Raw genomic sequence first — 215734 nt, forward strand, 5'->3', positions numbered from 1 at the left:
CGAATACTAACAAGCTCGTACTTGTTTAAAATCCCAAGGTTATTTCAAGATTCGCAAGTATTATAGACTTACACTGAACACATAGTTCTAAGGAAAAAAGAGCTTGGGTGCAGTGCTGTTAGAATATTGCATTAGCGTTCTCTATCCTATTAAGTTTGATGGATGAAGTAATTATGGAAGTCATCACAGAAGACAACGCCAGGTGTATTTTTGCTTTAATTGCGTAATAACACAAGGGATGTACAGGTTTTTTAACAGTTTAATACGATGGGGAGTGTTTTTAAAAACTGAAAATCTGGGTATGACAGATGGCGTGGCAATAGCTGGAGGGACGACGCTTAACCTCTGGCACAGACGTCCTCTGTGGGGCTGTGGAAGTGAGAACGTGTTAGAGGAGTATTTGTCCACACTATTTCTTTTCTCTTTCTCTTTTCATTTATAGATTTCTCAGCCAAACAATATGGGGTTGTAAAAAGCCAGAATTGCAATTTGAAATTAAATGGTACAAATGACAATTTAAGGGAAAATAAATAACTTAAATAAAAGAATACATTTTATATCAGATACACAGTGAAGTTTAAATTGGCGCCCTATGCAACTTTCTGATGGAAGATACGCCACCTGCTTGTTTCGGTTGAGATGTTATTGCTTTATGTGCAATTTATTCAATAAGAGTTGTTTTTATTTCTCAAAAATACCCTGAAAAACATAACGGTGAACTGGCATGTGACCTCTAATTCGGTAATAACCTCTCCATGGTGACAAGCAGGTGGTGGACCCTCTATTGCAAAAGTTACATAGTGCACCTTTAAAGGTTGTATAGACCATTTTCCAAGGAAAGAGAAATGCAGCAACTGTTTGTCCATTTTCAAATGTCACGCTTCGCTCCTCTTCCCCTTCTCCTCTTCTTTCAGAGACGTCAAAAACAGACTTTCCTTTGTGGGGAACTGGTCGTGAATTCTTGTCTGCCATTACAGCAAACTTTGTGCAAAACTTTGTGTGAGAGGATGCTACAGTTCAAAAGAGACGCTAAGAACCGCTGTGTTGGTTGAGTAAACAGCATCAGTGTGTGAGAGGCAAATGTAAACCACGTAATCCCAGCGCACCGGCAAGTCAGTGACGCTAGAAATATAGGGAGTTTGACTGACAACCCAGCAGCCAGTAGATAAAGAGGTGGCCTTGTTTTCTATTGGCTGATGTTTATCTGCCCCCACCACATCCACAGTTGATGGATTTTCATTCTTTTTTTTTTTTTTTTTTTGATCATCATAATTACAAGGCTGCTGCATCTCTATAATTTTATTTTGAACTTTCATCGACAATTTGGAAAAAAAAATCCTCCATACAACCTTTAAGTGGTTGCTTTTTATCTGCATACTGGTTTCGCAGAAGACCAGATGTCCTTCCTGATGCAGCCCTCTTTATTTTAACAAGGATAAACGTACCTTAAAAGTTAGTTAGTTACTTTCCAAATTGCTAGTAAACGAGCATTTCTTTTAAAATGGTAAAGCTAAGCCTTTCATGTATAGTGACAGGAGGCATGATCTGAATACTGAAGACCAAAGTTAAGTTTAAGTTAAGTAGCTCAGTGAATACTTGTGCTTATGGGAGAGGACGGGCTGCATCCAAATTACACTTGACAGACGTATAGATGCAATTTCTCTGTGTGACGCTGAGGAGAGCAACACTGCACCGAGCAGCTGTGAATGTAAATGATCTCTAAATATACTGGCCAGTATATACAGTGTTTCCCACGGAGTTTGTCAAGATTACGGTGGCTCAGTAGGTTTTTATTTGAATAATGTAATCTTATTCAATTTGTGGAATAAACATATCACTTACTGCATTTAATCTTCAGATAGATAAATAGATAAGATAGATAGGTTACTGATCCCGAAAGTAACTTCAAATAAAAAATAAACTTTAACCAGTCATTTTGACCGGTGTAGTCTTTTGTATGAGTCTGATAATACACGGGTGAGCAAACTTTTTGACTTGTGGGCCACAAGGGGTTCTAAAATTTAACAGAAGGGCCGGACCAGGAGCAGATGGGTGAAGTTTTTTGGTAATCCACCGCATACGAGAAAAAAAATAACATGAGAAAATATAATATAGAAAATATGTAGAAAACATATCCCAAGTTATTGTTAAATCATTACAAAGCATTACAACAAAATATCTTTCAAATCCTACAGTATTTACTATTTATTAAAATGACTGAAGATGATTATTATTATTCAAGTTTGGCGGGCCGGATTAAAAAGATAGGAGGGCCGCATATGGCCCCCAGGCCGTACTTTGCCCACCCTTGTGATAATACAATGCGCAACAAAGTCTAAATTTGTTATGACAATATAGTCCCCGTTGTGTTTAGACAATGGGCTAGAATTTTAGACTCTAGGGGCCCACCATTGTCTCCTCCATTAATCCGAACACTGTATATGAACGCAACGCACTGTTATGGCTTTAATCAGAACTACATCCGAACTAAACCACGTCTGAACTGGGACTAAATTAGAATAGAGCCTATAATCAAACTATAATTGTGGCTAGAAAATGATTTGCTGCAGTATCCAGTGATCACGAAAAGTAATGTCAAGCCCTGATAATCTGCTCTATATAAACTCTAAAATAGCTCTTATTTTGTTCTACATTTAGAAGGTCCATGCAAGGACTACGGGTGCATTCACACTTGTCTTGGTTTAGTCCTGTTCTAGTCCTGGTTTAGTCCCAGTATGTACAAGTGTTAACATACCTCAAAGGAAGTAAAGCTTGTAATTTGTTCACACAAGTCCAGGCTAAGTGCTGGTTTAAGATTAGTGTAGTCAATGTTTAGTCCTGGTGTGGTCCAGAATTTGTTCAAAATTTTGTCCCAATTTTGACGTGATGTAAGTGTGAATGGAAAATGTCTTCTTAATTTGTTTACACATGTCCAGGATTAGCCCAGTTTAGTCTTGATGTAGACTTGGTTTAGTCCTGTTCTAATTCTGGTAAAGGTTTTGTCCCAGTTTTAATGTGGTTTGTGTACAAATCTAAAAGCACCATCTGCATCTAATTCCAGGCCAATTTTGACACTAGGAATTCAGATTATCTGGTGAACAATGGCGTGAGGATGTTTAGCGTGTTGTGTCACGCCCGTTTCCTGTGTTTATCTATGGGACTAATTATGGAGATCAGACCCGGCTCTCATCACACTGGCGTGGCCCAATGGGAACGGGCAGAGTTTGACCCACCAGAGGACACACAAGGGCTCTATATAAAGGATGCTGTTGCTAAGTTACAACCTCCGCTGTCCCTCACTGCACTCAAACTAGTGTTCAACCTCAAAGCGTCCAACAATCTGACAGTGTTCCAGTCATTCAGAAAAAACGTGGCTCATTTCACATCACAACGTTCTATAGGTCAATAATATTAGACACAGATGGGGGGAAGTAACACGAATATTGTTATAATGCTGATTTTTGTTAAACATTGGATCCACGAGAACGAGAGATGAGATTTTAAAATAACTCCTATTACATAAATTTCACAATGCAGTTTCCGATTTTGCCTCACAATTTATTTTATTTATTTCATTACATATTTTTGTTTCCGTTCACTGCTTTTTGGGACTGTAAAAGATGGAACTCACCAGCACATAACCCTTTTTTGTCCAGTACAAATGTAATCACAGGTAATTTTCCTCATGTGTGCACAATCTTTTGGGAATTTTTGTCTCGTGGGATATTGTGCTACAAGATTTTATACCATCCCTATAAAATACAGTGAGTTTCAGGGTATAGTCTTTGATAGAAATGATCAGGTTCAACATTTGTGTATTTACCTTTTGTATATTTCAAATACAAAGTAGGAAAAATGGTTTCTTTCCCCCATCTGGGATTTTGACGTCATCACATTCTGAAAACCACCAATTAAGATTCTAGAGCAGGGGTGGGCAATTATTTTACCCATGGGGCCACATGAGAAACAGAAAATATTGCAGAGGGCCGGGCCAAACTGCTTAACTCAATTCTGCATAATATTAATTGAATTTCATTATAAAAAGCAGTAAGTAGTATTGTTTTGATGAGCTGGTAAGACTGATACAGTAAATGTTATGACTAAGCAATGAAAAAGTGAGTTTGCCTTACAGAAAATGTCATTAAAAAAACACTTCTAAAATAAAAAACAAAGCAGCTTTAGTCCATGCATGAGGTAAAATGGTAAAATATGTTTATTTTGTGTGTGTCCCAGGAGCTGTACAATGCCCAGGTCTGTTCTAGAGCTTGTATTCCTGTATGAATTAAATCAATTATAAGAAAATATCTAAAAGAAAATTGGACTAGTCTTAATTATGTCAAGGCCCATTATGTTTTAAATATTTATCCAATTACACCCCAAACTCAGCATAACAAGTCATTTTGCTTGCATCTGAAGTTAATACAAGTGTGTAAAGCGCTGGATTCTGTCATCACACCTCATAGACTTTTCAGTTTGCCTAATGTTTAAATCAATGTAGATTTTAACATGCGAAATACTAAAAATAGCAGTCATTTCAAAATATTCTGGTGTTATAGTGTGACCCGGCAAGTCTTTTTTGTTTAACTTTTACATTGTTTTTAGTTAATTCATCTCTATTTGATTTGTTTAACCACAAAAGTTCCAAAAACACAATATTTTAGCAGACTGTTTTTAATTAGAGGAATAAGAGGAGCTAAAGAGTATGAATGTTCAGATGTAATTCATGTGTAATATGGAGAATTTGGTATTAATGTTGCTTTGTTGTTTTTATTTTTCAGAGTAGCTTTGAAAATATCTTCTGAATCCCACATGCCTGACTGTGCTGTGAGAACCGGGAGTTAGATGATCAGATTATTATAGTGGCTCTATTCTTCACAACCACGTGGTCCTGTTACTAATGACAACCGTGCCCTTGTTGACTAATATGACATTGCACATCAAGAGCTAAAACCATTTCACTTAAGTTGATTTATGCTCAGAGAGACAGCTGGAAGGATAAACTTAAAGATGCACTGCGTAACATTTCTAGTGGAGAGTCCGCCACCTGCTTGTCTCCATGGAAACGTTATTGCTTTGTCTAGAATGCTCAACAGTACAGATGAAAAGTATCAGATAAGCAGGTTACAGCACTACGCTATATTACAGTTTAGATCTGTGGAGGAGAAGGAATTGTATTTTTGAGCATAAGAAACACCCGTACTGAAACAGACTTTGATGACATATGGACAGCTTTTTTAATTATTTTGCCAAAATTGGACTGATGTTTGTTTTTTTAGTCTTTATTTAATTAATTAATTAATTTTTTAATGTAATTTTGTGTAGTATGAAGAGAGGGGTGGAGTGTGGGAAGATTTTGTTTTGTTTTTTATTATGTAAAATTTCAAAATTGGGGAAAAAACATCAATAATTAATAAATGCTAGATGTATGTATGTTTAATGTCATACCATGGAACACTCCAGGCAAAACAATAATATCTCCATGGAGGTAGGTAACGAATAACCAGGCTGGCGCCATCTACTGCCTCCACTCAGTTTCATACTCTCCAGGACTAGGTCAGGAATCAGAATACACTAGGTGGTTCGCAAAAACCCCCGAAGTGCGAGTTCGGGCACCAGCCAATCAGCGAAGAGCCATACATTCTGTGTTGGCAAAGATTCCCGAGATCGAGGATTTAAGGCTGGAACAAAAAGAATGTTTGGTGAATTTTATCAAGGGGAAAGACGTTATTGTCCTTCTTCCTACAGGATTTGTGAAAAGCTTAATATATCAGTTAACCCCATTAGCGGCACATTACATATGTTACGACCAAATAGCTGCGATTGGTTAAATAAAAAAAATACCCGCCTACCGTTGAGCAAACAAATCCTAATGCTGCGAAGTCAGCCAGTTTCCTTGAAGTGAAACCGGCTGATGAATCAGGCTAGGTAACAAACCCTCCACCAGAAAAGTCATGCAATGTACCTTTAAGGTTTTGTTTTGTTTTTTCATGTTAAAAGCCCAGTAATTGCTAATAGAAAATAATCAAACTGCTTAATATTTTGTACAATCCACCACAGACTTTCCGACTGGCACCACATGAAAACATGAACATGAATGCAATGTAATATTAATACAAAATCATAGGGGACGTATTCTCAGTGGACAGGGGTAGCCTTGCTGATTATCTCAATCTAAAAACAGCGGAGAGCCTAGAGAAAAGACTGAGAACATATTTTGCATGTAGTCTCTGACCTCCCTTCAGGGCTCTTGACACCCGCTGTTTTCTTCCCCGCGGTTCCACATAACACAAAGTGAATGTGTCAGCGTGAGAGCAGGCGTAAATAACTGAATAACACTGTATGACAACAAGCAGATGCGTACAAGATGCATGAGAGCATTTCAACAAAAACAGCCAAATGAAGTCTCTTTGATAGACTAAACCCACATAATAAAATGACATCATAAACCCACTCTCTTTGGCCACGCTCTAGTCTGAAGTTAAAATGACAAATACAGTACTGGGAGCCAATGGGTCTGTTATTTTTAATCATAGGACATTTTGACATGGCAGTGCAGTTCAGTGCAAATTGATTGTCCTTTGGGGAAGAAGCAGCAGCAACAATATTCACAGACTTGAAGCTATAGGAGCATTGGAGAGAGTCCAATATACAGGAAAATACAGGAAAAGAAGCCTTACAAGGATTTAATAAGTACTATATAAATATAAATGCTTTAGTTGCACTGTTTTGAAGTCAGTCAGGTATACCATTATGGCCACCTATGAAACAACACCAACAAACGCCTTTCTATTAAAACAAATAATAATTATAGTCCAATCAGGTTCATTTGGTCTTCTGATATTTTATGTTATTAGGTTCATTTTTCAGACCAAGAGTTTGTTTTCATACCTGACAGTTTCGGCTGCTCACCAGCACTCTTCCTCAGAGTCACGTGATGTCGATGTGATGTGTCTGGTCAGATGATTTATACAAGTTTTGGCGCTGTTTTCCTACCGGGACAACAGGACGATAAACCGGGATGAAGAGGCTTTTTTACTCTCACACACCTGGGATACTGTCCTGAGGAAGTCAGACTGTAGATGGCGCTGTCATCCTGCCTCCACCGGTAGGAAAACAGCACCAAAACCTGTATAAATAAATCAGCTGACCGGACACGTCACATCAACATCACATGACCACTGTGAAGAAGAGCACTAGTGAACAGTCGAAAGTGTCAGGCATGAAACTAACTCTTGGTAGGAAAACAGAACCTAATAACATAAAAAATAATAATGATAATAATAAACGTGAGCCATTTGAGAAAAACAAAGTCAATCTTTTGTTGTTGCGTTTTGTCTTTTTAACGACTCGGAAAAACCTTTAAGGACAAAATACATAAGATAAACTGTGTCACTTTTCAGGTGGCGACTTGTCACCATGGAGATATTTTGCCTGGAATTTTCCACAGTATAGCATTACATGGATCTATTAAACAAACCTTAAAAAAAACTAAAACTTGCGAAACACACATTTTAATGAAGATGAATCACCTGCCCAAGTTTAATGTCATACTGTGGAACTTTCCAGACAAAGCAATAACATCTCAGTGGAGACAAGCATGTGGCGTTTCCTCCGTGTGAAGAGTTAAATCGAGCACATTTCTTTTCGCTTAATGCCGTGTACAGTTTGGTGGTGAGTGGCCGTGATGTTATACCTGAATGTTTTAATTTACAAAAAACAAACACAAAATATCATGGTCAAATGCATAAAGACAGAACATTTAAATAATACAAAACATAATAAACTGGTCATGATTTCAAAAATTCAAATAACAATACAACTTAATCATTTCAAAACAGTAACACTTTGGCAACACAGTTATATGACACAAAAATTTTTCCATAGTGTCCTTTAATCTCATGCCTTTAGTTTGTACCATCTCGCATGGACCACAATAAAGAGGAGCCTTAATGATGCCACAACTGCTATTTGTAAACTCAGCATGGACCTTGAGACAAAGGTTGAATGTGCGCGGAGAGGCTAATGGCTGATGCTATCGTTTGGAGGTGATTTGGAGACAGAGTTAGCAAGAAGAGATACAGCCGAGGACCAAAATGAACAAAGATTAAAAACAGCTTTAAAGCGAAGAGTGCTACTTCACAACTTTATACATCACTTGAGAAAATATATGGCTTTCTTTGTAGCGTGTGAGGAATAAAGCAGGACTAAAAGGACCTAAGCGAAACCGATAAGAAGAGAAAGGCAATACTTGTTGAACCTGGTATAAAGAGGACTGAATCAGATCTAAACCAGGCCAAGAGTACAAAATAATTATGCCAGTAAACTATGGCACGACCCAACCAATAGGAAATCAGAGTTTAACTATATTCGTAATTTCTAGATCAAACAAAACCTTCATACCACAGTTTGTGAAACACTTAAAGCCATAGTATGTAACTTTTTAGCCAAAAATACTGCAATAAGAGCATCTATCTCATGGTCTCGTGGTTTTAACATTCTATTTTTTATGGATTCATGCAGGTGACATGCCGCCTCCAGAAACGTATATACTATATCTTTAAAAGGACAGTCCCGAATTTTGGACATAGGAGCTCATTTCCTCGTGAGCCAGAGTGTTGGAGAGGTGTGGAGACACTTTGTAAAATATTCCTTCCAGTCCTTGTATTTGCAGAGGTCGCTGGTGCTAGGCTAGTGCATGTCAATGGCCATAGTTAGCCTATCACTAAAAACAGTCTAACCCACTCCACAAAACACCCAAAACAAATCTATTATTACACCAGACTGTCCATGTGAATGTCTGTGTTGATAGAATAATGTTTGAAATAAAACTAACCTTGCATCGCATGAATCGTTGCATGTTGAGGGACTATTTTCTCATATATCAGTCCGCCGCTGCCAAGGTTTCTATCAGGAAGTACAACTCATTGCTGCTGCTCAGACATAAATCCTTCAAATGCAAGGTTGGTTTTACTTCTAAAATTATTTTATCAACACAGACATTTACATCGACAGTCTGGTGTAATAATATTTGCTTCGAGTGTTTTGTGGAGTGGGTAAGACTGTTTTTAGTGGTAGGCTAACTATGGCCATTGACATGCACTAGCCTAGCACCAGCGACCTCTGCAAATATAAGGACTAGATGGAATATTTAAAAAAGTGTCTCCACACGTCTCCAACACTCTGGCTCACGAGGAAATGATGTCCAAAATTGCGGACTCTCCCTTTAACTAACAAAGAATAAATGGTGCATTGTGTAACTTTTTTCTGGGAAAAGGTCCGCAACCTGTTTGTCTCCACGGCTTTTGCCTAGAAGATTAAACTTGTCTTGTGACATCACCAGACCAAGGCACAGGTCAAGACTATGGAGAGGCAGGCCTGCTCATCGTAAGTGAACTGAACAAATGCAAGATAAATTTGTTTGGAACATCCCAGGCAAAGAAACAACATCTCCATGGAGACAAGCAGATGGCGATCCCCCACCAGAAACTTTCACAACGCACCTTGACCAAAAAGTGTGAACGCAGCTAAAACCCAAACTAAACCAAGATTCAAAAAGAGGTTCATGCTTCATCATTACTGGATCAACTCTACCACCTGTAGCCCTGTTCCATAGTTTCGTGTCATTTGTCCAACTCCGATGTTTTTGTCAAATTACACCTGGGAGGATGACACTGCTAAAAGCCCAACGGACCACAAAAACAACATGGAGGACGGCCAAATGCTAGCTTTAGTGTCAGGGCGGCGTGAAAGATGAAACCCCTGACTCTCCCAAGTCACAAGCGCTGACTCTGCACTTTCCCTGATCTGTATTTACCGCTGTCGTGACACGTTTACAAAATACTTACAGATTAATTTCGGTCACTACTGATTTATAATATATTTACTCACTCAGATGGTCACCTTGCTCGGAATAGGCTATACGCTCTATTATGGGGTAAGCAATTTTAGCATCACTGGGCTGGTCTATAATTGGTAACTGTATGTAGGTTTGTTATTTGAAGAGGCTCATTATTCAACACAAGTGAAAAGGCTAAAAATACAAGCAGAGGTTCCTGTGTGATGTAAGAGATGGAAGAGATAAACCTACTCAAAAAAATCAAGTAAAAGTTTTGTTCATATGCTAAAGTATATTTTCCATCACAGTAGTACAAATAATGTATGTCTTATGAACTGTCACTATATTCATTATTAGCCTATTACACCTTCTAGTACAACAATGTGAATTATTATATTGATCTTCATGATACTTTATTTGGTGATAAACTACTGATCTCATGGGCTCTTTTGGTATACTGTGATTGTTAAAGTAAGTAGATTTTATAAACAGTGCAGGTGGTGGTTTAACAAATACAGTAAATACTACTGAGTGGATGGCCATATTGTTATAATGGGCATATATTTTCTGTTTTACTTTGTCAGTAAAGTAACTCTCTTTAAATGTGCAATATGTAACTTTCTGGAGGTGGCATGTCACCTGCATAATTCCATGAAGTTAAAAAAATCCTGTGGAACATTCTCCATTCTTTATGCCATACTGAGGAAGATTACTAGCCAGGCTGGCGCCACCTAGTGCTTCCGCTCAATTTCATTTCTCTCCAGCGACTAGGTCAGGAATCAAAATACACTAGACGGTTTGCAAAAACCCTGGAAGTGTGAGTTTGGGCACCAGCCAATCAGCGAAGAGCCATACATTCTGTGTTGGCAACGATTTCCCGAGATCGAGGATTTAAAGTCAGAACAAAGAGAATATTTGGTGAATTTTATCAAGGGGAAAGACGTTATTGCCCTTCTTCCTATGGGATTTGAGAAAAGCTTAATATACCATTAGTGGTGCATTACATATGTCACGACCAAATAGCCGCGATTGGTTAAATAAAAAAACTACCCGCCTACCGTCGAGCGAACAAATTCTAATGCTGCGAGGTCAGATGAATCAGGCTAGAAGATCATAGCCAAAGGAACAACATTTCAGTAGAATCCAGTAGAAGGAGGCCCTTCTCATGACCAAATAAGGTGTGTGGAGATGCAAGCCCACTCTGAGTATGGCCACATTAAAAAAACAAAAAACTATGCTTTTATTATTTTCCTCTCTCTCTCTGCTTAATTTTATGATAATTATTTATATTTTGATTTGTTTGTATAATGATTTTAATATATTTCTTATTCTGTAAAGCACCTTAAATTACTTTGCGTAAGAATTATATGTTATACAAATAAACTTGCCTTGCCTTTTATTTTAGACTATTTGGCAACCCTAACCAAAGTTACATACGATGGCTTTAATTGTGTCTCATTATATTTCTTTAAAAATATACATTATTAAAAACTTATCATGAATTACTTGAGTAAAATGACGTGTCACTTATGTATTTGGTTTTATTTACTTCCACCTCTGAAAACTTGTATTAACAGGGTTTTGACGACTGAAAAAACACATGGACTTAGTAACATTAGCATTAAAATGTAGGACCTTAACCAATCTAGCCCACACAAAAGACCTTTCTTCCACTGTCTAACCCTGCTTTTGTTGGTTCTGTGGTTTACTTCTGCTCTTCAGGTCCCAGTGTGCAGTCTTCAGTGAAATCAATCAATCGCACCATATAGCTCCTCTCAGGTCTATTAAGCTACACAGGTGATGCCTTTAATACAGCCACTTTCACACAGACACAGGCTTGGAGTAAATCTCTATAATTGTTGCTACCGTTTTTGTCATTGGCACAACACTGCTACAGCTGTGATGTTTTTATTGCTATTTACATAAGAATGATTAATGGGAGTAGTGACGAGTTTAATTATACAGAGACATGAATGACTTGTCTTACTGGCACTTACCAACAGTGTTCAAATCAATCTAATTATGCTTCATTAGAGAAATATAAATGCTTGCTTTCTAGCCTCAAAAAGCTGGAGAGATGTCACATTGCATCATGGGACAATATTAATATTTATATAATAAATATTAATTAATATTAAACAACACATAGAAAACACTTCTTAAACGACTAAGCAGAGTCTATTTAAGTGCAAGCCAATGGAGATCTGCTTTTACAGCTAATGTAAAAAGATACTGAATTCACCAGCCAGGCATAACATTAAGACCACAGGACTTAAATAAATGAAGTTAATATAGGACGCAATTATACGCAGTATAATATCTGCTCATTTTTGTTCTTTTTGCTCCCGAACTGAATCATTATCTAGACAGACCAAAAAACGAATTTGTATCTTGAGAATAAATTCAATAAAAGGCCATGTATTTTAGCATTAGGTCAGTGTTGTTATTTATTTGCTCTGAGAATGGGACTGCGTTGTAACTTAAAACATAAAAAATAGGTATTTAAGTACATATTTAAATACATACTATCACCACAGACTTTATCTACAAGCTTGTTTTGATATTTACCAATCCCAATACCAGTTAACACTTTTCTTTCCTTGAGGTGTATTATGTAACATTTGTGGTGGAGGGTCTGGCATGTGCTTGTCTCCATGGAGATGAGTTATTCCCTTCTCTACAAAATACCACAGCACAGCATGAAATTTCCATGGAGACAAGCAGGCGATGTCACCAGGCCAAGTTACAGGTCAGATCTGTGGAGATGCGCTCACAATCACAATGCTTCTTTTGCAATAAAATACCTCAAATTGAATAAAGGCAAGATAGATTTAAATTATAGAAGCCTAGAAATACTCTGACCCAATTGTCTTCCCATCACAATTTTGCATCAAACTTGCTAAAATATTTATGATGAGCAATTTTTTAAAGCTTCAAATAAAAGCACTTCTAAGGCCCTAACACAGCATATTTTCCCTTTTCTTACATGTGCCATTTAATCCTTTATTCTCTTGATCAATGGGTATAATGCTATGCCTGCTTGGTGCAAACTGTACGATAAAATCCTTGATAAAAGTCTCAAAAATACATAATTATTACAGTCTTTTCACTATGTGCCGTTCAAACTCTTCAAGGTTCTTTGCTGAGGTAGCATCCACCTCCAACATCTTCAGAAACTTCTTAAACCAGGTAGTAAAATTGTCAATAGTAGAAAGTTAGTAAGTTAGTTCATTGGTTCACATACTTAAAAAGCAGCTTTACAAGTTTAATCCACTGTTTTGGATGACCAGTGTGGAGTAAGGTTGAAGTAAAGTATTTTTACAAATATATGTATTTTTAGATTGAGCTCTCGTCTGGCTGCAGGTCTAGTGTTGAGTGTTTCCTCTGCTCCAAAATCCTGTTCAGCTCCTCCGTGAAAGAATGATACAATGGTGACATGCCCTCTGGATCTGCCTGCCGTAAAAGCACATAGCTATTTCCATTCATTTTTCTTAATACGCTTGGTAGAGTCGCAGATAACCCATTGGCGTACGTAGTCCATATCGGGCAGCGGAGCGGAGGAGGCATGGGCAGAGGAGGGGCTGGCGGCGGTGTTCTAGTCGGCGATAAATGACAATCTGGCATAATCTGCATGAAGCTATCCCCCATTTCATCAAATGTCGGCATTGAAATGGAACAGCGCCCCCGATGTCCGTTCCAGTGGTTTGAAATTGTACGAAGTTCCAGATGGGAGCTGAGTCTTCGATCTGGTTCGCCCAAGACTTGAAGGCCTTGGTGGGAGAACTTCCGATCTCGTGAACCTTGTCTGGTACAAAAGCTGACGTAGAGAAGTACTACAGTCAATACCAAGCATAATCCTCCTAAAACTGCAACTAAAGATATGTAAACAACTTCCATGTGTCTATAACTTTGGTATTCTGGCACAGATGGGGCGGGAGGTGAGGGGAGAGGTTGCTCTGTAGCAGTGGGAGTGGTTGAATCAGTAGGGCTGGCGCTTGTAGGCTCAGGCGTGGACGTAGGCTCTGTAGGTAAACTTGAATCTGTATGTACTCTCACAGTGTATAAATAAACCAAAACAGAAACTGCATTTTCAACAGCAAAACAGCGGTAAGAGCCACTCTGTCTTGACCGGGCGCCAATAATGAGGAGGCCATCTGTGCCAATGCGGTACCCAGAGTTTAGCCCGTAGCCCTGGAGCTCTTTTCCGTTGAAGGTCCAGCGCGGAGACGCCAAGTTGGAGCGTAACTCACACTGGAGGAGGACATCATCACCAGATAAGACTGAACGACGTCTATGGACCACTGTAAACAAAAAAAAAGGACATTACATTAGTCTAAATGTTTGTGTAATGGATGGATAGACAGTGGATAGATGGATAGATAAATAGATAGATCACTTAAAATAAGATATGATTTAACATTTCTTTGGTCCACCACCTGCTTGTCTCCATAACATCTCCATGGAGACAAGTAGGTAGCAGACCCTCCACCAGAAATGTTGCGCAGTGCACCTTTAAAAGTAATAAAGTGCAGCAACCAGAAAGTACATTTATGCAAAATATTTAATGAAGATTTGTCTTAGTCCAGTACAGATATATAGTATAAGCAGCTCTTGAAGTAAAAAAAAAAAGTCTGTTGCATGCTGTCTGCAACTAATTATAAAGTGTTCTACTGTCCTACAATCAGGAAGTGCACATTAGCATGCTAGTTGCTGTTAGTTTTCCAGTCACAGCAAACTCTGCTTTGGCTGCTGACAATTGTGAAAAGCTCTTATAAATTCATCATAGTGAATAATTAGGATGCAGGCTAGTGCCACCTAGTGCAATTTCATTTCTCTCCAGAGAATCATAATACACTAGACGGTTTGCAAGAACCCCAGAAGTGTGAGTTCGGGCACCAGCCAATCAGCGAAGAGCCGGAACAAAGAGAATGTTTGGTGAATTTTATCAAGGGGAAAGACGTTATTGTCCTTCTTCCTTCAGGATTTGGGAAAAGCTTAATCTACCAGTTAGCCCTGTTAGCAGCGTATTACATTACGTCATGACCAAACAGCAGTGATTGGTTACATAAAAAAGTACCCGCCTCCCGTCGAGCGAACGAATCCTAACGCTGCGAGGTCAGATGGTTTCTACAAAGTGAAATCAGATGATGAATCAGGCTCCTTACTGCATAAGGTCAGTGAGGAATAACTTAAGACCACTCACTGCATATTGTTTAAAATTAACTGTTGTGTTTTTCACATTTTTAATAATAAAAATCAGGTACAGCACCTTTAAGTACGAATAATAATTATCGTAAAATTGGCGAGGATTTTGGGCAAGACTGAATAGAAGAAAGATTAGCCGATAATGGTCCATATTTTCAGCACTTTAGTTCCGTCTGGGCCTTTAACTATGGTGAGATTTTGGAAAACATCTCTGATCCCTATAATGACACTTAATCCTCATATGTACTGACTGGAGAAATGTGTATTTTGCCAAATCCTCGCAATCCCTGTGTGCAGACAGAGCAACTTTGGCTTTTCCATTTTCTTTTACTCGTCTCAAAGCGTCTGGACAATATATAGAGAAGGCTGTAGATAAGGCAGTAAAGGTGTGTGGATTTCATCAAAAACATCACATATATTTATACTACTGAATATTTGTACTAGCACAGACCTTTATAAAGTTCCGGTGCTTTTGGAGCTTGGTACTATAGGCTACGTTAAAATCAGTTTCCTATTATGCTTAATTTTTAATTTTGATTGGATTTTTTTATTGTGTTTTGACTAATACATAGACTTTACTGTCTATCTCTACAAAAAGCAGTATTTATTTATTTATTTTTTTATTGGTGTAAGTTTGGAAGAAGCTTAACTTGACAAATCCAATTGACTTTAGTAAAATTAATGTCCATATTATCTGTGCATCAGTCAAAACTATCCTTGTAAATTAAAGATGCACTATGTAACTTTTTAGTTGGGGGTTCATCATCTGCTTATTTCTATAGATGTCATTGCTCTGCCTGGAATATTCTACAGTATGGCATTAAACAGCTCAGCAATACAGCTCAAAAATACATAAAAAAATAGGTATGCTGAATGTGACGAAGTCACCTCTCCATAGATCTGACCTCAAACTTGGTCTGTTTTGGTCTCTGTGAAAGTAGAAAGGTTTAATACCACACTGTGAAATATTCCAGACAAAGTAAAAACGTCTCCTTTGATGGACGCTCCACCAAAGAAGTTAAACAATGCTTTAAACAATGGTAAAACTGGCTAAAATTGGGGTGAAGGTCTATGTAAAATGACTATGCTGTGAAGGGAGTTAATAGGCATCTGTCTGTATATTTCTACATGTCCGCTGTAGCCGTTTTATGCCTGGATGACCTCTATTTACGGAGATGGCTGAGAGCTTAACCCAAATTAATGTATCTAGGTCTATGTCCTGTTTTTGGAGACTACATTTTGTGTTTGGAGTCAGAAATGTCAGTGCATGTGATTATGGGGGTTACAAGTGAAAAGGTTTAAAATTACAGCAACAAACAAACAACTGCAGTTCAAAAATTATAATGCAAATTTGTATTGCGGATCTAAAAGTTAAACGAATTTAACTTTGTGATGCAAACTACAAAAATCACTTTCTGATTTAAACATCTATTACTTTTTAATTGCTACGTGTAACAGGATTAGATGTAACTAGATGTGTCTCCCACTTCAAAGCAGCATCACAACACAATCAGCCTTCCACTCATAAAATTACTGCACATCGTATCACATTTGTGAAGTTGTAGTGTATTGTTTTGTATCCTGCCTTTGTATATTTATGGATTTATTTATGAATTGCCGTGTGGTGAGCATGAATATCGTAGATTTGTGGAGCATTGGACCGAATCTTACAGCTAAACGTAAAGAGGGTTCAATGGAATAGGGCCCGAGAGAAATTGCAAAATTACTCAAGCATGTATGAATGAAATATAAAACCACTTCACACATGGTTTTGATGAGGGAACATCGTTAAAACACTGGTAAAAAATCTCCAAAAAGCAGATTTTGCATAATGCCCCCTCTTTAAACTTTGATGTATTTTGGCTACTTCATCTTTGTAGCTTGTTTATTTCACAGTCTGTTTATTTCACTTGTGTTTTTAATGTCTCATGGTGAACTTTGCGCTTTTTGCACATGTTTTTCCTATGTGTTTTTTAACTATAAATGGCAAATAAGCTAACCCAACCTAAATAAGAACATTTTACAAGTCGAGAAAATACACAGCATCACTTTCTATGAGCCACAGGAAGAAGCAATGACTGCAGTGCACCTGACCGCCTGACCCCAGCAGCAAGAAGAGCTGATTAGAAGAGCACACTGAGAGAGAGGGGGAGGGGGGGGAGGAGTGGGAGCGGGGAGGGGGGAGGTACAGCGTCTGAATCAAATCCCTTAATGGCTATTAATGTGGAAGTTTCAGAGGTGGGCTAGGCAGAGTGGCCAGTTTTGTCATCATGTAATCTGTGTGCAAGTATGAGGCAAATGGTTGTGGCAGAAATAATGGTAGTGGTCATAGTATTGGTCAACAGTAGGATTGGTAGTAATGTTAATAAGCACTGTTGGGCAAGTTACTTCAAAACTGTAATGTGTTATTTATGACTTGTTACTGTCATTTCAAAGTCATTAGTTACATTACAATATACTCTCACCAAAATAACCGTCACTGATCGTCACATAACAATAACGCCATATATGGACTGAACCAGTATTAAACCAGGACTGAACTGAGGACTGAACCACGAGGCGCAAACGATGGCGTTTCACCACTGCTGATATCGCAGTGATTTTAGTGAATTTGTATGAAAAAAAAAGAAAAACCCACCACTTCAATCCAGGTTAAAAAAGAGTTGTAATGCGCATTACTTACATTTGTACCAAGTAAAATATTACTACTTTTTTCCCCTTTATTGCCTTACATTACTGTGTTACAACAAAAAGCAACGCATTACAGTAACTCATTGCTTTTATAATGCATTACTCCCAACACTGTTAGTAAGTAATGTAGTACTGGTAGTTGTATTAGCAGTAGCAAAGGAGTAATAATTCCAGCTGCAGCTAAAGCTTATTTTAGTAGTCGACTGGACAGTGATTAATTTTTTCAACAATTAATCACAGTCAAACAATTATCATATTTTTAAAACATTATTAAGGTTGAAACATGGTGACTGGGAGCTTTTAAACAGAATATTTACAAAAAGTGGATTCTTGATGAAGAAAATAAATTATTTATGCTTTATCCTAGTGTCTTAGTTGTAAACACATCTTTTCGTATGAGTCTATATAGTCCAGATAGTATATGTGATTATCAAAATACAACTACGATTAAAGGGCCCATATTGAGCTATTTTCTGATCTATGTTATATTGTTATTTCTTCATCAAAAACAAACCTAGAGTTGTTTTGTTTCATTCACACAAATCCTGTATAATTATACTGCATAGTTACCATGTCATGTGGTAATACAGGAAATGCTTCACTGTGTTTTTAAACGCCATACACCTTTACTAGAGTCTTTCAGCCCTGGAATTGTCAGTCTCCGCTGAACAAAAGGTAAATGCTAAACTGTTAACATGAAAAAAAAAAGCTTCATGACATGACAAGGTGGAATAAAGCATTTTGAGCTTTAGAGATGTACACGGACTAATAATAAAGAGTTACTCAAACATGTGTGAATGAAACAAAACACAATTCCAGGTTTGTTTTTAGTGAAGTAACAATATTCTTACATCGTCTTAAAGCTCACAAGAGTCAATTTTGTGTAATATAGGACCTTTATTTTTTTTATAGTTGACAAGTAAGCCTTGTAATAACAGTAATTGCATTATTTTGTAGTACATACCTTTCCCGGAGTTGTCCTTACAGCCTCTTACTCCTCTGAGAACATCCTGCGTTAAGTTTGACCTGCAAAAGGGCAATTCAAATTTTGTTAAGTGACATTACTGGCAAAACTTCCTTATATATTAAATAAGAGCCTATGGTCAGCTTTTTCTCAGCCAAAATATCATATTAAAATTCATAAGCAATTTATTACCATTGGCAAAAATTCTAACTCCTAGGATTCAAATAGTGTGTTATATCTTCTTAAATTTAAAATACAGATTTTTTGTTTTTCCTTATGGAGATATTATTACCCGGAATGTTCCACAACACAACATTAAACTTGGCTATTTCCAGGGAGACAAGCAGATGTTGCCAGTGCCACCAGGCTAAATTATAGATCACATCTATGGAGCGGGGACCCCACTCACAGTAAGCATTTTGAGATATTTTTGAGCAATAAAAACAGACAAACAGAAAAAACAGACAAACATGAATGCAGTTTAATGCCTTATGTTGGAACATTACGGGCAAAGCAATAACATCTCTATAGACACAAGCATGTAGCGGACTCCCCCACTAGAAAAGTTACACAGTGCACCTTTAATCTTGTCAGACTATCCTCATCAAATTTCTTTTTTCGATTAATCTCTTAGAAAACGCGCATAACACATTTTCTTTTTACAGCCCCTATTAAACGAAGGCATTTCTGTGTGCGTTTGTGCATACAGATGAGAGCACTCAGAGTCCTCCTGTCTTTAAAAGAACATTATCATAATAAAAAGTGCACAGACATAAATTGCATAGTCTTCTATTACACTAATGCAGTACAGGTCCATGGGAGATGGCTCTTGTATCTGCTGCTATAATCAAGATTAAGATGGCTCCAAGTTGCTCTAGCAGAGGGAGTGGAAAAAGGAGTAGGAAGTTTGGGAGTAGATTGGTTTGGTAACAAAACTTCAAGATAACTATATTTAAAAAAATCTGGACACATTAACTTCTTCTGCTAACAATGGAAAAATGTCAACAAGTGTCTCCTAATGTACTGTCTTTAAAAATAACCTGAAGTTAATGTACAAAAGAAGATAAAATAAAAGTTTCTGCATACATCTGGACACATTGCTAAAACATGCTTTGTAGTGTTAGACATTAAATTGATGCTTTTACAATAATACAGCAGCTCCAACAAAGTAACGCAAAAGAAAAATAAAGTTGAGTAGCACCAGATCTAAACCAGGTCTATAACAGGACTATTCCAGGTCTAAACCAGTTTTAAATAGGACTACATTATTGCCACAGTTTAGTTTTAACTAAGTAAGAGATTACTCAAACAAGTCCAAAATGAGTATAAAATGTAATTAATAGTGGTGTAACAATATTCAAGTCTCATGATACGATATCATCACGATATGAATCTCACAGTACAGTACAGTACAGTATTTATTGTGATATTGTGGGAAAGCTCATGATATGGTGGGGAGGCTCATGACTAGGAATGTAACAATATCCAAATCTCTGTTGTTTGTCATTATGTTACTTTTTCCTCTTAAAATGCCGTGACAAGATTTAAATTAATTCAAAGAACTAAGACTTAAAAGTGCTTAGAACTGTTATTTCTTCTTGTAGTCTGCACTGAAATGGAGCAAAGGATCATGGTCTGTGTAGTTCCCTCTGTCTTTTTTAGCTGTTGCTGCACCATAACTCTTCATTTAAGCAAAGACACTTGTAATCTGATATATTGTGATGGTCCACGATTTTAAGAAAAATCGTTAAGAAGCTGCCGATACGATACATATCTCGAAGCAGTGGACTTTCGATTCAATATGATATATTTCAAATCGATTCAATACGGTTCAATAAAAATAAAGTATAAATCATGGCTGTGATATTAAAAGTCTTTGTTAAACCACTTCTTGTGCAAAGTTCAAATGAAACACAAACATTTTAATCGTCAAAACAGTGAAAATGTCAAATGTGCCGCATAAACGAGTTTCCTTCCTCTGAAGAAGCAACAAAACTATAGCTCTGAAACAAAATAATTTTGTAAAATAAGATATATCGATAAAACAGCCCACGATATCGATACTGTATCATCACATTAAATGATACAATACATTGATATTTCAATATTTTTGCACACCCCTAGCTAAGATCACAATAAATATGAAATATATAAAAACACATGATTTTTCAAAGTCAAACATACTAAAATTGATAGATATATACATTATAATTTATTCATACGTATGACAGCAGCTGGAACGAAGCTGCTTTTAAAAATATTTGTTCTAGATCTTGGGACTAAAAGCTTCAGACCAGAGGGAAGCAGGATGTTGCACGTCTTTTATAATACTTTTATAATACTCTTCTGTAACTGTCTTGGTCAGATCTGTGGAGATGTTACTGTGCTTACAGTGTTGTACATGTTTTTCGTAAAATAAAAAACACCTGTAACTGTATTAAATGTAAGATATAAGTTTAATGCCATACTATGGAAATTTTCAAGGCAGAGCAATAGCATCTCAATGGGGACAAGCAAGTAGAAAACCCTCCACCACAAAAATTACACGTTAAAATTAATGTTTACAATGAGCACTCTTAACTGAATCCTAATTTTTTAAACATATTTTATTTGTTAAACTAATCACATTCGCAATACTTCTCAAAAAACTATAATATTTTTTTCTTCAAAATTGTGCAGCCCTAACAAGTAGTAGAATCACTAATCATAAAACATAATATTAGACACTTCACGCTGATCTGTCTACTTTTGAAAAATCTGTTCATATAAATAGAGGATTGTCTCTTTGCCATTTTAATCCTTAAATTTTCACCTGCTCTTCCTCAGTTCCCTCACTAAACAGAGATTCATAAATGCAAAAATGTGTGATTTCAAATTCACTTTTCATTTTACCCCTAAGCTTTAACACAGACCTTTAGATATTCAGTTGGAAGGGGGCACAAGATGTATAAATATTTAACTAGGTTTCAGTAACGATGAACGAGAAAGAAATATTAATCGGGGAGTAAAAGGTCTTGTAATGTAAAAATATACACCGGGTCAGACTCATAAATCTCTGTTTTAGTGATGATTATATAAAAATTAAAAAGGTCACGGTGGTTTCTCGTGAGAGTTAGAGTTGAACAGTTTTAGTACCAGTCTAATAAAAGCAGAGAGTGTAAGAAGTACTGCACTCAAGATATATATATGACCCAAATCAAATAGGCTGCATTATGTCACATCTTCTATATTCAAGACCCCATGTTACACTATTTTCTGATCTATGTTGTAATGTTGTTTCCTCATCAAAAACATACCTGGAATTATGTTTTGTTTCATTCACACATGTTTAACACACAAACCCTGCATGTTTAGACTGAGTTCTTCTTCTTGTGAGCTTTTAGCCGGGCTTTTGTTGTTTCTCACAAATCTTTGAATAACCCTTTATTAATCCGTATATGTCTCCAAAGCTCAAAATATTCTGTCCCACTTTGTGATATCATAAAGCTAGTTTTCAAGTTAACAGCTCCTTTTACTTTTAGTTCAGTAGAGATTGGCAATTCCAGGGCTGAAACAATCCACAATATTCTAGTGAAGGTGTATGGAGTTTAAAACACAGTGGAGCCCTACCTGTAATACCACATGACATTAGGGTTGAGCAGTATCCAAATTTTGATACTGTTAAACCTTCTCAGGATTTTACCGGGGAATACGGTACTGTATTACCAAAATGTTTTAGTACGAGTTTGGTAAGGGATGAAGCCAAACAACTAAATGGTCTATGTGTGTGACCTGCAGACTTACAATCTCTGAAAAGTTTCACATGAACCACCTCCAACACGATACATGCACAGAACAGAGTCACCATCAGCAGCACATCCTCTGTCACAGAGAAAACACTCATATTCCACTGAGTTGTGTCCTTTAGTTCGACAGAAGGACAAGCACAAGGAGTGAGCTGTTTTTATCAGCACTAGTTTATAGTTTATACAAATGAGCCATGTGGTTTTAAGTTTTGTATCTGTAAAATGTGCACCTGAACCCAAAATGCTGACAAATTGCATAAGTACTAGTATTTTTTTTTGGGACCAACTCATATGAGGACAGACTTGCCGTCTTGTTTTGGTCTCCTTTTGAGCATCATGTGGCGATGGAACAAAACTAATCGAACGTCATCTCCCCACACAGTTAAAGGAAACATTATAGACACTATTAGTTTTAAATCGTAATTAAATTGCATTAAATTGCAAAAATACAACCACACATTCATTTGTGCTGAGCAAACAAATTTAGGTATCAATAAATTCTAATATTATATTAGGTCTTTATGCGCTGCAGATTTTTTAAATGACGGTAATGAAACTGATACCGTTGCTACTGTTTGATACCACAGGATACTTTAATATTGTATTACCGCCCAAGTCTACATGACATCATAAGGTGGAGGATTTTCTACCTGAGAAAAGAACTCAGATGAATGAAATATTCTGGGTTTGTGTTAATCATGTGTGAATGAAACAAACCACAACCCCAGGTCTGTTTGTGATGAGGAAACAACATAGATTAGAAAACAGCATAAGATTTTATGCTGCCTTTTAACTGTTCATTTGTATTGTGTTGTTGTTATGATTATTATTATGAAAGATAATTTGCTATTTCAAATGCAAAGGAATGTACTGAAATGAACAGTTAGGTCTTAAAATTATATGTAGTTTTAAAAGAGCAAGCTGTGATCCCTAAAATAACAATGCATCTTTATATAGTATCTCACTAAATAAATGTGTATTTTCTGCCAAAATATTTGCAGCTCAAGTGCACAGACAGAATGAGTCTGGCTCCGCTGTTTATCACAGTATTTACCACTGTCCCACCATCTGCCTCAGATTTTATTTTTATTCCTTCTGATGTAATTAAGATGGCTTTACTAGAGATGTGTAATATTAGAAAACAAACCATAAGAATGATGCAAGTGTGTTACAAATTTTTTATTATTTGCTATTGACCCGTAACCCTGAATAGATATTTTCTGCTAGTATTAGTATTATTTCAGTCTTACAGTACACTGCTACTTGCTTATCTCCATGATGCTATTACCTTGCTGGGAGGGTTCCACAGTCTTACATTACATATTACATTAACATTTATATCATTATTATTATTACTTGGTCCCCGAAGGGTGGACCAGGTATTCACCCTGTGTGTCTGTCCACCTGTGATAATTCCACCATTTATGGACCGACTGTCACCAAATTTGGTACATGGGTCAAGCCGCAAAATAAATTTGGTGACGATCCGAGGTCATTTGAGGTCACACGGGTCAATTGAATGGTCACGCCATTATAAAGGATAGGCAATTTTGGCAATTTCTGAAATATTCACCCAATCATCACACAAGTTGGCACACACATAACCGGGGCACACTGGATGTTACAGGTTGAAACCAGTCAAAGTCACTTGAAGGTCAAGGTAACCAAGGTCAAATATGCGTTTTTGGTCATAACTCTGCGAAGGATCGAGCACGAGCAACAGGAGTTCTCTCAAAATCTCAGAAAAAAATTATTATCTATTTATAATTCTGTGCATTTGTATAGTAAAATATTAATTTGAGATAATCACTAATTATAATAGTTCCTTTCTCTTTCAGTGTATGCCCTTAAAATTCTAATTGGAATGGAAATAATTTCCATTTCTTGTTTTTCTGGTGATACACAACAGACTGATCTACAGTCACACAACTAACACATACAGAACTCATGAAAAATGACATTTTGGTTACACACTAGTAAACAGAGACATGTGTGACCAGAATCACACAAATGTTCATGGGCCTGTACAGATACACACATTGAATTGTGGATATAATGATCATGTAATATGGACTGGGCTCCTCATAAGCTGCCTCTGTGCTGATGAACTGACCCCACCGATGCCTCATGGACCAGGTTACTATCTCTGATTGCGCTTGTTATAATTATTATTATTGTTATTAGTATTAGTAGTAGTAGTAGTAGTAGTAGTAGTAGTAGCAGTAGTAGTATTTATTTTTTGCATTTTTACTGTAAGCAGGGTTGTCATTGTCTTGTTTCTATGGATATGTCACTGCTCTTTTTCAAATGTTCCACAAAATGACATTAAACAGATCTATCTTGCATTTATTCAATTGCAGGTGGTTTATGGGTTTATATCTCAAAAATACCTAGAAAAAGTGGCATTCTGACTGTGAATGAGGTCGCGTCTCCACAAATCTGACCTGTACCTCAGCTTGATTTGGTCTCCATGATGATAGAGAGGTTTACAATCATACTGTGAAATATTCAAGACAAAGCAATAACATCTCCATAGGGAAAAGCAGGTAGCAGGCCCTCCACCAGAAAAGTTACACAACAGATATATAAAAGTGTGTAAAGTGCTATGTGTGTATGTGTACTGGTCAGTGACAGGACAATAATTACATACATTTGCATTATAACTAGTCCAGTCTTAGCTGTTACCTTTGAGCGCGTGTTTGTATCTCCACACAGAGCCTCCCGTCCCAGGCACAGAATGGGTCTCTGGCAAAAACACAGTCGTAACAAGAAGAGTACCTCCTACACCAAGACATCGGGATCTGCACCACGCCAGAGAACGAGCCCACATAGATACTCCTCTGCAGAAAACAGAGAAGAAGAAGAGTATGAAGGATATTTTATATACACAACATTTTCACAATCGTATATATATGTGCATTTGGGAAGGTGCACTGTGGAAGTTGACTGCTCAAGATCTGCTGTCCATGGAGAGGTGCCTAGATTGTTCCTCAGTATGCCAACAAACTAATGGAGACTTGCAAGCCAAATTACAGGTTAGGATTTGTGAAGAGGCCCCACTCACAGTAAGAACTGATATTTTTAAGATGTTTTTGAGAAATAAATAACACCTGTAGTTGAATAAATGCAAGACAGATTAGTTTAATACCATACTGTGGACAATTTAAACGAAAGCATTAACATCTCCACGGAGACAAAGTAGGTAGGCGAGCACAGTGCACCTTTCCTTTAATAATATGCACTTCATACAAATCAGACTATTTCTATTGCTCTGCTTTTTCCCATTAGAACATCTTGTGAAGTCTGTTGGTGACACTTTTTAATAACTACACTATTTATAGCCTTAATGAAGCACGACCAACTCTTTAATTTGTAATGAATAAATAGTTTTGATGCATTATTGAAATTTCAGAAAATCTGGGGGTTTTAGTACAACATTAGAAAACCAACCATCCTACAAACAAAACATCTTTAATAACCTCTGTTCTGTAAAGGTCCAATATTATCCTAAATGGATTCTCATGAGCTTTATAATGTTATAATGGCCACGTTTACATGATGTTTTTTTAAATTCTGAATTAATTATTACGAATTAAATAGTTCAAAATTAAAATATTGTCCTTGGAGTTTAAATGAAAATTCCGAATTAAGGTTTGCATTATTTAATTCCGCTCAATGTCTGGGGGTGGGGAAGGGTTCTGATTGAACAGGGACATGAACGTATTTACGTCGACCAGAAGAAAACACACACTTCAGCTGAAATAAACCAGACTCCTGAACCAACAGAACCTGAGCAGCTCCGGTTCAGGTTGGGCACAGATGAGCTGGAGTGAGGAGTGGTGTTAAGTGCCTCGGCCTGAGAAGCTTTTCCCCAGGAAGAACCAATTGCGCAAAGAACGGACCACTAAGAAGATATAATGAACCAAACAGGATTCGCGCCTCTGTCTGGATGTTTTGCACCACTTCTGTACCAGCCGAGCTCCAGGAGCACGCAGGACAGGAGAAGCCCGCCTGGACCTGTAGTCTACAGCGCATTCTCACTTTCGCTGCACAGATCCAGTGGTCTTGCCCCCAAACAACAGAGGTACGGGGACACAAACATGATCTGAACTTTTTTCACCATCTTGCATGTGCTGAATGACCAGAATAATTTTTTTAAGTGGAATAAACATTTACATGATCATGGAATAAATAATTCGGCTTTACATTTGTAATAAATCACCCACTTAATTCCAAATAATCATTAAGAATGAAGTGTTTAGATGGTCTTTCAAAACCGGAATTACTTTTTATTCCGAATTCAATTATTTTTAATCAAAATGAAAGCTCTGAGGCAAATGCTGTTAACTCATTAAAAACAAACCTGGAGATGTTGTTTCATTCACACAAGTTTGAGTAACCCTTTATATTAGTCTGTCTATTATCTGAAGCTCAAAATCCTCTGTTCCACCAAGTTAACACTACCCTTTTACCTTTTGTTCAGCAGAGATTGGCAATTACAGTGAAGCACTTCCCGTATTACTGCATGACCTCACAAGGTGGAACAGAGTGTTTTCTGTTTGAGAGAAGAAATCAGCCTAAATAAGCAGGGTTTGTGTGTTAAACGTGTGAATGAAACAACACAAACTCTGGGTATATTTTTGATGAAGATAACATAGGACCTTTAAATTTTTAAGAAAGTTCCTTGTTTTTCTCTTATTTGTATGCATAAATAAATATATGATATAATTTTATTCCAGCGTACCAGTCTAGTTGATATGACCATGCTCTCTATGGGCTGAGGTCTCTCAAACAGCTGTAGTTCTTCTATGATGTGCATTTCCCCGTCAATGTTTACAGCGCGATGCAGCCATCCATCATCTGAAAGACACCACTGAACTTTAGATTTGCTGTCTCCGTGGATACGAGGTCAATCAAACTTTATTACAGACACATATTGGACTCACCAGTGCCCAAAAACAAGACTGTATATATATTTCCGTCTAGTGCTCTTTCCTTGTGTACCGCGATCTTGACATAGTTGACACTTCGTTTGAAAAGAAGAGGGCGGGCGCCGATCGGGTGGATCTGATTGGCCATGAGGGGGTGTCGACGGGCAAAGGTGAGGACGTTGTCAGGGAGATCGCGAGATGAGTTTATGTTGAGGGCCCGGTGGATGTCCGTTATACACTGGAAATATAGAAAATAAAAACAGATTAAGTGTATGGTTTTGCATGGACAGTTGTTAAGGGTACACTGGGTTTTCATTATTAAGTATCTTCATCATCATTGCTATTATGTTATTTATTGTATTATTATTTAGTTATTTAGTTAATTTTCTTTTTTTTAATCTACTTTCTACATTTATATTGATTTTATGTGTGTGTGTGGGGGGAGAGAAATAGGGCATGTATACTGTGACTTATGTGGACAAAAAAAAAGGGCACTGTATAAATTGTAAATAAATAAAAAAAAAAAGGGGTGCACTATGTAACTTTTCTGGTGGAGGGTCCGCCAACTACTTGTTTCCATAGAGATATTACTGTTTTGCCTGGATTATTATTATCCACAGTGCAGAAATAAACTTGGTACTCACAAAGGAGAGCAGTTAATGGTCAGATCTAAGGAGAAGCAAGACGGCACATGGCAAGAATTCATGTTTTTTAAGGTATTTTTCAGCTATAAAACACCTGTAATTGAACAAATGCAGAGAGACAGTATGTTTAATGCTCCACTGCAGAACATTCCAGGCAAAGAAATAACATTTCCATAGAGACAGGCAGATGATGGACGGTCCACCAAAAAAGTTACATAGTGCATCTTTCAGATTAGGTCAGGGGTCACCAAACTTTTTTCTCTGGGGGTCACATTATCGCTCCTGACTGTGATGTGGGCCTGGGTCTGGTCGGCCGTATGACCCTGACGAAGCAGATTATATTCTTTGAAAACAGACACACTTTCTTTACGTATCAGACAAACTCCACAGTCCTTACACTGAACAAAAAAATAACTGGTCGTCCACTGTTCTTTGAAAACTCTGTTCTCTCTGTCAACTTTTAGTATTTTAACACAAGCCATTTTGCTGTTAACTGCACTAAAGGACTCGCATGCTTCGACTGTCACTGTTTGATCTAGAGTTTGTCAGGTGACGAAAATTCAGCAGCAAATGTAAATACGTCATATAATTATTCAAATATAAATACTTCATTTAAATATGATTTTATAATTGAAAAAATCTACAAATTACAAGATACAGATGTGTTATTATTTGCCCAAAAGTAAAAAAACAGGCCATGACAACTTTTGAGGATTGTCTCATAGGGCAAGTTCAAGTGGTGGGGGGCAGAGGGGCTGGGGGCCGGTCAAAGGGGCATGAAGGGCCTGAGATGGCCCGTGGGCCTTAGTTTGATGATCCCTGGATTAGGTTGTTTTAGGTTTGTCAGTTACTTAGATTTTTATTAAGAATTCTAGTGCAGACACATGAGCCAGAGCTAAGAATATGACATTTTACAAAGATTAGGAGAATAAATAAAGAATACTGTAAATACATTGTCAGTGAGACTTACAGTGTAATTTACTAACATTTTAATTGGAATTGAGATTTACTTATTTCTAACTGACAATGATCAGCTTGGCACTTTTTAATTGAGAGATCTACTACAGTCATACCTCTGTCAGTAAAATTGGTTTGGAGCAGAGTTCAGATTTTGGAGAAAGAAATTTGACCATTTTTTGTTCTAAAAGTCTAAGTCCATTGTTGTATGTTCAGAAAAATGAATAATAAAGGACTTTTTTAATGAGACAAAATATAATTGAATGGAAAACTGAGATAAATCAGTACATCTTTCTTTGTCATATGGTTCAGAGCTCGGTTGGCTGAGCTCAAATGACATACAGTGTGGTGTCCATGTGGGACATATCAGCGCATGCATACATATAAATACATACATTATGAATTTAGTAAAAACATTCAGAAAGAGAAATATTTACGTGTTTAATAATTGATGCCTGTGCACCAGTGTGAAACTAACATGGTGAATAATTTCTAAAGGACTGTTTCATGACACCCCAATACAGACTCAAATCTCATAAGTAATACAACTGAAAACCACACCAAAACCTCATTTGCTGTATGACGTTCAAATAAATATTAGAGTCTAAGATCTTTGAATAACGCCTCTTTTAAACAAGCTTTTAAAAAATCACAAATAACACTAGAATAATATTTTACATCAGTTTCAATTCACGCGCTACGCTCATATACTGTACCTCTAGTGGCCCGAGAAACACTGTACAAGTAAAATCTTTGACAATGTACTGAAGGATTTTGGCAATAATAACTGGCAAAGATGTTTTATTAAATGTGGATGCTTGTCTTTTTATAAAATAGAACAAGCTGATGGGTGTATTTCATGTCAAGTTTGTGTAGGTTGTGGTTTATCAAAGAAATACTGTTGTTAAAATATAAATGATTCTTTAAAAACAGCATTATATCAGGTGGAAAAATATGTATGGCCATATCATGATAATATTGTTAGTGCTGTCATGCGATTAAAAAAATTTAGAGATTAATTAATTATGATCTGTAATTAATTAATCTAATTAATCTCATTTTAATCTCACCTAAAAATTGCTGAGAAAAGCCTTCAATTTGAGGTATTTTCATTTAAATTCATTATTACATTATTGTGGCAGATCAAAAGACTGATATAGATTTAAAAAAGTTACTTTATAAAGTCATTTATTGTTTAACAAATCTCTCCAAATTGTCTGTTGAGCCCAAGTCTCCATGAATAAGAAACTGTTTGCTGTAAAGTAGCAAAGACGAGGAAATCTGAACATAATAACTTTTGTCTACTTAAAGACAATAAAAAGTCCAGTCTTTCCTTAACCATATTAAAAATATTATTGATAGAGAAATGCTTTATATATGAAATTACTGGTTTTAGTCCTGGTTTAGACCTACTTTAGTCCTACTTTAGTCCTAGTTTAGTCCTGGAATGAATTAATCCTGGTTTTAGTCCTGGTGTTAGTTCTGGTTTAGTTCTGGTTTAGACCTGGTTTAGACCTGGTTTAGTTCTGGTTTTAGTTCTGGTTTAGTCCTGGTTTTAGACCTGGTTTAGACCTGGTTTAGTCCTGGACTGGACTAGTCCCTGGTTTTAGTCTTGGTGTTAGTTCTGGTTTAGAGGCGCACAGGGGGAAGCGCGGTTTACGCAGCGTAGCGAGAAAACACGATCCACACGCAGCTTACGGGAGCACGTCGGTGTCCGCGCAGTAACTATGGAAGGAAACGTGGTCCGCGCGTTCATAGGTTGATGACGACGATGAAGGTGTGTGTTTGTGTTTGTTTGTGTGTGTTTGTGTGTGTTTGTGTGCGTGTCCCCTCATGTGGCAGGTCACTATAGGACAGTAGTGCAGACATCTATGTCTATGTCTATGCAGGTTGTTTTCACCAGTGACATTTAAGTTGTAGGCGATTTTATATTTGTTATTTTCTTTTATACCTCACGTCGGGAGAAGAATTTCCAAGACACGAATGTGTTTTTACCTGTGCACTGCTGCCTCTGTTCTACTGGCTCTACGACCTCGTCCATTGTGCCTGACACCGCCAACGTTAACATGACGTTTACGTCGCTCTTACTGCGCGCGTTCTGTGTGGGTTTCCGGCAATGAGTGGAATTACCGAAATAAAAAAAAAATGTATAAATGTTTTTTTTTTGTGTGTGTGTGTGTGTGTTGTTGTCCCAACAACACATAAAAACAGGTTTTATAATAAAGCAACTCGCATACAGAAATAGTAAAGTTAGAGATTAAAAATGAGATTAACGCGATTAAAAAACATAACACGCTAAATATGACTGTAATTAATTAATCGCAATTAACGCGATAATTTGACACCCCTAAATATTGTATCATGTATCGTATCGAATCATGAGGGACACTGTGATTCCCAGCTCTATTTTCCTTCCCAAAATAACTAAATGATATACTGTAGTAGACATTTGACTCACAGATCCAGGTCGGGGCTCTGGGACCTTTCCCGTGTATTCCCTCCATTTTGAGTCCTGCACCTCCATGTAGGGCCCCTCAAACACCCTCTGTACATCTGAGAAGGCGAACTGACACACAGCAGACGCTTTAATGTTCTTCCTGAAACACACAAACACAAAGATGCAAAAGTCAAAATAGATCCAAGCTACACTTCTGTAATGATACATATAATTTAAATAACTTTGCACCACCATAAGTGTGAGAAACAACCATACTTCTTCATAATTTCATAGTTAATCTTTATTTTTTATTAGCTTCTTTCTCGTTAAAGTTCCCAAAATATATTAGGGTCTATATATTCCCTTTAATTACATTTTAGATTCACTACTGATCTCAGTGTTTACAACCATTTTAGCATTAGTGCTTAGAGTGTTTACAGTTTGATTCCAGCTCCAGCCAGTGCATACAAACCTTTATTTATTATTCTTTAAGCTGATACACTATATAACTTTTCTGGTTAAGGGTCTGCCACCTGCCTGTCACCGATCAAAAGTTACATGTCAGATCAGTGGAGAGGCGAGCCCACTCAATACAGTAAGAATGTATGTTTTCATTGCCTGACCAGCCAGTCTATTCGAATCCAGAAGGGACTGGAACCAGACAATATAGAAGGTGAAAATCCAACTATCCAACCACCACAGCTGCTAATTTGTAACACATCTCTCAAATGCAGAAGACAAAATTCTCCAAAATTCTCCTAACATTCAAAACAAAATATATAACTTCTTTTACCTGAGATAAATAATAGTTTGGTGCTTTGAGTGTTGATTCTGTAAAAATGTGTTTTTGCACAATGCAGGCCCCTCTCTGATTGGTTAATCCGCCTGTCAGTCACACCCTCTGAAATTAGGGAGACAGGATATGACTCCATATCCACTCGTCTTTGCAAAGTTTTGTTAAAGTGTGTGGTTCTTAGCCTGATTCATCAGCCAGTTTCACTTTGTGGAAACCGTCTGACCTTGCAGCTTTAGGACTCGTTCGCTTGACAGTAGGCGGGTTTTTTTTTTTTTATTTAACCAATCGCTGCTATTTGGTCGTGATGTATGTCTAACTGGTATATTAAGCTTTTTCCAAATCCCATAGGAAGAAGGGCAATAAGGTCTTTCCCCTTGATAAAATTCACCAAACATTCTCTTTGTTCCGGCTTTAAATCCTCGATCTTGGGAATGGTTGCAACACAGAATATTTGGCACTTCACTGATTGGCTGGTGCCCGAACTCGCACTTCCGGGTTTTTTGCAAACCCTCTAGTGTATTTTGATTCCTGACCAAGTTGCTGGAGAGAAATAAAATTGAGCGGAGGCACTAGGTGGCACCAGCCTGGCTAATAATTTGGTGCTTTGATGGTTGATTCTGTAAAAATGTGTTTTTGAATGAAGCACGCGCCTCTCTGATTGGTTAATCTGCTTGTCAATCACACCCTCTGAAATCAGGGAGACAGGATATGACTCTGGATCTACTTGTGTCTGTAAAGTTTTGTCAAAGTGTGTGGGTCTGGCTGGTCAGGTAAATGTTTTCCCAGGTATTTTTTGAGCACTAAAATGTGCATTTGAATAAATGAATGATAAGACAAGTACAAGGCAAGGCAAGGCAAGGCAAGTTTATTTGTATAGCACAATTTGTACACAAAGTAATTCAAAGTGCTTTACAGAATAAGAAATACATTAAAATCATAATAAAAACAAATCAAAACATAAATAATCATGAAGATTAAAATTAAAAAGAGAGACATAAATTGGAGAGAAGAGTGCGGAATGAAAACCTTTCAGTTATATGCACAGTTAAACAGAAATGTTTTGAGTCTGGATTTTAAACAGCGTCACAGAAGAGTCTGTCTCACATGTTCAGGAAGACTGTTCCAGGTTTAGCTGCATGAACCTGAAACGCTGACTCCCCTTGTTTAGTTCTGACTCTGGGCACCAGCAGGAGGCCGGTCCCTGAGGTCCTCAGAGTGCGAGATGGTTCATATGACACTAACATGTCACAGATGTACTTGGTGCTCGGCCATGGAGAGACTTGTACACAAGCAGAGCTGCTTTAAAGTCTGTTCTCTGAGGCACAGGAAGCCATGCAGAGACCTGAGCACAGGACTTATGTGCTCGTACTTCCTAGTTCGAGTAAGTACAGTGCTATACTATGGAACATTCCTGGCAATGCAAAAACATTTCCATGGAGACAAGCAGGTGGCTGACCCAGTAACTAAACATCAAAAGAGATGGATAATCCTCAGGGGCTATCTTTACATACATTAAAAATAAGAAGATGACAAATTTATGACTAAACACTGAATAAAGTCAGAGTCGGTTATTATCAGGAGAGACAGCTTCATTCAGGGATCTCATTTCCAACACCTGTCAGAGTACATGACGTTACTGTTGACAGGAGGCACATACCACCAGCTCTTTTGTCATTCTTCACTAAAAACTTGTGAAGCCATTTTGACACTTCCTCCAATCAATCTGACTGAAAAAAATACCAGTGAAATCAATGACAGGTGAGTAATGTTCTGCCTTTATCTCCAGCTGCTCCTGGGGGACGTTTTTCAATAGCGCACTCTACAGGCGAAATATCAACAAAGTAATTGACCCACATTTTTGTCATTCAGTTGATTCAGTTGTACAAGTGGTGACGTAAGTGCAGATAAAAGAAAGCTGTCCTAATAATAGTGTTGAAATAATACTTTTTGTGAGCAAGACAGACGTCACTATAATTATGTTTTGAACCTCATTTGCAGTCTACAAATCTATCATTAGTTTAGCGATGTTGTAATAGTATTTTGACTAGGAAAGGTAATGGAAAAATAATGGAAAAATTGTACTGTAGTTTCTGGAATCTATGGTTTATGTACTATCAAAAGTTAAAGGGCCCATATTACGCTGTTTTCTGATCAATGTTATAATGTTGTTTCCTCATCAGAAACAAACCTGAGTCCTGCATGGGTCCATTTTTGGAGACCTGAACCCGCCCGTTAACCTGTGATTATATCAAAGTTAAATCCTCACCCGCCCGGACCCGTTAACATTCCACCTGTCACCCCCGGTGCCCGTGATAAATCACACACAAATTAAAAGCATTTGTACTGAAGCATGCATCAGAATATGAACTGAAAAGTTACGACTTCAACAACTACAATCACGAAATGAAATGAAACTGTTATGCTTTCTTCAGTACAAATATGAATTCACAGACACGACTCGACTGTCATCACTTCACAGGCATTATTTACTGAGCAGAAGAAACACTGACAGAGATGCTAGACGTTTGTGCCGCACACGCCATGGACTGAACCAGAACTAAACAGGACTAACCCAGGACTAACCCTAGGACTGATTCCAGGACTGAACCAGGAGGACTAAATCAGGACTGAATTAGGACTAAACCAGGACTAAACCAGAATTGAACCAAGATTCACTGTCAGGACGGGCTTGAAGGTGTGCCCGCGTAGACCGTCGCGTGACCACAGGCGAAAGGACCGGCGCAGGGTTCTGTGCTGCCCGGAGGTAAACACAGCTGTTGCACAATCGCGCTTTGCAAACACACTGCTCCACGGGCTCGGGGTTCTCTCTCTCTCTTAAGTTCAAGATTAGTCCTGGTTTAGTTCTGAGTTAGTCCTGACCCACCCGTGTAAATACTACCTGCCCGCATACCCACCTGAAAAAATTCCAGATTATTAAAACCCGCCCGTTTCAGCAACCATTTGGTCAGGTACCCGCGAGTACCCGACCCGGTGCAGAACCCTGCCTAGAGTTGTGTTTTGTTTCTTTTACACACTTAACGCACAAATCCTGCATATTTAGGCTGAACCAGGACTAATCCAGTACTAAACCAGGTCTCTTTGTGTATTATGTCACGTCATAATACACAAAGAGCTCCACTATGTTTTTAAACTCCATACACCTTCACTAGAGTCATTTGGATAATTTGAGCCCTGGAATTACCAATCTCTACGTAACTAACGGGAAAAGGTAGCTGATAACTTCTACAGTTTCATGACATCATAAGGTGGAACAGAGCATTTTGAGATTTGTAGATGTAGACAGATATGTGAATGAAACCAAACACTACTCTTCGTTGCTGTTTTTGAGGAGGTAACAATGTAACATGGCTTAAAGCTCACAAGAGTCAATTTTACATAATATATGACCTTTAACCTACAGTGGAAAAGCACTTACTATCATTTCATATTTTGTGTTTCATGTTTTTAAAGCCACTGTCGATTAGACAAGTGATTTTTATGGTGCAAATTTGAGCTATATTACAATTACAATTTAATGAATAGTTTTTATTGCGCCATTTTTGTAATTGATTGGAGTAATAACTGTCGACATGATTCAGATTTGTGATTTGTTGAACAGCCTGAGGAGAAGAACTTTTACTTCATAAAAGATTCTTCCTTCTGTGGCTTCTGTGTTGAGGCTGAAAGATTAATCAACTAACCGTGACTAGTCCACTATAAAAATAATTGTAATTGTATTTTGATAATGTTAATCATTATCTAGATCAGGGTTTCCAAAACTCTTTTTCTGTGGACCCATATTTTAAAAGTCTCAAACCTTCGTGACCCAAGTCAATAGACATTATTCATAAATCACAAAATAAAGGTGGATTTTACCATTATTGAACATTAATGAGGATATTTTATTGTTGACTGAGTGATTGTGTCTCTCTGAACAATTAGTATTACTCAAGTTTTAAACAATGAAAAACAATAATTGAAGCAGCAATAAAAGGATCCAGAAGTCGCCTATTTGGACATTAAATGTAGCCCATTTCTTTTTCTTTTTAACATTCAACTGAACCAGCAATATTAGAACAAAATAGTCAATAAAATCATTACAAAAAGATTTGAAATGATACAAAACATGTCTTAACATTTCAACATTTTTAATGAGATAGGTGGGCCTGTCTGTGTTTTTGTACCATGTTTCAGTCCGGGGTGCAGGAGGAGAGAGCAGCAGCAGATCAGGCGTATCTCTTATGACCCACCTGAGGGTCACGACCCAGTCTTTGGGAAACAAAGATCTAGATTATATAAACTCTAAGACATATACAAAAATGTCCATATTACACTATTTTCTTGTCTATGTTATTACAGTGTTGTTTCCTCTTACCCAGAGTTGTGTTTAGTTTCATTCACACATCTTTAACACACAAACCCTGCATATTTATTAGAGAATTGTTCTCCCAAACGGAAAACACCTTGTGATGTCATGGGGTGTTTAAAACTTCATACACCTTCACTAGAATCATTTGGATAATTTCAGCCCTAGAATTGCCTATCTCTACTGAACGAAAGTAGCTTGAAAACTACCACTTCATGACATCACGAGGTGGAACAGAACATTTTGAGCTCTGAAAACATACACAGACTAATAATAAACTGTTACTTAACATGTGAACGAAGCAAAACACAACTCCAGGTATGTTTCTGAGGAGGTAAAAACATTATAAAGTGGCTAAAATCTTAACAGAGTCAATTTTGCGTAACATAGGACTTTTAAGAGTAGGCTATAAATATTAAGCAAACATAGTAGTTGTCGTATTACTAGACAGAAAGTGAATGACGATAGCTTCTTCTATTACTACCCCTTTGAAATATTTACCCCATTCTTGTGAGTCAGAAATACACTTACCCCTATTGTGGCTTTTGGCGCTCTTTTGAAAGAAGGGAGCTGTCACTGAACCCCGTTAGGATTGGACCAAAGTGCATCTTAATCTCAAGCCCTACAGGTGATATTAGTCATAAAGGATTTCTCACTGTCAGATACTTTGGCTTTGTGTGTTTGAGCTTTCAGAACTGTTCAAGTGGGAAAATTAGACCCAGGTGAAACCACAATTCAATAGCAGTGAGCCATAGACCCCATAGGCCCTTTACTCATACAGCTGTGATTACTGCTCTCACAGGTGTGCACTGTATCAAAGAGAAAAACACACTCCGCTCAAGGACAGTTTCAGTCAATGTACTTTATAATGAGGTACTTTTCACTTTAAAAAGAGCAGATATCTGTACCATTTAGTGGGCTTTTCAAATGTTACCGGTAACTTAAAGGTCCTTAAAAACCCAGAGTTGTGTTTTGTTTCATTTACACATTGTCGAGTAGCCCTTTATTATTAGTTTGTTCACATCCCCAAAGCTCAAAATGCCAACTTGTGATGTCATATAGTGGTAGTTTTCAACCTTTTACCTTTCGTTTAGTAGAGATCAGAAATTCCAGAGCTGAAATCCGCCAAATGATTCTAGTGAAGGTGTGTAGGGAGTTTAAAAACACACCGGAGCACTTCCTGTATTACAACATGACATCACAAAGTGGAACAGAGTGTTTTCAGTTTGAGAGAAGAAGTTTTTGATGAGGACAACTTCATAAAATAGATCAGACAATAGAGTAATATGAGCCTTATAAATAAGAGCAATTATCTATATGGCAATGACAGGAACGCAGAAAACATTACTAATTAAATAAGTTAAAGTTAATACTAGGGATGTAACAATATCCAAGTGTCACGATACGATATTGTCCCGGTATGAATCTCAGGGTACAATATTTATTTTGATATTGTGGGAAAGCTCACGATATGGAGGGGAGGCTCAGGATTAGGGATTTAACAATATCTAAATCTCTCGGCACAATATTTATTGCGATATTTTGTAAAGGCTAAACAAGTAAAACTGTGAATACGCTACTTTTTCCTCTTAAAATGTCTTGACAAGACTTAATCCAAAGAACTAAGACTTAATAGTGCTTAGAACTGTTATTTCGTCTTGTAGTCTGCACTGAAATGGAGCAAAGGATCATGGTCTACGTAGTTCTCTATGTAGTCTTTCTTTAGCTATTTCTGCACCATAACTCTTAATTTAAACAAAGAGACTTATAATTCAATATATTGTGATGGTCCACGATATTATTGCAAGAACTTTGACAATACGATATCACGATATTTCAGTTATTGTTACATCCCTAGTTAATACATAACGCATTAATTAACTTGAAAAAACTACTATCAAAACTTTTGCATATGTACAGAAATGCCTTCCCTCCTCCACCTTTGTTTTCCCACACAGTAAACTGAAAAGGCCCGAGACAGAGGAGATGCTTTTGCTGCAGATTATGGGACCAAAAAATGAATCTTGGGATTAAAAATCTTGGGGAGGAAGTGTGAAATTGAAAAAAGGCGCAGTGGGATGGAAATAGATATTTTTGGTGACCCGTCTCAGTTCTATATCCTTTAAATCTGCGCTAAAGAGCCTTTGGGACAGTTTTATGCAGCGTGACTCTGAGCATCAGCATAAACACAAATAAATAAAACCCACTGTCCGCTGTCAGAGAGATCACATTTTCTATTTATTTTTTCCTATTTATAACTGAGGCTTAAATTAAAGTGAGCACAGAAGCACATCAGTGTCTGTATCATTGCACATAAGAGAAAAACCTAAAAATTTAAAGGTCCAGACATTTTTAAATTACATTTAAATCAACCAAGTTATAAATAGTAATACGTTTTAAATATTGGTTGTGTGAGACCAATGTAATCATAATAGAAAAATATAGCCGCAAGCGGCAATGATCGGCCCTCGCTCGTGCTTGCGCCGCGCCCCGCAAACGCTGCAGCCCGCAAATGCCGCACCTCACACGGACCCTAATAAGCTTAAACTTAAACCTTACCCTAATCGTAATCCTAACCATAGCCCCAACCCTAGCCCTAAAAATCTTAATTTAATTTTCTGCAATTTTCAAAATTTGGCAAAAAAAAAAAATATCCAAGATGGCGGACTTCCGGTTTGTAAAGGGGCGTGGTCACAATATACATTTTTGTTCTTATTGCCATGATGCATCTGGATACTAAATTTGTGTCAGGACGTCCCATTGGCAAGGAGACAATTTTGGCTTGTTGCCATGGCAACACAATGTAAATTGGGTGTGAGCATCATTGAGTTTTTTAATCGAGACCATGTCACAAATGTGGATACCAAATTTTGTATATCTGTGACAAATAAAACCTTATTTTTACATACAAATTTTCTAGGGGGCGCTATTGCACCCATTTTTGTATTTTCTTACATCAATCTGTTCAGGGTTGGGGTGTGAACCCACGATTAAAATTTGAGTGAAATTGGTCAAAGTTTGTGCAAATTATCAGGCGTTGAAGTTTGATGGTCCAAACACCGTTTGACCTTTTAAAAAGCTTTTAACAAACTTTTAATGTCCCACTTGTCTAGATGATACAGAATGATTCTGGTGTCTGGGTCAAACGCCCAAGGACGAGTTCGTTCAAGTACGAGGACAGGAATTTGTGCCTTCGTCGCAGGTCGCCCGATCAATCCAATATGGCCGACTTCCTGTTGGTTGCCTAGCAACCGCGTAATATACTTTTTTGTTCCTATTCCCATGATGCATCTGTGTACCAAATTTGGTTTGGCTACGCCAAAGTTTTTGTCGGGCCTATTGGCAAGGGCAGATGTTTGGCCTGTCGCCATGGCAACACGATGGGAAATGGCATGGGGTCGTCATTGACTTTTTTGATCAAGACCATGTCATGAATCTGTGTACCAAATTTTATATGTCTACAACAAAGTAAATGTTTGCACTACCATGCAATTTCCCTAGGGGCGCTATTGCGCCCATCTGAGATTTTCTTATATAAATCTGTTCAGGGTCGGAGTGTCAATCAACGATTCAAATTTGAGTGAAATCGGCCATAGTTTTGTGCCAGAATTTGTAGATTTTACCAATGGAGAGTTTATGCCATCGCTATGGCAACGCCATAAAAAATATGACATGGGTGTCATTGACTTTTGGATCAGGATGCCAAAAGGGAATTTTGTGCAAAATTTCAGAAATTTTTGAGCAACTATTTGGGAACAAATGAATTTTTCTCACATATTAAATTTTTTTTTCAATCTATAGGGGGCGCTAATGCACCAAATTCATAATTTTCACATGAAGTAGCTTCAGGGCAGAGAGTTTAACAAATGTTTCAAATTTCATTGAAATCGGAGTTCGTTTGAGCAAATGGGAGCAATTTGTAAATGTCCAAAATTGTGTGCATTTTTTGTTGCTTCACTGCTCAGAGATCGTAAGACGTGTGTGAACAATTTGGATAACTTTTATTGTTCTACGTCTTGAGATGATGTGGACCAAATTTGAGCTCGTTCGGGTGAACGCCCTCGGAGGAGTTCGTAAAAGCTTAGCAAAATTTAAGCCAATATTGCTGCCCCCTAGTGGAGCACACGGTGTTGGCGTAATAATATTTTTTCCTTGTCTTGACATGATCGACTTCTGTGTCAAATTTCATGATTGTACGTGCAAGTTTTTTTTTGTGTCATTCGTATTCCCTAATGCATTTTTGAGTCGTTTGGTGGCGCTGACGAGCCATTTTATTTATTTTTGGAAAATGGAAATAGCCAAAACGTAGGGAAGCGCGAGTTTTACCAGATGGCAAAATTTCAGGACTTTTCGTCATTGTTCAGTGGGTGAAAAATGGGTGATTTTGTTAGGAGAATAACCAACCGATACGAGAACAATGTTCCACTTTTTTTGGGCCGACAAACTATACAATTTCGGAAACCTCTGGCGCATTGCTACGTGATGGCAAGGGTCCCTGGTCACTACGGGCAAGTCACGTCGCACCATTCTGTTTTTCGGCCACTTGGAGCATCGCTTTGCGATACTAATAGGCCCTTCGCCAGCCTCTGGCGCTCGGGCCTAATTATTAAGACATTCTAATTGCATTTTGCTTTATTTTTTAAAAGGCATTTTGTGTGGTTTATGTAAGTTCAATTAAATGTTTTATTTGTGATTATACACATGTGGTGCTTGTATCTAGGCAACTGCTATAAAAAACTACATACACAATACAGATTTCAGTCACAAAAATAACATACTTTTCTTTTTGTAACATTTACCTGAGTCTTATCTAAATTTTCTTTTTAAATATAAATTTTGTATTAAAACTGAAAACTCATTTTGATTATAATCTGTATAGAACTATTTATACATTGAAGTTCAGCCGCCTCCATATCTTTAAAATGTCACAGTGAGTTTGGATGAAATGTTTAGTTCAGAGTAGGGCTGCTCGATTATGGAAAAAATCATTATCATGATTATTTTGGTCAATATTGAAATCACGATTATTCAAACAATTACTTTTTAGTTACCAAACTTGGTCTAGTTTGGACTCCATGAAGATAGAAAGATTTAATACCATACTGTGAAACGGAGCAATAACATCTCCCGAGGAGAAGTATTTAACGGAACTTCCACGAGAAAAGCTACACAATGCACCTTTAAATTACAAATACTGAGAATCTTTCCTCACCATTCGAGGCCAAAGATGCCGTAGAAAACAGTGCTGTGATGGTCATGTTCCTGAAGCACAAACACACTGCGCAGAACGTTGAGATGGAGCTCGTACTCGGGGACAGAACAAACCATCCGGGCCTTCAGGAACGTCGTCCACTTCCTCTGTAGAGTCCTCTGTCCTCCCCAGTCATTCTGCAACAACATCACACCATTATACACTCAGCAGATACAAATATCAGTGTGTTACGTTAAGATTAAGATCAAGAATAGTTTTTTTGTAATGTAATTTTTCTAGTGGAGTTTATGCCACCTGCTTTTCTCCATGGAGATGTTATTGCTTTGTTCCACACACTGCATTTATCTCCACAGACCTGACCTGTAATTTGGCCTGGTGGTGTCATTGCTGCTCTCCATGGAGATGAGTGAGTTTAATGTCATATTGTGGGTCTATTTACAGGAGAACGCTTGCAGGTAAAAAAAACAAAATATTTTATTGGAATTGCCTTTCGTTTAGACGGTGACGGTGTTTTTGGGTCTTAAAAACACAATAATCTGAAACCACCCTCTAAAGTGGAAAAGTTGAATACGCTCCACCGTAGTGTTTCCGTCTACACTGCCCAAGACGCAAAACTCTGGTCAGATCTGCTCACGACGTGTACATGTTTATGTCACATACATCACCACCTAACCTCCTGGCATGCATAACCAACTGAATTCCACACACTTTTGCGTCACCGTATGCACACAGATTTCCTCCTGAAAACGCTCGTCTAAATGCGGAATAAAACGTGAAGACGCTATGCCACTTTTGCGTCTTCTGTTCAGACCGTCATCATATAAACGTAAAGAATATTCTAAGCAGATCAATGACATCTCTAGAGCAATAAGAGAGTGGAGGACCCAGCTCCGGATAAGTTACACAGTCCAGCTTTAAACTAGAACATACATAAATATACAGATTTAACATGGCTTAGTAATAGATACAGATTCATTGAAATACAAGTTCAGTACAGTGGGTTATACAGATAGTCACATTTATCATCGAATATTGTATCGGATTGTCTTTCCCTGTTAATCAATGACTACTTTAAGATAACTAACTAGCTCAGATATTACTTTATTGATCTCATAGTGCAGAATGATCCACTAGGGAAATGATTTTAATACAAAAGTATAATTGGAAGACTGGTAAAAACAATCTAAATTGAATAGGAATAACTAGGGGTGTAAGAAAAAAATCGATTCAGTGATATATCGTGATACTTCATTGCACAATTACTGAATCGATTCAAAATGCATCCAAATTGATTTTTAAAAATCTATAACTTTTTCCCAAAAATTCATTAGTTGCCTTCACTGTTTTAATGATTTAAAAACAACATTATATTTCATACAATTGTGTTCTCTTGAAGGTGTAGATGACTGTATTATTAGAAGTAATTATTGATAAATCACAATATATCATCCATTGATTTAGTCTTGGGATGTATCGTGATATACTGAATTGTGATATGTATCGTATGGTTAGACTCAAAGCAATGCACACCCCTAGAACTAACATATGAATAAAGAAATATACTGAAAATGTAAGTATTTGTAAATAAAACATAGGTAACTATATACACAATAGTTATACATTATTATAATACATTTGAAAATGAGGTTTGGGAGAACTAACTAGAGGAGTATCCATTAAGCCTGTTTTCTGATAAGGGTTAGACTCATTCAAACATTGAAACACTGCACATAGAAACCACAATACTGCTCAAATGTTACTGTCACCGGAACTGAATATTACCAAAGTGTAAAATAGTTTCTGTCAAAGTTTCAGTTTCTATCAGTGAAAAAGCCTGATGACAACAGATACCTTTAAAATTGTAATTTAGTTCCAATTTAGAAAAAAAGATTGAGGTGTTTTTGTTTTTGTTTGACTAAATTACAGAGCTCCATCATTCTTCATTTATGACTTTTAAGATTATTTGCCATTCGTCATTTCAGTGTGTTGGCTTTTACCGAGCGTGAGCCGCCCACAGTAAAGACAAAGTAGCTTAAATCAATAACGCACATGAGGATCTGAAGCAAAAATGCCATGGGCGGAGGATTTCATCAATAAGAGGCGCTCCATATTTGGAATAGGAGTGATATAGCAATAACTACATATGAGATATTAGATCAATGTGTCTCAAACTGTAGTGTGCGTACATGGACTTGGTCTAATGGTGCTTTTAATATAATATGCTAGTTCCAATAAAGTCCTGGTTTAGTCTTGGTTTATTTCTGGTTCAGTCCAGTTTTAGTCTTAGTTTGAGTGTTTTTATTTAGTATATTATACTATATATCACTATCTACCTTTGATCCTTTTTTTAATAATTAGGTTTCTTGATACACATTTCTATTTTGTAGATATTAATTTGAATTAATTTGTTCATTTAACTCTCCTGCATCCTTTTAAAATAATCACACCTGTGCTCCTTTGTGACAAAAATATACACTGGAAAACAATACTACAATATTTTTATGCAGTACAGTACTTTTTTATATCAGTGTCTTTATTTACTTCTGCGATAATCATACATACCAAATATTATATAATATTTAGAAATTTTAACCCCTTAAATGACATTTTTGACACCAAAAGTCTCAAATTATGTGCATAAAAAAAATGAAAAAATAGATTTTTTCTATATCTTTCAAGTAATTTTAATTTGTTTGTGTTGGGATTATCAGAGGCTGGGGGCTCCTCTAGAACACACCCATGTTATTTTAACCTCAAATATGTACGTCTCTGTTCTTCAGTCTGGACTCATATGGACAAATGTCTTTCTATTGATATAACCTTGTAATGAAGATGCACAGTAAATAGAAAAATATTTTTTAAAAATTCAAAAAGACACTGAAACTAAATTTTTTGAAAGGTTTTCAACATCAAAGAATGAAAAATAAATAAAAAAGTAAAAATGTACTGGCAAAGTTAAGCCAGTAAAAAAAAACACGCTATTTTGAAAGGAAGTCAATGTGACCAAAATGTATGAATGTAAAATCTGAGTAAATCTGGGTGTGAGTATTTTAATTATAGACTGTTCGTTTATTGTGATCGTGAAAGAAAACGCACAAATAAAAAATACATTACAATATACACAAATTGGCCAATTTTGGTGCAATATAGCCAAGGTTATGCAAAAAAGAAAAGTTGAGATGTACAAAAATGTACTGAGGGCTGCAAGAAGGTTAAAGGTGCACTACAAAATCATCTTGGTGAAGGGGCCACTACATGATTATCGCTTTGCCTGGAATGTTGCACAGTATGGCATTAAACGTATATATCTCCAAGACCAAGACCAAGTTGCAAGCCAGATCTGTGGAGAGGCAACCCCGCTTACCTCAGGAATGTATGTTTTTCATGGTATCTCTGACCAGTAAATCATAATATGTGACTGAGTACATGTGAGAAAGATAAGTTTATAGTTTAAAGCTTGAAGTAATAAAATCTCTATGGAGACAAGCAGGTGATAGACCTCTAACAGAAAGTTACATAGTGCACCAACCACATCACAATCTGTAAACAATTTCTACACACACAAATCTAAAATCAATCACTATTTTCATACATCAATTAAAATAATCTAAAAAAAAAAAAACTATAAGGGGTAATGTAGGTTCAGTTTTTGTCAAAGATCAGTAATTGGCCATGCTGGATTTCAAAATTGTTGCATAAGAGAGATGTTTTGTGGACAATTGGAGAATACTATGCAACGATATCGAGATCTCTCGGTACGATATTATCATGATATACACCTCACGATACGATATTTATTGCGATATTTTTGAGAGGCTGATATAATTGTAGATGGGACTATTTTTTTGCTTTTAAAATACCTTGACAAGATTTTTGTGTGAATTATTTCCATCATAATCCCAAGAATTCAAGTAAAAAACATATTTTTTCACGTTGTCTGCACTGAAATGAATCATGGGATATGTAGTTCCCTATATTTATAAGCTGTTGCAACTGTAAAACCATGTATTTAATCAAAGGAACTTGTGATTCGATATATTATGACAGTCCATGATATTATTGTGAGACTTTTGACAATACGATATCACAGTATTTCAGTTATTGTGACACCCCTAGAAAATACATAAAACAGAAAAGTGGGCAGTTCTAATAATTGTGATGTTACAGAAGACCAGGCAAAGGGCAGCTGGGTCAATGGACTGTCATGGTTTCTAACTTAAAGAATGAAAGGGCATAACACTGTGAAGATCTGCCTCCAGGGAAATTAACCCGAGATGAGACCAGCTAAAGGCTACAGCTGGGTCACTTTATCTCTGTAAACTCTGTATGACATAAGTCTACAATTAATAAAACACATATTACATAATTTTTTAAAAATGTAAAACTAACTGTAAATGTACATATTTGTAAGTGTTTTATATACAGTACTATATAAGCATTGTTGGGCAAGTTACTTCAAAACTGTAATGTGTTATTTATGACTTGTTAGTGTCATTTCAAAATAATTTGTTACATTACAATATTACTGTGTTTAAAATGAAAAATATTACACAACTATTGCAGCACTTTAAGTTACTCTCACCAAAATAACTGTGTGAAGATGCTGAACATTTGCACCATATATGCACTGAACCAGGACTGAACTAGGGCTAAACTAGGACTAAACCAGGACTGAACCAGGACTAAACCATGTCTAATCAAGGACTAAACCAGGACTAAACCAGAACTGCACCAGAAATGAACCAGGACTACACCAGGTCTAAACCAGAACTGAACCAGAGCTGAAGCAGGACTGAACCAGGACCAAACCAAGACTAATCTAGGACCGTTCCTGAGAGAATCCTGAGCCCGTGGAGCAGTGTGTCCGCAATGAGGTGTCAGCTGCAATTAGCCCTGTGCGGCATGGAGTACTGCACCGGTCCTTTCTCCCGCAGTTCCCCGACGGTCTACACGGGTGCACCTCCGAGTCCATCCCAACACTCAGAACTGCAAAGATGGCGTTTCACCGCTGCTGATATCGCGGTGATTTTAGTGAATTTGCATGAAGAAAAACAAAAAACCCACTACTTCAATCCAGGTTAAAAAACGCACGTTAGTGACATTTGTACAGAGTAAAATATTACAATTTTTTCCCAAGTAATGCCGAACATTACTGGATTACAGCAAAAAGCAATGCATTACAGTAATTTGTTACTTTTATAACACGTTACTCCCAACAGTGTATATATTATAAAAACTGCACTGTCCATCCAAATGTGTACTTTAAAGGTGCACCATGTAACTTTTCTGGTGGAAAGGTCAGCCATCAGATTGTTTCCATGGAGATGTTATATTGCTTAGCCGGGAAGCTTCCACTGTATTGCATTAATCTAATCTATCTCCATGGAGACAAGCCAGCGACGCCTCCAGGCTAAACTGCAGGTAACAATAACACAGTAACAATGATTTTGACGCTATTTTTGAACAATAAAAAACTATAAACACTAAAGAAATACTGTAGTTAATGGGGTTACATCTCCATGGAGACGTCTAAGTTGCATAGTGCTGCTTTAACTAAATGTATTTCGGTATTGCTATAAAAAAAAATCCTGGTTTCATTGTCATTCTTCGTTAAATGGGTCAGGAGACGAAGGAGAAGCAAGAAATGGAAAAGGACAACTGGTGACGAGGCAACTCAGAAATGATCATAAATCTACAGGGAGGTTTGGGGCATGAGCCAGGACTCAGACTGTCAGAAGATCTCCTGTTAGCTCCAGCAGAGAGAGAGAGGGAGTAATGAGAGAAGTAAGGATGGAGAGACAGCGAGAGGGAGAGAAAGAGGGGGGAGAGTAGGAGAGAGGAAGGGAAGGAAGGAAGGGGGGAGAGAGGGAGAGCGAATAGACCTAAAGAGGAAGACAGAGGAGGAGAGCAGGGGCAGAGAGAAGTGAAAGAAACAGAGCAGAAAGGAGAGAGCAGAGATGAAGGGTGGGAGAAAGAGAGAAAACGAGAGGGAAAGAAGGGAGAAGGAGCCAAAAGAAGAAATCAAAAAAAGAGAGAGAAAAGGAGAGAGGAATGGATGAAGAAAACAGAGAGAAAGAGAGAGAGAGAGAGAAACAACAAAAGGAGAGAGGATCAGATGGAGAGAACAAAGAGAGAAAGAGAGAGAAGAAGAAAAGAGAGGAATGGACGGAGAACAGAGAGAGAAAGAGAGAGAGAGAGAGAGAGAAAGAAAAAGAGAGGAGAGGAATAGGTGGAGAGAAAAGAGAGAGAAGGAAACAGAAGGAGAGAGAGGAACGAATGGAGAGAACAGAGAGAGAAGAATAGAGAGGAACGGACGGAGAACAGAGAGAGAGAAAGAGTGAGAAAGAAAGAAAGAGGAGAGGAATAGATGTAGAGAAATGAGAGAAAAAACAGAAGGACAGAGAGGATCGGATGGAGAGAATAGAGAGGGAGAGAAAGAGAGAGAGAAGACAGGAACAGACGGAGAACAGAGAGAGAGAGAAAGAGAGAGAAAGAAAGAGAGAGGAGAGGAATAGATGGAGAGAAAAGAGAGAGAAAGAGAGAGAGAGGAGAGGAATAGGTAGAGAGAAAGAAACAGAAGGAGAGAGGGGATCGGATGGAGAGAACAGAGAGGGAAAGAGAAAGAGAGTGGAGAGGAATAGATGGAGAGAACAGAGAGAGAAAGAGACAGAAGGAGAGAGGAATGGATGGAGAGAGAGAGAGAGAGAGAAAGAGAGAGAGAGACAAGAAGAAGAAGAGAGGGGAAGGGATGAAGAGAACAGAGAGAGAGGAAGAGAGAGGAATGGACAGAGAACAGAGAGAGAGAAGGAAAAAGAGAGGAAAGGAATAGATGGAGATAAAAGAGAGAGAAAGAAACAGAAGGAGAGAGGAACTATTGGAGAGAATAAAGAGAGAGAAGAAGAGAGAGGAAAGGACAGAGGACAGAGAGAGAAAAAGAGAGAAACAGATGAAGAAACAGAGAAAGAGAAAGAAAGAGAGAAGGAGAGAGAGAAACGGACGGAGAATAGACAGAGAGAGAGAAAGAAAGAGATAGGAGAGGAACGGATGAAGAAAACAGACAAAGAGAAAGAAAGAGAGAAGGAGAGAGAAGATCGGATGGAGAGAACAGAGAGAGAAAGAGAGAGAGAGGAGCTTGCATCTGCATACATACAGCCGTGTGGCCTACTTCACATTGACTTATTACACTGCGCTCTGATCACTGCAGACCTTATTTTCCGATGCTTATTTTGGACGGGCAGAGAAACCGGGCTAAATCAAACGATGACGTTCACCAATGGCATATGTGATGATATTTTTTCTGCAAAGGTTAAATTTAGGTTCAAATCTTTCATGAATTTCAACATCCGTGATCCAGATATCCTTCATGACGCAACTCTCCCAGTTTGAAAGATCATATTTATTATTCTCCTCATGATTTTGTGACCCAGCGAAACTTTGGAAATATTTCTTTCTAATTTATATTTTATTTATCACTTTAAGCTATTTTTAAGGTTGACACGAAATTACAATCATCTAGACGCACCGTAGTTTGAGTCTCTATTTGCAAACCGCTGCTTGTCTATTTGTCGCCATGGAGATGTTTTATTGCTTTTCCACAGTGTGGCATTAACCTTATCTGACTTGCAGTATGGTGATATGAGTCACAAAGACGACCTGGTTACACGCTGCTTTGACAGAGACGGCAAAACTACGATGTCAGCAATGCATTGTTATTTCATCTAATTATTGTAGTAGTTATAAAAGCAAACACAAATGCTTAAATTAGTCTGAAAGATTTTTACTATATCTGGACAAACATCTGGCATAAAACATTCAAAATCTGCAAATCACTCAGAAATGTAATAACAGTAAAATCTGCAACAGGCAACCCAATAATACACATAAAGGAAAACATTACATTACTTTGTACATTAGAAAAAAGGACACTGAAAATACTAATGGGCAGATTTTTTAAAAAGATTCCTTCGCCAGGTGGTTGAGACCTAAGATGCTGATTGTGACTGAAATGAGGTCCATGGGAAAAAGAGGTGGATGATGAGTGAGAGATTGGAGAGATTGTAATAACGAGAGAGAGAGAGTGAAAAGAGAGAGAGGCTGGCGGATATGTAATCTGCCTAGCAACAGACGCAAAAAAAAGCCCAACAACCTACTGTATTAGAGATGTAGCTATCTGAGCAGCTTTGGGTCTTAGGTGGAAACAAAATGGGCAGTGTGTTTATTTAGCTGCAGAGATAACCTTCCACTTTTACATTAATTAAATATTAGTGATTTAATACTGTGTTTTTTACGTGGGAAACATTTATTCTATGTTTATATGATGACAGTCTGAACAGAAGATGCAAAAGTGGCGTTGTGTCTTCACTTTTTATTCCATGTTTAGACGAGTGTTTTTGGGGATCTGTGTGCATACGGTGAAGCAAAAGTGGAATTCGATTGTGTATGCACGCCAGGTGGCTAGGTGGTGACGGTAGGTGGTGATGTATGTGACGTAAACATGTACGCGACATGAGCAGATCTGACCAGAATTTTGCGTCTTGGGCAGTGTAGACGGAAACACAACAGCAGAGCGTATTCAACTTTTTCACTCTCGAGAGTGGTTTCAGATTTTACAGTTTTTAATCCCCTAAAACGTCGTCACCGTCTATACCAGACATGTCAGACTCAGGCCTGGGGGCCAAATTTGGCCTGCGATATAATTATATTTGGCCCGTGAGATCATATCAAATATGTATTAGAGCTGCCCGCCGTCTACAGATAGACTACAGAGACATTATTTATTTTATTTTATTTCCTTATTATTTTATATTCTGCTTATTCTGGATTCAATGGTTAAGTAAAACTATTATTAAACATTTATTTTAATAAGAAAAGGTTTAACATTACATATCTCGAAAGAAGAGAAAACATGCAGATGTTGTTGAATTTTTTCAATAAATATTTAGTTTGGCCCACGACTTAGTCACAGTTTTTAATTTTGGCCTCTGTGAATTTCAGTTTGACACCCCTGCCCTAAACAAAAGGCACTTCCGATAAGATATTTTGTAATTTTTACCCGCAAGCGTTCTAGTGTCAACAGGCCCTTACTGTGATACTGTGGAACATTACAGAAATAGTAATTACATCCAAGGAGACTACTAAAAAATGAACTATTATCACAACTGAGCCTGGGTTGCCAGTGCCTAAACCTGCATTACTTTTACTCTTTTTCAATATATGGACAGGCCATCCCTCAGAATTCACTCATTGAGCTACAGAGGCTGCACTAGCACTGATTAAAGAACTGGAAACCCGTACGAGAAACTGAAGCAATTGGTTTCAAAACAACAACTTGTCCATCTTGTCCAGTGTTTTTATAATTAAATAAGTCAACACTGGAACTGTTCTGTGTAAAAGTTATAATTGATTTTAACCTGTGAAGCTTATATACCGTACCTTTAATAAAAGTACAAATATCTGTGTGTGTGTGTGTGTGTGTGTGTATCCTCTGACCTTGCACACACGGGCCACTCTGGACACTTTGGTTTGACTGGGGTACACCGCTTGCTCCTGGCTTCGCTCGGTGAAAAAAAAGTAGATTTTGTCGTCGTCTCCAATGGAGCTGTTAATACTCTCCTTCAGCAACACTGAGCCCACAAAGTCTGCCTCTGTACACACAAAAACACACACCAACACACACACGCAAACACAAATAAACACATACCGATGAAAAACGTGTCCAAACAACCATCTTTCAACATCTGAGGAAAGTGTCTCCTTGGAAACGGAACAACGACTGAAGCAAAGGCTGAGTGAACTAAGTTTCTTTTTATATCGTTGCACATTTTTGTTCATTCATTCACTGTATATTGCACATATCATTCAACATTTTAGCCTTGGTTTATAATGTTCACAGAAGCTATTAAAATTACTTTCATATTATTATAAGAACATGAAAGATTTCTGACTCAATTTCAAAGCCATTCTACAGATTACAAGCAAGTACAAATGAGCGAGTATCAGCCACGTTAAAGGGATGTGAATATAATAAGTACACTCAGTAAAATACAGTTCGTTATAGGGGCTGCATCCAGTTTATACCATTTTAAAATTATAAAAAAAACAAAACAAATTATTTTATATTTTTAGCTGTGGTCCAAACTCAATCCTCAGTTTATACACATTTTAAAAGAAGAGTCAACTCTAACACAAACTAGGATGCTAACAGCGTACCACAGTTGCATTCAGGTTTCCAGTTGATGAAAATGCTTTTTAAATATTTGACCCGGAGAACTGCTTTTCCACAAGAGCCACATATAAGAGCAAAATCAAGAGGAGAGCCACTTAAACCCAACATATGGCAACATACCAAGTTACCTTTGCAAATGTGCATTTCTACACATAAACTCATATTCATTCATATAAATTTGATTAATCATCAACGTTTTTTTATAATAAAATTCATCAATACTATTACTATTAATAATCTGCATAAATAAACTCAACTTTATGAATGTTGATGATGATGATGATGATAGTGAGTCTGTTTTGTGTGTCGCGTTGGAGATGGTTCATGTTTTCAGAGATCAGACATGTGCAGGTTTAGCGCAGCTCTTTATTTAACACTCATTTCACTTTATTTATGTTGGTCACTTTATTTAGATGATGTAAATCAAGGGCATGGACGACTTTTTAAAAGGCGGGTCAGTGGCTCGGGTACAATATTTACAAATATTTTTTGCGGTCGGAGTTAGGGTGCGTCGGGTGGGTTAGTTGAAAACGTTGGTCGGGTTCGGGTCGTTTATACATGGACCCGAGCGTCACTGGTTGCTGGTGTCACGGCGCCCCCTTTAGGAAACACCATTAATGAAGCCTTAATTTATACTTAGTGTAATGCAGATGTTTGTGTTGCAGTGTTCACTATATGTTTATCTAGCACATTTGAAAAAATATATTGGATGTGTTACTATTTTTGTTATAAGCTTGCGAGCCACCAATTAAAGATTGGCGAGCCGCATGTGGCTCGAGAGCCATGCAATGAATATCCCTGACATAGACTGACCCATAGCATTCGGCTCAAATGAAGCTCACAATGCTAGCAGTTATGGGGTGAATTTTGAGTTCCATATTAGATATAAGAATTGATTTACGGACATAGTGCAATAAAAGCACCAGGGTCATGTTGAGTGGGTTAATACAAATACTTTAAGACAAAAATGAGGAGCATGACAGTAGCAGTTACAGAGAGAGGGGGAACTCTTTTTCAATACAAAGTCATTTGGACCAGAGTTGTTGGAGCCGGAAGCGTGCCCATGCTCACTTCATACTTCATAAAACATGCCAATTAGCAGGTTAGCTTTGTCCATTTATATATACAGTCAAAAATCACACTTTACTCTACATGAAATCAATCAGGTACAGCCTCTTTAAATATATGTTTAGCTGGGATGACCTTGGAAGAATCAAATATGTGTAACTGGATTAAAAATGGGACAATTTAGGTTCTTTAATCACAAATTTTGAGCTAACAGTGTAGGCGTATTAGGTGCCCTATTTTGCTTCCCTACACAAAGCTTTAAATACATGAATCACAGTTTTGCTGGGACAACCTTGAATGAATAAAATATGTTATAATAAGATAAAGCACATGATCAAAGATGGGAAAAAAAAAAAAACGAGCATATTTTGAGCTGCTTTCTTTGGTTCATTTTATTTTCAAGGTATTCACAGGTTTCAGATTTCTGTTTTGTGTAACATTTTGAGGACTTTTTAAGATCTAATATATTGTTTTCAAGTTTTTATTGCTATGGAAACAGTTCTAACTTTTCATCATTCTGAAAATATATATAGACTGTATTGCTGGGTTTCAGCTAATAATATTACTACTATACTCCAGGGGTGCAGTTAAAATTTATATTTCTTTGTTAATGCAGTGAGTTTTGGGGTCTAGTCAAGCACAGAAGTGATCAGGTTCAACATTTGAGCATTTACCTTTTAGATATTTCATGGCAAAATACAAATATGTCTCTTGACCTCATCTGGGAGTACAATATCATCACATCCTTGAATCTGAAAACCACCAATACTGATTTTCTTTAGCTGCTACTATAGTACTGCTGCTGTTGTTGTCATGGTTGCACTTACCCAGCAGCCACCTGGTGGGGGCCTCCTCTGTCCTGAGGGTGGGGAAGGGGAAGTTCCTGCGTACGTCCGGAGAGCTGCGAAATTCATACTGAGAGGCTGTGAACATCTCCCCATCTGAGAATAACAAGGAAGACACATATGGCACACTATGTTTTTACTGTATATAAACAAACTGTATAATTGTTTGAATGCTGTCACCTCCTCAAAAACATGAAACCCCGAGTTGAGTTTTGTTTCATTCACACATGTCTGAGAAATCATTCGTCAAAAGAAAACCAAAAATAAGAAAACGAAAAAACAACTGTTTTCTTCATTATTTGTCTCCAAAACCAAAATGAAAAAAAAAAAAAAGATAACGATTTGTTTTTTCAGTTTTCCATTTTGTGTTTAAATGAATAATGGAAAAAACGGATAATGGCCATTTCCTGTTTCCGTGACTTAAACTGCGATGCCGGACTCAACCAGGACTGAACCAGGACTGACTGAGTGTCAGGAGGCCTGGAGGTGTGCCCACATACACTGTCTGGTGATCAGAACCAATACCGGGACCAGACTGGGACTGAGACCAGGACTGAGACCAGGACTGAGACCCGTTTAGTCCTGGTTCAGTCCTGGTTCAGTCCGTATGTGGCACAAAAGTCCGACATCGCAGTTTAAGTCACGTAAACGGGAAACGGCCGTTATCTGTTTTTTCCATTATTCATTTAAACACAAAATCGAAAACTGAAAAAAGGAATTGTTATCCGTTTTTTCAATTTGGTTTTGGAGACAAATAATGAAGAAAATTGTTGTTGTTGTTTTTTTCATTTTTTTTTATTTTTAGCATTATTTTTTATAAAACAAATGAACGAATGATACACGGATTCATTATTATTCATCTATCTACATCTCCAAAGCTCAAAATGCTCTGTTCCACCTTCAGTCATGAAGCGGAAGCTTTCAAGTAAACAGCTCCCTTTTGTTCAGTAAAGATTGGCAATCCCAGGGCTGAAATCATCCAAATAATTCTAGTGAAGGTGTATGGAGTTTAAAAACACAGTGGAGCACTTACTGTACTTCCTGAGTGTTTTTTGATTGAGTGAAGAACTCAGTTTAAATATACAGAGTTTGTGCATTAAACAACAAAACACAACTTCATGTTTTTGATGAGGAAACAACATTATAACAGATCAGAAAATAGAGTAATATGGGCCTTTTAATTGACACCGGTCTCTTGCTATTTTTATTTTGGATTTATGAATACCATTTATATTTTTGCTCTTAGTTATTAAATTATATTGTTATGTGTAAGCTACTGTGTGCATATGACTAAAGCGTTTTAATTCTGCACTCTTCCCTTTTAATTTCAATTTTATGTTTATTTAAGTTTTATTTGTGATTTTAATGTCTTTCTTAATCTGTAAAGCAATTTGTTGTTTACCAATTTTGCTATACAAGTACATTTGCTTAAATCAGGAAAATCAATAGAGCGCAGCAAAATATCTAATTGTATTTTTTCTGACAATTATACAGATTAGATTTGGGGTTTGAGTTTGAAAATGAAGATACAGTTCACCGTGCACATTTTAAACAGACCCAAGAACATTACTAACGTTTAGAAATAATAAAAATATGAACTAAATCTGAACTAATATAACAACCACATGCATTTAAAACATGTTTGTAGAGGTCTAAACTACTACTTACCAAAATTATTTCAACTTTTTTGAGATTCGCTATGTTGAATTTGCTAATCGCGACCATTTAAGCAGCATTTTTAATTTGATTCCAATTAATCATTATACATCGTCTGCATGATCATCTACATAAACATATCCGCAGCAGATATCCAAGTTTATATTTCTGTGCTGTATTTGTATTTTATTACCTTACCTCTTCATTTTTTAATAGTTATTTATCTTGATTTTCTATTACAGATTTGTATTCTCCTGCTGTCCTTGAACTTTGCGTTGCAACACTGTAATTTTAGGACAAATAAAGGTTCTCTTATCTTATCTTACATCCATCAGCGTTGCCATCGCCTTCTGTAATACCCCTATATTCACTCTCCTTCCTCTGTACGCACGGCTTCCATTTCAATCTGACATTTCTGACTTTATCTATAAGCGCGAAATGATGTCGGATATTCAAATAGTCACATGAAAGAACTTGTCGCTGTAACAGAAATTACATTGTAGAACATGGACCTTTCACATGACGGAAATCCAAGGTGAATCAAGATTGTATGAAAACTGGATCAGGACATGTATATTACACAGTTATTTGAGAATCGGCTGCGCATCGTACCTACAAGCAGGCCTGTATATCCTTTAGCGGGGTCATAGGGGCACCGGTCTCTGCCTTCCTCAAATCCCGCGGAGAAATTGAACCTCTCTGCGTCCTATAAGAGGCCACATAAAGGTAATGATCATACCTCAATAACACTGCACATACAGACTAGTGATTACTCTTACTATATATGCACAAAGAGGCCTGAAGGCGTTTGTCCCGCAGATGTAGAGGTGGGTCTCGTTGTAGCGTTGGAGAAATCGTATATGATTGTAGCATTCGGTCTGTAGGGGAAAAAAAAAAACATCAAAACTGGTCCTTTTTCCACTCAGCTAATCAAGCACAAAAGGCAGCCGCTCCAGTGCTTCTACAATGGCCTCTGTATACGGCTAAAACTCCTATTACAGAGAAAATGAACAATGGGCAAACCTGGAAATGGGATGTGTTGTTTTTCTTATGATAATGATTTTCGGTTTGTTGTACCTTATTGTTCCTTCCTTTGCTTAGACACTGTTTTTTCTGCTCTGAAGAAGCCTCCCAGTCCATCTGCAAACAAAGAGGATAATTATAATGATGATTCTGATGTGAATATGGTATAAAGTGACATGCAATGGTAGGTAAAAAGATAACATTTTGCATTTTAAAAGGGTTTTCTTTTTGTACTTCTTGTTAGATTACAAAAGGATGTAACAATAATCGAAATATCGTGATATGGTATCGTCAAAGTTCTCACAATATATCATGGACCATCACAGTATATTGAATTACAAGTCTCTTTGCTTAAATTAAGAGTTATGGTGCAGCAATAACTAAAAAAAAAAGACAGTGGGAACTACATAGACCATGATCCTTTGCTCCATTTCAGTGTAGACTACAAGAAGAAATAACAGTTCTAAGCACTTTTAAGTCTTAGTTCTTTGGATTAAGTCTTGTCAAGGTATTTTAAGAGGAAAAAGGAGCATATTAACAGTTCTAGCTTTTTAGCCTCCACAAAATATCGCAATAAATATCGTACTGTGAGACGTATATTGTAAAAATACCGCACTGAGAGATTTGTATAGTGTTACATCTCTAATCGTGAGGCTCTCCACCATATTATGAGTTTTCCCACAATATTGAAATAAATATCATACCAAGAGGTTCATACCGTGACAATATTGTGAGACTATGGTGAGAGATCGTTACACCCCTATAGATCACTAATTAAACATGCATTATGTAAACGTGGAGAGTGGTCGCATCACCAGGTCAAGTTACGGGTCAGATCTATGAGAGACAAGTCCACTCATTTTAAAAAATGCGTGTTTAGCAATAAACACCTGTGCTAGTCAATAAATACAAGATTGATATATTTAATAATGACAAACTGTGGAATATTCCTGGCAAGGCAATAATATCTCCATGGAGACAATCAGGTGGTCGACCCTCCACTAGGAAATTATTTTGCTTTAGTTTTCTATTTCCAATTTAATTTTCGGTCTATTACCGTGCAAATGAACTACTGTAAGAAAAGCATTTCCTGTGTAGATCAATACAGTTTGTCTAAGTCTAATAAAACAGTGTCTAATGTACACCACCGGTCAAAAGTTTTAGAACACTTTTTCCAGTTTTTATTGTTTACTGTTGACTAGGGGTGTTATAATAACCGAAATATCGTGATATCGTATCGTCAAAGTTCTCACAATAATATCATGGACCATCACAATATATTGAATTACAAGTCTCTTTGCTTAAATTAAGAGTTATGGTGCAGCAACAGCAAAAAAATAGGGAACTACATAGACCATGATCCTTGGCTCCATTTCAGTGCAGACTACAAGAAGAAATAACAGTTCTAAGCACTTTTAAGTCTTAGTTCTTTGGATTAAATTTTGTCAAGGCATTTTAAGAGGAAAAAGAAGCATATTAACAGTTTTGTTAGTCTCCACAAAATATCGCAATAAATATCATACCGTGAGATGTATATTGTGAAAACATAGTACAGAGAGATTTGGATATTGTTACATCCCTAATCATGAGCCTCCCCACCATATCATGAGCTTCCCACGATATTGCAATAAATATCATACCGTGAGACTTGAATATCGTTGCACGCCTACTGTTGTCCAAAACGTATTCTAAACTTTTGATTGATGAAAGTGTCCACCTTTGGCAGATATAACAGCTGAACACACTCGTGGCTCGTTCTTTTTACAATAGAAATAATTCAATATTGTTCAGAAAGCTCTCCCCAAGCCTGTTGCAGAATTTTCCATAAATGTGTGGCACTTGTAGGTTTCTTGGCTTTCACTCTTCTGTCCAGTTCATCCCAAAACCAGCTCGATGGGGTTTAAGTCTGGACACTATACTGGACACTCCAGGTTTTCAAGCTAAACCATCTTGTTCTTTTTTCCTGAGGTAGTTTTGGCAGAGCTTGGACTTTTGTTTTGTATCTTTTATCTTATTTTCTTAAATTCTGGCTGTTCAATATTTACCTTTGTACCATTTCAAGCTCTTCATTTGACTTGCACGACTTGAATTGCAATAAATAACTGGAAAAATCTGTGTGTTCTAAAACTTTTGACCAGTAGAGTATACCACAATCAATAGGTATTAGACAGAATAGTTATTTTTGAGTTTAAACATTAATTAATGCACTGTATCTTTGTCTTGGACTTAAATGTCTCATCTTGTCATCTAAACATATGTCATAAATAGAATAAAAATAGTATTAATATATTTCTAACCTTTACAAAACCTGCGAGAGATGCTTGCAAAATGTCACTGCCAAAATCCAGTAACCCTTGAAAAGGCTGATTTCTAGTTTACTTTTAATCCAATATCCATAAAATGAGAACACAATGGGATTTGCTCAATCTGCTCGGGGCTGTAATTAGGTTGTCCTCCTTTTTATCACTTTGGGGAAACATGTGAAATAGTTTTTGCAATGAAAATGAAAAACTCACAGAGAAATTTGCAGGTGCAGAGATGTTGGCCGGGTTGAGAGCGTACACAGCTCCTCTGCCTCCGACGTACAGCAGGTCCTCTTCGAGCAGCAGAGTACTGTAGTTCTGAGAGGAGCCCGTGAATTTAGAGCTACTCAAGAGAGCTGCAACAAAGAGAAAAGACAAAGCACACAGCAGAGTGGTCAGATGATTTGTCAAAATAGGCCTGCAGCCATTCATTGAAATACACAAGTCAAGCCTTTGGACGCACCCTCTTGTATATAATTCCATACATCTTGCTTCATATATTATTTATAGTATATTATTACACACATTATGCATCTTCATATATTCTATATGTATAGAGAATGCAGAAAGCCGTAAAAATAAAGACAAAAACAAACAAACAAACAAACAAAAAACCCCACTAAACGAGATGGTGTTTCCAAACTTTTGAGAGGTAGTAACCATGACTAGTTGACTATTAAAATAATCCTACTTGTATTTTCATAGTGATAAGTATTATTTGGTTTATACCAGAGTTGGGACCAAGTTGTTGTTTTGCAAGTGTCAGGTAAGTCTCAAGTCTTTGACATTTGTAATTTCAAGTCTTTAAACTTACTTAAATTTTTACTTACTTAAAATTTTACAATTTATATGACTTTTAAGATAAATTGTACCTATAAAGTCATAGTATATTTACATGTGAGTGTTTATAGAGTATATAAGAGTTGTAGAAATGCAATTTTTTTTTTCTTTTTAAATGTCATGACAAGATCATTACAGTAAATCATTACAGTCAGAATAAAACAAATTCAGATTTAAAAGTTCAAGTTGAGTCCCAAGTCTTAGTCCATTTTATAAAGTCAAGTCTCAAGTCCTAAAAACAGTGACTCAAGTCTGACTCGAGTCCAAGTCACGACTTGCAAGTCCCCAAGTCTGGTTTAGACAGACCTTTATAACAAAGACAGTGGTGCTAATCAATCAAAATGTTTTATATTACGCTATTTTCTGATCTATGTTATAATTTTGTTTCCTCATCACAAACAGACCTGGAGTTGTGTTTTGTTTCATTCAGATGTTTAACTCACAAACCCTCCATATTTAGGCTGAATTCTACTCTCAAATAGAAAACACTCTGTTCCACCTTGTCAGAACAGAGCATTATGAGCTTTGAAAATAATAAAGAAGGGTTTCTCAAACATGTGAACGAAACAAAACACAACTCCAGGTATGTTTTTGAGGAGATAACTGCATTATACCATGGCTTTAAGATCACAAGAGTTAATTTCACATAATGTAGAACCTTTAAGAGTATAGATAAAAACAGAATATGAGTAAACACAAGTAAACACAATAAAACAAGGTTAAAAACATAGATAAAACTATGGAAATTCAACTTGAATTAAAAGCCACTGTAAAAAGTGTGTTTTCAGCAGCGTTTTAAAACTCTCGAGGGAGGAAGCAGCTCTGATGTGTAACGGAGAGGAGTCCTGGTCGTCAAATTGTGAATAGACTGTGAAATCTGGGGCGCAAGGAGGCTCCATGTGACTATTTTAAGTTTTTAGGTCATAAGAGGTCTGGATACTGTCATGATTTAATATGTAGAGATGCATATAGATATGGACTTTTTATCATTAACACAAAAACCTTGTCAAATTTCTTCCTCCGATGTTTGAATTCGGCTCAAATTTAATGTTTTGCTGACAGAATATGTGGCTATGAAGCTCACGGTCTCACAGCAATTCCTGGACTGAAATTACCCAATTGATTCTAGTAAAGTTGGGTAATTTCACTAAAATTTACCCAACCCTTCATGTATTACCACATGACCTCACAAGGTGGAACAGAGGGTTTTCTGATTGAGAGAAGAACTCCAGATATGCAGGGTTTGTGTATTAAACATGTGAATGAAACAAAACATAACTCCAGGTCTGTTTGTGATGAGGAAACCACATTATAACATAGATCAGAAGACAGCGTAACATGGGCTCTGTAAAAAGATCCAGGCTGATCACTGATTGATTCATTAAAATAATAGATAAATAGAGATCTACAACAGAAATGTATAAAGAAATACACCATAAACATGACTAATTTAATCTAGAAATAAACTGTCCAAGGTCAGAACTGGGTGATCAGGTTTGATTAGCATTGCCGTTTCATGTTTTATATTTATATGTGGAACTGATTTTCAACAACACAGATGCTGCAATAAAGTGAAATCTCATTGCATCAGGGTTACATTCATAAATACGTCTTGTCTTCTTGACAGCTGCTACACAACAGCTGTGACCAAATGTGCCTAATATTTAAGTTATAGAGTTTATATTTGCAGCACAGTATATCTAAAAGGTCACCGTGTTCTCTTCTAAAGAGTATGTTACGTGCTTTTCTCCATGGAGATGTTGTTTCTTTGCCTGGGATGTTCCACAGTAGAGCATTAAACATATCTCCCTTGCATTTGTTCAATTATAAATAAAATACCTGAACTCCTACCATGTGCAGGTTTGCTTCTCCATAGATCTGGTCATAGATTTTCTCCATTGTGATTACCAAGTTTATTTCTGTAGTGTGAAATAATGAAGGCAAAACAGTAATACCTCCATATAGACAAGCAGGTGGCAGACCTTCCACCAGAAAAGTTACACCGTGCACCATTAAACTTGTTTTCCTGTGAGGTTGGAAATGGTTGAAACATGTTCCAGAAACTATGTGGACTTCAGTGACATATTTACTTTCACACTGTGGAGTTTGCATGTTTCTCCCCGTGTCTGGATGGGTTTCCTCCGGGCGCTCCGGTTTCCCCCATCAACCCAAAACATGCTCTAGGTCTCCAGAACAGTTGATAGTCAAGATCAGTTAAATACAATCAATCAATGAATCTGCCCAGGGACGACAGGTGGAAATCTGCACTGATGCTACAACCTGATGTACAATGCATCTCTCCTGTTAAGGTTAATGCAAAAATTGTGCGCTGTCCCTGTCTCAAATAAATGACTAAATAAATAAATAAATAAATAAATATAGGAATGTGCATTGATGAAACGTGACTGAGGGTGGTCAGAGATGGTTTCAAAATTAAGAATACACGGATCCAGCTTTTACTGTTCTAATAGTCTTGCTGGCTTTAAGTATCTGCTGATTGCCAATATCAACCGATACCAATAATTTATTTCTATTGAGTAAAAATGCTGTGTGGTAAAAAAAAATATATATATCCATTATGTTTTGTAACTGTTATTTATCATTTAAAGTAACTACAGACCAGCTTTGAAAACTATTACAATATGTTTGATTAATAAATTGTCTTATTACACCAATTTATAGACCAAAGGGAAGGTCTTTTTTTATTATTTAGTTTTTTGTTTTTGTTTTTTAATTTATGTTCTATGTATTACTGTCCGAAATAAATAAACATAATAATATCGAATGAACCAATATCTTTGAAACGATATCTGAGAATATCCAAAAAATGTCAATATCTGCACCAATATCTGAAACCACAGTTGTATTGGTGCATCTCTATTCAAAAGGTAACACAGCATTGTTTAGTCTGAATGAAGGTGGAATAACAGTGTAGTGTACTCGTATACAATTCATAACACTTAAAGTAGAAAATAACTTTTGCACACTAAGAAAAGGTTTAAAAAGCAGACATCTCAGTTTTCATATAAAGTTGTTTTGACTCATTCCAAAGCTCTTCATCAAGGTTGACACATTTGTCTTGCAAAGAAATCATTAATTTATAGCACCCATTTAGTATAATTTAGACTGCATTCAACACTCAGTACAGTCATGTACAGTCACCTAGTGCTTGGCAGTTAATTGAATTTTAATTGAGCTAGAATCATTTTGAATTGTCAATATCCAACTTGGGTCTTTTTAATGGAGAGTTCTTCACCCATTCCTCTGTCAGTAAAACATGTCGTCTGGAGCAGAGTTCAGACTAAGAAATTGATGATTAAAATTCTAGGAGCACTGCAATTTTGTTGCTTACTTAGTAGAAGGAAACTTGGCATATTCACTGTTTTGATTATTAAAATATATGTATTTCATATTTGCAAAAGAAGTGGTTTAACAAAGAAATATCAATGCTAAAATGTATTTGGTTCCTACAAAACAGCAATATATTTTGTGCAATATATTGATTATTATATTATTATTGTGATAATATCGCATAATGAGCCATGTATCGAGTATCATATCGATTCATAAGGGCCTCTGTGAGTCTCAGCCCTTTTGTTTATATGCAGGAAATTAATGTTAATGTTATTGTAAAGCCATTTTAATTTATTTTCAATGAAACAAATCATAATAGATTTTTGTCATATCACCCAGTCTTACCCAAAACTAAACTTGGACTAGACCACAACAAGGACAGGACCAAACCAGATCAGGACTAAACCAGGATCAAACCAGGACAAACAGAACAACAACATCAACCTAAGATAAACTTGTCTAATGACATGAGCCCTTCTCAGTAATGTCAAATAGTCGTTAATGTATTCCCATATATAGTATATTGTGGGTTTATCTCGGCTGCAGGCCCAGAGCACTGCTCTTTCCAGCCATAGATTCTCTGTGGCCAAGTCAATGGGCTGTACAGGGATAAATATAGTTCCCCCATTACGAGGAGCAGCAACACATTGTCAAGTGTTCACAAGTGAAGAGGAGGAGATGGAGAGGAGGGTGGCGTTTTGCTGACTCACGATCCTCCCAGTGTCATTGTTACGTCCTTTCTCCTGACTCTGCAACCTTCTTCATGATATAGGTTTTCCAGTCCACTATATGTCATTTATATTATGTAATTTCAGTCTTTCACATTTGTAAAAGAGACTTCTGTGATGCCCCATAGTCTAATTTTCACCCCCATATTCTGAAAACTACCTGAAGAAAAAGTGATAAAACTAATAATACTTTATACTTGTAGTGTTGTGGTTAAAGGTCCTGTATTACACAAGATGTACTCTTACTCATCCTCATACCTGGAGTTGTGTTTTGTTTCATTCACATGTGCTTGAGTATGTCAAAACTAAGTATATTAGAAGTGTAGATTTCAGATTAGCAGTAATCTTATTTCAAAATAATAAAAATGTAGTAGCAACAAATGGACTTAAAAAGCTTTTAGTTGACTTCAGGGCTGAATGTTAATTCAGCAATAAATTGTTAAGTATTTTACACCTATATTTTATTATAGGCTTATGGTTTTTGTGCCTTTGAAATTGTATTTTTAACCTTGAGTCTGTGTTCTTTCTGTTTCGGAAATTGCTTGTCTAAAAGAATTTCCCCTCAAGGATAAATAAAGCAAGTTGAATGCTACAAGTTTTATTAAACCTTCAATTTAACACGAGTGACCCAAGCAGGCTTCTCTTATCTGTATTTTCTAGCCTTAAGTACAAATCCTATTGAATTTTTTTTTTCTGAATTTACTCCTGGATCACAACAATTAAAGTAGATGCACATAAGTCTGATTTAGAGGGACAACAAGTAATATAGGATGATATTATGTCAATTCACCAGAAAAAAGCTCAAAGTCCTTGTTAATGTCTTGGTTGAGGTTCAAAAAATTTTACATTTTTTAATAACTTCTTTTTCTTAGCAAAATGGCACCAAACACATTAGTTGAAACCAATGTATATCAAAACTGAATTTATCAAATACATTTGATATTAGATTCTTTTTGCAGACCAAGGTTTAGTTTGTTTTCACACCTGACAGTTTTATCAGTGAAACAGTGAAATCAAGATCAATCAGTATGGAAAACAGAAATCATGATTCTTTTTTTTCCATATACCACCCAGCCCTGGTTGGAGGTTCTATTACAGCACCACTCAGACACAGTGACACAAGGCATGTTTTTGTGTGTCAAGGCTAATGCTAACTTTTATTAAAACTGACTATTAAATCTGACATAACAAAACTGTAGGTGTTGTAAAGATGAGGGGTGCATCATTTCAGGCTGTGACATATCTGGGATGTGGTCATAATGTGCTCCTAATGAAGCAGACATTTGAAAGAGTCAAAATCCTTGTAACATCGTCTGATTTAGACACACCCAATGTAGCGTTTGTGTATTTTGATGATAATGTGATATGTGAATTCAAATGCTGTCTTCAAAAATGGCTCTCCAGTGCTGACAGAAACATTTCTTTCCAGTGTGACTGTGGTCATTTGAAATCAAATGTACTTTTCTGTAGTCACAAGGATTGCAAGGGTTCTTTATCACTGTTTACAGTTTTAATTACTTATAGCTGCAGTTTTAATTAACTATGTTTTCAAGGATGGAAGAAGATCGAATTGAAAATCTAGATTGATAAATATGAAAAACAAATCGTGATTCTTTTTTATGCCCTTTTTGCTAAGTTAATCATGTTTTATCATAGTTTCTGCTTTTTACCAAAAACATCTTATTTATAAAACTTTCAGTCTTTTTCAGTCCTCACTAAACCATTTGCACAGTAACCTGAGATCTATATAAATCTCGTGTACATGTGAACAGACTGGAGCTCCCCAGACAGAACCCAGATGAAAACAATGTCCTCCTTTCCAGTTCCTCTTCGTATCAGAGCAGCATGGCCCCATTTCAGAGGTGCTTCTGCAGGGCGCTTCAAATATTTAGTAACAAACTTCTTTAGACACATTTAGCATCGATGAAACATGACCCCATCAGAAGAAATCATCTCGGTTTCTGGGTTTTTGGTCCAGTTTTGTTTTCAAAGTACAGTACTTTAACCAACTAGGCCAAGGTAAGAAATACTAATCATAAACTGAGATCAGTGAAGTAAGAAAAACTGTTAAATGTTTGAAAATATGAGATATGAGAAGCTATGGGGCTTGATACAATGATATGCACGCTGCAACTGCACTGGTCAACCTTAGAACTGCACCAAAATGTGATGTGTGCAGGAAACAAAAATTGTCTCTGGATATGTTTTTAATGAGGAAACAACATTATAACAGAGATCAGAAAAAAACATAATACTGTATGGGCCCTTTAAATCCACCTCAGTCATTAAACAGCTCATTGAAAGGCCAATTATGTTTTTATTGACTCGTGAATGTGTATTGTCATTCTAACACACACTTCTTGTTTCATAAAGTAAAACTTGTAGCTCACACCAGATTGATATGCGTCCTTCGTAGAACTCCACACACACTGAGTTTCTACACATTATCAATCTGGAAGCGGTCAGCAAAAGGCGAAGCAGCATGACGGATGTTTGAATCTGATTGGTGGAAGCGGCACAACAGCAGAACAAGCCAAAAATTCTAACTTTTGTTACAGAAAAAAGCATAGACATCTTCCCTTTCCCTCTGGGCATTTCTCAAAAACAAAATAGTGAGTTTTTGAGCTAAAATAGACTGAAGTACACCCAGTCCACGACAGCATGCATAGTAACTAACTCACAAATATCACAAGAATTAATTTTGATGGACAGATTAGAAGACTTCTGTGAATAAACTTACTGTGCCTAGAGAAAAGCACAGAATTAAATGCCGTATTTTCCGGACTATTGAGCGCACCTGAATATATGCTGCATCAACTAAATTTGAACAAATTTTAAAATTGTACATATATAGACCACACCTGAATATAAGCCGCAGGTGTCCACGTCTTCAAGAACGTATTCAAATTCAGGTCATCTGCTTTTATCGCCTCTGAAAGCTTTTGTTGTCTTTTTGCAGTGAGCCAGTTCGTCGTCTACTTCATGTTAACCCTAGATCCATGTGTTAATCGCACAGCTGTGTTGCCAAACCATAGACCGTATATATGAATGAACAATGTGTCAAACAAAGAATCCGTCCATATATTCGGTGCATTGTTTTATTAGTCACAAGGTTCAAAGTCTGAGAAAAAAGTAGCGGCTTGTTACCGGAATTTATGATAACAATCCATTCAAATTACTAACATCAGATACGGATGTAACGATATTCAAATCTCACGGTACGATATTATCACGATATGCCTCTCATGGTATGATAATTATTGAGATATTTTAGAAGGATTAACAGAATATGCAATTTTTTCCTTTTTAAATACCTTGACCAGTTTTCAGTATGAATCATTACTGCCATATTCCAAAGAAATAACATTTAAAGTGCTTAGTTACAGTTACTTTATTATGTAGTAAAGTAAGTAACAGATCATGGCCTATGCAGTTCCCTCTTTTTTAATACTTTTAAGTGAAAAACCTTTCAATTCGATATATTTTGATGGACCACCATATTATTGTGAGAGTTCAGATGATACAATATCACGATATTTCAGTTACTGTTACATCCCTGTCAGATTACAATAAAGATCATTTAGGTTAATAAACCTTTGATTTCAGAACCCAGGTCTCAGCGATGTCCGTGCAGAGTTCCCTCCTTTATAGAATACACGGTACACTACGGTATACACAAACACATGCGCTCAGGCCTGTCTGATGTTGATGATCTGATTTGGCATTACTGGGGCATGTATCCTGCTGAATGCCCTAAAAATGAGCCCCCCACTGCACCGCTCCCCCCTCTCTCCCCCCACTCTTCCTCCAGCTGCCCAGACATACAGTAGACTCATGAAATTCAGAGTGGTGGAAAATTACGACCGTTACCATAGCGATTGTATATATATATATATATATATATATATATATATATATATATATATATATATATATATATATATATATATATATATATATATATATATATTATAGAGATGTAAAGATATCCAAATCTCTTGGTACGATATTATCACGTTATGCATCTCACAGTACGATATTTATTGCGATATTTTGGAGAGGCTGATATAATTGTAGAAAGGACACTTTTTGGCTTTTAAAATACCTTGACAAGATTTTGGTGTGAATTTTTTCAATCATAATCCAAAGAATTCAACAAACTTGAAAAGACTTGACTTGATAAAATGGACTAAGACTTGGGACTCAACTTGGACTTGAAGCTATATATTATAGCTTGGGACTTGACTTGGACTTGAGGCCTTCTATTCTGACTATAATGATTCACACTAAGATCTTGTTCTTGAAATTTAAAAAGGAAAAAAATTTCATTTCTACAACTCTTATATAAATATACTATGACTTTATAAGTACAATTTAGTTTAAAAGTCATATAAATTGCAAAAATCTAAGATATATTTGGTATTTTGATTTAAAGACTTGAAATGAAATGGCTCAAAGCAGGTGACTTGGACCTGACTTGTAGATAGATAGATAGATAGATATAGATATAGATATAAAATATCTTTTGAATGGGGAAATGTTGCATAACAGGAAGCTAATACTCATGGATATTCACGCTTGGATCTGAAGGTGTTTCTAAATGTATTATCTCATTTAAAAATCAATAGAGATTATGGCTTTGTCTTTTGTTGTCTTTCAAAAGATTCATGACAAATATAATAATATACTTTACTTTTTCCAGTGGTGTTAGATTATTAGTTCATAGTTATTAGTTAACAGTGAAATCACGCTATTGGAGACACCTTTTGTTATCCTAGAAAATAGTTTTTTTTTCTCTTAACAGTGGCTAAAATATTCATCAAGTCTGATTTTGGGGGGTATGTGACCAAACATGTCTGTTTTTTATTATTTAAATGTGAAGTTAAAGACACAAATTTGGTGCACTACATGTGACTTTTCTGTTGCTGCTTGTCTCTGTGAAGCTGTTTATTTCTTTTCCTTGAATGTTCCACAGTATGATATTAAACTTATCTTTCCTTGTTCAATGACTAGTTGCTATGAAAATAAAAATAAAAACGTAGATTCTAACTGTGAGCAAGTTCACTCCTCCATAGATCTGACCTGTAACCTGGTCAAGTTACTTGCTTGTAGGCCTGTATCGATAACAGATTTTGCTGGACAATTAATTGACCAAGAATGTATTGCGATAAATGATAATATTGACTTTTTCAGACCATTGTCAACTAATATAATGACCATAGAATAAAAATGCAAACACACGTTTTCAAAGATCAATAAACTACTTAAAACATTTAACACAGTAACTGCAAGACAACCAAAAACAACAGGCCTAAATAAAATAGACTTCTTAACATAAGAACAGCCTAATGTGTCTGGCTCACAGCAAGGATTGTTAAAACAATGCTCTTGAATAAACCATTGCTAAACCAAGCACAACCAAAACAATAAATACATGTATTATTAAGTCTCAAACAACAAAAACAACTAAATTGCCCTTAAAAGTTATTTTAGTCATTGACTTGCATTGGAATATTGTGGCTTCTCTCTCTGTGTGAGCCTCGGCATTTTGGTCTTGAAGCGTCCGTATTAACCTGCGACACATGATCCTGTTTCTCTATGAGGGAGCCACTGTCCTGTCTGGTATCGTGTCGGTGTCTTGTGGGATTTCAGTGGATTTCTGGCTGTCCCGGGGGCTAGGCTTGTTGTGTCAGTCAGGTATGGGTGTATGTCAGCTGCTGGGGTTTGAGACATTTCTTCTCGTCCCACTCACTCGTGTTGATTTGGCATCGTGACTTGTTTTGTCACACGGCGATGAACTGTTTTGGTTTTGACGGTGACATCATGTTAGCTGCACAGACAGCGGCACTTTGTGCACTCAGACTGCGCACGCATCCGCTGTGTTGTTGAACAAAAAATCTGTCTAGCCTACAGTGGCACATTGGTTCAAGCGTCATTACACTAAGGAGACGAAAGGAGTCAGAGAGCGATAGAAGCCTTTTGATATTCAGACTCTTTGGTAGAGAGAGAGACAAGGAAAACAAACAAGCATGCAAATAGAATTTATCGCGGCCGGAAAAGTTATCAAGCTCGTTAAAAGTTATTGTTATTGTAACTGATTTATTGATTATCGTTACAGGCCTCTTACAGGCGTCTTCATAGATAAGTTTAATACCATACGGTGGAACATTTCAGGTAAAATAATAACATACTGAAACAAACAGGTTGAGCATCTTCCTCTTCATCTTCCTAAAATAACAAAAAAATCATATTCACATTTTCATTTTGTGGGTGTGGTGTGGATGCCTATTCTTGCAAACCTCAGAACTGAATTCATCTGTTCTGTATTCACTATTTATCACTTACCATCAATACTTTTAGACAGGGATGAGAAACGCTGTCTTATTTTTTCAGTTGCAAGATCTTATAACACAACATCTTGTACAACCTGTTTGAAATTCCTTTACATCACACGGGGCCCTTCACCCTCCAGTCTGTCTGTCACATGGACCTCTGGGTGAGACTGGCACGAGGCCTGGCATCTCAATGAGTCACAGTGGTGCCCCTAAACTCCTGTGTCCTCTCTCCTCATCTCTCCTCCTCAGTGGTTTTATCAAGGGCAGATGAGCACACTCTGACTGGCCCTAATAAGGTTACTTTCACATAGGCTCCAGTGCTGTCCGGCTAATACATCACCATGACCAGGACTGACACTTCACATTTAGAGAGGGGAGTGAGAAGAGGCCCCCCGCTGCACAATACTTCTTTATTTTACCACTTCACTCATAAGAAAAATCTGTTATTTAGATGATTGGATGATACAATTTTCAGTTTTAACAATTCCCTTTTCCTGTACACAATTGCCGTAACAGGAAATGTTCTTAATCCGTCTATCATTCATTCATCCGTTTTTCAATATAAAACCAAAGATAAGAACATGAAAAAACAACTATATTCTTCAATATTTGTCTCCAAAACCAAAATGAAAAAATGGATAATGATTTGTTATTTCAGTTTTCGATTTTGTGTTCATATGAATAGTGGAAAAAATGGATAACAGCCGTTTCCATGACTTAAACTGTGATGCTGGACTGAACCAGGACTGAACCAGGACTAACCCAGGACTAAACCAGGACTACACCAAGGACTAAACCAGGACTAAACAGTTTTCTTTCCTGGTCTGGTCCCAGTCTCAGTCCTGGTCTCAGTCCTGGTCTGGTCCTGGTCTGGTTCATGTCTGGTCCCTGTCTCAGTCCTGATCTGGTCCCAGTCTCAGTCCTGGTCTGGTCCTGGTCTGGTCCCAGTCTGGTCCCAGTCTGGTCCTGGTCTGGTCCCAGTCTGGTCCCAGTCTGGTCCCAGTCTCAGTCCCAACCTCAATCACTGTCTGGTCCTGGTCTGGTCCTGGTCTAAGTCCTGGTCTCAGTCCCGGTCTGGTTCCGGTCTGGTCCTGGACCAGGTTCAGTCCTGTTTTAGTCCTGGTTCAGTCCGTATGTGGTGTAAAAGTCCGGCATCACAGTTTAAGTCACGGAAACGGGAAACTGTTATCGAGCCATTATCCTTTTTTCCATTATTCATTTAAACACAAAATCAAAAACTGAAAAGACAAATCATTATCCGTTTTTTCATTTTGGTTTTGGGACAAATAATGAAGAAAATTGTTGTTTTTTCGTTCTTATTTTTGGTTTTATTTTGAAAACGAAAGAACGAATGATACGCGGATTCTTCTTAAAGAGCCCATATTACGCTTTTTCTGATCTGTTATAGTGTTGTTGACTCATCACAAACAGACCTGGAGTTGTGTTTTGTTTCATTCACACACTAACACACAAACCCTGCAAATTTAGGCTGAGTTCTTCTCTCAATAACTCAGTTCCCAACTGTAATAGTCAATGGAACCTCTTATTCACCAGTATAGACTGATGTAAAACGTGGCTAAATCCCTTCAAATACTGCATCAATAACAAGATTAAAGACCTACATTGGAAAATAATTCACAAAACTTACCCTACCAATTTACTAAGAGCCAAATTCAAGGACATTGAAACATATTGCACCTTTTGCCGTAATGAAGAATTTACCTTCCCCCATATCTTTTATTACTGTAAATACTCAAAGGAACTCTGGTCAAATTTAGAAACACTTATCCTGGAAAAAACATCCGTCAGAATTCATTTGGACTGCTCAAACATAATAACCTACTTCCATCATAAACAATATCAAACTGAATATTTAGTAAATCTGTTTATTCTGTTGGGAAAATTTCATATCCATAAATTCAAATTCTCTAATTCCAGATTCCTTTTTAAAATCATTATCCTAGACATCAAGAATTATCTTCAAGCACTAAACAGAATTTCTAACTTTAAATCTATCAAAACACTCAAAATTACAGAAGAATTACGATTTTATTTTTAACCACTTCCTCAGATTCTTATATTGATTTCTTTGTACGCATTATCTGCCTCGATTTAAGTTTAAGGTAACAGCATTATAACATTCAGTCAATTTTGTGTAATATAAGACCTTTAAACTAAATGACTAGTGATACATGACCAAATAAACAAAAAATCAAGTGTAATAATTAAGCCTAGATGGATGCTGCATTGACCAGTCAATCAAAACTGCTGTAAAAAATAATTCCCTTTTTACACAACTGCTGTAGCACGATATGCTTTAAGTTGCTGGGTTTGAACTCAATGAACTCTGAAGCAACAACAAAGTGATGTAGAATGCATCAGCTGATCAAGTGTTTGTGAAAGCCATCGCTGTAAATTGGTCAGAAGTTACTATTTCAACCTTAGACCTAGTTTTCTCAAGATTTCTTGACAAATTTATGTATCCGTTTGACTCTTGCTCCACACTTCTGCTTTTATCAAATAAAACAAGGAAACGACAGATATTGCACAACTGGAAATGTTTGCGCAAATACTACTGGTTGGTCCTGGCCCTGGGTAAACGTTGAAATCATAACACAAGTGAAAAGAGTTGTCTATAGTTATTTAACTTAGAACAACATTTAGTGCATACAGAATCACTTATAAGCACTTGCAAGATCTCATAATAAATTATAGGAGAATAGCTTCTTCAGATAACTTAAACAGCTCTACTTCATATGTATTAAATTACAGGTGGTTTTATAGCTCAAAAATACCTAGAAAAAAATGCATTCTGACTGTGAGTGTGGTTGCTTCTCTACAGATCTGGGGCCTCATTTATAAAGCTTGCTTACGCAAAAATCCGTGCGTGCGCGCTTCCTACGCCAACCGCGGTATTTATAAAACTCGCCTAAGGCGTGGCTCTTTGCTTAACTCTACGCCAACTCGGGACCTCCTGTAAATTCTACGCAAAGTCTGGAGACACGGGGAAAAAGCGACACTTGAGGAGAGAAGCAGAAGTGAACAGAGTTTGAGGAAGTGTTTGATCAGAAAATCCACGTATATAGAAGAATGACCTTCAGATTTGCGCATTTAAGTGTTTGGTTTGCCAAAATACGGAGAAGGGCTGTTTATTCCACTCATCATTCTCCACAATATTATACATTTGACACTCGTGCACAAGCGCGGCCACGTTCCCGGACTCGGTGTAGCGCAGAGTCCCACAGTCCACCGCGACCATAGACTTCTATAGAACACAGACTGTGACCAACACAGAGGACGAAATAATGACCCAACCTGAGAGAAAACTCTTCCCTTGGACGCAGCAGGAGCCAGGCTTTGATTTAATGAACGCAACTTTAACACTTTTACTTTAGTCTTTACGCACCGAGCGGCAGAGTGACCCGAGTCTGCGGACAACACGAAGCCTACTGCCCGAACCTGACCCCAACCAAAATCTTCCCTACATTTTTGTGTAATGGGGAACTCTTGTACATGAGAGCTGCTCTCTGACTGTATGAAGAACAGAATAATGCTCGTGCCCGTCCCGACCCAGACCCACACTCACAGGTGAGCAGTTTGGATGTATCGTGTGGACTTTAATTGGCAGAATAACATCTGTATCTGATGTGTTTCATGCTAAATCTGTGTCCTCGTGTCCTCGTGTCCCTCCCTCGCTCCTTTCCCTCTCCAGGGGAGGGCATCTGAATCTCTCACACGCGCTCATAATTTGACCATTCAGATCAGCGCGTGCACGTATCTACGTGTATATGTAAATAAATACAGGGCCAGTCCTCACACACTTCATAGACAGACTTAAAAATATAGCGATAAAACTCTTGAAACAGCGAAAAAAACACATGGGCTTTACTGCAAAGATGTGCTGCCTAAATATTATAAAATATGATTAAATGAACAGATGAGTCATTGTTGTCACTTTTAGTTTTGTATTTATTTATTAAACAAGGTTTAATAAAGTCTTTAATAAAGTCTTTGACGTGATCACGTGGTGCTGCGTGGAGCGTCCTCCTCCCTCTGTCCCGCATGTCTCGGTCAAACCCACTGATTATCGGCTCATGTTTAGGGAAATCTCATTCACGAGTCACTTTACATGCTCCTTTTATGGTGAGGTGGAGGTGTGGAGAGGGCGTGACGTGACGTAGGTTTACGTGCGCAAATTGTAGTTGCAGGTGGGATTTATAAAGCAAAGATTGCGTGGTTTGGTGCGTGCGGTGGGTTTTCTAAATATGGAGTTTGCGTGGCGCACGCCTTGTCGTAGCTACTAGGCGTACGCACTAACTTACGACAACTTCTGCGCAGTTTTTATAAATGAGGCCCCTGACCTGTAACTTGCTCTGGTTTGGTCTCCATGAAGATAAAAAGGTTTAATACCATACTGTGAAATAGGGATGGGCAGGATTAGGCGACTAATTGATAACTGATCATTCAGAACTTCATTGATTACGTTCAGAATGTACATTGCTGTGCGTAGCGTAGTGTAAGGAGACGAGGCTGCGTCTGACACAAACACTGAAGTTGCGGAATTCACAGTCCCGCATTTGGGGTCTGACTCCTTGGAGATCACTGTACCACTCAGTGAGAGTGTTTACATACACATCAGTGTCCTGGTTTCATCTTGGTGCATTTGTACACAGTATCCCGGTTAGCGCAACATAAAGATCTGTGCTAAACCTGCACACGTCTGATCTCTGAAAACATGAACCATCTCCAACATGACACACACACAGAACAGACTCACCATCATCATCATCAACATCCCTCTATCACAGAGAGAACACTCATATTCCACTGAGTCAGTCCTTTAGTCCGACAGGAGCTGAACCACATCAGCGCACAAGAAGAGCTGTTTATTCAGAGTTTATAGTTTATGCAAATGAGCCATGTGGTTTTAAGTTTCTATTCTGTAAAACGTAAACAAATGTGTCAAAGCTGCATTAAACACATTATAATGTTAAACGGGCTGATGTGGCTCTATAGTTGTTTTGATTTATATGTTGTAAAGTTGAGTTTATTTATGCAGATTAGTAATATTAGTAATAGTGATGATCATTTCAATATAAAACCGTTAATGCTTAATCGATAATCGATCGTTAATTCTCCTGACGATCTATTAAGAAAATGTAATTGAATGCCCATCCTTACTGTGAAACATTCCAGCCAAAGCAATAACATCTCTACAGAAAAAGCATTTGACAGACTCTCCACCAGAAAAATGACACAATGCATCTTTAAGTGTCATGTTTCTTGTATTCTGTTCTCAAGCTTCAGTTCACAGTGTGCAGTTTTCTCTTTTATTCAACCTTTATTTAACCGTGTAAAATGTTTGAGAGCCGATTCTCATTTGTGTAAAAACTTCCAGGGGCGTTAACATTGCTTTCTTAACATTGAGCTGTCCTGTCTTTTAACTGTGGTCCAGTTCTGAGCTGTAGTCTCCTCACTCGTACAATATGTCATCTATAGGAGGCACCGATATGAGTGAGTGATGAGCAGCCAAAGGTCAGAACAAGCTGCAGGGAGGATTTATGTGAAATCCAGAGAGAGTCCTGGCACAGGGGGAGGGACAGAGGGGGGACACAGACGGGGGGGCACCAGTCTCACAGCAGGATGTCCTATCTACACCAGACAAACACATAAAAGTAATGCCTGAATCTACAGAGAGAAGGTTTAATATTTGAACTGTTAGCTGAGGGATAATGACAACTTTCAAAATTAGTGAAAACTCAGATAATATTTGGCTAAGGATTCAAATTAAATCCAGGACTTAACCAGATTCCCCGTGTCATTCGTTCATTTGTTTTTCAACATAAACCCAAAAATAAGAAAATGAAAAATCAACTATTTTCTTCATTATTTTTCTCCAAAACCAAAATGAAAAAATGGATAACAATTCGTTTTTTCAGTATTCGATTTTGTGTTTAAATGAACAATGGAAAAAATGGATAATGGCCGTTTCCGTTTTACGTGACTTTGATGCGATGCCGGACTTTTGCACTGCATACGGACTGAACCAGGACTGATCCAGGTCCGGGACCAGACCGAGGCTGAGAGTGAGATCAGACCGGGACCAGACCGGGACTGAGATCAGAACTGAGACCGGGACCAGACCGACACTGACCCCAGACTGGGACCAGACCAGGACAAGACCGGGACCAGACCGAGACTGAGATCAGAACTGAGACCAGGACCAGACAGAGACCAGACAGAGACCAGACTGGGACCAGACCAGGACTGAGACCGAGACCAGGCTGGGACCAGACCAGGACTGAGACCGGGACCAGACCGGGACCAGACCTGGACCAGATTGGAGGCTCAGAGTCCACAGCAGGGCCAGAGCTCGAATCTGAGGCTCAGACCCCGCAAAGGCTCGGAGTCAAAGGTCAGAGTCCACTCTCGTCCCGCCATGGTCCCGCCCTGGTCCCGCCCTGGTCCCGCTCTGGTCCTGCTCTGGTTCCGGTGTGGTCCCGGACCTGGATCAGTCCTGGTTCAGTCCGTATGCAACTCAAAAGTCCGGCATCGCAGTCCAGGCTTAACTCAAACTCAACTAGGACTTTAACCCTTAAAACCTTAACAAGACGGGTCATTCTTCACCAAGTCTAATAACTTTCCACCATGTTATAATGTCCCCTCATCAAAAACATGCTTGAAGAGGTTTTACCGTGCATGTATCAGTAATTTAGCGATCTCTCACAGGCCCTGTTCAAACTGTCCAAAGCTCAGCCCACAGGCTTACATAATCCATGACCCTACATGACAATACTCCATAAATATACAAAAACATGATACAAAAGTGTACACAGCAACTTGACAAACCTGATGCTGTGTTCAGTAGTTTCAACAGTGGGATGCATGCTGATTGTGGTGTGTGTGATAGTGCTCTGAAACAGGAGGGAGTTAACGTGGGGAGTACAGTTGTTTTTGGTGAATATAGCTATTTATAAACAATAAAAGCTTAAAAGGTGATCTAAATATGTTATGTTAACAGTTAATACCCCATGTAAAATAACCCCTCTTTAATAAAGCCAAACTAAGACAGATCATAAACTGATCTTAATTGTAACAGGTCAAAACCTGGGATAAAAGCAGTGGTGTAGTGGGGATTTTTTAAAAGAGGGTACACGATTCATGACGTCACCCACCCCCTTCCACCTCCGGAAGCCATACACTCAACTGCCCAAATACACACAGGTGTCATGTAGATTGTTGTACTCAGAATGATGTAGAATCATGTTATTAACACTAACGCTGTTTATAATCATCTACAGAACATAAATCACAGACAACAACACATGTGCCCAGGAGAACTAAACCAGGACTAAAACAGGACTAAACCAGAACTGAACCAGGACTGAATCAGGAGGACTAAACCAGGACTAAACCAAGACTGAACCAGGACTAAACCAGGACTAAACCAGGACTAAACCAGAATTGAACCAGGACTGAACCAGGACAAAATCAGGACTAAACCAGAATTAAACCAGGTCTAAACCAGGACTAAACCAGGACTGAATCAGGACTAAACCAGGACTAATCCAGGACTGAACCAGGACTAAACCAGGTCTAATCTTGGACTTTAGAGTGAGAAAGAGAACCCCAAGCCCACAGAGCAGGGTGTCCGCAAAGCACGATCAGGTGACGACTGCGCTTAGCCTCTTGGGGCACGGAGGTCTACGCTGGTTCTTTCACCTGCGGTCCCCGGAGAGTCTACACGGGCGCTGGTTCAGTCCTGGTTCAGTCCTGTTTTAGTCCTGCTTTAGTCCTGTCTTATTCCTGGTTCAGTCCTGTTTCAGTCCTGTTTCAGTCCTGGTCCCTCAGGTCACTACAGGACAGTAGTGCAGATATCATGAGCCTATGCAGTTTGTTTTCACCATTGCCAATAGCTCCGGTTTTACATTTAAGTTGTAGCTATTTTATATTTGTTATTTTTTAATATCTCATGTTGGGAGAAGTGGGTGGACAGCGTACACCCACGTACCGCACCCACTACACCCCTGGATAAAAAGATAGAAATTAAATGCCAAAATTAAAAAGTAAGATCTAAATTTCAATACAAACATATTTTTGGTGTTTTCTGTGTTTACATTTTTAAAGTACTCAAAACAACTGACAAAAAATATCTCTTTTAGGTGTAAAAACAACCTTGTATCTCCACAAACAGCCCCATATTGTGCACTTAAGGCGAGTGCAATTGAATACAGGGTTACACAGATGCAGCCCAAGGCCTTTAAGAACAGCAGTCGTGAGTCATCGGTTTAGCTTTGATTTAACAAATAAAAATAGACAGAACCACATAAACGACAAGAACAGAGTGACGTGCAGAAAGAGAGATGTGCCTAATGTTCAGCACACCAAGGTCCAAGAGACACGAGGCCATGATCTCTAAGCCTTCAGTGTGTCTGTTTTGTTTTGGATTTCTGAGAACAGGACGGTGTAGAGCATCAAATGGGGGTGAAGAGTGGTGAGAGACATTCAGTAAATTATCGGAGTCAGAAATAGATTTCACCCAACTGAGATTCTTTCAAAGTTTTCTGGAGATGTTATTGTTTTGCCTGGGGTATTTCTCCACATCTATATCCATGTAGACAACTTTTTTTTACTCTGGGCCACGAGTTTTCAAAAAAGATATTTATCTATCTAGCTATCATGTGTACTGAATTGTAGTCAAATTTAAGTTTAATACCATACTGTGGAACATGCAAAGCAATAACAGACCCTAGACCAGAAAATCTGGGAAGACAGATCCTTCTCCATCTCCACCCCAACCCTCTAGAACTCACTACCTCAGCAAATCTGTGACTGTACTGAACTCCCCACCTTTAAGAAACTGCTCAAAACCCAATTATTTAGAACTGCTTTTATAATGCCTAACCTGCTTATTATGCTTATTTTGCCCGTTTATACATTTGTACTTTTTAAATTACATTCTTTGTACAGTGTATTTGAGTGTTTAGAAAAGTGCTATATAAATAAAATGTATTATTATTATTATTATTATTATTGTTGTTGTTGAAAAGTTGCATATGTCATCTTTAGTAATAGATGCAACATAAACACTGAGCGCCAAAGATACAAGATACATATTAAATCAAACTTAAATGGCAACTGTGTAACTCTGCTGGTGGAGGGCACAGCAAGCCAAGTAACAGGTCAATTCTGAGTACCGTATTTTTCAGACTATAAGTCACAGTTTTTTTCATAGTTTGGGTGTTTCCTGCGACTTATACTATGGTGTGACTTATATATTAAAATTTTCACACTGACAGCCACAAGAGGCTCTAGTATTGTGTGTCAGTATCTGTTGCTCCTATTACTTCTGTACCACTGTTACTTCACTCTACTGCACATGCCTCCTGCATGTGTTCTGCTGCAAGTAGTGAAATATTCAGCCGAAAGCAGTAATTGAGCAGCAGAAAGAAAGTTCGGAGTGAGTGAGAAACTTGTGAAGGACTGGTGGAAAGCGGGGATGGAGAACACAGCTTCATGGTAACCAGGAGAGTGCACCATGCAACTTTCCTGGAAGTCACTGGATGAATCAACAAAGCCTGGACTTCAGTGACAATCGAAACCATCCATCGGGATTTCAGAAAGGCCGGAATAATTCTAACTGGAACTGATGCTGAGTCTGACGACAGCTACACAGAAGAGGAAGTGGCGCTCTCTTTACCTTCAGAGCTCGTGGAATTGCCATGGATCTATAATAATTTATTCTATGGGAGTTGCACAGAAGTGACACCGAGGATCAAGAATTTAATGGATTTAGTGATTTGGAGTGAGATGGAGAGTTTGGTAAACTTGTTCTGTTCTGTTGTTTATGCTATAGTTTAATCTGAAGAACTGTTCATATGTGACGTTAACATACCAGATGCCTATTCAGCCTGATGTTCTCTGTTCTATTGTTATTACTATAACTTGCATTTGATGAAATGTTGGTTCCTGGTCTCTGATAGTCTGATGGTCTCTGATTTTACAATATAAACTTCCCCCAAAAAGTGCAGCTTATAGTCAGGTGCAGCTTATATGTTTTTTTCTTCTTCATTATGCATTTTTGGCTGGTGTGACTTATACACTGGAGCAACTTTTAGTCCGGAAAATACTTTAATTGTATTTTAGAGAAATAAAATCACCTTTAATGGAATAAATACAAGATAGATAGGTTAAATGTGGAATATTGTAGAATATTCCAAAGCAAAACTATGCACAGTGCACCTTTAAATCTAAAATCAATCAACTAGGTACAACCCCAGAAATTATTTGAGCTGCATTCACGTTTACATAACATCAAAATTGGAACAAAATTGGGACCAAACCATGGTAACTGGGATCAAACTGTGGACCAGTACTAAACCAAGACTATAAAAAGCAAACCAAACTTGAATTTAATAAAATCAGGACTTGAAATAAGGGACTCTAGAGTACCACTAAAAGCCTGCAGAAAACACAGGTCTAAATAATGCATGAGTAACTTGATCTCCCATAATTACAAGCCAAAACAAAGGATAAAAGTAATTTGTCAGATGTGATTGTACAGAGATGAGATGAGTGGGAGGATGCAGTTGTGGGGACGTGCATTCAACTAATCAAAGTTTCACTGGAGAAGTCTAAATAAGAAAAAATAACCGGATGAGTCATTCAAATATTTACATATTATCATGACTCCTGAAACAGGCTCAAAAAGAAAAGTTGTAAGTATGTTTACCTTGATACCAGATCAAATGAGGTCTACATCAATCAATCAATCAGATTAGAGATTTGTGCATTCATTTATTAATTGATAGACATTATTGATAACTAATTCAGGGATCTATATTTTATACCAGGGGTCACCAAACTTTTTTCTCTGGAGGCCACATTATCGCTCCTGACTGTGATGGGGTCAGGTCGGCCGTATAAAAGAATTGTTTGATCCTGACAACGCAGATTATATTCTTTGAAAGCCATCACACTTTCTTTACATAGACAAACTGCACGGTCCTTACATTGAACAAAAACATAATCGGTCATCCACTGTTCTTTGAAAACTCAGCACTCTCTGACAACTTTTTGTACTATAACACTTGCCATGTTGCTGTCCTTAACTGCACTACAGAACTCTGCATCGACTGTCACTGCTTGATCTCGAGCTTGTCAGGTGACGAAAATTCAGAGGCAAATTCAGCAGTAAAATAGGTCATATAATTATTTACATGTAAATATAAGTACGTCATATAAATATAATTTTTTTATTGAAAAAATCAACAAAACACAAGATGCAGAAGTGTTATTATTTGCCCAAAAGTAATTTTAAAAAATAGGCAATGACAACTTTTGAGGACTGCCTCATAGGGCCATCTGAAGTGGTGGGGTAAGCAGAGGGGCTGGGGGTGCCGATCAATGGAGCGTGACAGGCCATAGTCGGCCCACGGACCTTAGTTTGATGATCCCTGTTTTAAACTTATGGTGTTGAGAGAATAGGTTTTATTAGCAACAACACAGCAGTAATTAAAGGTCCTATATTACACAAAATGGATTCTTGTGAGGTTTAAACCATGTTAGAACACTGTTACCTCATCAAAAATATGTGAAGTTGCATTCACACATGTTTGAGTAACCTTTTATTATTAGTCTGTCTACATCTCCAAAGCTCAAAATATTCTGTTCCACTTTGTGATGTCACAAAGTCGTAGTTTTCAAGTTAACATCTCCCTTACACTGGCAATCCCAGGGCTGAAATCGTACAAATGATTCTAGTGTGTATGTAGTGTAGTGTGTGGAGTTTAGTAATAAGGATAAGAGTAAGGTGGAGCACGTCCTGTATTACAACATGACAACAAAAGGTGGAACAGAGTGGTTTCTATTTGAGAGAAGAACTTTTAACACCTAAATATGCAGGATTTGTGTGTTAAACATGTGTGAATGAAAGAAAACTCCACAACTCCAGGTTTGTTTGTGATGAGGAAACATAACATAGATCAGATAATAGTGTAATATGGGCATTTTAAGTCAAAATAGGAATGCAATATGGTTTTGATCTTTCACATCTGTAAAGCTTTGTAAATATGCAATAGAAATTAAACATATGAATAATTGATTAGCCATATAATTGTTAGTTTAATCCCTAAAGTACCAATAGACTTCAAAGCCAAGAGGACTCCTCCTTATTAAAGCTAAGAAGTGATCTCCATGCCAAATACTATACAGTTAATGCAATTCAATGCAGACTAAATGCCATTTGAAAGAAAGCCAAAAGCAGAAAACACTATGGTTATAATATAAGCATTGAGAAAAACATGCTTGTTAGACCCCTCCCATAGAGCTGTGTGGGCAGTGAATGTTGTGAGCTTCAATAGAAAGAAATATGAAAAACAACCTGTGGACTCCATTTATGTTTCTACAAGCTTTGAACACATTTACCCACGCACATAAATACAAAACAAGTCTAAAGCATTAAGAGAGATTAAAGTGTGCGGTGAAATTAAAAGTGTAGGTAAGATATGATCGGAGCTCTTTTATCATTAAAGGGGGAGGTGGTTGTCAGGGCGAGCAGGTCTGGAATGGGATATGAGATTTTGGACACTTGTGACAGCTGTGGAGATATGCATAATTCACACTTTGATCAAAAGCGAGGGACACTTTTTATGGACTTCCGAGGGGAATGAACCCGATGCATGTCAATATGGGCAAAGATTTAACTTTTGGGACTTGAAATTGAAATATTTTAGAATTATTTGTGGTGTTTTCTGGGGAGGGGGTACAGTTTTTGAAAATAAAAACTGGTGGTTTTCAGATTCTTGAATGTGAAGAAAGCGGACATGCATAGAAAACATTAATACCTAGATATAATACAAAAAGTAAATATTTGTTTTCTATAATAATAAACAAAAATAAATGTCACGCAGATTTTACTTGTGTTTGAAAAAGAAGTGGGGGGAAGTAAATACTTTTTTAACCCCACCCCTTTTTTCTACAGTCCCAAATTAACAAAGAACATACAGACTCATTTCCTGTACAATATAACTTATAATTGCACAGTATCTAGATTTCATTACAAATCTAACAGCAACAACAAATATATGTATATTATGGACACAGATATAATATATACATATACCTCTTTTCCTGGTGAACAAGAGTGTTGGAGACATGTGGAGACATTTTTTTAAATATTCCATCCAGTCCTTGTATTTGCAGAGGTCACCGGTGTTAGGCTAGTGCATGTCAACTGCCATAGTTATCCTGTCACTAAAAACTGTCTTACCCACTCCACAAAACACCTGAAGGAAATCTATTATTACACCAGTCTATCGATGTAAATGTCTGTGTTGATAGAATAATTTTCGAAGTAAAACCAATGTTGCATTTGAAGGATTTATGTCTGAGAAGCAGCAGCGAGTTGTACTTCCTGATAGAAAGCTTGGCAGCGGCGGACTGATATCACCTCACACCGGCAAAGTAAAATTGCGCTGCTGCTGAGAAAATAGTCCGACAATGTGATGCAAGGTTAGTTTTATCAACACACACATTTACATAACAGATTCTGTTTCAGCCAGCTCCTAAGGGCCTGGCATGCATATTTCGCCCTACGTGAGCGTAAAAACTGCAACTTTTGGATGCATAACTTTTAGAATGCATGGAAGTGACTGAGGGCGGCTCCACTGCACGCGCTAGACGCGACTATGGAGCAGCGAGTCCTGTGTGCATAGATTTCAGAAAACAGGATCCAGCCTATTTTTTGATGCTTTACGTGAACATAGTAGCGTATCCACATCAAAATACACAGAGAGCATGAATCTTTGGTTGTGTTTGTGCATTTACTCCAGGGGCTGTTCTGTGTCGTGTGTCCAGAAATACTGTTAATAAGTGCTTTAAAATTTACTTTTGAAATCCTGGCGTTTGCCGTGGTCAGCCTGTACAGGAGGTCAATACAAGTCTGTTCTGCTGTTAGTTTCACTGTGGACCTGATATAAGTGGCTAAACTCGCCCAGTTAAGTTTGATCATCTTTCCCATTGACAAACACAGAGCCAGTGCTGCGCATGTACGTCCTGCTGCAGCTGCAGGTGGAGACGCCTTTGTGGTGACGTGCGGCTGTGGTTTCTCGAGGTTACGCGCATAAACGCTGATGCGTGCAGTGGAGCCAGGCCCTAACCTTGCAGCCAAGAGCACAATCTCACTAAACCAAGTATCCCGACTCCTGAGGAGGGTTAGGAAGGTCGTAACATTTTTTCACCGAAGCACAACAGCTGCCTATGTCCAATAATAATGTGCTTAAAGTCAAGTCAAATTCAGTTTGTCCATGATTATATTACTAACTATAATTTAATAACTTTTTTAATGCTGTATCCTAAATTGTAGATAATTAAGCTAACATAGCACATAGACAACAAGAACCGCAACCTTAAACCGCAGTACAAACCAAACCGTGAATTTTGTGAACCGTGCCACCCCTGCTCCACATGTCTCCAACACTCTGGCTGACTAGGAAATGAGGCCGTATGTTCAAAGTTCTGGACTGTCCCTTTAAATTACAGGTAGTTTTACTGCTCAAAAATACCTAGTAAATCGTGGACTGGTTTGATCTCCATGAAGATAGAAAGGTTTAATGTCAAATTGTGAAACATTCCAGAGAAAGCAATAACATTTACATGGAGAAAATCATCTGACAGACCCTCCACCAGAAAAGTTACACAATGCACCTTTAAGTCAAATTACTGATTAGCTAGTGCTGAGCTGCTAAAAATATGTCCCAAGAAACAAGTGGTCAGCAAGGTGTGAGTAATACTGTAAATGCTATCAACAATTACACACTATATTAGTTTTACGTTTTTAACAATTCTATCTCTTCAAATTTGTTTACGACCGGTTTTATCGCTGCCATAAAGTTAATATTTAAACATGCTATCAAAACTAATGAGTATTAAAATTGGAGATAATACCAGACAATGAATGCTCCCAGCTTACAGCAAAGTAGTAAAGCTATTGAAGTCCTTATACTCACTGCACCCACACACAGCACAGTGGACCTTGGGCTGTGCAGCAGAATCAATGAATGGAGTCAACAGAGCGCTGAGCTGTGCCAGGAGCCTCTTTCACTGCAGGCTGCTCTCTGTTTACTGTTGTCATAACGATGTGTAGAGCCTCAAGTCTAAATAATCACCACATCTGCTCAATAGGACACAATATTGATACTGATGATATGGTGGGATATTCCATTTGATGACATTGTATTCAATTTTATTTATTATGCAAAACTGATTCTTCTGATGAGCCTTAAGCCATGTCTGAATGTGGTTTCCTCATCAAAAACATACTTGGAGTTGTGTTTTGTTTCATTCACACATGACTGAGTAATCCTTTATTATTGGTCTGTCTATATCTCCAAAGCTCAAATTGCTCTGTTCCACCTTGTGAGGTCATGAAGTGGTAGTTTTCCATTTAACAGCTACATTTTATCTTTAGTTCAGAGACTGGCAATTCCAGGACTTTATCCAAATGTCTTAGAGAAGAACTCAGCCTAAATATGTAGGGTTTATGCATTTAACATGTGTGAATGCAACAAAACATAACTCCAGGTTTGTGATGTTTTGTTTTTTTCTCTCTCTCTCTTTAATTGTGATGAGCATACATTATAGCAGAAAATAGCATAATATGGGCCCCTAAAGCATTTTAAAGTATCCGAGTAGGTCAATTAAAAACCAACGATCTGGTCAAGAGGCAACAGCACAAGGAGTGAGTTGTTATCAGAAATCAGATACTGATCGATACTGAAACCTAGCCAGGCTGGCGCCACCTAGTGCCTCCGCTCAATTTCATTTCTCTCCAGCAAGTAGGTCAGGAATCAGAATACACTAGACGGTTTGCAAGAACCCGGAAGTGCGAATCTGAGCACCAGCCAATCAGCGAAGAGCCATACAGCCATACTGTGTTGGTAACAATTCCCAAGATCGAGGATTTAAAGCCAGAACAAAGAGAATGTTTGGTGAATTCTATCAAGGGGAAAGAGGTTATTGCCCTTCTACCTATGGGATTTGGTGCACTACACACGTCACGACCAAACAGCAACGATTGGTTAAGTAAAAAAAAGTGCTGCCTACCGTCAAGTGAACGAATCCTAATGCTGCGAGGTCAGATGGTTTCCACAAAGTGAAACTGTTTGATGAATTAGGCTAACTGAAACTAGTATCAATACTAAAAATGCCACATTCACAGGACAGAAATGAACCTTTCCTGAATAGCTTTAGAATGACCTTGTGCTGTATCAGAACAAGTATAACAGCACATAGACAAGTGGACCACTATGAAACCTAACTCGAAGATTGAGGGATTACACAAATATAAGGCCACATGGTAATATAAAAGAAAATACTACAATTTATGTTGAAAATGACATTCTGTTGTCTAAAGAACATGTTTTTCTTCACTGTGGTCTCGCAACAGGTATTCTTTTGTAAATACTTTTTGGCATATTTTGACAGCACAATTGTATTCTAATTATTTGGAGAATGGAATCTTGTTTGTTTATCACAGTTTAATTATTCCCTGTCTCATTAGCAAATTTACTGTATTTCATGAAAAATATTGAAAGTTCATAAATTAAATGTGCCCTAAGTAACAGTTCTGGTGGGGGTCTGCTACCTGCTTGTCTCCACAGAAATGTTAGTGCTTTGCCTAGAATGTTTCACGGTACGGCATTACAGGAATATTCAAGAAAGAAATGGATTTTTGTGCGACTGCATGTGTTAGATATGCATGTATTAAGGAACAAGGAATAAACATACATTATGCTTTTGAAGGTGGTGTGCCAGATTTGCATAATCTTAAAATGTGAAAAAATTACAACTAGTTTTTTGCAGCGGCCCAAAGTTATTCCTCACGACACTTACCTTATGCAAAGTATGACAACAAGTCCAGGTGTTAGTAGGGCTGAATGATTTGCAAAGACTGAAAGAAGAAAACTGACTGACAAGCAAGGTTACAATTAGATTTCAATTTACGTTTGAAAAGTTAGAGAAAATTGAAAATGCTAAAATACTACACGTAATCACATTTGAAATCAGCTTTTCAAATATCTTTTTTTGTTTCTTTGGTTTGTAGATGACCACTGCAATGAGTTTAAATGACTTTTTCACAACTCTCAAGGAGCCATGACAATAAAGCTAATAACAGCTTCCGTGCTAACACACATTTCCTGATTATTGGACTATAAAATGCTTTCTAATTAGATGAAGACAAAAAGAATATGACTTATTTTGACCTCAAGAGCTCCTTATACAAAATATCTGTACTGCGTCAAGACCATAGACTGTATATATAAATGCACAGAGTTAATTCACTCTGCGTTCCAAATAGGAAGTGAACATGAGCGCACTTCTGGATCCATTGACTCCAGTTTCAACTCACTTTGTACTGAAAAAATGGTGCCTCTTTCTCTGTAACTGTAAATGTTAGGCTTCTCATTTTGGCTTTAAAATGTTTGTATTAACGTGCTCTATACGATCCTGGTGCTTTTATGGTTGTCACAGTTTTGTCATTAAATAAATTCCTCTTTCTATTATGGCTTCAAATTTGCTCTTTTAACTGCTAGCCTCATGAGCTTCATTTGACTGAAGCCGAACATTATTTGTGACATCACGGTCCCTTAGTCCACTACTTCCTACAGCAAGATAAATGCTTAAATGCATAGGGGGAAAATAACACTTACAGGGCCTTTAAAGACAGTTCAGAATTTTGGATATAGGACCTAGACATTTCCTAGTGAGTCAAAGTGTTGGAGACGTGTGGAGACACTTTTTAATATTCCATCCAGTCCTTGTATTTGCAGAGGTCGCTAGTGCTAGGCTAGTGCATATCAATGGCCATAGTTATCCTGACACTAAAAACAGTCTTACCCACTCCGCAAAACACCCGAAACAAATCTATTATAACGCCAGACTGTCGATGTGAATGTCTGTGTTGACCTTGAAATCCTTCAACCTTGTATTTGAAGGATTTATGTCTGAGCAGCAGTAGCAGTTGTACTTCCTGATAGAAAGCTTGGCAGCGGTGGACTGATATATGAGAAAATAGTCCCTCAACATGCGACGATTCATGCAGTGCAAGGTTAGTTTTATTTCAAACATTATTCTTTCACACAGACATTCACATGGACAGTCTGGTGTATTAATAGATTTGTTTCAGATGTTTTGTGGAGTGGGTAAGACTGTTTTTAGTGTCAGGATAACTATGGCCATTGACATGCACTAGTCTAGCACCAGCGACCTCTGCAAATACAAGGACTGGATAGAATATTTAAAAAAAATGTCTCCACACGTCTCCAACACTCTGGCTCACTAAGAATGTATGAAAGAATCTATCCCTTTACTGGTGCAAATAAAAGTAATCCAAGTAGTTCTCAGCGGTTCTGTGACTAGACCAACAACAACAACAACAACAACAACAAGAGGCCTACAAACCAAAAATAAGATGGTAGACTCGGAGAGTGATTAGACAGAAGTTATTGAACTTATTTTGCCTTTTATGGAGATTCCCTCTGAATTTCAGTGACGTAACAGATAGAGAAAACATAACAGAAGAAAATGAACATCGCGTGTCTGAACAGAAACCGAAAGATGTCCAAAAAGATAGAAAGATATCTTTGCAAGTACTGTTTTGAATCAGTACAGACCTCAACACTATCAAAAAGCTTAAAAGGTTGGTTTAGCATAATATGTGTTCTATCTTCATGGACACCAAACCAGACTAAGTTACAGGTCAGATCTGTGGAGTGGAAACCCGGCTCACAGTCAGTGCCTGTTTTTTGAGGTATTTTCGAGCTGTAAAACCACTTGTGCTTGAATAAATGTAAGGTGGAACTGTTTAATGTCATACGGTGGAACATTCTAGTCAGAGAAATTACATATCAGACCCTCCAATGCACGATTAAACTTGTAACAACAATAAACATGATGACAGTTAAACCAGTGACTATTGCACATGCGTCTGTCTTTCAACCACATCCACAAATGCCCCCTCACCCTCTGCGGACCACCCTGACAGACACATCACACTTATTCTCTCTCATCTGTCACTCCATAACAGTACAGCGCTCCTCCATCAGCAGCTCATAGGGATCTGAAGAAAAGCCTTTCGTGTGTTTTTGGAGAAGGGAATGAGCCTTCACAGGTGGCCAGCCCAGACGTGGTTGTAATCCTCTATGCGGGCGCTCGGATAGGGGCAAATCCAACTTCTGTTTGTTTGTGAGAGTCCTGCTCAAATTGTGAGATTGAACTTCCTGCCTGACTCACTCATCAGTCACACAAGAGCGATGCCTACAGAAAAACATGTGACTTTAAAAGAAAGAAAACTGAGCACAAAGGCCAGAGGCGGGCCTTGACTTGAGTCGTTTGGACAGTGTCAGGCAATGTCACTCTCTGGAAGTAATTGCATAAGCGTTAGTCATCAGGCTCCTTCTAATCTCATCTTCTTTATGTTCTATAGTTTTTGTGTATAGTTGACTTATGTTAAGTTTATTCCATCATAACACATTTCAGATAGTAAAAAATAAAGTGTAATATATAGACAATGTGAGTAAGTCACTAAATACAAGCACTGCAAAAACTCAAATCTAGCCAAGTTAAGATGACTTGAATTAAGAGCGTTTTATCATGATTTGGGTAAATTTCCCTTGACAAGTAAAATTAACAGAACAAGGCTTTTTGTACTTAAAATATGAAAATACATCTTGCTACATTGATGATAAGAAAAACAACTCTTTGCAATTAAATAAGAAACCAAATTTAATGTTGCTTGAATTAAGAAAAACACACATATTCTATTGGTACATCATTTAAATTGTCAAGTTGAATCTACTAGTAAAATTTTCTTAATTTAAGTAATTTTAACTTATGTAGATATTTCTTTTTGCAGTGTTAAGAATATTGAACATAATACTAATTTTGAGTAACTGTATTGGGCTCCAGTTACTTTTTCATTTGGTGGTTTCCTTGTATTTTCTAAAATACCAGAAATACACAGCAGAGCATTGCAAAATACATTTAAACGCAGCTATTCACTATGCTGTAACTAAATACATGTTCAAAGTATTCTTCCCATCACTGTATGTGGGAAGAATACTTTGAATCTAAAACCAATGTGCCAGACAATAGGTTCAATATCCAAGAAAGAGACAATACAATACAGTTCAATCTTTATTAACAACACTGGTTCCTAGTTTCTAAAAAAAAAAAAAAAAAAAAAAAGTATTAAATAAAGCATTGTTTTTTTGTGTGTACCACCTTGTGACCTATGGCATGTTTTTAATCAGATTTTTACTATTTACACCAGGGGTCACATACCTTTTCCTTCCAGTGAGATACTTTCACAGAACGAAAATACCAGAGAGAAACAAATTTTAGTGTTCTTTTGTATAATATATAGAGTATAACATGGTATTTTGAGGACTTTCACAATTCAAAAGACAGAATATTTAGTTTTGAATTGTTAATTACAAACCTTTGGACGGCATGCACATGCATAGGTGGAAGGTGTGAGCCTGTACTGAAGAAGTAGTGCAGAAGAGACAAATGTTTTTTATTTTATTTTATTATACTTCCATGAGATGGACCAAGTGTGTCCCTAATTGGCTAGCCCACCTGTCAATCACAGCCGTCTGAACTTGGATTCAGTCTGTATTCCAGAGAAACACTGAAGGACTCGCTGCATTATATCTGCCACATTTTGCTAATAAATAGTTACGATTGTGTTTGTGGTCACAATTTCAGCTGACAGTGCAGAGACTTGAGGAAGTTAAAGGAGAAGTTATAGTCAGGTCGGAGAAGCCTGTCTCCAACTCACTTCCATTCAGAAAGAATTGCTTAAGTTTTCAGTGATGTCTCCAGACTTATTGTCTGTTAAATTTATCGCTGTGATGCACAACTTTACTTTTCAGATGAATTACAGGGAAATTAATGGCATTGGCAATCTTCACTGACATCAGCTCCAAGAACCTGTTTTTTTCCACAGATACAGACTGGAGTACTAATTACTCTGCTGTTTTTAGACATCCTCTCAATGTTCTTACTACACATCAATTACTTTTTACCAAGGGTAAATACAAACATCCTAAAGCTATTGAAATTACTGTTGGATTAAGGGAAGGGTGGGGGAGGCGAATGGTTCACAGGACCACAGGACAAATGGTTCAAACTAGGCCTGCGAGATTAAATCGAAATCACAATATGAATGGACACAATTTGCAAATCTGCAAATTTTGAAGTACCATAATTTCCTCCACAAATACAAAATATGTTATTCTGCATAAAAAGCTGCTTAGATCTGTACAAAAATGTTCTCATGTGATTCTTGTATTAGTTTGTCAGTAGTATTTTTGTCAATTCTTCTGGGTGTGTTTAAAATGGTAACTTTATGAACTTTGAACAGAATCCTAACTGCAATCACAAAGTTTGTCAGAAAATGTTGCAATTTTACATTTTTCCTCTTAATTGTTCAGCTCTATTTCCAACTTCATCTGAGTTCAAGTTCAAACATGTGATCTTGCTTACTGATACTGACTAAACTAGACTTAAACTTAGAAAAAATTTATTGATCCACAAGGGAAATTATTTAGACACAATAGCTCACACATCACAATAAATATAAGAACAAAGAGCAAAAATGTATGGTAATAATAAACTGAAAATAAAGAGCAAAAATAGCCAGAGTGATGTCAAATAAGACATAATTATTATATATAAATGTGTATGTACAAGTAGGCTATATGCACTAGTCCACCTCAATGAGACAGGATGCAACATTACCAACAACATTAGCCTCACAAGCTAAAATTGTATTTATGGACCGTACAGTAGACTCTAAATATATGTGAGCATTGCAAATAGGGAAACAATACTATCTGCAGCCAGACCCAAAAGTTTGCAGACAACTTTGAATCTGACAGAGAGACAGCAGAACAAGATGAAAGAACGCCAAGACTTTCATCCCCAAAACAGAAATACAGGCACCTCCCATAACACAGCGCGCACAGATCTGGGGTTATTTATGTCCTGATATCAGTGAATCCCCCAAAACTCGCTGTCAAACCCACATCTCAGCTCGATCAGATGGGAAAAGGATGACAGCAACACAACAGTCTCCATGCGCTAAAAGGTCTGACCGTAAAAAAACTGAGGGAGACTGACAATAAACAGATTTTATAGCAAATGAAAGAAGAAATATGATGTCTAAAGATGCATTGTGTAACTTTTCGGTTTGGGGTCCGTCATCTGTTTGTTTCTATGGATATGTCATTGCACTGCTTGGAATGTTCCACGGTATGACAACCAGTCTGCCTTACATTTATTGAACTATACGTGGTTTGATAGCTCAAAAATACATGGAAAAAGTCTGACTGTGACTGGGGTTGCCTCTTCACAGATCTGATCTGTAACTTGGTCTGGTTTGGTCTCCATGTAGATAGCAAGATTTAATGCCATACTGTGAATAGGGTTGGGCAGTAATATGGTATTACAGTATCCCACAGTATTAAAAAGTAGCAACAGTATCAGTTTCATTACCATCATTGAAAAAATCTGCAGCACATAAAGACCTAATATAATAATATAATTTATTGATACCTAAAATTGTTTGCTCAGCACAAATGTATGTGTGGTTGTATTTTCAATTTAATGCTATCATGATTTAAAACTAATAGTCTCTATAATGTTTCTTTTAACTGCGTGGGGAATGAGTTTCATTCCATTGTCACGTGACGCTCAAAAGGAGACCAAGACAAGATGGCAAGTCTGGCCTCAAGCGAGTTGGTCCCCAAAAAAAATACTAGTACTTTTGCAATTTGGCAGCATTTTGGCTTCATGTGCACATATTTGTTTACGTTTTACAAAAATGAAACTTAAAACCACATGGCTCATTTGCATAAACTATTTGCGCTCTTTGTGTTGCTGATGCGGTTCAGCTTCTGTCGGACTAAAAGACTTGACTCGGTGGAATATGAGTGTGGATGTGCGGCTGATGGTGAGTCTGTTCTGTGTGTGTATCATGTTGGAGATGGTTCATGTGAAACTTTTCAGAGATTATAAGTCTGCAGGTCATACACATAGACCGTTTAACGATGCGGCTTCTAAGTTTACCAAAGTTGTACTAAAACATTTTGGTAATACAGTAATACTGTATAACCTGGTAAAATCCTGAAAAGGTTTAACAGTATCAAAATTTGGATAACGCCCAACTGTGAAACATTCCAGACAAAGCAATAATATCTCCACGGATAAAAGCAGAAAAGTTACACAATGCATCTTTAAAAGGCAATGTTTTCTGGGTTTTACTGTTAAACTACCATACACAGCTAGATCATTATTTATTGATATAAAAGGACTTAAAAAGATGGGTCTATTGACTTTCTGTTCAAAACTGGAGAAATTATTCTTTGCTCCACCTCATAGTGCCATTTCCTTGTAACAAGCTGTAATATAATAGGTCTCATTAAAATATGGTGAAGAAAATACTGTAGGTGTATTAACTCTGTACAACATATTCTATTTGAATAAATATTTGCTGCTGTATTGTTAAAGGCCCTATGTTACCCTATATAACACACTTGGAGTTGTGTTTAGTTTCATTCACACATTTGAGTAATCCTTTAGTCTGTCTACATGTGTGTTAAACATGTGTGTATGAAACACAACCCCGGGTGTGTTTTGATGAGGAAACAGCATTATAACATAGAGCTGAAAATAGTTTTTTGTTGTTGTTTGCAGTATTTTTTGCTTTTATTTCACAATATAAACACCTGATTTAAGCATTTCTTTCTGCATAAAAACACTGATTAAAAATTATGATTCTTTGCCTTTTGGTTTATATGTTAATTCGTTTTTTAGTTTAGTATGTGCATATAGTTAACAGTCAAGAGTCGTATCTCTAGCTGGACTAAAAATACCTTGATGAATTAGGCTCTTCTCACTTCCCTAATCTTCTTTGTTGTGACAGTTATTGTATTTCCAGTATCTATCCAATAGCACAGGCCTTAATGCTAAAGCTGTCATGCCAATACCTCTGTTTAATATGCTGTAGTTGTAGTTGTTTGTTGAACTTGATGGAGCAGCTAATTGCGGACATCAGTGGTCTGTCCCGATCACGCTGCGTTACACTGTAATTACAATCCAGATTAGGCAAAACAGACCACAATTACCAGGTTTAAAGTGATATGTTGCAATGCACTCATGTAGAAATGTGACAATAGCTTAGAATGGTAAAAGACAATATTGATTATAGAGTAGGGGCTGAATGGTTTGCAAAGATGGAAAAGAAGAAAATTGACTGACATTGTGTTTTCAATTAGATTTTCAATTTATGTTTAAAATGTTCAGACACTACATCCAATTACATTCTAGAGAAGATGGAGAGAAGAACTGCTAAACCAACACACAAATCCGCATTTCAAAATATGTTGGTAGAGGTGTGGAGTATAATTTTATCTTTACGTAATGACATCGGGTATGCCTTTTTGTTTGCAGAAGAAAATATATTACTTAAATCAGTGATCCCCAACCTTTTTTGTGCCACGGACCGGTTTTATATCAGACAATATTTCACAGGGTTGGGGGGGCTTATGGGAGGAGGCAGTCCACACGGCATGGTTAAGTCCTGGCTAAATCCTGTTTTAGTCCTGATTTTAGACCTGTTTAAGACCTTGATTTAAACCTGTTTTAGACCTGTTTTAGACATGGTTTAGTCCTGGTTTAGGCATGGTTTAGTTCTAGTTTAGGTCTGGTTTAGTGGCGTAGCCCACGCAGCGTACGAGAGGGGGGCAGTACGCGCTACGTACAGGAGAGTGGGAAGGTCTGCGCAATGTACGGGAGGAGGGACGATCCACGCGTCGTATGGGAGGAGGGACGGTTCACACGGTGTACGAGAGGAGGGACGGTCCGCACGGTGTACGGGAGGGGGGCCGGTCCACATTAGTGTATGTGAGGGGGATCCGGTACCAAACAACCCACGACCTGGTACCAGTCCTCGGCCCAGGTTTGGGGACCCCTGACTTAAAGGTCCTATATTATGCGAAATTGACTCTTGTGAGTTCATATAACAATGTTGTTGCCTCCTGGAGTTGTGTGTTTCGTTTCATTCACATACAATCTTTTATTATTAGTCTGTCTACACCTCCAAAGCTCAAAATGCTCAGTTCCACCTTGTGATGTCATCAAGCGGTAGTTTTCAAGTTAACAGCTACAACTTTTACCTTTTATTCAGTAGAGATTGGGCAGTTCCAGGGTTGAAATCATCCAAATGTTTCTAGTGAACATGTATGGAGTTTAAAAACACAGTGGAGCACTTCCTGTATTACCATATAACATCCCATTGTGGAGCATATTGTTGTAGCCTATTACAAAACATCACTTACCCAACAAAATAAGGCGGTGTTGGCTAAGACCATCCTTCCCTCTCTCTTTATTGATTATAGGGGTAGTTTGGAGTATTTATTTGTCAAAACAGAGTTGCCTGACAAAGTGGTGACCTATTCTGAAGTCTCACCAATACTGTTTGTCAACTTGTCATAGCAGCAGACAGTTCTCACTGCATCAATATTTCAGCTATGGGAGACTAGTGCCTACAGAGTCTACAGTCTCTACAGTGTCTCCAGTCTCCACAGAGCTACAAGCACCAAAAGGCCAGTCTGACAGCTGCAGGGCAAGAGTTCACAACTGCACTGTCAACCATTAACTGCACTACGGGGGAAAAACAGGCAGTCAAGAAAATCCAACCGCATACATTGTTTTAGTAGATAAATATATGTTTGTACTACAAGTGATGTCGTGAAGTGATTGGGCAACTAAATAAATAATAAATGCAGTCACCAGTGTTGGGAAGTAAATGAATACATGTACTGAGAATAATGAGATACCTGCTACAGTTATTTTTTTCATTTGGTGATATTCAGAATATAGTTACTTTTTGAAAATCTAAGGAATATATAACTTTATTTGATTACTCAATTTCAGCTTCAAACTGCAGTGAGAAAAATATAAAACACTGCTCCTGTGGTGAGGCAAGTGTGATTTTTTCTTCTCTGATCAGCGATAAATAAATGTATAACAAACAGTGAAACAAATATGGAGCTGTTTTTTAATCGTATGTTGCGTGAAAACATTATAATTTAAATGCAAATGTGTGACAATATTCAGAATACAGTACTCCAACTGAATCTGTGTATCATTCGTTCATTCATTTTTCAAAATAAACCAGGACGAATCAGGTCTAAAACAGGACTGAGTCAGGACTAAACAAGGTCTAAACCAGGACTAAACCAGGTTTAAACCGGTCTAAAACAGGTCTCAGTCCTGGTCTCAGTCCCGGTCCGAGTCTTGGTCCGGTCCCAGTCTCAGTCCTGGTCTCAGTCCTGGTCTGGTCCTGGTCTGGTCCTGGTCTGGTCTCGGTTTCCGTCCTGGTCCCTGTCTTGTCCCGGTTTCCGTCCTGGTCGCTGTCTTGTCCTGGTCTCAGTCTCAGTCTGGTCCCGGTCTGGTCCTGGTCTCAATCCTGGTCCCAATCACCCGTCTATCCGGGCGCACCTCCGGGCCCGTCCCGACACTCAGTCCTGGTTTAGTCCTGTTTTAGTCCTGGGATCAGTCCTGGTTCAGTCCGTCCGTATGCATCGCAAAAGTCCGGCATCGCAGTTTAAGTCAAGGAAACAGAAAATGGCCATTATCTGTTTTTTTCCATTTTTCATTTAAACACAAAATCGAAAACTCTAAAAACGAATCATTATCCGTTTTTTGGTTTTTTTTTTTTTTTTTTTCATTTTGGTTTTGGAGACAAATAATAAAGAAAACTGTTTTTTCGTTTTATTATTTTTGGTTTTATTTTGAAAAACGAATGAACGAATGGTACACAGATTCAGCTAGACCATATTTCCTCATCTAATTAGCTAATTAGCTCCTCCTTTCAGACAGATATAAGGCAGTGTCCATTGGCAATCTGACCAGAACTGCAAAATGTCTTCACTCAACAAACTTATGTCCAGTTAACAGAATAGAATTTTTTGTTTTGCTATGTAAACATTAACAACACAAAACTCTTCTTATTGCTATAGTATGTCTAACTTGATCACTAAACAGCATCTAGCAGCGGTTCATAGCACAAGTCCTTGGCACCAATATTGTCATCATCTTTTTCTTGCTCTACATCTTGTCCTTGCAGTATTTCAGTGAAAGACCTAAAGTCCTATGAATTAATGAGTTCTCACACTATAGCAGCAAAACATACGATAAATCCACCCACATGTCCCTTGAGTGAAGTTATTGCAGCATTAACATACTACATCCATCATATTTTCTGCCCACAGTCCACAGAGCAGCTCCAGAGCAAATGTGTCATCTTTACAAGGCTTTCTGCAGCCCACTGTGTAACATCTGTGGAGTTATAATTGGAAAAGCATATTGAGGGTGTGGGCTGGACTGGGTACACAAAGACTCATTATGCTGTTTTTAAGTCAGATGCCTTTCCGTACTCCATGTATCAGTGCTTTGGACTGACACTGATGTTTGAAGTTTGTTTGCCGCTGTAGTTGGATGAAATCAGTCAAAAAATACACCAAAATTTTGCTGGTGAAATATAGATACATGCTTAATGATAACTGATATATTTATAATTTAATGAATTTATGGCACTTTAAAGGTAACCAGGTTGGCGCCACCTAGTGACTCCGCTCAATTTCATTTCTCTCGAGTGACTAGGTCAGGAATTGGAATACACTAGACGGTTCGCAAAAATCCCAGAAGTGTGAGTCCAGGCACCAGCCAATCAGCGAAGAGCCATACATTCTGTGTTGGCAATGATTCCCAAGATTGAGGATTTAAAGCAGAAATAAAGAGAATGTTTAGTGTATTTTATCAAGGGGAAAGACATTATTGTCCTTTTTCCTGCGGGATTTGGGAAAAGCTTAATATACCTGTTAGCTCCGTTAGCGGCGAAATAACAGCGACTGGTTAAATAAAAAAAGTACCCACCTACCGTCAAGCAAACGAATCCTAATGCTGTGAGGTCAGAGGGTTTCTACAAAGTGAAACCAGCTGCATTGTGTAACTTTTCTGTTGGATGTTCTGTGAAATGTTTTTCTTCATGGAGTTACTGCTTTGTCTGAAATATTTCACAGTATGGCATTAAAACTTTCTATCTTTATGGACACCAAACCAGCAAGTTACAGGTCAGATCTGTGGAGAGGCAACCACACTCACAGTCAGAATACCTGTTTTTCTTGGTATTTTTAAGATGTAAAACCACCTGTAATAAAATAAATGTATGTATGTATGTTTAATGTCATACTGTGGAACATTCTAAGCAGTGTAGTGACATATTCATGGTAACAAGAACCAAAAAGTTACACAGTGCACCTTTAACCACTACTAATAACCCAGTAATTAAACATTATTTTTTAACTACTGCATGCATAATACATTTACTTTGGTTTAAAAAATCTGGTTAATAATTGAAAATGTGCCCTTTCTTACACATATGTATGCAAGCGGCTTGAAACACTGAGAATTCATACTCTCAGTTACTTGTTATGCCCCTATTGTGTGAAGACTGTGTCACCTTCAGCTTTGTTAAGTACCTGATTAGCATTTGATTTGCTTGTTGTGGTCTTTGTCCATGGACATGCTTCAGTAAACAGGTGGTACATTAAAGGTGTGTGATGGAAATGTATATTGTGGAAAGGTTTCTCTCAATCTGTCTTTGTGTAAATGAATGTGATTTCTACCTGAGACCCAGACCAGTCATTAGCATGTGTAAAGGCTCAGCAGACATAACTGTCCCCACACTCAGGAAGCTCTTGTTGTACCACCTGTCCTCAAATGTAAGTTAGTCTGGGGGAGATGGAAAGACAGGGGTCTTGGGAGAGGGTGTTGGTCTCTGGTCAGGGCAGGCTTAGGCCCTGTCCATATCTGCTGTAACAAGAATAAACCTTTGTCTGTATTCCAAAAACTCATCAGGCTTCGCAAAAGGATGAATTATTTATCATCATAGATACATATTTTTTTCCACAACAGGTGCACTGTGCAACTTTTCTGGTGGAGGTCTGTTACCGACATCTCCATGGAAATGTTATTGTTTTGCCTGGAATGATCCATGGTAAGACATTAAAAATATCCATCTTACATTTATTCATTACAAGTATTTCTGTTGTTCAAAAATACAATAAATACAATGACTAGGTGCGACTCTCCACAGATCTGAATTGTAATGTCAAGTAGTGCTGTAAGTGCTTACCTAGATAAATAAACAGATAGATAGATAGACAGACAGATAAATACAGTCTAATCCAGGGGTGTCCAAACTTTTTTCATCAAGGGCCTCATATCTAAACACAGATGTGGCAGAGGGCCGATCAAGGGCCGTAGACTGGAGCTCAGTACAGTGAATAATTAAAATATGTGCATGTTTAACACATTAGAATGAGCCATCAGTCTTTATTCATGCTAAGATCCTTAAAACCACACACTAAATACTAAATATTAACTTTATCAAGGTAGATTTAAAAAAAACAAAACTTGCAGTAAAAACTATTTTTTTAATTGATGCAAGGTAATTCGGGCCAATTTACAGGCCATAGTTTGTTGGTGCCTGGTCTAATCTACACTGAGGACCCAGCAATAACATTTCTATAGAGATATGCAGGTAGTGGGCCCTCCACCAGTAAAGTTGAGCCTCAGCCTTTTCACCATTTCTGTTCAAAGAGGGATTCTATTTCTTCACATAAATATCCTCCTTCTCTCCCCTGGCAAACTATAGGCGGAGAGGTTTCACTCTAAAACTCCTGCCTCTGGGGTTGGATTTAGTAACTCAGAGTAAGACAAATTCTCAGTATTTCAAGCCGCTTCCATCATTTGGAAATGGTTCTGGATGGGAGCCGAAACGTCTTGAGCATCTACATTACCCCTGTCAAGGAAGAGTCACTTTTCTGTTAGGGGGGCTGCCAACATCTTGTCTCCATGGAGATGCTATTGCTTTGCCTAAACGTATATGTCCATGGAGAAGTGTAGGGGACGCCATCAAGTGACACCAAGTTACAGGTCAGATCTATGGAGAGGCAAAACTGCTCACAATAAGAGAGTGTATGTTTTTTTGTTTTTTTTGTTTTTTTACAGCTGATGGATTTCCAACCAGCAAAGGTACATAGAACACCATTAAAAGTTCGATTTTCTTTTCAAAATGGTCTTTTCAAAATCATCTCTACTAAGATCTAAGCACCCCCCTCTGCAGCACCCTCAGATCACATGACTTCACCCACCCACAGCTGACGAAACACATGCTGACACACGTGCTCCGTCTGCACCTCCTGCCTCCCCCGGTGATCGCAAAATGGGTCAAGGACGAAGGCTTGAACAGGCCAAGGAGAAAAATAAAAATGTGTAATGGTAGTTTGAGCTCAGACTGTGTAAGGGAAAAGTGCCCACAGTAAGCAGAAGAACACTATATGATTTATTATAGACTATTTGGAAGATGTCTGTGAGCTGTCTGCAATGTAAGCCAAATGAGGGATAATAGCATAAGGGCAAAGAACCAGGACTAAACCAGAATTAACCCAGGACTAAACCAGAATTAACCCAGGAGTAAACCAGGTCTAAACTGGTACTAAAATAAATCTAACCCAGGACTAATGTAGGACTAATGTAGGATTAATCCAGGACACAAGGGCTAGCCCGGGTCTAAACCAAGACTAAATCAGGACTAAAACAGGATTAAACCAGGACTAACTCAGGACCAAACATGACATAAACCAAGACTAAACCAGGACTAAACCAGAATTAAAACAGAAGTAAACCAGGTCTAAACTGGGACTAAAATAGGACTAACCTTGGACTAAAAAAGGACTAATGTAGGACTAATCCAGGACAAAAGGGCTAGCCCAGGTCTAAACCAGGACTAAAACAGGATTAAACCAGGACTAACCTAGGACCAAACAAGGACAAAATCAGGGCTAAACCAGGACAAAATCAGGACCAACCCAGAACTAAACCAGGACTAAACCAGAACTAAACTAGGTCTAAATCACCAAGACTAAGCCAGGACTAAACCAGAATTAAACCAGGAGTAAACCAGGTCTAAACCAGGACTAAAATAGGACTCACCCAGGACTGACACAGGACTAATGTAGGACCAATATAGGACAAAAGGGCTAGCCCAGGTCTAAACCAGGACTAAAACAGGATTAAACCAGGATTAAACTAGGACTAACCCAGGACCAAACAAGGACAAATTCAGGCCTAAACCAGAACTCCAAGACTAAACCCGCACTAACCTAGGACTGAACCAATATTAGACCCAGGCTAAAGCAGAACTAAACCTGAATAAAGCTAGGACTAAATCAGTGCTAACTCACAGCTAGGACTAAATCCAGACTAAAGCCAACAGGACTAAACCAGGACTAAACCAGAAGTAAACTAGGTCTAAACCACCTCTAAAACAGATCTAAACCAGGACTAAATCAAGTTTAAACAGGGCTGGATCATATTCAAGCCAATACTAGTAGTTTATCAGTCTACAGCATATGTTATAATGTTATAAGGACTAATTTAGAACTAAACCAGGACTTCAGCAAAACTAACCAGGACTACACCAGGATTAACCCAGGATTAAACCATGTCCAGATCACACCAAAGCATCTAAATGCAGTCAGAAACGAGGATCACACCAGGTCTAAACTAGGACTAAAACAACACTAATTTGAAGTCCTGTGTGGATTTTAATCAGATGGAGCAAACATAATAGTGATTGATTTGGTTTTCCTGCAGGCTGCCTCCAGAGCACTTATAAACCCTTGTAAATGAGGCTTAATGACAGATGAGAGAGGACCAATCACAGTTAATCGAGTGTGTGCCCTTTTCATTTTGTCTGATAAATAACTTCACTCACAAGTAATCAGTGCTACGCCATCGACTGCCACTGTCACGCCGTAAGCAACCTCATAATTGCAGCATTAAAAGTTCCTCCAAATTATTATTTTAGGCCGCTGCACCTGCTTTAAAGGTGCACTGTGTAACTTTTCTGGTGGAGGGCGTGGCAGTTGCTTGTTTCCATGGAGATGGTTATTGCTTTGCCTGCGGTGTTCCAAAGTATGGTGTTAAAACTTATCAATATCCATAGAGACGAGCAGGAGAAGCCACCAGGCCAGTTTACAGGTGAGATCTGTGAAGAGGCGACCCCACTCACAGTCAGAATGTATGCTTTTTTGTTCTGAGCAATAAAAACACTCATAATTGAACAAATAAATTAATCTTATATACGTTTAATACCAACCATATTGTGGAAAATTACAGAGAAATCAAAAGCATCTCCATGATAGTGGAAAAGTTACACAATGCACCTTTAAAAGTACTCTAAATCATAAAATACTTAAATGTGTACAGTGTAACTTTTGTGGTGGAGGGAAAGCGACCTAGCCACGCTGGAGCCACCTAGTGCCTCTGCTCAATTTCATTTCTCTCCAGTAACTAGGTAAGGAATCAAAATACACTAGACCAGTGATTCTCAACCACTGTGCTGCGGCACACTAGTGTGCCGTGAGAGATCGTCAGGTGTGCCGTGAGAAATTATCCAATATCACTTTTTTTAAATTTAAATTTATTAATTATTACCTGCAAACATTATGTCATTGTCGAGTGTCCGTGCTGTACTTACTACAGCACGGACACTATACTACAGTGTAGTATATAATGACTGGCAGAGTGATCTAATATTCGTCCGGGTGGCAACAGGCAGCTAATTGCCTCGTTCCTTTAAAACAGGGGTGCTCAATACGTCGATCGCGATTTACCAGTTGATCGCCAAGGTCGTGTGGGTAGATCGCTGTGTCTCGTCTCGGACTCGCGTTTGGACTCAGTCTTGTCTGTCACTCAAGGTCTGACACTCTGTCACTCTCAGTCAGTCTCAGTGACTCTACGGCACTCACGTCACTCACAGGTCTGACACTCCAACAACCTGTGCCTCACGCACGCCGCCCCTCACCTTTTCACACTCTCACTCCTTCCTGCATACAGCGAACACAAGCCCCTTCCACAGTGCGCGTTGATTAGAAGAGCAAGACCAAACCTGAAGCAAAAACCAGTCTAAATTTGTATTACAGTGTTGGCACAAAGCAGGTCTACAGCATAGAGCAGATCTACAGAACAGACCTCCTGCCACATTTGCCTGAAGTTTGTCTAACAAAAGTGCACAAATGCATCTGTGTTTGTCACGATGTGCGTTTAATTTGGTAAATGTGCAGAGGCCTGGTAAATATCACTGCAAAACCAGAAAAGAATGCAACTCCAGTTTGGAACTTTAAAAAACAGGTTTAAAAATCTTCCTTCACTTTTTTCAAAGTTTTGTGTAAAGTGCCAGAGGAAGTTCTCTTAAAGAGGTTCTCAAACTGTGGGTGAGGGTCCAAAAAAGGGGCACAGAGTGTTTCAGTGCAGTTTGCTTGGCTTTGTATTAGGTAGATCTTTATGACTTGGTCATTTTGTAAGTAGCTCGTATGCTGAAAAAGTGTGAGCACCCCTGCTTTAAAAGAATTAGTAACGCATGTGCGTGGTGACAGTCATGGAGACGTTTTTAAAACGGACGAATGCAAACTCCGAACTGGGCCTTGGACAAGATTCTGACCCAGAAGAAGAGCTTTTCAAGCTTAACTGCTATAAAAACTAAAAACAGAGAGAGACTGAGAGCTGTTGATGAAGAGCTTCGTGTGTGTCTTTCTTCTATTCCTGCCAGGATATCAGCTTTGTGTTCATCTAAACAGGTGCAGGTCTCACACTGAGTAAGTAGAAATTAATGTAGAAATTATATTGTAATTAAATATACTGTATAGTGTCATTTTGTAACATTTTGGTTAATGGTGTGCCGCAAGATTTTTCCAATGTAAAAAACGTGCTCAAAAAAGGTTGAAAAACACTGCACTAGACGGTTTGCAAGAACCTCAGAAGTTGTAGACTGCGCACCAGCCAATCAGTGAAGAGGTGTGAAGCCATGACGTCAAACTCAAGCACCTGTCTGGGTCCCTTTTGTGGTACAACACAACAGTAAACAAAGCAGTTGAGATAGATGTAGACGAAGACAGACATTCTGTGTTGGCAACGACTCCAGAGATTGAGGATTTAAAGCTGGAACAAAGAGAATGTTTGGTGAATTTTCTCAAGGGGAAAGACGTTATTGCCCTTCTTCCCACGGGATTTGGTGCATTACATACGTCACAACCAAATAGCAGCGATTGGTTAAATAAAAAATGTACCCGTCTGCCATGGAGCGAATGAATCCTAATGTTGCAAGGTCAGACGGTTTCAGACAAATCTGAATTAGGCTAACAGCAACCTGCTTGTCTCCCTAGAAATGTTCCTGCTTTGCCTGGTGTGTTGCACAGTATGACATAAAGCATATTTGTTTCCATGGTATGAGCCACCAGGTCAAGTCAGATGTAGAGCCCGACCGATATGGATTTTGCTGTGGCCGATATGAAACCGATATAATGGGAGTTGGCGCTGCCGATAGCCGATATAATCGCCGATATATTTAGTGATGTAAAAATTCACTGTAAATGTTGAATTGTTTAAAAAACTTAGGTTTGGCTCTGGTGGATTTTAAATTGGGTTTATTTAGGCAACATTTATTGTTATTCTGCCTCTTTACATCATATTTACAGACAGTGGGTTGGCTTAATGGCATTTTTGCATCACATTCTAGACACTAGTGATGGGTATTCCAGTTCTTTTTAGAGAACCGGCTCTTTTGGCTCGGCTCACTAAAAGCTGCTGGTTCTTTTGGCTCCCGAGTGGCTCTTCAGATTGTTTTGTTGCAAGCAGGTCTAAAGCACGTCTAAAGCAGGACTGAATCAGGACTGAACCAGGTCTAAACCAGTACTGAAAAAGGACTAAACCGGGACTTATTTATTTTATGCTAAACTACAGTCAAATATGCTCGTTTTTTTTTTTTTTTTTTTTAATCCTACGTACACGCAAATTTCTCAAAGTTTCGTTTTGAGCCGCTGCCGCTGTCAAACCACGAATCACGCAGCGTGAGGAGAAAAAAAGTGAGAAAAAGAGAAAACACGGCTCCCAATAAGGATCAGGCTCCCGTCGTTCCCTTTAAAGAGCCGGTTCTAAGAGTCATTTCGTTCGCGACGGACCCATAACTAGTAAAAGAAAGTAGCGCTATTAGCCTTTAGCCGTAAATACGTGCGCGCCGCAGTAATTAATTATATGCGCAAATGTCATATAATTCACACTCTATTCACAGCTCATTTACATATCAGTGCAGGTCCAGTAGCAAATATACGGCCAATATAGTCACTTTAGAACAAGAGACCAATAGAAAACAGTCAGTGTGTTTATGTGCGGGAGCTACAGCAGCTAACCCATAACAAATGACAAAAACTAGCTTCAGAGTCGACATATTTCCAACACTCACTGCTCATACAGGCTCCTCCTCACATCACAAATCTGCACTAATAAATGTCCTTTTAATCCAGACTCAAACCGATTGTCCGTAAAAAGAATATAATCTCAGTGTTTGGATCTGTGTCTGCAGGTGTAAAACAAACACACGTGAGTGACGCGACCTCTGTGGTGTGTTCAGGGACAGTACGGACACACACAGACAAATGACTCCGTAGATAAATACTGATGTGGAGCCACATATTAGGACATTTATCTGTCTGTAAATTGGATTAAATGAACAGAATGTAGAGAGTCTAAGCTTTATAACGAGGTATAACATGCCCACGTGAAATATCGGCCCTATCAGCAAGCATATCGGCCGATAGCCGATATGCCTAAAGTTGCCCATATCAGCCGATAATATCGGCCAACCGATATATCGGTCGGGCTCTAGTCAGATGTGTGTAGATGTTACCCCTGTCATTACATCTGTGACATGTTAGTGTCATGTGAACCATCTCGCACTCTGAGGACCTCAGGGACCGGCCTCCTGTTGGTGCCCAGAGTCAGGACTAAACAAGGGGAGTCAGCGTTTCAGGTTCATGCAGCTAAAACCTGGAACAGTCTTCCTGAACATGTGAGACAGGCCTCTTCTTTGACGCTGTTTAAATCCAGGCTCAAAACATTTCTGTTTGACTGTGCATATAACTGAAAGGTTTTCATTCCGCACTCTTCTCTCCAATTTATGTCTCTCTTTTTAAATTTTAATCTTTATGATTATTTATGTTTTGATTTGTTTTTATCATGATTTTAATGTATTTCTTATTCTGTAAAGCACTTTGAATTACTTTGTGTACGAATTGTGCTATACAAATAAACTTACCTTGCCTTGCCTTGCCTTACCCTGCTTACAGTATAAATGCATGTTTTTCATTGAACTTATGAGCAATATAAACACATGTGACTGTACGAATGTAAGATTTAATTTAATTTAAATGTCATATTATGGAACATTTAAGGCAAAGCAATAACATTTCCAAGGAGACAAGGAAGTAGCGGACCCTCCACCAGAAATGTTACACAATTTACCTTTAAATAAACAGGGATACAACTTTTATTTTGCTCAGAGTCATCTTTGTGCAGGCTTGTTAAAGTGTAATCCAGAGATGATAAAACAGTATTGACGATTAGCAAAACAAAACATCCCTGACTAACTTTAATAAATGAGTGTGTCTTGCCAGATCAAGGCTAAATGAGGACTGCACTGCTAAAATGATATATTTTTTCACTATAATCTTTGTAATTTATGGCTATGTTAGAAAACCAAGACTTTCCAAGCATGCTGATGTAATCTCTCATTTGTCCAGGAGTGGTTCATGGTTCATGGTTTTAAAGGTCCTATATTACACAAAATGGATTCTTGTGAGCTTTAAACCACATTATAATACTGTTACCTCATCAAACACATGCCTGGAGCTGTGTTTTGTTTCATTCCACTCACACGTTTGAGTAATCCTTCATTATTAGTCTGTCTACATCTCCAAAGCTCAGAATGTTCCACCTTGTGATGTCATGAAATGGTAGTTTTCAAGTTAACAGCTTCTACCTTTAACCTTTAGTTCAGAGATTGGTAATTTCCAGGGCACAAATCATCCAAATCATACTAGTGAAGGTGACTTTAAAAACACAGTAGCACACTTCCTGTATTACAACATCAACTCACAAGGTGGACCAGAGTGTTTTCATTTTGAGAGAAGAAGGAGGATTTCTTTATTAAATGTGAATGAACCAAACAATGCATAGTAATTGTATATTGCACAAACAGAAAGATTATAATGGTAATTTGCTAGAGGAAAGTCTGAATGCTAAAACGTTGTACCAAGCTTGAATACAACTAAATATTATAATTACTAATGGACAAAGCATCGTATAACAGAAATGTCACCACACATTAACCTTTGTGCATTAAAAAATAAACACTAGCTCAACAAACTCAATTTGTTTTCTATTTCATATGTAATAATGTACAATTACCTTAATTTCTGGACTATTGAGCGCACCTGAATATACGCCGCATCAACTAAATTTGAGCAAAATTTTAAAACTGTACATATATAAGTCGCACCTGAATATAAACCGCAGGTGTCCACATCTTCAAGAACGTTTTCAAGTTCAGGCCGTCTGCTTTTATCGCCTCTGAGAGTTTTTGTCGTTTTTTTTTTGCATTGAGTCAGTTCGTCACGCTGCCGTTACTAACGTCTCACCATCGACTCACTGATACTGAGCTCACGTGCAGCAGCTCTGTTTCTTTCTTCCACAGCCACATCAATCACCTTTAACTTAAAAGCTGCATCATCTGCATTTCTTCGTGTGTTTTCCATGAGGAGGGTGTGTGTATGAAGTGCAAAATAACTGTTCAAAACACAAACAAACAAGCATCTCCCTGTGCATGTCTCCTGCAGAAAGAGTCTCCGTTCTGTCTGTATCATGTCAGTGTCTTGGAGGATTTCAGCAGATTTCAGACTCTCTCGGGAGCGGGGCTAGATTAATTCTATCAATCAGGTATGAGTGGATCTCCGACTACTGAAATTTGAGACGTTTCTTCTCACCATTTACACATGCGGGTAAATGGGTATCCCCCTCACTCATTTTGCAACATAACTTATTTTATCACACGGGGATAAACAATTTGAGTGCGCTGACAATATTGCTAGCTTGTGTAGCAACTTCATGTTAACCCTAGATCCATGTGTAAATCGCACAGACAGCGGCGTTTTCTGCACTCAGGCTGTGTGTATCCACTCTGTTGCCAAACCATAGACCGTATATATGAATGGACAATGTGCCAAACAAAGAATCTGTTCATATACATCTGCTGCATTGTTTTATTAGCTGTAAGGTTCAAAGTGTGAATAAAAATTAGCGGCTTATCGTCCGGAATTTACAGTATACTTGTGGGACTGGACGATATGGTGCTAAAAATCAGATTGTGATCTCATTTCTGTGACAGTCTACTATTTTGGGCATATTGTCAAATCATGATTCACTGTTTTTCAATTTAAAGCCGCTCTCTGCTCAAACACAGACCCTTTTTCCAACCCCTTCTCTAATTGGTTAACCTCTATAATGCTCTGGGTGAATGACAGCTGGACATAACTATTCACAGTGAAGGGTGAGATTACTTTATTTACCACAAAGGTGGTAGAAAAATGTACATGAATTGTGTTCTGGCTCCAAGAAAATTGTGGTATTTTTATTTTTTGCTATATTTTGCAAAAGAAAGATTGCTCCATTATATGTTGTGTGGCATTAGTTGCATAGGCAAGATAGGTCAAAACTTTGATGTTATGTCAATCTGCAGCTTAAACCTCCTCATTCTCCTATTTATTCTGCATTAAAACCCACAAAAAGAATTCCCAAGGCTATCATTTCAACTACCAGCTCTTCACTGAAATATCATGTCCAAAATAAGTGCACTAAGAGGGCTCCATAATTTCCATGAGTGTATCTAATGGAGGCTGCATCTCTGTCATCTATGAAGCACCATCTCTTTTGCTCGTCTCTCGACAGCTCCGCGAAGCATCCAACCGACCCACTCTCGCTCCCCCCGCACCCCTCTGCTGCACCCCCCAAACCGCTAATAATACTGCACATCCAGAGAGGAGTGAAAGAGCGGAGGAGTGGAAAGGAGGAGGAAGAGGAGGAGGAGAGAGAAGAGTGGAATAGCGGAGGGACGGAGAGGAGGAGTGAAGCAGGACAGAACTGGACTACAGCTAACCCAGGACTAAACCAGGATGAAAACCAAGATTAAAAAGGACAAAATCAGAAGTAAACTAGATCTAAACCAGACCTAAAAAGGATCAGGAGGAGTGGAGGAACGGAGAGGAGGAGCAAAATAGGACAGAACTAGACCACAGCTAACCCAGAACTAAACCTGGATTAAAGCAGGGCTAAATCAAGGGTGACTCTGGGATAGGACTAAACCAGGACTAAACCAACACTAAACCAGGACTAAACCAAGATTAAAAAGGGTTAAACCAGAAGTAAAATAGGTCTTAGCCACCTCTAAACCAGATCTAAACAGGACCAGGAAAAATGGAGTAACGGAGGAACAGAGGAACGGAGAAGAGGAGCAGGACAGAACTAGACCACAGTTAACCCAGGACTAAACCAGCACTAATCCAGGACTGAACCAGACCTAAACAGGACCAGGAGGAATGGAGGAGTGGAGGAACGGAGAAGAGGAGCAAAACAGGACAGAAGTAGACCACAGCTAACTCAGAACTAAACCTGGATTAAATCAGGGCTAAATCAGGCGTGATTCAGGGCTACGACTAAACCAGGACTAACCCAAGACTAAACCTAGATTTAAAAAGACTAAACCAGAAGTAAAATAGGCCTAAGCCACCTCTAAACCAGATCTAAACAGGACCAGGAAGAGCGGAGTAACTGAGAAACGGAGGCACGGAGAGGAGGAGCAAAACAGGACAGAACTAGACCACAGTCAACCCAGAACTAAACCAGCACTAATCCAGGACTGAACCAAGATTTAAAATAACTAAACCAGAAGTAAACTAGGTTTAAACCACCTCTAATCCAGAGCTGAACAAGACCAGGAGGAGCGGAGGAGTGGAGGAGGAGCAAAACAGGACAGAACTAGACCACAGCTAACCCAGAACTAAACCTGGACTAAAGCAGGGCTAAATCAGGGGTGACTCAGAAGTAAAATAGGTCTTCGCCACCTCTAAACCAGATCTAAACAGGATCAGGAAGAGCGAAGGAATGGAGGAATAGAGGAACGGAGGAACAGAGGAACGGAGGAACGGAGGAACAGAGGAACAGAGGAACGGAGGAACAGAGGAACAGAGGAACGGAGGAATAGAGGAACGGAGGAACAGAGGAAAGGAGGAACGGAGGAACAGAGGAAGGGACGAACGGAGAGGAGCATAACAGGACAGAACTAGACCACAGGTAAGGCAGGACTAAACTAGTACTAATCTAGTATTAAACCAAGATAAAACAGGACTAAACCAGAAGTACACTAGGTCTAAACCACCTCTAAACCAGATCTAAACAGGACCAGGAGGAGTGGAGGAACGGAGAGGAGGAGCAAAACAGGACAGAACTAGACCACTGCTAACCCAGAACTAAACCTGGATTAAAGTAGGGCTAAATCAAGGGTGACTCAGGGCTAGGACTAAACCAGGACTAAACCAGCACTAAACCAGGACTGAACCAAGATAAAACAAGACTAAACTAAAAGTAAACTAGGTCTAAACCACCTCGAAACCAGATCTAAACACGACCAGGAGGAGAGGGAAAGGGGATGAGAAAGAGGTGGAGGAGAAGAGGAGCGAAGCAGAATCATCCAACAATTGTCAGAAAGTTGAAGTTCGTATTATGGGAGGAAATGAGTTTAAAAGTACAACATTTCTGGTGCAGGGTCCATCAAATGCTTGTCGCCATGGAGATGTTATTGCTTTGTCTGGGATGCTTCACAGTATGGTTTTGTTTTGGATTAGTCATGCACAGAATCACAATGCTTATTTAAAAAAAATTAAAAAAATCACTTACATATTTTTCCCAAATTCCCAACATTTCTGTACAGCCCTCTACTGTAATATTAATGTTCACTGTTCATGACATATCACCCACACCAAGATGAATCACCATCAAATACAAAGTGAAAGGTCACAATTAGACATGTCTGCAGTTACAAAGGAATTATAATCAGGTGAAATCAGCTCCATAGGGTCTGTCGTCTATATATAAAACCCAACTCTATCATTTAGACCATATAACTGTGTTCTGAAATTCATGGGATTAGTATTAGTTTTGCAGTTCATTTTTCAGTTTTTCATTCCTATATTCTTCCAAATTGATTCTTGTGAGCTTTAAACTATGTTAGAATATTGTTTGTCAAACATTCACATGTTTGAGTAATCCTATATTATTAGTATGTTTAAATCTCCAAAACTCAAAATGCTCTGTTTCACCTTATGAAGTTATTTAGTGGTAGTGGTAGTCTGGTTAACACTTATCTTTTACTTTTAGTTCAGTAGACATGTGGAAGTGGAGAATTTCCTGTCTTACCACATGACATCACAATGTGGAACAAAGTCTTACCAGTTTGAGAGAAGAACTTCACTTAAATATGCAGGGTTTGTGTGCTAAACATTTGTGAACGAAACAAAACATAACTCCAGCTATGTTTTTGATAAGGAAACAACATCATAACAGTGTAATATGGGCCCTTTGATGCTCTTTTGTCTGTTTAAACTGTGCACTGCTGAATAAAAGTAAAATAGCAAATGTAATCAGTGATGCAATACTTTTCAGATTAGACACAGTTTGATAAGTTTCCAAAATTCTGCAGTCCTGTATTGTACATGGGAAATGAAAATACTAGCTCCTGATCCTGTATGACATAATTACATTTAAAAATGTGACAACAACCAGCTCAAATCTAAAAGATAATGTACACATTGTTGTAATCATGGTATTTCCATAACAATTCTCTTGTGTGGTGTGAAAATATTCCTCCATAGCAGAAGTGCAAGTGGGTGTTAGGGACAGGTGGGCAGAGAAGTCAAAATGTGCACTCAAGTAACTGTACACGCAACAAAAACAAATATTTCGTGACTGTATACTGCATATGTAATGTCAAACAGAAAACTTACAAAAAACACTTTTAGCAACTGAATTAACTGGACTGTAACTAACTGTACATTTAAAAGTACTAATTACTTTTTAGTGTGAAGCACTTTGTGATTACAGGTTGGTGAAAAGCACTAAATAAATACTTCCTTAGCAAACGTACTGTATCTAATTCATAATATTCTTCAGATGTAATAATGTTCTGTGTATCTTAATAAGCTCCAACTTAAACAAGGCTTCTCTATCTTCACTTAAGCAGTCTACAGTTAGACATTTTTATCATAAATAATACTGAATTTTAATTGTGATTGAGATTCATTTAATTCTAATTATCAACGCTTATGGGGTTATATAATTTTTTAAATGGAGCGTTTTACAGCTAGACCTCTCAATAAAAGCATGTTTTTTAGATCATAATTTAGAAATTGGGGCTATTTTTGGGTTAAAACCTAACAACAAAAAGTCTGTCTTGTCTATGTTCATGAAATCAATGTTGAAAGCCATCCTTTTTTTTTTTTTTTTAAAGAAAAAATAAGTTAAATTTGAAATATATCAATATGAGGAAAAATACTGTAATTAATTTTTTGCCATATCGCTCAAGCCTATCCTAAAGTCACACTCAGAATGTGACTATTATGAGATTTTTGTCATAAAGCTTTTAAAATTACATGAAAACGGAAAAATCATGGCCCTTCTCATTACTCACGTCAGATTGAGCAGTTTTTATGTCATTTTAATCTATTTAAAGCTCCAGAAATCAGATAATAATCAGATTTTGATGTGCAAGTGAACTTTCGCCAGTGAAAGTTCAGTCTTCTTGTCCTGGTCTAATTACAAAAGTGTCAGAGGTGCTGATTATGTCTTTGTATTGAACTTAATCACTTCTAATGTCCATCCGAAGCCTTTATCAGCAGTATCTTTGGTCGCGGACACTAATCAAGCCCTTGGTACTTCAGGTGTACCTCTTTTAAAGGCCCTCTCGTCTATTGTTTCATTAGGAGTGTTTGCTGAGCCGTGTGATCTAGGACAGGACTAGAGAGAGAGAGAGACGATTAATAACTCAGAGGAGGATGGAGCTGTCTACAGGGCCAACTTCAAGATCTGTGCCACTTCTCGGACAAAAAAAGGAAAAAGGAGGAACCCAGGCTGCGGCAGACTGACAAATAAGGTCAAAAAGATGTGTGCAACTGTGTGTGTGTGCTGTTGGGGCATTTGGGAATATCTGGACTGACAATGTTAAAAGTTTTTCTCAGGTTTGAAAAGTAAAAATTCACTACAAATCAGTATCTCAACCATCTTCATACATTTTTCAAGATATCAGCCTCGACTGGTCTGACGGGCGCCTGTCATGTGAGTTTATAGTCTACAATCCACAAAGCGCTTTGTATTACTGTTATTAGTTTACTAGTTTATTTCAGTGTTGTAGACATAAAACACAAAACCAGGTCTATATCATTATCAAACAAAGACAAAACAAGGACTAAATATACTATCAGACCTTTAGATATCTACAGGTATGTCATATTTACATCACAGAAATATTGGTTTTCTAAAAGCATTTACAGGTGCTTATAAAATTCTCCCCAGCAAATCTGTCTCTAAACTTTATAAAGGGCTGCAAAAACAAAAGGGAAACAACACATTTTATGTTAAATCTAAATGGGAAGAGGAGCTGAATATTGTTTTATCAGAGGGTGATTGGCTTTTGATGTGCAGCACACTACAAACAACAAAAGGTGGCGGGAATTTGGGTGGATTCTTTATTACTCCTCAAATGACTGAGTTCAAGGGTTTGATTGTCATTGTTGGAGACAGTGTGGACGCTCAAACGCCAATCACTCTCATAGTTTTAGACATGTACAAACTTAAAATCATTCTGGGACAATGTGTTTGTAAAAACAGAAACAATCTTGACTTATGTTGTCCCCAAGGACCCAAAGATATTTTGTTAGGCCTTCTGCCTGTAGAGGTGATCAAAAAAGTGTACAGATACCTTTTTAAGATTCTGACATTGGCATCAAAAAAAACAATAACGCTGGCTTAAAAAGGACCCACCGTCAGTGAATCAGTGGCTAGACATTATAGAAGAATTATATTCCATGGAACGACTGACTTTTTCTGTGACTCAAAGGACATTTGTTCATTAAATGCTGGACAAAATGGTTGAAATACAAACAAAAAGAGACTTGATTCACCCTTCAACATCCTTGTTGCAGTGGAACAGCACCCCCAGCTTTGTATTGGTTGTATTTTGTTTGTTTGTTTGTTTGTTTGTTTGTTCTTTATTACACAAAACAAAAAACTGAATAAATAAATAAATAAATAAATATATATATATATATATATATATATATATATATATATATATATATATATATATATATATATATATGCAGCTGCCTCTTTATAAACCTTTATGAGTTTATAAACTTTTATGAGTTTATAAGGGACCGATGCATTTCTGGGTCCCTGTGTAAGCCGCTCTGTTCTCTATGACCAGGTATAATTCTAATATTTTAGCCCTTATTCATGAAAATATCCAGATTCCTAAATCATTGATCTTTTTAGTGTCTCTATCTGACTACGAGCCCGGCACCGGTTCACTGTCGCAACACACTGAGCTTCACAGCGCATTCTCGTGCGCCCTAGTCTTTGCCAACAGGTAATGAATGTCTCCTGCTCCTGTCCATTCACAAAAATGTCCAAACTGTCACACAATTCAGTTTTTCGTAGTTTCTCTGCTTGGCCATATCATTGCGCCTCGAGCCAAATGCGCGTGACCGCGCGCTTCCACCTGCAGGGTCAGGTAATGCCCCGTAACCTCTTCATTCATAAAGTTCCAAATTCTTACGCATCTGTCCCTTGTAGCCGCGCTGCTCGGCTGCACTCGCAGTACCAGGACCTTTACGCACAGTGGTGCGCCTTCAACAAGAGGATTCTGCCACTTCGACCAAAGGATAAAGAAATGTCGGAGAGCAGGGACGTTTGATAAAAAATGGAAATGGCGCTACTCTGACAATAACACATCAATATCGGAGTGATGGTATGTCGGATCGGCAACTGTAAAGTTATGTTAGCTAGTAGCCACTCACCTTCATAGTTGTAGGTGAAATTTTCAAAAAATAAACTGTCCGTTGTCCACTTTGGAGTGGGCTGTGATTCAATGTTAATCAATGAGACGATGTATGTCGGAAAAGGATATTTTCAGTAAATTTATAAGGGACGTAGTTTATGTAAACAACTTTGGTTCGTCCATCGTGAGTTCAATCAACAGAGTGACAATTCACCGGAAGTAGGCGTGCACAAAGGTCACTGAATGCGGAAGTACTACGTATCAGCGTGATAATAGTCTATTGTTTACAACCGCAGTGGTGAGCAACACTGAGATTATATTCTTTTTACGGACAATCGGTTTGAGTCTGGATTAAAAGGACTTTTATTAGTGCAGACTTGTGATGTGAGGAGGAGCCTGTGTGAGCCGTGAGTGTTGGAAATATATCGACTTTGAAGCTAGTTTTGGCTATTTGTTATTAGTGATTAGCTGCTGTAGCTCTCGCACATAAACAGGCTATTTTCTATTGGCCTATTGTAAAGTGACTATATTGGCTGTATATTTGCTACTGGATCAGCACTGATATGTAAATGAGCTGTGAATAGATGTGTGAATGATCCACATTTATGCATATAATTAATTACCGCGGTGCGCACGTTTTTACGGCTAAAGGCTAATAGCGGTAGTTTCTTTACTAGCTAGGAGTTATGGGTCGGTCGCGATCGAAGCGGCTCTTAGAGCCGGCTCTTTGAAGCGAACAACGGGAGCATGTTTCTTATTGGGAGCCGTGTTTTCTCTTTTTCTCACTTTTTCTCTTCAAGCCGCTTGTAGATCCGTAGTTTGACAGCAGCAGCGGCTGAAAAGAAAAGTGCATATTTGGCTGCAGTTCAGCATAAAATGAATAAACCAGGACTAATCTTGGGCTCGAGTGAGGGAAAAACCAAGTCCCGACACTCAGTCCTGGTTCAGTTCTGGTTTAGTCCTGTTTTACACATGGTTTAAATCTGTTTTAGTCCTGGTTTAGTCCTTTTTCAGTCTTGGTTCAGTTTTGGTTTAGTTCTGCTTGCAACAAAACAATCTCAAGAGTCGCTTGGGAGCCGAAAGAGCCAGCAGCTTTAGTGAGCTGAGCCAAAAGAGCCGGTTCTCCAAAAAAAAAAAAAAACTGGAATACCTATCACTAGTAGCTAAAATGTGATGCAAAAATGCCATTAGGCCAATCTACTGTATGTAAATATGACGTAAAGAGTCAGAATAACAATAAATGTTGCCTAAATAAACCCAATTTAGAATCCACTAGAGCCAAACCTAAGTTTTTTTAACAATTCAAGATTTACAGTGAATTTTTACCTCACTAAATATATCTGCGATTATATCGGCTATCGGCAGCTCCTACTCCCATTATATCGGTTTCATATTGGCCACAACAAAATCCATATCGGTCGGGCTCTTTTTACCCCAAAAACTGTATTCAGTAAAATGATTCAGTAAAGTTTTATATAAACCTGTGGGAAATACTGAGAACATTTATTTATAGTATTTTGTTACTTTTCAGAGGTGGCCACACCAGACCGGTGGAGTGGACAGTGGGGATGACGTGTCCTACTCCAGGTCTAGACGAGAACACAATAACAAACTCAGCACAAAAACAACCGGTAACCCTCTGGTTCCCTTGTGAACCCTTAACCACTGCACCACAAGCACCCCCACAACTATATTTACACACATACTGTGTGTAAATATATTTTTTACCACAAGACCATTAATAATTCACATCTAAAACAGGACTACACCTGAGCAGAGTCACAACAAAATCACACACACAAGCCAATGAAAAAGTACCAAAAAACTCAAATTAGGAATGAAACAAGTTCATCTATTAATCAAAAACAAATAAATACTGACATAATTGTTAATTTAGTAATGGTAACATTTTTTGGATTACACACAGACTCCAAAACATGCCAAGAGCTGAAAGAAGAGGTTTTTGTAACTCAGATAAAGCAAAAGTTAAATCAAAATTACTCATGAAACACGTACCTGTAGTGTTTTTAATGAAAAAAACAATTTTGCTTGTCACAATTTGAGCAAGTATCTTATATTCACGGGCCAAAGAACCAATCAAAAGAATAAAAGCTACATTAAAGGTCTTTTATTACACAAAAGTGATTCTTATGAGCTTTAAGCCATGTTATAATGTTGTTACCTCCTGAAAATCAAAGCTGGAGTTATGTTTTGTTTCATTCACACATGTTTAAGTAATCCTTTCTTATTAGTCAGCCTGCATCTCAAAAACTCAAAATGCTTATCATGTAGAGGTAGTTTTCAAGTTAAATGCTACCTTTTACCTTTTGTGCAGGAGAAATTGGGCAACTCCAGGTATTCTGATAAGGAAACAACATTATATCATAGATCAGAAAAATAGTGTGATATGGTCCCTTTAATCAATTAGTAAATAATTACTTGCAGCCTTAACTCAAATAAACTAAAACTTAAAGACTGATTCACCTTGTATTCATTTCAGACAGACAAACAGCATTGCAACTTATCAGTAGTCAGTTACAGTAGCATTCCCATTGAAATACATTGCACAATCCAGGAGTGTGTACCTCACCTTTGGCAAACACGGTGGTTCTTGGAGTGACGTCGAGATCCAGGGAGGAGCTGAAGGGGAAGGCCCACAGCTGTGACCTAGCAACCACCAGAACCAGGCAGATCAGTGGAGACAGGAGATCTGGTCCCATGGCGACCGCGGAGCTCCACATAAAAGGCTGTTGCTCTGTTTAGTTTGACAGACGCATAAAATTCAAGCTAAAAGTGTTTCTGTCTCCAAATGAAGTCACAGAGGCAGCTCCGGCAGTTTGTGATTATCCTCCAGCAAAGAACAAGCTGTGCAGAAAGACAAAAATAATAAGGTTAGAAATTTGGATTTAGAAGACGTTATTAAAATATCTCCTACCGTGACACATTGAATCAGCTGTTTTTGTTTTTTTTTTTGTTCATTTTGGCTTGCATCAGTTCAACCATCGACTTGAGCTTCTTTTTCCTCAATGATCGATATCCTTTCTCAGTCCCTCAGTGCAAAATGGCATTCGAAAGTAGTTAGCTTTGACTCAATGACAATTTCTCCTTTGGTTTTAAACACTAGAGACAGCGCTTTAATCTACATGCTAACAACAATAAATTACACTGCACTTAGAAGTAACCTTTAGGTGAAGTTTTAAACTGGATGAATGCCCTTCCTTATCAGCCTTTTTAACAGAGAAGCAGTGGAGTAAGTCAGGCCATAGCTGTTAACATATTCAAAAAGTAATAGTTTTATTATTAGGCCTGTTTCGATAATTCAATACGTGACAGATGGAGCAGTAATGTTTCGAGGTAAATATTAATCATGTTACTTTTTTTTTGCACAAGTGGGAAATGTTGGGTTACTTTTCTGTACTATGATGAGATTTGAGCTGTAAAGGGTTGAATTATGAACTTCTATGACTCATTACAGAAACAAACTAAGTATTTAAGTGTTGATTTCTATTATTTATTTATTACAGTTCATGTTTTAAACAATATTGTACATTTTGATGGTTAAGCACATATAACGCACTTTTTTGTCTCAGCTTTCCATTTCCAGTTTGAGGCTTTTTCCCACTGAAAAGAAGGTATATTTTGTTTCTAATTGTTAATCACTGTTAGCCAGGCTGGCGTCCACTCAATTTCATTTCTCTCCAGCGACTAGATCAGGAATCAGAATACACTAGACAGTTTGCAAGAACCCCGGAAGTGCGAGTTCGGGCACCAGCCAATCAGCGAAGAGCCATACATTCTGTGTCGTCAACGATTCCCAAGGATTTAAAGCTGGAACAAAGAGAATGAGAAAGATGAAAGACGTTATTGCCCTTCTTCCTACAGGATTTGGGAAAAGCTTAATATACCAGTTAGCCCCGTTAGCAGCGCATTACATACGTCACGACCAAATAGCAGCAATTGGTTAAATAAAAAAGTACCCGCCTATGGTCGAACAAACGAATTCTAATGCTGTGAGGTCAGACCAAGCCCCCAGGTTCCAAAATGACCGACCATTCAAGTCAATGGGCCAAGCTCAGTGGCGCATGATCCCAGATTAGCCTAGCCCGGCTAGGTACTTCCGGTGGCTGTGGGCCGACCGAGCATGCGTAGTAGTGCTCTTTTCTCCCGCGGGCACACACGAATGCATGCATGGTGCACGGGTTCGTGTATCACGTGATCGCTTTGACCAGTCAGAGTGAGAGGAGCTAGAGCGGAGCAGAGTGTAGCCCAGGGGTGGGCAAACTTTCATTCAGATTCATTACATTCTTATTCACATTAACCTAGGACTTCACACGCGGGCTACACGTATCATCACTGCTGTGAAAGATTCAGAACACATAAAACTGTTGAGACCTGTTCCACTTCACACCACGAGTGAATGTAATGTGAGTTCACCGTTTTCGAATATGACTGGTAACAGCTCAAAAACAAAGCTCACACCATACAACCACAAATATACACCTGTGAGTGTGGTAAAACCTGACCCCAAAATGTTGTACACCTTAATGATAACAACTCAGAGTCCATAGGTTTCCTTGATTGATTTTTACCAAGTCAAAATGGAAGCAGTACAGTCTTATATCTTAAGCACCAACTACTTCACTCATGGTCCGAATAACTCCTGTAAGAACACTTTTCCATAAAGCATTGCGGCCAACATAATACGCCGCAACTCAATGTATTTATAGTGCGCATCTACTGGGAAACGCTGGAAATGCATGACAAATAAAACATCAACAAGGTTTATTATTGAAATTTATTCCAGTTCGGCGGGCCGGATTAAAAGGTTTAAAGGGCCGCATATGGCCCCCGGGCCGTAGTTTGCCCACCCCTGGTGTAGCCGAAGCTAATGATTATAAAGCATTTGTTAAGACAACTGAAGGATTTTGAGCTGAGAAAAAGCGCATGATCTAAAAATAGGTAAAAATCGCCACAAAATCCGACATTTTTGAAAGTTGTAGGTGCCCTGTCAGCCCAACACGAGCAGTTTGGGATTACATCTATGAAAAAAATCTTCTCTCGGCCCATGGGATTTTTTCCGCTGTAGTACCAGTGAGTGTCCACGACGTCAACTCGAGGCAGCTACAAGCTAGCAATACTGTATCCAGTTATTTTAATAGATCCATGGGTCAGACGGTTTCCACAAAGTGAAACCAGCTGATGAATCAGGCTAAATCACTATAGCAGCAGTCCTAATTTCTCATCATTCTGAAACCCATGGTTTGGATTGTATGATGTGCACTTAGTTCTATAATATATTCTTCCAAAATGTATTCTACTGGATTGTCCTAAAGGTCTCGTATACAGACAGGTAATGGAAATATGCATATATACAGTTTACAATGCATCTTATTAGTCCCATGTAATTGCCAGGAACATCTTGCACAAATACATAATTCATTTCACAATTCATTTCACATATTGCCTGTATGAATCTGTTCATGAGAATCGCTGCCCTACAGTTATATAGCTACAGATGAGCATCACCACTGCAGCTGGTGTGAATAATGGTACTGAAGGAATCTGAGAATCAGGAAAGGCAAAAATATTTTTAAAAATATTTATCTTGGCTTGGGACTGGAATAAACACTATAGTCATTCATCTCATTGTACTTTGATAATTGTTTGCAAGGATAATGTCCATGTGTTGATATGCTGTCAAAACATAGACTGTATAAAGAAGTGGATTCAGGGAGTGTGATGTCGCCCATAACGTTCAGCTCCAGTCAAATGAAGCTCATCAAGGCTTGTAGTTATGGGGGTGAATTTGGAGGGATATGAATTTATTAACAGAAAAAATAGCAAAATAAAAACCCCAGTATCATGTAGAGTGGGTTAATAAAAACATTTTAAGATGAAAATAACGAGTCTCACTGCAGCAGGCACAGAGAGAGGGGTGACAATTTTTCATTGTAAAGTCAACTGGAGCCAGAGTCAATGGAGCTGTAAGCGCACCCATGAACAGCTCCAATTTGGAACACGGTGGCTAGCAGCTTTGCTATGTCCAGTTATTTTATACAGTAGGGATGGGTATCATTAAGAAGCTGCCAATATGATACATACCTTGATAAATTGGCCATGATACAATACATATCTCGATACGGTGCACTTTCAATTTGATACGATTAGATATAATATATTTTAAATCGATTCCATACGGTTCAATAAAAAATAAAGCCTAAATGATGGCTGTGATACTAAAAGTCTTTATTAAACCACTTCTTGTGCAAAGTTCATAAGAAACACAAACATTTTAATCATCAAAACAGTGAAAATGTCAAATGTGTCGCATAAACGAGTTTCCTTCCTCTGAACAAGCAACAAAACTGTAGCTCTGTAACAAAATAATTTAGTAAACTATACCAAAAAATACTCTTGGCGATATATCGATACAGCAGCCCATGATATCAATCCCGAAGATGTTGAAGATGTTGTTACTCTGCCTGGAATGCTCCACAGTTTGGAGATAAGATGGTATCTCCTCTCGCCCATGTTACAGGTCAAATCACTGAAGAGGCAAACCTGGTCGAAACATCTGTACTTGAATAAATGGCATGATAGATAAGTTTAATGTCATACTGTAAAAGATTCCATGAAAAGAAATAACATCTCCATGGAAACACGCAGGCGGTAGACCCTTCATTAGAAAAGTTGCAATAATTAACCTTTAAATTAGCTTTTGAGTAATCACCATATTTCTGTGATATAAAACTGCAACATTCAGCCTCTTAGCTTTCTCCATAAAAAGTCCCCTAATGACTCTAATTATTGAGCCGCTTGTTTATTCTTTCACAGAAGCACAAACAGCTTCATTTCTGTGTTAAATTTCTTGCTGACCGACCTAATTACTTGCTGATGCTCATGATCGCACATTATAACATCCAATTAGTTAAAATTTTATACATTTTGACTACGCTAGATGAAAGGAAGCATTAAAAAAAAAAACATTGTGGCTATCAAGCGTTGTAACCTTGTAATCTTTCAACACTGCACTTTGGTTAGCCAGACTGCACTTTGGTTAGCCAGACTGGCGCCACCTAGTGCCTCCACTCAATTTAATTTCTCTCCAGTGACTAGGTCAGGAATCCGAATACACTAGATGGTTTGCAAGTTATAGACTGCATACCATCAGCCAATCAGCGACGAGCTATGAAGCCATGACGTCAAACTCAAGCATCTGTCAGGTCCCTTTTGTGGTACAGCACAACAGTAAACAAAGCAGTCGAGATGGATGTAGATGAAGTCATACATTCTGTGCTGACAACAATTCCCAAGATCGAGGATTTAAATGCCGGAACAAAGAGAATGTTTGATGAATTTTATCAAGGGGAAAGACGTTATTGCCCTTCTTCCTATGAGATTTGGCGCAATACATACCTCACGACCAAATAGCAGCGATTGGTTAAATTTTAAAAAAAGCACCCACCAACAGTCGAGCAAACTAATCCTAATGCTGCGAGGTCACAAAGTGAAACCAGCTGATGAATCAGGCTACTTAAAGGTCCTATATTACACAAAACTCTGACTCTGCTTTAAGTCATATTATGATGTAGTGTCCTCATCACAAACATATCTGGAGTTGTGTTTCTTTTCATATACATGTATTTGACTAATCCAACGCTCAAAATGCTCTATTCCACCTTGTGATGTCATCGAGGGTTTTTTTTCAAGGTAACAGCTCCTTTTCCCTTTAGGGCAGTAGAGATTGGCAATTCTAGGGCTGAAATCATTCATATGATTTTAATGAAGGTGTATGGACTTTTAAAACACAGTGGAGCACTCTCTGTATTACCACATGACATCATATGGTGGTACAGAGTATTGAGTTTGTTGAGTTTGAGAGAAGAATTCAGCCTAAATATGCAGGATTTGTGTGAATGAAACAAAACGCAACTTCAGTTATGTTTGTGATGAGGAAACATTGTAACTTAGATCAGAAAATAGTGTACAGTAATATGAGCTGTTTAATAAATAGCTACATGCACTAGATAATTGTGAAGGATAAATCTGAGCCAAATCTCTATCAGGACTCAAGAGGGTCAGGAGCAGAGTGGATCTAGTCTCTCGCTGCACCGTGACTGGGGGAATTACAGGCCCCGTCTCGTTAGCGGCAGTTGCTAATCGCTAACGGTCTACAGCACAATGAGGGGAATGACCTCTGTGTAAAACATTGGGGTGCTCAGCCTGGGAGATGAACAAGACCGGAATGTGAAAGAGTTAGAGCTGCACAATTTGGGAAACATATCTAATTGCGATTTTGATTTAAGCTGTGAAAAATAGGATTCTGTTCAAATTTCATGTTTTAAAAGTCCTATATTACACAAAATGGATTCTCTTTGCTTTAAACCATGTTAGAATGTTGCTTAATCAAAAAGCATAACTGGAGTTGTATTTTGTTTCATTCACACAAGCTTGGAGATGTAGACAGACTAATAATAAAGTAATACTCAAAGCTCAAAATGCTCTGTTCCACTTTCTGATGTCATGTAGTGACAGTTTTCACATTGGCAGCTACTTTGTATCTTTTGTTTGGTAGACATAGGAAATTCCTGGTCTGAAATCATCCAACTGATTCTAGTGAAGGTGGGTGGAGTGGTATCCAAATTTTGATACCGTTAAACCTTCTCAGGATTTTACCAGGGTCAAAATGTTTTAGTACGACTTTGGTAAGCTACAAAGCTGCACCACTATACGGTCTATGTGTGTGACCTGCAGACTTATAATCTCTAAAAGGTTTTACATGAACCATCTCCAGCATGATACACACACAGAACAGATTCACTGTCAGCAGCACATCCTCTGTCACAGAAAGAACACACACATTCTACTGAGTCGAGTCCTTTAGTTCAACAGAAGCTGAACCGCATCAGCGCACAAGGAGTGAGCTGGTTTTATCAGAGCTTTATAGTTTACACAAATGAGCCATGTGACTTTAAGTTTCGCTTCTGTAAAATGTAAACAAACGTGGCCTGAAGCCAAAATGCTGCTAAATTGCAGAAGTACTAGTATTTTTTTGTGACCAACTCACTTGAGGCCAGACCTGCCATCTTGTCTTGGTCTCCCTTATGAGCGTCACGTGACAACGGAATGAAACTAATCGAACGTCATCTCCCCAAGAAACATTATAGACACTATTAGTTTTAAATCGTGATGCATTAAATTGAAAATACAACCACACATTCATTTGTGCTGAGCAAACAAATTTAGGTATCAATAAATTATAATATTATATTAGGTCCTTATGAGCTGCAGATTTTTTTAATGACGGTAATGAAACTGATACATTGCTACTTTTTGATACCGTGGGACACAATAATACTGTATTACCGCCCAACCTTACTTCCTGTATTCCCACATGACATCACAAGGTGGAAAAGCATGCTTTTAGTTTGAGAGAGAACACAGCATGAATATGCAGGAATATGCAGGGTTTATGTGTTAAACATGTGTGAATGAAACAAAATACAACTCCAGGTCTGTTTTTGAGGAGGAAACAACATTATAATAGAGATCAGAAAATAGCAAAACATGGGCCCTTTAAACATGTCCAGAAGAATTCACAAAAATACTGACATATGAACTGACAAACTAATACAAGAATCACATTTCAGAACATGTTTGTACAAATATAAACTACCAGGTTAGCAGTTTTTATGCAGAATAAGACAAGATATTTTGTTGTTTGTATGGGAAATTGTGGTATTTAAAAATTGCAGATTTGTGATTTAAATTGTGATTTAAATTGAGATTATGATTCAATTGCATTTAATCTTGCAGTCAAAGCATGTCCCTAGTCCCTACATCCCTCATCTGGGTATAACTGCTCAACCACTTATGCCTACAACACAGCCAGTTAAATATTCACTCACCAATCAGACAACTGCCAGTTAAAACCAAACCCTACTGCCAATATGCCCCCCAATATGCCCCCGAGCAAGGCACTTTACCCACAATGCCAACTCCAAAACAGAAACAGCATCCACCATTCAGCTAAGTCACAGTGGCAACCCTCACTTAATAAAGGGATAAAGAAAGAAGAAATCCCACAATCATAATAACTCTTCACTGTATTTGGTTTTCTCTTCCAAGTATGCAACAGCTATGCCATCTGCCTCTTAGCGTGTCATAATTTGCATACTTGATTTGGCCAAGATTTTCGTCCGCAAGATGTCCTACTCAAGTGGTTAGCGTCCCAGCAAGGAGGTTTAGGGTCTGATGCCAGAAAGTGTATCAGACATTTTCTCCAAGGGCAAGAACAATTGACAATTTTCTACGGTCACAATTTGATTTTATCACAACATGTACTTGCTTTGTATCTTTATAATGCCTGGTTAATCAAATCAAAATCTCAATTTGAATGAAACGCTACAATTTTTTAAGCACCACAGTTTTCTTCATAAACTGTCTGCATAAAAACTGCTAACCCTGTAGTTTAGTCATGTACATATAAATCTGCTTTTAAACCATTTACCATTTACAACATGTTCTGAAATGTGATTCTTATTTTTTCGTATTATGCCAGTTCATATTTCAGTCTTTTTGTTATTTTTCCTGGATGTGAAATGTGAACTTAGAGCAGAATATTAAAACATAAATTGCAAATCTAATCACAATGTTTGTCAGAAAAAGGCATATTTTTTCAAAAGCATGCAGCCCTAGCAGACAGGCAGCCGATATTTGTGCTTTTTAGTCAGACTTAAATCTCCAAAATATGCCGATATGTTGTTTGGGGCTGACTACCTGACTGAAGGAAGAACATTTGGCTTAATTTCAAGGCATTGCACAAAATGTGACTCCATAGCTCTCTTATGGTTTGCAGTGAAATTGGGTTTTGGATAAGTTGCAGTTTCAAATTATATATTTTTCTGGCTCTACATGAACAGCCATCAGTTGCTATGGTTTCTGAACAATCAGCATCGACCATGAAAAACGTATATTGGTCAATCTCACGTTAAAGCCACTCACCACTCACTCACAGCCTGACAGGAATTGATCAGTGAAGAGGAGTACAGTGGAGAGGAGTGCATTGGAGAGGAGTACAGTGGAAAATCACAATATTAAAATCCCTACAAAACAGCTATTTTATCACACTTTTAGATGACAATTAAAGGTACCTGTGTCTGTTTTCCCATTTGAGCAAGATTTGCACAGATACGGTATATGTTTAAGAAGATCTTGAGATCAAAATAGGTCAACTGCCTGCTCTTGGCATTTAAAGTTTTACTGTTCGATAATCAGGAAGTGTGCCATTAGAAAGCTAGTTGTTGTTAGATTTATAATATTAATTCTGGATCATTGCAAACAGTTTAAAATGAACTTGTTCTATTTTTCACGTTTTTAAGACCATCAAAATCAGTCCTACACCTTTAAATTTGAGATCACTACGCAGAGGTGGGGACTTGAGAGTCGTGACTTGGACTCGAGTCAGACTTGAGTCACTATTTTTAGGACTTGAGACTTGGACTAAATGGACTAAAACTTGGGTCTCGACTTGGACTTGAAGGATGATGACTTGGGGTTTGACTCAGACTTAAGGCCTGTGAATTGAGAAGACTTTAGAAGCACTTAAATCTGAATTATTCCAACCATAATGATTCACACTAAAATCTTGTCAAGACATTTAAAAAGGAAAAATGAACTTACAAACTGTATAAATACTCTTATATAAATATACCATGACTTTTTAAGTACAATTTAGTTTAAAATTCAAATAAATCGCAAAAATCTAAACTATAATTTATACTTCGGTTTAAAGACTTGAAATGACTTGAAGCTCAAAGCAGACAACTTGGACTTGACTTGGACTTATGGGCCAGTGACTCGAAACTTGACTTGGACCTTTCTGTCTTTGTGTTGGGACTTGACTCAGACTTGAAGTCAAAGACTTGAGACTTACTCGAGACTTGCAAAACAAAGACATGGTCCCACCTCTGCCACTATGTAGCCAAACCCAATATGTTCTCTCTTGTGACAAAACAGCAATTATCCAGAATGTCCCCTCCAAGCACCCATACATGAATACTCACGAGCCTCTCGTAAAATTTTAAAATTAATTGCCTGAACATCATTTAACAGCTGAACATGTAGTGTAAAATGTATGGTGGAGATGTTATTGCTTTTTCTGGAATGTTTCACCATATGGCATTAAACGTTCTATCTTCATGGAGATCAAACCAGACCAACTTACAGGTTAGATCTGTGGAAAGTCAACTCCTCTTAGAGTCAGAATGTCTGTTGTAATTTAATAAATGTATGGTACAGCTGTTTAATATCATATTGTGAAACATTCCAAGCAAAACAAGCAGGTGACGGACCCTCCACCAGAAAAGTTACACAGTGCACCTTTAACATCAGCTGTTTCCCACCTCTAACCTTCACTGTCCCCACTCATCTGCCTTCAGCTCTGTTTACATGCATAGACAGGGCATTGAAAAAAACAATGTTGCTTCATTGATGAAAGGATGGAAACTCCACAAGGAAAGGTAAACAAACACATGGCTTGGCAGACCCCCAACTATTAATACATCATGAATGAAGAGAGATGTGAAGCAACTAGCAAGGACAATCAAACAATAACAGCTACAGACGGTCCAACTCAGACCCAGAGACTCTTTTCCGAGTATTATCGATCTTAAGCAAAGTTCAATACCTCTGTCTGTCAAGAACAAAATGTCAACAACAAAAAAAAAACATCATCACAGTCTTTGTTACAGGTACACAACCGAATGTAATTCTGTGTCAAACAAGTCTCATTCGTCTACAATTTATTTCAAGTAATTTACCTTCGGATCAATAATGTTTGTCTAAGTCTAAGCTATAAATAAATGTTGTTTTTACTGACCTGTTTCATGAATCTTTTGGTTATTTTATTGAGCTAATTCCACCTAATTAGCCAAAGGAATGTTTTTTTTACAACTATGAAACGCAAACTGGTAAATAAGTTCAGTATGCTTTTTATCTATTGGTTTCAGAAAGATGACAAATTAGTACGGTTGCCATAGCAATTGACAATTAAAAACGATATATATCTTGTGAATGGGTAAAAAGGGATGGGTAAAAGTCAAGTCAAACTGTGGGGCATGTACAGTACATCTGGTGGTCCACAAGCTTCTTATCCAGTCTGGTGCCATCTAGTGCCTCCAGTCAATTTCATTTCTCTCCAGTGACTAGGTCAGGAATCAGAATACACTAGATGGTTCGCAAAAACCCCGGAAGTGCGAGTTCTGGCACCAGCCAATCAGCAAGAGCCATACATTCTGTGTTGGCAACGATTCCCAAGATTTAAAGCCGGAACAAAGAGAATGTTTGGTGAATTTTATCAAGGGGAAAGACGTTATTGCCCTTCTTCCTACAGGATTTGGGAAAATCTTAATATACCAGTTTGCCCCATTAGTGGAGCATTACAAACGTCACAACCAAATAGCAGTGATTGGTTAAATAAAGAAAAGTACCACCAACTGTCAAGTGAACGAATTCTAATGCTGCGAGGTCAGATGGTTTCTACGAAGTGAAACCGGCTGATGAATCAGGCTACAAGCTTCTATCTTGTATTGGAAGAGTCAATTTAATCTATGTTTTTATCCTCCTTTAGGTTTTTTCGTGGTTAGAATTAGTATCAATGGTTAGACCTCCTTTAGACCAGGTTTATTCCTGGTTTAGACCTGGAATAGAGCTGATTTGAAACTGATGTTACTCCCAAAGCATTTTTTTTTCTAGGTGGTACTTCATGTGAAAACTTTGAGAGACACTGGTATAGCCTACATCCACAACTGACCTAATTATTAACCTAGTTTCCATAGCTGGTAACCCGAGTTAATTTTCTGCCATATCAAATCAAAAGGAAGTGTATTCCTTGGTGCAGAGCTGCTTGCACAGATGTAGGCTACCACTTTCCATTTTGCGTGTAGACTACTTCATCTTCATCAAAAGTGAAAAACGCGGTGTGCCATAGTGAAAAAACGCGCGTGCTTTATTAGCGTTATTAAAAGTCTTTATCAAACACCCTGGCTACTTGGCAGACACTCGTTAACAATTTTAAGTGCCCAATTACAGTTTGTATTGCAGTTTGAATAATTGATGAAAGCACTTTGCGTTTACTTTCTCTTGCCAAACTTTGCTAAATTAACGCAACTGTGTCATGTGCGCTAAAACGTGCGAACATCTGCTCCCGCCATGTGCACCTGTCCGACCTGGACTGCACCAAAAGCGTGCAGTGCCGTGCCGTGCTGACCTCAATAAAGACAACCACTTTGCAAGAAAAAAGTACCCACGAGAGTCTTGGATGAAAGAAATAACATAATAAAACAAAGATTTACCTGTGTTTTTATTCAATGCCAAACATGTCGGGGGAGTCCTCTTCGTCTCGCGTTACGAGTCGTAAATGCTGCAGCCTCTGTTCTCACTCCTCCTCCTCTTCTCTCTCTCTTTATCTCTCTCTCTCCTTCCTCCTCTCTCCATCTTCCTCTCTCCCATGGCCAGTCACTCTCTCTCAGCCTAAAGATTAAGTGTAAATTAGATTTGTGCAGTAGCTGTTCAGTGAAATATATAGGCAATTAACTAATCCATATTCACCAGTGTAATGAATCTGTAATTAAAACCTCTCACGCTCAGAAATCTATTGCATCAATAACAATAACTGAAAAAATAAAACGTACGGTGAATGAATGCTTATGACAATATGAGCTGTATGAACAATAAAAATAATTGAAAAAAAGTCTTAGTATTGTAGGTTGACGGATTGAACTTAAATTCTCAGTGAGGCAATAGTGCCCCCTATTGAATACAATGGGATTTGAAAGGACTAGGAATAGAATTTTTATGCAAATTGAATTTATTTATTTATTTAGCCTAATAAACACAGCCCTTGTAATAACATGTCTTATGCTGAATGACTTGAACCCCCTTTACTTCAATAGATCTGTTTATTTATTTATTTATTTTTATGTAAAACAATATTTAATAATTTAAATATGCTCACTCGTCAACCAGCCAATGTATAGTGGGAATGTGGGTAAAATGTTTCCTTCTTTGGGACAGACACAATGGCAAGGATCAAACTGCAAAGGTAAGTGTGTACCTCTATCAAACATAAGCTGTGAGCTACTGTCACAAAACCTCACCATGTCCAAATTGACTTTTCACACAGGGCCCAGTTCAGGAAAGAGGCCCTCCAAAAGTGTAATGTGAATTCATCATCAGAGAACATGTTGTACTGTACCAAGACAGTTTGTGCCCAGGGCCCAGAATCTTCAATTACACTTCTGTACATTTCAAACTGATGGATGATCTTAGTTTGTTCTAAGTATAGACTGTATATAAAAGAATATATATGTACATGTTGGTCTCAAGTAATAATATTTGTATGTCATAAATTATTGCTTAATTTATTATTGAATTAGGCACTCGCTCTCCAAGTCTCTTCTGTTTATTTTAGTTTTGATACCAATTTTAATTCAATAAGTACTTGATAGATGTTGTATTTTGATTATTTTTAATTAATGTATTTGTTTTATATTTTTATTAATTTATCTATTTTATGTATTTATGTATTGACTTTAATTTATTTTATTATTTTTTTATTCATTCATTTAATGTATTTAATATTATTATTTTATTTACAGTAAATACTCGACAGATGTCGCCCTTAGTTTATTTCTATTAATTTCTCTTTTTCTTTTAATTATTATTTATTTATTTACTTATTTATTATACTCGGTACTCGGTATGTAGATGTTGCTCTTTATTTATTTACTTTATTTTATTTTCATAATTATTTCTTATTACATTTTAATTATTTTTTTTCTATATGTATTGATTTAATGTATTTATTATTATTATTAAATTTACAATAAGTACTCGGCAGATGTCACCCTTTATTTATTTTTATTCAATCATCTTATCATCTTATATTTTATATATATTTTTTATTTTTTATACATTAATTTAATGTATTTATTGTTTAATTTACAGTAAATGTTCGGCAGATGTCGCCCTCTCGCGATATTACTGTAAATCTGTAGAAAATCCGTCTCAAACGAGACTCGTACGTCAGCGTGCGGCTCGTGACGTGGACTTGCTCCTAAACCCAGACGCCGCTGTTTCACTCGCGGATCCAACAAGTTAGCTTCCCACTGCGAGACCAACACGACCTCGTACTCCGGAAAACGGTAGATTTTCACGGTATGTAACAATAATATGGTTAAAATACAGAGATGTCGATGGAATCCGAGTCATTTGGTAGATGCGCTTTCAATTGATAAGAAGCTATCTCGTAAACGTAAACGATCCATGGATCTGAAGCGATCACTAATGCTGGCTAACGCTAGGAGCTGCTAACTTCTACAAAGCAAAATATAACCGTGTTATTGTTGATTTTAGTTCATAATGGGACTATACGCTTTTTGAGAAGGTAACTTATTGACTACTAACAGGAAAACCGCTATCTCCACTGGTCCCCTTCCCCTTTCTCACCATCCTGGTTAATTTTTCACTCGTGTGTAGATTCTCAAGCAGGAACTTACTATTCTTTAGAAATTCAACATATTCTAAGTAAGTTATAATTGGGAATTCCAAAAGTGATTGCATTTTCGCATATTCTAATGTGTAGGAACATTTGTACTACTTGATTTGTCTCTGTCTGTTTAAAATTATAATTGCCCAGTCTATTTTGGTTATTTTTTTTCTCTCATTAACTCAAAATTGTACTTGCTTCTTGCTTCTTAATTCCACTTTAGACTGTTACTTGTTTGTGGTGTGCATTGGCTTACGGAGTGATCACAACAGGTGCATTTGACATCCAGCCAAAGCCAAGAAAGCAGCTTTGACCAATATAGATGTCTCCGATCTGCTCTCCCACACTTGTTTAGGTGCAGTATCTGAATGTTGCGATGAACTATGCCAAAATAAAACACACAGGACCAGCCGCTTGTATGTGACAGGGCTTTGTTTGTAGATCCTGGTCACACCCCAGGAGGTTTGAGGTCTATCTGGTACACAGTGGTATGCTCTTTCCTATATTGTCACAGTACTGTGGGCTATATCTCAAAGCTATATGTTGGCTATCAAAACATTTGAAGTGGCTACTCTGAGTTAGTTACTTTTGTTTTAAAGTTTTGGGTAGTGTTTATCTAACTGTAGTTTCCATAGCAGTTTACTCATTATGATTTTATTTGTATGGCGTAGTATAATTTTAGTTCCTTTTGGTTCTCTCTCATTTATAATTGCAAGTTAAAAGCTTAGGTTGACATTTGGAGATCATGTGAAAAGAAACAGAAAAACGCACACCAAAATTCTTGTAGAGGTGCAAATGCAAGCAGCAGCAAGACAAAAGAGAAAAAATTTATAGCACACTCAAATGGCTGATGTCCAAAAGGTTTTTTATTTATTTATTTAACGTTTCGGGGGGGAAAAAAAAAAAAAAAACCTTCATCAGATATTTTTGTTGCTTTTCCTGCTCTGACGTACTGCGGTCCAAAGCAAGAAAAATAACTGACAAAGGCTTTTTTTCCCGAAACGTTATTTAAAAGTAAAAAAATGCTTTTGGACATCGGCCATTTGAGTGTGCTATGCATTTTTTCATGTTTGTTAGGAGATCCTGTACCTCAGTTAAAAGTTTTTCTTTTTTTTTTCTAATTTCTAATTTGTATGAAATAACTTGAATATGTTTTCTGTCTGACTATCCAGTGGTTAAAGAATGATAAAAGAAGGATTATTACTGTAGCAATTTCCATTTTAAAACAAAAATATCCTAACTTTTGTCCTAACAAAAAGTTTAAATCCATGGATCACATCTTTTGCATCCAAACCACTACATGATAGTACTTGAGCATTTCCTCAGTACTTGGCATAGTGCTATTTTCTCCTGGTAATTATGTAGAAGAGTAATAATTTGCTCCTTTTTGCACCTCCGCATAGCATGTTGCTGTAGTTTTATGACTAAGCTCACCATATTGAACGTGGCTTTGCTTTGGGGAACTATGAAGTAACCCCCTCTGGTATGCTCTGGATTCGCCTCCCAAGGGCACTTACTGTTTTGAGGGCCACAGCTGTGACTTCAAAGTGTTACAGTCAGACAAAGACTGACTGCGCAAAACTAATAAAACTGGAAATGTATCTTATGACTGTGTCGGGGTTCACAGAAACGTGCCAAAACACATCTGTTAAATGTATTAGATGAGGTGGACTAGGTAACTTTCTGGTGAAGGATATGCTTGTTTCCATGGAGCTGTTATTGCTTTGTCTGGAAATGTGCCTCAGTATGGAATTACAGTAAACCTCTCTATATCCATGGAGATAAGCTGGCCAAGTTACTGCTCAGATCTGTGGAGAGGCGGCCCCACTGACACTCAGAATGCATGTTTTTCAAGGCATTCCCTGAGCAGTAAAAAATGTAATGACATAAAAGCTAGATAGATAAGTTTAAAGCTGTACTCTGGAAATACATTACACAATTACACAATAACATTTTCACAGATGCAAGTAGATGACGAACAGCCTATTCAGTTTTACATAGTGCACCTTTTAAAGAATCAAAAAAATGTATATAATTACTCAGACACTGCAGATCACTTTATACTCTTGTTTGAAAGATAATGCAAGTTTGTTGTTCATTTTAAACAATACTAAAATTTTGCATATTATCAAAAGAAAATATGCACTATATATACTAGTAAAGGTTGTCTTGGAGTGCATCTGACATAAAACCTAACGCACCTAGATCATTTGATATAATTACCTTAAAATTAATAAAGCTTTGTGTCCTAGTTTGTTCTCGCACACCCAAAATCTAATAATATCTAACACTGTATTATGCCACACTTTTAATATCCTGTATTTTGACACCAGGAGTAAAATAATAGAAACCTCAGTTATTCGAAAGTACCCTTCTAAATTAGAGCACTCAACCTGGGAATGGGCCAAGATTAAATGGTTGGCGGTAATGAAAGTATTTATATTGTTGTGACTGATAATTGTTTGTGATTACTGAAATATGTGTTGAACATTTTCCAACCACAGGTTTGCTTAGTCATTGTTCACACTTACGTACGCACTGCATTCAAATTATTTGTGACTTAACCCAGAACTAAACCAGGAATTAAACTTAACTTGAACTTAATTAAGGATTGGACTAGAACAAAACCTGGTTCACCTCCAAACTAAATTAAGATGAAGTCAGGAGTGTGAACACAACCATATTGTAATGTTTTAATATCAACAAATATCTATCATTCTATTATTATTGTGTTTAATTTAGTTGTGCTTCTTATTTTTTCCCTGGTTTCACTTTTCACCGTCGTTTGAACTTCTGTGACTTGAAATTCAGGATCATTTTACTTCTACCATGTCAAAGAAACACCTCATGCCATCAGAACTAGCACATGGACACTTTAAAACATAATAAAATGAACTTTTAGATTGTCTGAAAACTCTAGAAACAATACAAAATGTGATTAATACATTTAGGGGTTTGATTTCCAACAAAAAGGGTGAGAGTGACTAAAACTGTTGGCTAATGCTACCTAACTTGTGACTGTAATTTGATGTGTGAAAGATTTGCTGATTTGCACACAAAGCAGGTGACCTGTTGTACTTCCAACTGAGTCAATTCTTTATGACCAGATTGTGTTAAAACAAAGCTCAAATTTAACTCTAAATGGAGTAATAGAGCTTCAAACTGAGTAGAACCTCCAGATAGTGTCACGCAAAGGACTGGTGATGATATCTGCTGCAAAGGATCAGTTGTTCTTGATGTTAAATTGTCCTAATTTGTTTTGTCAGGTTATGAAGTGGCGATTGTGCTGGTGTTGAGATGGTTTCACTGTGGCTCAGAGAAACCAGGGAGTGAAGAGACGGAAAGAAGAATGGGCAGGAGCCTCTGGAGCTTCTTCACAGGAGTTTTCTCTACTTCAGTGCTGTATGGCTCTTTGGCCCTGTTCATCTCTATACTGCACAATGTTTTTCTATTGTACTACGTGGAGACTTTTGTATCAGTCTACAAGATTGATAAAGTGTCCTTCTGGGTGGGAGAGGTAAGCATATCTTTATTTATCCACTTAGTTTAGCAAAATATAGGAAGTTTAAATAAAAACAGACTCTTGTGAGTTTTTAGTCTTGTTATAATGTTGTTACTTGGTCTAAAACATAACAAGATTTGTGCTCTGTTTCATTCACATACGTTTATGTAACCCTTTTATTATTACTCTGTCTACTTCTCCAGAAGGTGTGTAGAGTTTAAAACCACAGTGGAGCACTTCCTGTCATAGCACTTGGCATCACAGATTGTTTCCTCTTTGAGAGAAGAACTTAGTGTAAATATGCAGGATTTATTTGTTAAACATGTGCGAGAAACAAAACAAAACTCTGAGTTTGTTTTTAATGAGGAAACAACATCATAATAGATAAAAAATGTGTGCAGTGTGGTCCCTTTAAGGCCATTGTACCAGATTTTTACATTCTTGTAAGCAGAACTACTTCATTTGAAACAGTTTGCAGTGGTCCAAAGTTATTCCTCACTTACTTTATGCATTCTGAGCATGCACATTTCACACCTCTCAGAGACCAGCCATGACAGTAAAGATAACAACTAGTTGGCTAACAATAAAACACTTTATACACTACCACTTTCATTATGTTTACTTTCTACATTTTAGATACATACAGAAGACATTCAATATATGATGCAAGATATATGGAATTATGTAGCAAAGAAAAGTTAAATAACTCAACAAAATGCATTATTTATCCTTTTTATAATCATATTCCTCAAAGTACCCCCCCTTTGATGAAGTTCCTAAAATGGTTTTAATTGGTTTTCACAGGGTCAGGAAATGCTGAAAGTGCAGAGTAGTGATCAAAGCAAAGGGTGGCTATGTTTAAAGTTCTAAAATCTAAAAGTTTTGCGTTTGTTTTTTGTTTACTACATTCCATACATGTCATTCATAGTTTTGATGCCTTCACTGAGAATCTGCAATGTAAATATGTAATATAATCATGGGAATAAACAAGAACCATACATGAAAAACTGACTCCAAACTTTTGACTGGTAATTTAATTGGAAACAGACAGCAAGCAGTAGACATGTTTTGACTCAAGAGCAGCTTTACAATATATCTGTACAGGGGTACATTTTAACATTATCTATACAAACACAAAGTTACAATAACAGTAGGGCTTGTATTTGTTTACATTAGTGGAGGTAAAACCGGTTTGGCCTCCAGCGTATGGCAGAATAGCTCATGACCAGTGGAAAAATAAATATAAAATGCGAGCCCAAAATTGTCCACAGACCTGAACCATGACCGTGTATGTGCAGTGCAGTAATAATTTGTAGTGAAATGACTGTACATGCACCATGTGAATGAATTTAAAAAAAACTGTCTTTGTAGAGTATGTCTTATAAGCAGCACTAAAGTTATACAAAAGCAAAGGTTACTAACTTAGATTTTTTTTTTGTTTTTCAGGCGATTTTCTTAATATGGAACAGTGTAAATGACCCGCTCTTTGGCTGGTTGAGTGACCACTCCTTCCTCAGCTCTCCCCAGTAAGTATTTAAACTATTTATTTATAGTTTTTTTTCTTCTTCTTCTTATTTAAATTTAGACTGTCTTATGATGTTTAGTAAACAAAACTGCTCACATCCAGTTGTCATAATATTATTCAAATATTGTGCGTACAGTGAAGAAAAAGAAATGAAGACATATTTTCTGTTGTGTGAACCTGCATAGCTCACATACCTTTAGTTCATTGCTGTCTGAGTTGGAAAATCTTTATCTCATTTAGCTCAACATTGAACACGTATCCCAGTGTTTTAAATATTTAAATACAATTATGTTTTTATAGTAATTCTTTACAGCATTGCAGATCAGTCTTAGTCTAAGTTTGATTCAACTTTTTTTTTTTTTATATAGCCATCGGAACAGCAATTGCGCCAAGGCTTGACAAAATTGTAAAAATTGTAAGTTAGAAAATCAAACTATGACGCAGTCATGGGCCAACAACAGAAAAACAGATTAATCAAGTAAATGGAGGACTGTCCCAGGGTGCCCCCCATCTTTAGACCCTCCTTGGCAAGAAAAACTAAAAACAAAAAAACTGTGGAGAACTTATAAACTTATATATTAGTAAAATGAACAGTCCCAATCCACTGTTGAGTTGTTTTGATCTCATCTTTAAATAAAGTTATTGTTATTTATTAATGCACATATTTCCCTTCCACAGGTCAGGCTCTCAGATAACATCCCCAGAAGTCGTTTTAAAGCGCCTCAAAGCCCTCTCCAGAAATGGCCCCCTCTTCGCTCTGTCCTTCTTGGCGTTCTGGGTGGCGTGGGCCCGACCCGGTCTCCAGTTCTTGCTGTGCTTGTGCCTTTACGACGGCTTCCTCACCATGGTTGACCTCCATCACAGCGCCCTCTTAGCCGATCTGGCCGTGTCCGCCTCCGACCGGAATAGACTCAACTTCCACTGCTCCGTCTTCAGCGCGCTCGGGTCAATTTCTGTGTTTCTCTCCTATTCATTCTGGGACAAAGAAGACTTCTACTCTTTCAGACTGTTTTGTGTGGCCTTGGCAACATTTTCTGTGCTGGGATTTTTCTTTGTGTCCCGATTGTTGCGTCACCGTTTTCAAAATGAAATCCGACCAAGACAAGATGAGACCCAAACACTAAATGAGTGCGTTACATTTTCTGTATTTATATTATTTTGTTGCTCTAAAGGTGCATTGTGTAACTTTGTTGGTGGAGGGTCTATCAAACGCTTTTCTCCATGGAGACGTTATTGCTTTGTCTAGAATGTTTCACAGTGTGATATTAAACATTTGAATCATAATGGAGGAACCAAACCAGAGCAAGTTACAGGTTAGATCTGTGGAGAGACTACCCTGCTCAAAGTCCGAACGCCTGTTTTTTCTAGGCATTTTTGAACTATAAAACCACCTGTAATTGAATAAATGTAAGGTACAGTTGTTACTGTGAAACATTCTTGGCAGAGCAATGACATATCAATATAAAAAGGCAGGTGACAGACCTGCAGCCCAAAAATTACATCCTGCACCTTTTAACTTTTGTGTTTAAATTCTTTATTTTGTCTCCCAGGTTAAGTGTGAATTCTCCCCATAACCAGCCAGAGAAACCTGTCACTGTGGGGCAATACCTGAGGCAGCTTTCCAGACACAAAAACTTTTTATGGTTTGTGTCAATGAACCTTATTCAGGTAATTTTTGTTTGTATTATTAATCAAAAAATGCTTGACAAATTAACAATGTGTATATTTCCTCTTTTCCAGGTTTTTCACTGCCATTTTAACAGTAATTTCTTCCCCCTCTTCTTGGAGCACCTTTTATCTGATAATATTTCTGCCTCGACAGGTTCAATACTGCTCGGTAAGATCAGATAAAAATTGTTACAACTTGAGTCACATTTTTATGAAGCCCCTAAAGTTCCCTAAAAACAAGTTACAATCTTCTCTGCACGAGATAGTTTACATTTTTAGGGAACTTTATGGGCCTCATTATGTGAAAATGTAATGGAGAAGTATGTCAATTTTAGTGCAAGTGAAGTCAATAGGAGCCATAATCCATTACATGAACCCTACATGCTTTTATTTCAAGGTGCACATTTTTAAGCAAATGTACATTGAGAAATTGCTTAAATTAAATTATAATTAAATTGGCTTAATTGAAACCTAAGTTGGCTGAAAAGTTAAATATTTTAGCCAAAGCTCAATGTCATATCCATGCAGTCATAGTTTGATCCAGGTTTACGTTCTATTGATTACGCAATTTTCTGATCTATATTATAATGTTGTCCTCATCATAAACAGACCTTGAGTTGTGTTTTGTTTCATTCACACATCTTCAACACACAAACTCTGCAAATTTAGGCTGATTTCTTATCCCAAACAGAAAACACTCAACTTGTGATGTCACGTGGCAATACAGGAAGTGCTCCTCTGTGTTTTTAAACTCAATACTAGAGGTCTGCACGGGACAGATTTTTCAGTCCCACTCCTGCACTGTGGATTCCCGCTCCCGCAAAAAATGGTAATTTTCAGTCCCACTCCCGCCCGCATCTGTGATATTTTGTCCTGCACCCGCCCGCACGTCCCGTAGGATGGGAACCTTTGCTTTCTTAAGCTGTATAAAACACAGAGAAGCGAAAGAAATTGGGCTGCATATGGGGGGAGGCACAGTGGGTTAGTCCTGGTTTTAACCCTGGTTTAACCCTGGTTTTAGCCCTGGTTTTAGCCCTGGTTTAGCCCTGGTTTAGTCCTGGTTTAGTCCTGGTTTAGTCCTGGTTTAGTCCTGGTTTAGTCCTGGTTTAGTCCTGGTTTAGTTCTGGTTTAGTTCTGGTTTAGTTCTGGTTTAGTGGCATAGCCCGCGCGACGTACGGGACGAGGAGGACTGTCCACGCGGCGTACGGATGGGTGGGCTCTCCGCGCGGCGTACGGGAAGGTGGGCTCTCTGCGCGGCGTAAGGGAGGGGGGACGTCTGCTGCTTAAAATGTTTTTATTAATGCCAAATAAAATATCCACTTTACACTCATATTTAGTTTGCAGGACTGCAGTTTTATCATCCCTCCCGCCTACTCCCTCGTTGTGCAGTCTCACTCCCGCCTGCAGTGAGCTTTAAAAATTTGTCTCGCGCAGCACTGTTTTGCGTCAGGTCCCTCAGGTCTGCAGGGCTCTATTCTATACACCTTCACTAGGATCATTTAGACAATTTTAGCCCTGGAATAGACCATCTCTACTGACCAAAAGGGAAAAGGTAGCTGTTGATTTGAAAACTACATAGTGAAACAGATTTTTGAACTTTAGATAAGTAGACAGACTAATAGTAAAGGCTTACTCCGTGTGAATGAAACAAAACACAACTCCATGTCTGTATGTTTTTGATGAGGTAAGAACATTATAACATGGCTTAAAGCTCACAAGAATCAATTTTGTGTAATCATGACTAGTTTTTTAGCCTATCGTAAGCAAATGTACCATGTACGTTTGCTTAACTTAACCCTGAATGTTGCATGTTCTTATTATTTTACCCTACGCTTATTGCTCTGTGCGTTTATTTGCTCCTTTTGCAGGCATCTCTTACATTGCCCCTCATCTGAACAACTTGTATTTCCTGACACTGTGCCAGCGCTATGGGGTTTACCAGGTTATTCGCTGGCTGTTTATGCTCAAACTGGGACTTAGCCTGGCTATGCTACTAGCAGGGGCTGACCACATATACCTGCTCTGCATCTTTATTGCTAGGTATGAAAATATGCATACACCAGCACCATAGACTGTATATATAAATGGATTTAGCCTAGCCACCACGTTCCAAATAGGAAGTGAGCATGGGGGCACTCCTGGCTCCATCGAATCTGGTTGTAATTCACTTAGCATTGAAAAACTGTCACCTCTTTCTGTAACTGCAGTAGTAGTGAGCCTCGTCATTTTGGTCTTAAAGTGTTCATATTAACCTGTTCTACATGATCACCACCTCATCAAAATATTTACTTTTTACAACAATCACGACAGGATTAACCCACAAATCAAAGCACTTCTCTCTCATTTAAATTGTTTCAGATTCACGTAATATACAAAATACTGCTTAGACCTACTTTGTGTAAGGATGATTATGCTTGAAAAGGTAACAATTACTAATCTACCTCCCCTTGTTTTTCAAAAGCCTCCACCACAAGTGTCAAATTATAGGAAATTACACAAATTATGATTTGATTTTTCTGTTAGCGGTGTCTGAATGTGCAGTTGTATTTCTTCACATTCTAGACTCAGTTGCTTTTTATGGTGTAATATTAACAAAGCAAATGTTTTTATAGCTGTTTTTAAAGCCTGGTTTAATTTGTAATTTCCTCTCATGGTCTTAAAGAGGTTCTTGTGTTCATCAAAATGAATCCTTGAATTTGGTTTTCAAGTTATTGTACAGAAACTATGTTTGGGACCCAAGCCTTCTCTATGTTGTTCTCAATAGTTTTTTGCCGTTTAAGTCCTAAATCTTGGTTGATCCTTGTTTTAGATCTGTTTTTATTCAGCTCTTAAGTATCGACGACAATATGGTTAGAACCTGGTTGAGCCCTGCAACATGACATGGTTAAGACCTGTGTTAGTCAGACTGTAGGTTTACTTTTGTCCACAAAAGAAAACTGAATCACTTCTTCAACCTAAAAGCCACTTTAATATCAACTGTTTCTGTCATGTGATGTTTCAAGGTGCGTTCATACATGTACTTGTTTGAGCCAGTTTAATTCTGTTTAATTAGTCCGGGCTTAGTCAGTTCAGTTCTCATTTTAATGTGGTGTTTCTACAAGTGTGAACGCACCCTGAAAGCTCACATTTTAGTGTAAGTTGGCTTAGTTTTTGTTAGATGTTATAGACAAACTTTATTGATCCACAAAGGAAATTATATGGACACAGTAGCTCACACATCATTTTATTATAACAACACCAAGGAAAAGTATTAATGGTATAAATAACTCTAAGTAGGAAAATGCAACATAAATGTACGTATACTAGTAAAAAATATTTAAATATAGTAATACAAATATATCTCAGCTGCATACGAGAGGTCGTAAGGGGAAACAGTGCAAAAATGAAATAATGACTGACATGACATAGGTTTATCTACTACATAATATTGTCTCTTTTCTTTTTATTATCTTCCCCGCAGTAATCGCGTGTTTACAGAGGGAACCTGTAAACTGTTGAAGCTGGTCATCTCCGATCTTGTAGATGAAGACTTTGTTCTCCACAGACGGCAGCAGGCCACCTCCGCGCTCCTCTTTGGGATGGTGGCGCTGTTGACCAAACCCGGACAGACTTTCGCTCCTCTTATTGGCACCTGGCTGCTTTGTGTTTACACAGGTACAAATATAGAAACTGACACATGCTGACAGTGTCCTTGTGGCGGCGATAAGGCTGTAGCATTGATCTGTTGTGTAACATTAAACGTGGATTGCGTAACCTTTGTGGTGTAAGGTAGGACACCGGCTTGGATCCTTGGAGATGTTATTGTTTAGAATGTTCCACAGTTATTGTTTATTTTGTGAGCAGGGTCATCTCTTCACAGATCTGACCTGCGACTTGACCTGATAATGACACCTTCTTATCTACATTTAATGCAATACATTGAAGCATTCTAGACCAGGTAGAAATCTACATAGAGACAACCATGTGACTTACCTTCCTCCATCAGAAAAGTTACGCTCTGAGCCGAACTAATAGTGAAGAAAATGAAACTGCAAAGGTTGAAATCATAAACAAGAGATGCATATAGGTTTTGAACAGTTGGAGAGTCGTCTTAGTTACATATAGTGATGCATTCTATTCCAAGTGATGTTTTTACGATAAATTATGTGTTAGGAAAGTAACAAGTTGTCTTATGTCTTTATCTTTTAAAAATACATTTGACTGAAGAAGTGCAAGATCTACAAGTTTAATTACAGGCAGGAATAACACCTCCATCGAGACAAGCAGGTGGAGAAGTAACATAGTGCATCTTTTAAGCAGAAACAGAAGTAGGATTATCAACAAAGCACTTGGTCTAAGGTATAGTTGAAAGTACACAATTGATATAGAAGGCCTACTTTATATATTTCTTAAGACTCTTTAAACTACAACAATATTCTTACTATTGTTGTTACTATCTCTACTTTTGCAGCTGTTGTCATTTTATCCTCGTTCCAGACTGTAGCTCTTTGAAAAAGGAGGAGGAGTTGAAACCTGAGACTGAGAAAGGGGTGTCACACTTAGACTTTTACCGGTTAATAAGCTCAAGTTTCTCTTTAGATTATATAAATCTTTTGCCTTTAAGTTAACATTTCCATGAAGAGGAACAACATGATCGGTGCCCTACCTTTTGAGTGAAAATAAAAGTAACTCGTAGTAAACATAGACTGATTTAGTGCCACTTCCCTAAAGAAGTTTTACTTATTGTTTAGCCTGAAATGTTCCATTAACCATATCCATCTAGCATTTATGCAGTTCTATGTATGGCTGTTCCTCAAAAATACAATAATTTCTTCTGTGAATATGGGCATCTCTCCACAGATCTGAATCGTAATGTAGCGTAATCTGTAGCCTGCTTATCGCTCTTGTGACGGATGCTAAGTTTAAGCAATACTGTAGAACATTCTAGACAAGGCAGTAACATTTCCATGGAGACATCAATTGGCAGACCCTCCACTAGAAATGTTACACAATGCAGCTTTTAATATGAATTTACCTTTTCGTTCCAGGTTATGACATTTTCCAGAGGCATCCTGAGCAGGACTCGGTGGTCTCATTGCCTGAAGTTGCCTCCGCTCCCGGGACGCCCCCTCTGCGGATTGGCTGTTTTTACATGTTGGTATTTGTGCCTATCACCTGTGCCATTCTCCAGCTCACTGCCTGGTCACGCTTCACCCTCCATGGACGAAAACTGCAAGGAATAAAGACTTTAAGACAAGGAACACAGCAATCCCACCTAATCGATGTCAAAGCTATTTAAAAAACAAACTAGCAGAGTCGAAATTGCACATAGACACTTTTAAAATGTTTCATTCGACAGTTTATCAGATGTTAAAGGTGCACTATGTAACTTTTTTTTTTGCTTGTTTCTATGGATATGTCAATGCTCTGCCTAGAATGTTCCACAATGTGACATTAAACAGGTCTACCTTACATTTATTCAATTACAGGTAGTTTTATAGCTCAAAAATACCTAGAAAAACAGACATTCTGACTGTGAGTGTGGTTGCCAATCCACAGATCTGACCTGTAACTTGGTCTGGTTTGGTCTCCATGGTGATAGAAAGGTTTAATACCATACTGTGAAACATTCCAGAGAAAACAATAACATCTCTATGGAGAAAAGTTACACAATGCATCTTTAACCTATATTAAAAAAAATACCCTTATAATAGTAACTTACAGAATACAGAAACCTGCCTTAGTTTTGATACTAAATATTGACTTATATTTATATTTGAGAAGATGACCAAAATACTTGTACAATCATATTTGGATGTAAAAGAAAGGACCAAGTCTTTAACATTTCAGTATGGGCTAAAAAACATTGCCATTTTTTTTGTAATTAAAACATTAGAAAGCCCGTAATTCTTTAGTCTGTGAAGATGTTTGTGTTGAGATGAAATAGCGTGAAATAGGGCGTCGCAGGGATCTATTGTTTTACTATTTATTTACATTAACATATCTAGTTTGTATGGTGAGAATTGTGTTTTTGTACTTTGTCCAGTATTGGTCATGTTTTTTGCACATCACTGCCATCTGTGATACTTCTAACACATTCTTATTTTTTACATATGTCCTATTTTATGATATAATGACTTTAATTTTTATTTTTGCATATTTTATTACAACGATTGTGGTGTCTCAATAAACATTCAACAATCTTTAAGAAATGCTTGTTGTTATGTCATGCTGCTGACCATAAAACTAACTCATTAACTATTTTGAAAACGAGAAAATAAGAGTCCGCTTTCCACAGATGACATTTTTTTTAAGGTAACCTCACTTTTTCATTGCTTAGTCATAACATATACTCTTAAACAATGCTATTTTCTGCTTTTTATAAAGAAATACAAAATAAGACTGCTTTCCACCCACGCGCGATATGGATGTCCACTGCGCATGCGTGTGCCTTTTTTTTTTTTTTTTTTTTTTTTTTTTTAAGTTTTTGCGGTCTGATCTTTGACTTCTTTCCACGAGTATACATTTTATTATCTAAAATTGGAAAACTTTACTGTCGGCTATGAAAAGCGGTATTACAAATCGTTTTCTCAATTGATAGCTTTATGTAGAAATAATACGTTTTATATTTAATTAAAGTAAAGGCGTCGCTTCCCATCATGCACCGCGGCAGTTTCGTTAGTCTACTTTGTTTCACCTGTTTAGTCTATTTGGTTTTATTTTGTTGTAGTAGGGCTTAACTTGTTTGAGTTTTTGCAGCTAAAAAAAACACATTTATTGCGGCAGAGTGTTTTAACATTCATTGGTCAACAGTGTTTTTTTTTTTCCCTTAAACTCTTTATAACTTTAACTCAACCACACGATACGGAGGAGAACATATAAACTTAAGTCTTCATCAGATGTCGTGTCAAATAGACTCTAAAGTTCTAGATGAAGAGTTTTGTTTAAAAGCAACTAGTGTTTTATCTGCGCTCCAAACTGCAGCGCTTTGAAAAAAGGGGGAGGAGTTGAAACCCTGATAGAGAAGTGTATGTTGGGGAACGGGGTCTCACACTTAGACTTGCTGAAGTCAACGCACTCATGTTTCTCTTCAGATCGTATAAATCTTTCGCCTTTTACTAAAGATTTCCGTGGAGAGGAACAACATGAGCATTAACTAATTTTTTGATGCCCTGCTCACGCGGGGCTTCCATTCGTGTGAAAAGTCAATATGAGCGGATATGATCTCTCTAAATCGGTTTTTAATGAACCTAACGTTTGGCCGTGTTACTCACTCGACGTGGGAAGTTAAGACTGTATGAAAGTCTGCAGTGAGATTATTGAGATGCAGTTGTTCACACATCACGATAAAATATAAAGAGAAAGAGTAAAAATATAAATGTTAATAATAAATTCTAAATAAGTTGCAGAAAAGAGCAAGAGACAGGTGTCAAATAAGACATAATTATATAATTGTAAATATACAAGTCAAAATGAAATAGATAAGTAATAAAATAGAAATATAAGGGAGAGTTGTTGTACAGTTGTAAGGAGTATTATATGAGCGTAGTCCTGTATCTCTCACTGAGTGGAGCTGTAGGAGCCTGTTGGAGATTGGACTCCTCTGTGCCTCTGTAGTCTGGTGCAGTGGGTGGACACAGCTGGTCAGGCTGGCGCCACCTAGTGTCTCCTTTAAATTTAACCCTCACGCTCTCCTCGGGGTCACATTAACCTGAAGACTTTTTTTCCCCCCTTCCCGCTCTCTTGGGGCGGGTTGGTCAGACCCAAAAATGTATTTTCAAATAAATTCTCACCAGGTGAGAAAATAAAGTTTTTGGTCTGATTGACCCGCCCCAAGAGAGAAGGAAGGAAAAAATAATTTCTTCAGGTCAGTGTGACCCTGAGGAGAGAGCCTGAGGTCAATTTCTCTCCAGCGACTAGATGAGGAATCGGAATACACTAGATCAGGGGTGTCAAACTCATTTTGGTCCGGGGGCCGTATCCAACCTACTTTGATCCCAAAGGGGCCGGATCAGAAAACCCATGGCATATATACCCCAAAAATAACAATAAATTCAAATATTTGTGCAGAGAAACACAAATCTATTACAGAAATCTTTTTTAATTGATGAACTCTTTCTTTTACAAAATATTATAATATTATGAACAACCTGAAACTTTAAGAAAAATGCAATTTCAACACAATGTTTTAACATGAACTTGTATGCAAATAGGAATAAGTCCATTTTACTTGAAAAATCCTGCACTCGGCTCCACTTTTCTTATTTTGGACATTTTGTTGATGAGGGTGTCACGGTCAACAGTCAAAACGATCGTCCTTTAAGAGCGTTTGGAAAGAGACAAGTCTTCATTTGTGCTGCTCTGGTGGGAGGGGCCATGTACAGAGGCGCTGGAGACGCTGCTATGCTCAGCACCGCAGAAAATGACCAATATTTTAATAGAAAATATAATTAAAATATTTGAGTAGAAAATTAGCCAAGGGCCAAGTTGAAGGTCTTGGAGGGCCGGATCCGGCCCCCGGGCCGTTTGTTTGACACCCCTGCACTAGACAGTTCGCAAAAACCCTGGAAGTGTGAGTCCAGGCACCAGCCAATCAGGATTTAAAGGCGGAACAAAGAGAATGTTTGGTGAATTTGATCAATGGGAAAGATGTTATTGTCCTTCTTCCTACAGGATTTGGGAAAAGCTGAATATACCAGTTAACCCCGTTAGTGGCGCATTACATACATCACGACCAAATAGCAGCGATTGGTTAAATAAAAAAAGTACCTGCCTACCGTCGAGTGAAGGAATCCTAATGTTGTGAGACGGTTTGTATGGAGTGAAAACAGCTGATGAATCAGACTAGGGCGCAGCAGCTCCCTCATCACAGTACTATAATAACAAAGAATAAAATATAAAGTAGTCATAATAAATACTAAATAAATAGCAAAAAGAGACAGGTGTCAAATAAGACATAATTATATAAATGTACATGAACAAGTCAAAATGAAATAGAAAAGTAAGTAATAAAATATAAAATTGCAGCTTTATGTAAGAGGTCATAGGAAGACAGTGCAACAGTGATATGATGACTGACTAGGGTGAGTTGTTGTACAGTGGAACGGCATTGAGTAAACCGTGTTCAGTCTCTTATTGCATCACTATTAACTTCAATTAACATCAACATTCTCTTATTCATTTATTTATTTACTTATTTATTTACTTATTTCAGATACAAAATTAACATGTTTTATAATTTTACCTCATACATGGACTAAAGCCGCATTGCTTTTATTTTACAGGTGCTTTTTTTAATGAATTTTTTTTGTAAAGCCACCTCATTTTTTCATTGTTTAGTAGGGATGTAACTATATCCAAATCTCACAGTACGATATTTATTGTGATATTAATTTGAGGTTAATATAATTGTAGATAGGACACCTTTTTTGTTTTTAAAATACCTTGAGAAGATTTTGGTGTGAATTATTTCCGTCATAATCCCAAGAATTCAAATAAAAAACATATTTCTTCATGTTGTCTGCACTGAAATGAATCATGGGATATGTAGTTCCTGATGTTTATAAGATGTTACTACTATAAAACCATGTATTTAAGCAAAGGAACTTGTAATTTGATATATTGTGACAGCCCACGATATTATTGTGAGACTTTTGACGATACAATATCACGATATTTTGGTTATTGTTACATCCCTATTGTTTAGTCATAACAAATACTCTTACCAGCTTGTCAAAACAAAGCTATTTACTGTTTTACAATAAATTTTATGCAGAATTGAGTTGGACCTCCACAATATTTTCAGTTTCTCATGTAGCCCCGTGGAGGAAAAAAGCGTTCTAGGTCTACATAAACTATTTAAATCATTAATCCACATCCACGCACAATTACCTTTTGCAATATAGCACTTTAAAGTAGAAATAGGCAAAACATTTAAAGTTATTTTTCAGTTAATGTGTCATACAAAACACGTTGTCATGAAGTAACATTTCGGGGAAGCCTTGCCACACGCGCTCTTAATGGTTCGAATGGAATGCACGGATGGATAACTACTACACTGACAAAGAAAACACAACTGCAATCATGACTTTAACTAACAATTGTGCTGTCTGATTCTTTAAAGTGTAAATGATCTATTGTCACGTGTGTTTTATGAAAAGCTGAGGACCTAATAATATCTAATTTAAAACTGGAGTTGAGTCAGGCTTCTTCTTTTCGTGATGAATGAAAAGTCATGAGTTATAACATCATCAAATCATCAAGTCATTACATCCAGTCATTGCTAGTCCCACTGATCCCCACACAAACACTGTACGAATTCTTTACTTGGAAATGTGTTCATGTGTGACTTCCCATATCATGTGGGTTTAGTGAGTGCAGTCAGCTCTCACCCACATTCAAAATAGAGATCGGTAAGAACAGAGAGAGAACAGGAAACAGTGCAGCTCTCGTATTCAGATAGGACAGTAGACTAGACTCGTAAGCTTCATAACTGCAACTCCTAGATTAACTCCTTTAGGTGTGTCAACTTTGTTTTCCAGACTTCAGATGACTAGACACAGCCGACTGGAAGGGCAAATAAGGTAAGTGCATTTTTTTATTGATCTCGTCTTCATTAATAACAATATATGCACATAATACATACCCTGTAATGGCTTTAGTGTTAGGCTATTCATTTAATTGCTTGTGAAATTACTTTTTAATGGTATTATGTGAATGGATTTATTGTTATTGCATTTTTTATTATTTTATTGACATCACTGGTTGCTTAGAAATCTATATATATACATTTGCAAAAGTTAGAGAATTGTAAATTATATTCAGGAGACACAATTTTTTACATAATCTATTTCATTTTAGTTCAGGTTTACTATTACTGTTTAACTCTCGAAATGAGTGTTCAAAACAATACACTAGCACACCCACTATCATATCCTCTTTTCCACATATGCTGACATTTAAAGTATTTTTCACTTGTATTTTGTCCAGTCATATTGTTGTAAGCTGTAGAGTGGTGTAGCTGAGATTGCTAAATGATGCTGGGCTGCGTTGAGTCGGTGCAGACTTCCTGTTTTGCGGTCCAGAGCTTTAGTCTGCTGCTTTAGTGGCGTTTAGCCTTCACTTCAACAGCAAATGGAAGCTACATCCTGTCTGTTTCTTGGCATAACACCGCCTTTGCTCGTAACGCTATAGGGATTGTTGTTATTTTTATCTCGTCAGAATCATACCTCGAGTTTTGTTTTGTTTCATTCACATGTTTGAGTAAATCTGCATTATTATTCTGTTTACATCGCCTGAGCTCAAAATGCTCTGTTAAGTAGAGACTGGCAATTTCAAGCAGAGGTGGTGCTACCATTAGGCAAAAGTAAGCGGCTGCTTAGGGCCCCCAAATTTGGAGGGGCCCCCAACCAATTGCCCTCAGTGCCAATAACGCCTGAAGCCTCAGAGCAATTAGATTTTCTCTCAATATGACATTAAATCAGAGTAGTTTGCTTTTAAACAATAATCATAAGAAAAATAATAATCATCATCTGTAATGGATGTAAACAAAAATGTACTTGTACTAGCAAAAAAATAAAACTACTAAAACTGGACTCGAGTCAATCAATATTTTTAGGACTCGAGACTTGACTTGATAAAATAGACAAAGACTTGGGACATGACTTGGACTTGAGTCCTGTGACTTGAGAAGACCTGATGCTTAGACTAGTTGATAAATTAACTGTTTTTAAGCACTCTTAAATCTTAATTATTTCTACTTTGATCTTAATAATTTACCCTCTTGTCAAGACATTTAAAAAGGAAAAATGTGCATTTCTACAACTCTTATATAAATACTCATATATAAATATACAATGACTTTTTAAGTACAATTTAGTTTAAAAATTATATAAACTGCAAAAATCTATGATATATTTGGGACTTTGGTTTAAAGACTTGAAGTGTCTTGAAGCTCAAAGCAGACGACTTGGACATGACTTGGACTCGTGGGCCAGTGACTCGAGACTCAACTTGGACTTGCCTGTATTTGACTTAGGACTTGACTTGGACTTGAGGTCAAAGACTTGAGACTTACTTGAGACTTGCAAAACAAAGACTTGGTCCCACCTCTGCTTGGTAGGCTCCTTAACTAATAAGACAAGTTTCCAATCCACCATAATTCAAATAAACAGAGATGTGCAAGTCTCAAGAACAATGGAAAAACAGACAAGACAATAAATATATTAAAAAAAAAAAAAAAAAAAAAGATTCATTATAGTGAGGGCCCCAATCTCAAACTCCCCTAGGGCCCTCAAATTACTAACTCCACCACTGATTCCAAGGCTAAAATCATCCAATTGATTCTAGTGAAGGTGTGTGAAGTTTAAAAACACAGTGGAGCACCATGTACTACCACATGACATCACAAGGTGGAACAGTCTTTTGCACTTGTTTGCACGTTGAATGAAACAAAACACAACTCCATGTATGTGTTTGATGAGGAAACAACATTATCACATAGATCAGAAAATAGTGTAATACTGGTGCTTTAAATATCAAAATGAAAACCAAAAGTGGGTAAAATGCAGCTCTAGGGCAGTCAGGGTGTAAAGTAAGTGTAGAGTTGAAGAGAATATAGTTTTGAAATACACCAATTAGGCCTGACTTAGCTGTTTTGGTTAAAGGTGCACACATATCCACGGCTGTCCTGGGTGCACTGACAGACGCGTGGCCCCAGTCTGCACCTACATGACTCTTTCACCCATTCACACCAGTGACTCAGCTGTACTGAAGTTTCATAAAGACGATGTGGGCAAAGTGTCTTGCCCAATGTACACTAACAGTAACCGGTCAGGGGTTAACACTGTAACCGCTGAACCGTTCTCACCTTAGAGCAGTGTGTGAATGTTACACCTTCAGTCAAAATATTGAAGGGTCGCTATGTTTTGCCTGGGATACAGAATCCACACTTCTTCAATACTTTAAGAAGATGTGAGTCTGCTCATCGGTGAATCACAGTTTTTAGATGGGAGAGATTGACAGGTGGATCAGTCAATCAGGGACACGCATGGCTCATCCTAATTGGAAAAATAAAGGGGAAAGAATATATAAAAATCATGATCGAAGCACTAAATTCTGTTAACCTGAGGTGAGATAAATTGGGTTTTATTTGTAAATAATGTGACCAATGAGCTCCTTCATTTAACATCTGATAGTAGGATCGTTTTTGTCCGGCTTGAGGAGGGCGTGGGGACCAGACTGATTTCAATCTGGATAAAAATATAGAGATGTCATTATGGATCTGCCCAATTGAGCACTAAGTAACTTTTGTGGTTGAGAGTCAAGCACTTTCTCGTCTCCATGGAGATCGTATTGCTCCACAAATGTTCTTCAGCAAACATGTCAAACTCAGGCCCAAGGACCAAATTTGGCCCACAATATAATTATATTTGGCCCACGAGATCATATCAAACATGTATTAGAGCTGCCCACCGGCTACAGATAGACTATAGAGACATTATTTATTTAAAATGTTGTTATTATTATTTTATATTATACTTGCTCTGGATTCAATATTTAAGCAAAACTATTATTAAACATTTATTTGAATAAGAAAAGGTTTAACATTACATATCTCAAAAGAAGAGAAAACATGCAGATGTTGTTGAAATTTTTCAGTAAATATTTAGTTTGGCCCACAACTTAGTCCCAGTTTTTAATTTTGTCCCTTTGTGAATTTGAGTTTGACACCCCTGCTCTACAGTATGATATTATGTATGTTCTCTAGACCAAGTTTCAGGTCAGAGGTACAAGTTGAAAAGCAAATCCACTTACAATAAGAATGCAAATAATTTAAAAATAATATCTCAGTGGAACCAAGAAGGTGGCTGTCCCAGTTAGAAAAATCACACAGATTTAGACTTAGACTAATATTATTGATCTACAGGGGAAATTATTTAGACAGAGACAAAGAGCAAAAATATAAATGGTGATAATAAATACAAAATAAGTAGCAAAAATAGCAAGAGACTGGAGTTAAATAAGGCATAATTACAATAGTGCACAGTGTATTTTTTGTCTGAAATGAAAACATTTACATGACAGCAAGTTTGATTCCGATAAAGTCAAATTAAAACATGTTTCCTCTTTTCAGTTTCAGGATGTTGAACAGCTTTCCCTGACCACATCTGACCCCACATCCACAAATCTGAAGTAAAGCATGGAGGTAGTCAGCGTGGAGCACGAGTTTGAATACACCACCAAAAACGGCCGCCACATCTCCATCAAACCCAACGAGAGCTTCCTCCTCATCGCCAAAACCAACGAGTACTGGTGGCACGTGCGCAAAGACCTGGACTCCAAACCTTTTTACGTCCCTGCACAGTACATGAAGAATTCCCAAGTGGACAAAGAAAATGCAAAAGATACAAGTGTTCCGAACAGCACCGAAGAGAAATCTGAAAAAAGTGCTTTGAAAGATAAAAATAGTTTGATGCCACCGAGAAGCTCATTCGGACAAAAATATAGGTTTTCAACTTTTGGATTGTGTCTGCCAGATGACGATCCAATAGACCAAGTCCCTCCAGTTCGAAGTATTAGTTTTACACATAACTTAAACGAATCCTCTTCAAATTCTGATGCTCGTGACTTCAGCCTGTATGCTAAACCTCAGCCTAAACTTGAAGACCACAAACAGCCAAAAAACTCTGGAAATGAAGAAGTGAAACTGCAAATGCAAACTGTCAAACACAAGCTAGAAACAATGGAAGATGACAGCTTTGAATTCCCTGACCCCCCAACACCTACTCTATTTACTGAAGAAGGATTACCAAATTTTAACCAAGAATCTGAGTCTAAACCTGAATCAAATGAAGCACAAAAAGATGGAGTTATAAAGAAAAAAGAAACTGGGAAAAAGAGTGAAACAAAAGCTCGTCCTGCAGCCCCACCACTCAGGAACAAGGTAAGAACGATGCAGTGAGATGTTTTGGACACCAGATGGCGCAGTTTAGCTACAAACATGCTCTAAAGCGCAGTACAAAGTAGGTTAATTCTAGGTGTAAAGAGAGATGAAATATTGCCTGTTCATTGTTCTTTGATTTCTTTGCTAAGAACATGTTTGTTCATTTCCAGATTACATTACAATAGTATTACAATAGTAGTAGTAGTAGTAGTTGTAGTAGTAGTATAGACCTACTCATGAAAGGGTGTCACAACAATTTTACTTAGAAATAATAATTCAAATATCATACATTTACCTACATCAGTGTTTCCCAAACTTTTTTTCTGGGGACTCATATTTTAAAAGTCTCAAACCTTCGTGACCCAAGACCCAAGTAATATTATTCATAAATCACAAAATGAAGGTGGATTTCAACATTATTGAACATTAATGAGGATATTTTATTGTTGACTGAGTGATTGTGTCTCTGAACAATTAGTATTACTCAAGTTTTAAACAATAAAAAACAATAATTGAAGCAGCAATAAAGGATCCAGAATCTATTTGGACATTTTTTCTTTTCAACATTCAATTGAACCAGCAATATTGGAACAAAATAGTCAATAAAATCATTAAAAAAAATATTAGAAATGATACAAAACATGTCTTAACATTTGAATATTTCTAATGAGATAGGTGGGCCTGTCTGTGTTTTTGTAGTGTGCTTTAGTCCGGTTGCAGGAAGAGCCGCGGCAGCAGCAGCACATCAGGCACAGCATTCAGTCTGTTTCTGTGCTTTGTCTTTGTTTTTGTGAGCACAGAAAATCCCAATTCACACATGTATGTAATAGTGCAAGGAATAAGAATAGAAACACTGACCCTACTGAGGACAGGATATTCTGATGAAATGCTGATCCAGAATGACGAGGTCACAGATCAGAACTGTATACTGCAGACCTACATGAAGATCATGACAAGGCAAGGCTGAAAAATATCTCTTACAACCCACCTGAAGGTCACGACCCAGTCTTTGGGAAACAATGACCTACATAATATCATCACTAAACAACATCATTAAATTCATAATCATTGGTTATTGTTCATGCATCTAAATTAGAATTCACAAATAAAATATTCACTTAATAATAATAATTAGGCTGTTAACTAACTTTAAAACACCTTAACACTATCTTTATAATACCTTAACACTAACTTTACAACACTTTAACACTAACTTTATAACACCTTAACACTAACTTTATAACACCTTAACACTTCTTTTATAATACCTTAACACTAACTTTACAACACTTAACACTTAACTTTAACACCTTAACACTAACTTTATAACACCTTAACACTAACTTTTAACACTTTAACACTAACTTTATAACACCTTAACACTAACTTTATAACTTCTTAACACTAACTTTATAACTTCTTAACACTAACTTTATAACTTCTTAACATCTTAACACTAACTTTATAACATCTTAACACAAACTTTATAACACCTTAACATCTTAACACTAGCTTTATAACATCTTAACACAAACTTTATAACACCTTAACACTAACTTTATAACACCTTAAGATATTAACACTAACTTTATAACACCTTAACACTAACTTTATAAAACCTTAACATCCTAATACTAACTTTATAACACCTTACTGCTAACTTTATAACACCTTAACACCTTAACACTAACTTTATAACACCTTAACATCTTAACACTAACTTTATAACACCTTAACACTAACTTTATAAAACCTTAACATCCTAATACTAACTTTATAACACCTTACAGCTAACTTTATAACACCTTAACACCTTAACACTAACTTTATAACACCTTAACATCTTAACACTAACTTTATAACACCTTAACACTAACTTTATAAAACCTTAACATCCTAATACTAACTTTATAACACCTTAACACTAACTTTATAACACCTTAACATATTAACACTAACTTTATAACACCTTAACACTAACTTTATAAAACCTTAACATCCTAATACTAACTTTATAACACCTTACTGCTAACTTTATAACACCTTAACACTAACTTTATAACATCTTAACACTATCTTTATAACACCTTAACATCTTAACACTAACTTAATAACATCTTAACACTATCTTTATAACACCTTAACACCTTAACATTAACTTTATAACACCTTAACATCTTAACACTAACTTTATAACACCTTAACACTAACTTAATAACACCTTAACACTATCTTTATAACACCTTAACACCTTAACACTAACCTTATAACACCTTAACACTATCTTTATAACACCTTAACATCTTAACACTAACTTAATAACATCTTAACACCTTACTACTAACTTTATAACACCTTAACACCTTAACACTAACCTTATAACACCTTAACACTAACTTTATAACACCTTAACACTAACTTTATAACACCATAACACTAACTTTATAACACTTTAACATCTTAACACTAACTTAATAACATCTTAACACTATCTTTATAACACCTTAACACCTTACTAACTTTATAACACCTTAACACTAACTTTATAACACCTTAACACTATCTTTATAACACCATAACACCTTACATTGGTTTATTTTTCTTTTGTAATAATTCTCTCATAATACATCATGGCAAATACTATAATAAAGCACTAGTATCTGCTGGATTTCCACAGACTACATAATAACCAGCAGACAGAGCAGCATATTGGTTTTCAAAGTTTCTGCTTCAGGATAAAATGTGTGGAACTTGATATGAGGCTTCATGGGTGGAGTGTCTAGTTGTTATTGTAACCAAAACTTGTCTAGCACGAGGTTGCCATCTCATTGAAAACAGCTTATTTGTTGTAATTTTTTTGACTGATTATATTCTTAGCTTTTAGATGATTATATATATTTGGTTTGTCCCAGATGCCTATGGTCTGGGCACAGTTTTTGCAAAAGGTTCTGATTTGGTTCACTCTGGACTTCACCCGCGCCAGCTCATCAGCATATGAATGACCGCTCGTCCCTTTCATGGGAAAAGAGGTGTTTCTAACATACCACAGCACAAGCAGCTGATCTGAGAGAGCCGGGTTTAACTCTGCAGAAGTTTCGACTCGTTCAAGAGGGCGTGTATGTATTTACTTTACTACTAAACATTTTGCATGACGGTGCGTAATTTGGATAACCGTGCTTTGTGAGGACAAGTTATGTGCTTAAAAAAGAGATATTCAAGTCAAGTTTGGTGTTGCAAAGTTTCCTGAGTGCCATGCAAGACAGTTCCAAGTCTGAAAACTGGTTAGGAACAGGTTGTAGCGGCTTGGTGACTTACTGCCAGAGGAAAGGAAAGAGTTAAAGAGAAAGCTTTGGCGGGCCACTCCCAGACAATCCTCCAGCTGCTACCTGCGTCTCCCGAGCGCCGATATCCTCCAAGGGAATAGACTACAGAACAGTTATCGCGTCTCTGCGTGAAAAATATGATATATATACAAGTGTACAGTCCATTCATAGGTGTCACGTGTGCTTTTGGATGTTGTTGGTGGTGATACGGGACTTTAGATACAGGTGAGTTTTACGGAAGTCGCTCACGTTCTGCACCTGTTGCAAGGTTACAATGCGTGACCTGCGATGCGTAAATATTCATAGAAAAAACGCGTAATGCTCACAGCTTTTTGCACTTTCAGACACGCTGAGTTGTATTCATCATGGCTTTGCTTATTCTACCTGTGTAATTACTTGCATATTTTGTGACTGCGTGCGTTTTCCAGCTTTACACAAATTCCTGAATCTTAGGAACAGCGCGTTATAATCGTTCCCATTTGGGGCAGTCCTGAATGGAAAAGGCCCGGGACTGTAGACGTGCCAGCGCCCCTCAAGTGCAGTAATTCTTACCTCACAATGGAAGCCCACATCTCCATGGTGATCTGACAGCCCTGGCCCAGCTCCCAAACCGGCGCAGAGCTTTTAGTTTTGGAGCAGTTGTGTAGCAGCCCCCTCGCCATGCAAGCGGTTTTTTTTTGGCTGTGAGTGCGTGTGCGCATTTGTAACAAGCAGAAGAGCAATTAGCCTAAATATAGGTCACTTCATATCAAGAGTGGAGCTGGTGGTCTCGGATAAGATTTGTTCAAAGAGGATGGAAGAGGTCCAGTTTTGAATTAGAAGTTTGGAGGCGTTTGATTTGCTTAAGAATGCTTTTAATCTTTAGACTTCTGAGAACACCATGTTAATTGACGCAATTTTCGAAATAACCCCTATTTTTGCTTCAAGAGACTGTTGTTCTCATAATAAACACTCCTGACTTTCTACAGAACCAGAGCTTGACCTGTAGCTGTATTCAAGGTGTTCAGATTCCTAGTATAAGCAACATTTTGAGAACTTTTGACCATTAAGAAATAAGTGTGAGCTGCTATTTTGTCATCAATCTGAAACTCAAAGGACCAAAGTGGGACCAAAATGTAAATGTTGTCAAAATTTTGTATTGTCTAACTAAGTGTCATTTTATAGTATAATCAGTCAGTGTCAGTGTCTGTGTGGTCACATATATAAACCTGAATCTTCACCACTGTAAAATAAACAAATAGAATCAATCTTGGATCAAGGCTGAGGTTAATGTTGGACTGTTGTTTCTCAAACTGTGCGACAGGTGCGCTTCTGTTGGTGATACATGGACTCTTTTTGTTAGTATTCACGAGTGGAGTGACAACTGCGTAGTTTATTTTGACCCTACATAACACGAACCTATTTTAATATTGTGGTTTCATTTGTTATTTTGTGTTTGTTATGGTTGCCCTTCTGACTTTGCCCCACTTTCATAAACTCAGACTTTAACTTCTCATATTTACTGAGCAATACTTGAAAGTTACACTAATCTATAAGGCTAAAATGATCTTGTTAGTCACATTTTTACTGAGCCAAAAACTGAATACAACTCAAACTGTACGGGATCAATAATGCTCAATACTTTTTGGTAACAATGGCCTGCAGAGGTACATATATCTGTGAATTTGGAGATGTTACTCCCATAGTTACAGATTCTAAAAACTCAATAAAAGGTTGCCACACTTTCCTGAATGACAGTAGTTTATCCTTTAACAAATATCGTCTTCTCTCTAGATGTCAAATGTTCGCAAGGTCTCGGAGCCACATTTTCGAGCTTGGTACTGACATTAAGAGTAGTTTCTTTGCATTAATAAGACAATAGGAAATGAACTGCTTTTGGGCTGATGTCAGATTATTAAATACTTCTGATGTACCAAGGATAATTAACGAGGGTTCCGGCGATAATGTCATTTTCACAATCTGCGATATTGTATGAAATAAAATGACCTTGTTCATGTTGGCATCCGCAGCGAGACTATGACTACGATCGTGGAGGATGACTACACCTGCAGCACAGACACACAGATGCCTAAAAACTGCTCTAACTGGTCCTGTGAGCGCATCTCGTCTGACTGGGACTCACTGTACATTTTATACTTTTGAAGACACGTATCAGTCACCATCTCAGGATTACATTAACGCTTTATTCATTACAACTCAGAGTCTATTGCATGCACTCTGTCTTGTCTTGAGTTGTGTTGTGTTGTTGTAATAATTGACATTTTATTCAGGAAGTCCACTCTTCTAAATGTGCGTGGCAAATGCATCATCCATGATAACAGCATTAAAACATTTCCTGGTGTCTATATTTGATCATTTTATTTGGGTACCAAATAAAATGACTTCAACGTAAGATAATATCATATAACACTGGAAAGATTTACGTGTCACTTTTAACTGCATAATATTCAGTCATATACTATTACTAACTCTTGATATAGTTATGTTTATTTACTAAAGGTTACCTCATAGTTAATCTTTAGTCTAGTCTGTTTTAGGATAGACTAGATTTATAGTTTTACTGATTTTTTTGATCATTTGATAAGCTCTTTGAAACTGTATCAAAAGCGATTACTCACCAACAGATACTTACATTATTCAAACAGGGCGTGTACTCCACATTTATTTGGGTCATTGTGTTGTGAGAAGTAAATTACTGTAATATAATTTTACTGCAGCTTAATCCGAGTACTGGAAGATATTACACTGTTTTCTGATCTATGCTATGTTGTTTCCTCATCACAAACAGACCTGGAGTTGTGTTTTGTTTCATTCACACTTTTAAAACACAAATCCTGCATATTTAGGCTGAGTTCTTCTCTCAAACAGAAAATAATCTCTTCCAACTTGTGATGTCATGTGGTGAATAATGACTTGAGCGTCCCCCCTGGCTTGAAAATCCCAGCTCAAGCGTTCCATTCTCTCGACAGACTTTAGTAACGGATGTATTGACTTAAAAATGATCATTCTATATCAAAATAAAATGAAATGTGAATGTAGCGAGACCAAATGTCAGGCCTTATTTATGTCATTTTGCTGAAGTGGCAATCATCTTTTCAGTCTGTACCATAATATCAATATAATCCTCATTTGCTCACGTAAATTTACTGTGAAATTGTATTTTAAATAAATTGTCTTGTTCCCCATGTAACTGTTGATTTGGAAAGAAATATGAATTATTTCCTTACCTGTTATGAACATAATTTGCAAGCAGCACAACACAAGAAACTTAAAAACCTACAGAATTTGTTCAAAAATCATTCAGAATCACTTTTAGAAAGATCTTAACTATGTTTTTCATTGAAATATGTAAGATAAAATTCTAAAATAGTTTACTTTTTACACATTTACTGAGGACACAGGAGTTTTCTTTGGTGGACTATGTTTTATTTGTATGTATGAACAAATGTGTTGAGATATACTGTAACTTTTGTGTGTAATTAATCCAACATATGCGTAATTTTTTGTATTTTTTTTGTATTTATATGTATATAGATTAACTGACTTTCATAAAAGGTACAATTCAGGTGGACTTTCCAGCTTAGGGACTTTCCAGCCAGGGGAACGTTCCATCTGATTCTCCTCCATACACTTTCACTAGAATCATTTGGATGATTTGAGGCCTGGAATTACCAATCTCTACTGAACTAAAGAAGCAGTTAACATGAAAACTACGTGGACCAGAGCATTTTGAGCTTTGGACATGTAGACACACTAATAATAAAGAGTTACTCAAACATGTATGAAACAAAACACAAGTCCAGGTCTGTTTTTGTGGAGCTATTTTTTTCTATCGTGGCCGCTCACAAGAGTAAATTTTATGTAATATACGACCTTTAAAAGTACAATTCACGGACTGGTACTTCAGATTGACCCAGCCTCCCTCAAAGAAAACACTAGAGTTTCATAATAGCAGGAGTGTGAACAATCTGTCATCAACACCATAAATAAAAAGTATTACCTTATTATTAGTTTAAGCTTTATTGTGTGAAGAAATGCCACGAGCAGAGCCAGACGTAAGAGGGACTGCAGTGGTTCTCATACAACTGATGATTAAGGATATCAATATTATTTGGTTGAAAATTAAGATATAAGAAGAAAAAATACACAATTTTGAGTTAATTTATGTTCAAAAAAAGTGCTAAGTGCCTTTTTTTTATCTGGCTGTTTATGTCCCAATAACAATTTTTGTCTAAAGTAATCATGAATAATTGTAAAACTAATATTTGAAATGGATAATCATAACACTAAAATCTGAAATAGTTGCATTCCTACTACTGGAGGTACATTCAGTTTGTTGATAGTACTAAATATTTCTGGTATAAGTTTGTGTAATGTGTTTTATTCCCAGGAGTCTTCTTGGTGAGATCCTGGATTAGTCCTGGTTTAGTCCTAGTTTTGATCTTTTGTGTATAAACCAGCGGTGGATGAAGTACTCAGTTTTGTTAATAAGTAAAAGTACAGATACAAGAGCAAGAAGTCACTCACAAAGTAAAAGTATAACTCGAGTAAAAGTATTGAAGTACCTGTTTAAAAATGTACTTAAAGAGTAAAAAATAAAAGTATTTTGCAGAGATTTAGTGATTTTGAGAAAGAATTAAGCCGATTTTAAGTGATTCAACTGACTTATTTTCTTCTTTTTTCTAGCTATTTTTGAGTTTTTGTGTAGTGTTTTGCTCAAATTTGCAACATTAACTGAATTAAATGAATATGTGCTAAAAAAGTCGCGGCTCGGTACTTTTTACTTTTCAGTCTGGGTCTAACATGTAGTGGAGTAGAAAGTACAGATACACGCTCTCAAATGTAGTGCAGTAAAAGTAAAAAGCATCCACTGTAAGACTTAAATTTGTACTTAAGTGTTGTAGTTTTACTTTTGTACTTCATTACATTCCACTTCTGGTACAAACCTCCTTAAGTCCGGACCAAACTGAGACTTTTTGAACAAGCATGATCCCATTTGGAACTACTTTGTCCTGTCAATCAAGGCATGAATTTCCAACCTGGTTTAATTCTGATTTCTCTTTTGTATTTTCACAGTCTGTATCTCTTAGGTGTTGGTTGGTATGAAAACTTTGTGAGCGACTGCTGCGGTGCTGTGGGACACCTCCCTATGCATTATGGGAGCTCTGAGGAGTGTGATGTAATAGGGGGCGGGGCCTAATGTATTCAATAGTCCACTGTGTGTTGACCGTGGCGTGATTTGGGCCCCAATTTGGTGGTCCCATTGTCTGATTGGTGGAGCGTTAATGTGGTTAAGTAATGGGCCGGAGTGCTGCTTCATGTTCGGGGCACCGAGTTGAAGCTGTGAGAGAAACCTGGATACCTGAAGTTTTCAAAGTGATGTGGGAAAGTGAAGATGATAGATTCAGAGTTGAAATCATGAGATTTTGAAGTAATTATTTGTGTACTGTCAAAAAGTAACCTGCAGGAACACTGGTCCTGGTCTAGTCCTGTTTTAGTCCTGGTTTTGTCCTGGTTGAGTCCTGGTTTAGCCCTGGTGTAGTCCCATTCTAGTCCTGGCCTACTTCTGGTTTAGTCCTGGTTTAGCCCTGGTCTAGTTCTGTTCTAGTCCTGGTCTCGTCCTTGTTTAGTCCTGGTCTGTTCCTGGTCTGTTCCTGGTTTAGCCCTGGTTTAGTCCTGGTCTAGTCCTTGTTTAGTCCTGGGCTAGTCCTGGTTTAGCCCTGGTTTAGTCCTGGTCTAGTCCTTGTTTAATCCTGGTCTAGTCCTGGTCTCGTCCTTGTTTAGTCCTGGTCTGTTCCTGGTTTAGCCCTGGTTTAGTCCTGGTCTAGTCCTTGTTTAGTCCTGGGCTAGTCCTGGTTTAGCCCTGGTTTAGTCCTGGTCTAGTCCTTGTTTAGTCCTGGTCTAGTCCTGGTCTAGTCCTTGTTTAGTCTTGTCTGGTCCTGGTTTAGCCCTGGTTTAGGCCCAGTTTTGTCATGGTTCAGTCATGGTCTAGTTCTGTTCTAGTCCTGGTCTAGTCCTGGTTTAGTTCTGGTTTAATCCTGGTCTGGTCTTGGTTTAGTCCTGGTTTATGTAGTTTTGTGAGTTACAGTACAGGCTGTGACAGAATGAGGGGCTCAGAATATATTTCTATTTTATTTTTTCAATCCATGCCAGTCTTATAGTTGGTAATTGTAAATGTAATCTAAATATCTGAATGTTTTAATAATTGCACAGCTCTGGGTTGGACACAAGGGTTCACTCAGGGACTTTTCTTGGAGAATTTGAGTTGCAAATTACTGTCCACTCTCACAGGGAAAAGATTAGGATTTTCCCGGAAGTGTGCCTGTATCTCAACCACTTTGACATTCTTAAATAAACATTTGCATCCCATATTACAGTAGTTTAGGGCCTACACTTTAGATATGATGTTTTGCTGTCTCCAGTTGTTACTATGTACTACTGTTCTTGTCCTGGCTTAGTTCTGGTTTAGTCCTGTTCTTGTCCTGGCTTAGTTCTGGTTTAGTCCTGTTTTTGTCCTGGATTAGTCCTGGTTTAGTCCTGTTCTTGTCCTGGATTAGTTCTAGTTTAGTCCTGTTCTTGTCCTGGCTTAGTTCTGGTTTAGTCCTGTTCTTATCCTGGCTTAGTCATGGTTTATTCCTGTTCTTGTCCTGGCTTAGTTCTGGTTTAGTCCTGTTCTTGTCCTGGCTTAGTTCTGGTTTAGTCCTGTTCTTGTCCTGGCTTAGTCCTGGTTTAGTCCTGTTCTTGTCCTGGCTTAGTTCTGGTTTAGTCCTGTTCTTGTCCTGGCTTAGTTCTGGTTTAGTCCTGTTCTTGTCCTGGCTTAGTCCTGGTTTAGTCCTGGTCTAGTCCTGGTTTAGTTCTGTTCTAGTCCTGGTCTAGTTCTGTCTTACTTCTGGTTTAGTCCTGTTCTTGTCCTGTCTTTTTTTTTTTGCCATCTCCAGTTGTTATTATGGGTGATGTGAAGAAGGTTTTTAGCGTGCACTGAAATTTTTATTAATAATTCAGTATCTAGATATAATCCATTAAAGGTCCTATGTTATGAGTTTTATATTGTGAGCTTTAAAACGTGTTTTAATGTTGTTATCTCCTCAAAAACAGACCCAGAGTTGTGTTTTATTTCATTCACACATGCTTGACTAATTTTTATTATTAATCTGTCATCTCCAAAGTTCAAAAGGCTCTGTTCCAACTTGTGATGTTATGAAGTGGTAGTTTTCAAGTTAACAGCTAAATTTTTCCTTTAGTTCAGTAGAGATTAGAAATTCCAATGCTGAAATTATCCAAATGATTCTAGTGAAAGTCATGAAGTTTAAAGGGACAGTCCAGAATTTTGGACATAGGACCTCATTTCCTAGTGAGCCAGAGTGTTGGAGATGTGTGGAGACACTTTTTTAAATATTCCATCCAGTCCTTGTATTTGCAAAGGTCGCTGGTTCTAGACTAGTGCATGTCAATGGCATGGATCTATTAAAATATCTGGATAGGGTGTTGCTGTTTGTAGTTGCCTCCACTACAATGAAAAAAATCCCCTCGGCTGAGAGAGGATTTTTCTCATAGAGCACAATGTAATCACAAACTGCTCGTGTTCGACTGACAGGGACCTACAACTTTCAAAAATGTTGGATTTAGTTTTTCTCAGCTCAAAATCCTTCAGTTGTGTATAAAACACTTTATAATCGTTACCTCCAGCTCCGCTCTGATCCGTTCTAGCTCCTCTCACTCTGATTGGCCAAAGCGATCACATGATACACAAGCCCATGCTCCTTGTGTGCGCTTGCTTTCATTTGCTTGTGCCCACGGGAGAAAATGAGCACTGCTGCACACACTCGGTCACTCCACAGCCAACGGAAGTACCTAACCGGGCTAAAGGATCATGCGCCATTGAGCTCGACCCATTGACTTGAATGTGCGGCCATTTTGAAACCCCAGGGCTTGGTCAATGTCCATAGTTATCCTGCCACTACAAACAGTCTTACCCACTCCACAAAACACCCGAAACAAATCTGTTATTACACCAGACTGTCCATGTAAATGTCTGTGTTGATAGAATAATTTTAGAAGTAAAACCAACCTTGCATTTGAAGGATTTATGTCTGAGCAGCAGTAGTGAGTTGTACTTCTTGATAGAAAGCTTGGCAGTGGCAGACTGATATATGAGAAAATAGTCCCTCAGCACATGATGATTCATGCGATGCAAGGTTAGTTTTATTTCAGACATTATTCTATCAACACAGACATTTACATCAGTGTAATAATAGATTTTCTTCGGGTGTTTTGTGGAGTGGGTAAGTCTGTTTTTAGTGGCAGGATAACTATGGCCATTGACATGCACTAGCCTAGCACCAGCGACCTCTGCAAATACAAGGATTGGATGGAATATTTAAAAAAGTGACTCCACACGTCTCCAACACTTTGGCTCACTAGGAAATGAAGTCCTAAGTCCAAAATTCCAGACTGTCCCTTTAAAAACACAGTGGGGCAATCCCTGTTTTACCAGCAATATTTATTTAGGCCATTATATTTACTGCATATTTGAACTACGGGGTACACGCCTGAATATTTGAGTAACCTTTGCCACCTTCATGCCACAAATGTTATGGCCTTTGACAACAGACTGGCGGATTGTTTGACAGACGAAAGGAAAGGATGATGTAACAATCGAGCTCAAAACCAGACTTCCTGTTTTAAAACACCCACGTGGAGTTTTGCAGTTTATTTAGTTACAGTTCTGAAAATCTGACTTTTGTACAACAACAGCAACTGTACTGTACAGTGTAACTCAGCATTTGTGATTTTTAGTCAGGGGTTTCATATGTCTTGTAGAATAAAATTAGGAGGAAAATGTTATAATAATATGTTTATACTGTATAAGTTACAGTTACACAGATAGGTGTAAGAACACTCAAAAAACATTTAACTTGACTTCAAAATAAGTTTATTCATACCTATAATTTTTATGTTTTTTATATTTTATGCTTGTGAAATGTTGTGTATAGTGAGAAGTGCGGGGTGTAAAAGAGTTTTATTTAATTATTTATAAATTTTTGGTGTGAATGTGAAAAATAGTATGTGAATAAATAACAATTAAGTAATAAAAATATATATATTTATTATGATTTTTAAAAAATAAAATACAATACTAAATGTTGAACTAGACGGGTATGACAATTAGAGGTGGGACCAAGTCTTTGTTTTGCAAGTCTCAAGTAAGTCTCAAATCTTCGACCTCAAGTCTAAGTCAAGTCCCAAGTCAAATACAGGCAAGTCTAAATCGAGTCTCGAGTCACTGGCCCATAAGTCCAAGTCAAGTCCAAGTCATCTGCTTTGAGCTTCAAGTCATTTCAAGTCTTTAAATCAAAATACCAAATATTGTTTAGATTTTTGCAATTTATATGAATTTTAAACTAAATTGTACTTAAAAAGTCATAGTATATTTCTATATGAGTATTTATAGAGTATGTAATTTGTAGAAATGCAATTTTTTCCTTTTTAAATGTCTTGACAAGATCTTAGTGTGAATCATTACAGTCAGAATAGAAAGAATTCCGATTTAAAAGTGCTTCTCAAATCTTCTCAAGTCACAGGCCTCAAGTCCGTGTCAAAACCCAAGTTACTGACCTTCAAGTCCAAGTCGAGTCCTGAGTCTTAGTCCATTTTATCAAGTCAAGTCTCAAGTCCGAAAAATAGTGACTCAAGTCTGACTCGAGTCACCACTTCTGATGACAATAACAAAAACACACCCACAGACAGAAAGTATCTGTTGTCTATCTGATATGAAGGCACTGTAGTGACATAACTCGAAAATAAACACGTACGGTTGTTTTGTTTCACTTTCTCACTATGTACCGTAACTTTCTGGTGGCAGGTCAGCTACTTTCCATGGAGATGTAGTCCATAGAATGTTCCACAGTACATCATTTAAGGTATATAAGGTGAGGCAAGGCAAGTTTATTTGTATAGAACAATACATACACACAGTACTTCAAAGTGCTTTACAGAATGAGAAAGACATTAAGATCATTATACAAACAAATGAATAAATAATCATCTTAAAATAAGCATTAAAGAGATTAGAGAAAAGCAATAATAATTTCAGTCGTATGCACAGCTTAAGGGTGCATTTTATAACTTTTCTGGTGCAGTGTCTGCCAAATGTTTCACAGTACGGCATTAAACCTTTCTATCATCATATAGACCAAACCAGACCAAGTTACAGGTCAGATCTGTGGAGAGGAAAACCCACTCAAAGTCAGAATGCCAGTTTTTTTTAGTGATTTTTGAGCTATAAAACTACTTGTAATTTAATGAATATAAGGTAGAGCTGATTAATGGTAGCCTGATTTGATTCATCAGCCAGTTCAACTTCATGAAAACTGTCTGGCCTCGCAGCATTAGAATTCGTTCGCTCGACGGTAGGTAGGTACTTTTTTTATTTAATCGATCGCTGCTATTTGGTCGTGATGTATGTAGTACTCTGCTAAGGGGGCTAACTGGTATATTAAACTTTTTAAACAAATCCCATTGGAAGAATCGCAATAACGTCTTTCCCCTTGATAAAATTCACCAAACATTCTCTTTGTTCCGGCTTTAAATCCTCGATCTCGGGAATCGTTGCCAACACAGAATGTATGTCTTCATCTACATCCATCTCAACCTCTTTGTTTACTGTTGCGGTCTACGACTTTTGGGGTTCTTGCAAATCGTCCAGTGTATTCTGATTTCTGAACTAGTCGCTGGAGTGAAATGAAATTGAGCGGAGGCACTAGGTGGCGCCAGCCTGACTAGTTTAATGTCACACTGTGGAACAATCCAGGCAGCCCAATGACATCTCCATAGAAACAAGCAGGCAACGGACCTCCAACTAAAAAGTTACAGTACACCATTAACAGAACTGTATTTAGTCTGGATTTAAACATTGTCGAAGTAGATGCCTGTCTCACATGTTCACAAAGACTAGTCCAGATCCTAGCCACCAGGCCAAGTTACACGTCAGATCTGTGGCTGTGGACAACTTTAATGCCTTACGGTGAAATAGGCCCCCCACTGGAGAAACTATAGTGTGCACATTTAAACTTAACTTAGCATCCCACCATTGTTTTAAATACAGCTAAATAGTCTGATTATGTTGTTGTGCATAATGCCACCTCCAGTTTATTTACCATTTAAAGGAGGAAGTCTGGTCTGGAGAGAAATGCTAACTCAGTATTCTTGTTTCATACTTAGCTGTTTCTTCTTCACAGTTTCAGAATTCTCAGACAGTTCACCCTCTGCCCTACTATCCTCTGCTCCACCAGCGTTTTATCTTAGCACACACATTATATGAAGTTTCCATACTTCTTCAGGACATTACATTGACTTAAACTTAACCTTAACATTATTCACTACTTGCTGAACCTCATAAGTGCACTATTTGTTTTCTGGTGGATGGACTGCCTACATTTTTGTCTCCATGATGATGTAATTGGTTTGCTTCAAATGTTTCACAGTATGATATTAAATTAGCCTGAGTCATCAGCTGGTTTCAGTTTGTAGAAACTGTCTGACCTCGCAGCATTAGGATTCGTTCTCGACTGTAGGTGGGTGCTTTTTTTAATTTAACCAACCGCTATTTGGTTGTGACGTATGTAATGCGCCAAATCCCGTAGGAAGAAGGACAATAACGTCTTTCCCCTTGATAAAATTAACCAAACATTCTCTTTGTTCCGGCTTTAAATCCTCGATCTCGGGAACCGTTGCCACCACAGAATGTATGGCTCTTCGCTGATTGGCTGGTGCCTGAACTCGCACTTCCAGGGTTTTTTCAAACCATCTAGTGTATTCTGATTGACCTAGTCACTGGAGAAGAATTAAATTGAGCGGAGGCACTAGGTGGCGCCAGTCTGGCTAGTATTAAATAGGGGTGTAACGATATCCAAGTCTCACGATACGATATCGTCACAGTATGAACCTCACAGTACGATATTTATTGCGATATCACGGGAAAGCTCACGATATGGTGGGGAGGCTCATGATTAGGGATGTAACAATATCCAAATCTCTCAGTACGATATTTTCACGATGTATATCTCACGATACGATATTTATTGCGATATTTTGTGCTACTTTTTCCTCTTAAAATGCCTTGACGAGACTTAATCCAAAGAACTAAGACTTAAAAGTGCTTAGAACTGTTATTTCTTCTTCTAGTCTACACTGAAATGGAGCAAAGGATCATGGTCTATGTAGTTCCCTCTGTTTTTTTTAGCCATTGCTGCACTCTTCATTTAAGTAACTCTTCATTTAAGTAAAGAGACTTGTAATTCGATATATTGTGATGGTCCACGATATTATTGTGAGACCATTGATGATACGATATCACAATATTTCGGTTATTATTACATCCATAGAATTAAATTGAACTATCTACCATGGAAACAAGAAGGAGATCACACCGGTCAGATCCCTGTAGAGGACTGTATGTGTCTTTGAGCAATAAAAACACACTGTGAAGCATTTCAGACAAAGTAATACCATTTCCATAGAGACAAGCAGGTAGTGGACCCTTTACTGAACCTATTTTAACCCATTTATGAACTTTAAATCATGTTGTTGAACTCATTACAAAGGATTTACATCATTGGGACCTGATTTTAGATTTTTGATTCAGGTCCCCGTGATGTGTGTGTGTTTTTCCTGCTCCCCACAGTGAGATGAATACGTGCCCGCACACACTCACCCGCACACACACACACATACGCACACACACGCACACACACACACACCCGTATTGACTGAAATAGGCACACTCCTCTCTCAGCCCCTTCCTTCTGCTAGCTATTGTAATACCATTTTACACTTCTTCTTTTCGTGTCAAACTGTCTGTGCAGCCGTGAAGATGCCAGGGCCTTTTTTGCAAACCTCAAACCTTGCAACATTTTAAAACTTTGAACACTTCGGACTATTTTCGCTTCCTTTTCGTATGTATGGATGTTTTAAATAGGCTATAATCATGATGGATATGTACTCTAGGGCTTGGACAGCGGGTCACCGTCCTAAAAAGAGTCTAACCTTATCGGTACAACCTGAGGTGAGTTATTATAATACATGCAATACAAGGGCTATTAATTTACATCTTATTTAACCAGACAGATAAGGCTGCATTGCTGTTGTCACTGTAACGGTGTTGTACTTCCTGGTTTGACAGCGCTGTGATGTTGCACTTGTTTTCGTGTATAGTATTAGTCAATATAGAATGCTCTGAAATACTTCTATGAGTTTGAAGAGCAGAAAGTGCATACATGTATTGTTTTTATGTGGTATTAACACATAACTTAAGGACTAACTTTAACAGCAGAAATACAGATTTACTATTAAACACTGAAGTATAAAGTACACCATTTTGTATCTGTTTAGCAAATATTATTACTACTATTCCATGCTCAGCTCTACTACAATTACTATATAACCAAATATACTAGAGCCTCTTCTGTCAGTTAGTAAAATATTTTGTAATTTCTCCGCGTTTTCTACTAGTGTATCTTTATTAATTTTGTGTATTAAACGTGCACTGTGTAACTTTTCAGTTTAGGGTCTGCCACTTGTTTGTTTCCATCATTGATCTGCTTAGCATGTTCAACAGTATGACATTGAACAGATCTACCTCACATTTATTCAATTACAGGTGGTTTAATAGCTCAAAAAACAAGCATTCTGACTGTGAGCTGGTTTGGAAAAGTCATGCCATACTGTGAAACATTCTGGCAATAACATCTCCATGAAGAAAAGCCTTTGGTGGACCCTCTACCAGAAAAGTTACACAATGTACATTTAGTATTTAGTGTTTGTATTTGGGAACTGTTTTTTTGATATATAAGCTGTGTGAGTTATCTGAAACAAGAGGAATGACTAAACAATGTTACTATACATTCTGTTTGTATTCACTTCCCTTTCTAAAAACTGAACCCATGTGTCCATGAAGTCATCTTAGTTCTAGTTGGTTGAATTTCAGCTGTTACAATATAAAATGTAACATCTAGTTTATATTGAGTTTAGACTTTTTAGACCTAGATATAGTGCTGTTTATTTTGTTAATGTTGGTTTCTTCTGTTTTACTTAGTTATGTTTAATTCCTGGTTGTCCATGGCTTTAGATCTAGTTTAATTTGAGTTCTGACCTGATTTATCTTCAGCTTTAAAGTCCTGGTTTAGTCCATGTTCTATTCTTATGTAATACCTAAAGATGCACTGATCTCTAAGTATTACAGATACTGATTTCGAGACTAAACGTATACTTATTACTGCCAATACCCGATATAAACAGATGTTAGTGCAGAGAATTGTATTAAAACAAAAATAAAATGAGACAAAACTGATCTAAATGGTATGTAGCTGTTATCAGGGCAGTCGAAAGGGGTTTGTTGTCACGGGACCCAGGGTTTTAGAGGCCAGAATTGAAACCTCTGCCTGTTAATTTATATGAGAGGGGGGCCCATGTGAGTTTTCTTACCCCTGGCCCCCAAATTTCTGCCAACTGGCCTGGCTGTTATTTATTTCTCGACAACTTTGTGTAAATACCAATGCCAGTATTATGTATTATGTGAAAACTGACAGTAATTCCTTTATAAAGATGAGGTTATGTCACTACTGCTATTTCAGAAAAAATCAATTACCCAGCAATTCAATTTCCTGTGTCTGTAAGTGTTGTCACAGCGATCGATATGTTTTAGTGTCAGCTGTCTACTCCGTATTGATTCAATTACATTACATCAAAATGATCTAAAGTTTTACTAAAGGCTAAACATATTAAATTACAGTGTATTTTAAGTTTGTGTTTCATATATTTACTGACAAAAACTGGTCATTGCAACATTTTGTCTGTCTCAAACTAAGCATTTGATTGGCTTGTCAATTCTCAACAAAATAAACACTTAAAAATCAGTAATTAAAGTCTAGAGTCCAGTTTATGTAGATTTATAAACTTTTTTCTTTAGTTTAGTTACAGATTTAGGAGTTTGGCCAGATGAAAATGTGGCATGCGTGATTTTTTCAAATGAAGGATATTTCTATGTTGTTGTTTTTTGTTGTTGTTGTTTTTTTTTTTCAGACTTTATAAAAAACCAGTAGTGGTCCTATTTCTTTTGTGTTCACACTTGTCTTAATTTGGTCCTGGTTTGGTCAAAGATTGGTTGTGATTATATATACACTTAATATATATATATATACTGCACTTGGTTTGATGCTCTTCTAGTACTGGTTTAGTTCTGGTCTAGTCCTGGTTTAGTTCTTGTCTAGGCAAGGCAAGGCAAGTTTATTTGTATAGCACAATTCGTACACAAAGTAATTCAAAGTGCTTTACAGAATAAGAAATACATTAAAATCATAATAAAAACAAATCAAAACATAAATAATCATGAAGATTAAAATTAAAAAAGAGAGACATAAATTGGAGAGAAGAGTGCGGAATGAAAACCTTTCAGTTATATGCACAGTTAAACAGAAATGTTTTGAGCCTGGATTTAAACAGCGTCACAGAAGAGCCTGTCTCACATGTTCAGGAAGACTGTTCCAGGTTTTAGCTGCATGAACCTGAAACGCCGACTCCCCTTGTTTAGTCCTGACTCTGGGCACCAGCAGGTCCCTGAGGTCCTCAGAGTGCGAGATGGTTCATATGACACTAACATGTCACAGATGTACTTTGGTGCTCGGCCATGGAGAGACATGTACACAAGCAGAGCTGCTTTAAAGTCTATTCTCTGAGGCACAGGAAGCCAGTGCAGAGACCTGAGCACAGGACTTATGTGTCGTACTTCCTAGTTCGAGTAAGGACCCGAGCTGCAGCATTCTGGATGTTCTGCAGTTGTCTCACAGCTCGTTTTAAGAGACCAGTGAGCAGACCATTACAGTAGTTTAACCTACTGGAGACAAATGCATGGATAAGTTTCTCCAAGTCTGCTTTAGACAGTAAACCTTTGATTTTTGCTATGTTTTTTAGATGGTAAAAGGCTGCAGATGTTATTGATTTAATGTGGCTGTTAAAGTTCAAGTCTGAGTCCATTATTACCCCTAGATTTCTTGCTTGATTTGAAGGAGAGAGACTGGAGGTGACTGCTGACACTGTCCCTTTGTTTCTGTGGACCAAACACTATGACTTCAGTCTTGTCAGAGTTTAGCTGGAGAAAGTTGTTTTGCATCCACACACTGATCTGTTGGACGCAGTGACCAAGTGAGTCCACTGGCCCATAGTCTCCTGCTGCCAGAGAGACGTAGATCTGAGTGTCATCTGCATAATTGTGGTAGGACACATTATTGATGCTTATTAACTGGCCTAATGGCAGCATGTAGAGATTGAACAACAGGGGGCCCAGGATTGACCCCTGAGGCACCCCACAGGTCAGGGCCATGTGATCTGAGACACAGTTTCCAATTTCAACAAAATACTTCCTGTCTTCTAGATAGGACTTGAACCAGTTTAATACAGTACCAGAGATGCCCACCCAGTCCTCTAGTCTCTGTAAGAGGATCCCATGATCGACAGTGTCAAAAGCAGCACTCAGATCTAACAGGATCAAGACTGAGACTTTGCCTGCATCAGTGTTCAGGCGGATGTCATTTGTCACCTTGATAAGAGCAGTCTCAGTGCTGTGGTGGGCTCTAAAACCTGACTGGAAAACATCAAAGGAGTTGTTCATTTGGAGAAAGTTCATAAGCTGTTGGTAAACAGCTTTTTCAAGGACTTTGCTGGTTTAGTTCTGATCTAGTCCTGGTCTAATCCCGGTTTAGTCCTGGTTTAGTTCTGATCTAATCCTGGTCTACCCCTGATTTAGTCCTGCATTAGTCCTGGTTTAGTTCTGATCTAGTCTTGGTCTAATGCTGATTTAGTTCTGATCTCGGGTCATATCCGGTTAAGTTTGTTTTAGGTTTAGACCCAGTCTGTTGTGGTCTGTGTGGTGGTGTGAACATTGCTTTCTGACGTTGGTTGCTTTTGTCTGAGGTGTTGATATTTTCAGTTTGTGTGGACAACTATTGTTTTTCTAGTGTCTTTCTAATGTAATTCTAGGTTTTATTCTTATAGCTCAGGCATCACGTAGTGTACCGAGAAAGAGACAGCCGTTCTGGATTAGGGCTGCTCTTTTATTAAGATTGTTTGACTTTTAAATCACAGTTATTTCAAATTAATACTTCCAAACTATCAAAAATAACTAATAATTTTTGTCATTATAGGGCTGTAGTTGACTTAAGAAACTCTTGGTCAACAAAAAACATGTCCTGATGATCCATGAGTCCACTAAACAATCCAAAAAACAACTTTTTATGCAGAAAAACTACTAGTCAACAAAGTATTTATATAAGGACTAAATTAAACTTTTCTACTTTTGTCCCAAATATAAATAGGATAAATAAAGTAAAAATAAATACAATTATTACTCAGTTAAGATACATTTTGGTCAGCTGACTGTGACTGTGACTGTGAGCGGGTTTCCTCTCCAGAGATATGACCAGTAACTTGGCCTGGTTTGGATTCCATGATGATAGAAAAGTTTATTTCCACACTAAAACATTTCTAACAAAGCAATAAAATTTCCATGGATCCTCTACCAGGAAAGTTACACAGTGCACCTTTAACTGCTGTCACTAAAGTACTAACCCAGTTTTTCTTATTTGATTTTAGTCATGTTTTATTGAAGTGGACCAACTGGTTAAGGCGATGCAGACAAACTGACAGCGTAGTTATAGGCAGACTTCACTCGATCGCTTAGTAACAGCAGCGCTATTTAATGATACAACAATGAAAGCAGCTCTGTACGTGTCAGCTAAAAATACCTATATGCAAAAGTTGGTTTGAAAGAGACATTCTCGTTCCACTTGTCAACCGATCTCTGCTACTACAACATCAGGTCACTCACTAATCTACACCCGAGTAAGTCAAAACTTTACTAACATTTGTATAAAGAACGTTTTTGCATTTTGGGTTTTTCCATCTGCCCCTAATTGATCCGGATCAGTGTCGGAGATAGAAAGAGTCTGTGATGTAAGTTTCACTGCTTTAAACAAATCAGTTGCCATGGATATCTGGATTTGCATGTAATGTGCATGCAGCAACTCGAATAGACTACTTTATTATTTTTGTCAAGTAAACATGACAGAAATGTGTGTGTGTATGTTGTTCAGTGGTGGAAGAAGAGCTCGATTTTGTTAAGAAATGCGCAAGGAAAAGTCAAATCACATGAAAAAATCTGCTTAAATAAAAGTATTTTCTTTCTTTCAGTTTCTTTTAGCTTTTTCTTTGTATATTTTTTTGCACAGACTATGAACTTTTACTTGCCAGCCTTGTTCAAAATTGAGTAAAAAGTACAGATACCTGCTCTCAAATGTAGTGAAGTAAAAGTAAAAAGTATCCACTTTAAAATGTACTCAAGTGAAGTACAGATACCTACATTTTTTTGACTTAAGCACAGTATTTAACTACTTTTACTTTATGTTCCACTGCTGATGTAGATTAGAATGTGTCATCTTGTGTACTTGTATACTATCTCTACTGTATCTTTTTATTTCTTATATAATATATGATTGACCAAAATGAGTGCTTGAGGACATTTTGATTGGCCTTTTTTCTTTATGGACATGATAGGTCGTAAAACAGTATTATGTATGGACCGGCCACTTGACTAAACCTAATTTGAATAGTTTATGAGACCAAACTGATTATGGCTATCTAAAAATCATTGCTATAAATGTGAGATTTGTCTTATATAGATCAATTTACAGTTTAGACAGTAATTGAGATTATAGAAATGTCACATGTTACACTTGGGTAAATTAAAACTGATGCTGCAATGCATTTTTTCACTTTGAAGCATCTGCTGTTTGCATTTGCACCTCTATCCGGGCATAGGTGTACGTTTTCTGTTTCATTTGACACTTGGGTAAATGAGCAAAACTTGCCCTTCATATTGAAATTCAAAATATCGTTGCAGTTTATCGGTTTATCAGTTGCTCTGGATCCTAAAGAATCTTTATTGGCTGTAGAAACACTCGTATCAGTGGATCTCTACATACAATAAAGTCTCTCAGATTACTGGTTCTACTTGCAGTACTACTACCATTATTATTACTATAGGTACAACAAATACCACTATCATTATTACATTGCTCCTGTTGCCATAGCGCTACTTCTATTTTTAAATTAACACTACATCAAAAGGTATTTGTTTACCACTCAATGAATGGAAACTAATATCTCTACATAATATACACACTACTACTACTACTACTACTACTACTACTACTACTACTACACTATTACTTAAACTACTAACTGCTGCTTTTGAAAGGTGGCCTATGTATGTGATGCCTCTCCATAGATATGACGTGTAACTTGGCCTTGTGGATCATTCTCAGAAAAGAAATGGCCACTACATGGAGACAGTAACACTAAGGATGTAAAAATAATCGAAATATCATGATATTGTATCGTCAAAGTTCTCACAATAATATTGTGGACCATCACGATATATCGAATTACAAGTCTCTTTGCTTAAATGAAGAGTTATGGTGCAGGAATAACTTGAAAAAGACAGAAGGAACTACATAGACCATGATCCTTTGTTCCATTTCTGTGTAGACTACAAGAAGAAATAACAGTTCTAAATACTTTTAAGTCTTGTCAAGGCATTTTAAGAGGAAAAAGTCGCATATTAACAGTTTTAGTTGTTTAGCCTCCACAAAATATCGCAATAAATATCGTACTGTGGAATATATATCATGAAAATATCGTACCATAAGATTTGGATATTGTTACATCCCTAATCATAAACCTCCCCACCATATCGTGAGCTTTCCCACGATATCGCAATAAATATCGTACCATGAGATTCATACTGTGACAATATCGTATCGTGAGACTTGGATATCGTTACAACCCTAAATAACACATTGCTTTTTGTTTCTACCATTGGCCCAAGCTGAGTCTGTTTCATATTAATAATCATATTAGTTATCTTTCAGGCAACACCTTACCGACAAAGATCAATGTCACCAGACTTTTGCCGATATCCTGGTTGGACATATAAATTTATATTATAAGACTTTTTACTGGTCTTAGTTTCAGTAGTTTCTTGAGGGATAAATAAGAGGTACATGACACATTTCTATCACTTCAGTTTTATTTCCTTTGTGTTTAAAAGAAATCAGTGCTGTCTTTAGTCTCTCTTAAAAGCTGAACCTGTATCAGAACTGAAAAAGCTGTATCAGTGTGTCCCTAATCATAAGTTCAAGTCCTTATTTCGCTTTGCTTAAATCCAGCGAAACTTAGACTTTTTACCACACTTTGGGTTGTTTTTCTGTGGGTGTTGGTGCAACAGATGATGACACAGGAATGAGGTGATGTACAGTTTAATGTGGGATGGGCGTTGCTCTCAGAAGTGTGTGTGTTTTCACTGTTTTAGGCCACTTCCTGTTTGAGAGCAACAAAGACAAAATAAGCCAATAAGAGCTTTATAAAAACTTGTGAGCTGCGAGTGAGGTACATAAAGTGTTATCTTCACACTTCACCCGTAGTCAACAGTAATAGTAATGACAAATTTATACTTTTAAATAAATGCCAAGTTTATTTTTAGCATCAGATTTTTTATTGAATCTCAGGACAACCTCTCACTTCTTGCTGACTCATTTCATTCAGTGCATGAAACAGTTCTGGAAATTACTGTTTATAGTTTATCGGTTACTCATTCTGCAACTGTACGAAAGGATTTAACATGTTAACTTTCACATTTCTGATCATTTATTATCACTTTATTATGATACTTTGTCATTGTAATATTTGTTTTGTTTCACAATCCTGTCAGAGTATAAGAGTAGTCTGTGCACCCTTTAAGACATCTTGAAATCTCAATTATAATCCTATTTACATTTTTGCAAGTAAATTCTTTTATTTTTTCTCTGTGTTTGATAAAAATGTGTCTATGTCTACATGCCCCTGACTGTTGGTGATGTTGGTGGTTTCTGTTTGTTTCTATCCTCTGCCGTGCTATTACTCATTCTTGTATTATTGTCTTAAAGGTGTACTATGTAATTTTTTTGGTGGGGTGTCACATGCTTTACCTAGAGTCACAGCAGAGCATTTAACTTAACTATTCTGCATTGGTTAATTCCAGCTGTTTTAATGCTAAATATATCTAGGAAACGTTTATTGTGATCTAACTTGGTAGCAGAGGTGTGGACTTGCGAGTTGTGACTTGGACTTGAGTCAGACTTGAGTTACTATTTTTAGGACTTGAGACGCAACTTAATAAAATGGACTAAGACTTGGGACTCGTCTTGGACTTGAAGGTCAGTGGCTTGGGACTTGACTCGGACTTGAGGCCTGTGACTTGAGAAGCACTTTTAAATCTGAATTCTTTCTGTTCTGACCAAAATGATTCACACTAACATCTTGTCAAGACATTTAAAAAGGAAAAAAATACTAAATCAATATCTACAACTTTTATATACTCTTATACTTTTGTATACTTATATAAATAATCATATATAAATATTTCATGATTTTTAAAGTACAATTTATCTTAAAATTCATATAAATTGCAGAAATCTAAGCTGTATTTGGTACTTTGGTTTAAAGACTTGAAATGGCTTGAAGCTCCAAGCAGACAACTTGGACTCGACTCAGACTTATGGGTCAATGACTCGAGAGTCGACTTGGACTTGGCTTTATTTGACTTGGGACTTGACTTGGACTTGAGGTCAAAGACTTGAGACTTACTTGAGACTTGCAAAAGGACGACTTGGTCCCACATCTGCTACCAAAACATGTCATAGTTTATGTTTGACTCTACTGGCCTATCCTCTAATCCTTTCTTTTATCATTTATATAAGATTAAGTATATTTTGTTAAACTGACCATCTATCTTGTAAATTCCCACCAAACAAAATTACGATAAAACAGTTACAACAAAAACAACTGGACTTAACCATCCAGCTTGACTTGCCTGTATTTGACTTGGGACTTGACTCAGACTTGAGGTCAAAGACTTGAGACATACTTGAGACTTGCAAAACAACGACTTGGTCCAACCTCTGCCTTGTACCTTACCTAGTAACACTACCTGCTTGTTTCCATGACAATAGATATGTTTAACACTATATTGTGAAATATTCCAAGAAAAGCAATAACATCTTCAGGAGTATAAGCATACGCTCTACTATAGATCTGAACTAGAATTACACCAGTATTTATGTTGCTTTCTTTTAATACCTGCTTTGTTTGTTTTTTCCACAGGTAGACAATGACCATACAGCTGTTTACGTCAACGTAGCCCAGGTCCGAAAGAGCATCTCCGCCCTCCCTCCCTCTGCCCCTCCCTCTTTCTCTCCGTCCTCTCCGTCCTTCCTCGACCCCGAAGGATGGGAGGTCCACTTTGACCAGGACAGCGGCCAGGACTACTACTACCACCCTGCCACGGGAGAAACCACCTGGGACAACCCCTTCACAGACTCCTCCCCCTCCGAACTTAAGCCCCACCCTCACTCTCCGTCGCCTCCGCAGTCTCCAACAGTTTCCCCGGCCTCGCCCTCCTCCGACTGGGAAGAGTTGGTGGATGAGAGAAGTGGTCGGACCTACTTTTACAACCCGATGTCTGGGGAGACGTCTTGGGACCCGCCCATGATGGAGCCTATGAGCGTGCACAGATTTCACGAGGACGGCCCGGTAAGAGAGGACACGGCGGTGCTCTATTTAGCGGCGCTGTCCTGTTTCAGAATAGCCCGAGGGATTGCTGCGAAAATGGTCTGATTAGAATGGTTTCAAATCGCACCCACCTACATAGACAAGTCCGTTTAAAGTAGGACTAAACATATACACTCCTCCATGACCACGTTTCAAATAGAGCCGCTAAACTCGGGCAGCACCTGGAGCACTAAAGGGGAGAGCCTGGGGAAAAGATCGGCGGGGTCTGGAGGCATAAAGAACAGTGTGGTTGATCTAACAGGTATCCACACTTCAAACTCCGCCCTTCTGCAGCCAGATTTTGTAATCAGAAACGCCTTTATTTAATCAGGGCAGTTCTGTGTGATGTTACATAGTACTTGAAATTGCAATTACCACAGAGCACACACTCAAGTTTTGACTGTTTTTGACGAGAAAGCTGCAAATGTAGCTATTTTGCATTAAAATGTACACAACTATTAAAAAATCAAAACATATAAATAGTTTAGTAGCAAAAACGTTGATGTGTTTAGTTCAAGCTTTTGATGATGAATGGGACAAGACCTAAAATTGCTCATAATTATCTTGTGAGATGTTTTTTTTGGACAAAGTAGTTTTAAAACATACTTCTACAGTGAAAGAAAATATATTAGATAAAATAGATACAACTTTTTAAGGGCAAAATTATGAACTGAACTGCACAAAATACTCACCATAAGTTAGGTCTTTTCTCGTACTCGTTTACCCATGTCGTGTCTTGTGGGAACATAATCGCATAGTAAAAAATCTCACTCGATAATATTTCCTCTTGTGTGCACTAATCTTGTGGCAATTTTATCTTGCAAAAACTTGACACGAGCTCTTGTCCCAGCTCCAATGGTGTGGTCAAAATACACTGTATGTATTACTAGTATATAGGGTGGTAGTCCGTGTTGATAGGTCTGTCACCATAACAACTTTGAAAGTAGAATGCATTGCTAAAGAAAATATAGATGATATTATTATAACGATAATACTGAATGCTATTTTTGCTGGTGACCTGATAACCCTGTAGTACAATTTCCCTAGCCTGATTCATCAGCCAGTTTCACTTCATGGAAACCTTCTGACTTTGCAGTATTAGGAATGAGGTTAGCACGAAGGTAGGCGGATACTTTTTAATTTAACCAATCGCTGCTATTTGGTCGTGGCGTACGTAATGCACCAAATCCTGTAGGAAGAAGGGCAACAGCATCTTTCCCCTTGATAAAATTCACCAAACATTCTCTTTGTTCCAGCTTTAAATCCTCAATCTCGGGAATTGTTGCCAACACAGAATGTATGTCTTCGTCTACATCCATCTCGACCGATTTGTTTACTGTTGTGTTGTACCACAAAAGGGACCCAGACAGGCGCTTGAGTTTGACGTCATGGCTTCACGGCTCTTCACTGATTGGCCGGTGCGCGTTCTACAACAGTGTATCCCGATTCCTGACCTAGTCGCTGGAGAGAAATTAAATTGAGCAGAGGCACTAAGTGGTGTCAGCCTAGGTAGGATTTCCCCCCCAAAACAATTCTATATATTCTAATACTGACTAGCTGTCTATTAAACATATATAATAATCAGATTTGGATAATCACAATTGTTATCTGGACTATACAGACTCTAAAACATATATGAAAAGGACAGAAAATAGTAAAAAGTTCCCCAGTAATATAAAGAAAAAGTACCATATTGCTCCATCTACAAGTTGGGAAAATTGTCCTTTGCATTTGACCCATTCTTCAAATCTACTAGGTAACTTCAGCAGATCTAAAGCTAGGTTCATTGTCAGTAGTATACAATGAAAGACTGGCTTACTGTGCATATTTTGTGCATATACTTGGACATGCATGGGATCATTTTGCTGGGAGCCTACATACTAACCCCTCCAGTCACAGTCCAGTCACTAAGCCAATTAATAATAATTCAGCATTGCTCAGACATTGGTCATAATACTGTTGTTTATGGGTGTAATAATATCATAGAGGAAGTTATGGCCAGATGTATAACATAAAATAGTTTTTACATGTTGTCAAATTTCATTTGAACAGAACCAAGGCAATACAAAGGAAATCAAGTTCCTCTTTCCTCATACTCAAAAACAACAGGCGTAGAAATACCACAGTGGGTCATGGAAAGGTTATTAATCAAAGTCATGGAGCTCTGAGTAAAGTAGGTGAGGTGTTTCAAGGATGAACACAAGCATGTCCACTCTCACATGTGTTACGATGCAAAGAGTGTCCTGAGAAATCTATAGAAAATCCATTGTCTCTTCAACAAAGGCACAAATTACATAAGTACATTGATTTTGCCAGCTTCACCCAGCTGATATGCATATTATAAATGTCCTACTAAAATCACATCGCTATTGTATAATAAATATCATAACTTAGTGTGGTACAAGTTTAAAAGGCCCATATTATGCTATTTTCTGATATTTATAATGTCATTTCCTCATAAGACACACACCCAGAGTTGTGTTTTGTTTTATTCACACATGTTTAACACACAAACCTGCATATTTATAGGCAGTTAGGTTTGTGTTTCTCTCTCAAACAGAAAGCGCTCTGTCCCACACTGTGATGTCATGTAGCAATACAGGAAGTGCTCCACTATGTTCATAAATTCCATACACCTTCACTAGAGTCATTTGGATAATTTCAGCCCTAGAATTGCCAGTCTTTACTGAATGCAAGCTAAAAGGAGCTGTTAACTCGAAAACTACTGCGTCAGAGCATTTTGAGCTTTGGGGATGTAGACAGACTAATAATAAGTGTTACTCAAACATGTGTGAGTGGAACAAAACACATTTCCAGGTATATTTTTGATGAAGTAACAACATGGTTTAAAGTTCACCAAAGTAAATTTTGTGTAATATAGGAAGTAAAAGGTCACATATTGTAATAGGGAAATTTCCTTCTTTCGATATTGCCATAGCTCCTACAATACAATATTCCAGTATTGTTTTTTAGGTTACATTTCTAGGTGGGAATTATTATACAAGATTTCAAAATGCAAAGCTTTTATGTATCATAAACAGTATAATTATTTGACTTTGAGATTGTATGGATTATCTCCACACATTTTTAAGTTCAAGAAATGAGAATTGACTTATTCTTAAAGGTGCTCTGTGTAACTTTTCTTGTGAAGAGTTCAACTGCTTGTCTCCATGGAGCCGTTACTGTTGCTTTGTCTGCAATGTGAAATTTTAAACTCATCTATCTCCATGAAGATGAGCAGAAATTAAACTAGGCCTAAATACAGGTCAGATCTATGGAAAGGCATCTCAGTGCATCTAAGAATGCCTGTTTTTCTTGATATATTTAAGCAATAAAAACACCTGTAATGGAATAAAAGTTTAAATTAAAGTTTAATACCATACTGTGGAACATTCTACGCGCAACAATCACATCCCCAAGGAGACAAGAAGGGGGTGGACCCTCTACCAGAAATGTTACACTATAAGTTTGAGCCAATAGTGTTGCATTATTTGAGCCAGTCCCAAGCCCAGGTAAATAAAATCAAGTTTAATGGGCCCATGTTACGTTATTTTCTGATCTCTGTTGCATTGTTGTTTCCTCATCAAAAACACAGCCACAGTATGATTCACACACGTTTTACACACAATCCCTGCATATTTAGGCTCATTTTGTGTTGCATTTGACTATTTACTGTTGTGTAAGAGTTGGAGTGAGGGGCCATTTGTGTACAAACATGAAGCTAAACATAATACTTGTACACTGAAGCAGTGGAGCCAGCCTCTTTCATGTCTAGAAAAGGAAAAAGCTTCATGAGTTTGTGTTTTCATTTGTTTGTTGATTGTATCTGTTTGGGCAGCCGCCTCTTCCTGAAGAGGACTACCCCCTGGAGGACTATCCCCCTGTGGACCCCCCAGAGCAGTACGAGGACTGTGTGGCGGCCGGACCCTCTCCCACCTCTCCCACCTTTCCCTCTGACTTCAGCCTGAGTCATGTGACCCGCACTGTGATCCCACGCGCCTCTCTGGACCGCAGCACCCCGTCAGGCTGGAACCTCACCGTGGAGGCCAATGGGACCTGGGTCTTCACCAACGAACACACGCCCGAGCAAGTGAGTCCTGACCATTTTTACATTTTAGTGCAATGATGAGGCAATTATTCAGACAGTCTGTGGAAATTTATTTAGTACTGATAATGAAAAATGTAACAAGGTAGGAGTGAGTAATAGTGATAAATATGCATGTATATTTTGGTGCATTAGGATGATTGCATTACAGATAATATTTTTTGCAGTTCATCAGATCATATGCTCAGATGTGTCTTTTTATGTCTTGATTGAAGATCTGTATCACACAAAAGCGAATACAATTAACCACAAAAGTGCAGGATATCCCCTTATTTATAAGTGTCTTGAAGCTGTTGATGATACCAACCAAAATTTCTAGTGTTTAAAATAGATATGTACAGTCATTGGCCTAAAAGCAGTTATCTATCTGTTTATTTGATATACTGTAGATGTGAGAATGTGTTTATATTTATTCACTTTTACTGCTGCAGTTTTTCTCTATCGAAGTTTTATTAATAAAATATTAATAAAATGTAATCCAATCTGATTGAAGAAGTTTGACAAGCTACATAGATCTAGTCTAGACAACTGGGTCAGAGAGAATCTTCAAACTTGAGCTCGTGTGGAGTGTTCCCATTTTAAGTGGTTCAGATCAGGTGATGTACAAAGGGACTAAATGTTCTCAGCGTTATATAATAAAGGTGTGAATGCATGGTTCAAAGCATACGTACCATACCACTTTTATATGGACAATATACCCATGGCTCCCACCTATAGATGATCTTTTTTCTTGGGCTCTTTTAACTTCCTGACTGATGCTTTTAATGTAAATAGTCTGAAAACCAACAGGAGTTTTTAATCCAAATGATTTTTTTCTGGTTAAAAAAGGATAAATAAATAAACTGATATTTAAATTAATAATAAAAAAAACAAAAAAAAAAAAACAAATACACATCACCAGCAAAATGATATGACCCAACCTTAGTTATTAATAGGGTTGTTAAAATTAGTAGTGGAAGAAGTCCTCGATGTTGTTACTTAAGTAAAAGTACAGTAAAGTATCACATGAAAACATCTACTTAAGTTTAAAAGTCTACTTAAAGAGTAAAAAGTAAAAGTATTTCGTGTAGATTTTGAACTCCTATGAAGCTTCAAATGTAGTGATTTTGATAAAGATTTGTGTTGAATTTTGTATGCTTTTTCCTAGCTGATTTTATTTTTGTTGAATGAATATGAATATGTTAAAAATAGACCCTCACTTGGCTAGTAAGAAAGTATTAACAAGGAACTGGCTGAAGGATGACCCTTTAAAATTACAGCAATGGACAGATATAATGGAGGAAATTTATGGGATCGCAATAGTAACCTATTATTTGAGACTGAAAGCTGGTAAATTTGAAAAGCGATGGTCAAAATGGTCTATTTACAAAGCTCAATCCAGTGTATAAAGTTTTTTCCTTTTTTTGTAGTAGAACCGCACAGATTGTTTGTTATATTATGTACATTTGTTAAAATTTTGAAAAGTACAAATAAAAAGTAAAAAATAAATAAAATAAAAAATAGACCCTCAGCCTTTTCAGCAGATCTGAAACTATAATGAAAAATACTTTTACTTTTTAGTTCTGTTGTAGAAAGTACAGATACATGCTCTCAAATGTAGTTAAGTAAAAGTAAAAAGTATCTGCTTTCAAATCTACTTCAAGGTACATTATGTAACTTTTTGGTTGGGGGTCCATCACATTAAACAGCTCTTCTTTATATTTATTCAATAACATGTGTCTTTACAGCTCAAAAATACCTAGAAAAACAAGCATTCAGACTGTGAGCGGGGTCGCCTCTCCACAGAGCTGGCCTGTACCCTGGTCTGGTTTGGTGTCTGTGTAGATAGAAAGGTGTAATACCATACTGTGAAACTTTCCAGACAAGGCAATAACAAATAATAAGTACAAATACCTAAAATTTCTACTTAAGTACAGTACTTTACTACTTTTACTTTATGATGTTCCAGCACTGGTTAAAATGTATTGAATGGGCAGGTGTGAGTCAAATCTAATGCAGATTTTGCACAGTACATTTGCTTAAACTACACCCCCTTCCTCTGTCTCTGTGTCTCTCTGCTTGTTGTGTAACAGTGGATCAAGTCAGTGGATGAACAGGGCCAGACCTACTATTATCTAAGAGACGGCTCTAAATCACAGTGGACCCTTCCAGAGGTAAACGCAACTCTGAACTACAATTACACTACAATTACACAACGCCTTATATCTGTCACTGCCTGTGTGCGCTGGATGTCTTTGACCGTGTACTGTCTAGCGATCGTCTTTTTCAATTTCCTTTTGGTGAGCTTGGTTTAGTCATTTCTTGTCTCGCTAAAAATGTCAATGATAAAATAAGAATAGTCACAGATGTGTGTGAATTTGCCGTGATAATAATATATGATGACTGCAAATCTACAAATGACTAGTTTGACTAAAATACATTTACATACAATTTAAACGTGATGATGACAGACAATATAGAAAAATATCAGCTTTCTTTTTAATTTTTAAAATTTGTATGTGTTTATTTATTTCAAGCAGATTAATGAACACAAGAAATATCCAGTACACTTAATGTACATTTCTTATTTGAGCTCAAAAAGGAGTGGGAAGATTAAAAACGTATTAAATCCCACCCCTGTCTTGAGTTTTCAGTGTATTGTGAATACTACAAAACAGAGATGGGGACTTCGGGGAAATCGCGATTTAGACTCGAGTCAGACTTGAGTCACTATTTTTAGGACTTGAGACTTGACTTGATAAAATGGACTTGGGGCTCGACTTTGGACTTGAAGGTCAATGACTTGGGACTTGACTCAGACTTGAACCCTGTGACTTGAGAAGACTTGAGAAGCACTTTTAAATCTGAATTCTTTCTATTCTGACCATAATGATTCACACTAAGATCTTGTCAAGACATTTAAAAAAGAAACATTAACATTTCTACAACTCTTACATACTCTATAAATACTCATATATAAATATACCATGACTTTTTAAGTACAATTTATCTTAAAATTCAAATAAATTGCAAAAATCTAAGCTGTATTTGGTACTTTGGTTTAAAGACTTGAAATTACTTGAAGCTCAAAGCAGACGACTTGGACTTGACTCGGATTTATGGGCCAGTGACTCGAGACTCGACTTGGACTTGCCTGTATTTGACTTGGGACTTGACTCAGACCTACTTGAGACTTTCAAACCGACGACTTGGTCTCACCTCTGCTACAAAAACATGTTATAGTTCCTGTTTGATTCTACTGGCCTATCCTCTAATCCTTTCTTTTAATCACATTGTTTTTATAAGATTAAGTATATTTTGTTAAACTAACCATCTTGTAAATTCCCCCAAAACAAAATTACGATAAGAGAGTTAAAACAAAAGCAACTGGACTTAACCAAAGCTTCTTCAGGGTTTGTTTTTAGCCTGGTCTAGTTGTTTTTGTTTTAACTCGCAGATAATATTTTATTCCTGGATGTTTGTTAGACATCATTGCTTAAAAAATGTGCTTGTGGAGGTAAGAAAATATTGTAAAAGTATGTTTTTATGTATAAAGGAGGAAACAGTAAGACTTTGAATGACTTTAGATGTTCATTTTTACTTTTTTTCTTTTCAAGATTGGACTTTAATTGATGTTTGATTGCCCAGTTTTTTAGTTTTTTAGTTAATTTTTTGTGTTATTTGCTTTTTTGTCCTGTAAAAAAATGTTTCTCACTGCAGCCTACTCATTTTGATCACTCCAGTTTTGCACGTAAAACTGTAATGTGAGAAAAAAATACACTTATAAATAAAGAAATGTATGAATGAAACTAAAACACACTTGTATTCTGACAGGCACCTTTCTCTTCTGGACATTTGCGTGTGGAGAACGGGGGACTCGAACCCGAAAACCCAAATGTGATTAAAAACTGGAGACACAGTATGGGGCCAGCTACTCTGAGCCAAGGCCAGGACGACGGGGTACGAACTCACAACTCTTGCTCCAAAAACCTGCGCGAACAAGGAGTCTGTGTCAGGCTTATGGCATGGGTGTGGTGCCACTGGTATCAGGGGTGTAACAGGGATTTTAACTACTGTTTAGCAAGGCAAATTTACAGCAGAGCCCTGTATTTGCAGCACTGCCTCCGGAGAAGAAGAAGAGAGGAAAACATGTGGGAGGTGGTTCAAATATTCTACGGGGACAGACAGGGATTAACAGTGGGCTCAAAGGAAAAGAAGGACTTTTAAAGGTCCTATATTACACAGAATTTACTCTCGTGAGCTTTAAGCCGTGTTATAATGTTGTTTCCTTTCGTTTCATTCACAAATGTTTGAGTAATCCCACATTATTAGTCTGTCTACATCTTCAAAACTCCACCTTATGATGTCATGAAGCAGTAGTTTTCAAGTTAGGAGCTGTCTTTTACCTTTTGTTTAGTAAAGGTTGCAAATTCCAGGTCTGAATGATCCAAATGATTCTAGTGAAGGTGTATGGAGTTTAAAAACGCAGTGGAGCACTTACTGTATTACCACATGACAGCACAAGAACACAGAACTCAGTCTAAACATGCAGGTTTGTGAGTTAAACATGTGTGAATGAAACAAAACACAACTCCAGGTCTGGTTGTGATGAGGAAACTACATAATATGTGTAGCATTTGTTCATTCATTTTTCAAAATAAAACCAAAAATAAGAAAATGAAAAAACAACTATTTTCTACATTATTTCTCTCCAAAACCAAAATGAAAAAAAAAAAAAAACAGATAACGATTTGGTTTTTCAGTTTTTGATTTTGTGTTTAAATGAATAATGGAAAAAACAGATAACGGCTGTTTTCATGATTTTAAACTGTGATGCTGGACTTTTGCGCCGTATACGGACTGAACCAGGACTAAAACAGGACTAAACCAGGACTGAACCAGGACAAAAACAGGACTGAACCAGGACAAAAACAGGACTGAACCAGGACTAAACCAGGACAAAAACAAGACTGAACCAGGACAAAAACAGGACTGAACCAGGACAAAAACAGGACTGAACCAGGACAAAAACAGGACTGAACCAGGACTAAACCAGGACTGAATGTTGGGACAGGCCCGGGGATGTGCCCGCGTAGACTGTCGGGAGACCAGGACTGAACCAGGACTAAACCAAGTCTAAACCAGGCCTAAACCAGACTAAACCAGGACTAAACTGGTCAATCCTGGTCTCATTCCTGGTCCTGGTCCCGGTCTGGTCCTGGTCTCAGTTCCAGTCTGATCCTGGTCTCAGTCCTGATCACCCGACAGTCTACACGGGCACAACTCCGGGCCTGTCCCAACATTCAGTCCTGGTTTAGTCCTGGTTTAGTCCTGGTTCTATCCGTATACAGTGCAAAAGTCTGGTATCGCAGTTAAAGTCACGGAAATGGGAAACGACCGTTATCCATTTTTTCCATTATTCATTTAAACACAAAATCAAAATCGTTTTTTTTTTTTTTTCATTTTGGTTTCGAAGATAATGAAGAAAATATTTTTTTTTTTCTTATTTTTTTTAGGTTTTATTTTGAAAAACAAATGAACAAATGATACACAGATTCAACATTATAACAAAGATCTGAAAATAGCATACTATAATACATTCAGACTATTATTACAGATTAGTCACCTTTGCTGATCTAGCCTTGAATTAGTCAAGTATTTTGCATTTCAATAATCACTCTGCCTTAATAGTGAATAAATATGTCAGGAATGTAGACCGGTATGTCCCTGTGTCTGCGGTGTTGCCATTAACTTGACTAAAGTGAACACCCATCGTTGCTCTGATTAACCAACAGAGCTTAACTATCCAGATTATGACAAATATTTAGACACTGCAAGTTCTGTCTGTTTGCTTTTATATGGACCTGTTCAGTCTGATAATAAAGCTTGAATTGAATTGTATTAAACCGACCCACAACCAGATTTAATGTTGTACCTGTTGTCGATATAAATGAAAGTTTTACAGGAATTGATAAGCAATTTGTGAAGAAAATTTGAAAAATATGTTTAAAATTGCAGAAGGTAAAGAGAATTCTATCCAAAAATTCAACACAATTTACCAAGAAACACATTTTTTCTGGTACTTCAAACATGATTTCAACAAAATAAAGGTGTTTTCTTACATTTTTACTTATCAAATTATAATTTCTGTGGACTCACGGTTGCTAAGAAGTTGAAATAACCTAGTGTAATGTCAGGGTTTTCAGTCAGTCAGGAAGTAAACTTTGAAATCTTAAAAATGCCAAACTGGGAAATTCAAACTGTATTTTGTTATTTTGTTTTGTCAGAGGTTCGTCGCCACTCACAGAAGAACCACGTCCGACTACAGCAGCGACAGCTCCAGCACTGGAAACTCACCAGAAATTCAGCACAATGTGAGTATTTTTTTTTTATTTTTCTACCAAATCATAGCTCTTCACATCCCTTCTTCACACTAGGAATGCTCAAACTCTACCAATTTTTACTTATTTATTTATTTTATTCATGATTTTTTGATATCAGTATTGGATAACTGAGAATTTTAGAAGCCACAATATCTTTAAAATAGAATGTCATGGTGTTCACGCAAGCCAGACGTTGATGTCTTAAATCTGATTATGATGATAACATTTCAAACTCAGTTCCTCGAAGGACTTCTCAATACCAATTTTGATACCACAAATTGATAAGATGATAAAATCATACTTATTTTTAGACAGTACAGCTAAAATTTTCAACATAAAATAATAGTAGTGCCTTTAATATCACCATGTAAATCATTTATGTGATCTATTTTTCACTGTCTACAAACTTTGAGTATCTAGATTCAAAACTAGTTTAAGTAATGATATCTGAAAGTTAATAAGATGATGAAATTATATATTTTTAGGCAATAGAATTTACATTTGCAACATCTAGTTTCAAAACCCTAATATAGTTACATAATAGGAAAGCATTTGTTGTGTTGTATTTCATAGTGTAGTTCATATAAAGTAAAGTAAAGTTCATATAAGTGAGGTTGTTTTTTTATCCTTGCTCTCCTCTCTGGTTTCTCTTTCTTTCTGTTCTTTCTCTTCTTCTTCTCTCAAGGCGTTTGGGTTCAGGCCGTACAGAAACCCTTATTATCTGACGTCCAGGTGGCTGCGCTATAACGTGGGTGCTTAGTTTTAAGAGTCAATCCTGAGCCCAGTCTGTAGATAGCAATGCCTATCTAACCAACGGTGTCAAATCATGCAGTCTCTCATTTAAAGGTGCATTGTGTAACTTTTCTGGTCAAATGCTTTTCTTCATGAAGATGTTATCTGTCTTGAATGTTTCACAGCACAACATTAAACAGTTCGACTTTACATTTATTAAATTACAGGTGATTTATAACTCAAAAATACTTTAAAAAACAGGCACTCTGACAGATCTTGTCATGGTTCATGTTCATGTTCTGTAGTCGTTGCTTTTGGTTTTTTGGTGTATCTTTTTCCTGTAGTGTAGTGTGCCATTGGTGTTTTATTTTGACATTTGTCCTGTCTGCTTCTAGTCTAGAGATTTACTTCATGTCTAATGTGTTACCCCTGTATCTTTGTGCTTATACCCTGTCTTCTCCTCTGCCCTGGGTTGGTCCATTGTATTTGTCTTTGTCTTTGTCAGTATCATGTCTGTTGCAGTTTGTATTATTTGGTTTCTTCTGTTTTTTTTGGATTTGTTACATTAAACAACTGAAGCAGTCCTGCGTTCTGGGTCCTCCCTCTGTTTCTTCCTGACAGATCTGACTTGTGACTTGGTCTGGTTTGGTCTCCAGGAAAATAGAAAGGTTTAATGCCATACTGTGAAACATTCCAGACAAAGCAATAACATGTCTATAGAGAAAAAGCGTTTGACAGACCCTCCACCAAAAAAAGTTGCACAGTGCACCTTTAACTTCTCAGTATAAGGTTAAATTTGAATCCATGTACAGCTTTTTCAGTGCTTATTTTGTATTGTATTTTATTGTTGTGTTTGGCCTATTTTAGATCTTTAATTTATTTTTATGATAAGAAATACTTTACTGTCCCCATAAGAGAATTAATTTGCATGTCAGTTTTACAGCAGGTAACAGTCAGGTTTCTTTTAGCTTTATTACAAAACTGAAATAAATTAACAATATACAACTCTCACGATACGATATTGTCACGGTATGAACCTTACGGTACGATATTTACTGCGATATTGTGGGAAAGCTCACGATTAGGAATGTAACAATATCCAAATTTCTGTACGATATTTTCACGATATACATCTCACAGTACAATATTTATTGCGATATTTTGTGGAGGCTAAACTAAACTGTTAATATGCCTCTTTTTCCTCTTAAAATGCCTTAATCAAAAGACTTAAAAGTGCTTAGAACTGTTATATCTTCACTGAAATGGAACAAAGGATCATGGTCTATGTAGTTCCCTCTGTCTTTTTATAGCTATTGCTGCACCATAACTCCTAATTTAAGCAAAGAGACTTGTAATTCAATATATTGTGATTATTGTGAGAACTTTGACGATACGGTATCACGATATTTCGATACAATTTTGTAAGTATAAAGTTAACTCTCATTCTCAGCTGTCCTCAATGTTTTCTTTCTGAACAAAGCTGTCAAACTGGCTCGGCTAACTAGTTTCAACCATGAGACACAAATTCCATAAATGAAGCATTGCTATTTTGAGAGTTTTGTGGTGTATTTTAATAAGGCATTTACCCTAGACTTAAAAAAACAAAATCAGATAACACATGATGTGATAGTTCCAGTGCAAAGATGAGGCTGTCTGATATCTGTTTCTGTCTTTCACTTCCTTTTATGTGTTTTACAGTGTTTTAATTTGTGCGATGTAATGCGCTTTTGTGTCTTCATATTAAAGGTTTAATGTGTAACTTTTCTGGTAGAGCATCCTTCGAATGCTTTTCTCCATGGAGATGTTATTACTTTGTCTGGAATGTTTCACAGTCTGGTATTAAACCGTTTTATCTTAATAAAGACCAAACCAGACCAAGTTACTAGTCAGATCTGAGGAGAGGCGACCCCACTCACATTCAGAATACTTGTTTTTCTAGGTATTTTTGAGCTTTAAAACCACCTGTAATTGAATAAATGTAACGTAGAGCTGTTTAATGTCACACTGTGGAACATTCCAATGACATATCCATAGAAACAAGCAGGTGACGTAACCCTAACCAAAAAAGTTACACAAAAAGTTGATCAAAATGACATGTTTTATTATCCGTTTAATCAGAATAATAATGTAAACACCTTTTCGTTTTGCAGGTGCAGAATCTGGAAAAAGCTGGAATTCTCAACAAAACTAAAATATGTGAAAATGGAAAGAAAGTGAGGTGAGCCACGACCAATTTTTTCACCTAAAATTTGTCTTTTTAGTTCTAAATGGGAGTATTTGAAGGTCTCAGGGTTTACTTTGCCCCCAGGTTTCTTTGTCCAACCATGACAAACAAAATAAGAACAAAAAAACTTAAGGAACTTAAAGGCACAGTTCGGAATTTTGGACGTAGGAGTGTTGGAGACGTGTGGAGACACTTTTTAAAATATTCCATTCAGTCCTTGTATTTGCAGAGGTCACTGGTGCTAGACTAGTGCATGTCAATGGCCATAGTTTTCCTGCCACTTACCCACTCCACAAAACACCTGAAACAAATCTATTATAACACCAGACTGTTGATGTGAATGTTTGTGTTGATAGAATAAGTTTAGAAGTAAAACCAGCTTGGCATATGAAGGATTTATGTGTGAGCAGTAGTGAGTTGTACTTCCTGATAGAAAGCTTGGAAGCGGCGGACTGATATATGAGAAAATAGTCCCTCAACATGTGATGATTCATGTGATACAAGGTTAGTTTTATTTCAAACATTATTCTGTCAATACAGACATTCACATGGACAGTCTGGTGTAATAATAGATTTGCTTCTGGTGTTTTGTGGAGTGGGTAAAACTGTTTTTAGTGTCAGGATAACTATGGCCATTGACATGCACTAGCCTAGCACTAGCGACCTCTGCAAATACACAGACTGGATGGAATATTTAAAAAAGTGTCAACACTCTGGCTCACTAGGAAATGACGTCCTATGTTCATGTGATGAAGTTTGATGTACAAAGTTGAGTCACAGTTGTCAATATCTAGAATGTGAAAGGGGTAGGAGTTTATAAGCCTACACTCTTCCTACTCCTTTTTGAGCAAAATTGTACTACTACACAATATATACAATACAATTTAATGCTGCTCTAATAAAATGAACAGAGCTAAACTCTTATACGTATTTTCTTTCTCTTAGGAAAAACTGGGCTCAGACTTGGACAGTTCTTCAACATGGAGTTCTGACATTTCACAAAGACCCAAAATCGGCAACAACAGGAGCCTCGGTACAATTTTTCATTTTTTATTTGTCAATTTGGGTGTTAACATTGTAAATTATCTGCTTTGAACTCATCCTGTCACCTCTATCACTGCATTCTTAAAATATCTTTGTGGTCTTCAGTAGGTTTCATACTTGGCATCTGTCACATACTTCTACACGCATACTTACTGTCCCCTTTATTATCATTTGTGGTTTGTGTTGTACAAATGACCCATGTACAAGTTTCAAAATGGAGTTTAAAATGTACTCAATTTGAAGTTTTTTGAAGATTTAAGTAGAAATTGCAGAAGAATATATAGTTATTTGGATGAAATTTGCATTAGTAGTGTAAAGTTGCATAAATGGAAGTAAAATATGTTTATAAAAATGTATAAAATCTAAAAATATAGTGATAAAATGTTTGCATTTCTGCTCCAAAATCCACTGAAGTACGGCTGCATCCGCTCTTCTAGTCCTGGTTTAATCCTGGTCTATTTTCTGGTTCCTCCCCATCATCATTCTGAAATTATTTGAGAAAAAATTATTTATACTTTCCACATTTGAGATCAGTGACTCTCAAAGTTTTCACACCAAGTACCACTAAAAAGAAGATTTGGTTTTCTAAGTATTACCAGATATAAATGCAGTATATCACAGGAATATGAAGCTCAACAGTGCTCAGCCCGCTCCACATCTGGGAGTAAATTTTCCATTATTTTTCCCATAAACTTTCCCATAAACTTAAAAAGAGTTTAAAGACATCATGGAGGCTAACCAGGTACGTGGTAATTAATGACCATAACCCAAAGCTTAAAACCACATTTAAAACATAATATTTGCTGTAATGCTTCAATAAGTTTGCAGTTTATAAAGTTTCAGAAAACAGATTTTAGATAAAATTATAGGTATTGTGGTCATTAGTTACCCTATAGCTGATTAGCCCTAAGAGTTCAAAAAAATTTTTTTTTTTTATTTTATGGGAAAAATGAATGAGAAATGTACTTCATTGCAAGTCTTTTCTAGCTCTAAACCAGGTCTAGAAGTGGACTACATAATTTTAACTCGAGGCAAATCCCACAAACTGAAAAGCTGCCCCAGTATCACCTAAAGGAGCTTGTGTACCAAACTTTAAAGAACATTTGCCTAAACAGAGTGGGCCTATACAACTTTTATGACCTTTTACCCATAGCCTATTTGAAAGTCTTTGTAGCAGTATCATTTTCACTTAAAAGACAGAAACATAAAACTCCTGTCTGTGAGTTGCTTTTATGTGCAGTGACGACGTGGACTATTCCTCAGCTGTAAAGTTTTGTGTTGTGAATAGAAATGTCGTGAGGAGATTTAAAATATGACAGGTTTAACTACTAATATCACTACCAGACCATAGTTAATGTAATTATATTTAAGACTTTACTGCAAATGATGAACAAACCGTGATGTTAACAAGGGCCATAGCTTGTCTAAACAGCACAACAGTTATGATTAGACTAACGAAAATAAATGATAGGGCCTTTATTTAGTGAAGTGAAAGTTTAAACTGACCTTGTGGCTTCTTTATGTGTAAACTGTTCCTTCATTTTGGATGGAATTTTAGATTGAGGTATTCTGAGGTTTTGGAAGTCACCGCTACTTCCTGTTACTTTTCTTTTTTTCAACAAACTGTGGCTTAACTGGTGTAAAACTATGATAAATATTCCTCACCAAACCAAGTAACAATTAGAAAACATGAAAACCTGGCATAGTCACTTTAAAGGTTCACTGTGTAACTTTTTAGTTGAGGGTCCATCATTTGCTTGTTTCTTTGGATTATAAGGGTGGGCAAACTACGGCCCGGGGGCCATATGCAGCCCTTCAATCTTCTTAATCCGGCCCACGGAACTTGATAATATTCAGTGTTTTTCAAAGTTATTTTAATAAATCGGAAATGTCGTGGGACTTGAAAGACAGATATTTTGTTGTAATTCTTTGTAATGATTTTCAATTATGGGATATTTCAATAACATGGGATATATTTTCTACATATTTCATGTTATTTTTTTCTCTTATGAGGTGGATTACAAAAAAAACTCCATCCATCTGCTCATGGTCCGGCCCTTCTGTCAAATTTTAGAACCCTTTGTGGCCCTCGAGTCAAAAAGTTTGCCCACCCCTGTATTATAAGCATTCTGACTGTGAGCGGGGTCGCCTCTCCACAGATCTGACCTGTAACTTGGCCTGGTTTGGTCTCCATGAAGATAGAAAGGTTTAATACTGTACTATGAACCATTCCAGACAAAACAATAACATCTCCATGGAGAAAAGCGTTTGACAGACACTCCACCAAAAAAGTTACACAATGCACCTTTAAACTAACATGATTATTCAAGTATGAACGTGATATTTCTTCTTCTGCAGAACAAGACTAATCAGATCGTGCCTGAGATTCAAGTGGATTTGAGAGGAGCCACCATCAACTGGGCGTCCAAGGACAAATCCAGCAAGAAGAATGTCCTAGAGGTGCCCACTTTGTTTTATACACTGGAACATGGAACAAGTACTGAATAATAACTTTGACTTTCCTTTGGGATCACTGAAGTAGCTATCTAAGCAAAAGTATAATTACATAAGCTGACTAAAAAGTAAAAGTAAAAAGTAAATTAAAAGTAAAAGTGAGGAAGTTCTATTGCCGAAACTGTAGTTAAGCAAAATTAGGAAGTGTGCATGAAAATACAACTCTGAGTACTAGAAATGACCTTTTATCATGATTTTTGTAGCCTTTTAGATCAGTCTTTTATACAAAATGTGATTAATTGAACAGTTTAAAGCTAAATAAAGTTGTTTTAAAGCAGAATATGCATATTTCAAGGGTCAATTAGAGGAGGTAAAGCAAAAAATCTACTACAGCAACATGTATTTGTCGTTACTTACTTTAAACCTCTGTATTTAGTATATGCTGTTGTTGTTTTTATAGTTATTCCATGTGCGCTTCATAAATACTGCAGACATACAGAGGTCAGAGAGGCTACTTCACTGACTGAAACTATTGTGTAAAATCTGTGATATTCATATTTATTTATAGCCCAGTCCAGGAAATCCTTCTTAGCAGAGATTTGGATGTAGCTTTTTGTTTGTTTCAAGGATCAAGTCACATATTTGAACAAAAAAATTTAACAAACTGTGTCACATTCTTGTCCATACAGTACTTGACTAACGTTAAATGTTTTCTTTTTCTGTTCCAGTTGAAAAGTAAGAATGGTGCAGAGTTTCTGATACAATACGATACAGAGAGCATCATCAGCGACTGGCACAAAGCCCTCGGGGACACAATAAAACAACTGGTATGATTATAAATGGATTGAAATTGACTGTGAGCTTTAAATCATGTTATATGCTGTTTCCTCTACAAAAACAGACCTGGAGTGGTTTTGTTTCATTCACACATGCTTGAGTAAACCTTTATTATTAGTCTGTCTCATAGACTGTATAAAAGAAGTGGACTAAGCGAGTGTGACGTCATCCACAGCGTTCAGCGCCGCTCAAATGAAGCTCGTGATGTTAACGGTTATAGGAGTGAATCTGGAGTCAGGCTGTATGTTATGAATAGGATGTTTTTGACAGTTAAAATAATGAAAAAAAAAAATCCAGATCCTGTGTCGTGGGTTAATATGAACATTTTAAGACCAAAATGATGAGGCTCGCTGCAGCAGTTACAGAGAGAGGGGCAACAAGATCCTAATGTTCCCAAATATCCCAAAACATGCTCCAGGTCTCCAAGAACAGCTGATAGTTAAGGTCAGTTAAATACAATCAATCAATGAATCTGCCCAGGGACGACAGGTGGAAATCTGCACTGATGCTACAACCTAATGTACAATGCATCTCTCCTGTTAAGTTTAATGTAAAAATTGTGCGCTGTCCCTGTCTCAAATAAATAAATACATGTAAGTCAAATAGAATCAGAGTCAGAAGGAGCCGGAAGAGCCTCCTGGTGAACTTCCTATTTGGCACACGTACGTTAGATATGTCCACTCATATATACAGTCTATGGTCTGTCTACATCTCCAAAGCTCTGTTCCACCTTGTGATGTCATGAAGCGGTAGTTTCAGCTCCTTTTACCTTTAATTTGGTAGAGACTGGCAATTCCAGAGCTGAAACTATCCAGATGATTCTAGTGAAGGAGGTGTATGGAGTTTAAAAACACAGTGGAGCACTTCTGTATCACCACATGACATCATAAGGTGGTTGAGAGAAAAACTCAGCCTAAATGTCCAGGGTTCGTGTATTAATTAAACATGTGTGAATGAAACAAAACACAACTCCAGGTATGTTTAGGATGATCTTTTAATAGGTTTGCTTTGGTTTCTTCTTATTTGTCTTTCCTTTTTGTGTCAGGAATACCAGGAGCATCACTCAGAGGAGGAGGACAATGACCTCTACGAGAAAATCCCTAATCTCCCGACAATCGAGCGAGAAGAGAAACAAGTCTTACAGGAGAAGAAAAGAGGTAAATCACCTTTTAACACCTCCTCATACCTCTGTGCCTTACCCTCTTTTAATTATATAGTCCATTTGACCCAGTTACTACGATCTAGGCCGTCAGGGTGCTAAAAATACCATGACACAATTGAACTTTGATTGACTGTTTTTTGCAGCCGCCAGGGCCAGTGTCACTAGCTCGTCCAGTAACGCGGCGGAGGCGGATCAGAAGAGAGTCCGAACCAAGCTCATGAAGTTCCTGCTTAAACGCCCCACACTGCAGTCAGTCAAAGAGAAGGGCTACATCAGAGGTACTGGCAGATTTAACAGCCCTATATTACGCAAAATGGATTCTTGCAAGCTTTAAATGTGCACTGTGTCGCTTTTCTGATGGAATGTGTGCTGTCTGCAAATAAGTAAACAAATATATCTTGTTTTAATCCAATTAGAGGAGTTTTTGGTTCTGAAAACTACCACAAAAAACATGCTTTCTCACTGTGAGCGGGGCCCACTTCTCCACAGATCTGACCTGTACCTTGACCTGGAGATGTAGCTGCTTGTCTCCATGGAAATAGTTCAATTAAATGCCATACTTTAGAACCTTCCAGGGAAAACCAATAATGTCTATATGGAGTCTCTGTCAGAAAAGTTATATATTGTAAGTTAAGTTTTTTTTTTTTTTCACAAATGTTTGAGTCATCCTTTATTATTAGTCTGTGTATATCTCCTGAGCTCAAAATGCTCTGTTCCAGCTTATGATGTCAAGAAGAGGTAGTTTTCAAGTAAACAGCTCCTTTTACCTTTTGTTCAGTATTGATTGGCATTTCTAGATCTGAAATTATCCAAATGACTCTAATTAAGATCACTGTTGGGCAAGTTACTTCAAAACTGTAATGTGTTATTTATGACTTGTTAGTGTCATTTCAAAATAATTAGTTACATTACAATATTTCTGTATTTAAAATGTAAAACATTACACAACTACTGTATCACTTTAAGTTACTCTCTAAACCAGACTAAACCAGGTCTAAACCAGGACTAAACCAGGACCAAACTAGGACTATTCTTGAACTAGCACCTGGAATCTAGAACCGCAAGAGAGAACTGAGAGATTTTAGTGAATCTGTATGAAGAAAAACATAAAACCCACCACTTCAATCCAGGTTAAAAAAGCATTGCAACGTGCGTTACTCACATTTGTACTGAGTAAAATATTACCATGCTTTCCCTGTAAAGCCGAACATTACTGCCTTACTGCAAAAAGCAGTGCATTATAGTAATTGGTTACTTTTATAATGTGTTAATCCCAACACTGGTGAAGGTGTATGGGTCTTAAAAATATGGATTTTAAAAAGCTCACTGGGGCACTTCCTGTCTTGCCACATTAGTAGTAGTAGTAGTAGTAGTAGTAAGATTTGTATTGACTGTAATAGTTTTAGTTTTTTAGATTAGATTTAATTTATGACTCATTCCCCTGGTATGACACATCATTACAATGCTAAATAATGCTGAGTACTTCTACTTAGTAATTATATTTTTTATTGTGTATTTGGCTATTTTCTACACTTGTGATTCATAGTTCTGAATTAGTACACAGAAATACAGAATAGTGGTTTATGTTTGATACAAAAGCTGTTCTTAATATTAATGGAGGCTTGATTTTTTTTTGTATTTCTCCCGGAAAGTAGCTGTTAAGTTACAGTGAAATAATACAATATATAGTTAGTTTCTAGTAACATTAAATTAAAATGGATAGTAGTTGTATCAAACTTCTACTTGATAATGCAACTGTTTAGTATAGATTTCAGCTATTTTTTTATGCCCTTTGATTTGAAACATTGCATGATCTTCTGTCTGCTAGTCTTCTTTCATTTTCCACCGCAGTTTTGCATCATGAACTTTTGCCCCGTCTGTTTTTCCTGTTCTAATATTTGTTTGGTTTTTCTCTGCAGACAATGTGTTTGGGTGCCATCTGGCCACTCTGTGCAGTTTGGAGAAGAGCTCAGTGCCCAGTTTTGTGGAGAAGTGCATCAGGGCAGTCGAGAGGAGAGGTAAAAAGATAAATGCAACAAGTCTATGTGCTTTTGTTCTGTTCTGGTTCTGTTTTTGTACTATACAGAAATACATGTTATAGTGAGCTCTTTCTACCAAATTGTTCTTAATTCTCTGGCAACAACTGACCATTTCATTCAGTAAAAACCAGGGATGTAACAATAACTGAAATATCATGATATTGTATTGTCAAAAGTCTCACAATAATATCGTGGGCTGTCACAATATATCGAATTATAAGTTCCTTTGCTTAAATGCATGGTTTTATAGTAGTAACGGCTTATAAACATAAGGAACTACATATCCCATGATTCATTTCAGCGAAGACAACATGAAGAAATATGTTTTTTACTTGAATTCTTGGGATTATGATGGAAATAATTCTCACCAAAATCATGTCAAGGTATTTTAAAAGCAAAAAAAGTGTCCCATCTACAATTATATCAACCTCTCCAAAATATTGCAATAAATCTTGTATTGTGAGATTTATATCATGATAATATCATACCGAGAGATTTGGATATCGTTACATCCCTAGTAAAAATTAAAAAACACACGCTGTAGACTTTTACCAGTGTCTAAAGTGCATCAACTCAAGGCCCATGGTTAATTTGTTTATTTTGTGTTTTGTAAAATTTGTTTAATTAATTCTAATATTTTATAGAAGCAAAACAAAAAATTTACAAATAAATAAAATAAAATATTTTCACTTTTTACTCTTTATTAGTTTTCTTGGTACATTAAATACGATTTTTTTTTTTGTTTAGTTTTTTTTTTTTTTAGGGAGACAGCATTAATCATGCACACACGCATTTTTTGTCTCAGTAAATTCATGACTTCAGTCCAATAATTATGATTTATAACTGAATACTAATACTAAATACTTGTACTTTCTTGCTGATTTTAGGTCTGGACATTGATGGTCTCTACAGAGTCAGTGGAAATCTTGCTGTTATTCAGAAACTACGCTTCAAAGCTGATCACGGTAAACTGCTTTCAATACAAAGTTTTTTTTAAACTTTATTGTAGTCAACTGTAAGACTCTTAGTTTAGTCAGCAGCGCCCCCTGGTGTTGTCTAACCATACTGCAGTCAGGCACTACGTTCACAGCAAAGAAAAGATGGGAGTAATCTGATTTCTTTCTGATTTTTCACACATGTGCAGGTTTTGAACAGAAAGAATCTACAAAAAGGGCAAAGGCAGAAATTAGAAAAAGTCGTTAAAGATTGAAAGTGCGATTTTAAGACTCACTGTACTCTTCTTCCAAATACAAGTTACTCTAAAATATTTTAATTAACTGAAAAGTCACCAGATGTTTTTGATGATCAGATTTCCTTTGTAAACCAAAAATCAGATGTAATTATTGGTTTTTCTGAGTATTCTAGTTATCAGATTTTTAGCAGCCTCAGTGTAAACGTTGTTCTGTTTTGTGTGAGCAGAGGAGTTGGACCTGGAGGACGGGCAGTGGGAGGACGTGCATGTGATCACAGGAGCTCTCAAGCTGTTCTTCAGAGAGCTTCCTGAGCCACTTTTCCCCTTCAGTCACTTTAACAAATTCATAGAAGCTATCAGTAAGTCTGTTTTTGAATATTTTATTATTATTACTGTGATTTATTTTTTATTTCAATCTGCATTAACATAAGGACAAGTAAAAGTGAATATATGAGCTGTACTGTTCCAACAGCCTGTGCTATGTCAGTATTTTTTCTCTCTACATACAGAATATTTTCTGGCTCATAACTAATGAGCTAATGACTTATTAAAGGTCCTATATTACACAAAATTGACTCTGGTGAGCTTTAAGACATGTTATAATGTTGTTACATCATCAAAAACATACCTGGACTTGTGCTTTGTTTTATTCACACACCTTTGAGTAATCCTTTATTATTATCTATATCTCCAAATCTCAAAATGCAATTGGCAATACTAGGTCTGAAATCATCAAATGATTCTAGTGAAGGTATGGAGTTTAAAAACACAGTGGAGCACTTTTTGTCTTACCTCACAACATCAAAAGGTGGAGCAAAGTGTTTTCAATTTAAGAGACGAGCTCAGTCTAAATATTCAGGGTTTATGTGTTAAAAATGTGTGAATGAAACTAAACACAACTCAAATTATGTTTTTGATGAGGAAACATTATAACATAGAACCAATCCACTCTGAAACTCTGTATTATAATCTGGCACATTTTCTATACCTACCAACTTTACTATTGCATTTTAATAATAACCTGAAGTTTGATTCTGCTGGTATTGACCACTAGCCTGATTCATCAGCAGGTTTCACTTTGTGGAAAGCGTCTGACGTTGCAGCATTAGGATTCATTCACTTCATTGCTATTTGGTCGTGATGTATGTATTGCGCCCCTGACGGGGCTAACTGGTATATTAAACTTTTCCCAAATCCTGTAGGAAGAAGGACAATAATGTCTTTCCCCTTGATAAAATTCACCAAACATTCTCTTTGTTCCGGCTTTAAATCCTTGTTCTCGGGAATTGTTGCCAACCAAACCTTGGGCGCATGATTCCAGATTACTCTTTAGCCCGGTGAGGTTCTTCCGGTGGCTGTGGGCTACCGAGCATGCACAGTAGTGCTCTTTTCTCCCATGGGCACATGTAAATGCATGCGAGCACACACATGAAGCACTGTCTCGTGTATCATGTGATCGCTTTGACCAATTGGAGGAGAGGAGTTAACGCGTTTTTTAAGACAACTGAAGGATTTTGAGCTGAGAAAAAGTGTATGATCTAAAAATAGGTACAAATCGCTACAAAATCCAACACTTCTGAAAGTAGTAGGTGTCCTGTCAGTCGAACACGAGCAGTTTGTGATTACATTGCCTCTATGAGAAAAATCCTGTCTCAGCCCAGGAGCCCAGGAGATTTTTTTCGCTGTAGTTCCAGTGAGTGTCACTACGTCAACTGGAGGCAACTACAAGCAGCAACACCCTATCCAGATATTTTAATAGATCCACGCTGCCAACACAGAATGTATGGCTCTTTGCTGATTGGCTGGTGCGCTGTCTACAACTTCTGGGGTTCTTGTAAACCATCTAGTGTATTCTGATTCCTGATCTAGTAGCTGGAGAGAAGATGTAAGTGAATGGAGGCACTAGGTGGCAACAGACTGGCCATTGCATTTTGCGCAGTTTTTGAGAAGCTCAGAATCGACAAAGTTTTGTGACCAATTTAGCAATTGTCAAACTTGTTCAAATTTGAGGACAGAATGTTCTTTTTCAGCCCAATAAATCCTACCAACTATTGCAATAATGACAAGATAAACTGTTGTAATCTCTGTTTGGATTTGTGCTGCCTAGACCTCTAGCTCTAACAATTCAGTGGTTAAAACATTCTTTATAAACTATTTGTTCACTGTGAATGAAATCTTTCTTCATCCTTTATTAAGGCAAATTAAAATAAAGTGGTGCCCATTTTATTTTCTCTACGGCAGTAAAACCTGTCTTTTGGATATTATTGCTAACGGCACAGTTTTTGGTTCAGTTGTTTTTGAGTTTTTTTTGAAGCAGCAGAAATCAAAGGGACCATTGCGCGATGACAGGTGAAGCTGAAGTGAATTACTGTGATTATACTGTTACCGTGGAAACTGTCAGTGGGTGGGAACATTCTGTCCTGAAGACGGTACAAGATTAGAGACTCGAGCCAGGTTGAGTAAAAAAAAAAAAAAAAAAAGTGAACCAAATAAAGTCTCTGCTAATATTATGGGAAAAGAGAGAGACACAGTTATGCGATTAAATTACCAAATTTAATAAAATATTGGGATATGTGGGCATACTTTTGGACATTGTAAATTGTAGTTTCAATGTAAGGGAATTATCCTTTTACTGAAAACTTGCCAAAAACAAAACAAAAACTATAACCAGAGTAAAAGAGTGATGAAAATTTGATTCAAAACTAAATATTCTATCTTTTCAATGAGCAAAAAAACAAGTCCAAAATGGAAAAAGTCATAGTATTTATGTATTTCTTTAATGGGACTGTTTCTTATGTTGTATATGAAAACTATGATTGGGATGTTTAATTGTTTATCTAAGACTCAAATGTATGGTGCCCTAACCTTTAAATAATGCTACAGTTAGAGCTGGGCATCATTAAGAAGCTGCCGATACGATACATACCTCGATACATAGGCCATGATACGATACATATCTCAATACAGTGCACTTTTGATTCGATATGATATATTTCAAATCAATTTGATACGGTTCAATAAAAAATAAAGGCTAAATCATGACTGTGATACTAAAAGTCTTTGTTAAACCACTTCTTGTGCAAAGTTCAAATGAAACACAAACATTTTAATCATCAAAACAGTGAAAATGTCAAATGTGTTGCATAAAAGAGTTTCCATTCTCTAAACAAGCAACAAAACTGTAGCACTGTAACAAAATAATTTAGTAAAATATACCAAAAAATACTCTTGTGGATATATCAATACAGCAGCCCACGATATTGATACTGTATCATCACATTAAACAATTTGATATATAGATATTTTGATAAATGCCTCTGCTCAATTTCATTTTTCTCCAGCGACTAGGTCAGGAATCAGAATACACTAGACGATTTGCAAAAACCCTGGAAGAGTTCAGGCACCAGCCAATCAGTGAAGAGCCATATATTCTGTGTTGGCAACAATTCCCAAGATCGAGGATTTAAAGCTGAAACAAAGAGAATGTTTGGTGAATTTTATCAAGGGGAAAGACGTTATTGCCCTTCTTCCTACGGGATTTTGGAAAAACAATATACCAGTTAGCCCTGTTAGCGGTGCATTACATACATCACAATCAAAAGCAGCGATTGGTTAAATTAAAAAAGTACCCGCCTAACGTGAAGCAAACGAATTCTAATGCTGCGAAGTCAGACAGTTTCCACAAAGTGAAACCGGACGACAAATCAGGCTAAGCTACAATACAACAAACCTATACTTTTTCTCTTTCTGTCTCTTGTAAATGTATTTTGTTTGTTTTACCTTATGCTAATTAATCTGATATACATTATTTATTACTTGTGTCTTCTCATTACAGGACAACAGGACTATAACATGAAGTTGTCTTACATTTGTAATCTGGTCAAATCTCTGCCTCAACCAAACCACGACACCATGAAGCTCCTGTTTGAACATTTACGCAAGTACGTTTTTGTAGAATTTTTGTGTGTTTGTGCAATAATGACAAGTAATAAAGGGCTTCATAGACGACTGATTCTCAAAAACCTTCCCTATTACAATTTGTATTATCATGTTGTTGTATTGTTATTGTAAGATCACTGCAAAGGTCTTCTATTTCTTTAAAAAACTGTATATGGTCACATTTATATAGCACTTTTTCTAGGTTAAGTGTCTTGAATTAAACAAAATTCACAAACTAAGAACTTTTTACTGCATTGTGTAAACTTGAAACAGATTTAATTAAAAATAATTATAATGGGTGCAATATATGACTACCTCCAACGCAGTTTAAAGGTGCATTGTGTAACTTTTCTGGTTCTGCCACCTGCTCTTCTCCACGTAAATGTTATTGTTTTGCAGAGATGGGGATTTGCAAGTCGTGACCTGGACTCGAGTCAGACTTGAGTCACTATTTTTAGGACTTGAGACTTGACTTGATAAAATGGACTAAGACTTGAGACTTGACTCAGACTTGAGGCCTGTGACTTGAGAAGCACTTTTAAATCTGAATTCTTTCTATTCTGACTGTAACGACAAATTAAGATCTTGTCAGGACATTTAAAAAGGAAGAATTAACTAAATTAATTTCTACAACTCTTATTTACTCTATAAATGCTTATATATAAATATACTATGATTTTTTTAAAGTACAATTTATCTTTAAAGTCATATAAATTGCAAAAATCTTTGCTTTCAAGACTTGAAATTACTTGAAGCTCAAAGCAGACGACTTGGACTTGACTTGGACTTGAGGTCAGAGACTTGAGACTTACTTGAGACTTGCAAAACAACGACTTGGTCCCACCTCTGTTGCTTTGTCTGAAATATTTAAAAGTGTAGCAGACAAACTTCCTATCATGATGGAGACCAAACCTCAGGCCACGTTACAGGTCAGATCTGTGGGAGGCAACCCTGCTCACAGTCAGAATATGTTTTTCTAGGTATTTTTGAGCCATAAAACCACCTATAACTGAATAAATGTAAGGTAGATCTGTTTAATCTCACATTGTGGAACATTTGAAGCAGAGAAATGAGACATCCTTAGAAACAAGGTGACAGATCCCAAACCGAAAAGTTATATAGTGCACCTTGAAAAGAAGAAAACAGTCCTTACATGATTTCCTTGTACATATCTGACATTATGTTCTTGTTTTGGCAGTGTGATTGACTATGGAGAGGACAATCGGATGACTGTGCAAAACGTGGCAATAGTGTTTGGACCAACTCTGCTTCGACCTGAGAATGAGTCCAGCAATCTCACGATGCATATGGTCTTTCAAAACCAGATCGTGGAGTTTATCTTGAATGAATATGACCGAATTTTCAACTGAAACTGAAATATGAAAGAGAAGAGTGATACATACAAGCATTATATAGCTATTTGAAGGAAAGATGGAAAACTGAAAGGATCCACTAGTTGGTAAATTTACTGTGCAAAAAGACAGTATTGTGCTTGAAATCAAACCACACATTTGGTTTAAGAATTTTGCAGTTTTTGAGATTGTAGCTTTCTAATTCTCACAAGTCACTTTCAGCTGAGTTTAACTTCTTCTTCTAAAAATAGTTGTATTACAATCCAATACAGCGCAGTGCATTAAGTTTCTATGTGAAATAGTACAATCATTTTCCTTATTTTAGGTTAATATTTCTGCTTTACAGCACGGTTTACTGTATATTTTCAATAACTGAGATGTTTGCCTCTTGCCTACTTAAACTGTTGATGTAATATAGGAATGTAAAAAGAAATATTATTAACTTGTAATATAGACATCATATCCTTCAACGTATAGATTTATTTACAAATATGTACACAAGGAATTACAGTCATGCTGTACTGTACAATAACATAGACAAATATGAATTAACTTAGGCTATATTTTGGTCATGAAGTCAAAACATAAATAATATGAATTTCTGTAAATAGACATAGAAAGCATATGTATTTATGCTGTGAAATGTGTCATTCAAATAATAAAGTAACTTTGTTTAATAAAGTGTCTCCATAATTTATGTGCAAAAATAAGGATATAACTTACACTCCCAGTCAAAAGTTTGGACTCACCTTCTCATTCAGTGTTTTTTTTTTTTTTTTTTTTATTACTTTCTACATTTTATATCCATTCAGAAAACATCAGACAGAGGTGGGACCAAGTCTTTGTTTTGTAAGTCTCAAATCTTTAACCTCAAGTCCGAGTCCAGTCCCAAGTCAAATACAGGCAAGTCCAAGTCGAGTCTCAAGTCACTGGCCCATAAGTCCAAGTCAAGTCCAAGTCGTCCGTTTTGAGCTTCAAGTCCATTCAAGTCTTTTGGTACCAAAGTACCAAATATAGCTTAGATTTTTGCAAATTATATGAATTTAACTAAACTCAAATTAAAATAAATTGTACTATAAAATCATAGTATATTTATATATGAGTATTTATATATAAGTATATAAGAGTTATAGAAATTAATTTAGCAAATTTTTCCTTTTAAATATCTTGACAAGCTCTTAGTGTGAATCATTACGGTCAGAATAGAAAGAATTCAGATTTAAAAGTGCTTCTCAGGCCTCAAGTCCAAGTCAAGTCCCAAGTCTTAGTCCATTTTATTAAGCCAAGTCTCAAGTCCTAAATATAGTGACTCGAGCACCCACCTCTGACATCAGATATATAAAGCAAGATAAATTTAATTATAGTAGTAAATCTAAAAAGGTAAATTACACCTCTAAATATCTAAAAAAAAAAAAAAAATTACTAATTAATTCCCTATATTTGGTTTCATATATGTGATGTCACCTGTATGTATCTAAAATGTAGAGAGTAGGAAAAAAAAACATTGAATGAGAAGTGTATCCAAACTTTTGACAGTATGTTAGAACATTTTTAGGTCCATGATACAGATTGAACTGTACAGTGAAGTGCTCTATGTTCAGTCCGTATTAAAGTGGAGTAGTGCTTCCATCTGCCATAATATTAAGACCACCTGGTACAAGGGGTATGGGGCCTCCTCGTGACTGTAAAACTGCTTTAACCCGGCGGGGCATGGACTCCACGAGACCCCTGAACGTGTCCTGGGGTATCTGACTCCACGAGGCTTGCAGTAAGTTTTTGAGCTCCTCCAAACTCGTGAGCGGAGATGCGTTCATTGAGCGTATTTGTTTGTCTAACACATCCCACAGCTGCTCCATAGGGTTGAGTTCTGCAGAATCCGGAGGCCAAGTCAACTCCTTGAACTCATCATCGTGCTCTTCAAACCACTCCTGGACGCTGTCAGAGGTGGAGCAGGCGGAGCTGTCCTGCTGAAAGTACCCGGTGCCCTCTGGGAAGACGGAGTTCATAAAGGGGTGGACGTGATCTGCGAGGATGTTGATGTACGTGTTTGGGGTTAAAGTGTCGTCCACGTGAACTACAGGCCCTAAAGTCTCCCAACAAAACATACCCCAAAGAGTCACTGTGTACCCGCTACTTTGATATCCTCCAGGTGCGCGCTCTTCCTCAGGTAAACGACGCACGGCTACGCTTCCACCTGCTTCGTGAAATAAAAAACGTGCCTCGCGAGACCAAGCCACCCTTTTCCACTCTTCCACGGTCCACTCCTCGTGTTCAAGTGCCCACAGCAGGCGCTTTTGTCGGTGCACATTGGCCAGCATGGATGCGTTCACCTTTTTGCGCCGCAGACCCATGCGCAACAAGCTGCGGTGCACCGTATGTGAAGACACCTTTTTGTCCGAAATGGCGTTAACTTTTTCCGCTATTTGAGCCACTGTCGCTGTTCTGTCTGACTCGACCAGACGGGCGAGCCTTCTCTCCCCGAGTGTATCAATGAGCCTGGGCCGCCCGTGACCCTGGCGCCTACTGGCAGCCTCACCTTCCTTGCACCACTTTTGGTAGATGCTAATCACCGTGGACCTGGAGCAGCCCACCAGAGCAGAGATCCTGGAGCTGCTCTCTCCCAGCCGCTTCGCCATCACTATCTGCCCTTTGTCGAAGTCGCTCAGATCTTTGCCTTTGCCCATGTTTGCAGACGCTGGCGGTGAGTGATGGTCCCCGGCGTGACAGTGGACAGCCTGGGCACCGTGGGCACCGTGGGCAGACAGGGGTGGGCGTGAGCGCGAGCTGTGCTGGTCATCAACTTCTTCTGTGGCATGACAGCTGGCACCGAGACGGTACATTGCTGCCCCCTGTTGGATTCAAGTTCGAACTATTATAACTTACGATAAATGCTTTGATTAAAATCACTACATGGTGGTGTGATTATTTTAAGTACAATAATTACCCAGTATGTTTATGCCAATACATCCGAACTCCACACTAAATGCACAAAACTTCTGTTTCCACATTTGTCGGAAGTATTTTGTTGTCGGACCCGTTTCCGGAGGCTGTCAGCTGTGAACGCCGCACAACTGCAATGAGTTTTGAGTGGCCCTGGCAATATAATTTTCCTCCGTTTTTTACGTAAGTAACACTTACCTGAAGTACACTAATAGTGTCCTCTGGGAAACAAGAGTCATTGAATAGGTTCAGATAAAAATCACAGCCCTGGTTGTTCGTATTAGCATATTATTAGCTCATTAAGCTAACAGGCTAAACATGACAAATTGCTAGGGAAGTGGGCACAGTCTGATTTTGAACTTTCAATCAATTATCGAATTTAACTTAAAGACTTCTGGCTGTCCAAACAACCATTAGACATATGAAAGACCACGTTCGTGTGGTGTTAGATCGTTAGATTTAAGAGACCGGTTCTGTCTTGTTGTTAGAGGTGAGGCTGAGACTCTAAACTGAGCTACTTTATCATAAAACTACATCATCAGCTACAAAATCAAGTCATCAAGTTCTCTTGGAACAGTGAATCTACTCACAGTTTAATCCATTCCGTTAGGTTATTTTACGGTAACAGATGGGTGCAGTGTGTTTCCATTAGGGCGTGGGCTCAGTGTGTGTTTGATGATCGATGGTTTAATAGTTTAATGTTTAATTATGCCCAAATAAACATCACCCAAATAAACTGTAAAAGCGTCATAAGTAACAGACTAAAGGTTTGTATTATTAGTATAGTTGTACAGTTGTACAGTGAGACTGAGGGGTTATTTGGGATCAAACTGTATTACAACAATTTACCACTGTAAGGATGTTAAAAGTTGGACTCAGCAGTGGAAGAGCTCATGCATTTCATTTAGTAAAATAGATCTAAGTGAACTCGTGGTATCAAAGATACAAGGTTAATATTAGGTAGCTTTAATGTAGCTTTTGTTGATTGCTCATTTTCCTATATCTTATAATAAAAAGAAAATATTAACCAAATATGGGCCATGCAACAATCATGGGTAATCAAGTCCATTATTTTCACCTATTTAATATGAAGTGGCCTTTAAATTTTTCCATTATAAATTAAGCCTAAGGTTTATAAGTTTATTATCTGGTGATTATTGTGTTTGATTTGAATTCACTTCTTTGATTTATTAAAGGCTACAGCCCAATGCTGACACGAGACAGAAGCAGCTGGCAGCATGGTGTTCCCTGACATTGTCGTACTGTCGGCATCACAAACTCTACACTCTGGACGTCATGGAAGCTCAGGAAAGCCCCATTTTCAACAACAAGAAGATAGAACGTATCCTCACACTCTTCATGATATAATAGTGTGTTCAGAATAGTATAATTTAGACCAAAATGTAAATATAAAACATTAACCTCAACTGCCAGTATTTTCCTCTCCTTTTAAACATAGAAACTTACTGTTAAATGCATGCAAATGTTTATCTTATGGGAAGATCGTGTAATAGTTTTTACTGACCTACTTCTACCAAACTTTATTGATTCACAAGGGCAATTACTTGTGAATTACTTGTTACTACAGAGAAGCACAGAAGTATGAATCAGTCCAGTAATCTTTCATCGTTAATTTAATAATTGAAGTAAACCAAATGATGTCAGATGCTCTATGATGTAACTATCTTGATTTCAATTACATAACCTTTATAAAGAATGTTACCTGTTTTTGTAATTTGCCTATAAATGCATTTGGCCAGATCTCAGTATCAGATATTTCAGCTTTGGACTTTTGTATCAAGGCAGAGTTTGTTTATCTATAGACTGGTCTCTTTTTGCCTTAACTGAATTGCAGGAAAACTTTCTATGGAAGCCATTCAAGTTGTGTTTGAGGAATTAAGGAAAAAAGGTTAGGACATGTTTTGATAAAGAAATATTTGTCTGGAGCTTGTCATTTAAATAGTAATGTAATTATCTTGTTTGTTTGATTGCTTCGCCTCAGGCAATTTGGAGTGGCTGGACAAAAACAAATCTAGATGTTTAGTCATGTGGAGACGGCCAGAGGAATGGGGGAAGTTAATATACCAGTGGGTAAGTAGAATGTGTGCATGCAAAATTTAGGTTTTAAATACTTGATCGTGATACATATACAGTTTATACTTATTAACCAACTACCACAAGAATTAATGATTTTGTAAACTAATTATGATTCCAGTTTTATTGAGTTTACCAATGTCCCTGTCAGAGCAGTTTGCAGATTATATCTCTAAAGTCAGAATAAATCAGGAACAGGAGATTTTGCAAATATTTACAAAAATCTTTATTAATCTTGGCGTGTTTCTGTGATCTCTGAGGAAGTTTTGTTTGTGTGAATAACTAGACGTGATTACTTTTTAATCAGAGATTCAGCTGTTTCCTCACAGATAATTGATCTTTGCAGAGACATTCATGTGTTGTGTAACTCTTAACAATGTGATTATACTTGTCTCTATTCAATTTATTTTTGTAGAGCCCAAAATCACAACAGCGGTCGCCTCACAGGGCTTCACAAATTGTAGCTTTTAACCCAAAGAAAGTTAGAAAATCAAACAATGAAACAGTGTAGCTCTGTATAATTCATTAACCACCAGCCAGTTATCTTTCTTCCTATTTGTTGAATAAGAGAAGTGTATTTAATATGGCACAGTTATATAAAGTTTTCTTTCTGATATTTCAGATATCCAAAAATGGGATGGTCAACACTGTTTGTACACTTTATGAGCTTTCTAATGGTGACGACACAGAAAATGAAGGTACAGTGTTTTTATATGTCACTATTGATGTCAAGATCAGTCAGAATTTCAGAAACAAAAGTATCTGAAGTGTATGTAATAAATGACTAATGAAAGCATGAACTACTTTTTACTTCTTACAACAAAGGAAACAAACATTGACCAGAATATGTGATTTTACATATAAAACAAAACTGGTCATCTATTGCTTTGATTTGCTTCACATTTCAAAATAATTCACTCAAATTCTGATAATGAACAGTGAAACTTGACCTCTCATGACATCCTTGGTTAATCACAAATTGAATCTTGTGTTCAGAGTTTCATGGTCTGGAAGAGTGGATGCTGCTGAGGTCGTTGCAAGCTTTACAGTCTGAAGGCAAAGCTGAACTCATCACCATGGACGACAGCAAAGGGGTCAAATTCTTCTGAGCGGTGCTAGTGCTGTTTCTAATTCTCTGAGCCCCAAATTCACTCCAGAGGCCATTTCTGCAGTGACCTTTCAGGCAAAACAAAGGTGCCTGGTGCGAGGCCAAGTCCATGTGGTCCTGTCATTTGCGTTGCCTTTGTTGGTTCATGTTTTTCTACTTGGAAATGAACTGATGTCCTTATTCATAGGTTTCAGGCTGACCATTCAAAAGATATAATATTTTGAATTATTAAGTGCTAAAGCAGCTAACCTAATTTTACATCTTTCTGAAATCCATGGATAACTGATTGGGAAAGGGGGAAATCAGTGACACTACTATAATGTCACTTTTTAGGGAACTGTTGCTAAACTTTAAAGGTTCCATATTACGCTGTTTTCAGATCTGTTATCATAAACAGACCTGGAGTTGTGTTTTGTTTCATTCGTTCATGACTTAACATGAAACAACGTGACTTCAAGCCCATAAAGGTCAAGGTTTTGCGTAATATTGGACCTTTTAACCATTTGTTTTAGCAGCAAGTATCAGGACTAAGTATAATCGTGAATAATGTTGGGTGGAGAGCTGTCACCTTCTGCTCTTTCTTTCTGTAAATATAGTTTTATTTCTCTTTTATTTTCTTGTTAACTCTGATTTTCTGTCTCATTAGCTCTGGTGTAGGGCCGCTGTAATGACGTCTTTAAAAAATCCCAAAACACAACACCAGAGGGACCCATATTTTGAGAATACATGCTTCCATTATAGGAACTCTACAGGGACCTGGGCCACAGACTGCTGTCTTAGTATCGTGCTACTGTGACTCTTCTGTCCTCTCTATCAATATTTCACTCCTTTTTCTTATCCTCAATAGAAAAATAAATCTACATTTGGTAACTGTTGTTTGGTTTGTCTTGTTCTAGGGCTTATATTTTATCAATTCAAAGTGATACCAGGAAAATCAATAGTTATCTGAACAGACTGCTTGTGCCGACTATGGTAGCACTCTATTTTGGATACTTTTATCATTAAATGTAGTGAGAATTATCTTAGCTATTTTCAGATTTTAATATTTAACTCTATAATAAATTATTAACTTGTACTTACACAAACTTTGTAGATCCACGAGGGAAATTACTTGGCACAAAGCTTGCAAAAAACATAATAATCACAAACACAGAGTAGTATGAGGTAGTCTATAACTTAAATAATACAATATGCAACAACCTTAACCTTAAAGGTACACTGTGTAACTTCTGATCGAAGGTTGGTTCATGGATATGAATTCACATTTCATATGGAAATGCTCTTGCTATAATGTCCCATAGTAAAGTCTTAAGCATCTGTCTCCATTAGGGTTGGGTTTCATTAAGAAATTGGTGATAAGATACATACCTCGATACATAAGCCACGATACAATACATATCTCGATACAGTGCACTTTTGGTTCGATACGATATATTTCAAATCAATTTGATACGATTCAATAAAAAAAATTAAGACTAAATCAAGGCTGTGACACTAAAAGTCTTTGTTAAACCACTTCTTGTGCAAAGTTCATATGAAACACAAACATTTTAATCATCAAAACAGTGAAAATGTCAAATGTGGCACATAAATGAGTTTCCCTTCACTAAATAAGCAACAAAACTGTAGCTGTAACCAAAAAAATGTAGTAAAATATACAAAAAAAAAATACTCTTGCCGATATATATCAATACAGCAGCCCACGATATTGATACTGTATCATCACATTAAATGATACGATATGTTGATATTTCAATATTTTTTACACACTCCTAGTCTCCATGGAGTCAAGCAGGTAACGGTACTGGGCCAAGTTACAGGTCAGATCTCTGTGAGAGTGAATGTTCAAAATAAGAAAATTCCCAGTATTTAAGTGACTGCAAGTTACATAATTTTAATGCAATACAGAAGAACATTTCAGGTAAAGCAATAACTTCTCCATGGAGACAAGCAGGTAACAGCCCAAAAAAGTTACACAGTGCACCTTTAACAATGCAGTGATTTCCTTACATTGTCGTTACATTGAGCCTGTAGATCATGTCTATTATATTCGCAGTACGTATAAAGCAAGAAGCATGTAAACTAAACGTGATTGAGACGTGCAGAGAGGCTGCTCTGGTTCACAGCTGTGCAGGATTACTCATAACATGCGCTATTCAGGACGTAACATCTCTCCTGAGAGTCCAACGTGTAGATAAAAACCCTCCAAACAGGTGGGGCTCGCTCAGGGTGGCCTTGAGTGATCGTAAAAGTGTCCGGTTACTCTAATACTGCAGTTGGCTCCCCCTATTGGGCATACTTTGAAACTACACACACTTGTTCAGCATGTGTGTGGATTATCATTCTAACAACATTGTGCTATAAATGCTTTGGATGGACAAGCTGAAATGGGTCAACAAAACATTGCCCACTGGGAGTTAATTTCCCAAGGGACATCTTGCTGTCCTTTGGTTAAGGCACAAACAGGGTCTAAACCTTTAAATCTAATGATGTGAACACGCTGTCCCTGTGCTGCTCCTTTGATCAATACAAGCAAATGTCAAACGGGTCTGTAGTGTGGTCTCTAAAGCACAACTCATTTAGAGACACAAGACTGAACCACAACGCCCCGTGGGAACCAACAGCTGTT

The 215734-nt window shown here is 37.4% G+C and overlaps 4 protein-coding genes and 1 non-coding gene across 8 annotated transcripts; 4 read left to right on the forward strand and 1 right to left on the reverse strand.

The window, feature by feature from the left end:
* Positions 1 to 11672: 11672 nt before the first annotated feature.
* On the reverse strand, positions 11673 to 129785 carry sema4gb (sema domain, immunoglobulin domain (Ig), transmembrane domain (TM) and short cytoplasmic domain, (semaphorin) 4Gb). Of its 3 annotated transcripts, none has more exons than XM_055150276.1 (15): positions 129691 to 129785; positions 117927 to 118201; positions 59157 to 59286; positions 56695 to 56757; positions 56397 to 56495; positions 56230 to 56323; positions 53944 to 54057; positions 51313 to 51467; positions 41824 to 41999; positions 31471 to 31609; positions 27427 to 27649; positions 27225 to 27340; positions 25166 to 25320; positions 18696 to 18757; positions 11673 to 14136 (listed from the first exon to the last, which is right to left on the reverse strand). In XM_055150276.1, the coding sequence occupies exons 4-15, from the start codon at positions 56755 to 56757 to the stop codon at positions 13172 to 13174; spliced, it is 2361 nt and encodes a 786-aa protein (XP_055006251.1). In that variant the 5' UTR covers positions 59157 to 59286; positions 117927 to 118201; positions 129691 to 129785; the 3' UTR covers positions 11673 to 13171. The 3 variants fall into 3 exon arrangements, with proteins under 3 accessions (XP_055006251.1, XP_020773872.2, XP_055006250.1); XM_020918213.2 differs by having other exon boundaries at positions 59157 to 59299; XM_055150275.1 differs by lacking the exons at positions 117927 to 118201; positions 129691 to 129785 and adding an exon at positions 89224 to 89417 and having other exon boundaries at positions 59157 to 59299.
* Positions 129786 to 131416: 1631 nt separating this feature from the next.
* On the forward strand, positions 131417 to 144771 carry mfsd13a (major facilitator superfamily domain containing 13A). The gene is made up of 9 exons (XM_020918214.2): positions 131417 to 131554; positions 135152 to 135402; positions 136834 to 136913; positions 137591 to 138040; positions 138463 to 138580; positions 138653 to 138749; positions 140449 to 140620; positions 142041 to 142234; positions 143608 to 144771. Exons 2-9 carry the CDS (start codon positions 135235 to 135237, stop codon positions 143856 to 143858), a joined length of 1530 nt encoding a protein of 509 aa, XP_020773873.2. The 5' UTR covers positions 131417 to 131554; positions 135152 to 135234; the 3' UTR covers positions 143859 to 144771.
* Positions 144772 to 145634: 863 nt separating this feature from the next.
* Positions 145635 to 145747, forward strand: LOC129407954 (U5 spliceosomal RNA). Its single transcript, XR_008631789.1, has one exon. It is a non-coding gene; the product is annotated as a U5 spliceosomal RNA (small nuclear RNA).
* Positions 145748 to 148875: 3128 nt separating this feature from the next.
* On the forward strand, positions 148876 to 207644 carry arhgap27 (Rho GTPase activating protein 27). Of its 2 annotated transcripts, XM_020918129.2 has the most exons (18): positions 148876 to 149142; positions 152694 to 153503; positions 179075 to 179503; positions 183360 to 183611; positions 185699 to 185779; positions 187440 to 187565; positions 189893 to 189979; positions 192871 to 192938; positions 193890 to 193977; positions 196347 to 196448; positions 197171 to 197269; positions 198325 to 198436; positions 198585 to 198719; positions 200361 to 200459; positions 201368 to 201445; positions 201900 to 202031; positions 205508 to 205613; positions 206810 to 207644. In XM_020918129.2, exons 2-18 carry the CDS (start codon positions 152760 to 152762, stop codon positions 206979 to 206981), a joined length of 2910 nt encoding a protein of 969 aa, XP_020773788.2. In that variant the 5' UTR covers positions 148876 to 149142; positions 152694 to 152759; the 3' UTR covers positions 206982 to 207644. The 2 variants fall into 2 exon arrangements, with proteins under 2 accessions (XP_020773788.2, XP_020773789.2); XM_020918130.2 differs by lacking the exons at positions 148876 to 149142; positions 152694 to 153503 and adding an exon at positions 169615 to 169889.
* Positions 207645 to 209963: 2319 nt separating this feature from the next.
* Positions 209964 to 213975, forward strand: vps25 (vacuolar protein sorting 25 homolog). Its single transcript, XM_020918282.2, has 6 exons — positions 209964 to 210086; positions 211100 to 211245; positions 211759 to 211812; positions 211906 to 211994; positions 212620 to 212695; positions 212994 to 213975. The coding sequence occupies exons 1-6, from the start codon at positions 210040 to 210042 to the stop codon at positions 213104 to 213106; spliced, it is 525 nt and encodes a 174-aa protein (XP_020773941.1). The 5' UTR covers positions 209964 to 210039; the 3' UTR covers positions 213107 to 213975.
* Positions 213976 to 215734: the final 1759 nt, after the last annotated feature.

This window comes from Boleophthalmus pectinirostris, unplaced genomic scaffold (assembly GCF_026225935.1).
Source record: "Boleophthalmus pectinirostris isolate CB_2022bp ecotype Guang Dong unplaced genomic scaffold, ASM2622593v1 HiC_scaffold_14, whole genome shotgun sequence".
In the NCBI taxonomy this organism is placed as follows: Eukaryota; Metazoa; Chordata; class Actinopteri; order Gobiiformes; family Gobiidae; genus Boleophthalmus; species Boleophthalmus pectinirostris.

Excerpts from the sequence above, each read along its gene's own strand:
- arhgap27 (XM_020918129.2), top strand. The coding sequence starts at position 152,760 with ATGGAGGTAGTCAGCGTGGAGCACGAGTTTGAATACACCACCAAAAAC. Across the intron at positions 153,504-179,074 it reads CCCCACCACTCAGGAACAAG|GTAGACAATGACCATACAGC; the intron begins GTAAGAACGATG and ends TTTTTTCCACAG. Across the intron at positions 183,612-185,698 it reads ACGAACACACGCCCGAGCAA|TGGATCAAGTCAGTGGATGA; the intron begins GTGAGTCCTGAC and ends GTTGTGTAACAG.
- mfsd13a (XM_020918214.2), top strand. The coding sequence starts at position 135,235 with ATGGGCAGGAGCCTCTGGAGCTTCTTCACAGGAGTTTTCTCTACTTCA. Across the intron at positions 138,581-138,652 it reads TGTCAATGAACCTTATTCAG|GTTTTTCACTGCCATTTTAA; the intron begins GTAATTTTTGTT and ends CCTCTTTTCCAG. Across the intron at positions 140,621-142,040 it reads CTCTGCATCTTTATTGCTAG|TAATCGCGTGTTTACAGAGG; the intron begins GTATGAAAATAT and ends TCTTCCCCGCAG.
- vps25 (XM_020918282.2), top strand. The coding sequence starts at position 210,040 with ATGAGTTTTGAGTGGCCCTGGCAATATAATTTTCCTCCGTTTTTTAC. Across the intron at positions 211,813-211,905 it reads TGAGGAATTAAGGAAAAAAG|GCAATTTGGAGTGGCTGGAC; the intron begins GTTAGGACATGT and ends GCTTCGCCTCAG. Across the intron at positions 211,995-212,619 it reads GGAAGTTAATATACCAGTGG|ATATCCAAAAATGGGATGGT; the intron begins GTAAGTAGAATG and ends CTGATATTTCAG.
- sema4gb (XM_020918213.2), bottom strand. The coding sequence starts at position 118,077 with ATGTGGAGCTCCGCGGTCGCCATGGGACCAGATCTCCTGTCTCCACTG. Across the intron at positions 59,300-117,926 it reads AACCACCGTGTTTGCCAAAG|CTCTCTTGAGTAGCTCTAAA; the intron begins GTGAGGTACACA and ends TCTTTGTTGCAG. Across the intron at positions 31,610-41,823 it reads GGCATCTTTGGCCTCGAATG|GAAGAACATTAAAGCGTCTG; the intron begins GTGAGGAAAGAT and ends TGTGTGTTTCAG.